The sequence below is a fragment of the Phacochoerus africanus genome, chromosome 2 (genome assembly GCF_016906955.1).
Source record: "Phacochoerus africanus isolate WHEZ1 chromosome 2, ROS_Pafr_v1, whole genome shotgun sequence".
NCBI classification, from domain to species: domain Eukaryota; kingdom Metazoa; phylum Chordata; class Mammalia; order Artiodactyla; family Suidae; genus Phacochoerus; species Phacochoerus africanus.
Genome location: NC_062545.1, coordinates 25,379,283 through 25,667,640, shown reverse-complemented (window position 1 = coordinate 25,667,640; position 288,358 = coordinate 25,379,283). Strand labels below are relative to the sequence as shown.

The following is a 288,358-nucleotide window of genomic DNA, read 5'->3' as shown; positions in this document are numbered from 1 at the left end:
GGCTCCCGCGGCCGCCGCGCCCAGCGCCCGCGGGGAGGTGGTGGCCCAGAGCCTCGGCGCACCCTGGCGGGGCGGGCACGGCCTCCCGGTCGGGGGCTCCCTTGTCTCCGCCCCACTCCCCTCCAAAGCCCCCCGGTCCCTTGCGGTGGGGCCGAGCCCTTGCCCATCCCCTGGCCCGGTGTGGGGAGGGGTGGGGCGTTACGGGGGCCGCCAGCCGGGCTCCCACCGCTCGCCTGCGCTCCTGCTCTCCGGACCGGAGTCAGCGCGCCCCACCCCCTGGAGACGCCCCAGGGCCTCCGTGGGTCCCTCTGGGCTCTCCCGATCCCCTTCTGGAAAGCGGCCAAGGCTTCCAGGCCGCTTCGGTGTATGTGAAGAGAGGACGTCGTTAAATCGCTCAGTAGCTGACCAAGAGTGCGCACGTCTCAGTTGAGGGGCGGAAAGAACTTTTGAAAACTTCTTTTTGGAGGGGGCTTCAAATGAGTTTTTCTTAGCATTATGGCTTCTCCTGCCCCTTCCCCTCCATCTAGAAAGATCCTAGCCGAAATGTGCCAATTCTGGGTTCTTCCCCCAAGCATGTGAGTGTGTGAGAGTGGGGGGGGGTGTCGCAGAACCCGGAACCCTGAATGCAGCGCCTGGAAGACGTTTAAACTAAACGCTATTGAGATCAATAGCTTGGTCATGGGACACCCCACTAACTCAAACCTTCTGGTTAGAAGTATCTGAGGAGACTGAGTCCAATATCCTGAAGCTAAAATCTCACTGGCCTCATCGCTATGTTTGCTCAGCAAAGGAATCTTGGTTCTTTGGTTTCTGCCCCCCAAGTGACCCGAATTGCTGTGCTGTTGGGTTGCATTTTGGGAATCAGTCTCCTAGAGCTGTGCTGATTGTACTAAAAAGTGGATTCCCTCCCTCTGGGAGACGGAGAAATGCAAGATAAACAGGCCAGAGAGAAAGTAGACAGAAATGGGTTTGGGTCTTTCCCGTTATACAACTGATCATTTTTCGCAATATGGGAGAATAATAGTCTCATAATCATTCGCTCCAAACACCTTCTGGTTGTTATGAAGCACACAGAAACTACTGCCCATGAAAAAAAAATGTTTTAATTTATGATGCACAGTATAAACATCAAGTATTATAAAAGTGTGCCATTCCCTCAAGTATTTGTTGAGCATCGGTGTGTGAGGCACTGGCTAGAAATAAGGTAACATGCAAACCTGGCTCCATCAGGGGGCTCCCAGTCCAGTGGACCACAAAAAAAATTCTGAACTCACAAACCATACAATTCACCATTTAAAGTGTACAATTCAGTGCTTTCTAGTATATTCAGTGTCATGCAAACATCACAATTTCAAACATTTTTAATCAACTCCTCCCCACCCCACCCCCAAAATACAGTTCTCTTTGGCACTCACTCATCTGTTTATTTCTATGTATCTGCCTCTTCTAGACATTTCATATAAAGGATATCACACAATATGTGCCCCTCTGTGTCTATATTCTTTTCATTAGCATAATGTTCCCCAGCTTCATGTTATACCTTCTATCAGTACAGTGTATCAGTTCCTTTTACAGCTGAGTAATACTCCATTGCATGGATATACCACATCTGTCTATCCATTCATCCATTGATGGACATTTGGGCTTCCACTTTGGAGCTATTATAAATACTGCTGTTACGCACATTTAGGTATAAGTTTCTTTGTGGATACAGGGTTTTCATTTCTATCGACTCCTATCCACCTAGGAGTAGATGTACCATGTGTCACATGGTAATTGTTAACTTTTGGGGGAACGGCCAGACTGTTTTACAAAGCACCATTTAACATTCCCACAGCAATGTATCAGGGTTCCAGTTTGTCCACATCCCCATCAATATTTGATATTATCTTTTTTAATTCAAGCCATCCTAATAGCTACGAAGTGGTATCTCAGAGTGGTTTTGATTTATCTTTCCCTGAAAGCTAATGACTTTGAGCATTTTTTCATGTGCTTGTTAGCCATTTGTTTCTCTTTGGAATAAGATACATTTGGGGAAATGTCTGGTCAGAAATTTTGCCCATTTTTTTTTAAAACTCTGGATTGTCTTTTCATTAAGGAACAAAAAGAAGGAACAGGTCTTAGAGTTCCTACTGTGGAACAGGGAGATAAGAATCCGGCTGAAAAAAAAAAAAGAAAAGAAAAGAAATAATCCGACCGAAGCAGCTCAGGTCGCTGTGGAGGTGCAGGTGTGATCCCCAGCCCTGTGAAGTGGGTTAAAGGATCTGGCGTTGCCACAGCTGCAATGTAGATCGCAGCTGTGGCTCGGATTCAGTCCCTGGCCCAGGAACTTCCATATGCCATGGGTGCTGCCATAAAGAAAGAAAGAAAAAAGAAAAAAGGAATAGTTCTTTGTGTAGCCTAGATACATGTCCTCTCTCATGTATAACATTTACTTACTAATTGCTTCAGCAGACTGCTGTGGTTAAGCATTGTTCATTAGTTTATGCATTCATCCTTCTCATCCCTTGAGACTGTCTTCATGGTCTGAAAAGAAGTATGGTTTAATCACATAAACTAATACAAAGGGAGCAAGGACATTTTTGTAAATTTGTAATCCTGAGGCAAAGTGAACAGAATTTTTTAATAAAATGATTTCACTATCCCAGAAGCTGAATGTAAGCAGAACATTGAATAAACAGAATTCATGGAGTGCACCCATAAAAGCAACTCAATTTTTGTCGCCTACCACCCCATTAAGAGTTAGTTCAATGAATATAGTTCTTCCTCTTCTACCCACTGACAACTCAGGAACTCCTATAATTGTTTTGTTCTCTCTCAAGTCACTGAAAATCCTACCATTGTTTTGAGATAAGACATACTCTAATTTCAATAATTAAAATCTTGCCCCTTCTGCAGCAGGACTTTCTGTGGGCAGAAGTCAAGGCAAAGGGCTTTGCCTTACTCCATCTCACCCTCCCCAGCCAGCTTGTGAACAATGAGGGGAGAGAAGAGCAGAGGGTGGCAGAAAAGTTTGTACTGGACCCATATCCTAACGAAAGGGCATCACACCATATGTCCTAAGCTAATAGATGACTTTAAGGGTGGGTGAGTAGAGCTAAGGTCCAAGTAGGGGAATAGCCTCAGGCAGGGGGCAGGAGAAGAAAGGAGCATTGAAGAAACAGAAGGACACCTGAGTAGTGGCTTTCACCAATCCCAAGGGTAGTGGGGCTTAAGACTGAAAAAGGGGCCAATCCAGGCAGGTAGAGGGGTCACTTACTGGCAAGTTTCAAAAGAGTAATTCCATTATGACAGTGGGGGCAGAAGCCAGATTTCAGTCATGTGGATAGAGAGGTGGCCTATATGATAAAACTGGAATGTTCACAGAGAAAACTGCCACAGAAAGTTCAAAAACTGATTAGAAGAAACATTTATAATGATCAAAACATGTTTCTCTCTTTGAGGAAAACCTAGTGGGCCATCCTCCCTCTTTTCGACCAGGATGTCCAGGCTCTTGAGATAAATCATAATTCTGCACTATCCTGTTTTGACAGTGATTGTCCGGTGTGACCCAGCTCAAAGCCAACGAATTTGAAGAGGAAGCGGAAGGCCTCAAGAGATAAGATGAGAGGAGAAAGGGGACAGCTCTCATCCTCACCTCAGATCAGACCCCTGCCCCCCTGCCTCTGGACGCACTCAGGTGCTGATAGAATGTCTGGAACTGCAGCAGGATCTTGAGACCAGGAGAAGCAGCCCAGAAGAATGAAAGCCATACACAAATACTGAACTTACCCCATAAGGATGACTCCACGTGCACGTAAGGGGTAAATCCTTGTGGTCTGAGGACCAAGAAAATTAGCATCACTTGGATCTTGTTAGAAATACGAAATCTCAGGCCTCACTCCAGACTGGCTGAACACCCAGTTTAGCAAGCTCCCCAGATGATTCAGTTGTGTTTTACAGTTTGAGAAGCTCTAGCTCAAACTCCTGTTGGTTGGATTTTTCTGATACTTCAGTTGAATATTTTGGAACTTGTGAGCAGAAAAAAGTAGTGAGTGATCAAAGGATTGAAGATTCTGGAGAGAATTAAGTGAATATGGAAGGATGAGACCAAGAATGCAAATGAAGTTGCCAGATGGCCTGGGTCTCCATGAGGAGAGAGCAGAAATCACCCATTCAGAGTAAATATAAGAAAGAGGAAATGGTGGGGAGTTTCTTAGCAACTCAGGTGGTGAATATCAGAAATCCTGCATGATAGCTCATCAGGGGAGTTGGACAGCTTGAATAAGAGGACCATGGATTTCACTTTTCCTGCACTCTAAAAGCCCCAGAACTGAGATAGCAGACAGCTTCAAATTAACCCTGTGGGAACTTAGGGGGATCAAGGTCACAATTAAGGTCATCACTGAAAGGCTGACCATGGAGCACGTGGTGGATTAAAGACTATGGTGGACAAACACAAGTAAACCACTTGAGTTCAGTGGGGAGAGTTTCAAGCATGCAGTCCTGGGAAGGAAGGCCCAAGAGAATGTTCAGCAGTGGCAGTAGAGGAATATCAGGAAAAAAAAAAAAATATATATATATATATATATATATATATATATACACACACACACAGGCAAGAATGTGGTGATTAGAGAAGGGGGCACCAAATGTGAAATCTCAGCGATAGAACAATGACTTAGGATTATGTAAATTGAAAAAAAAAGAAATATTCTTAATGATAAAGGAAAGCAAACTGCATCAACCAGAGGATGTAGAGTTGATGGGGTTTGGGGGTTTATTTGTTTGTTTTTGCTTTTTAGGGCCACACTTAAGGTATATGGAAGTTCCCAGGCTAGGGGTGGAATCAGAACTGCAGCTGCCTAGCTATACCCCAGCCACAGCAATGCAGGATCCAAGCTGCATCTGCGACCTACACCACAGCAACATCGGATCTTTAATGCACGAAGCGAGGCCAGGGATTAAACCCGCATCTTCACCAGTACTGGTCAGGTTCACTATCACTGAGCCACAATGGGAACTCTGATGTATTCTTGATAATTGTCCAAAAAGTAAAGACGAAAATCTACCTTTAATGGAAAAAAAAAATTACCCCATTTGAAACAAAAGATTTTTATAATGCTCAATACATATTTTTTTTTTCTTATAGTACTTAGTAAATTTTGCCAAAAGTGACTCGAACTTGAAATGATAATGGATATGGGCCTTCACCTCAAGGCTTATGATAAAAATTGGTATTAACTATATTAGTCTCCTCAGGCTGCCATAACAAATTACAATGGATAGCTTAAAACAGACATTTACTGTCTCACAGTTCTGGCAAATATGAAACCAAAGTGTTAGCAGGGCCCTGCTCCCTCTGAAAACTGTCAAAAAGAATCCCGTCTTGCCTCTTCTAGTTTCTGGTATTTGCCAACACTCTTTGGTGTTCCTTGACTTAGGGGTAGAGGCACATTCTACTCTCTGCCTCCAGTGTCACATGGCCATACTCTCCCATGTGTCATCCCTGTCTCTGCGTCTGCCCTCTCCTTACAAGGACACCAGTCATATTGAATTAAGCCCCCTGGTCCCCACTCCAGTAAGGCTTCATCTTGACTTATTACATCTGCCAAGATCCTACTTCCAAGTAAGGTCACATTCTGAACTACTGAGGGATAGGACTTCAACAAACCTTTTTAAAGGACGCAATTCAACCGATAATACCGTGAGGTGACAAAAATAACTTGGTTTTGGTTTAAACATTTAGATCAAGCCACCTTAATACCTAAATTACTAAAGGCAAAAAGCAATGGCATATTAAACTCCCAAGTCCTGGTTCAGGACCTTTCTGGGTAAGGCAGGTGTTGCTGGGGAAGGGTAACAGGATAGAAACAGTAGGTGAGGCTGGCTGGTGTTCTGGACACTGGTCACAGCACACCTGTTGGTTATTCCTGTGTGGCCATCACCCCCCTCCTCCATTCATAAATTCAGCAAAGGGAGTTCCCATTGTGGCTTTAGTGGGTTACGGACCCAACATAGTCTCCTGAAGATGTGGGTTCGATCCCTTGCCTCGCTCAGTGGGTTAAGGATCTGACATTGCCGCAAGCTGCAGATGTGGCTCAGATCCAGTGTTGCCATGGCTGTGGCATAGGCTCCCACTGCAGCTCGATTCGACCCCTAGCCTGGGAACTTCCACATGCCACAGGTGTGGCCATAAAAAGGAAAAAAAAAAATTCAGCAAGGGATCAGTGTCTGCCCTTGACTCTTAATCTCTGCTCAACAGTCAACAACTGGCAGAGCAGAAAGGGGCCCTGAGGTCCAAGGCTACATTTGTACAGGAAACCGTGACTCGCCCTTTGCATTCACACTTTTCCATTATTTTACCTGAAGAGAGAATAACGAGAAATCTTATTAAATCAATCCCAGGACCAAAGTGGTAGAAGTTTATATGCTTTGTAAAGACTCCAAAAAATAAAATCAGAAAGTAAAATCAGAAGTCCTGCTTGTGTATACAGTATTTTCCAACTCTTTGATATATAGTACAAATTGTTATTGCATTGAAAGTCTAATGGTTGATACATTGTTAGTATCATCTTACCCAGTAGGGAAAAAAAGCAACAAATTATCATAATGTGAAAAAATACAACAGGCGCTGTGGGGTGTAGCATGTAACATTCTGTCCATGAAATACTGTAGTTTAAATGCAGGATTTGCCAAGTGATAGAAACTTCTGTCTAGTTAGTCTGGAGATGTCTATTAACCCAGAAGACTCTTTTTTGCTTTTAAAAGACACCAGTAGGCAAGTGGTAATTTTCCCCAAATTATAAAATGACACTGGTCTTTGATTAGCCAGAGAGATCATAGTCTTCATATGCAAATCTGATTATGGTCCTCAGCTGAGAACTTGTTCAAAGCTTTTTCTAATGCTTTTAGGATTATCTTAATCACGGGGGTAAAGCCTAAAGGTGTGGTCCTGCCTTTCTCTCCAGCCTCTATTTCCTGCCTCCACCCTCCCCACCAACTGAAGTCAGGCCAAACAGGCTCCATGTTTGCTTCAGTTAAAATCATCTCTCCTTCCTCTTCCCACCCTCTATTTTCTTCATAGTTACCTGGGCTCCCCCCTCAGATGTTCACTCACATGTCACTTCCTTGACAAAACCTGCCCTCACCTCGGCAGCCAGATGGGGTCTCCTCATTATAGGGACTGGACTTCTCTTTTTTGAACATATGAGGATTTGCATTTATATATTCACGTCATTTTAAAATTAATATCTGTATTAGAGCTCTGAAAGGAACAAATCAACTCAGATGATTCAATTAAGAGAATTTAATAAAGAGATGATATAGCAGAAATGTGAGCAGGTTAAGAGAGGCAACAATGGATGCTGAGACCTCCAAGGACCAGCAGTAGGGGGAAGCCTTTGGGCCCCCTTGGTTTGAGGGGTGTAAGGGGAGCACCACCTTGATCTCCCCTCCAGGACTGACCTTATCCACAGCAGTTGGGAGTATTGGTGGCCAGCAGGTATTAGCCAAATCCCTCTCTAGGACCTGTCCTCCACAAAAAGGAACTTCCACACTGAAGACATGCCCTTCCCTTTGGAGTTCCCTTGTGGCACAGTGGGTTAAGGATCTGGTGTTGTCACTGCAGCAGCTTGGGTGGCTGCTGTGGTATGGGTTCAATCCCTGGCCCAGGGAACTTCCACATGCCATGGGTGCAGTCAAAACAACCAACCAACAAACAAATAAAAACAAAAGACATGCTCTTCCCCAGGGGCAACACATCCAATGATCTGGATGGCATGAAAGTCCAGCTCACTTGCCCAGTCATCTCAGCAGACCTCCTACAGACAAAGTGTCAGAGTTTGTTTTCCATAGAACTGGATTTGGAAAAAAAAGCCAAGGGGAAGGAAGTGTTATCTGAGCTCTGTACGAGAGGTGCCAGGAGGAAGGAGGTCATCTGTAAACCCAAAGTACATTCAAGGGCAAAAATGCAGCCCTTGAGCAGGGACAGAGTGGGGAAGAAATACCCCATCTTCTCCTTTCCCCCCTTTCAACCTCTTGTCTATACTTCCCATTGGTAGGAAGCTAGTCCAACATCCAGATCAGATAATGTATGTGGGGGGCAGAAGGGAGCAGACACAAATGGAGATCAGTCAGATTAGCCCACCGGTTTTGCCCCTCGGCATCCATTTGTGCTCTTCCCTCAAATGAAGAAACATGTGGGAAACACCCCTGGCTGCTGTCAGCCACAGGGTAATATCAATTCAGTCACATTCTGAGCAGGACCTAAACTGTCCGGTTAGCTACCTTCAGAATCTCACATGGAGTAGCAGGAGAGGGGGAGGCTAAAGAAAAAATCAAATAGCCTAAATTAGTTATGCACCCACCTCTATAACTACTCTTGGGATCTAAGCTGATAGCCATAACTCCCTTCTTCTACTATCCACCCCATATTCTCTTTACTCTTGATCAGCACCTGCTGGGTAAAGCAAACTTTTATTCTTGCATGATTTGAGTCCTGAGGACAACAATCTCCATTAATTGTTTGCAGCAATCAAATTTCTCCTTGGTAAGCAGCTGCAAGAGGAAAGACCAAATAACCAAGAGGGTCTTCCTGCTTCCAGCTTAATGGAACTATGGCTCTATTCTCTAGCAGAACAGGCATTTTCCTCTTTGTGAACAAGGACTTCGAATGAGAAGCCAGCTGCCAAGGGATATGGAGAGATGCTCGGGCATGAGGATGGAGGAGGGGATAGATAGCAAACAGAAAATAATCAGCACAGTGAGAAGAAATAGAAATGGCTGCTGCCAAAGAAAGCATGGGTCAGGAGGAGTTTGCCAACCAGGTAAGATATAAAAGAAACCATAGATGAGTTGTGAATACGATGAGTTAAAAATAATTATATCCATTGACAGATGATCCAGGCAAAATCCAACAAGTAGTTAGAACCTAATGCTCAAGTGAAGAGAAGAGGCTGGGAAACACACTTGGGAGATGTTCAAGGGGTGATAAGGGAAGCTCAGGAAGTGAATGAGATTTATCGAGTCAACAAAGATGGATGGACCAGCCTCCTGGAGACTTCCAGAGAGCCGTCTTCATCCTTACAACACTGCTGTGTGATAAGAAAGACTGTCTCGGAGTTCCTGTCATGGCGCAGTGGTTAACGAATCCGACTAGGAACCATGAGGTTGTGGGTTCGGTCCCTGCCCTTGCTCAGTGGGTTAATGATCCGGCGTTGCTGTGAGCTGTGGTGTAGGTTGCAGACATGGCTCAGATCCCACATTGCTGTGGCTCTGGCGTAGGCCAGTGGCTACAACTCCAATTCAACCCCTAGCCTGGGAACCTCCATGTGCCGCGGGAGCGGCCCAAAGAAATAGCAAAAAGACAAAAAAAAAAAAAAGAAAGAAAGAAAGACTGTCTCCATTTTTTGACATGAACAAACAGGTTCAAAAAAAAATGAAATAACTTTCTCGAAATTGTGCAGAGGCAAGGAGCCTTGGTTTCTAGGAATCTGGCCAAGGGAGGGAGAAGAGACAGGGAGCTGCACTTCTGAGCACCTCTTATGTACCAGGGATTGTGCCTGGTGTTTTGTGCACAGTGTGTCACTGAATTCCCATGGAATCTGAAGTTCAGTTTTACTGCACCCACTTTATACATGAGGCAGCTGAGAAGCTCAATGACATTAAGTACCTTGTCCAAGAGCACCAAGCTAGAAATCAACAGAGTTGGAGACCAAACCCAGGTCAGGCACCAGGATGCCTAATTGTCCAACTATGTCACTCTACAAGGGGGCCCAGAATACATTTAACTGATGAGAAAAGAAATAAGATCCAGAAAAATAGAAAAGAGTTCCTCAAATAAGCCTGAGATGATCCAAAAAAAAAACCTCGTATCTCTGAAGTCAAGGAAGGGGAGGCTTTTCCCTGGAGAGGATATAATATCATGGAAACACAGTGGATTTCACTAGTTCCATAAATGCTACAAACTGGCTATGAGACCCTACACCAGTATCTTAGTTTATCTGGGCCACTATTTCCTCATGACAAACAGTACAGAGGCTTCTCCTCTACCTACAGAGTTGCCTGTATACACACGCATCACTTCCTCAGTCTCCAGGATGCTCTACCCGTCTGTGCTTAGGAAGGATACATCTGTTCCTGCATCTCTGACACCTTGCTCCTTCCCTCACCCCCTTTAAAAAAGTTTAATCTCTCTTTCTTTGCCACTTGAACCTTTAAAACACATTCAAATCTTCTCTTGTGGTGCATCAGGCTAAGGATCTGGCATTGCCACTGTAGCGGTTCTCGGATTCAGTCCCTGAACTGGAATCTTCCACATACCAAGAGCACAGCCAAAAATATATGAATAAGTAAAAAGAAAATAAAATGAAATAGAACACTTAAATCTCTCATTAAAAGATGAAAACCTACCCCTTCATCCTGATTTGCCCTATAATTAGCCACCCTCTCTCTCTTTCCCTTCATAGTCAAGCTTCTAGACTAGTTTGTGTTTAAGGTCTCCAGGTCCACAAACCAAGTCAGTACAATCTGCTTTGTCATCCATCCTTCCTTTGAAATGGCTCTGCTGGTGTCACCCTTGACCTCATGCTTGCTTTGGCCCTTGACTCTATGCTGCATCTCCCAGTTTTTGACCATTTCCATTCTTGAAACTATTCCCAGGTTTCTTCCACACTCCTCCTTTTTACTCACCCTACGTCATATTTTCCTAACTTGGAGGGGGGGGCTAAAAGCTATGAGCACATTCTTCAAAAAATGCACATATGCAGGAAATGTGGCTTTTATCCTTCTGAACCTCTAAAGGCAAACACATTGGTCCTTAAGGAGTTCATGTCCCTCAGTTCCTTGAGGCCTCCAGAGGGACTCAACTCTGCCTATGATGTTAGCTATTGCTTCAGCGCCCAATGCTTCATCTTTCACGAGGTCTCACATCTCAGCTCTCACCACTTCCCAGAGGCCTGGCTCTGGGAAAGGTAGTTCACCTCTCATATCTGTGTTCCTCTGTAAAGCAGACATAAAAGGATGGTCCTTATATGGTTGCTGTAAGACCCACATGAGTTTCAACCCCTAAAATGCTGAGACACTGCCTGGTACGTAGTTTTGTTGGTAGTTAAATGCTTGTTTGTTGTGTAACTAGATCTCAACTTCCTTCCTTCTCCCTCCCTCCCTCCCTTCCCTCCCTTCTTCCTTTTCTCCTCCTCTTCCTCCCTCTCCTCCCCCCCCTCCTTCTCCTCCTTCTCTCTTCCTCTCTCCTTCTCTTTCTCTTCCTCCCTCCCTGCCCCAAATCCATTTGCTCTAAAATGATATCAGACATTTCAATCTGGAAAGTCTCATATAAGTATCTAAAGCTGAGCTCATTCACTCCACCACCCAAACCTGCTCTTCCTTTAGCATTTCTTATACCTGGACTACTCCTTACAAGATGTCACAGAGTCCTCCTGCCAGAATGACAGCCATCTATCGATCAACATTTTGAGGATAAGATGTTCAACTAGCTACAATTCTGCTGCACAAATTATATCCCTCCATCTTGTCTATAGGATATCACAGGGGTCTTTCAAAGGCTTTTACTGAAATCATGTGGCTGTTCTTCTGTACTACAAGTAACCATCTCAAGAAGGAATGAAGGAACTCAGAGAGAGAAAGCAGCTATAGAAAATGAAATAAAGCAAATAGCCTTTAAAACATCAACCAGAGCAGTTAAAATTAATTCTTTATGGTTACTCAACTACAATATATGAATTTTACAAAAACAGGTAAAAGAAAACATGAATCAGAATCAAGGAAGAAATATTTCTCTTAGCCATTTTCTTTTTTTTGTCTTTTTGCCATTTTCTTGGGCTGCTCTCACGGCACATGGAGGTTCCCAGGCTAGGGGTCGAATCGGAGCTATAGCCACCAGCCTACGCCAGAGACACAGCAACGCTGGATCCGAGCTGCGTCTGCAACTTACACCACAGCTCGTGGCAACGCCGGATCGTTAACCCACTGAGCAAGGCCAGGGATCGAACCCGCAACCTCATGGTTCCTAGTCGGGTTCGTTAACCACTGCGCCACGACGGGAACTCCTCTCTTAGCCATTTTCAATATTTTATTGAGAAACAATCAGAAGCATCCGTATTATATACTACATAGTATTTTTATCTTGCTGCTTGCATATTTATACTCTGGTGAACTATCCAGTAAACTGCTGCAGGTTCTTTCCATAGTATGGATTACTCCCTGCATTGCTGTTTTTATCCAGTGGCTTTTTTTAAACTCAGCTGGGCTTCATCAACTGACAATACAAGAAACAGTTTATAAACCTGTTATTTTTGTTTGCTCTGAACAGTTTACTACAGCTTCACTTGGGAAGTTCTTTTTAAAACTTATGTTAGGAAAAGCATTGATTCCAAGAAGAAATGAATATATTTCTCTCTTAGAGTTAATTCTAAAGATTTTAACCAACCATAGGTCCTTTTTAGGTTTCTATGAAACTTTAAGACTAATCTATTGTCCAAACATAAAATCTGTACTGTGCCTTCCTGGCCAGGCTATAGGTGTTCTATTTGCACCCAATCCCACCACCACAATTATTAACTTTCCACTCTATTTTCCATGACCCTACTTTAAAAAAAAAATCCTATTTAATTATTTTTACATGTGTATCTATTGAACTGCCTCAAATCCTTGGTTGAAAAATATAAGATGTGCATTATATTTAAATTAATTATGAATTATTTAATATGGGTGCCATAATTCCCAATTAATCCCTATAACTATTTTTTATTTAAAAAATTTATCCTTCCAGTTTAATAGGGACATAATTGATGTACAGCAGTGTATATGTTTAATGATTCGACTTACATATATCATGAAATGATGACCACAATAGGTTTGGTGAACATTCATCATCTCATATAGATACAAAATTAAAGAAATAGAAAAAAAAATATTTTCCTTGTGATACAAACTCTTAGAATTTACTCTCTTAACAACTTTCATATAGAGCATCCAGAGCCAGATTAATTATATTTATCATATTGTACATCACATCCCCAGTACTTAGGTGGAAGCTGGTAACTTCCCTCTTATTATTTTTAATGTTCTAAGGTTGTAAATGTACTTTATGCATTACCAAGGGCAGGTATCGGAACCAAGTCAGCCTACCTGGCAACAGCAGTGACCACTCTGCTGTCCAGACTGGGTGTGGCAAATCATCTCATCCACACAGCAGGCCTTTCTCTCTTTTCCAGTGTCCATGCTCCAAATGTGGTGTCATAAGATGATGAGGTGGGTTAGATGAATTTATTTTTCAATAAATTCATATTATTTTCCTTCTCCCATTTCCAATGGAGGATCCTAATTTTTTGCCTCTTTCCTCTCCTTCCTCCCTCATCTGGCCATTTAATTATTTCATTCTTCATGTTCAAAAAGGAGAAATGGGAAAAACCTGACCAAATATTAGGCTATTAAAACTCTGTACCCGAGACAAGAAAAAATTGACAGAGCAATTCCCTATAGTCAAAATGGAAAGTTAAGGCCATTCGTCAGGAAGCTTTGAAGAAGAAAAAAAAGTTTCTTCTGGAATTATCTATAGAGGTTTCTTGTTTCCTACATGCAGTAAATATCTAAATCGACCACTTTTTTTTTTTTGGCTGCACTTGCAGCATATGGAATTTTCCAGGCTAGGGGTCAAATCGGAGCTACAGCTGCCAACCTATACCACAGCCACAGCAACACAGGATTCAAGCCCCATCTGCAACCTACATTGCAGCACAGGGTAATGCTGTATCCTTAACCCACTGAGCAGCGCCAGGAATCAAACCTGCATTCTCATGGATACTAGTCAGGTTTATTACTGCTGAGCCACAATGGGAACTCCTGTCCCCTTCTTTTTAAGTATGGAAATCTAAGAAGCATGGTCAGTAAAAGTGTTCTTTCCCTGTGGTGGAGAAATTATTTTAAGTTTAGGCTCCTTGATTTACTCTGCTTTTGTTTTGTTTTCAACTTCTACTTAAACTTAATATATTAATATAACAATCTTTGAAAGAGCAATTATGTAAATATAAGCAAGGTATAATTTTCTTACTTAAGTCTCCAGAAGAAAAATCTACACCAAGGGAAAAAAATATTTTCAGATACATATATAAAATCCTTTGTTTCTGTTTTTCTCACATCTTGTAAAAGAGCTATTCTGGTTATTTCTTTTAAAAAATGCAGAATGGTAGTATTTTTAATTGTATCATGTTTCAATAAATAGACATGATAAAGGAAAACTCTCAATAACAGAATAATTCATCACCTTGTGCAGGTAATTGATTATCTGTAATATTAACCATGCCCACGGATCAAAACCAAAGAGCTTTTTCATAAATTTGGTAAAATGGAGCATTCTCAGAAATTTTCACAATAATATGTATTTAGTCAGAGGTGAATTTACTGTGAGGGTAACAAGGCTGAAGCCTCGGGGCTCCCCACTTGGTTTTTTCTTGGCCTTGTGAAGGGACCTTACCAATGTGTTCACAGGGTCACATATTTTTGTAAAGTTTGCAGAAGTCAATTATTTGGCATTCTTTTTTCTTAAAGAGGGACTCCAATATTGCATAAGCTTTGGGCTGCATAAAACCTGGATTTATGCCTCATCTCTATGGAAAACATTCTAGCAGTCTATTTTTTTCCAAAGTAAACTGTAACTACAGCAAACTGGCTCTCTTCTATAACTGCATAAGACTGAGAAAAAAATGTGTATCTACTTGGGTCTTTGTTTTTTCTTTTTGCCTTTTTTAGGGCCACAGCTGCCAGCATATGAAGTTCCTGGGCTAGGGGTCAAATCAGAGCTGCAGCTGCCGGCCTACACCACAGCCACAGCAATAGCAATGCCAGATCCAAGCCTCATCTGCAACCTATATACCACAGCTCATGGCAACACTGGATCCTTAACCCACTGAGCGAGGCCAGGGTTCAAACCTGCATCCTCATGGATACTAGTCAGGTTCATTTCTGGTGAGCCACAATGGGAACTCCTACTTGGGTCATTTATATTAAACTATTTTAAAAGTAATATGGAAATATAATTTCAAAAATGCCCTTTTTGATATTCAACTAAATCTAACTGTAATTTAAATAATTAGATTTTAACTTCTATTACTAATTTAGCCACAACTCACACTTCCTATAAACCAGAACTTGGCAATAATTCAATGTACAATTACAATTTCCTAGACATGACCAGGTTTTTTTAAGATTTGTGCCAATAAAGAGTTGAAATAATGTCTCCCCCAGCATTTTCCTTTCTAGAAAAAACACATTTAAAAAAAAATGAACATGTAAAAAAATGAAATTAGAATACTTCCTAATGCCATACACAAAAATGAACTCAAAGTGGATTAAAGACCTAAATACAAGACTGGATACTATATATTTTTTCATTTTTTTGACTTTTTGTTTTTTAGGGCTGCACCCATGGCATATGGAGGTTCCTAGGCTAGGGGTCAAATCAGAGCTACAGCTGCTGGCCTACACCACAGCCACAGCAACAAGGATCCAAGCCGCATCTGCGACCTATTCAACACCGGATCCTTAACCCACTGAGTGAGGCCAGGGATCAAACCTGCAACTTCATGGTTCCTAGTTGGATTTGTTTCCATTGTGCCATGATGGGAACTCAAAGACTGGATACTATAAAACTATTAGAGGAAAACATAGGCCTAACACTCTCCAACATAAACCACAGCAACATCTTTTCAGATCCACCTCCTAGAGTAATGACAATAAAAACAAAAATAAACAAATGGGACCTAATTAAACTCAAAAGTTTCTGCACAGCAAAGGAAACTCTAAACAAAATGAAAAGACAACCCACAGAATGGGAGGAAATATTTGCAGATGAAGGGACTGACAAGGGATTAATCTCTGAAATTTATAAATGCCTCTTGCAGCTCAATACCAAAAAAAAAAAAAAAAAACCATCAAGAAATGGGCAGAAGATCTAAACAGACAATCCTCCAAAGAAGAAATACAGATGACCAAAAACCACACAAAAACATCTTAAACACCACTAATTATTAGAGAAATGCAAATCAGAACTACCATGAGGTACCACCTTACACTGACCAGAATGGCCATCATTAAAAAGTCTACAAACAATAAATGCTGGGAGTTCCTGTCATGGTTCAGTAGTTAATGAACCTGACTAGCATCCATGAGGACGTGGGTTTGGTCCCTGGCCTTGCTCAGTGAGTTAAGGATCTGGCGATGCTGTGAGCTATGGTATAGGTCACAGATGCAGCTCAGATCCTGAATTGCAGTGGCTCTGGCGTAGGTTGGTGGCTAGAGCTCCGATTTGACCCCTAGCCTGGGAACTTCCATATGACACTGGTATGGCCCTAAAAGACAATAAGTAAATAAATAAATATGCTGTAGAGGATGTGGAGAAAAGGGAACCCTAGTACACTGTTGGTGGGAATGTAAATTGGTGCAACCACTGTGGAAAACAGTATAGGGATTCCTCAGAAAACTAAAAATAGAATCACCATTTGATCCAGCAATCCCACTCCTGGGCGTCTATCCAGAGAAAATCATGACTTGAGATGATACATGTACTCCAATGTTCACTGCAGTACTATATACAATAGCCAAGACATGGAAGCAACCTAAATGTCCATCGACAGAGGAGTGGGCTAAAGAAGATGTGGTACATATACACAAAGGAATATCAGCCATTAAAAGGAAAGAAATAATGGCATTTGGAACAACATGGATGACCTAGAAATTATCATGCTAAGTGAAGTTAGAAAGTGGTAGCTACATCATATGATATCGCTTACATGTGAAATCTAAAAATAAAAACGGAGTTCCCGTCATGGCGCAGTGGTTAACGAATCCGACTAGGAACCATGAGGTTGCGGGTTCAGTCCCTGCCCTTGCTCAGTGGGTTAACGATCCGGCGTTGCCATGAGCTGTGGTGTAGGTTGCAGACGCGGCTCGGATCCCGCATTGCTGTGGCTCTGGCGTAGGCCAGTGGCTACATCTCCGATTCGACCCCTAGCCTGGGAACCTCCATATGCCACTGGAGCGGCCCAAGAAATAGCAAAAAAATAAATAAATAAAATAAAATAAATAAAAATAAAAACGATACAATGAACTTCTTTGCAGAACAGATACCAACTCAGAGACGTTGAAGAACTTATGGCTTCCAAAGGAGACAGGTTGAAGGGTAGGGGGATGTGCTGGGGGTTTGGGATGGAAATGCTATAAAATTGAGTTGTGATGATCCTTGTACAACTATAAATGTAACAAAATTCACTGAGTTAAAAAAATCGAACATGAAAAATTACATGTCCATTATAACCTATTCATGAAGAAACTAATGTTTTATCTAATCAAGACATTTACAGAATATAAATGTCTTTCATCACAGAACACTCTGTCATTTAAATTCAGCAATTATAGGAGTTCCCGTCGTGGCTCAGTGGTTAACGAACCCAACTAGTTTCCATAAGGATGCAGGTTCAATCCCTGGCCTCACTCAGTGGGTTAAGGATCTGGCATTGCCATGAGCTGTGGTATAGGTTGCAGACACGGCTCGGATCCTACATTGCTGTGGCTGTGGTGTAGGCTGGGGGCTAAGGCTCCGATTAGACCCCTAGCCTGGGAACCTCCATACACTGCAGGTGCAGCGCTATAAAGACAACAGACAACAAAAATAAATAAAATAAATTCAGCAATTATAATCCTAAACTATGCATGCTAATCTTACCCTCAAGGTTGTTAGAGAGAAAGGTAATTCATAAGACAGCTCAGTACCCTAAACCATTATTGTGGGCCATAGGTAACACCTCAAATTATTAACTGAGAAACAAGCAGGCAGCCAAAGGGAAATGGAGAGTACACTCCTGAGCAAGTCATAATTTTATTCCTTGTAGCTTGTCTCTCTGAGCCATCAAGTGGCCCGATTATGCATGATCTGTAGCTTCCAAATGGTTCCTCGAGGTGTGTTGTAGACATCCAGCTCAAGCTCAGAAGGCCACCCAATACAGAGCTCTGAAGCTCTCATAAGTTCCACCCACAGTAGGTGCTCACCCTAAATATCTGTTGGTAACGTGCCTTAGAGATGATGGCAGGCCAGGACCGACTAGCTATTACTCAGGTGACCTTGGCCATAGTCCACACCTGGTCCAACTTCCATGCCCCCTCCACAAAGCCACTTAGACCTGAATTGTAGTCCTGATACTTGGGTCAAAATAAAGGGTTCAGTGATGTGTTTGACCTTGTGAGTGAAGAGACTAGATCAAGGCCAAGTGTTTCCACTTGAAGGTGGGAGCAGGGAAGAAAGCTGACAATACCAGAAAGCATCCTGATATTAGAGTTAAAACAGTGACTTATTTGAAAGCTACTGCCGTCTTCAAGGTACTTACTATGAGCTGGGCATACTGCCAAGGACAGGACATTACCTCATTTAAATAACGGCAAATAGGAATTCCTACTGTGGCTCAGTGGTAATGAAACTGACTAGTATCCATGAGGATGCAGCTTCGATCCTGGGCCCCACGCAGTGGGTTAAGGATCCGGCGCTGCCATGAACTGTGGTGTAGGTGACAGATGCAACTCGAATCTGGCATTTGCTGTGGCTGTGGCATAGGCCGGCAGCCAAAGCTCCGATTCACCCCCTAGCCTGGGAACTTCCATACGCCGAGGGTGCAGCCCTAAAAAGAAAAAAAAAGAAAAGAAAAAGAAAAACTACAAACAGGCCTGTGAAGGTTTTATTATCACTGCCATTTTACAGGTAAGGAAATAGATTTGAATACCCAGTGCATGGAAGGAGAGACTCTGGATTTAAATTCAGCCTTTTTTTATATATATAGAAGTTCCAAGGCTAGGAATTGAATCGGAGCTGCAGCTACCAACCTACACCAAAGCCATAGCAACGCAGGACTGAAGCTGCACCTGCAACATACACCACAGTACACGACAACGCCTGGTCATTAACCCACTGAGCAGGGCCAGGGATCGAACACACATCCTCATGGACACTAGTCTAGTCGAGTTCATTGCCACTGAGCCACGACAGGAACTCCCAAATTCAGCCTGTTTGATTCAAGAGTTTGGATTTGAAAACATTATGCCAATGTTTCCCAAAGCCTGATACAGAATTTCTTGCAATCTGTGATAGGAATTTACTTGGTGCATAGATGCTTGCTTCATTTAAGCATTGGGAAAATGATGTTCTCTTGAAGGTTTTTCAATCTTTATTTTTTATCTTTTTGGTATATAAATTTTTTTAAATGATTTGTATTTTTTCCATTATAGTAGGTTTACATTGTTCTGCCAATTTCCTACTGTACAGCAAAATGACCCAGTCACACATACATATATACATTCTTTTTCTTACATTTTACTCCATCGTGCTCCATCCTAAGTGACTAGATACAGTTCCCAGTGCTATGCAGCAGGGGTTTTCAATCTTTTCCTAGCAAGAAGAAAGGCTCCTTTGGTGTTGAACTGTCAACACCTCTTTAACCCTTGCTAGTCTCCTTTTGTAAACAATGAGACCAAACCACAGGCTCAGCCTTCAGCAGGCTGTGGTATCTAGCTGGAATTTGACAAGCATTTTCATAACATTTGTTTTCATATATTTTAAAAACATTCTTTAATAGAATCTTATTTCTGTTAGCATTTATTTATTTATTTATTTATTTATTGGCCATGGCTTGCAGCGGCTTGATGTGGGATCTCAGTTCCCAGATCCAGGTGAACCAGGACCACGGTGGTGAAAGTGCTGAGTCCTAACCATTAGGCCGCGAGGGAATGCCCTCACATAGTTTATATTTATGGAATATGATGTGGGTTTTTTACCATAGAGTAAAACAAATTTTTCTTTTTCAGTAAATATATTTAAATAGTGAGCATATTTAAAGAAAACATTAAGCAAATGCGGTAAGGCTTATGGTCAGTTTATTTCCCTAGTCATCCCACCAAACACCAACCTAGGCGTTGCTGTGAAGGTATTTTGTAGATGGGACCAAAGTCCATAATCACTGGGTTTTAAGCAAGGAAGATTATCCTAGAGTATCTGAGGGGCCCTATGTAATCACAAGGGTCTTTAAAAAGAAAGAAGGAGGCAAGAGAGTCAGAGAAAGAGATGTGAGGACAGAAGCAGAGATCAGGGTGGTGCCGTCACAAGCCAAGCAATGTGAGCAGCCACCAGAAGGAGAAAAAGGTAGGGGAGTGGGTTCCCTTCTAAAGTCTCCCAAAGATGCAGCTCTGCGGACACTCTGACGTTAGCCAAGTAAAACTGATTTTGTACTTGCAACCTCCAGAACTGTAAGAAAGTAAATTTGTATAGTTTTAAGCCACTAAGTTGCGGTACATTGTTACAGTGGCAACAGGAAAAGTAATACATTAGTTTGTGATGTTTGCTTGGCCACAAATGAGAGTAAGCCAGATGGTACTGGGTTATAACACCTGCCTAGAACCCAAGGGTCAGACTGCTTGTGAAACACTTCAGAGAGAACAGTGCTCTTCTCCCTAAATCTTGAAATATGTTCATTTATGCTTATTAAATGTTATTGGTGCACAGTAGGTCTCAGTGCACACCTGGGGAGTGGATGGATGATGGATGGTGAGGGAGAGGGAGAGAACTCTTCCCCTGTGAAGATGCTCTCTTCTGCAAGGCCTGTGTCTGCCAAGGGAGGATGGCCACTTGCCTCAACAAGAAAAGGAAAAAGGTGCCTGGGTCACCATTAGGAAGCAGTCTTAGGACTGAAGCTTTTCCATTTGTAAATGAACTGCTCTGCAGATATCAACTTCCAAGACTTTTGATACTCTGCCCTTTTTGTGGTGGTGAATCTCTTAACCATCTTTAGGTTTGATCGCCCAGTGGCTATAAGCCTTTGATACAGAATTTGTCTAGAAATTGTTCTCCTTCCTGATTTACAACTTCTCATTTAACCTAAACCTCTTATTTTGTTCTAATCTCTGCTTCATTATCTAGCTGCTGGTTTCCTTTTTGTCTGGCCCTTCAATTGTTATTTGAACCTTATGACATTACTCAAGCATGAAGTTTAACCCATTTCAAGCATTGACTTCTGGTTACGCTACTATACCTTTTTATCTGGGCTTCAAAGATTTTTCACTTTTATTTTTATGTAGTATAGACTCAAATTATTTTTAATGGCATTTTAAAATAATTCATGCAAATTTTTAAAAAATACATAGTACAAAAATATTGAACTCATCTTGAACTCCAGTTCCCTTCTCCAGAGGCAGCTGTTTGTGTGTGTGTGTGTGTGTGTATGTGTGTGTGCGTGTGTATGAGTGAGAGAGAGAAAGAGAGAGAATTTTTCCAGATAAATTTGATGCACATGCAAGGCTATATCTGTATCTGTATTCTTTAACAGCTGTAGCATTCTGTACACTGTTCTACACCTTGCTTCTTTTTTTAACTTAAAAACATATAATAATAATATTTATTAGGGTTGTTGTAAGGGTTAATCAGTTAATCCTTAATTCATCCCTGGCACTAAATGAGTTTGTTAAATAAAATACATACTTTTGTTTAAAACAAAATTTCTAAGACTCTAAAGGATATTATTTAAAATCAGCACACCCCATCATTAATTCTTATTTCAAATTCTTTTAAAATAATACACAATAAACATGTTTTATACCCCTATAATCAGTATAAACTTGCAATCTTGATTTCTTTTTAAATGCTTTATGTACTGCTTGTCATTAATGACTCAGCCTATAAAATTGTAACTTTATATATTCCAAAATGCATATGTCATAGTTTGTATAATCTGTTCCCTGATGTTGAGAATTTGTATTGCATATAAAGTTTTGCTATAAGATATAGCACTATTAAAATAAAAGAATCTTAAAATGAGCAGGGGTCCTTAGAATCACATTTCCTTAATATAGATATGTCCTTTGACATTCCATATCGCCCAGCTTCTGCTTTGAACCCATCTAGTGAAATTCACCACTTCACAGAGGAGCACATTCTATCTTTCCATTTTTAACTTTCTAATATAAAGTTCTGTATTTTTTATTTATTTTTTATTTTTTGGCAGCACTTGCAGCATGTGGAAATTCCTAGGCCAAGGAATTGAACCTGCACAATAGCAGGGATCCAAGCCTCTATAATGACAATGCTGGGTCCTTAACCCACTGCACCACAAGGGAGCTCCCTAAGTTCTGTATCTTTAACTCCATATCTTGCCCTTATCCAGGCCTCATGCTACACTACCTTGCATTTCCCATCTGGGCTCTAGATCTGAAGTCAAGACTCTCATCCTGTGCCCTAATCCAGAGGCACCCAGAATTAAGGAATGACATGAACATTTAAAATAAAATTTCCAGTTCTAGTGGAATATCTTCTAAAAGGTTTATATGGAGTTCCCGTCGTGGCGCAGTGGTTAACAAATCTGACTAGGAACCATGAGGTTGCAGGTTTGATCCCTGCCCTTGCTCAGTGGTTAACGATCCGGCATTGCCATGAGCTGTGGTGCAGGTCGCAGACGCGGCTCGGGATCCTGTGTTGCTGTGGCTCTGGCATAGGCTGGCAGCTACAGCTCCAATTCGACCCCTAGCCTGGGAACCTCCATATGCCGCAGGAGTGGCCCACAAAATGGCAAAAAGACAAAAAAAAATTTAAAAAAAAAAGGTTTATAATACTCTTAATTTTGATGCTTTTATATTCTTATAAAATGTTGAAAAATTACATTTGCTAGCTAAGCAAATGTAAAACAATGCTATATATTTATTTCTGATAGGTCCTGTGGACAAACTGGATAAAAATTTGCTCAGTATATATTTTCAAATTATATTCACTTATTAGACTAATACTGAGTAATCCAACTGGCAAAATAATCATTGTCACCGAGCTATGTCAACCTTTTAGACTGAATTTCTTTTTTTGTTGTCCTATTTATTTATTTATTTATTTATTTTATGGCCACATCTGCGACATATGGCGGTTCCCAGGCTAGGGGTCAAATTGGAGCTGCAGCTGCCAGCCATAGCCACAGCCACAACAATGTGAGATCCAAGCAGCATCTGTGACCTACGTCACAGCTCATAGCAACTCTGGATCCTTAACCCACTGAACAAAGGCAGGGATAGAACCCTCATCCTCATGGATACTAGTCGGGCTCGTTAATAGCTGAGCCACCACGGGAACTCCTAGACTGAATTTCTAACACCTAGTCAGATTAACCAACCACCTGCTGCTCTACTAAACAAAGTTCCATAAAGAACTGGAAGCTGGAGTTCCTGTCATGGCTCAGCTGAAACAAATCTGAATAGTATCCATGAGGAAGTGGTTTGATCCCTCGCCTCGCTCAGTGGGTTAGGGATCCAGTGTTGCCATGGGCTGTGGTGTAGGTTGCAGATGCAGCTTGGATCTGACATTTCTGTGGCTGTGGTGTAGGTCAGCAGCTGTAGCTGCAATTGAACCCTTGGTCTGGGAACTTCCATATGTCAGGGGTGTGGCCCTGAAAAACAAAAACAAAAAAGACCTGGAAGCTGTTAGCTGATGGCTCAGACAAATGTGTTACAAAGGTACTACAACATATCAGAAAGTTGTGAAAACTAGACATTGTTTCTCTGTTTTAACCACAAACTTCATATTTTATTGAGACATATAAATGTTGAAAGAATTCATCACCAGCAGACCCATGTTTTAAGAAATATTACATAAAGGAAGTCATCCAGGCAAAAGAAAATACATACCAGATGGAAATATGGATCTAAACAAAGGAATAAAGAGCACTGGAAACACCAACGACATGCATAAATTATAGGATTTTTTCCCTCATTATTTAATATTTTAAAATAACTAAATGTTTAACAAATATAATAATATTTTATAGACTTAATAATATATGTATAATTAAAGTGTATGACATGAATAGCATAAAGGTTGGGAGGGGAGAAATGGAAATATAGTCTTTTAAGTTATTTTAAAAATGTGAAGCGATACAATATCACTTGAACTTGAATATCTAACTTGTGATAAGTTAGAAGTGTATGCTATAAACTCAAAAGCAACCACAAAAATAACAAAACAAAGAGTTATAGCTTACAGGCCAAGGGTAAAATGGAATCGGAAATAATACTCAATTGAACCTTAAAATGTAAAAGGAAAAAGAGGAAATATGGAACAAAGAACAGACGAAACAAATGGAAAATAAAGCGCAAGATGATAGACTTAAACCAAGCATATCAATAATCATATTAAATGTAAACAATCCAAATATTTCAAAAATAGGCAGAGATTGTCAGGTTGGATTTTTTTAAAAAACAAAATAAGAACCAACTTTATGCTGCCTAGCAGAAAGTACTTTAAATCTTATTAGGGAAAATGAAGGTCATTTTATAATGATAAAGAATTCAGTTTATCTAGAGGACATGCCATCACAAATGTTTATGCTCTTAGTACCAGAGTTTCAAAATACATGAAACCAAAACTGGCAGAACTGCATGGTGAAATAAACAAACCACAATTATATCTAGACATTTCTATTATCCCTCTCTCAATAATTAATAATAAAGTGGACAGAAAGTCAAGAAAGATACAGAGTGGAACAGCACTATCAATTTGATTTAACTGACATTTATAAAATTCTTCAACAGCAGCAGAAAACATAATTTTTCAATTGCACATGCAGCATTTACATAGACTATATTCATGGCCACAAAAAAGAGTCCATAAATTTTAAAGATTCAAGTCATCCTCAAATATTTGGAAACAAAAGGCCGTACTTCTAAATAATCCATAGGTAAAAGAAGGGAAACTGGGAAGTATTTTTAACTGAATGCAAAAGGGAAACTGGAAAGTATTTTTAACTGAATGCAAATTAAAACACAATGCAAACTAAAACAATTCAGTTAAAGTATTTTTAACTGAATACAAACACAATGGAGGAGTTCCCGTCGTGGCGCACTGGTTAACGAATCCGACTAGGAACCATGAGGTTGCGGGTTCGGTCCCTGCCCTTGCTCAGTGGGTTAAGGATCCGGCGTTGCCGTGAGCTGTGGTGTAGGTTGCAGACGCGGCTCGGATCCCGAGTTGCTGTGGCTCTGGCGTAGGCCGGTGGCTACAGCTCCAATTCGACCCCTAGCCTGGGAACCTCCATATGCCGCGGGAGCGGCCCAAGAAATAGCAACAACAACAACAACAACAACAAAAAGACCAAAAAAAAAAAAACACAATGGAAATGTATAGTACTAAACACTTACATTAGAAAAAAAAGGTACCCAAAATTACTGATCCATCTTCCACTTTAAGGAATTAGAAAAAAGAAAGCAAATGAAAACCAGCGTAAGCAGAAGAAAATAATTAAGAAGAAATAAAAGAAACAAAAAACATGAAAACAATAGAGAATATCAATGAAATTAATATACAAAAGTCTTCTATATTTCTATATATTGGCAAAGATCAATTGGATATTGAAATTTTTAAAAAAATTAACAACAGCATCAAAAACAAAATACTTTGGGATAAATCTGAGAAATATGTACAAGACTTCTGTACTAAAATCACTATATTATACACCTGTAACTTATATAATATTGAACAGCAACTATTTCAATTAGCAAAAAAAAAGATACACCATTAAACATAGGCTCAAAAAAAAAGAACTAGACAAAAATATTATGATGTAGTTAAGTATGCCTCTGTAAAAATTGAACCAAAAGAATCTGAAGAGTAAAAAGACTTGCTTAAACCAATTTGTTTAAGACAAAAAGGGGGACAGGCTGTTGCCGAGTGGCTCAGTGGGTTAAGGATCCAGCATTGTCACTTCAGTGGCTTGTATTGCTGTTGTGGCATGGGTTCGATCCCTGGCCCAGGAACTTCCGCATGCTTTGGTTGCGACCAAAAACAAACAAATAAATAAAACTGCAGAACACTGCTAAGAGAAGTTAAAGGAGACCTAAATAAATGGAGAGATATCTTGTCATGGGTCAATTTACATTGTTAAGATGCCAATTCTCCAAATACTCATCTATGAATTCAATGCAGTCTAATCAAAATCCCAGCAGGTGATACATGCTACCTCATGAATGACTCTTGCAGTTTATTGCGCTAAGTAAAAGAAGACAGGCACAAAGGAGCAAAGATTGAATGATTTCATTTACATGAAATGTTCATAAGAGGCAAATCCACAGCAACAGAAAATAGATTAGTGGATATTAGGAGCTGGTGGGAGAGTAAAGAGGAGTGATTGCTAATGGGTATGAGGTTTCTCTGGGCAGGGGTGATAGAAATCTTCTGGATTAAATAGTGGTGATGACTGCACAACTTATACACTTCAGAATGACTACAACGGTAAATTTTATGTGATGCGAATTTTATCCCAATTAAAAAAATCTACTTAGTAAAATCCTGACAGGCATTTTTGTGGTAATTAACAAATTAATTCTAATTTTCTTTTCTTTTTTTTTTTTTTTAGCTACGCCCAAGGAATGTGGAAATTCCAGACCAGGGATCAAACCTGCATCACAGCAGTGACAACTGCCAGATCCTTAATCACCAGGCCAGCAGAGAATTCCGACAAATTGATTCAAAATTTCATATGGAGGAGTTTCCTGGTGGCTCAGCAGGTTGAGGACATGGCATGGTCATTGCTATGGCTCTGGTTATTGCTTCGGCAAGGGTTCCATCCCTGCTCCAGGAACTCTTGTGTGCAGCAGGCAAGGCCAAAAACAAAAACAAAAAAACAAAGGGGACTTGACATAGCCAAAACAACTATAAAAAAGTAGACCAAGATTAGAAGGCTAACTCTACCTGTTTCAATGCTTACTATAAAGGTACAACGTTCAAGATAATGTGGTATTAAAGACAGACAAATAAATCAATAGAACAGAATAGAGAGTGCAGAAATAGACCCACACATAAATAGACAACCGCTTTTTTAAAAAGGCGCAAAGAAAAAAAATGTTCAAAAGACAATTTAGTGAAGAAAGGATCATCTATTCAACACATGGTGCTGGAATAATCAGATATCCACATACAAAAATAATAATAGTAGTAGTAGGAAAAATAATAATAAAACTTTCATCCATACCGACCACCATATACAAAAATTAACTCAAAATTAATAATTGGCCTAAATGTAAAACCTAAAGCTACAAAACTTCTAGAAGTTAACATGAGACAAAATCTTTCTCACCCTGGGTTTGGCAAAGATTTCTTACATACAACACAACTTATAAAAGAAAAATATTAGTAAGCTGGATTTAATCAAAATTTAAAATGTCTGTTCCTTAAGGATACTGTTAAGAGAATTAGAAGACAAACCATGGATTGGGGGAAAATATTGGCAAAGTACACGTCTAGCAAAGGACTTGTTATCAGAATACAAAGAACTCTCAAAGAAAGAAGTTGCCCTGCAGTAAAGGAGTGAAAATGAGAAGCAAAATGAGTGTGTTTTGGCCTCAAGTGCAGTCGTTCTGAGATACAGCTTTGACTGAGGCCTTCCACACAGTTGGCTGTATGAGTCAATAAGCTGTCCTTTCTGTCTGACTTTCCTGTTCCTTGCAACCAAAAAACACATCCTTAATATGAGTCATTTAGAGGAATCAAAGTATGAGAGAGGGAAACTGGAAGGAGGAATGTAAGAATGATGTTCTGTAAGAGCAAACGTTGAGAAACAAGATTTGGTGTGGTCACAAGGAGCCAGGGTATATGGCCATGCACGTGACTGTGGGTTCACACTCAACTGTCTAATAAAAAATTTAAAGCAGGCATATTTCAACTCAATAAATCAACTGCTACATATCTATCCTAATGAAACACTGGCACATGTGCACAAGGAAAAGTGTTTAAGGATATTCACTACAACTTCACTGTAATCATCAACAATTACAAACAACTAAACTGTCTACCAGAAGAAGAATATTAAAACAATCCATTGTAGATCTGTATCATGGAATATGCTGCCAGCTTAAAAAAATAAGATGGATCCATAATGCACTAAGATGGAAAAGAGCTCAGAGACAAGCTGTCATGTGAAATGAGAAAATTGCATTCTTTGGAACATTTGGCCTAAAAAATGAATTGTACAGGGAGTTCTCGTCGTGGGTCAGTGGTTAACGAATCCGACTAGTAAGCATGAGGTTGCAGGTTTGATCCCTGGCCTTGCTCAGTGGGTTAACGATCCGGTGTTGCTGTAAGCTGTGGTGTAGGTTGCAGACATGGCTCGGATCCCGCGTTGCTGTGGAAATGTACAAAGCAAACCTCTATATTTCTTTTTTTTTTTTTGGTCTTTTTTGCTATTTCTTGGGCCGCTCCCGCGGCATATGGAGGTTCCCAGGTTAGGGGCTGAATTGGAGCTGCAGCTGCCGGCCTACGGCACAGCCACAGCAACGCCAGATACGAGCCACATCTGTGACCTACACCACAGCTCATGGAAACACCAGATCCTTAACCCACTGAGCAAGGCCAGGGATCGAACCCACAACCTCATGCTTACTAGTCAGGTTCATTAACCACTGAGCCACGATGGGAACTCCTTGTTTTTTTAATAATACTAGTTTTGTTTAAATGTATTTATCAGTTTGCCTATTTTGTTTGAAGTTTTCACACATGAATAAATTCATGAGAACTTGTTTAAAACAAATTAAAGAATATGAATAAATTTTACTGAGCATAAATAATTTACTAGCAATTATGCAAAACAGGCAAGGTCCCTACCAAACAGAAATGGCTAAATGTACAAAATTTTAGGGTCAATATATGAGGGGCCCTCAGTACATAATTTCCAATAATAAAATGAATAAACTATACTAAGAAAGAGAACATTTTTAAAGGGCCACATAGGATAGGATATAAGGAACACAAGAATGTTTTATATTTAATAATAGAATATCTGATTTTCTAATAGATTTTTTAAAAAACATTCACCTATAGGTTTCTTGTTGGAAACTCAGTGCATTTTCCCATGGAAAAATGTTTGGATTTTCTAGTTAAGTCACAATTTTTTTTCTTTTTAGAGCCACACCCCCAGTATATGTAAGTTCCCAGGCTAGGGGCTGAATTGGAATAGCAGCTGCCAACCTATCCCACAACCACAGTAATGCTGAATCCGAGCCACATCTTCTACCTACACCAAAGTCCACAGCAATGCTGAATCTTTAACCCACTGAGGGAGGTAGGGAATCGAACAAGCATCCTCATGGATATTAGCTGGGTTTGTTACCACTGAACCACAATGGGAATGCCTAAGTCAAAAAAATTTGTTGCAATCAATGTTCTTTGATAGAAAGCCTCGGAAATACTCTGGAAATGAAGACAAAAATTTATTGAACACTATGGAGACGCTCAAAGAAACTAAAAAGCCATGAAAATTCTGCCCTCGGGAAGAACAGGAGCCAAGGTGGCTCTCAGATATAGGCTACTGATGGGTAGCTGAGCCATCAGTCTTGCTTGGAAATCAGAATCTTGAATCACATAATACAAAGACACAAAAGCAATAGCAAGCCCTCAAGTCTTCTGTTTTAGCCTCCTAGACACCCAACAAAGCCCATGAAGGTCTCGAGAATTTTGAGGTTCTGAAGACTTTCTGACCTGACATTCCAGCTGTCTTTCTTACTATGTGACTTTGAACAAGTTATTTAACTATAACCATCTTCAACTATAAACATAGTGATAAAACTGTAGGATTTTTGAGAGGATTAAGTTATAATAATCTAAAATTATTAACCTAGAGTACGCATTCAATTATCATTGGCTATTATTATTTCCTAGTCATAAAACAGAAATACACCAAAATGTTGAGTATTCATAATAGTGGATATATGATGGGTTCTTCTCTCCTTTTATGAAGTTTCTCTAATGAGAGCATTTTATTCTAATTGTAGAAAGAAATTTGTTTTAATCTGAGTTGCAATAACCTGACAATTAGAATTACAGTAGGATCTGCTGTTCGAATTAGATATTTTTTATGAGTGATCAACAATGTTTAGTCATCTTTAGTAGAGTTTAAGAACTACAGTGTGAAATTTTACCCAAGGAAGTTAATAAATTTTCTGCTTCCAAAGGAAAAAAATACATTTCTTTAACTGGAACTGTCTTAGTTCGATAGACTCAAATGAATTTCTTGTTCATTTGTACAGCTCATTGTTTGCTCTTTTTTTCATATATTCACTATTTGTGATGGTTCTGTCTTGGCCTTGGACAAATAAACACCAGAATATTTAAAAATACTGAACTGTCCGTCCTGGCAAGAAATACATCCCAAACAACTTGAACTGAAAGGTCACAAGATGTTTCCCTTCATTTTGTCATTTGATCTTAGATATGCTGCTCTCAAAACACAAGCTACAATAAGTAGCTATTTAGAGACAAGACAGCCCAAATCTATCATTTAAAAGAGGAAATAAGTGGTGAGGACATAGCATTCTTAAACTAGAGCTTCTGGACTGAAAACTTTTTCGTTTGCTTAAGATAATCCCACATGACAAGGAATCTGTGAGAGAAAAGCCTCCAATCAGTGTTGGCAGATATTGCAAGCTGGCTTCCTGACCACCCGCTTCTCTACCTTTCCATTCAGCCTCCTCTACTAGGATGCAGGTTGGAAAGAGAGATTCTTGCTTCTCTATACTTGTCCCTCCTATTGAAGTGGGGTGGCCATGTGATCCCCTCCTGACCTTTGTTTGAGGTTTCTAGAAAAGCTTTTTAAAAGACTGCTCTGGCAACTTCCCCTACACTTTGCCCTTCCTTCTTCCTCTTTCTTCATACTTAAAACTAACATGATGCCTGAAGTAAAGCTATCTTTCATACTTGAAAATGAGAGCCACACAAAGACATTGCTAAGCCACCATCCCTGCTCTGGAAACTTGCCCCCAGATATCTTGTTGCTTGAGGCAAATAAATCCCTTACAAATTTCAGCCTCTCTTTCTTGAGTTTTCAGTTGCTTGCAGGCAAACGCACTTACACCCGATAAAAGTAATACCACCAAGGAAAATAGATTACTCTCTGACATTAGTTACTTATTTTTTCAGAGACTATAAAGAATCTAAGAAAAGATGTTTTTATCAAATTGTATGAGGAATGCCTGAGGAGTTCGATTTACATGATGAGCAATGTAAATTTTACATTCCTGAGTTTATTAGCAGAATCAACTTAGCAGGGGGTGGGGGGGAAGGAAAGTTAACATTAAAAAAAATTTTTTTCGTGGGATTCCTTCTGTGGCACAGTGGGTTAAGAATCCAACTGCAACAGTTAAGGTTGTTGCCCAGGTGTGGGTTCAATCCCCAGGCCACTGGATCTGGCATTGCCACAACTGTGGCATAGGTCACAGCAGCAGTGGGATTCAATCCATGGCCCAGAAGCTTCTGTATGCTGCAGGTGTGGCCATAAAAAAGAAAAAAATTCATTTTCATGGAGAATGACTATATAAAGAGAACATCAGTGAAATTCTGGCGTGTGAATATACAATGCAGTCAGACTTTGCAGTTATATTTTCCTAAAGCGATTTAAAAACATTCTTCACTATTAAGTTGAAATATCACAACATAACAATTACATTACATTTTTCATTCTGTGGCTGGGGTGGGGTAGGTGAAGTAACTTGGGGCAACTCTCAGAACCAAAGAGTTACCAAAGAGAGCTTGACCACTCCCTTCCCCAAGCCCCCACCCATGAGATGATGTGAATTTTGGAGATAGCCCTTGGTTATTTGTCTCATTTTTATCATCAAAATGCTGTAATTGGACCTTAAGCTGCAAAAAAATGTCTGCTATCTAGATTAGGTAGTCTGCTCAAAAGGGAAGACTTTTGAGCTATGGACAAGGTTTAGCTGCCATGAAAGTCTCAGTATCCACCTGTAGGACATACATTTGAAGATCTCTGGAGTTCTTATCCCCATGGGATGAAGTTTGGGTTGGTCATTACATGCATAATTTAAGGCACAGACTTTCCTTGGGGTCAATCGGGGGGTTACACTGCAGAGGACTAAATGGAGGGAAAAAAAAGACCTTGTAAGTCCGCCTGCACCCCATCACATTTAAGTCATAGCTGCTGTGCTTTAGGCACCTCTACTTAAGGGGCTTTGCAGTAAGTTTTCATTTGCAGCAAGTTTACATTGCTTTAAAAAAAAAAACAAAAAACCATTAAATGGGTTAAAATATATCCTAGTGCCAGTTACAAATGCAAATATATTACTTGGGAGAGGTCACATTAATTCATCAGCCCCCATACATGTTAAAACCTAGCTGCGCTATACATCAGAGAAGTAGAGCAGTCCTGGAACTATTCATTTGACCCTCAGGTGGCTAATTCTTCCATTACATTCATTAACAACCAGTGCAATCCATGAACCTATATTCACACCCCAACAAATGTCTCATCAATCACTTAATCGTTTCATAAATGTACGCAAGCCAAGTACTCTACTCTATAATAATGGAGCCACCACCTCACTAGGTATTATAAACATATATGAAGCAGCTAGAAGCACAGAAAACCCCTGATGCCTGCTATCCCGAGCACCTAGTATGTCAACTTATGGAGCAATGGAATAATAATCAGATATTTTTCCAAGTTCTACATTTAGCTCTGTTGAGGTCTTCTGGATCTCTTTCAGGTCTTACTGCTAAACTTAGAACAGCTATTTGGGGACAATATAGTTTTATTTCCAAATCTGAGCCCTTTCCCAGTTTTTATTGCCCATCCTGCCTCATCAGGGCATAGAGACTTGAGAGAGAGGGTCATCGAGCTCTTTCGAGGGAAATGCATATTTGTTATTCCCATAGTTTTCTTCTGCTGATATTTATCTCCTGCTCAGTGAGTGGGGCCAGACAAGAAGAAACCACAATATGTCTGCCCCTTAGGCCCAGAACAGAGCCAGGCCATCTTTTCTCATAAGCTCCGAGCTCTGAGAGTGAAGTCATGGACCGGGAAGAAAGCAACCCTCTTTAAGTGTGCAGGGGCAGAGGGAAGATGACTCAGCACAGGAGAAGAGTATGTGGATGCCTTTGTTCCTCCAGAATGGCGGCCCTATTGTGTTCCTCCTGTCTTTGATGTGTCCTTTATATGCCTTTAATGCCAAGCAGAGCGATGTGAGATCAGGGGTGGCAGAGCTCTGGTTAACATGCGCTTTCAAGGCCTGCTCTAGATTCATCCTTCCCTCCTAGAAGTCTTGGAACACTCACTATTCTTTTCTGTAACTCTCATTTGGCAGCATTAATTTTCCTGTAAATAGCTTTTCTCCCTAGGTAGATTATAAATTCTTTGAGGATAGGATGGAAAGATTAGTAGCAGATTGTAAAGCCAACAAGCACTAGATAAATGTTTATAATTGATAATCAAGGAAGAACTCTGTAATCTGGGGGAAGTATTTGATGAAAGAGATAACTCCTGCCTGGGTTGGAAGGAATTTGGAAGCCTTCTTCTAAATCAAGAGATGTCATGATAGAACGTCTGGAGGCTTCACCAGACTAGGAAAGTAAGTCTACAAGCACGAGAAAAACAAGGCACCACAAGAAGAGGAAATGGATTTGGAGAATAGGGGTAAGGTCAGCACTGCAGACACAGCAGGGACAACCACAAGGAGAAATTCCAGCAAGGAGGAGTCAGCGTGTCAACTGAAGCCAAAGATTGGGAAGCGTCTAGTAGGCAGATTCACATTTGAACCATTTGTTGGGGTTTTCTTATGTGGCACTGGGGAATAGCCACTGTAGGACTTTTGGACCACTGCGATTTATCTGTTGCAAAACATATGTACATAGTTGTTGTTTCTTTATCTTTAAATAAAACTTGGTTTTACTACACTGCAATTATTGCACTTGCAAGTGGAGTTCAAGCCAGTTTACGACACTATCCAAAAGACAGTTTTCTCAGGGTTTGGCTCATGCCAAAGAACATGATTTTGGAGTAAAAAAACTCTGACATTAAACTTTCTGAGCCTAGTTTCCTCTTTTCTGAAATGAGACCATTTCTCATCTTAACAAGTCTTTGCTTCTAGCACCTTACCAGGCATATAGCAGACACTTCATGAATATTAGTTCCTTCCTTTCTTTATGCCGTAAGTATATCTGGCAAGATGATTATAACTTAAGACATTAGTGCATGTTTAAGCTATAATAAATGTTTCCTGTAAGAAAGCAAAGGAAATAGCCTGAACTTTCAGAATCATTGAAAAAAACCCAAGAAGGCATTTAATTACTTCAGTCTTGCTCTTCTCTTAAGCGGATGACCTATTATAAAAAGCAAAGTATCAATTAAGTTCTTTTTGTTTTATGATGTATTCAGTTTTCATAAAATTAACTCTGGGAATTAATTTACTTCCTTCTAAGAAGGAAATCATCTTTCAAGGAGCACTTAGTCTTTTTACTACCTTTCTCATGCATTATGATCCTTCTATATCTATATCATACACAATTTTAATTTTAACCGCTTTTCTAAAAGTAATTTTAAATAGCGTTTTCACTAGGTGATATTTATAAGCTTGAAAACTAGTAGATTTTGCCTGTGTTGGTACATATTTCTTTCCCTTTTTTTTTTTTTTTTTTTGGTCTTTTTAGGGCCACCCCTACAGCATACAGAAGTTCTCATGCTCGGGGTTGAACTGGAGGTGTAACTGCCGGCCTACACCACAGCCACAGCAACGCAGGATCTGAGCCACATCTTCGACCTACGCCACAGTTCATGGCGTCACCAGATCCCTCACCCACTGAGCGAGAAAAGCCAGGGATCGAACCCATGCCCTCATGGATACTAGTCAGGTTTGTTTCCGCTGAGCCATGATGGGAACTCCCTGTGTTGGTACATATTTCTAACTATCCATTTAGCTGTTCTTCTAGGGACTCTTAGCACATCAAAGGGATATGTAAATAATTTTAAAAACAAACCTAAGGAAAACCACAACCAACAATTTGTACTAGTCCTAATAAGAGCAAACACAAACTTATCACTTTACTATACATAGCATTAGAAACTTTTTTTTTTAGTACAGTCAACAGACCAATGAAGTTGCAGGATATTAATTATATATACATCATTATATTAAAAAAGAAAATGCTTATTCATGTACAAGTTACTACCTGTTGATCAGTAATATTCATTAGTAAATAAGAAAGCAATGTACTTCAAGCAACAAATACCTATTAGGCAAACCTTACATGCCCAACGCTATGCTAGGTCCTACAAATCTGGCTGTGAATGAGACCCCTGATGTCTTACTAGTTACACTATATTTAAGGATCCATCAAACAATAGAATTATGTACATTTTTATTTTTATCACATTTAAACAAAAAATTAAATCTTAATACATTCTAAAATACTAATTTCATTATAAAAATAAATCAACAAAGCAGTCACAAGGTTGAGTCAAGTGGAAACTCCGCTTTACAGCTAATGGATTTATGACCATTAAGCTATACGGAAACTATTCTCTTCCTTCAAAATCCAAACTAGCTATAGAAAGCCCTCTCACTCCCACAGGGCATATTAGCAATAGAAATTGAGATCAGAGGGTTGGAGGAGCAGAGACAGAGTTCGTATAAAGTGAAGCCATATGTACTAGATTGCATTATTGTTCACCAATTCTCCTCTCCATCCCTCAGCCATGTAAACCTACATCACTTAGGCTGTGTTTCTTCACTCTGCCGATGCTATGCCATGTAACTTGCTCTGGTCAATAAGATGTCAGTGGACCTGACATGCACAAAGGACTTAAACATCCTTGCATTCTCTGGCTCAGACTTTAGCACTCCTGTGATCACCATGAAAAGGCATGCTCCGGCTAGCTGCTGCCCTTCAGTCTGGGCCCCAGAGTAAGACACACAGGCAATCCTATACTTGACCTAAAGCCAAAAGCCAAGACAAGCTGACCTGCGGCCTCAAGCAGAAGTACCTCTGCTTACCTACAGGCCTGTGAGCAAGAATATGAATGATTCCTATTAAAGCTACAGTGTTTTTGAGATCTTTGCAGGATTTCTGGAGCAATGAGTAACTAATATACTGGTTAAAATAAGTCTAGCACGAGTACAGATTATGGTATTCCAACTGAAAAGCAGTATGAAGACTTTATGCAATTGTAGACAAAGAGACTCTGACAAATTGTGCAATTGGTTTAAAATCCCTAACAGAAGTAATACACCACATCAAAGAAAGGAGTCATGGCACACAAGCGCATTTAGTGGAAGGTGCAGAAACAGGGCCACAAAAGAATGAAGCAGGTTTAGACATCACAGGCTTGTCAACTTACTGAGAGTTAGCATGTCCCAATGGCTACTTGACACAATCACCGCAGATGAATTTGTCTCTTATTAAAAGCACAAGGGGGAGTTCCCGTCGTGGTGCAGTGGTTAACGAATCCGACTAGGAACCATGAGGTTGCGGGTTCGGTCCCTGCCCTTACTCAGTGGGTTAACGATCCGGCGTTGCCGTGAGCTGTGGTGTAGGTTGCAGACGCGGCTCGGATCCCGCGTTGCTATGGCTCTGGCGTAGGTCGGTGGCTACAGCTCTGATTAGACCCCTAGCCTGGGAACCTCCATATGCCGCGGGAGCGGCCCAAGAAATAGCAACAACAACAACAAAGACAAAAAAAATAAAAATAAAAATAAAAATAAAAGCACAAGGCTTTATTTTCTATTCATGGTTGGAAAATATTTTCATAGATCAAAGACTTCATCTTCGGTAATTTAATAAAATGAAACGACTTTGATATCAATATAATTTGAAAGGCAAGCCTATGCTCTTTGTTTTACAACTGAGGAAAGCAGAGGCTGACTTATAATGTAAATTATGCATTTGTACCAAGAGAAGACTGAATGCTGTCACAGCAAGTTCTGTGAATGAAGGTTTTGCAATAGTTCAAATAGAGAAAAGCAATGAAGAAATGATTCATTACATAGCACACACCTTATGTGTAGGACACAAAGGCAGGAGAACTCCAAACAACTCACAACATATTGGCCAATGCCATATTCACACTGGGAAAAGAAACTCAGTTTTAGTAAAACAATAGTGTCTATAACATTGTTGATTTGAACTTTTCTGGTTTGGTAATTAGATTGGCATCTAATTAAAAAAAATGTTTTTTGCTGTATCATCATAATAAACATTAGAGATAAAAGGCTTTGCCTCAGTTAGTATCTCATTGTGAGTGACAGAGAACCCAAACTCAAACACACTTAAATAGGAAAGAATATTTATTTACTTGTGTAGCCGAAAAACCTTGGGGTTGTTTAGTGTCATGAGTGGCTTAATCCAGGAGCTCCAAAAAATGTAATCAAAATTCAGTTTCTCTTAGTTTCTTGGCTCAGCCTTCTGCTGTGTCAGCTTCATTCTTAAGATTCATGTGGTAGCCTCTGGCATCTCTAGGCTTACAATCAAGTCCTTATTGCTACAAGTTTCTGTGGAAAGAGGGAAAGGAGAACCCATACAACTACAGTATTCACTCTGGTTGAACCAATCACTATAGCCAAGACCGTATCTCCTGTAGCACAACCTGAAGCAGAGAGACTGACCATTTTCAATCAGAGGTGAAGGTGGGAAAAAGATTCCCCAAATTAAATTAGGGTTCCCATAGCAAAACAAGGGGGTATCTTTGGGTGGACAAGAAACACCAAGCATCTTCCTTAGCAGAAGTTGGCATACTATGTGCCAAGTGTGTCCCATGCCTGTTTTATTGTTTTTGTTTCTCCTTTTTAGCCCATATCCATGGAAGTTCCCAGGCTAGGGGTTGAATCAGAGCTGCAGCTGCCAGCCTACCCCAGGGCAACAGCAATGCATGATCCAAGCTGCATCTGTGACCTACATCACAGCAATGCCAGATCCTTAACCCACTGAGCAAGGCCAGGGATCAAACCCACATCCTCATGGACACTATGTCAGGTTCTTAACCCAGCCACAATGAGAACTCTGCACTGCCTGACAAAGAATAGTTTTCTCCATTTTTAAATAGTTGGAGGGAAAAAAATCAAAAGAAGAATATTTCATGACATGTGAAAATTACATGAGGTTCAAATTTCATTGTCCCCATATATTGGGAGACAGCCACATTCATTCATTTTATGTACTGTCTACAACTGCTTTCTTGCTATAATAGTTACAACAGAAATGACATAGCCCACAAAGCTATGTCAAAAAAGCCTAAAATATTTACTATCTGAGCTTTAAAGAAAAACTTTGCCAACTATTGCTCCATAGCTTTATACCTATAGTTTTTTTTAAAGCTTTTTATTTTATTTTATTGGCCCACTTGCTACATGTGGAAGTTCCCAGGCCAGGGACTGAATTTGCACCACAGCAGTGACCCAAGCCACTGCAGTGATAACGCCAGAACTTTAACCTGTTTTTCTGCAAGAGAATTCCCTACACCTATAGTTATTTTATTTTATTTTTTGTCTTCTGTTTTTTTAGGGCCACACCTGCGGCATATGCAGGTTTCCAGGCTAGGGGTCTAATCGGAGCTGTTACTGCCGGCCCAGCGCCACAGCCACAGTAACGCCAGATCTAAGCTGCATCTGCAACCTACACCACTACTCACGGTAACGCCGGATCCTTAACCCACTGAGCAAGACCAGAGATGGAACCCAAAACCTCATGGTTCCTAGTCGGATTCGTTTCTGCTGTGCCACGACGGGAACTCCCTTTTTTTTTTTTTAATAGTTATTTTAATGCATTATTGTTACAATGATTTAAGTAGAGCACACTCAAATTGGAGAACTTCAGTTTCATTTAGAGGATACTGAATAACAAGATGTAACACCAATCAGTATTTCAGTTAAATAGAAGACTTTGAAATGGACATTGCCCAGAAAATGAGGACTCTGATAGTGACAAGTAAGTGCTGAAATGCCCCTGTGACATCACCTCCAAATGGTCATCCCATTGGACACAGGCAGTGCTGTGTGGGAGAACTGGGTCTCATCAAGTGAGGTATTTGGTCTGCAAGGGAAGAAGAGTATGACTGCCTGGCAGCCAAGCTTTAAATTGTTCTGGACATGCAAGTTACATGTCTCCCACATCCACTTCCAAAGGAAAGGAAAATCACACTTTTTTTTTTTCAAAGGAAATCACATTTTCCATAACCCTACTGATGACCCAGCTCTAAGCACTACACCCAGGGGTGGTCAGTCCACAGCCCCGCCAGTGGCCGAAGAACATTGAAAGCCCTCAGAAATGAGCTGGGATATGTTTCCTGTAGCTTCCATAAAAAATTACTACAAACTGGAAGAGTTAAAACAACAGAAATTTATTCTCTCACAGTTCTAGGGGCCAGAGTCTACTGATGTTGGCACGGCTGGTTCACTCTGGAGGCTCTGATGGAGAATCCATGCTATACCTCTCACCTGGCTTCAGATGGCTGACAATTCTTGGCATCCCTTGGCTTGTGCTGCCCTCTAACCTCTGTCTCCATCTTCACATGGCCTTTCCCTCCCTGTGACTCTAGTTCTTTTCCTTTGTTGTCTCTGAGAAGGACACTAGGGATTGGTTTCAGGTTCACCTTATTCTAGCATGGTCTCATCTTGATATCCATGCTTAGTTACATCTGCAAAAGGTCACATTCTGAGGTTCTGAATGGACATGAATTGGGGGGGTCACTATTCAACCCACTACATCTGGGTCTAATAAGATCAGGAATTTTAAATGGCAGAGTATAGATGAGGCAACAAATATTGGGAGCCAAAGTTTCAAAGATGTCTTAGAAGAAGCCAAGAGCAAATCAAACCTATAAGCAAGCCGAAGGTGGTAAAAATCAGAAATTATAGATACAGAAGAAGCTATGAGGAAGAGAAAAGGCACAAAATAGACTGTAAGGAAGCCAGATGGGCGCAGAAAAAGAGGCAAAAATAAATAACAGAGATCAAGATGGCTAGACTTACGTTAAATACCAGAGTTCTCATAACACTGTTACCAAACATAATTGTCCCTGTACTGCCTTAGACATGGTCCAGTTTCTAAAGATATCTACAGGTCTTGAGTTCCATTTTTTTTTTTGTCTTTTTGTCTCTTTAGGGCCCCACTCGAGGTATATGGAGGTTCCCAGGCTAGGGGTCCATTAGGAGCTGCAGCCACCAGCCTACACCCACAGCCACAACAACACGGGATGTGTGACCTACGCCACAGCTCAGGGCAATGCCAGATCCTTAACCCACTGAGTGAGGCCAGGGATTGAACCCGCATCCTCATGGATACCAGCTGGGTTCATTAACTGCTGAGCCATGATGGGAATTCCTTGAGTGCCAATTATATTTTTGTAATAATCACAATTACTAAACTTTGCTGAGAGATGTCTCTTTTACTTATATAAAGAGCTTAGTATCTTGAGTATATTTAAGATAAATGCTGAGTACAATTTATGTGGTACATGTTCACAGTGAGGTGAACATGAATCTAGCTGTTGTATTCTAATGAATCTCTTTGCTTTATTTCTAAAAACTCTTGAGTTAAAGAACTCCTTCAGGTAATTATAAAATGTATCTGTGTCAGAATGGGAGAAAATCTTTGCAAGTGAATCGACTGACAAGGGATTAATCTCCAAAATTTATAAACACCCTCTGCAGCCCCATACCAAGAAAACAAACAACCCCATCAAAAAATGGGCAGAAGATCTAAACAGACAGTTCTCCAAAGAAGACATACAGATGGCCAAAAAACACAGGAAAAGATGTTCAACATCACTCATTATTAGAGAAAGGCACATCAAAACCAGTCTGAGGTACCACCTTACCCCAGCCAGAATGGCCATCATCCAAAAGTCTACAAACCTTAAGTGCCGGAGAGGGTGTGGAGGAAAAGGAACCCTAGTACACTGTTGGTGGGATTGTCAATTGGTGCAACCACTGTGGAAAGCAGTATGGAGATTCCTCAGAAAACTAAACATAGAACTACCATTTGATCCAGCAATCCCACTCCTGGGCATCTACCCAGAGAAAACCATGACTCGTGAAGACACATGTACTCCGGTGTTCACTGCAGCGCTCTTTTCAGTAGCCTAGACATGGAAACAACCTAAATGTCCATCGACAGATGAGTGGATCCAGAAGAGGTGGTACATATACACAATGGAATATTACTCAGCCATTAAAAGGAACGTTTGAAATACCAGCATTTTTAGCAACATGGATGGACCTAGAGATTATCATGCTAAGTGAAGTCAGCCATACAGTGAGACACCAACATCAAATGCTTTCACTGACATGTGGAATCTGAAAAAAAGGACAGATGGAACTTCTTTGCAGAACAGATGCTGACTCACAGACATTGAAAAACTTATGGTCTCCAGAGGAGACATTTTGAGGGGTTGGGGGACGTGCTTGGGTTGTGGGATGGAAATCCTGTGAAACTGGATTGTGATAATCATTGTACAACTACAGATGTGACAAATTCATTGAGTAATAAAAATAAATAAATAAATAAAAACCTTATGATTTCTATCCTTGGTGTAATGCTAAGGAAGTCTTTATCCAACCCATGATTATATAAACACATATGTTATATTTTCTTTTTTGGGAGGGTCCTTCTAGGGCTACACCTGTGGCATATGGAGGTTCCCAGGCTAGGGATCAAATTAGAGCTACAGCTGCCAGCCCACACCACAGGTACAGCAATGCAGGATCTGAGCAGTGTCTGTGGCCTACACCACAGCTTGCGGCAATGCCAGATCATTAACCCACTGAGTGAGGCCAGGAATTGAACTCAAGTCCTCATGGGTACTAGTCAGGTTTGGGAACTCCTGTTTTACATTTTCTTCCAATATTTTATGGTTTTAAAAAAATTCAAGTATTTAATCTACCTGCAGTCTGTTTAGGTGTAAGTTATAAAGACCTAACTTTAAAAAATGGCCATCAGGGATTTCCTGTTGTGGTGCAGCGGAAATGAATCCAACTAGTATTCATGAGAATGCAGGTTTGATACTTGGCCTCAGTCAGTGCGTTGGGGGTGAGGTATTGCCGTGCGCTGTGGTGTAGGTCAGATCCCATGTTGCTATGGCTGTGGTGTAGGCCAGAAGCTGTAGCTCTGATTCAACCCCTAGCCTGGAAACTTTCATATGCCACAAGTATGGCCCTAAAAAAGAAAAAAAAAAAAGTCATCAATTATTGAATAGTCTATTTTCTTTCTATTGATTTAAAATGATTTTTTTTTCAAATACTAAATTGTGTCTGTGTGTGTAGTTATGGTACTGTTTCTGGAATTTTCTACTGGCTAGTTCATCCATTACTATTTTACATATGTATGTAATGCTTTAAAACTAACATGTATGCTATGAAAACAGGTACTTCTTTGGCTTCTAAGAGAAACAACTTTTATGTATATAATATATAAACCTTCATGTTGCCTAGGATAGTTTCTTATGCATGCTTGATAATCATGATAATTATAGTTTATATATAAGAATATATGCATGATAAAATATAAAAATATATATTATGTTACAGTTTTCAATGTGCTTTCATAAAAGGTTGCATGTCATTTAGAAAAGAGCATATTGATATATTAATACATTTCTCTATTTGATACATTTTACATGATAAACTTGTAGATTTTATTATTATTCTAAATAATTTCCCTGCCTACAAGAGGGTTATTTATCCCTGGCCATTATAACTTCCAGGGCCTGTTGGTCTTGGCTATGTGGCTTGTTTTGGCCAATGACATATGAGCAGATATGACTTACATTATATACAGTGCAAATTATCACTGTGTGTTTTTGCCAACCTTCTCTATTCCTTCTGTTAATGAGACTGGAATGTTCCAGATATTAAGGAAGAAACATGTAGCAAAAGAAGAATTTCCATCAACCCATGGCTAATAAGCAATGTGAATGAGAAATAATCTTTTATTTTCTAAGCCACTATGACTTGGAGGTTGTTACTGCAGTCTTACTAGTAAAAGCTGACTAATCCACAGGCCACAATGACTGTTGATAATCATATTTTGATTATAATTATCAGCTGGGTATATCTGACACAGATATGTGTTTGTTTTTTCTTTTCTCTCTCTTTTTTTAATTACTCAAATGAATTTGTCACATCTGTAGTTGTACAATGATTATCACAATCCAGTTTCACAGGATTTCCATCCCACAACCCAAGCACGTCCCCCAACCCCTCAAAATGTCTCCTCTGGAGACCATAAGTTTTTCAATGTCTGTGAGTCAGCATCTGTTCTGCAAAGAAGTTCCATCTGTCCTTTTTTTCAGATTCCACATGTCAGTGAAAGCATTTGATGTTGGTGTCTCACTGTATGGCTGACTTCACTTAGCATGATAATCTCTAGGTCCATCCATGTTGCTAAAAATGCTGGTATTTCAAACGTTCCTTTTAATGGCTGAGTAATATTCCATTGTGTATATGTACCACCTCTTCTGGATCCACTCATCTGTCGATGGACATTTAGGTTGTTTCCATGTCTAGGCTACTGAAAAGAGCGCTGCAGTGAACACCGGAGTACATGTGTCTTCACGAGTCATGGTTTTCTCTGGGTAGATGCCCAGGAGTGGGATTGCTGGATCAAATGGTAGTTCTATGTTTAGTTTTCTGAGGAATCTCCATACTGCTTTCCACAGTGGTTGCACCAATTGACAATCCCACCAACAGTGTACTAGGGTTCCTTTTCCTCCACACCCTCTCCGGCACTTAAGGTTTGTAGACTTTTGGATGATGGCCATTCTGGCTGGGGTAAGGTGGTACCTCAGACTGGTTTTGATGTGCCTTTCTCTAATAATGAGTGATGTTGAACATCTTTTCCTGTGTTTTTTGGCCATCTGTATGTCTTCTTTGGAGAACTGTCTGTTTAGATCTTCTGCCCATTTTTTGATGGGGTTGTTTGTTTTCTTGGTATGGGGCTGCAGAGGGTGTTTATAAATTTTGGAGATTAATCCCTTGTCAGTCGATTCACTTGCAAAGATTTTCTCCCATTCTGTGGGTTGTCTTTTCGTTTTGTTTAGGGTTTCCTTTGCTGTGCAGAAACTTTTAAGTTTAATTAGGTCCCATTTGTTTATTTTTGTTTTTATTGTCGTTACTCTAAGAGGTGGATCTGAGAAGATGTTGCTGTTGTTTATGTCAGAGAGTGTTTGGCCTATGTTTTCCTCTAAGAGTTTTGATAGATTTGACTGATATAGTAGATACCTCAAAAGTTGGTCCCCTCCAAAAGGGAGTCTACTTATGCAAAAGCCAAAAACCCTGCCCCATACTAGATGCACAGGACTCATTTTTAGCAACTATGTTTGAACCACATGATTCTGCTCCACTGGCTCAAATATGTCAGATCAGCAGTAGACACCTGACCAATCCAAACTGATCAAAATGAATTTCAGGAAATTTGAACTTGGAACAAAAGAGCTTTTGGCCCAGTCTGGTTGCCATATTAAAAAGGGAACATGTAATACACAAAAGACATGGTCATTTTCCACTCACCCCACATTTGTGAGTCAAACAAAGCTCTACTGCCAGGAGCTAAAAATGAAGCAGATGTACAAAGAAGAGCAGATATGCATAGAGTACTTAATGGGATTTAAAATACTTGATTTCAGATACATTTGATACCAGCTGTATTGTGACCCTTGGGGTATATAAATATATGCATTGGAAACTTTATGTGTGTGTCTCTTTTTCTCACATTTGATTGTGATACAACTAATTTCACACAAGCTTCATCTCTTTTTCAGCATCTCACCTCAAAAGTAGACAGCACACTCTTGCTTCCTGCGCAGGGTTTCTTGGGCACTGTGCTATAGGACAATGGGGGAGCCCATCGGTACTGACACAACACACTCAGCAGTGCAAACCAGCAGGGTGGGAAATACTTCTCACCTTGTCCCTTCAAGAGAGGTCTGCAGATGGGCTCAGCAGGAAAAGCACCAATCTCCTTTATTAACAAGGCAGCCCAGTGTTGCCTTTCTCTACTTCTCAAGTTCACTATCCTTCGTCTCTTCTTGCTGCTTCCTTGAATCATATCCCAAATAAACTACTTTCATGCAAGCCTAGAGACTCTGCTCTTAGGGAAACCCAGAATAAGCAAGTTGATACCAGAAGTAGCCATAGAAAGAAAAGCCTCAAGACAGGATTCTAAACCTGGATCATGCACTGGTCATGCAGCAAAAAGAACCCTATTGTTGATAGTATGTGAGATGGTTATAATCTCTGGTTAACAGTGGCTTCACAAATTGCAATTATCCATGTTGGACTGCAATGTGGTAGAAGTAGAAGGCACAACATGGGTTATGTGGTACTCTGGGATTGGAACAGATGGCAATAGTAATTATAAGAATTATAGAATGGTTTGGCTGCTGTTAACTGCTTTGAAAGCCTTGATAAAAGAAAATAACATATTCATGTCACCCACTATAATGCAAAGCCCAGTATAAAAATAAAAAGCCTTCAAAGTCAGTGTCTTTTACATAATTGATGCTGGATCCACTGGATAGCTATTCAGAAAAGGTGAACTTTGACCTCTACTTCATACCATACCCCCAAATTAATTCTAGATGGATCATGGACCTAAATGTAAATAGTAAAAAAAAAAAAAAAATAAAGCCTCGAGAAGAAAACAGAGGAGAGCATATTCATGACCTTGGGGTTAAAGAGAGCATAAAGAGCACTAACTATAAGACTGATAAATGGGACTTCACTAAAACTACGAACTTCTGTTCATCAAAAGACATCATTAAGAGAGTTAAAAGGCAAGCCAAGGACCTGGAGCATGTATTCAACAATATACTTAGATTCAGAATACCTAAAGAGTTCTTAAAAATCAATAAGAAAAAAAAGAAATTCATAAGCAGGATCTTTAAAAACAGCCTCCATGTGGTATATATACACAGTGGAATACTACTTAGCCATAAAAAGAATGAAACAATGCCATTTGCAGCAACAAGGATGGACCTAGAGGTTATCATATTAAGTGGAGTAAGTCAGAGCAAGACAAATATCATATGGTATCACTTACGTGCAGAATCTAAAAAATGATACAACTGAACTTATTTACAAAATGGAAACAGACTCACAGACTTCAAAACCAAACTTATGGTCACCAAAGGGGAAAGGTTGGGGGAGAGATAAATTAGGAGTTTGGGATTCACATATACACACTATCAGATATAAAATAGATAATCAACAAGAACCTACTTTATAGCACAGGGAACTCTAATTGGCATTCTGTAATTATCTGAAGTAATCTGCTCCAACCTGTTTATTAAGCAATTCAGAGAGCTGCCAACTTTGAGGGGGGCCTAGAGGAAGAGACTGTGCATCCACAATTTTTTGTTTTTGGGCCACCCCGCAGTATATGGAGTTCCTGGGCCAGGGCCAAGCTACAGTTCTGACCTAAGCTGCAACTGCACCAGTGCCAGATTCTTACCACACTGTGTTGGGCCACACGTTGAACCTGCGTCTCAGCGCTCACAAGATGCCGCCAATCCCACTGCACCACAGCAGGAACTTCTGCACCTGCAATTTAAGCCATTCAAGTCATATGCTAAGTGAGAACTAATGATGGTAGAGGCATCCTTGATATTTAAGGATTTAAGGATATCAAGGATTGCTGGAGAACTTCAGTAGGAGAGCTGCAACTCAGACCTGAGGATTCTAGTGGAAAGCAATGCCTTTGGTGGCAGAGAACTACCTGTCATTTGAAAAGCAGCTCTTGGTGTACTGCTAGGCCCCAGTAGAGGCCAAGATCCTGTCATGGGACATCAAGTGACCAGTGTTACCTACCATCATGAATTAAAGATTAGAAGATCCATTAAACCATCATTTCAGATGGGTGTAGCAGTAACCCATCATAAAAGGTAAGTGGGACATACAAGATAAGGTCCAGCATATCCCTAGGCTCAAGTAAATTACATAAACAGGTGGTCCAAGTTCCCATATCTCCTACTTTTATTGCACCAATGCCTCACTTTGCACCTATGACCAAATATGGAGGACGATAAAATGCAGGCTTGGTAGTCAGACAGGTTCACTCACTATGTTGGCACGAGCCAAAAATGGAATGCTTGTACACACAACTCCACCTTGGACCAGCCCAGAAAGATGGCGGTAAAGGGAAATCCTCCCAGATGAAGAGCTAACATGTGCTAGTGAAATCTAGCATTTTCTTTGAATATGTGTGTAAACAAACCTCACTAATAGTGATATAATCTGTGACACTGGAATGAGTTAAAATCATAAATGTTTTCATTTCTCATCATTATTTATGGCTAGCATTATTTTGAAATTGCCTGGTTATTAGTTATCACATATTGCATTCATTAATAAAGAAGCATACCTTTTGTGATCCCATGTATTTTGTTTTATGGATTTAAAAACATATTTTGAGAAGAGTCCACTGGTTTGACCAGACTGCTACAGAGGTCATGGCCCCAATATGGTTGAGATCGCTGTCCCAAAGACACTCACCTGTGTCTATGGGCATATACATGGATAGTCACAGAGCTGGTGGCAAGCTAAATACCCATCATTAGAACGGATACGTTAAATGCTGTGGTTCTGGTCTATGGAGTACTATAGACACACATACTAAAACACAAATTCATCTCTAAAATCACAGCTTGAGTGAAAATGAAAAGGGACACAGCAAGATCCATAGCACAGTGTAATTCAGGAAAACTTAAAATAGTCGCACACAAAATAACACTATATATATATATATATATATATATATATTTCTCTATCTACATAGTTAAAGAATAAATACATACTCAATTATATATATTTATGACATCACACTTTGGAGTAGGAGCCCAGGGCGTGGGGTAGGTAGAACAGTAAGACTGAAGAAGGAGGATGATGGAAACTAGGAAAAAATAACTCAAACGTAAGAAGGACCTTAGGGCATTGCCATCGTGGCTCAGTGGTTAATGAATCCGACTAGGAACCATGAGGTTTCGGGTTCCATCCCTGGCCTCGCTCAGTGGGTTAAGGATCCGACACTGCCGTGAGCTGTGGTGTAAGTCACAGACGCAGCTCGGATCTGGCATTGCTGTGGCTCTGGCGTAGGCTGGCAGCTACAGCTCCAATTGGACCCCTAGCCTGGAAACCTCCATATGCTGCAGGTGCAGCCCTAAAAAGACAAAAAGACAAAAAAAAAGAAGAAGAAGAAGAAGGACCTTAAACGAAAGAGTGATAAAGGAGTGCCAAGAACCAAGCAATCTGTATAGTTTCATCCCTATGATTCAAGGTCAAATGAATAAGCCAAAAAATCCCACCATGAACAAGACGCAAAGGCAAAGAAAAACTGGGGAAAATAAATAATCATTTAAAAAATAAGGCAAAACGTCATGTCTTTAATATGTAAGAAGTTTTCTGTTTTTGTTTTTTGGGTTTTTTTTTTTTTTTTTTGTATTTTCTGGGGCCACTCCCGCGGCATATGAAAGAAAGTTCCCAGGCTAGGGGTCTAATCAGAGCTGTAGCCACTGGCCTACGCCAGAGCCACAGCAACGCGGGATCCGAGCCGCGTCTGCAACCTACACCACAGCTCAGAGCAACGCCGGATCCTTAACCCACTGAGCAAGGCCAGGGATCGAACCTGCAACCTCATGGTTCCTAGTCGGATTCCTTAACCACTGAGCCACAAAGGGAACTCCTTTGTTTTTGTTTTTTGTTTTATGGAGGTTCCCAGGCTAGGGGTCAAACTGGAGCTGTAGCCACTGGCCTATGCCACAACCATAGCCACGCAGTATCTGAGCCACAACCACGACCTACACCACAGCTCATGGCAACACCAGATCCTTAACCCACTGAGTGAGGCCATGGATCAAACCTGCATCCTCATGGATGTTAGTCAGATTCATTTCCACTGAGCCACGACAGGAACTCCTGTAAGTTTTTTATCAATTAATATGGAAAATAGATTTATAAATGGACAAAAAAAGAAACAGGCAATTTTAAAGACTTCAAATATAGAAAAAGGAAATATTTAAACTCATAAATAATGCAAAGTAAAATATCTAGGATTGTCAAGGAAGGAGTATATCTAACCTCTCGAACACTGCTAATGGGGAAGAGAAAGGTGGCACAAAGTTTCTAAAGGGAAACCTGGCATATGTTTAAAATTCCACAAAAATCTGCTCTAAAAGCCTGCAAATCCATGGCATGGCATTTTTACATTTAGAAACATATCTTAAGGAAATAACAAAAGTACACAGATATGTGGTTACCTAGATGTTTACTGTAGCATTGTTTCTCACAACTGAAATGTGGGGGGGAAAAGGTGATTAGATTTTGGCAAAGTAAATTGTAGTATCTTCATATTATGGAATGGGATGATGTCACTGAAGTAGTACCAATAAGATGGAAATACAGTTAAAATATAGCATAGGGAGTTCCCACTGTGGCACAGCAGGTTAAGGATCCAGCATTGTCTCTGAGGCATCTGGGTTCAATCCCCGGCTGGGTGCAGTAGATTAAGAATCCAGTGTTGCTGCAGCTGTGGTGTAGGTCACAGCCATGGCTCAGATTCCAGCTCCTGATCAGAATTAATCCCTTGCCCCAGAATTCCATATGCATAGGTGTGGCCAAAAAGAGAAAGAAAAGGAAAAAATATATATATGGTATAGAAGACAAACACATAAAATTTATGTAGTATGAATCAGTTTGTGATTTAACATTTATATAGCATTTTTCATCATAAAAGGTTCACATTTAGGAAAGGAATTTGGAAAACAAAATCAAAGAACATAAAAGCCACCCAGAATTTCACCACCAGATATATTCATTGTTTATACTTTAATGGATGTTATGTGGATAAGAATCTAATGTAAACAAATAGAATATAAACATGTTCTTTGGGCCCTCAAATGTCAAATTTAATTTCTAATCCAAATGTTCATGAGTAAATCCTGCACATTTTATTTCCCTTTTCTGATGAACTACTGCTACACCCATCTGAACTAATAACTCAGAAAAGCTGAGAGATGCCAATTGGTAAACTTTCCAAATTCTGATCAGGAAACAAATCTGATTGGAAAGAGGTAGAAAAAAATGAATGGAATACGAGCCACCGTAGTTAACACTTTTTAAAAATTTTTACCTAAGCACCACAGGCCTGATGTATGAAGGATTTTATGATAAACCACTAGGACTGTGCCAGTTAAAATTCAAAGCTTGGGCTGTGGAGAACAGCTGCCTAGAGTTGAATCACTGCCCCATATATTCAAGCTCTATGTTATTGGGCAACTTAATGTCTCTGTTCCCCAGTTTCCTCAGAATGGGGATGATAACAGGCCCCACTTATGGAGTTGTAAGGTGAAATGGGATAATACATGTAAAGCACTTAGACGTGTACCTGACTTCCTTTTAAAATTTTTTTAAGGAGTTCCCGTCGTGACTCAGTGGTTAGCGAATCCAACTAGGAACCATGAGGTTGTGGGTTCGATCCCTGGCCTCACAGATATTCTTTTGGGTTATTTATTTATTTATTTTTAAATGAGAGTTGCAATATTTATTTCAGGTTTCTCTTGGTTTTGTTTTTTTAATTTTTTCTTTTTTGCCACACAGGCAGCATGCCCAAGTTCCCAGGCCAAAGATTGAAACTGCACCGCACAGCAGCGACCAGAGATCTGGTGGTGAGAACACAAGAGCCTTAATTAACACACTAGGCCATCAGAGAACTCCTCATATTGGGTTCTTAACTCACTAAGCCACAATGGGAACTTCTATACCTGGCTGTTATTAAACACACTGGAAATGTTAACTTCTGGCTTTTCCAGCAATGCCATGCCAGTGCAGCCATGGAAGCACTTTGACTTGGCAGGGGTGGGACCTCAGCTGCAGCATGTAGACGTTCCCAGGCCAGGGATCAAATCTGAACCACAACAGTAACTTGAGCCACGTGGTGACAACACTGAGTCCTTAGCCACAAGGCCAACAGGGAACATCATGGAAGCACATTTTTAAACAGCAATCTGAAGCCCTTTGCTCGCATCAAGTGCACTGAATAAATGACTCTTTAGGAGGCAGCCACAAGTTATGTCCTCCCCTTCAAGTTCAGGAGAGCTGTTTAATATCAGCATAAACACCTATGACCTCTACCAGAACTAGTAAAGCTGAGAATGACAGCCCTGTGAATAGAGCCTATGTGTGTAGATGTGACACCTAAAAATCAGTATGTAGTTTTTTGACAATATTTCATTGGGAATTCTTTTCTTTCTTTCTTTCTTTTTTTTTTTTTCTTTTAGGGCCACACCTGTGGCATATGGAAGTTGCTGGTCTAGGGGTCGATTCAGAGCTGCAGCTGACAGCCTATACCACAGCCACAGCAACGCCAGATATCTGTGACTTATGCTGACGCCTGCAGCAATGCCAGCTCCTTAACCCACTGAGCAAGGCCAGGGATCAAACCTGCATCCTCACGGACACTATGTTGGGTTCTTAACCTACTGAGCCACAACAGGAACTCCATGGGAATTCCATATACCTAACTTCATATTTGAAAGGTTTAATGCAGCTGTAGTATTCTGGTTATTCTAAAAGGTTTAACCTTCTGGAATTGAAGGGATGGGATTAAGTCAGCTACATTCATTTTAGTTTATCTAAATGCCTGATGATTATTGATCATTAAATGCCTAAGCGCCAGTGTGACTTAGGAGACTTTGAGCCCCAAGTTCCTTTCCTCAGATTGTCAAGGAAACATTCTAGAGTCCTTATCAAGTTTGATCCTTTAGAGATAGAAACAGTAAGAGGCTACTTCTTGTAACTCAATTCTGATCCATTCGTTCTCTCTCAATTACAGTCTCGGGTAGAAAATGCTGATAATTTAAATGATGTTTAATTTCTTCATTGTCTCCCATCTCCTACTGACTTCTATTCATCTCAATGCATTTGTAAATTCTAGATTAGGAGTTAACAGCAAGATTTTCTAGGCATTGTTAAGTTAATAATAAATACAACTTGTGGCAACAAAAACTATGCCATTAAAACATAAACTAATTTAACTACAATAGAGAGTATTACTTTTTCAAATATCATAATTATCAATAATGCTTTAATGAAAGGAATCAGTGAATAATTTTAAAGTAATCAAACCAAGACACTAATATGAGAGATAACTAAGGACATGAGAAAAAAACACTAAATCATTTAACTTAAATGCCTCTAACTCCACATCTATATTAAAGAAAAATAATTTTATGATAAATTAACTAATGAACAAACAAGAGTGATGATTTGGTTTGTTTCACTGTAAAATACTTGTTTTATCATCATCTTGTAAACTCTCTCTTTTATGTAATAAAATTGATCAATTATTTTCCTCTGCTGATGGAATTAGCTACTAAGAGATTCATCATAGATCACAAAAAGATCCAAATTATAAAGTTAATTTTAATACTATAGCACTTCTTACTCCAGGAACTTGTCTGGGTCTTTTTATTTCTCTTCATCATGTCCCAGTGATGATCACTCTCTTTTTTATCCTATTGTCCGACTTGGTCAGCCTAGACTGGAAGATAGTAAGGGCATTCCCACAACCCAGAGGGGTTAAGTGGTAACTGGGAGGGATGATGAAGCCCTTGCGAAGAACATACAGAAATTCTTAGATGTGCAGGATACGCTAAATGGCATCACCTCGAGGAGACTGCTCTACTGAAAATTGAAAAATTTAATAATTTTAGGAGTCTGATGAATTACCATTTGGCCTCACAAACATTTATCCTTTTTTCAGACTCTACTAAATGAGTCAATCTTGCAAAACTAGAAAACAATGCTAAAAATATTTAATATAAAAATACAGATTCCTGGTTAGAGGATATCCTGGGAAAACAGGGGTGAATGTGGCTTGTTGTGAGGGAAGGACATTGAAGGCAAAGCTCTAGGGAATATTCAGCAGCATGCGTTTCTCTGGAGGTGGCCATTTTGGGAAAATCTGGCCCCACCTGTCAGTCAGTGCTGAGAAACCCAAGGGCAAAAAATAATCCAGGTGGGATCAGAGCCCTGCCCTTCAGTAAACAGGCTATCTAAAGACCCCTCAGGCACAGAGTCACCTCTATTCCCATCCAGAGACTAAGCCTCACCCACCAGAGGGATTAGAATCAGCTCCACCTACCAGTGGGCATCAGCCCCTCCTATCAGGAAGCCTACAGCAAGCCCCCATACAGACTTCAGCCACAAGGGGGGTAGACATCAGAAGTAAGAGAGGTTACAATCCTATTATCTGTAAAAAGGTCACCACACCAAAAACCTATAAAATGAAAAGACAGAGAACTATAACTCAGATGAGGGAGAAAGGAAAAACTCCAGAAAAATTAGCTAAGCGATGAGGAGATACTCAGCCTCCAGGAAAAAGACTTTAGACTGTTGATGCTGAAGATGATGCAAGACATTGGAAATAAACTGGAGGCAAAGATGGATAACTTACAGGAAACACAGAGCAAAGAGATACAAGATATAAAACTTAAACAAGAAGAGATGCAAAATACAGTAACTGAAATAAAAAATTCACTAGAAGCAGCTAACAGCAGAATACAGGAGGCAGAAGAATGAATAAGCAAGGTGGAGGACAGATAAGTGGAAATCACAGATGCAGAACAGAAAAGAGAAAAAAGATTGAAAACAAATGAAGAGAGTCTCAGAGAACTCTGGGACAATGTTAAACTCACCAACATCCATATAATGGGGTGCCAGAAGGAGAAGAGAGAGAGAAGGGGACAGAAAAAAATATTCCAAGAGATAATAGCCAAAAACTTCCCTAACATGGGAAAGGAACCACTCACTCAAATCCAGCAAGCACAACGAGTATCATATAAAATAAACCCAAGGAGGAATACACCCAGACACACATTAATCCAACTGACCAAAATTAAAGACAAAGAGAAAATCTTGAAAGCAGCTAGGGAAAAGAAACAAGTAACATACAAGGGAACCCCAAAAAGGCTATCGGCAGATTTTTCAGCAGAAACTCTGCAAGCCAGAAGGGAATGGCACGATATACTTCACATGATGAAAGGAAAAAACCTCCAACCAAGAATACTCTACCCAGCAAGGCTCTCATTCGGATTTGAAGGCGAAATCAAAACCTTCACAGATAAGCAAAAGCTAAGAGAATTCAGCAACACTAAACCAGCCTTACAACAAATATTAAAGGAACTTCTCTAGGCAGAAAAGAAAAGACAGCAACAGGAAACAAAAATTCCACAAGTGACAAGGCTCACCAGTAAAGGTATATATCCAGCAAAGATACGAAATCATCCATGCACAAATACCACCAAAATCAGAAATCATGAGAAGAGGTAGGTACAAATGCAGGACACTGGAGATGAACTTTCAGTTAAGAGAACAACTTAAAACAACCTCATATACATATAGACTCATATCAAAACTTCAGAATAACTGCAAACCAAAAATCTGCAATTGATACCCAAACAAGGAATCTCTGGAGAAGAAATATATCTCACAGTAAATAAGTGCATAACCCACCATGAAGGGGGTCATTTGACATCGTTCTTGGAATGCTGAAGTCTTCTTACATCTAATTCTGATTTCCTCTCCATCAAAGAATTTATGATAATTATAATTAAATAATGAAACTGTACAATTAAATAATACAGTTCTACAATTGTATTATTAATAACCATTGCTCTCCATGGTACAATGTAAGGTCTATAATGTCTTGTTTATCACATCACCTAGAATGGTGTAATGCCTATACTGAAGAATCAATAAGATGTAACAAATTGTGAGGACATATTTATATAGTTACACTGTTTTTTAACCAATTTATGCATTTTGTATTTTAATTATTTTCAAAGGGTGTATTATTTTTGTTATTCTTACCAGTTAAGTTATTCTTCTTATTATGCTATATAAAATATTTAATGGTATATAAGGCTTTCTTCTTTATAAATTTTAGTTGCATAATATACACAATTTTAATATAATGCTAATTTTTAAAGAAAAATTGAAATGTAATAGACAATACTAAATAGTAAATATGAAAGCCATACACAATAGGATAAAGTATAAATTTCCTAGTTGTCTCAGCATATTTTCCATTCCACCTCTCCAGAGGGAGACACTTAATCTGTTTCTTAAGATCCATGATATAATAATCTGTGTGAATGTAGTTGTGTTTAAATATACGTATTTTATTCTGCAAAAAAAAAAAAATTTCAAAAAAAAAAATACAGATTCCTGGAGTTCCCGTCATGGCTCAGTGGTTACAGAATCTGACTAGCATCCATGAGAATGAAGGTTCTAATCTTGGCCTTACTCAGTGGGTTAAGGATCCAGCATTGCCATGAGGTATGTTGCAGACTGCAGATGAGACTTGGATCCTGTGTTGCTGTGGCTGTGGCAGAGGCTGGCAGCTACAGCTCCAATTTGACCCCTAGCCTGTGAACCTCCATATGCTGTGGGTGCAGCCCTAAAAAGCAAAAAATAAAATAAAATTTAAAAAATACAGATTCCAGAAGTTCTCATTGCGGCTCAGCAAGTTAAGGGTTCAATGTTGCCTCTGTGAGGATTTGGGTTCAATTCCTGGCCTTGCTCAGTGAATTAAGTATAGGCTACAGCTGCAGCTCCAATTTGACCCCCTGGCCCAGAAACTTCCACATGTCACAGGTGCAGTCAGAAAAATTAGGAAAAAAAAAAAAAAGATTTCTTTTCTTTTTGTGTAACGTCTTCTTCCAGTGTCAAACTGAAACAACAATATCAATCATTATGGCTATATAATACATTTATAAGTGACATCAAGATTTAGGAAGATCAAAGTTGTAGAAAAGGGGAGAAAGTCATAGTTTTATAACTTTGACTCCAAAGTATGTGGGAAGAAAAGAAGAACATTTCTGGCAGCTCTGATAAGGCCACAAATATAAGATGGCATTGACTGAAAGAAAAAGCTCTGGAAATCACAGATACATCTAATTATTTTAAAAAGCTGTGATATGGAAATATTTAATAGCATTACAGCTTAAAGAACCATCAGGTGATCCTCCCTTTCAGAGTTGGTAAAATAAATCCCCAGCCGGCACACTTGTTATTTGAGGAAAACAGCAGGATCCTGTTTACTGTCTTTTGGTCTAGTATAGATTTCTCTGCTTCCTGGTCCGAAGCCCACATTAATAGAGCCACACCTTTCAGTTACATAATGCACACAGGTCACTGGCCCAGAGGATGCAATTGCATCCAGTGGTGGTGAAAACCTGTTCTCTCCTTCGCATGGATTCCCTTGTCAGATCACATCCCCTATTTCTTTCAGGCAGTAACTTAGAGTCTGGGTATTGGAAAATATAAATAAGACTCATACAATATGGAGTCTGTTGATTAAAATTGTCGTTTTTATCTGGCATTGGCACTGCAGCAGGTGGAGTCGTGCTGTGGCATGGGTTAGATCCCTGGCCACACACTGTGGGGCGTGGCCAAAAATAAAATATTGTCCTTTTCCCCCAGAATGTGGGACTATTGACAACAATTTCCTCATTCTTATTACCTTACTTATCTATATTTTTGAGTTTTCTATAATAAATATCAATTTGTAATTCAGGAAAACAAGTGTAAAAGGTAACTGTAACGGGTATTATACTAATAAGTGAGGAAATTATTGGAGTACATTCGAGGAAATTTTCGTTTAAGATATTTAAGTTGCAGAATTATTTTACTCGAGTTAATTCTGAGGGGCAACAAAGTGGAGAGGCGGGTTCTAGGATTCCCTAGAACTAGGTAAAAATCCTAGTCGTGTTACTGACTAGTTGTGACTTTAGGTAGGCTGTTTAGTACCTTTTATCCTCAACATCCTCATTTTAAAACTGGGGTTAAAATACTTATCTGTCTCATAAGTTTGTTAAAAGGATTAGATGAGACTGCATGTAAATCTGTACGTAATAGATTTTAGCTACTAAAATTATTTGTGTTGTTTGACTATTTTCATTCTCACAATGATAGCATCACCACCACTGTTAAGCTCTTGAGAGGGGTTCAGAAAGGCGTTCCAGCCCAGGGAACAGACGTGTGAGAGCAGAGCTACAAAAGTGCCTCCAAGGACAGAGAAAGGCAGGCAGGGACAGAGGAAAGGGGTGTGGATATTCTAGAGCCAGCTCACCCAGCCCAGAGTTTGTTCCTTATCTTTAGCTCTGTGGACAGAAACCGTCTATTTAGCCATATATAAACATATATGTGTGTTATTACATATACTTTATATATATTATATACATATTTTTAATTGTGTTTCTTATAGTAGCTTCACCTTTTATGCCCGTTAGACTCGCCTCCCCACGCTCCCAAACCATTCCACTCCTCTCTCTCTGTTATGCATTATTTATAATGTGACACTGTAATCACTTGTTTACAATCCCACATCTCCAGTTAGACAGGAGCTCCTGTAGCCTCTGTGCTCTACATCACGCTATCTTCCCAAGAGGCAGAAAATCCTTAATACATATTCAGTGAGTGAATAGCTACATTTTCTCAGGACAAGAAAGAAACCGCGATAGAGGATGCAACCCATGGTAGGTATGTTTTTATAAGGAGGAAAAGAAGAAACCAAGAACTGAATGATTAGAAGGAGAAAGAGGATGAAAGGAAAGACAGAGCAAAAGCCTGGCAGCTGCAGTGCTGGGGCCCTCTCCAGGCACGATGACTTGACAGCTTTGACCAGGATAACCTGGGAGGCCAGTCTTAATACACCACTCTATTTAGAAAGTACACTCCATACCAAAACAACAAACAACCCCATCAAAAAATGGGCAGAAGATCTAAACAGACAGTTCTCCAAAGAAGACATACAGATGGCCAAAAAACACAGGAAAAGATGTTCAACATCACTCATTATTAGAGAAAGGCACATCAAAACCAGTCTGAGGTACCACCTTACCCCAGCCAGAATGGCCATCATCCAAAAGTCTACAAACCTTAAGTGCCGGAGAGGGTGTGGAGGAAAAGGAACCCTAGTACACTGTTGGTGGGATTGTCAATTGGTGCAACCACTGTGGAAAGCAGTATGGAGATTCCTCAGAAAACTAAACATAGAACTACCATTTGATCCAGCAATCCCACTCCTGGGCATCTACCCAGAGAAAACCATGACTCGTGAAGACACATGTACTCCGGTGTTCACTGCAGCACTCTTTTCAGTAGCCTAGACATGGAAACAACCTAAATGTCCATCGACAGATGAGTGGATCCAGAAGAGGTGGTACATATACACAATGGACTATTACGCAGCCATCAAAAAGAACGAAATACCAGCATTTTTAGCAACATGGATGGACCTAGAAACTATCATGCTAAGTGAAGTCAGCCATACAATGAGACACCAACATCAAATGCTTTCACTTGACATGTGGAATCTGAAAAAAGGACAGACGGAACTTCTTTGCAGAATAGATGCTGACTCACAGACAATTAAAAACTTATGGTCTCTGGAGGAGACAGTTTGGGGGGTTGGGGATGTGCTTGGGTTGTGGGATGGAAATCCTGTGAAATCAGATTGTTATGATCATTATACAACTACAGATGTGATAAATTCATTTGAGTAATAAAAAAAATGAAAAAAAAAGTACAAGCACTGCATATGTCAATATGGAACAAAATCCAAAATATATTAGGTGAAAAGCAAAAGTGATAGGATTTCCCGTTTTAGTGCAGCAGTAACAAACCTGATTAGCATTCATAAGGATGCAGGTTCGGTCCCTGACCTCACTCAGTGGGTTAAGGATCCAGCGTTGCTGTGAGCTGTAGTGTAGGTCACAGATGTGGCTCGAATCCAGGGTTGTTGTGGCTGTGGTGTAGGCCAGCAACTGCAGCTCTAATTCAGCCCCTAGCCCAGGAACTTCTATATGCTGTGGGCATGGCCCAAAAAAGAAAAAGTGACAGAACAACACGCATATCCTAAGAGGTGTGTGACTACAGGTCTGTATACACATACAGTTGTTTGTACAGTTCATACACGTGAGATGAGACCACTAATAAGGCTGTCTGGAAGACAGAAATCCTTTTCATCATAAAACTGTTATTACCTCTTATTTTATTTTTCATTTTTGTCTACTTAGGACTGCACCCGCAGCATGTGGAGGTTTCCAGGCTAGGGGTCGAATTGAAGCTGTAGCTGCCAGCCTACACCACAGCCACAGCCACAGCGATGCAGGATCAGAGCACAATCTGTAAACTACACCACAGCTCATGGCAATGCCAGATCCTTAATCCACTGAGTGAGGCCAGGGATTGAACCCGCATCCTCATAGATACTAGTTGGGCTTGTTAACCACTGAGTCACGACGGGGACTCCAATTAGCTTTTATTTTAATATCACATACATATATTGTCTACTCAAATTTATTTATTTATTTATTTATTTTTATTTGAGGGCTGCAGCCATGGCATATGAAATTTCCTGGGCCAGTGGTCTAACCTGTGCCACATCAGTGACCCAAGCTGCTGCAATAAGAATGCCAGACCTTAATCCATTTTACTGCAAGGGAACTCCTCAAAACTTATTTCTTTTTCTTTTTTTTTTTCCTTTCTTGGCCATCTCATGGCATATGGAGTTTCTGGGTCAGGGATCATATTCAGGCCACAGTTGCCACAGTTGCAGCAACGCCAGATCCTCAACCCATTGTGCTGGATTGGGGACTAATCCTGCGTCCCAGTGCTTCAGAGATGCCCCTAACCACCTTTTACCACAGTGGGAACTTCCTCAACATTTATTTTTAAAGGGACCTATAAAGTGAAATTTTAGATTACATTTCTAAGTTAACTTTTGAGAAAGGAAGCCATATGCAAGCAAGGAAAAAAGGTCTGGATTGATATATAGTAAAACAATGGCATAGCCATTGTCTGTGGGTATTTTTAATTTTCTCCTTCTCTAGTCTTTCCTGTCTCGATTTTCCACCTTTGCCAGTTCCTCTTTTCCCAGAGGTCAGGCTTTAGGAGTTTTCTCTCTGCATTCTCTTGGTTCTCTCATCAGGTCTCATGGCTTTAGATACCAACTATAGGCTGAACAAATGTATACACCCAGGCTAGATCTCCAGACTTAAATATATAATTGTTTAGCCAACCCTTCCACCTGGACATCTTAAACATCATCTCAAACAGAACATATCTCAAAATGAACTTGTGCCTTCCCTGGCTTCCAACACACAAGTCTTCCCATCTCTCTTTTTTTAATTATTATTTATTATTTATTTGTTTGTTTGTTTGTTTTGTCTTTTTGCCTTTTCTAGGACCGCAGCTGAGGCACATGGAGTTTCCCCGGCTAGGGGTCTAATCAGAGCTGTAGCCAGGGATCAAACCTGCAACCTCATGGTTCCTAGTTGGATTCGTTAACCACTGAGCCACGACGGACACTCCCCATCTCTCTCTCTTTTTTTTTTTTTTTTTTTTCTTTTTCGGCCACCGTATGGAGTTCCCTCCCAGGCCAGAGATCAGATCCGAGCTGTTGTTGCGACCTAAGCCATAGTTGTGGCAATACCCACTGTGTCTGGCCAGGGATCGCACCCACGTCCCAGCACTCCCAAGAGGCCACCCAACTTGCTGCACCACAGCAGGAACTCCAGGTTTTCCCATCTTAGTTTAGGGCAAATCCTTCCTCGCAGTTGTTCAGGTCAAAAACTTAGAGAGATTCTTGACTCATTTTCTCACACCTCGAATCCAATCTCTCAGGAAACCTTGTTAGTTTTACTTCAAGAGGGATCTAGGTTTTGACCACTTCCCGTCTCCTTCCCAGCGGCCGTCCAGGGCCAGGCACCGTCATCACCTCAGTGGTCTCCAAACTGTCTCCCTGCTTCTCTTTACCGCTATGGTCTATGCCCAACAGCAGCCTGAAGCAGCAGGCTATCAAAATGGAGGCTGATCCTGTCACACTTCTGCTTAAAACTCTCCAGATGCTTCCATTTCTCAGAGGGAAAAAACCCAAACCCTAAAAATGGCCCATCAGGCCCCACATAATCTGCCGCTCCTTCCCCCCTTCCCACCCACACAACCCTACCTCTCTCACCTCTCCACTTCCTGCCCTTTCCTGTGCTCATCCCTCTCCAGCCAGCTCATCTCCTAACTGGTCTTTACACACCAAGCACCCACCTGCCTTACGTCATTGTTGCGCTGGTCTTACCCCAGATATTCTCCAAGTCTTTGCTCAAAACCCACCTGCTCAGTTAGGCCTTTCCAGTCCTCCCTATCCAAAACTGGGACTGTCCCCCACAACCCTATTCTATTTTCCCAAATATACTTTTTTTCCTCATAATACTTATCCTTTCTACTCTATTATAGTTATTTTTATAATCTGCCATGCTTACATTTGAATACAAGCTCCATGAAAATAAGGATCTTTGTCTATTGTTCACTGGGCCTGGAAAAAATATTTGACAAATAGTACATGCTCAATAACATGTTGAATGCATATGTTTGTGTTATTTGTGTAATAAAGAATAATTTTAAAATAAAATTTATTCAAATGAATGAAGGCTATAGGTATCTATGTATTCATAATTGAAAGCTTTTTATAAACAGTATATTTTGGGAGTTCCCATTTGTGGCGCAGTAGAAAATGAATCAGATTAGGAACCGAGAGGTTGCAGGTTTGATCCCTGGCCTCGTTCAGTGGGTTAAGGATCTGGCTTTGCTGTGAGCTGCGGTGTAGATTGCAGATGTGGCTCAGATCTGGCGTTGCTGTAACTGTGGTGCAGGCTGGCAGCTACGGCTCCGATTAGACCCCTAGCCTGGGAACCTCCATATGCCGTGGGTACGGCCCTAAAAAGACAAAAAGACAAAAAAATAAATAAATAATTTAAAAATCAACAGTATATTATATTTTGCTTTTAGAAACCTTTCATTGCTGTTATATTAGGAAAAATATTTCTGTATTTTATTTTCCTATTTATCAGGACTGAGGTAGATTTTATTTTATTTTCACTACAGGGAAAAAAAGCAATCCATTTTATTTCTGTGGTTGCATTTTCTACGGCAGGCAGCACTGCAAGAGGAAAGAGCGATAGCAATTAGGGCTAAACAGCAGGGGCGTTTACCTCCACTGCTCCACACAGGCCTTTACCTCGCAGAACCTCCTTTCCCACATCTGTGAAATGGGGATGATCCCTGCCTCACAGAGCTAGGAAGATTAAATAGGGTCAGAGCTAATATTTGCTGGGAGCTTATGCCACACACAGGGCTATATGTCATGCCTGTTTTCCCAGCTTAGGAAACAGGGGCCAAAGGTTATCCAACTAGTCGGGTAGCAAGGTCAGAGAGCTGTTTCCCAAACAGTAAGTTCAGGATTCTTTCCCGTCCACGTTCCTATTCCTTATCTCTTTGGGAGAGGATAAAGGGTGGACAGAGTGACTAGGGACAACTAAGTGGGCCCTGAGTCTAACTCTTCCTTTAGCACAGCTCAGCCAAGGCCTTGGGGACGTGCACTATTGCCATATGGTGCATGAACCTCCTCGGGGTATCACAAATCCGAGCGAGTCAGGGAGAATTAACAAGAATTTGGGGCACCTTCTGTCCCACCTCTTTCCTCTCCATGTTGATAATTTTGCAAAACTGAATGCTCCTGCTTTTGATTTTTCTTTTCAGGTCTCAGCTCAGTTATTTCCACACCTGAATTTCTCTCCCATACTTACCTGCATGCACGCCTTAATCCTCTCCTGCCTTTTATTAACTCTCACCCAGTTACCTTAGGTCAATCTTCTTTCTGACACTCTTTGTTGCATCTGTAAACTCCAAAACAGTTCCATTCTGGTTGATAAGCACAGAAGGAGTATTTGAAATGTATCTAAATGATGGGAAAGACCAGCTTTTCACTTTGAACTCTTCTAGGCTTAGTGAACAATTTGGTGGCCTACCCTAGATGGGGATCAGATGACCCTTTCCGAATCTTCTCCAAGGGTTCACTGACCTCTGTATTTAAACCAATGGAGCTGTGGTGTACAGGGCTTAAAGTGGCTGTGGGCTGGCCCAAGTCCCAGTTCTATGAGTTAGTAGCTGCGTGACTTTGGGCAGCTATTTAACCCTTAACCCACTTTCTTCATCTGCAATGTGGGATCATAACAAAATCTACTTCCTAGGGTTACTGTGAAGATTAGATGGGTTTGATTCATTTAAATCACTTAGAATGGCTTCTGGGACAGAGTAAGAGTGAAATAAACATGCATTGCTGATACTTCCTCAAACACAAATATTTTGAGAATTTTTTTTTTATCCCTTACTCTTTAAATTACCGTTAGTATAACAACTTTTAAAAAATCTTTTTAACTAAAAATTCAGTGGTTCGGTCACATAATTAAATACACTTTTATTAAGTAACTTGAAGAGCTACCACCCATAAAACTGTTTCTATGGAAAGCTTATTATTATTATTGTTATTATTTAGGGCTGCACCTGTGGCATATGGAAGTTCCCAGGCCAGGGGACAAATTGGAGTTGCAGCTGCCAGCCTACACCACAGCCATAACCATAGCAACACGGGCTCCAAACAGCATCTGTGACCTACACTGCAGCTTGTGGGAACGCTGGATACTTTTTTTTTTTTTTTTGGTCTTTTTGCCTTTTCTAGGGCCGCTCCTTCGGCATATGGAGGTTCCCAGGCTGAGGGGTCTACTTGGAGCTGTAGACGCCAGCGGACGCCTCCGCCACAGCAACTAGGGATCTGAGCCGCGTCTGCGATCTACACCACAGCTCACGGCAGTGCCGGATCCTTAACCCACTGAGCGAGGCCAGGGATCAAGCCTGCATCCTCATAGTTCCTAGTCGGATTCGTTTCCACTGCGCCAAGACAGTAACTCCCAGAAAGCTTATTTTAAATTCAGAAATATTTGGACTTCCCTTGTGGTATAGTGGGTAAAGGATCCAGTGATGTCACTGCATCGGCTTGGGTTGCTGCTGTGGCGCAAGCTCTATCCCTGGTCTGGGAACTTCCACGTGCCACAGGCATGGCCAAAAAAAACCAAAAAAAAACCAAAAAAACCCCAAATATTTACAAATGGCATTTTGAAGACTATTTTATCTAGACTATAGGGACTGCTTATATTAAAAATGCAAATGTACATAAAACTGTGGTATATGACTGAATTTACAAGAAAATACTTTGCTTTTTTGAAACACAACTTATTTCTAAGTAACTCACCTCTTGCTGACAAAGGTGCTATGAATCAGATGCCTCTGAAAAATAGAAATGGGGGGTGATGGGGTCTAGAATCTCACTCATTCATGGTTTGGCTTTTCTACCAGACTCACAACTGCTATAGAATACCGCATTTGTATAAAATCACTGCTTTGAGTAGAACATCTGCACTTACTCGAGGGGTCAGTTTCCTGAAGATAAGTTACTCAGCTGAGGAGCTCTGATCTGTATGGTAGAGTACAAAGACTCACAATGAGGACGCCAAGCCTCCCAAGCTACTTCCTTTTCATCTCTCCAAATAAGAAAGCACTATTGCTTCCTGCAGACCTGGGGAGTTCTGTATATTTTGGAATTAATGACAACAACAAAATATTTGTTGGTAAGACGGTCAGATTTAGCAAAGCAAAATATAGGATGACCAGTTAGACTTGATTTTCAAATAAACAAGTACTTTTTTAGTCCTAAATATTGCATGGGACATTCTTATGTGAAGTATTCTTTGTTTATTTGAAATTCAAGTTTAGCTGATCATCCTGTATTTAATCTGTTCACCTTATTTATTGGGAGATGAATTATCTCCAGTCATATTACTGCTTCCTCTCCCTCTCTCTCCCTCCCTCCCTCTCTCTCTCTCTCTCTCTCTCTCTCTCTCACACACACACACACACACACACACACACACACACGTTTCCATACTGTAAAGGAATACATGTATTTCATAAGCAAAGTATAGTAATTTGTATCTACCTTCAAGGTTTTGGAAACAGCTTGCATTAGAGAACTACCAGTAATTCTCATTTGTGTTGACATCGGAGAAGAAACCTATAATTTCATGTCAGTATATTTTAGTTCTTATTTTGGCTCTGTACAATTACAGAAATAAGCTACAGAATTGTCGAATTCATTTTTTTCGCAAAAGAAGCTGGGCTCAATTTAATATGAGATAATACTGCCACCTGGAGGCCACAGGTAGATATGACTAAGAATCAGTGTTATTTCTCATTCCTGAATTAGTAATCTGAGTTATGGTGATAATTGATTTAATTAATATTGCCATTCTGCACTTTTCATGACATAAATCCAGTTTTTTCACTTATTCACTCATGTTGTGAACACTTTCTAGGTTTCTATTGTATGCCAGACACTGTGCTAGATCTTGGGACTATAAAGTTGAATCAAACCTAGTTGCTTCTGGAGTTCCTGTTGTGGCTCAGCAGATTGAGTCTGACTAGAATCTATGAGGATGCGGGTTCAATCCCTGGTCTCACTCAGTGGGTTAAAGGATCCTGCACTGCTGTGAGCTGCAGCATAGGTCGCAGATGCTGCTTGGATTTTGCATTGCTGTGGCTGTGGCATCTGCTGCTCTGATTAGACCCCAAGCCTGGGAACTTCCATATGCCACACATGTGGCCCTAAAAAAAAAGAAAAAGAAAAAAGGAAAAAAAATCTAGTTCCTTCCTTTGGGTAGCTAACAGACTAGTAGGAGAGACCAGCAGATTACCAGGTGTTATCCCAGGTAATCTTTCCCTTTAAGGTTAAAGTAAAATTAATATAAACCTCCAATTTTCACTAAGGTGGAAAACTGATGTCTCTCCTTCCTTCTAAGATCATAGAGGAAACTGTGGCTTATAATTCTCCCATTTCCCTTGGACTCAAAGTTCCTGCTTCATCTGACAGACACAGTTCAGTTTAGGGACTACTTCACTGTGCCGTGCATACCGTCCTTGTTCTCCACCAAATCTCCTACAGATGCAGAAAACGCTTTTCCCTTGATTTCCATAGTGACTGATTTATACAAAGCTTCGGGCTTTTGGGGATTTACTTTGATGGTTGGAAGCATGGAGGACATGTATGTGTGTTCTGTGTCCATGTGTATGTGAGAGAGAAGAGGGAGAGAGAGGGAGACAGAAAGAGCCATGCTAACAATTACAAATTGAATAACTGACTTCCTTGCTCTTTTTTTTTTTTTTTGTCTTTTGTCTTTTTGGGGCCACAGCCGCTGCATATGGAGGTTTCCAGGCCAGGGATTGAATCCACATCCTCATTGATGCTCGTTGGGTTCATTAACCACTGAGCCACAACAGGAACTCCAACTTCCTGGCTCCTTTTAAAGTCCTTCTTCCCACCACTATGATTCTCCTTTCTCTCCGCTCCCCCCCTTTTTTGCTATTAGCAACATTTCTCACCCCCTACCCTCTACCACTGGAAACAATTTTTCCCGTTTTATTATACAGAACAATTCAACTTTCTCAATTTCATATCCCTAAACGCAGCCTCCCATCCACCTGTGCATATCCAACTCCCATTATTGTATCACAGCACACATGGGCTGTCTACCTAGAGCCTCAGCCCTTTTCTTGATACCATATAAAGATTTACATCCCCATTGACAGGAATTACGGTGACTCTTTAAAGGACAGAGTGGTAGTAGTTTAAGATTTAGGTAACATTTTAAAATTTCCTTGTAGACAGGCACATAAATCTGGAAGCCATTCTTACTCTTTAGTCCTTCCCTCCCTCCTTCCTCTTTTTCTGCTCTTCTATAAGCTGTCTCTACAGGTATTTTCTAGCAATCTTGTGGCACTCCATGATAACACTGCTACTTGAATGAAAACTCAACAAAAAGAGATAAAGCTGATGAAAAGGCTTGCTAGTCCATGGTATACTTTGTTTTCTGGCTAAGCCTATAACACAGGGCATCTTCTAGAGCTGGAGTGTTTCCAGGACAAGAACTTGGAGAAAGGCTATTGAAAGGATGACTCATCCTCATATCTTGCTGATAACCATTCTCTAATTCTACTAACTACTCCAGGCCTTTAAAAGGAAGTGTGAATAAAACATTCGATTAAAACATCAATTTTGGGAGTTCCCACTGTGGCTCAGTGGTTAACGAATCTGACTAGGAACGATGAGTTTGCGGGTTCCATCCCTGGCCTTGCTCAGTGGGTTAAGGATCCGGCATTGCCGTGAGCTGTGGTGTAGGTCGCAGACGAGGCTAGGATTCCGTGTTGCTGTGGTTCTGGTGTAGGCTGGCGGCTACAGCTCTGATTACACCCCTAGCCTGGAAACCTCCATATGCTGTGGGTGCATCCCTAGAAAAAGGTAAAAAGACCAAAAAAAAAAAAAAAGAAAGAAAGAAAGAAAGAAAAAGAAAAAACATTAATTCTATAGAATCACAAACTGAAACTATCCCAAATATTAAGTTTTTAAAATAACTACTCAGGCAACAATTTCCCTAAGCTTCAGGATTAGTTCCTTCATTAGACCCCTTGGTCCAAAGGCTTGGGTACCAAACACATCTCCTAGCTAAAAAAAAGAGCACCTGTCTGGGCATTAGTGATGTCATTTGATTGGCATTATGACTAGGCCTACGTCTGTGGACTTGGGGGTTTAAAGAATGATTAAATGACTCACTTTACTTCCAGAAATAAAGTCAGATAGCTTCATTCATTCAAAATACATACATTCACAGAGCACCTTCCTTATGTTCTATGTAATGTGCAATGCAATGTGCTTAAGATACAAGAATCAAATAAAACATAATATCAGCCCTCAAGGAACTTAAAGCCTATTGAGGAAGACAAATTAATCAAAGACCATTCATGTGAGAATCTTGTAAATGGCTAAGTCTGTATGTAACTTTTCAGGTCTGTTGTCTACCTTTTGTTTGTTTTTTCCAAAGCACTTAGAGGTAAAATACAATTACAAGGCTCTCTAGGTTTATTTTAGAGCCCTTTCACTAATGCCCAAGATGTACATCTTAGAGTAGACAAGAAATCCAGACTATCCCATTGATGGGCATTCTTTCAGTTCCATGAATATGGCAAGCTCATTTCTGCTTCAAGGCTTTTTTACTAGCTGTTTCCTGACCCAGGCATGCAAAGAAGCATTGAGTCTGAACTATCTTGGCCTAGGTATTCTGGTATGAAAGGAAAAAGAGATGGAGAAACACTTAGCAAATGATGGATAGACTTCCAAGTTTAAAAATCAAAAATTAAAATTCTCTTCCCTAGAAGAAACACAAGGGACAACAAGTGGGTGATTCTTTTCCAGGAACTCAGAGTACCTATTTGCTTTGGGTTGTGATACCAGCCTTTTCCTTTAGAGTGTAACTTCAAGGCGAAAGATGATTCATGTTTGTTTGCTGTCTTTTTAGGGCTGCACCATGGCACATGGAAGTTCCCAGGCTAGGGGCTGAGTCGGAGCTACAGCTGCGGGCTTTGCCACAGCCACAGCAATGCCAGACCTGAGCTGCATCTGCAACCTACACCAAAGCTCATGGCAACACCAGATCCTTAACCAACTGAGCAAAGCCAGGGATCGAACTCTTGTCCTCATGGAATGCTAGTCGGGTTCCTTATAGCTGAGTCATGACAGGACTCAGATAATTCATGCTTTTAATTCAATAAGTGAGGATATACAACAGTGACTTTCAAACCTATGCACCACCTGAGGGCCTTCCACAAAAACATTCCTGATTCAATAAAATATGAAAAAAAATCATGGCACTTATAATTCTAATGGAAATTTGAACACTGAGTGCATATTTAATGGTACTGAGTAATTACTGATGTTTTAAGAATAATAGTGATATTGTGGTAAAGTTTTAAAAAGTCTTTTAGTGATCCATATTGAAAGAGTATGGTTTCAGTGAGGTCTGGGATTTGCTTCAATGTATCACTGAAGAGGGGACAATATTGCAGAAGGGGCATAAACTAAACAAGATTGGCCATGAGTGAATAGCTAGATGATGGGCACATGGGATTCATTATACTATTCTGTCTTCTTTGGGATATGTTTGAAATTTTCCATAAGAAAAATATTCTCCAAAACATACTCTAGAGTATGTTAATAGGGGAGGAGGGGAGTGATCTTGTTGATCACAGCTCATATCCTGGAAATATATACTCTCTTTAGGAGCAAAGTATCTGATTGATTTACACAAAGTGCATTTAACAACCCAAAGCAGAATTTTTGCAGTATGAAGGAAAATCTAATGTCTCAAAGTACAAAATTTCTTTCAATTCTAGATTTCAAATAAAATAAATCACATTCCATGAGGTTGCAGGTTTGATCCCTGTCCTTGCTGTGGGTTAAGGATCTGGCGTTGCCGTGAGCTATGGTGTAAGTTGTAGATGCAGCTCGGATGCTGTGATGCTGTGTCTGTGGTGTAAGCCAGCAGCTATAGCTCTGATTCGACCCCTAGCCTGGGAACCTCCATATGCTGTAGGTGTGGCCCTAAAAAGGAAAATAAATACATCAATCAATCAATCAATCACATTCGAAATTGTACCTCTATGACTCTACCTCATGTCACTCTGTCCCCAAGTCAGTACAATCCAGCCACATCGACCCCTTGCTTCCTCAAACATGCCAAGCTCTTTTGTGCTTAAAGGCCATGGTTTAGCCATGTGCTTTGTCAAAGAACACTCTTCCCCTAGATTATCCCACGGCTGGCTTCTTCATTCATATCTCAACTTCCCCAGTGTTGCCTCTTCAGGAGGGCCTTCCCTGGCACTCCATCTTCAGTACCCTCACCCCTTACAATAACTCCCTACGACCTTTAGCTCCTATTTCAGAGCACTTATCACCAAGTGAAACTACCAATAATAATGTCTACTAATTTACTATCTGCCTCCTTTATTAGGAATATAAGATCTCTGACTGTGGAGCTCTTGTCCATCTTGTTCATGGATGCCCCCTGACCCTTACGTCAGTGTCTGGCCAAAACAGGGACTCAGGACAGAACTTTGAATACATGAACTATGTACATTTGGAAGGGTACCTTCTTGCACCCCTACATTATATCAGGTACTGCAAATGCAAATATCACAGAGCTCAGATGGGTGCTAAGTGCATTGGGCCTTAGAGAAAAATGGAGACCACCTGAACTGGTCTGAAGGAGGCAGCCGCTCTTGAGCTTGACCTACTACTGCCAGGCTACAGGGAAGATCTAGAGTAGTCAGATCTTCCCGTTACTGGGATGCCAAATAGATGAGATGACATCCATTTTTCATTTCTTCACTTTTTTGCTTTTAACTTTTACGGCTGCACCTGCAACATATGGAAGTTCCCAGGCTAGGGGTCGAGTTGGAGCTGCAGGTTCAGACCTATGCCACAGCCACCGCAAGCTGTATCTGGGACCCATGCCGCAGCTTGCGGCAATGCAGGATCCTTACCCCACTGAGCGAGGCCAGGGATCAAGCCCATATCCTCAAAGAAACAACACTGGGTCCTTAACCCACTGAGCTACAATGGGAACTCCTAATCTCTTCACTTTCAATTGTTAGCAACTAATTTGAAAAAAATTTAAATAGCATGTGAATCACCAGTTTGCAAGCTCTGCTTATCCAGGTAAGACAATTCAGAGATGAGTTAAGAGATACTGAGAAAAGATATTGAGAAGATTGCACTCAAGAGTATTGTTTGTAATGGTGAAAAATGGGAAACAACCTAAACATCCATCACTATGGGAATTCTCAAATAATGTGTGGCAAGCCTATTTGATTAGAATACTATATAGTTGAGACAAGTGAAGTCTAGCCATCTGTATCAGTGTGCATAGATCTCAAAAACATAGAACTGGGTGAGAAGGCAAGTTGTAGATCAATACACAAAACATAATAGCATAAAACTTCAAAAGTTCAAAGTCATTCTATATATTGTTTACAAATACTTAGTAATAATGAAAGTATACGAACCTAGATTAGCAAAATGCATTTCAAACATAAGACCAGAGTTGCCCCTCCGAAGGAGAGTGGCATTGAAAATAGGTGGCACCTACTTTATTCAAATGGTCTATTTCTTTCATTTAAAGATATAAAATGACAAAATGTAACATCCGTTCATTCTGGACAGTGGGTGAGTGAATGTTTACTCTGTTTTTCTTTTTAAAACATTTCAGAATTTTAAAATATGGAAAGGGTGGCAGTAGAAGAACATATACTAGAAACCAAGACAACTGCGTTCGTCTTTGCTCTGCCTCTCTGGCATTAATATAACCTCTAATACTGTTTCCTCATTAGCAAATGAGGAGGAAGTATGTGGTTCTCTCCAGTCTCTTCAATCTGTCAGTGAACCTAAAACTTTCCACCCGCAACCCGGATACAGGAAAGGCTAGCCAAACTAGGGAATGATACATGGATTCTCCCCCCGTTAGGAAAGTTCGATCTCTCTCAAACGTCAATTACTTCTCCAGAGGCGGTACGTGTAGTGAAGTGTCTTGGCGACAGAGAGACCTGGATTTATTAGCGGTTCTGACTTTCAGAATCCTCACTTCTAAAACGGGTATTTCTCACATCCAGCTTATAGATTGTAGTGAGATAACTTCTTTGAAGCGCCTAAACGGTAGCTATATAGCAGCAGTAAGAGAATTTCATTTAGGGGCTCTGCATCGGGATCGCTAAACAGAATCAATTTTTCACGCTGGCTTTCAAGACAAAAGTAAGTTACCTTGCCAAATGCCGGCGATGTATCAGAAACTCTCCGGGATAGTTGCTATGGCGACACTCTGGTTCCGCCTCCAAACTTGCTCGAACATCACTCTGGGAATTGTAGTGCGTGGACGCTGATACACACCGAGGGGATGGGGCAACTTCCGGAAAGGGTACTTCACTTCCGGTTTTTGCCTCCACCACCGCCTCTCACGCTCACTTCTTGTGGGCCACAGACCCCAAAATAAAAGCCGAGCTATGGGTTCTCCTTTCCAAGCTCGCCAAAGGTACAGCTGAAGGCGGTACATGGGAAGCAATGCGGTCCCAGGGGCGGAAACGAGAGCGGCATTGGCGGAACAGGAAAAGGCCAGGCTCTCGCCTAGGGCACGGAGGCTCCGCCTCCCAATGTCACTTCCGTAAACAAAGCGCACTGTGGAGGCGCGAGGTCCGGGATGTGACCCCAGCTCAAGCTGCGGCGGTAGCATTGGCGGCTGCAGCTGCGCCGGTGGCTTCGGAGGCCCCGGAGTCTTTGCAAGCTGAGGAAGAGGACCCCGATCCCCTTCTTCCTGAGGTATGAAGTGGAAGCACAGCCATTCCCTCAGTGTCCACCTGTAAGCCCCTTCCCCGATCCACTCTAGCCATTACTGAATTCTAGGGGGCGAAGGGTGGTTTCAGCTCCGCTCCTTGGGGGAGGGAAATAAGGTAAAGTACAGAGGGATTCCTGGTGGTCCTGCCTGGGGGCTGTGAATTCCTGGCTCAAACTAATGTGTGAGTTAGACTACAAGCAGTTTATGAAGGCCTTCTCTCAAAGGTTCCTTGTTGCTTGGTATACAAGAAGGATTTCGGTGCTCTTGTGCTAGTAATGTTACCTTACCAAAAAAGAAAAAAAAAGGGGGGGGGGATTATTTTCAAGCACTGGCCCTTCAAAACATCTTAGTTTAGAATGGTTTATTTGCATTGCTTTACTTTCTGTTTTTTTTTTCTTCTCTTTTTGTATCACCAACTGTGTATAAGCATCATTAAATTTAAAGACCAATGTGTTTATATCTATCATAAATTTATACAGATCCTTGCCTTTCTGCAGAATGGATATCCCATCTTCTCTATTTAGTTATTTTAACATTTATTTTGCATGCTGAAACAACTCCAAAATGTCTGTTCTGTTACTAAAAATGCTTCTAAAAGGAAAAATTGTTAGCCAGGATTTAAGCGGATTTACTTTTGTTATCTGAAATTATAGACTGGTCAATAGAGCCTTTCCTTTACAACCTTTGGTTCTTTGGAAGTATCCTAGCTCTAGTTTTGATTGTCTAGAGTTAGCCTAAGCCAGTGGTTTAAATAACAGTGCTAGTTGCACTGAGTCCAGGCAATGGCAGAAAAATCTGTTTTCATTAAAATTCTCAAGTAATTACTTTAGGAGTGACATCAATGAATTTGAGTCTTTTTCAAGGGTCATAGCATGATTAAATTCAACACAACATACAATAAGAGGTCTAAAGTACCTAAGGCACTTTATAGTCTGATAAGGTGAAGAGCCATATAAATTTCTCATCTTATGATACATGGAGAAATATAATTTAATATTTATGCATAAATAAAAAAGAAATGTGGAAGGATATTGTTATTATTATTATTTTTTTTTTTGCCTTTTCTAGGGCCGCTCCCACTGCATATGTAAGTTCCCAGGCTAGGGCTCTAATCAGAGCTGTAGCCAAAGGCCTACGCCAGAGCCACAGCAACTCGGGATCTGAGCCGAGTCTGCAACCTACACCACAGATCACAACAACGCTGGATCCTTAACCCACTGAGCAAGGCCAGGGATGGAACCCACAACCTCACGGTTCCTAGTCAAATTCCTTAACCACTGAGCCACGATGGGAACTCCTGGAAGGATATTTTTAGATGGATGGCTGTAAGAGAAATAAAGCTGGTTAAATTAAGGGACAGTACTGGATAAATAGAAGCCTTTACAAATATCTGCCAAGAGTAACTTCATAGTGTAACTTTTTTGATGTTGGCAAAATAAAACACATATAATAGTTTCATGTTTCCTGGGAAAAAGGTAGAGAAAGTAAATTCAAAATAGTCATGGAGCATGTTTAACTTTACATAACTTCACTTGATCAAGGAACTAGAATCAGTATTATCTCTGGCCAGAAAACTGTTTCTGCTTAGTAGTTGAAATAAGTTTTCTAGTCCCTAGTTAAAATGAAGATTCACTGTCAGTTATGCACCTGTTTGAATCTAGTTGGTTTTTCAAAGAATATACTTTAGAAGGGAGACCTAAAGGCCACCTAAAGCTTGAGTCAGGTTGGGTCTATCACGTGGATGGTTTGTTTAGTGTTTATTATGTGTTGTTCTCCTTCTATAATAATGTAGGTATTTTGAAGGCAGGGACTTTGTCTTGTTCAGTACCATCGTCCCAATGCCCAGAATTGTTCCTGACATGTGGAAGAAAGTAAATATTTGTAGGATGAATGAATAAAGAAAATGGTGAAAAAAGTTTTTGTCTAACAGGCAGCTTTGCTTAGGGCTTCTGTGTATATAGTCCTATAGATTCAACTTAAGGGATCCTTATTCTAACTTCCTCTAATGACCTCTGAAATCTTGATCCTCTTTCAGTCCATGAAATGGGCTTTCGAACCTCCTTCATTTTGGCATATTGCAACTATGTGTATGATTTTGCTGTCTTTCCTTAGGTCATAAGAAGCTGGCCTTGGTGCAGTAAGGAACTTAAAACAATGGAGGAGCGCAAAGTGAAGAGGAGGAGTCCTAAGTCTTTTAGTGCCCACTCTACTCAGGTTGTTAATGCCAAAAAAAATGCCATTCCAGTTAGTAAAAGCACAGGGTTTTCAAATCCTGCATCCCAGTCAACTTCACAGCGACCAAAGTTAAAAAGGTGAATTCTTTTCTTTCACTTTATCTTAGCAAAATGCTACTAAAATGCATACTAAATTCTTTAATTCCTATAACATTTTTTTTTCTCTTGGCTTGATTTTTAAAACAATCGAGCCACATATTATGTGGTTTAAAAAATTTTTTTGAAGATAACAATGTAAGAGATTAGAAAATGCAAAATGAATGATTGGTTTTAAGGCCCCTACTTTGTCTCATATTAAAATACCCAGAGAGGGGAAAAAAAAAAGTTGGGGGAGTTCCCGTTGTGGCTCAGCAGAAATGAACCCGACTAGCATCCATGAGGATGCCGGTTTGATCCTTGGCCTCGCTCAGGGGGTTAAGAATCCGGCATTGCCTAGGGATGTGGTGTGGGTCACAGACAAGACTCAGATCTGGCATTGCTGTGGCTGTGGTGTAGGCCAGCAGCTGCAGCTCTGATTCCGTCCCTAGCCTGTAAACTTCATATGCTATACCTGCAGCCCTTAAAAAAAAAAAAAAAAATACATAGAGCAAGAAAACTTGTAGACAGAGTTGATGAGCTAGCCAAATATGGAAAAGAGATATAATAGTTGTTTTTTAAAAGCTGAGTGTTTGTGCTTTGGTAGTTTTATTTTTAAAAAGAGTGAACTCATTGTTTTAGTAGAAATTATTTGTATTTATTGTAAATATTTAAACACAGGAAGAGTTCAAAGAAGAAAGAAAAGAGCACTAAAATCCCACATCTAGAAGTAATCATTATTAATATTTGGTGAACATCATTTGTCTTAAGCTTTAAAGGAAACTGGGGGGCAAGTTTAAATGTGTTGTCTTACTGCTGCATATATGTATCTTATAGTATTAGATATTTGAAAAGCAGGATAATATCTTTAGAGAAAAAGCATTTCATAATCTCAGTCCTCTAGATATTTATGATTAAATAAACTTCCAATTACAAGCTTATCATGAGAATCGGTTAAGGAAGATGCTATAAGCATCTGTAGCCATGAGTTTACACAAAAAACAAGATTGCTGCCTTGATGACCTCACACTCTCTCTGAGAGACAAAGGGACATAGCCAGAGACACTTGGAAAAGAACCTTCTAGTAAGGACTAGATGAAAAACACCGCAAATTCTGAGGGTTTCTTTTGAATACAGTATCAGATTGAAAAGGGGTTCTTTTGGTTTCTGGCTTGAGATTACTGGTTTTATTTAGTATTGATTTTATTCTAATAATCTTGTTTTTAAGGGAAATTCCATTTAATTCACTAATTTTGCTTAATCTAGAACAGCCTGAAAAACTATAGTTCTCTCTTTTTAAAGTTTTTGGCTGTGCCTGTGTCATGCAGAAGTTCCCGGGGCCAGGGATCAAAGCTGGGCCATAGCAAGGATGGAAATCAGATCCTTAACCCACTGCACCACAGGAGAACTGCAGTTAATTTTTCACTGCATCCTTTTTTACAGAGTGATGAAAGAAAAGGCCAGACCTCAGGGTGGAGAAGGCAAAGGCGCTCAGTCAACCCCGATCCAACACTCCTTTCTCACTGATGTCTCTGATGTCCAGGAGATGGAGAGGGGGCTCCTCAGCCTTTTGAATGACTTCCATTCTGGAAAACTCCAAGCGTTTGGTAATCCATAGATGTTTCTCTCTACTTTTTTTCTTTTCAAGATGTTTGCATCCTATTTTCTGCATACATTTTGCAATTCCTTTCTAAAGTGTCATATTCTTTTATTAGAGTAAAAAGAGTCCGGAGGCATAAAACAATCATCCTGGATTTCATTTGTCACAGAATTTTTTTTTTTTTTTTTGCTTTTGAGGGCAGTACCTGTGGCACATGGAAGTTCCCAGGCTTTCCTATCCCTTCCCTTACCCCTTTATTCCCTCTGCTTCCCCCTAACTCAACCAGTTAACCATACACACACACACAAATATTTTTGTTTTTGTTGTTTTATACAAATAGTAACTTGTCATTGTCTTGCTTTCTCACTAAGCAATGTCTGACTAAACTCTGTCACTTGGTATAGTTTCAATGCTTTTTTTTAAATAGTTAAATAATCTCCAAGTTATGAATAGACAAATTCAGCCATTTCTCTGTGGAAAGGCATTTACTTTGTCTCCAGTTTGGAACTAAACTCAGTGGTGTGGTGAACATCATTTTAATATATCCTTATGTGGATGTTTTTATTTCTTTGGGATGGCTTCCCAGGAGTGGGAGTCCTGGGTCAATGCATATATGTAATTTTAATTTCAATCAAAGTATCCAGATGGCTTTTCAAAAAAGCTATCGTAAGTCTAGTTTTCCTGAGTTATTTGTCTGTCTGTCTATCTATCTATTTATTTATGTCATTTTAGGGCCGCACCTGCAGCATGTGGAAGTTCCCAGGTTAGGGGTTGCATCTGAGTTGCAGGTGCCGGCCTACACCACAGCCACAGCAACACCAGTTCTGAACCACATCTGCAACCTGCACTGAAGCTCATGGCAATGCCAGATCCTTAACCCACTGAGCGAAGCCAGGGATCAAACCCACATCCTCATTGATACTAGTTGACTTTGTTACCGCTGAGCCACAATAGGAACTCCCTCATGAGTAATTTATGAAAGAACTCTTTTCCCTGAATGCCCACCAGCAATAGGTATTACCAGTCTTTTTTTTTTTTTTGCCTGTCTTTTGATAGAAAGTGAGATTTCTTTTATTAATGTTGAATTTTTGAATATCCATGAATGTTTGTTGAGCAGTTGGATTTCTCTTTTTCAAGACCTTTACTCAATTTTCTATTTGGTTTTTTATCCTTTGTTGTTGTTGTCATTTTTATTTACTAAGAGCCCATTTTGTATTTTTAGGTGCTAACCCTCTGGACTTTGTATTTTTTTTTTCTTTTTTTTTTTTTTACCATTTTTTAGTGTGTCTGTGGATTATACTTAACCTTGTAAAAGTTTTTAATTTTTAAAAATAAATTTTATTGGACTATACTTGACTTAAAAAGTTGTGTTAGTTTCAGGTGTACAGCAAAGTAAATCAGTTATACATATATCCATTCTTTTTCAGATTCTTTTCCCATGTAGGCTATTACACAATATTGAGTGGATTTCCCTGTGCTATACAGTAGGTCCTTGTTACCTATCTATTTTGTATGTAGTCATGTGTATGTGTCAATCCCAAACCCCTAATTTATTCCTTCTGCACATCATTTCCCCTTTGGTAGCCATGAATTTGGTTTCAGAATCTTTGAGTCTGTTTCTGTTTTGTAAGTTATTTTCTATCACTTTTTTTTTAGATTTCACATACTAGTGATCTCATATGATATTTGTTTTTGGTGGGCTTTTTTGGATTCTTTTTTTTTTAAATTTTTTTTCATTATAGCTGGTTTACAGTGTTCTATTTTCTACTGTACAGCATGTTGTCCCAGTTACACATACATGTATAGATTCATCAGAAGTGATTAGACATTGTTCCCAGGGCCATACAGCAGGATCTCATTGCCCATCCATTCCAAAGGCAACAGTCTGCATCTATTAACCCCAGACTCCCAGTCCATCCCACTCCCTTCCTCTCCCCCCTTGGCAACCACAAGTCTGTTCTCCAAGTCCATGATTTTCTTTTCTGTGGAAAGTTTCATTTGTGTTATATACTAGATTCCAGATATAAGTGATATCATATGGTATTTGCCTTTCTCTTTCTGACTTACTTCACTCGGTAGGAGAGTCTCTAGTTACATCCTCATATGATATTTGTGTTTGTCAGACTTACTTCACTTAATATGATAATCTCTAGGCCCATCCATGTTGCTGAAAATGACATTATTTCATTCTTTTTTTGCAGCTGAGTAATGTTTCATTGTATAGTTGTACCACATCTTCTGCATCTGATCCTCTATTGATGGACATTTAGTTGCTAAAAATTTTTAATTTTTGAATATTCAAATATTCTTTTTTTTAATAGTTTCTGGGTTTCTAGTCATGGTTATACTATTATTTGAAAAGAAGACATTTAAAAACACATATTTGGAGTTCCCATTGTGGCTCAGCAGAAACGAATCTGACTAGTATCCCTGAGGACATAGGTTCGATCCCTGGCCTGCTCAGTGGATTAAGGATCCAGCATTGCTGTGAGCTGTGGTGTAGGTTGCAGTTGAGGCTCGGATTTGGCTTTGCTGTGGCTGTGGCGCAGGCTACAGCTCCGATTCACCCCCTAGTCTGGGAACCTCCATATGCTGTAGGTGTGGCCCTAAAAAGAAAAATAAAATAAAATAAAAAAAATGAAAATGTATTTATTTCAAAAGGTTTCTTTCTCTCTTTTTTTGGCCGTAGATGTGGAAGTTCCTGGGCCAAGGATTGAACCTGAGCTACAGCAGCGACTAGAGCCACAGCAGTGACAACACCATATCTTTAACCTGCTGTGTCACAAGGGAATTCCCACAAAGATATTTTATGATATCCCTTCCTCCTTGCTTTACCCCATCCCCGTAAGGTGATCTTTAGAATAACTTCACTTTCCCCCTCCTCCTTTCTCACCCTTGAGATATAATCCTTGGATCACTTTTACTTTTTCAGTTTCTCCCTAACACCCTTCCTGCCCTAACTCTTAAGTGACTTTATATTCTAGGATCAAAGTCTCTGTTATTTGATGGTTTGCTCTTCATAAGCATTGCAGATGAGAAGTTGATTGCCAGTTGGATTCTTTCTTATGAAGTAATTTTTTTCAGTCTTAAAAGATTTTTTTTCTTTATTCTTAAAGTTTTAAGCATTAGCCAGAATATGCTTATGACTGTATCACCCCTGCTGGGAATCAGTGAGCCCGTCACATCTGCTAACTCATCTTTCGTCTCAGGGTACATTTCTTCCTTTGGTCATTTATTTCTCCTCCATCTGTTCCTTTTTATCCTTTTGGAGATTCTGTTGTTCTCATGTTAGGTGACCTTGACCTATCCCCTGAATCTCTTCTCTTTTCCTTTATGATGTCTACCTCTATATTTTTACTCCATATTGTTTTCCCTCTCTGAATATGTCTTTATGTGTGTGTGTGCGCGCGCGTACATATCTCGTGTTATTCTTCCACTTGAACTCCCAGGTTACTAATTGTTGAAAAACATTAAAATAGAGGAAGTGAGATATTTTACTTTGAAGAAAGGATGATTTTGAAAGAGCTGTTGCTAGCTTCAAAATTATTAGTAGTTCTTTTTTTTTTTGTCTTTTTGCTATTTCTTGGGCCGCTCCTGCGTCATATGGAGGTTCCCAGGCTAGGGGTCCAATCGGAGCTGTAGCCACTGGCCTACGCCAGAGCCACAGCAATGCGGGATCCCAGCCTCATCTGCGACCTACACCACAGCTCACAGCAACGCCGGATCGTTAACCCACTGAGCAAGGGCAGGGACTGAACACGCAACCTCATGGTTCCTAGTTGGATTCGTTAACCACTGCGCCACGACAGGAACTCCCAAAATTATTAGTAGTTCTTAATGTAACATAGTTTATGAAGCTGGTGAGAGGAGATACAGTACAGTTTCATATTGCTTCAAGCTATGTACTTTAGCTGAAATATATTATACCTTGAGAAAATCAGCTTTTTAGAAAATAAATGATAATATTAAGAGTTGGTAGAGGCTGTACTTAAACTGAAGGAAAGTATATATTATCTATCTATCTATATATATATATATTAGTTACTCTGGGCAGATAATGCTCCCTCAGAGGACTCTAGTCAATAAGTGATGTAATATTTAGTCAATAAGTAATGACCTATCCTTTAACAATAAATTGTCTTCCACTACTATGTATATGTTGTGTTTCTCATGTTTCATTACATTCTTCATGCTTTATAAATATTTTTGTTTACGTTTGCAAGAGAAGGAATACATGGTTGGTAAAATGATTCATGGTTGAAATTCTTATAGGAACTCTTAATTTCATTTGAATTATTATAAAATGTTGGGTTACTCAATTCTTTTTTTTTTTTCTTTTTTCTTTTTAGGGGCCACACTCCTGGCATATGGAGGGTCCCAGGCTAGGGGTCGAATCAGAGCTGTAGCACTGGCCTATGCCAGAGCCACAGAAGCACCAGATCCGAGCCACATCTGCAAATCACACCACAGCTCATAGGCAACGCCAGATCCTTAACCCACTGAGCGAGGCCAGGGATCGAACCTGCAACCTCAAGGTTCCTAGTTGGATTCATTTCCACTGAGCCACGACGGGAACTCTGGGTTACTCAATTCTAATGGAAGTTTTCAACTGGTATGCAAATAATGTTAACACTTCTATATATGACATTACTATTGAATTTTTTTTTACCACCTAAGGGGTGATTTTATTTCAACAGTTTTTTCTATGTGATTTTTTAATACCCATGATCTTTTTTTTTTTTTTTGGTTTGTCATCTTTTCCCTGGCCAGAAAGTTGATATATAATTTTATGTAGAAAATATACAGTCATTAGCAATGTAATTTACAAAAGAAAGAAAACTAATTTCTTTTAAGCACCTAGAATTTAGAAGTTTTTCCTCAAGACAGTCAGTTTGGCCTATCCTAATCTCTATTGATGTTCTGGAATGTTCCCCCAGGAAATGAATGTTCCATTGAACAGATGGAACATGTTCGGGGAATGCAAGAGAAATTAGCTCGCTTGAATTTGGAGCTCTATGGAGAGTTAGAGGAACTTCCTGAGGATAAGAGAAAAGCAGCCAGTGACTCCAATCTCGATAGGCTTCTGTCTGATGTGAGTACAGTCCTCTTTCTTACTTTTTTCTCGATAGAAATTTTTATTGAGATAAAATTCACCATTGTAACCACTTTAAAGTATTACAATTTAGTGATTTTTAGTATATTCACAATGTTGTGCAGATATCACCACTGTCTAATCTCCACACGTTTCATCACTCCGCAAAGAAACCCTGGTCCTCTTGGTTCTCCCCTCTCCCATCCCCTAGCAACCACCAATCTATAGATTTGTCCATTCTGGACATTTCACAGAAATGGAATCATAAAGTATCTGGCTTTTTACTTCTGGATTCACTCACTTAGTGTAATGTTTTCAAGTTCCATCCATGTTCTTTTCTTAGAAGACATATGTTCAGAGGAAATTGTATTTACATTTAGCATATTTTCTGAGATACTGGTAAATCTAAAACTAAAATATTTGCTTCTGTACATTGATAAAATATTAAAATATAGAAGACAGTATGTCAGAAGACCCTGGCATGATTAATACATTTTGCATTATTTGGCCGATGGTAGTTACTTATACCGTGTTTGGTATTGATGGTAATTTAGTAGGTTACCATGTGTATTTACTTGCTAGGGTGGCCATAACAAAGTACCACACACTGGGTGGCTCAAGCAACAGAAATTTATCTTCTCACAGTTCTGGAGGCTGAGAGCTGGAAATCAGGGTGTCAGCAGGGTTGGGTCCTTGGCCATCTTCGTGTTCACATCGTATTCCGTGTGTGGGTGCCTATGCCCACATGTCCTCTTTTGTCAGGACACTAATCATATTGGATTAGGGTCCATCCTGATGATTTCACTTTAACGTAATTCCTTCTTCTCAGAACCTATCTCCAAATATAGTCACATGCTGAAGTATTAGGGGTTAGGACTAAAATTTATGAATTTAGGAGGACACAGTTCAACCCATAAGATCATATATAATCCTTATACTGAAAAAGTGTTCATTAAGTTTGCCTCTTTATTGTATTTTATTTTATTTGCTTTTTAGGGCTATATTCATGGCACATGGAGGTTCCCAGGCTAGGGGTCTAATCGCAGCTATAGCTGCTGGCCTATGCCACAGACACAGCAGCGCCAGATCCGAGCCGTGTCTGTGACCTGCACCACAGCTCACAGCAACGCCAGATCCTTAATCCACTGAGCAAGGCCAGGGATTGAACCTGCAACCTCATGGTTCCTAGTTGGATTCATTTCTGCTGCACCACAATGGGAACTCCCAAATTTGCCTTTTTAAATCTTTTTTTGGAACAAAAATAAAAAAGTTGAATTCAACATGCTTTAGTTTCAGATTTCATAGTCACCAGCAGCAGAAATGGTTAATTTCTGTTGCTTTTCTCTAACTTTTGAATAAGTAAATGTGAGAGAAATTGTATGCCTGTACTTTTACAATTTCAAACCTACACTTTCATGATTGCAGTGTGTGCTGAAAACTGAATTTGAAACCAGAAAGCCCTTGTTTAGTCCAGGGTCTACATAGAGTTGTATAATTTGGGGCAGTTTAGTTTTGATGTAACTCAGGTTTTCCTCTTTGTAAAGTAGGGTGGTTAATTTTACCTCATACTAAAACTGAGTATCATGTGAAATCTTTTTGTAATTCATAATGTTTTTAAATATTTCAGTCATTAAAATGGCAGCTTTTTTCTTTTAAAAACTATTAGAGATGACTATAATTAAGCATTATTTTTGTATAAGTGAATCTCCCTTGTCTGGAAATTTTTAGAAAGGTTTTTCTGTAATATTTTGCCTTTTATTTTTTGGTTTTTTTAGGGCCACACTTGTGGCATATGCAGGTTCCCAGGCTAGGGATCAAATTGGAGCTGCAACCACTGGCCTACGCCACAGCCACAGCAGTGCCAGATCCGAGCCGCGTTGCGACCTATACCACAGCTCACAGCAATACGGGATCCGTAACCTATTGAGCAAGGCCAGGGATTGAACCTGTGTCCTCATGGATACCAGTCAGATTGTTTCCACTGAGCCACGACGGGACCCTCCAATATTTTGCTTTTTCATTTAAGGAAGCTTAAATGAGAAATCATTTATTTAATACTGCATGGATAACAATTACTTCTGATATTTATCTTATAAAAATAAATTTATTTCTTTGTGTTACAGCTAGAAGAATTGAATTCTTCGATGTATCCTTTGCTTAACATCAACATGAAAAGTTTACAGATTATAATTTTTGGTGAATAGTCCCAATCAGGTGAAGAAATCTATTTACTGGAGCCATCTTTTTTTTCCCTTTGGTTTCTAAATGGAATTTCCTAGTTGTATGCTGATTTTTGTGTGTGTGTGTTTTGTTTTGTATTGTTTTTGAAATTTTAAGACAAATTTTTTAAAAAGTTTTAACCAAGTGAATTAAGGATTAAGCTAGTTTCCATATACATTATTTCAAATCTTAGATTCTTAAGCTAAATGGAAGTTGGATAGCAGAAATAATGTGCTATATTAAATTTAATATTATTATATACAGTATTTTATTTTATTTATTTATCTATTTTGTCTTTTTGCCCTTTCTAGGGCCGCTCCCTCAGCACATGGAGGTTCCCAGGCTAGGGGTCGAGTCGGAGCTGTAGCTGCCGGCCTATGCCACGGCCACAGCAACTTGGGATCCGAGCCGCATCTTCGGCTTACACCACAGCTCACGGCAACGCCAGATCCTTAACCCACTGAGCAAGGCCAGGGACCTGCAACCTCATGGTTCCTAGTTAGATTCGTTAGCCACTGCGCCACGACGGGAACTCCAATATACAGTATTTTAGATGTATGTGTTTTATAGGATTAGCTTAAAGGAGATCACCAAGGCACAGATTAAATATTCAGATTTTGACATTTCGATTTAGAGCAATTATTTCAGGAACTTTTCAAAATGTATTTTTGAACATAGCAATAGGCACAATGTGAGATGTCTAAGGACAGTAAGAAATCTTGCCTATAAACTACAAGTAAGACAGGTATGAGAGGTAAGACATCTATGAGAGGTAAGACAGCTCTTTGAACCAAATAATGAGGTAGTAAAAAGAATACGGGTTATAGAGTCAAGAGATTTGATTTTTAAAATTTGGTTCTACATTTTTATTTATTTATTTATTTATTTATTTATTTATTTATTATTTTTGTCTTTTTGCTATTTCTTGGGCCGCTCCCGCGGCATATGGAGGTTCCCAGGCTAGGGGTCCAATCGGAGCTGTAGCTACCAGCCTACGCCAGAGCCACAGCAACACAGGATCCGAGCCGTGTCTGCAACCTACACCGCAGCTCACGGCAACGCTGGATCCTTAACCCACTGAGCAAGGGCAGGGACCGAACCCGCAACCTCATGGTTCCTAGTCGGATTCGTTAACCACTGCGCCACGACGGGAACTCCTGGTTCTACATTTTAATGTAACCATACACGGATTGTTTAAAAGCTCAGTGTGTCCTCTGTAATCTAGGTTAATTGCTGCATGAAATTTTCATATATATATACTAGTATATATGAAAATTCCCCAACCATGTAGCATATAAAAATTACTATTATTGCTATAATATATACTGTTATTAACTGTTGAACAGTATAGTAACAACAGTGAAAAATAGGAAGCTATATACAAATCCGGTAATAGTAATTAATAGTTAACCTTTTCAAATACCTGCTGTTTGCCCAGCATCGTATGAAGGATTTGACATACATTATCTCATTTGGTCCTACCCTTGAAAGTAAGTGGTATTATACTCACAGCTCTACTGAGAAAATACAGTTTTGAGAACCACATAAATGGTAGGGAGATATTAATAGAGAATGTCATTGCCAAGAGAGACTTTACTATGGGGGTAAGATATGAGTTAATGAGGGGGCTTTTTTAAGGTGTAGTTCCTGGTTCTTTCCTCTGTATTCATTTTAAGTTTATATTCTATACTTTCTATTCTGCTTATGACACTTATGTAATCCCTATCCTCTTAGCTGAGTTCTTGTTAAACATTTGGACTTATTTGTTTCACACTTTCCTCAATTCAGCCCCCACAGTTAAAGAGCGTACGGTGGTGGAATACAGGAACATGGCCTTTGGATTGCATTTTTTTCAAATCTTAGTAAGCAGCTGTGTAACCTGGAGCAAAGTCTGGCAACTCTAGTTTTCTCATCTGTAATAAATGTTCTCTCTGGAGTTCCCGTCGTGGCTCAGCGGAAACGAATCTGACTAGGAACCATGAGGTTTGGGGTTCCATCTCTGGCCTTGCTTAGTGGGTTGGGGATCCGGCGTTGCTATGAGCTGTGGTGTAGGTCTCAGACGTGGCTCGGATCTGGTGCTGCTGTGGCTGTGGCATAGGCCGGCAGCTGTAGCTCCCATTCAACCCTAGCCTGGGAACCTCCATATGCCACGGGTGCAGTCCTAAAAAGCAAGGGAAAAAAAATGTTCTCTCTATGCTCATACTTTCCCCTTCTGATTTTCCTTTCTGCCCTCAGTGCCTCTGTTATTTTAATCATCAAGATTATTTTAAAATCCCTTCTGTTACTATGGCAGCCATTGCTAATCAGTCATGGCACTGTCTGCCATTTAGCGTGGACAGGGACATGAAATTATTTGCCATTTAATAATTACAATCGGTTGTCAGGCATTATCAGTTCTGTTTTGTATTCTTCCTATATTCTCTACCCTCATCACTGATTCCATAATCTTTCAAATTTCTGTTCTCTAGAAAATTTAGAGCTGCACTGTTCAATATGGCAGCCACTAGCCAAGTCGCTACTGACTAATATGGATTGAAATGGGCTATAAGTATATTGTGCAACCTGATCTCAGAGATTTAGAATGAAAAGAATGCAAAGTATCTTAATATTTTTATAATGATTACATGTTGAAATGATAATTTCCCAATTAGTATAAATAAAACCTATTTTAAAATGATATCTGGACCTTACATTATATTTCTGTTGGACAGTACTGCTATAGACTTTAGACATTGCCACTAAATTACTCTTCCTAAAACATGACTTTGATTTTGCCATTCCTGTTTTTTTTTTTTTTTTTTGCCTTTTTAAGACCTCACCTGTGGCATATGGAGGCCTACACCACAGCAACACTAGATCCAAGCCACATCTGCGACCTATACCACAGCTCACAGCAACACAGGATCCTTAACCCACTGAGTGAGGCCAGGCAAAGTGCATCCTCATGGATGCTAGTCAGATTCATTTCCTCTGAGCCACGATGGGAACTCCTTGCCGTTCCTGTTTCTTACTAAGTTTTTTTTTGTTTTTTTTTTGTTTGTTTTTTTACCATGTCAGACTTTTTAATCCTGTTTTATTTTTCATTCCTACCAAGTTGGCTCTCTGGATGTCTAAAAGCAGTCTGGATGCCCAAGTTCATGCTCACCTTAAGGCCCTTGTTCATGTTGTACTTTCTACCTAGAGTTGCTCTGGCCTCCTTCTCCTTATCAAGCTGGCTACTTCCATGGAGCATTTTGCTTGTACCTCAGACTAGCATTTTGCCTTATTTCATTATCTGTTGTTTTTATATGTGTTAAGTCTCAGCCTTCCAACTGAACAAGAATATCTTTGATGGCAGAGCTCATGTCTGTACATTTTTGCAAACCTCGGCCATACATGTATTTCTAGCATTTAGTTGTCCTCAATATATCCAAATCATTGTTTGACTTGAGTCTTGAAAAATAGGTGGTAACTGGATCATATAGATGAAAGAGGAAAATAAAAGGCATTTGTTAGACAGGAAGAGAATAAAATATGCAAGAACTCCATCCTATTTCCAGTCTTCTTGAAGGATAATGCAGAGGATTATAGGAAAGATTTTAGAGCTCTGGTGATTTCCTTTTATTCCTTTGAACTTTTACAAGGAAATTATCTTCCCAGGGATGGTAAATTGGTGTTTTCTCAAATGAATTTTTTAATCCACCAAGCTTTCATATTGCCTCTAATCAGCTTCATACCATGCAAATGATTCTTGCTGCATAAAAATAATTCTGTGCGCTCTTAGAACCTGGAACATAGTCTTGATTCAGTGATTTTTTTTTAAGTCTTCAAATTCTAGACATAGTAAATTACTTCACTACATTAAAGTTTGCCTTACTGCATCCAAGTTTCTCGGTAGCAGCGTAGGCACTTTCCCTTTAAACATATTTCCTTTTTTTTTTTTTTTAAATCTGTCTTTTAGCTCTTGAATGTAATTTCTAGGAATGTAAAAGGAGTACCCATTAGAGAATGAAAATCTTCTTAACTGATGAATTCAGACAGAAACTACATTTGGCAGATGCTCAAGATGTTCCAAACACTTCTACCAGCTAAAATGAAGTGCACTTGCTTTCTCGTGGTTTGAAGAAAAGCAGCATCCTTTACTTTTCCAGCTGAATCCAGTAGCAGAATCATCTTCCACAATAGGAATTAAAGTAATCAAAGTGCAAGTGCAGTGATTGCTTTCACATGCTGCTTTTAGTTAACGTGCCATAATTCACCGTAACTGGAGGCCTAGGCCTTGTTGAAGGCTTAATCAGGAAATGTGATACAGAGCTTTTGCTGCTATGCTTTATATTGTTGCCTTATGGGGTTATACTTGAAATGTGTTGTGCTAAATGTTGTCGATAGGGCTGAAGGATCTATCCTTCCTGAGCTCACCAAACTTATTCCACTGTTGGTCCCAAGTTGATGGTGCACAGGCTTTTCGTGGCAGCCCAGCTTCAGTTTACAGTAGACAATCAATAGACACGCCTGGCGTGTTTTCCAATGGCCAGTGACAATAAAATGTTTAATGATTATTTGCGAAATTTGCTATTTTTAATAAAGTGATTGTTTTAAATTCATCTCTTTGTCTGTTTTGGAGTAACCTATAACCTTAAATCTGGGAATACAAGGGTTCAGTCCTCAAAGGTAAACTGTGTTTAGAAAATTGGAGGTTCTTGCAATCATGCACCTTGTACACGTTAAATATTGTAATGAAAAGAGCATGGGCTTTTTTTTTTTTTTTTTCCTTCTTCTTTTTAGGCCCGCACAACTGTTATATGTAAGTTCCCGGGCTAGGGATCAAATTGGAGCTGCAGCTGTAGGCCACAGCCACAGCCACACCAGATCCTTTACCCACTGAAGGAGGCCAGGGATCAGACCTGCATCCTCACAGACACTGTGTCAGCTAAGCCACAACGGGAGCTCCCAGGCATGGGCTTTGATCTTACTTAGACCTTGATATGAACCCCCACGCTGCTCCTTAGCTTTGGGTTCATGTGTGTTTATTCACTTCTGTTGTAATTTTTGTTTTTCAGTTGGGAAAAGGTTAATAACCAACTTGTACTGGTGGTTATGAGGAGGACGTTTAAAAGTACACATATGGTGCTTGGCTGACATGAGCTAATGTTCAGCAAACAGTTTATTAACATTAGCTTTTAAACGGCTTTATTGAAATAATTCATATGCCATAAAATTCACCCTTTTTAAAGCATTCAATTCAGTGATGTAGATTCAGAGTTGTGCATCCATCACCATGATTTAATTCTGGAATGTTTTCATCACCTTAGAAAGAAACTCATCAGCTGCCACTCCCTATCTCCCAAACCCTTCAGCCCTTGGCAACAATAAGCTACTTCTTGTTTCTATGGATTTGCCTATTCTGGACATTTTCTACCAATGGAATCATATAATACATGGTCTTCTGTGACTGGCTTCTTAGTATAATGTTTTCAAGGTTTCAGGGTTCATCCATGTATCAGACTTTTTTTCCCGGCCAAATTACATTCCACTGTATGGATAGACCACCTTTTGTTTATCCATTGTAGCTCAATTGCGTTCACCTTTGTAGAATAGGCCCATACTTCTTCCTCCTTATTTCCAGGCCACAGAAATAAGCACCCAATTGGAGATGAACGATGGGGACCCATTGAACACTATTTTTTAAAATCTCAATTTCGGTAATTTTTGGCATTCTGTATTCAAAGAAGTTTGATTAGTTTATCTAATCAGTCTTTTTAATACCCCTTTTAAAAATGAAAATCACCAGAACATTAAATGCAACCTTCAAAACTTTTCTCTTAGGTTGAGCGAATAGGGATTCCTGAAAAAAAAAAAAAAAAAAAAAAAGCCTTCTAGAGCAAAAGGTAAGTTTGCCACTTGATACATTTTTCTTCGGTCCTGAGACAGAGTACAGCAAAAGCTGTTTCCCCATGGATTAGCGACAGGGCAGCAGATTGGCCTTGTTTATTCAGTTGGTTCCTTTGTCCTTTGTGTCAAGAACCCCATGTGGGTCCTAGGTAACAAGTTTTTAGTGTATCTAATTAGTATCCTTTCACACTACTTAAACATGTGTTAAAGACAACAGAAGAAAAAATGAGGTGCTTAGATTAGAATAAAGCCTTATTAGAATAAAATATTATATAGATGTTGCATATTTATTATAGAAAAATTTTAATTACAGATGACTTTTAAAAAGTACTACCAGAGTTCCCGTCATGGTGCACTGGGTTATGAATCCGACTACAAGCAGGTGGGGTTCAATCCCTGGCCTGGGAACTTCCATGTGGGGTTTAATCACTGGCCTGGATCAGTGGGTTAAGGATCCGGCATTGCTGTGAGCCATGGGGTAGGTCGCAGACACCGCTTGGATCTGGCATTGCTGTGGTGTAGGCCCACAGCTGCAGCTCTGATTTGACCCCTAGCCTGGGAACCTCCATATGCCCTGGGTGAGGCCTAAAAAATAATTTTTTTTTTTTTTAAAAAGGATACTACCAGAGCAAATCATTTTAAACATCTGTTTACATACTTCTAGACTTCTTAGATGTTTATTTACAAAAATTAGGTAGTACTATCCATATGGTTTCCTAACCTGCTTTTCCTGTTGTGAACATCCTTCCTTGGCAGTAACTATTCCTCTTTTTAAAAGAAAAAAACTTACAAGGTTCACAATAAATACTTAAAAGGTATTTTGACCAGAACCATTAGAAACTAAGAAGGACTGTTTTGGTTTTGGTACATCCTGTGTAATGTGAAAATTGGCAGTAATAAGTATTAAAATACTCTGAAGATCTGCTGAGGAAACCCATCTTTCCCATCACACAGTCCTTAAAACTGCTGGCTTTCTTTGAGACCAACCAAACATTGGCTTCAGGATCCCCGTCTCTTCTTGGGGTCTGGCCCCTCAGTTCCGCGTCTTCTAGGTCTTATTGGGCTCCCAATGAGGCGCCGGATCCTTTGGGAGACTCCGTGGAGGGTGATAAAGGAGCGTAAACGCGGGCCAAGCTAGAAACTGGTGCAACCCTCGAGAGGGGGGCGTGGTCCGCCGGACTTCTGGGGCCTCCAGCCGGGAAGGTGGAGTCGCCAAGCATCCCTCCCGCACCTCAGGCCCAGGCGTGGGTGCTGCCCGCCGGCTGCGCAGGGCCGGGCTGTGTTGTCCGGTGTCCATAGAGACGGCGCGCTGCGGCCCCCGCCCCCTCCCCGAGCTGCAGCCTGGGTTCTGCTTTAAAGGCTCAACGCAGTCCCACGAGGAGGCTGTGCCTGGAGCCGTGTCTCTCCGCCGCTTCCCAGAGGTAAAGCTCTTGACTTCTGGGCCACACAGCTGTTGCTTGGGGCCGTCGGGGCCCAGCGACTGGGCGCTTTAGTTCCCCGTGCGGCCTGGGGAAGACCCTCAGCAGCGCCCTCGCCGGGCATCTCCTCGGTGACCTTGGAAAACCTGAGCCCTGAAGTGGCGCTTGGGAAAAACAAAACTATCCCTGTCTGGGGTCAGGTTCGAATTGGGCAGTGGCCAGTAAACTCTTATCTCCTGCACAGCACTCATTTGAGATAGAAACAAAGCACTGATTTTCGTAGGATTCCGAACTGGCTCCTGCTAGTATTCACCCTCTTCCTACTGGGGAGCCTGAAAGGTGGGGAGCAGGATGGGGGTGGGGACGTAATGAAGGAGAAGTACAAAGACTACTGCGAATGCAGGTCGTGGTTAGAATACAAAACTCTTAAGTTAATATGCTAAGGAGTTCCCGACTGGGAACCATGAGGTTGCGGGTTCGATCTCCCGCTCAGTGGGTTAAGGATTCGGCTCCAATTAGACCTCTAAAAAAGTTAATATGCTAAGGTTTGATGAATAAGATCATATATGATCAAATCTTACACTTAAAGTCGCAGTGCTTATAAATATCCTTTTAAAAGTACTCATGCTCTGCTTGTTAATAAATCTTGCCATGTATGAGAATAGAACATCAAGAAGTCACATGTATTTTAGTGCAGCACAACCCATGCATAAGTTTTCAGGCCCATCTTGATATTTGTGCACTTCAGGAAGCTCAAAAATTATGCTCTAAAAAAAAGTTATTTCCATGAAAGAAAGTAGGGCTTGGGACTTGAAAGTTTTAGAATAATAAATAATTGGTTATTTTTCTTGATTGAATTTAAATGGTATAGTTGCTTCTTCTTATAATTTTAATTTTATAGCTGTAAATGTATCAGTGAACAAATCCAGCATTTGATTACACCCAATTTGGTCTCACAGGTATGGTATTTGCTTTCCCCTCCTGTGCTATTCATAGGGCAGATTTCCTCAAAGCATGCTATTACTTTCATTATTTATTATTTATGTGTGCATTTAATAAAAGTTATATACCAGTTTATGTTTATTTGTTTATTTATTTTTTTTAGGGCCGCACCCCGTGGCATATGGAGGTTCCCAGGCTGGGGGTCAAATTGGAGCTACAGCTGCCAGCCTATGCCACAGCCACAGCAACGCCGAATCCTTAACCCACTGAGCAAAGCCAGTGATGGATCTTGAGTCCTCATGGATACTAGTTGGGATCATTACTGCTGAGCCGTGATGGGAACTCCCCAAGTTTATGTTTAAAATGTCATGTTTTCACGTGCCCTGAATATATGATATTTAACTGAAGTTATCTATATTTCCATTGAGGTCTCCTATTTTATTCCCTTTTTGCACCAAACTTGAAAAATATTTGAGCCCTTGTTTTACAGAATGTGTCACCCATGATGGACTTTATTTTCTTTTTTCTTTTTTTGGCTTTTTAGGGCCACACCTGCGGCATATGAAAATTCCCAGACTAGGGGTCACATCAGAGCTACAGCTGCCAGCCTACGCCCCAGCACCATCATATCCAAGCCACATCTGTGACCTACATCTCAGCTCAAGGAAACACCAGATCCTTAACCCACTGAGCGAAGCCAGGGATTGAACCCACATCCTCATGGGTACTAGTTGGATTCATTACCTCTGAGCCACAATGGGACTTTAAATTCAGTGGAAAACTGGGCTGTAAGTGAAGCAGCAGCAGGAATTTTCTCTCCCAAGACTGACACACTACTTTTCATAAGAACGAGAGAGATCCTAAGTGTCAAGGAAGAACTTTGTGGTATAGCATTTGGACTTGGAGAAAAGACACCAAGAAATAACAAAAAATGGATGAGAAAATTTGATGCTGTACACTTAGGTTTTGAGTCTCCTTTAGCATTAGAAGACATTGTTAACTGCCATATTGTAAACTTAATTCACCATAAGTATTCTTGCCCTAGAGTGAAATCTCATCTCAAATAACTACACTTTGTTCCAGTTTGCTGATGTCATGAAAGAATAATCTGTCTGATCTACATATGTATTCAATTTTTTTGTCTTTTGTCTTTTTTTAGGGACACACCCATGGCATATGGAGGTTCCCAGGCTAGGGGTCTAATCAGAGCTACAGCTGCCAGCCTATGCCAGAGCCACAGCAATGCCAGATCTGAGCTGCGTCTTCAACCTACACCACAGCTCACGGCAGCACCGGATCCTTAACCCACTGAGTGAGGCCAGGGATCGAACCCACAAAACCTTGTGGTTCCTAGTCAGATTCGTTTCTGCTGTTCCATGACGGGAACTCCATGAATTCAATTTTAATCTTATTTTTACCATCTAACTCACAGGACATAATAAATTACTGATAAAGAGATCATATCGGTTGATAAATTATTATCAGTTGTGATGCAGCTGTCAAATCCTAATAATCAGAGAAGGAGTTTGGCCTTTTCTTAGCTACCAACTTTTCTTTCAGGCCTTGAGTTTAGAAAATTGGTAGATGTGAACAATTACTCATTTATTCACTCAGCAAGTACCTGCCAAGGCCCTACCTGTTGGCAGGCTCCCAATGACCCCAGCTTCCTGGTTTTCATGCCCTTATGAATCTCTTCCCCTTCAGTGTGGGCTGGACTTGTTTCTAATGCAAGGGTTGCCAAACTTTTTCTGTAAAAGGCCAGGCAGTAAATATTTTTGGCTTTGGGGCCACATGTTTTCCCTTCCAGAGACTCAATTCTGCTTTTGTACTATAAAATCAACCACAGACAATTTGTAAATAAATGAGATTAGCTGTCTTCCCATAAACCATTTACAAAAATGGGCAGTGGGCCAAATGTGGCCTGCTGGCCATGTTTGCTGACCCCTGCTCCGACTAATCAAAAAGAGATGGTGTATTACTTCTGAGGTTTGTTAGCTAGCTTCGTCTTGCCTGCCCTCTCTTGCCCTCTTGCTTGCTCACTTGGGTGGAAGCCAGCTACCATTCTGTGAGCTAAGATGTGGAGAAGCCCACACGGGAGGGAAGCCTCCAGCCAACAGCCTGCAAGGAACTGAGGCCCTCATTCCAACAGTCTGTGCTGAACTGAATCTTGCCAACATCGCAAGCTTGGAAGTGGATCTTTGTCCAGTCCAGCTTTGGGATGACCAAAACCCCAGTGGACACTTGGATTGTGATAGACCCTGAGCCAGAGGACTTAGTTAAGCCATGCCTGACCCCTGACTCACAGAAACTGTGAGAGAATAAATGTCATGTCATTAAAGCAACTAAGTTTTGGGACTGTTTATGACACAGCATTATATAACCACTGTGATGCCCACATCAGACAACCAATGCACATCATGATAGGCTCCTAGAGCAATGAACAAGGGAACTGCTGCATACGATGCCTTCCTCTTGGAGAGGGAGTGTGAACATCAACATACTAAATTGCCAAAACATCCTACACAAAAGAAAGAGTTGTAATTTTGTTCAATCATTTCCCAGGAATAGTTAACCACGAATCCTGTTTTTCTGGGAAATACCAACACTATCTTAGGGAGCTCCTATTGGGAGGGATTTAAAATGCTAGACCATGAAAAGAAATCCTTCCATTTAAAGAAATAGTGATTGGCAGCATGCCATCTCTCCCTAGGTCAAATAACTAGTCAGTAAAGTAAGATACTCCTCTAAGAGAATGAATATAACCCTGTGGAAAATTCTATCTATGGCTGCTGTATTTATGTCTATATATGATGTACTGTACTCGCATGGTTAAACCCACCAGCAAAGATAGCAACTATTCTTTCATTAATGTTCTCCTCATTTTGTAACTCCATAACCCCTTACCACAGGGGATAACAATAATCTTGAGAACTTGCTAAATAAAAATCCCTTATGATGGCCCTTGAGGAGATTTCACATAACAACAGCTGGGCATCTTATGAAACCAAGGATTTGTTTTGACTTAATGTTGATTCAGAGGGGAGGTATTTAATTTTCCACATTGCCGTGAGGTTTTCATCTGAACAATGCACTATTGTGCTGTAGTTGGCCAAGACACATCACTGCCTTGCTTCACACACAGGGAAACTGAGGCTCAGAGATGAAATTACTGGTAAAGTTTCAATCGGAGGGATTTGGAGCGGGAATCCAGATTTGGTGCCCACCATGTCATGCTGCCCTTCTGAGATATTTCTAAAACTGTTCCTGTCTGCGTGCCTTTCCAAGATACTCACTTTTTGAATATGCTTCTGTCTCATCGAAGTGTAATAAGAACAGAGGCACCATCCTCAGATTCCTCTGACTTGCCAGTAAAGTTTCTTCAGCTACTCCAGGCTGAAGAAATTCACATTGTTTCCTCTCTTCTTGGAATTTATAGCAACAGAGCGTTGCTTAGAAACTTCAACGTTTCTGATGGATGCTTGAATCTCAGCTAGAATTTCACTGAGAAGCACGCAATTTGCGTTTTAATGTCTTCTGTAATGGACATAACCTCCTGGGACAGCTAATGCTGCTGGAGTGATTCTTTCACCACTTAGATTGAGCCAAAATCCATCTCTCTGACCTCATCCATTGTTCCTAATTTTGTCTTCTGGGCATTCACAAACCATGTGTAATTGATTTTATATATAAAAAGCCTCCAGATACTCATGTGTGTGTGTTACAGTGTAAGAAAGGAGTCCAACTGCTTTTCTCTTTTAAAATAGACACTCTGCTTTCTATAAATGAAACAATCTCCCTCTTCCTCTTTGATTTGTCACCTAAGAAGTGCCCATGTGTACATGAATCTATTTTGCACTTTCTCTTCTGCTTCCCTGATTGTCTCTATGCTAAAATCATGTCATCTTATTTCTGCAGCTTTGTAATGTCTTTTTATATTAATTTTTTATTGAATTATGGTTGATTTACAATATTATATTAGTTTCAGGTGTATAGCATAGCGATTCAGTAGTTATATAGATTATACTCCAATAAAAGTCATTTCAAGGTAATGGTTGTAATTTCCTGTGCTATACAGTATATTCTTGGTTTTTTAAAAGTATAGTTGATTTACAAAATTGTGTTAGTTTCAAGTGTACAGCAATGTGATTCAGTCATATATATATATGATTCTTTTCAGGTTCTTTTCCATTGTAGATTACTACAAAATATTGAATATAGTTCCTTGTGCTGTATAGTAAGTTGTTGTTTATCTATCCATCTATCTACCTATATATATATATAGTAGTGTGTATATGTTAATTCCAAAGTCCCATCCCCCCCCCCATAATAAGTCTTGATATCTAGAAACACATCTCTCTCCCTTGCTCTTCCACACTGTCTGGACTACTTTAACCCTTTCAATTTCTGTAAATATTTTAGAAACAGCTTTTAAAGTTACACACCTCATGCACATACAATATCTCTGAGATTATTTTGAGATTGCATGGTATCTGTAGATCAATTTGAGAGAATTCATCTCTTCACTTTTCTGAATCTATAATACATGAATCAAACACATCTCCATTTATTTAGGCTTTTAAAATGTTTTTCACCAAAGTCTTCTAATTACATTTATAAAGCTGTACTTTTTTTCCCTAGGCACTTCATAGTTTTTGATATTATTATTTTGAAACATTTTAATTGAGGAGTTCGCATTGTGGCTCAGCCGTAACAAACCCAACTAGTATCCATGAGGACAAAGGTTCGATCCCTGGCCCCACTCAGTGGGTTAAGGATCCGGAATTGCCTGAGCTGCAGTGTAGGTCACAGACATGGCTCAGATCTGGCATTGTTGTGGCTGTGGCTTAGGTCGGCAGCTGTAACTCAGATTGGACCCCTATCTTAGGAATTTACGTACTCAGTGGGTGTGGCCCTAAAAAAAAATCTTAATTGAAATAGAAGATATAGAAACACATGCAAGTTGTAATTGTAGTACTCAACAAATTATGAAGTAGGCTTACCCAGGCTCCCACCACCAGATCACCTCTCATATCCCTTCTGGTCATTACCTTTTCTTTACTCCGCAAAGATAACCGCTATCCTGACTTCTAACACTATAGTGTAGAACTTTGTAGAAATGAAACCATACAAAATGTGTTATTTTGTTTCTAGCTTCTTTCATTTAATGTCTTATGTGTGTGATGTGAGCGTACTGTTTGTTGCTGTAGTTTGCAACAGCCTCTTTGTGGATCTATAGCAGTCTATGGCATGAATGTATGACAATATTTTTTTATCCATTCAACTGTTGATGGATGCTTGGGTTGTTTCCAGTTTGGAGCCCTCCAACTCAGCTATGAATATTCTTGTGGCTACTTTTGGTCCACATGTGCATGTTTCTCTGTTGGGTCAAGTGTATACATATGTTCAACTTTGAGAAACTGGAGCTCAGGTGGAACTGGAATACCCAAGATGGCTTCATTCACACATCTGATGCTTTGACTGGGATGGCTGAAACCGCTGGGGACTTGTTCAAACTCTGTCTTTCTATGTGGTCTCTCCTCATTCAGTAATCTAGTCCAAGCTTATTTACATGGCAACTAGATCCCAAGAGAGCAAAAAGAGGAACTTCAAGTCCTAGGGCCCGGGACCAGAAGTCAGCTATCATCACTTCCACAACATCCTTTTGGTTAAAAGAAGGCAGTGTTAGTGCAGATTCATGGGGAGCAAGGGCAGTGAGACTCACTCCACTTCTTGATGTGAGACCTGGGATGGGAGCAATTATTCCTTGCCATATGTACAGACAATATACCACATTCCACCCTCTGGGAATAGGTCACATGCCTTTCACAAGCAGAATGTATTTACACCATCCCAAGACACCCAGGGTCTCATCCAATATGGTATCAGGCTAGAATCCAGTCTCTTGTGATCTGCAGCAGGCCCAGTTGCAAGGGAGGCTCCTTGTGTGTGGCTCCTCTTGATCTGGAGTGCTGTGAATTTAGCTGTCTCCCAGACACCCAGATTGCACTGGTGAAACACGAAAAGGATAACCACAGAGGTCTTTCCTATTCACAAAGTTGAGAAACAGAAGGGACATAACAGTTGCTAACAGAGAGCAATTCCAAATTCAACCAGGCCAGTTGCCCTGATTATTCCCTGATTATGGGCCAGGTCTACTCCTTGGGAGTGGTCTCCTAGTCCACTGTTCTCAGCTTCTCTTAGCTTTGCCCTGACTCTTGGCTCTGTCTTCTGACCACCTATCCTTTTCAATAAGAAATGATCTGTGGTTGTAGTTGCAAAGCTTTCTCAGCATGCTGCTGGCCAAGAGAAATTTGGAGGCTCAGCAACTATTTTCTCTTTTATTTCAAGCTGGTTATGTTAACACCAGAACGATCTTCTGGACAACTTTGTGGGCTTTCTGTGTATCTAATTATAATTCATTCTATTAAACAAAAGCTATATCCACAAATCTCTTGCTGCTGTTTTTCAACATCATTGCTGTATGCTTTAAGTTATGTTTTGGCAATACGCCACTTCCAGGTACCAATTTTTCTATCAGTTTTTATTGTTGAGTAACACACCACTCCAAAATTGAGTCAAAATTGTGGTTTAAAACAATAGTTTTTTATTATTTCTTATGATTCTGAGGGCCAGTTGGACTCAAATGTAAATGATGTTTTTACACCATGTGATGCTGACTAGAATTCTCCTTTCTCCACTGTTCTGAGCTCCGCTAGGGTTATAAATCAAGTGTCCATATGTGGGTAAGTCTGTTTTTGGACTTACTGGCTTGTCTTCTTATACTAATATCTCATACTCTATTTACACTAACTTTATAATAAATAAGTCCTAACATCATGTAGAGTCTTACCAATTTATTCCTTTTAAAATTGTCTTTGCTATTATTGACCCTTTGCGTTTTCATGCACATTTCATCATTAGTCTGTCCAACACATCTACACACACCTCACACTGCTGAGTTTTGATTGAGACTGTATTCGGTAATAGATTAATTTGATAGAACCAACATCTACACAGATGTATACTCTTACCTAGATCTTTAGAAATTTCTCTTGATAAATTTTTTGGTATTCTGTGTGGAATTTTTGTACTTCTGATTTTAAAAAGTTATTATAAATGATACATAGTTGATAAAAATTGTTGTTAGTATACAGAAATACAGATTTTTTTATGCTGACCTTGTATATAGCAAACTTTCTATGCTTATGCATTAAATCTGACAATTTATCTTTAAATTCTTTCATATTTTCCACATACAATTATACCACTAATAAAAAATGACACTTTCCTTTTCAATTACTGTAATTAAATTATCTTGCTTTATTACATTGGACAGAAATCCAATATTGAATAAAGATGGTAATGGCAATTATAGGGGAAGTTTCAACATTTTACTACTAAGTTTAATGTTTGTCAGTTTCTTGTAATATGTCCTAATTTGGATTAGGAAGTTTCTTCTAGGTTGCTAAGATTTTTGTTGTTGTTGTTATGAATGGGAGTTGAAGTTTATCAAATCACTTTTTGTATCTACTGAGATTTTCATTTGGTTTTCTCCTTTATTAATGATAAGAAGTGCATTGATTTTGTAATATCAAACAAAATTTACATTCTAAGAATAAATCCAATTTGGTAGTGATATATTAATTTTTTATATACTGCTGTTTTGGTGTTCTAATATTTTGATTAGGAATTTTGCATCTTTATTTATGGTAATAACACTACAATATTCCTCTCTTGTAAGGTTCTTGATGAATTTTGGTATTTAAGGTTATACTGACTTCATAGAAGGACTTGGAAATAATTTCCACTTTTTCTATTCTCTAGAGTAAGTTTAATGTTTTTTTCTTCCTTAAATGTTTGGTAGATACAAATATTGGCTCCAGGAGTAGGGTGCTACCATATTAACATCAAAATATTCCATAATATGTTCCATTAACATTCAGTCTGGCAGCATGAAATTGTTATTGGAGACTTAGACAGTTAGCGATCCATGTTGCCAAAAACACTTGTAAAACTATAATCTAGAATAGGTTAAAGGGTATGATATATGCCTAATGAGCTTGTACTTTATGCAAAGAGTTAGAAAATGACTATTAAGTATTAGGATGAATCTATTACTATTGGCTGCATTTGCAAAGGTACTACAAGAATTAAAGAAGCTCAGAAAATATTTGGCTGGTTGGCAAGCAGGAATGAAAAAGAATTTAGAGACAACCAAAAAACTCAGGTATTTGCAAGCTTGGGAGATGTAACTGATTCACATGTTCAACTAGTAAAGAAACAACAGAGGAGCCCTTTGAACAACAAAGGCTGCTTAAAACTCTGCCTAGTAGTAAGGATCAAGTCAAGAGTTTGGCTATAATATCATTGTTAGGATCTCTGTATGGAATAAGATAGTGTTTCATAGTTGGGAAAATAGCTCAAGAGAGGGAGACTTAGGGTTTGGCTCTTCCTTAGGAAAGTCTGATAGGTTCCAAGCACCTGCAATTAAATTTAGAAAGATAAAAAGAGTGACAAGTCTCTCAATGATTGTGGCAGATAACTCTGTCTGGAATCAAATAAAGAACTTGAGATAGATATTGAGATAGTGATATTATCAAAGGAATCACCTACATGGTCTAAAAGAGAATGTGATTGTTTGAAACTAAAAATGATAATTGGGCCTCAGCCTTCTACAGCAGGATCTCAGAATTACTGTGGATGAATTATTTTACAAATGGGAATATTTATTGTAGCTACACTTTTCCTGTTCTACCACTATATATATTGTGTGTCAGGGCTAGCACCAGGTAACTATCTTTTTAGTTCAGAGATCTCTAGATCAAGAATAGGTATATCTGGGTCTCTTGATATTATTATGAAACATTTCTGTCTCCTGGAAACTAAGCTAAAAATACTGATGAGATGGAACTTTGGGGTTGTCTGCTTTAGGGAGTGGATGAATGTGTTCTGCATGCAAAAAAGGAAGGGAACTGATCCAAAGGGTGAACTGTGGTAGATTGTGTTACTGTTTGTGCTCTTGTATAATCCTCTCCCCTTGATTGTGGGCTGACTTAGCACTTGATTTTACCCAATAGAATAGAGCAAAAGTGATGGGTTACCACTTCTGAGGTTAGGTTACAAAGAGACTTGGCTTCCCTCTTGTGTGTCCTCTCTTGCTTTTTCATTTGCTTACTCTGATGGAAGCCAGCTGCCATGTGAACTACCCTAAGGAGAAGCCCATGTGCCAAGGAAGGCAAAGCAGACCTTTAGCCAATAGCCAGTGAGAACTGAGGCCTTTCTAGCCAAGAGCGAATCCTGGCCACAACTACATGAATGAGCTTCAAATCCTTCCAGTGAGACCAAGGTCCTGGCCAACTCTTTTTTTTTTTTTTTTAATTAATGAATTTTATTACATTTATAGAGGTACAACAATCATCACAACCAAATCTGGCCAACTCTTGATTGCAGCCTATGGGAGACCTTGAAACAGAGGTACCTTATATAGACCAAACCATGCCTCCTCCTCCCCAAATCGACATGTTGAAGACCTAGCCCCCAATGGGACTATATTTGGAGATGGAGTCTAGGATTGGGATCAAATGGCAGAGGAATAAGACATGGTGCCCACTCCCTCCCCCAAACACACACACACAAAAAACCTACAGGTAGAACAATTCACACAGAACATCTGCTGAATGCTGGCAGAAGACCTTAAACCTCCCAAAAGGGCAAGAAACCCACCACATAACTGGAGATAGAGTCTATAAAGAGGTAATAAAATTTAAATGAGGTTGTAAGGTCAGGGGTCTTAATCCAGTATGACTGGTGTCCTTATAAGAAGAGGAAGAGCTACCAGAGCATAACCCTACCCCGGATCTACGTGGGCTCAGAAAGAAGGCCTTGTGAGAACAGAGCAGGAAGGCTGCTGTCTGCAAAACAGGAAGAGAGGCCTCGGCCGAAACAGCTCTGATGGCATGTTGATCTTGGACTTTCAGCCTCCAGAGCTGTGAGAACATAAATCTCTGTTGTTCAGGCCACCCAGCCCGTGGGATTTGGTAGTGGCAGCACTAGGAGACCAACGGTTCTGTACCCCACTGGGTCATGCCCGGATTCCTGACCCTCAGGAACTTTGAGATAAGAATAAACATTTGTTGTTTTGAGCTGTTAAATTTGGAGGCAATTTGCTATGCAATAGATCATTAATATATTAGCCTGTTTTTTTCCTCTACATCCTCTTTGACTTATGTCCTCAAAAGCTGGGCAATCAGGGTGCCCTCTTTGAGCCCCTCAGATTCTTGCTTCCCACAGAAAGGGAATGTCAGTATTCATGGCTGATAAAGAATCATTCCAATTTCTGAGTCATTTTCCCAGCAAAGTAAAAAAAAAAACAAAACAAAAAAACAAAAACGCTCTGGTTTGGATTCACATTTGAGTGCAAGTAGTTAAGGAGAGAATAATTGTAATGAACTCCCTGTGTATGTTTTTGTTTGTTTGTTTGTTGTGTCTTTTGGCCTTTTAGAGCTGCATCCTCGGCATATAGAGGCTCCCAGGCTAGGGGTCTAATCGGAGTTGTTGCCGCTGGCCTACACCACAGCCACAGCAACATCAGATCTGAGCCGCATCTGCGACCTACACCACAGCTCACAGCAGTGCCGGATCCTTAACCCACTGGGTGAGGCCAGGGATTGAACCTGCAACCTCACGGTTCCTAGTTGGATTTGTTTCCACTACGCCACGACGGGAACTCCTCCCTGTGTATATTTATATGGATATATAGATATAGATATAGGATAGGTATATCTATAGATATATATGAATTGCTCTAATTCTATTATACCTATAATGACAACAATATACTGATGTTCTAGTGATCTTAATTAAACATCTATTGAAATGAACCTCTAGTTTCTAGGACTGGAAGAGAATAACTTGCTGAGATGTCAGCTGGGCCTTCCCCCAGGGAAAGCCTGGAAATGGAGAGCTTCCACACAAGGTTCAGTGCATGGACACCTTTTAGCAACAAGTCATTAAATCGACAGGTGAGTCACATGCTCTAGAATAAAACAAGGTGAATTTTACCGTGATATACTGGGTCTCATGTTGCCCTATTTAAAATAAATGCTTGCAAAGAACTTCGTTTTTGACTCCCTTTAAACAAAAATAAACCTACAGCTACCTGCTCCAAAGACAGTCTCTTCTCACCTCAGTCCACACCTCCAGTCTTATGGAAGGGCCTTCACTTTTGCTCTGTCTACACTTCTGGAGACAAAATAGAAACCTCCAGGACACACCCTGGTTGCTGTAAGAGGGAGGAGACAAGAGAAGGTGCTTTGGGTGGTGGTTTGGTATGGAGAGTGTTGCTGTGGAGAGGTGCTGTGGTGTGCAGAGTGTTTTTTTAATTCTCTCTTCCCTCCTGTGCCACCTGCATAGTTCACTGGGGTCTGGGGCCGCCCTCCTTTGAAAGGCAATGTGGGAAGCATTCACTGAGTGTCCAGGCAGCTCTGCCAGACCTTTATGGAGAAGGCTACCTGGTCCTCAGAGCTCGTGTATGGTTCAGGCCCATTCACAGGGGAAGGATCCCAGACAGGCTGGGACCAAAGTCTGACTGGTAATGAAGACCGTGAGTTTATATATGCCATTGGAGCCAAGCTGGACTGAAATCCTGGTTTGGGGGGTTGCTGGTCCTAGTGTATGTCTTTCCTGGAGACTCTCCTAAAAATGACTATTCGGTAAGATTTACTCTCATTTTGGTGGGTGCTAAGAAGACAAGGGCTGCGGGATGGTAAAAATCATACCTACCTCAGCTGGCTCTGTTTTTCACAATTAAACAAGTAGGTTGTGCGTGTTTTCAAGATGCAATGTTTGGGATCTGTTTCCCTAGGCCACGTTGTCAGCTTAGGTAGAAACAAAAGAGAGGATTCATTTCCTGGTGGAGCCCCTCTGTAATTATAGCCCCACCAGGCTTTCCCATCGGCCCACCCAGCAAGCCTGGGCTCATCTGCATCCCTGGATAAAAGCAGTTTAAGCCGAAGGGAGAGACCCTTCCTGCATATGTGAAAGTGCTTTGTGAACTGTAACGTGCAATACAAATATTAGCTGTGAGGTTGTTGGGTTGCCTACAGATTGCTTAGCAACTAACAATATATTGAACTACAAAGGACAATGTCATCTCCCCCCTCCCCCCCTTACAGCTTTTTCAGGAAAGAGTTGCTCTTATAAGTCATTGGTTTGACCTCTGGACCAACAAGCAACGTCAAGAATTCTTATGCACAATTTTCTTACGATGCAGCAAATCACAGTTAAGGTAAATGTAGCCTAATAATGTCATTATCTTAAAGACAACAAAGTATCATAAAATGTTCATACAACCTTTAAGAGTTTCTTTTTTTCTCCCTAGAGAAAAACAAAGGAACTGCTATTCTAAGGTTTATAAACAATCTTTTCTAGTGCTTCTGCCTCTTTGAGGGTGAAATGGAGCCTTCATACCATAGTGGGATGTTTAGTTTTTGCAAAAAGTTGTAAATAGCTTTAGCCATGATTTTGTTGTTGTTGTTGAGATGCCCCATAGAGATTTATTACATTAAAAATACATCACTGGCCCTCAGACACCCAGGGCTCAGACCCATGTGGCCACCACCTCTGAACCCAGAATACATGGAAGCAGCAGCAACTGAATTGCCAGTTCAGGTCTTGGCCTCCCTGGCCTTGCTGGTAAACTCCTATGCATACTTCAACACCTTGCTCAAATGCAGCAGTGAATGTTTAACATTCTCAGTATATATATATATATTTTTTGTCTTTTGTCTTTGTTGTTGTTGTTGCTATTTCTTGGGCCGCTCCCGCGGCATATGGAGGTTCCCAGGCTAGGGGTTGAATCGGAGCTGTAGCCACCGGCCTACGCCAGAGCCACAGCAACGCGGGATCCGAGCCGCGTCTGCAACCTACACCACAGCTCACGGCAACGCTGGATCGTTAACCCACTGAGCAAGGGCAGGGACCGAACCCGCACCCTCATGGTTCCTAGTCGGATTCGTTAACCACTGCGCCACGACGGGAACTCAAAAGTTTGATTTTTTTTTTTTTTTTTTTTGTCTTTTTGCTATTTCTCGGGCCGCTCCCGTGGCATATGGAGATTCCCAGGCTAGGGGTCTAATCGGAGCCGTAGTCACCAGCCTACACCAGAGCCACAGCAACGCAGGATCCGAGCCGTGTCTGCAACCTGCACCACAGCTCACGGCAACACCAGATCGTTAACCCACTGAGCAAGGGTAGGGACCGAAGCCGCACCCTCATGGTTCCTAGTCGGATTCGTTAACCACTGCGCCATGACGGGAACTCCCTCTCTCAGTATATTTAATTCTCCTTAGAACTATCAGACAGAAAAGACACTTCAGGTAGTTATATGATACACAGTGTCTGAAGTGTTTGTTACATGAATGAATTGATTCAAAAAACATTTGAAAAATGACAAAGACAGCAACATTTAGGAATGTGGGCAAGACTTGTATGGCAGTGGGCACTGAATGCCAGGAAGTCCTGGTTCTTATTCCCCTGCATCCTATTATGTCTGTAATTTACTTTCAAATACTGGAGAAGGTAAGATGAAATGGCTGATCCAAAGAGATTGGGCAGGGCGAGGTGTAAGAAAGAGTGAGAGGCAGGTACTGTAAACTAAAATTTACATGGCTGGCATGACATGTGAAAGTGTTAGTTGAAATTACATCCAGGGACAACTAGTGTTCTGATCAGGAGTTAGTTCTCTAGGGGAGGTTAGCTGGCACTGTGCTGGAAAGGTCAAAATGTCTAAGTTATTACCAGATACTTTGCTAATTAGCAAATGTCAGATATTAGTTATTATCAGAACAACTAGTGGCTGGTTAACTTGCCAGATGAATGCTAGAAATGGCCTGTCTTTGGTGAAATTAAAGGTATTCAGATATGCGGCCTAAGCAAAATATTCCAGAGAGCCCCCTGACGTGCCTGGACCTGGTTGAAGAATCCAGCCAGGCTGGTAGGCACTTATAAAGGATGGTTTCCCACGTTTCACCTCCAAATAAATGGCCTTGTCAGACCAGGGGATTTCTGGTAGCCTGAGGCATGTTAATAAGAACAGAATCCTGTTTCTGGAACATTGTCTTTCCTCAACTGACTGAACATTTTGCCCTAAGGGCAGAGAGCTTGGATTTTGTCAAAGCTACAGAAGAGACTGTATAAGGTACTTTGGGCTTATTTACTAAAGTTCATTCAGTGAACTTCCAGGTAGAGCATCATTTGGTGTCACTTTCACTAGAACCTGGTGGTGAGGTTGGGGGAACAGGCTGACCTTCAAACTTCTTAGGTAGTTACCAAAAAGCATGTGAATGTTGCCTAAGACCGAACTGGCTAATTTTAGTTTACAGTACCTGCCTCCCACTCTTTCTTACACCTCACCCTGCCCACCTCTTTGGGTCAGCCATTTCATCTTACCTTCTCCATTGGCAGCTTTCTTTTGCATCCATGGGCTCATGCTGGATTGTCTCTGATGGAGTCACCTAGCCACTGGAAGGAGAGATCGTCAGGCTGCGTTGAAAAAGGCTGCAAAGACAGGCCACAAAGAGACTCTTCATTCAGTGCTTAAAAATCTGGGAGGGGGGCAGAAAAATGTTTATGATAGTCATTGGCTAGGTTGTACTCCAAGTTTGCAGCTTTCAAGATGAGAAATAGTAGACCAAACCCCGAGATCCATCAAGTTCTAGTCTCATGTATCACAAACTGAGCAATTTTAGTTGTGACCACTGGAGGGCATTAGTGATCTTGTGGTGTATTTTGAGGCTCAGTAACATTAGGCTGGACATTCCCCCCCCCCCACCCCCCCTCCCCGGGAAACTGCATCCATCCATTGTCTGGTACCTGAATTCTTCTTTCTATGGGAAAACAATATGAAACTATCCTGTTCAGTGATATTACTTTGCTTTGTTTGACAGAAGCTGTGTTTCTGCAGAGGTGTATGTATTTCATGGTTCTGTAAAACTGTTATTACATGTTCCGGGCTACTGATTTCAGGGGAAGTTGCATGTCAATTTCTGGTCTCTGGGTTTGGTATCCTGAAACCAGGATCTTTAATTTTCAGTGATGGTTTTTGTTGCTGAATATCAATCAGCTCATTCCCCTAAAGTTTGGATGAAGTCTTTCTTCTTCTCCTTCCTCCCCAGCTTTTCTGGTCAGCCAATTCTTCCCTCTTACTGACATCTGAAGACACTGCCGTGCAGATGGTCTAAATCCAATTTGAGCTATCTAGATTTTAATTAAATCTAAAAGCCAAACTCATTTTCATTTTTAGCCTAAAGTTAATGCAATAAATTTTATCTTTTTTCCTATTTTTTTTTCTTTTTATGGCCACACCTGTGGCATACAGAAGTTTTGGGCTAGTGGGTCTATTCGGAGCTGCAGCTGCCAGCCTAAGCAGCAGCCACAGCAACACTGGATCCGAGCCATATCAGCAACCTATGCTGCAATTTGCAGCAACATCAGATCTTTAACCCACTGAGTAAGGCCAGGGATTGGACCTGCATCCTCATACGTACTAGTTGGGTTCCTGACCTGCTGAGCCACAATGGGAATTTCCAATGCAATAAATTTTAAAAGCATCTTTATTGAGATATAATTCACATACAATAAAATTCACCCATTTAAAGGGCACAATTCAGTGGTTTTTGTACATTCATAGAATTGTGCAATCATCATTACAATCTAGGTTTATTTTCATTGCCCACAAGAGAAGCCCCCCATCCATTAGCAATCATCCCCATCCCACCCCCCCAGCCCTGTGCAACTTTCTCTATAAACTTGCATATTCAGGACTTTTCATATAAATGGACTTTTCATACAATATGTGGCCTTTTATGAGTGGCTACTTTCATGCATTATAATGTTCTCAAGGTTCATCTATTTTATAGCATGTATCAATACTTTCCTTTTTATTGCTGAATAATATTCCGTAGTATGGATATGCCATATTTTATTTACCCATTCATTGGTTGATGGATATTTGGATTGTTTCCACATCTTGGCTCCTAGCTGCCCACAGCATATGGAGTTCCCTGGCCAGGGATCAGATCTGAGCTAAAATTGCAACCTATGCCACAGCTGCAGCAATACCAGATCTTTTAACCCACTCTGCCAGGCTGGGAATCAAACCTGCGTCCTGCCAATGCAGAGATGCAGCCAATCCTGATGTGCCACAGTGGGAACTCCAAAACCCTTTTAACTATTAATTGTTCCTTCTGAATTATATATTTACTCCTACAGTCCCTCTTCCCCCATGACTGTGAATAAGTTCGTGAATAAATGAGAGAATTTAGCATTATTTTAATGGCTGAAGTCCTTGTATGTAAGCTCAGCTGTATTTGTGCAATACCTGTTTTCAAGGAGGGGAAGCCATTGTTTTAGATGCTTTGTTTCATAATTTCTGTATGACTTTCTTTTAATTCAGGCAGTTATCAAACTTAAACAGGCTATTGCAGGATTGGTCAGAAATGTGTTGTCATGGTTTTCATTAAAAGTTTCCACTTAATGTCTACGAGATATATTAAAATATTTAAGATTTTTCTGTCCTAATAACTCCATACTGGCAAGATTTTAGAAGATTTCTCAAATGTAGTTTATGATATTTGACATATTTAAGATTTTTCTGTGCTAATAATTCCATATTGTTAAGATTTTAGAAGATTTCTTAAATGTAGTTTTATGATATTTAAGACATTTTTCAAAGGTTCACCTTCTTACATCTTCCCTCTGGCAAGTTCTCCCTCAACTTAAATGTCACCTCCCCAGGAAGCCTTTCCTGCTCTTTTTTTTTCACCCCCATAATTTTCCCAAACCATTCTCATGGCATTTCCTCCAAAGTATTATGCCTCTATGCCGGCATGTCTGACGATTTCCAGGGGTGTTGTTCCCCCGCCCCTTGACTAGGCTGACCTTTCCTGTGACTCCTTAAAGGAAACTGGGCTGTTTGTGTCTGTCACACTTGGAGAAACCTCTGAGAAGTCTGGCTCAGTCTCCTAGTCACACTGGTGGGACCGGTTTCAAATTGCTTCTGTTCAGAGGCAGGTAATGCCTCCTACAAAAAAGGCCTTTCATTCTGGGGCCGGAGCTGTTCAAACCTGTAGCTTTTCCTGGTGGGTGGGGCAGCATTCATGACTCATGTAACTGCATTCCCAAGAGATGGAGTGTGTGTGTGTGTGTGTGTGTGTGTGTGTGTGTGTGTGTGTGTGTAGAAGGTAAGGGAGATCATGACCAGTCAAGGGTTAGCTCTGGTCACTCGTCTCCATCAGTCACCTGGAAATGGGGTTGGAAGGTAGAAAAATGTACCGACCAATATACATTTAAAAGCGAACACCCCTGTTCTCATTTCAGTCCACCCACCCAGTCTTCCCAAGCAGCCCTGGGGCGACTCAGTTGTAATCAGTGAGGAAATCTGGCGCACACATTTTTCACTGACAACATCCCTCTAGACTGAGTTTAATGTGGAGCAGCTACATCACGCTAAGTTTGAAAGGAGGATATTTCTGTGTGGAGGTGGTGGACAGGAGGGGCCATATTCCGGGACACAGTGTTTTCTAGATAACCAAGACAGGTCTGGAAAGATGGGTCAGCCTGAATCTTCCCTCCCCTCAGCCCATATTCTAGACATCTTTCGGTCCTTTCACATAGATCAGATGGCTGTGGGCAACCACATGAAATCCTAGCATTTGTTGTTGGCAGGGGTGGGGGGTGTAGGGAGTGGATGAGGCTCAGAAAGAAAATCTTTGGGTTTAAAAGGAAAGAAGAGGAGTTCCTGTTGTGGCTCAGTGGTAAAGAACCTGACTAGTATCCATGAGGATGCAGGTTCAATCCCTGGCCTTGCTCAGTGGGTTAAGGATTCGGTGTTGTCGTGAGCTGTGGCGTAGGTCGCAGACAAGGCTCGGATCTGGTGTTGCTGTGGCTGTAGTGTAGGCTGGCAGCTACAGCTCCTGATTCAACCCCTAGCCTGGGAACTCCATATGCCGCAGTCCAATAAATAAATAAATAAATGGAAAGGAGAAACTAAACCCCAAAACTGTGTTACTGGGTGGGGGTGGGGCCAGGGGGAGAGCGGGTGGTGGGAAGGTCATTGGCTTACATTAGGCAAAACCCCTGCACTTGAGGTTCTCAGTTCCCATTTTGTAAGTGATGCCACTCTCCCTTTGTAATGTTTCACTTCTCTTTAGAGCACGTAGCTCCACCTGACATTATGCTATATGCGGTCACGCTTATTTTTTTACTGTCTGCCTGGTTCACTCCAAGGGGGCTACTTGAGGGCAGGGATTTTTTGGGTAAATTTTTCTGTTCTGAGCACTTACAGCAATACCAGGTACACTGTAGCCATTCAGTAAATGCCTGCTGATTGTATGAAGATGTATAAAATGCTCCTACTTATAATGACAACTAAAGGATAATCAAAAAAATTCCTTTGGTAGCTCTCTAGGAGGAAGGTACTTTTCCAGATGTTACGAGTTTTAGAATACAGGATATTACTAATACTTTGCTTCATTCAAAACTTTTCATTAATTTAAGACTTCTATAAAGCAATTCCAAAAGGAATTACGCATAGTAATAATACCCAAGGGTGCCATGTGGCACACCTCCAGGGGGTGCTATTTTGTACTGTCATCTGTGTGACTGGCACCTCTTAAGGTTGTTTCATTCACAACTTCCCAAATGTAGCAGCCCCGGTGATACACTACCAGCCATTTACAGAGGACGTGATGTTCGCCTCCAGATCTACCAGGTTCTTGTGGGAAGAGGCGAATCCACAGATAATTCATTGGAAAATGGAGACAAGATTTTAAGAGACCATTGTTTCTATTCTGTATTTAAAAATCTCTTTAGGAAATTTCTAGGAGGGTTGATGGCAGAAGAAGAATGGACGTGGCTTCCCGTGAGGCCTAAACAGGCTTGAGCATCTTAGAAATAGGAGGAGGATGCTTTTACCATAGACACAGTAGGTGCTCAGTGAATGTCTGTCACCTTCCCTCCTGCCGTCTCTATATATTCTTTTGATGTCATCGTCAGAAGGCTTTCAAGTGCAAATTACAGAAATGGAAATCAAATCAGCCTAAAACAAAAAGCGAATTTATTGACTTAAGATTTGTCCAGCTTTAGGCTGGGCTAGATCCTCAGATTCAAACAATGTTACCAGAGCTTGCCCTCTCTCTCCTTTCTCTCAGCGCTGCTTCCTATATGTGTCGCATCAAGCTAAAAAGGTAAGCGCAAGACCCTTATGAGGAAATTGGAAATTTGTATTAAAGGACAGCAGGGAAAAAAAAAACCCTGGATAAGTAGATGTGCTATGTTTAAAGATGCTAGTTCTCTCCAAGTTAATCTTTAGCATTGAATTATTCAGTTCCAGTACAGATCTCCACATAGGATTTTCTTATGGATTTTGAAAAATGAATACTAAAGCTAATGTGGAAGAGAAAATGGACTACAATGGCTACGAAAAATTTAAAGAGAAGAGATAGTAAGAGTTGCACTACCAGATATTAAAACCAGTTTCATCCATTTAAGAAATACCCTTGAATAGTATCACAAGGGTAAAGGGAGCAATAACTGAGATAAGTGCTTCATCTGAAGGAAAGAGAAAGGGCAGACGTCAGTAAGGTTGGGTAGATCAGAAGCTTGGGTAGTGGGAGATCCTTCCTCTTCTTGTGTTAGTTCCTGTTTAGTGGCCCAGACACTGACCATCACCCCCCTGCCCACGCCATTCCTCACTTCCTCTTCATCTTCCTGACAAAGTCCTTTTCTCCCCCGGTATCATGTGTTTCAGGGGTGGCTGGTCACCCTGTCACCCCAAGAGTGAGTCAGAGTTGGCCAGAATCATGGTCATTCCATCAGGTTTAGGAAAGGGTGTGTGGATATGAATTCTGCCCAAGGGAACACAAGAGAGTGGCTGCTAGGGTTTCTAGGAGAGTTTTCATCCTCCTCAAAGGGACTTAAAAAGGAACTTGAGGAAAGTTCTGCCTTATTGCCCATGGTCTCTACTCAGAGAAGCAGTCATCTGGGAACCACTCCAGGGGACCAGCTTGAAGACCAAAGCAACCCACTGAGCAGACCAAGGGGAAAGAGAGAAAATCCTTGGCCTTCGCTGACACTGAGTTCTTAAATTCACTAACCCTGAAGCTGCCCTTGTTTTCCTTATTTAAGAAAAGTGAGGAGTTCCCATCGTGGTGCAGTGGTTAACAAATCCAACTAGGAACCATGAGGTTGCGGGTTCAATCCCTGGCCTTGCTTGGTGGGTTAAGGATCCAGCGTCGCTGTGAGCTGTGATATAGGTCGCAGACGCAGCTCGGATGCCGTGTTACTGTGGCTCTGGTGTAGGCCGGTGTCTACAACTCAGATTAGACCCCTAGCCTGGGAACTTCCATATGCTGCGGGAGTGACCCCAGAAAAGGCAAAAAAAAAAAAAAAAGAAAAGAAAAGAAAAAGAAAAAGAAAGAAAAGAAAAGGAAGAAAAGAGGTTTTAAGATGGTCCATAATAGTTTATTTATCTAATTGTCACTTCTCTGGTCATATCAGCTCTCCAGAATCTAGCTGAGAACCAGGTAGATTTGGAAAAACACAAAGCGTTTAGCAGTCAAACTGATGTCCTTTACACATAGGAGAGAACCTTTCAGGCCCTCCTACAGAGTCTAAGTATTTAATTAATTCAGGGCTTCAAATAGAGCTATACACTGTCCTAAGGACACCATACATGTATTCAACACTTTGTATTTGACTTTTGCATCAGCATCAGGATCTGCTAGGCTGCCTCTTCTACCAATGAGAAGTCAAGTTCACCAGTGTTAAGAAGGGTGAGCCCATCAGAGACACTTGAAGTTTGTAAAAACACAAACCATGAGTCTCACCCAAGACATTTTGGCTCAACACACCATGGGGAATGTGAGAAGCTGTTTTCACTAAGTTCCCAAGGTGATTTAGTACACAGCCAAGGGCAAGGAACAAATCCTAGGTGACCCAAAAGCCCCAAGGCTTCTTCCACCACTCATCTACTCCTTCTTAGAGACAGGAACACAGACCATAGGAGTGTCCTGTGCCTTCTACTCTCTCTCTCTCTTTTTTTCCTTTTTAGTGCCACACCTGCAACATATGGAAGCTTCCAGGATAGGGGTCAAATCAGAGCTGCAGCTTCTGGCCTGCACCACAGCCACAGCAATGCCAGATCCAAACCACATCTGCAGCCTGTACCACAGCTGGCAGTAACACCGGATCCTTAGCCACTGAGTGGGGCCATGGATTGAACCCACATCCTCATACTAGGTAGGTTCTTAACCCACGGAGCCACAACAGGAAGTCCCTTCTATTCTCAATTAACAAAACAAAGTTGTTTGTTCAGGTGCTACAGGTTTTTCATCTTTCGCTTGTGATACTTCTTAATGGTTTTAGAATGTGTCATTGTAGGTAACCTGAAACTTGACACAAATAATAAAGGAAATATTTTATTCTCATATAATCTGGAAAAATCCAGAGCAGCTGAAGCTCCATCCAGAGTTCCAATAGTAAGACTTGTTTCTTTCCTCCCCTTGGCTTCACCTTCAGCCAACATGGCTTCATTATTATGGTCCCTCACTTGTGTCCAGGAGGAAAAAATGTTGTTGGTTTCACTCTCATTGAACTAGTTTGGGTCCATGCCCACTTCTGCCAATTGCTATGACCATGGGATTGATCCATGGATATTGAATTAGCCTTGATCATGTGCTTTTTGGAGTCAGGGATGGAGTCAGCTCCTGTAGAACCACATGGACTGCCAAATAGGAACTGACTTTATTTTACCCAAAGAAGGGGAAATCAAGGATGAATACCAAAAGCTAAAGTCTATTCACCCAACATTCAACAAATATTTACTGAGCATCTACTCTGTGCCATGCATAGTTCTGGGTGCATAGGATTGAACACTAAACAGAGTATAAAAGACCCCTGCCCTCTGAAGTTCCTATTTTAGTAGACTAAAACTTGTCTTAAAATGGGAAATGGGGTATGTCCATGCATCTCACTGGATATTTGACAGTACAACATAGCACCACCATAAATATCTGGGGGTGTATTGCATGTCACAGACGAACGAGCCGTGTGGTAGACTGAATGATGGCCTGCAAATATGCCCACGTTCTAACCCTGGAACCCAGGAATGTTATCTCGTATGGTAAAGGGATTTGCAGATGTGATCAAGGATTTGTCATGGGGAGATTATCCTGCATCACTGGGACTCGAGATAATTGCAGTGGTCCTTTTAAGGGATGCAGGAGACATCAGAGTCAGAAGAGAAGATGAAGTGACAATGGGGGAGATGGTGAGATTTGAAGATCCTATGCTTCTGCCTTTGAAGATATAGAGGACATGAACCAAGGAATTCAGGCAGCCACTAGAACCTGAAAAAGGCAAGGGAACAAATTCTCCTTTCAGAGCTTCCAGAACAAAAGAGCCCTGCCAACACCTTGACTGTAGCCCAGTGAAACTGATTTCAGACTTGTGATCTCCAGAACTCAGAGCATGCATTTGTACTGCTTTAAGCCACGAAATTGGTGGTAATTTGTTATAATGAACAGGAAAAATTTATTATGTTCTATTCTCTTTTTCCAACTTTTTTTTTCCATTCTTTATTCTAATTTACCCTTATCTATTTACCCTCTGCTAAGTTACAAGCACCACACCAGGGTGCTGGGAACAGAGCAGCAAACAAGACAGCCACCATGCTTTTTTCTTATTGGGCTTACAGTCCAGTGAAAGGGAAAGATTTTAAAATGGTAAGGAAATCCAAAAAAGGATTAGGTTTGAGGGTCGGCAAGAATGGAAACACAAAAATAGTGCTTAGGTTATACTACAGTGCACATCAAAGTAAGGACACAGGTGGTGGCAGAGGATATGAGATGGTGCTAGGTAGGTAAGGCTCAGTTAGTGACAGCAGCCTCCTACAAGGAAGTGTTTTGGGGGCAGGTATGGTCAGCCTGCTGGGAAGGTGAGGGACTCTGGCAATACCCCAGAAAGATCAGCCTACAATCCCACTAATGTCACCTTATATGGTTAACTCTACTGTTGCACAAATAGCTTTTTACTAGCTATGTGACTTGAATCTACCATACTGCTTCCAGAGGAAGTTTCTTTCTCCTCCCTGGGGACCATATTGCTTCACTGGTTGCAAGTCATTTAATAATAAGAATCACACAAGGGACGTTATACTGCACTCATATAGCAATGTCAAGTTCATATACATGCATTATCCTGTATGTTCCACAACCCAAGGGCAGGCTTGGCCAACCCAAAAGATATTAAGGAAATAGCTATGGTTGTGCTAAGTGGCACAGGAAAGGTAACAGGGTCCTCACCTAGTCCAGGGCATCAGGAAAGTCCTCCCTGAGGACTTGACATTTAGGCTGGAATCTGAAGGATGCATAGGAGAAAGACAAGCCAAGACTTGGAAAATATGTGGTCCACTTGGAGGGGACGGCTTGTGTGAAAGCCTTGGGCCTTTTTTGTCATCCAATAGTAAAACAGGCTTTTGTAGAAGTATTAAAAAATGTGAATAAGCCAAAAAAAGGAAAATACCAATCACCCATAATTGCACCACCTAAGTGTAAGCTTCTAATTTTTTATGCTTATATGAATCCACTTAACTATTTATGAATCAGAATAGACAAATTATTTTTAAATCTTGAAAAAAAAAAAAACCCTTCAGTCACCCCCTATTATCTCTACACCCACACCCAGCTTTGCTCTCGCATTTACTTAAGGCTCTGACACATAGTTCTGCATTTTCTATACACCCCAATCCCAGTCATTATTCCGTGCAACACTGGCTTCCATGTGGAAACCCACCTAACAAGATCCTTACCTGCCAGAGGGTGTTTGTAAAGCCATCAGACAAGACAAGGGGATGCCACCTAGGAGGCAAGGACCTCTGCCAAATCCACTGGGCCCTCTCTAAGCCACCTTTCCAAGCTGCTTCCCCAGTCATTTCATCACAATTTCGGCAGCTTCTTTCTACTTCTTATCAAAAATTTCAGAGCAGAGAATTAGATTCAAGTCCCATATTACTAAGCCTTGTTATTTTTGCAAAGCACACATTGTGCATTCAGTAGCACACTGCGAAGCATTATCATGAATTATTTAAATGAAGCTATCCTTGTCACAACAAATGAGCAAAAGCACATTTTGTTCATTGTCTCCTTACATGTTGTTATTTCTCTTCACAGATTTCTTACTTTGCAACATTAACTAAAATGCAATGAGCCACAATGTCATTATTGCAAACTATCCTAGTTCTCTGCTCCTCATATATTGATTTTCTTTTTTTTTTTTTATGTGACTAGAGCATTTTCTTTCCTCCTTGCTTAAGATTCATTATACTTGAATGTGTCCTTGTAGCAGCACAGACTTGGAACAAATATAAAACACATGTAATTAAGGTTTACTTTAAAAAGTAACTCAGGCTCAATTCTCTTTTGCTTTGCTGGGATGGAAGAGTAGATGATGTGGGGGATGGAGACAAGACTCCAAAGACACTGAGACTCATCTTGGAAAGGAGGCTGAAAACATTTCTGTTTTATATCTTATTTTATTAGTCAGTTTGAGGATTCCAAATGAGAGCAAACCTGCTCTCAAGGGCCAGTGAAATAATTCTGAAGCCTACATCAGAGGAGGAGTTCAGGGATCCATGGGGATTAACTGTTCTTGGCGGTGTTGTCACAAATCTCATTCAGTTTGAAGGTTAATCTCTATCAATACTGAGAAGATCCCTAAAGGACACCTCTGTCTGTTGATACTCGTTGCTGCCGGTACATACCCAACTCTGTTCTTTCTCCTCCTGCTTACGCCCCACCCCGACCCTTTCCCCAGACTGCCATGCCAACAGGTGCATTTTAAGCCAGTCTGTTTTGTCTCCGGTTGTAACAAAGCTGCCAGGAGAGGGATCAAGAAAAATAAGTGACTTAAAGTCGGGGGAGTAGAAACCTACAAAAATAATAGGCAGTCCTTAAATCTTGGAACTGAAGCAGGTAGCTGCTTCTTAAAAAAAAAAAAAAATTATAATGATTTTTAACTTAGAGGAAAGCTGCAAAAATAGTTCACATAATTCCTTTAAACTTTTCACCTGGATTCTTCAATTGTTAAGATTTTACCATTTTTGCCTGATCATTCTGCATATGTGAGAGTGAGCTGTGAACATAATGCTCCACTAACCCTAAGCATTTCCATATATCCTAAGTATGTTTCTTAAAAACAAGCACTCTGCTGAAAGATCACAGTACATCCTCCAAAATCAGGACATCAGCATTGATTCAGCACTCCCAACCAATGCACAGACAACATTCAACTTTCCTGATTGTTCCAAAGATGCCCTTTACAACTGTCCTTTCCTTCTCAGACCAAAATCCAGTCCAGGATCACCTGTTGTATTTAGTTTTCATGCCTCTATATTGATGGACCTTCAATGTGGAGCAATTCCTCAGTTTTTCCTTGTCTTTCCTTACTTGACACTTTTGAAGAACACAAATCTGCTACTTGGTTTAATGACCCTCAATTTGTGGTTGGCTTATACTTCCTCGAGATTACACTGAGGTCATACATTCTTGGCAGGAATAACACCGACTCAGTGCTGTGTTCTTCTCAGTGGATCATATTGGGGTTATCATATGCAATTTGCCCCGCTGTTCAGGATCTTGATTTTACCATGTGGCTAAGATGGTTAATTATTAATTATTTTATAATTATTAATTAGCAAGTAACTCAAAATTATTTGACCAATTAGTTTTAAATTAATTAGAAAGTATTTGAATCTAAGTATCTTTTTCTTCTCAAATTTTCATCTGCTAGTTTTAGCATCCATTGATGATTCTTCTCCGTAGCTCTTCTCACTATGATAGCTGCCAAGTGGTGGTTTTCTCACTTCTTCTTTTTAAGTTTTATTGAACTGTAGTTGACTTACAATGTTGTGATAATGATTTTCTTATTTCTTAATTCCTTCTACATGTATTAATTGGTGTTCTATTGCAATGTAGAACTTTTCCTTCTCCCAAGACTTATAAATGAGGCTCCTGTTAAGCCAGCAGTTTGGTAAATTCATGGTCAAGACTGTCTCTGAGTCTAAGGAATATTCAATAACCTGTTTATGAGGGCAATTAAGGTTTTTTTTTTTTTTGTGCCTAATTGGAGGTGCCATTTTCATTTCACATGGAAGCTTTCTGAGGTTTGACCCACTCTATGGGAATTTAGGTCAGAGAAGACCCATTGCAGGATGAAATGTTCAGAGTCATGGATTTTTGCTTTCAGTGAGTTAATCTGTGTCCATAAGAACCCAGCAATAGGGCAGCAGTAGCCACCTAGCAGTCTTATAGTCTCAGTGGCCTTAAGTAAAGGAATTATGATAGGTTCTTATTACCAAAGTTTCCAATCCGCTGTGAGATGAGTCACAGATATTTGTAATTCTGCTGAGTTTGAAGGAAAGTAGGGAGTTTCAGGGAAGAGCTTGATTTATTGATACCTGGATTTCTATCTGGTGGTTAGAGACTATAGCAGATGCTCACTGCTAATCTGTAAAGAGAAAAATCAGGTATTAAAAATCTATTTTTATGCAGTTGTTAGCTGCAGGGCCAGCAGTTCATCCTTCATGGGGCATGAATTTTCTCTTTGATTTAAAGTCCGTACAGCCTTATGATCACTTTAGTAGGGCCTTGGATTTTGTATTCATTCAAGATCTATCTGTGTTGAGGTGGCATGCTTGTAAGAAATTTTCTTGATGGATAGCATATAAGAAAGTTTTCTTTGTGGATGTCATATTAAGAAATTATTGAATTTGTTAAGATATGATGGAAGTTTTTGTTTGTTTGTTTGTTTGTTTTTGTCTTTTTGCCATTTCTTGGGCTGCTCCCTCGGCACATGGAGGTTCCCAGGCTGGGAGTCGAATCAGAGCCATAGCCGCTGGCCTTCGCCAGAGCCACAGCAACGCTGGATCTGAGCTGTGTCTGCAAACTACACCACAGCTCACAGCAACGTCAGATCCTTAACCAACTGAGCAAGGCCGGGGATTGAACCCACAACCTCATGGTTCCTAGTCAGATTCGTTAACCACTGTGCCACGACGGAAACTCCTGATGGAAGTATTATATACAGTATATGTTTAAAAAATTTTTCTTATTATTTAGTGATACTGAAATATTTATGGATGAAATTACATGATGTTTTGCATTTGCTTTAAAATAATATGGTCATGAAGGTAGAAGAAGAAGGGTATATAGCAGAAACTATATTGGCTACAGGATGATAATTGTTTAAATTAATGGGGTCATAATAGTATTATAAATATTAATGTGAGATAGACATTTTCAAATAAAAGGAAACTGATAAAATTTGTTGTCAGAAGACCTGCAGTAAAGAAATGCTAAAGGAAGTTCTTCAGGCTAAGGAAATTGGTACAAGATGGGAAACTTGGATTTATAAGCAAAAACAGTGTATTATGGGGTTTATAACATAAGTAGATGAAGTAGAGATAACAAAAGCACAAAGGATGGTAAGAATGATATTGTTGTACTGATCTTTAATTTCAATGAATATTAACTCTAGGTAGACTATGAAAAATTAAAGATGCATATCATACTTCCTAGCAACAAATTAAAAGAGTAGTGCAAAGATATCCTAAAAAGCCAATAAGAGAATTAAAATGGAATACAAAAACATATATTAACTCAAACCAAAGCAGGAAAGGAGAAATTGTAAGTTTCATAAAACAGATGGGATAACCAAACAACAAATAAAAAAAAAAATTGAGACTTGGCCTCAACTATAACAATGATTATATTAAATGTAAGCAGAATAAATCCTCAAATAAAGGCAATGGTTGTTCAAATGAGCTTTAAAAAAAACTCACTGTATACTCACTGCAAGGGATACACTTTCAATATAAAGGCACTGATTCGTAAAGTATAAGGATAGGAAAAGATACACTATGCAAATATTAAGCATATAAAAGTAGGATGGCAATATTAATATCAGACAAAATTGACTTCAAGGCAAGGAATATCAACAGAGAGATAGAGGGATGTTTTATAATGAGAAAAGTAACAATTCATCAAGAAGTTATAACAATTACAAATGTTTATGTACCAAATAACAGTTTCAAATTACACAAAAAAAAAACTGAATAGAACAACTTAAACAATAACTGAATAGAATAAGCTAGAGAATAACTAAAAAAAAAAATCACTAAGAGCATAGAAGAACTAAGCAATCTTCTCAGCCACCTTGAACTAATATTTATAGAAAACTACACATAATGATTTTCAAATGTATGTTCTTTTTATGAGCAAAGTAACATTTATCAAGATACATCATTTCATGGTCCACAAAATAAGATTCAATACATTTCAAAATTTTGGGAATCTTATTAAGCATTTTTTTTAACAACAATGCAATAAATTTGGGAATTGATAAAAATAAAAGGACTAGAAAATCCCCAAATATTTAGAAATTAATGTCACTTATAAATAACCTATGGTCAAAGAAGAAATCACAAGGGAAATTAGAAAATATTTCAAGTTGAATGACAGAAAAATAGAAACTAAGTGTGTGGGATACAGCAAAAACACAGCTTAGAGGGAAATTATGCAAATGCTTGCTAGAGGAAAAAAAGGGGGTTTAAAATTAACAATCTAAATTCCCACCTTAAGAAACTAGGGGAAAAATAGCAAATTATACCCAAAGTAAGTAGAAGAAATGATGAAGAGTGAAAATCAATAAAATAGACAATGGGCAAACAATAGAGAAAAATCTATTGAAAACAAAAGCTGGTTTGTTACAAATAGCAATAAAATCAATGAACTCCTAGCGAGAGTAACCAAGGAAAAAAAGAAAGAAAACATAAATTAGTAATATCAGGAATGAAAAAAGGGATGTTGTTACAGATCCTATAAACATCCTTAAAAAAAGGGAAATTATCAACTATTTTATACTAATACATTCAATGATTTAAGTAGTTGATTTATAGATTGTACATAATGGTATATGAATTGAGAGTTTACTGCTTCTTTTCCAATACATATACCTTTTATTATTTTTTTCTTTCCCTATTGAACTGACTAGGACCTCTATTCCATGTTAAATTGAAGACGTGAGCCTAGACAATCTTGTTTTGTTAGGTATAAATTTTTTACTATTTCACCACAATGAGGCTATAGGTTTTCATTCTAACTGCATTGGAAAGTGATTGTAGGGTTTTACTTTTTTGGGGGGGCCACACCTGCAGCATATGGAAGTTTCCAAGCTAGGGGTCTAATTGGAGCTGCAGCTGCTGTCCTATGCCATAGCCAGAGCAATGCCAGATCTGCTCACAGGAAGGCCAGATCCTTCACCCGCTGAACAGGGCCAGGGATCGAACCCGCATCCTCATGGATACTAGTCGGGTTTGTTACTGCTGAGCCACAATGGGAACTCCTCTAATTTGCATTTTTAAAACCACTTGGGCTGCTTTGTGGAGAATGGAGTCTGGAAGACTGGAGTGGAAGCAGGAAGGCAATCAGGTGGTGGTTGCAATTGCCCAGAAGAGAGGTGGAGGTGCCCTGAATAGAGCGAAAGCAGTGGAGTTGGGGAGCAGTAGCTGGACTGAGGAACATACTCGGAGATAAATATTTGTAGAGCTGACCGGCCTTGCTGATTTATTAAATTTGGGTAAAGGAAAAGGCGAAAAAACACAGATTTATATCTTAAACAACTGTTTCAGATTTTTTTCCTGTGGATTTTTGATGTGCGTTTTGATTCATCTTCCTCTTTAGAGGAGTTCTCTTGTGGCACAGTGGATTAAGGATCTGGTGGCTCAGGTCGCTGCTGTGGTGTGGGTTTGGCCCATAGCCCAGGAACGTCCACATGCTGCAGGCATGACCAGATAAATAAATGAATAAATAAAACCTTCCTCTTTAGAATGGATCATTGAAAGTGGATACAGTATTCTTAAAGATCTAGCCTTATGTTACTTAGGATTTAATTTTTAATAGGTAGAACCTTAGAGAAAGAGCAGTGACAAATATTTATACTGGATTTTTAATCAATTTTAGATATTAGTGTTCTGAACTAAGTTTCTGTATTTTTCTTTTTAGGATCGTCCAAGACTGGTTTTCAGAAAGGATGCAAGTGGCCAAAGTGGATTTCTCGACAGTGTTACCACGCTTCATTTCTCTATATATCTTTTCCTTTCTAAATCCAAAAGATTTATGTGCAGCTGCCCAAGTCAGCTGGCCCTGGAAGTTTTTAACTGAACAGGTTTACTATTTGTCACTTCCTAGTAGCGGGGACCAAATACAATTGTCATCTGTAATGTAGCTCCCTTCCCTGAAGATAATAATTGAGGGTATCTGAACAATAATTTTCCCTTAAGAGAAAAAAATGGGGATTAATTAAATACAGTCATTTATTTTGTAAGTCAGAGTATATACACTATTTTAATAATTCATGTAATTTTAATAATCTTTAAATATTCAACTTAGTATTTAGAAAATAATTTGTCTTGGTTAAGGAGTCTGATGTTTTGTGAAAAATTATTTAAGTTTTGGTTTTTACAGGATGTTATTTTATTCATGACAACACACCTCAAAAGTTGCTATACAACCACAGCTTTGATCCCTCTTTGGCTAACATCTGTTGAAGAATATAAACCTAGACCTTCTACCTCCTCTGCTGTCAATTCTGCCCCTGACCTGCTTGTCTCCTCGTTTCTTTTAAAAGATGTAACGAAATGTAATGTAGACCTACTTTAAATACAAGTCAATAATTCATCCTTTGACTTGCACAAACTTTCCAGGATGGGCTTGTGTTGAGATTCTGTTCTCAGAATACCTGGCTTCAGTGGAGCGGCCACATGCAAAAGCCACTGCGAGCCATGGATCTAGAATCCAGGCTTAGTGTTTTTACAGTATATTGTTTCCTCTTTAGACCTTCAACCTTTCTGTGTCCTTCTACTCAAGGAACATGTCTTGCTAACCGAATATGGTAGTGGTGGTGTTTTAACATTTGACCATCTTTGCATTTTAGCTGGCATAATTTAGTCTGTTTACATTTATGTGAACACTGATGTATTTGGGCCTAAGCCCACTAATTTACTATTTTTATTTATTATTTTATATTTTGTTTTTCTCCTTGTCTTCTTTTAGGATTACCTTAAATGTTTTTTAGTTTAATTATAAATTCTTTTGCAGTTCTTTCATAGCTACCATAGAGATTATAGCACTTATCCTAGGGTTATTTTAACACCAGTGAGATAATGCACGATGTGCAGAACTCTTTTACTTCATTTGCTTCCCCAGTTTCTATGCTTTTTTGTCAAATATTCTAATTTTACACATATACATATATATATGACACACACACACACCTCACAAGGCTTCACTACCCTTGTTTTATGTAGTCAATATTTATTTATGAGTAACCAGTTTTTCTGTTGTTCTTCATACCTTCCTGCATCTCTGAGTTTCCTTTTGGGACCACTTTTCTTCTAAATTCTCTTCAATATTTCTTTTAGTACAGGTTGCTGCTGACAGATTCTCTTAGTTTTTGTCTGAAATATCTTTATTTCACTTTCAAATTTGAAGGATAGTTTCACTGGGAATTTGAACTCTGTTGGCAATTAATTTTTTATAGAAATTTGAAAAATTTTCCATTGTTCTCTGGTTTTTATACCTTTTTTTGAGAAGTAGGGAGATTTATTGTTTTTCTTTAAATTTAGTATTTGTTTTCTCCAGATACTGTTAGGATTTTTTTCTCTGTCTTTTGTTTCTGCCATATTATTATAATGTACCTAGAGATGTATGTGTGTGTGTGTGTGTGTGTGTATCCAGCTTTGTATTTTGCACTTTTTTTAAATTGGGGATTTAATGTCTTTTATCAGTTTTGCAAAGTTCTCAGATGCTGTCTCTTCATGTATTGCTCTAAGGTTCAAGACATTAGATTGGTTTACCATGTCCTGTAAGTTTCATAGTCTCTTATGTGTCTTTTCCATAATTTTGGCCATCAGTGTTTCAGTCTGGATTTTTCTTCTGGCCTAGCTTTCAGCTTTATTAATGATCTTTTTAGTTGGATTCTTACTTGCTCTTAAACTGGTCCATTGAGTTCTAAATTTCAGTTATATTTTTTGGTTCTAGAATGTTGATTTGATTACTTCGCCAAAGTTTTCCACCCAGCCGTTTAATTTCCTAGACATATTAATTATAGGATTTTTTTTTTTAAAGTTCACATCAGATAATTACAACTTTTGGATCTCCCGAGGGTCTCTATTTACTAAAAAACAAAAGAAGAAACAAACAATCTTTGCCTTTTTATGTACCTGATATTTTTGGTTGAGTACCAAATATTGAGTATAAAAAATTGATGTAATGATCTGAGACTCTAGATAATGTTATCTTCCTCCAGGGAGAATTTGCTTTTGCTTCTGGCATTTGTTTAGGCTGTAGGAATAAATCACTTAAATCCAATCAGAGAGTGAGATATTTCAAAGCTAGCTTCAGTCTAATTCCTTATTATCCTTACTGAAAAGGAAATCAGCTGAAAGCCTTGTGTCATTATCAGGACTCTTCCCCATAGTGGGCCCTGAATTTAAATTTGTTTCTTCTCTGCCCTGTGAGATTGCCTAAAATGCTTAATAGCTTCTAAGCCTTTCAGTCATAAATTTCTGCTCTGCTTCTCAGCCTAAGCCTTACCTTGGAACTATCAAGTGCCTTGAAATTAAAAGTGAGGCCAAATCAGGTTATTTATCACCTCTCTGGTTTTCCCCTTTCCTTTGGGATCTTGGCTGTATGAGTCCTACTGCATCAGTAGCTCAAATAACTGTTTTAAGAGTATTTTGTCTAGGTATTTGATTAGATGAAACCTCATGAAATTTGCTGTTTTCATATATCAAAACTGGTTGCACATTGGCAGTATCATATGGGTCAATCAGAGTTGTTCCCATGGGAGAACTGGTCTGAAACAAACCATCACACCATTGCTAGAAGAATCCTCAGAATCCAGGGTTAAAGTAACCAGATTGCTATGAGAGTATTGGGGAAGTGTACAAAGATGACTGATACATATATTCATATATAATATATATGTCTACCAGAGAATATCTTTCCTATAGAGTAAGGTATGCTTATTTCTCAGAGTCAAGCTTATTTGTTTGCTTTAACCTGTAGCATATGGAAGTTCCCCAGATGTCCTCGTGGATACTAATTGGATTCGTTTCTGCTGTGCCACAATGGGAACTCCACTCAGAGTTAAGTTTAGATGTCAAGTCACCTGCACTAGAAATCTCAGAGTGGAGTTCCTGTCGTGGCTCAGTGGTAACAAACTTGACTGAAATGAAACACAGAAGGAAAGAAACAAAGAAAGACATCTCAGAGTAGTAAGAAATAATTCTCTGTGTACCTGAAAATATTATTACTAGGAAACTGTCCTTGCAACTCATCTGTCTCATTTCTTTTTCTGAAGGACTGCTTATGGATGCCCAAATGCATTAAGTTTGGATGGTTTCTGCCCTATACTCCAGCAGAGAATGAATATGGTGCCTGGAAGCACCATTACATTGCTTGTGTGTCCAACCTAGACTGGCTAACCCCTAGGGAAGCTGCTGCTGTTTATGGAACCCTGAATGAACCCAAAACAGAAGATGAGGAGGTACAGGAGAGGCAGAGAGAAAAGCACCTAAGGAAAATAATTTGGGAGAAAATTGTGCTACGTAAAAGTGAGTGGCATTTTCAAACATTACGCGTTAGCCGAGTGCTGTAGAAACCAACCGATTTACAGATTCCCACAGAGGAGGATAGTGATGTCTTTCTGAAATAGCCTCTAGGTGGTCTTTTCTAAATGAAAGCTCTTTTGTTCTTCACTGTATATTTCAAGTTAGTTAGGCAAACAACAGGGTTTCTGATGAAATAGGTAAGGTCAAATATCAGTGCATCCATAAGACCAAAGACAAAAAGGAGGAAGATGAACATAGGTAAAGGCAGATGAATAGGTTCAGGATAATTCAAAAGAATTGGGATTGGTGGAAAAGGAAGATAAATGAAAATGGAAACAGAAGCAGGAAGAATGTACCATGAGATACACTCTCAGCCAAGCCTTTTGATTTGCACGATGTGTAAAGGTAATTAGCAAATCTGATTTTCCCGTTTTTTTTTTTTTTCACTGACTCACCCTCTTGTGAAAGGGTAACAAATGGGAAGTTACATGAAGCCAAGAAGAAGGGCAAAAATGGATGCGAAGCCTAGAAATTGATGAACTGGTTTCTAACAAGAAAAGTGTTACTTGTCCTCTGAGCTTTGTTTCTTGACCTGAAGTGAATGGTAACTTGTAGCCACAGAGCAGAAAGGATAAGAGAACCAAACAGAGTCTATAAAAATGGCTATAATTACTGCCATTTGGAATACTGCCCTGGTACAGCTTTATTTTTGATGCCTTTATCTGTGGCGACTTGGCTGGGGGAGGCATGAAGTAGACAGCCCAGACTGCTGCTGTTTGTTTTTCAGAGGAGTTGTTCAAAGTTCGACCCCCTTGGGTGAGTGGAACACGCTGCTCTAGATTATTCAAATCCAAATGCCAACCACGTCTCTCCCAGACCATGAGGGACCAAGTGGGATTACAGGAAACTCTGGAGAAACAGCTTGTTTTGGCATCTTTAGAAGCTTTGCCCAAGCGGTAAGCAAACCTCCCTGTATGGGAGGCTCAGGACCATCCCATGATACCAGGAATCCATTCTAGAATAATTTCGCTAACCCCAGGGATCTAGTGTAAGTATATGGTGCATATCCTATGAAATAGCAATAGAAATAGTTCCTTAGTCTTCAAGAACAGTGGTCTTTAACATGCTTCTGAAGAGGGAAATACATACCATGCAAACTTTACATTTCAAATATCCTTAACCCTACAAAGAGGCTATCCTGTGGATATAGCATATTTTCTTTCTTTTTTTTCTCTTTCTTTGGGCTGCCCTATGGCATAGGGAGTTCCAGGGCCAGGGACCAGATCCGAGCCAAAGTTTCAACCTACACTGCATAGGGCAGCGCCAGATCCTTTAACGCACCGTGCCAGGCTAGGGGTTGAACCTGTGTCCCAGGGCTGCAGAGGTATGGCCAATCCCACTGCACCACAGCGGGAACTCACAGATGTGGCACATTTTCTCTGTAACGTTACTGAGCAAAAACAACATTTTTTCCAGAATTTTTTTTCATGGACTAAGCATATCTGAATGGTGATGGGGGTGGGGGTGGCCATGGAGAGAATGGACATTACTTGGAAAACCATGAGGCCCAGATGATTAAGGACATTTAAAATCCCTTGGCTGCTCCTTGTATAAATGTTGTTTTGTGTCCTTAAGTGTGTCACTACCTTGGTTTTAAGTGTTCTACAAAAGTAAATTCCGAGAGCCCTTTCTGGTATCCCATGGATGTAGCAGGAGAGGCCCAGAGGGCAGCTTTGACCCCACCAGTCCCTGAAAACTGCAGGGAGAGACTAAGGTGCTGAGGCCACCTGCCTTGTACCTGAGAACTGATGCCCAGAGGACACACTGGTGCTCACTTATCAAAACCAAGTTCAGGGAAAATCAAACATTCACTTATCTCCCCTCTCTCCCTATAGAAGCAATGTTTCTGGATGCCACTCCTATCCTTCACTTTCAAAGAAAAATTGGTGTGGAGTTTATAAAAATGATGGCAGCTCTTCACATGCGCTCCAGCCCCACCTCATATTAATATCGTCTCGGATTCCTGCATATGAGGTACACACTGGTGTTGGGAGGCCAGCCCTTTACCAGATTGGGTTTTCATCTCCCCTAGAAGATGTATGACGATCTTTTGGCCACCAAGTTTGTGAAAATGATTCATCTCCTAAAAGGAAAGTGGTCTAAGTGGAAATTTACAGACCCAAAAGAGCTATAAAAAATAACCATAAATCTAATTTTTTTTTTAAAGCACAAAAGGCCTAAACTGCCTTGCATTTAGTAGGTATCCAATAATTTTTTTCCAACAAACTTTATATTTATTTATTTATTTTTGCTATTTTGGGGCTGCACCCACAGCATATGGAGGCCCCCAGGCTAAGGGTCTAATTGGAGCTACAGCTACCTGCCTACACCACAGCCACAGCAGCAATGCGGGATCCAAGCCACATCTGCAACCTACACCACAGCTCATGGCAACAGCAGATCCTTAACCCACTGAGCAAGGCCAAGGATCGAACCTGCAACCTTATGGTTCCTAGTTGGATTCGTTTCTGCTGTACCACGACGGGAACTCCCCAACAAACTTTACTGAATCAAATCTGTTGTATTTAATCCATAAAAGAGGGACATGATACAAATTATTTTAAAATTTCTTTGGAATGACCAAGGAATTTAATATTATCGTGTACCTACCATCACTCAAAAAAAGGTCAGGAAATCCTATTTTGTGATCTGATTAATGAGGGTGCCATTAAATGAAAATATGTTCTTTCTCTAATGAGTTTATATATTTTTAATTTTAATATGAAGAAAAATGAAGCACAAAGAAGGCATAGGAAACATTTATATATATGAATATGTATATATGTGTACATATACATGCATTAATACACACATAGGGACATAGGTAAGGGATGGCATTAGTAGATTATACTCACTGGCTTACCTAGAAAGTTTTTGTAAAAAAAAATTCTTATTTGCAACAAAATGGTTGCTTTCAAAATAGGAAATCACTTCTTAGCAGCTAGGAATTGATTTTGATCATTTACAACTGGGAGTTCCCATCGTGGCACAGTGGAAACGAATCCAACTAGGAACCATGACACTGCGTGTTTGATCCCTGGCCTCATGGGTTAAGGATCTGATGTTGCTATGAACTGTAGGGTAGGTTGTTGATGCAGCTCAGATCCCGAGTTGCTGTGGTATAGGCTCACAGCTGTAGCTCTTATTTGACTCCTAGCCTGGGAACCTCCATATATTGCTGGTGCGGCCCTAAAAAGCAAAATAAATAAATAAAAAATAAAATAAAATAGATCGTTTACAACTGGTTAGCTTAATGGATTCACATGAAAGCAAGGTCGGCGGTCAGAGCTTTGATCTCCACATAGGCCATTGACAGCTTTTCTAATGTTTAAAAATGCATCATACTGAGCACAGAGAAGATGTGGTGACAGAGTATGGGTGAATAAACTGGTATAAGTCCATTCTCCCAATAATAATGTCTTCTTTACATAAGACCATGCCGTGATTACTTATTTGACTATGAATGTAATAGGGATTTAGGTAAAAAGCAGAGTGTAACCATATGGTAGTTCTCTATTCAGTTGGACTGTGCCCTCCAGAAGGTGGCATGAGGTTTTGGGAAAACCCAGCAGCTCCAGTGACTTTCCAACTTGCTGCTAATGAATTGACTTTATCACAATGAAAAAATCATTTGATTGTTAAATTCAAAGAACAGTGGTTTTATTATCTAAGTGGGAAATATTTATCAGTAGTGATAATTCAAAAAGTCATGATTAAGAGGAAAACAAAATCTATTTAGGAAGTCCATTGCAAAATAGTATGATCGCAATTTTATTTTTAAAAAGTTGTATATACGTCTCTGTGCATGGGTGTGTACAAAGATAAAGAAGCTGGAGGAAAATACTTTGCTGGTATTTCTGAGTAGTGGAGTTAAAAAATGCATTTAAAATTTCCCTCTTTAAGCAGAAAAGAAATAATTTAAAAAGAGACTGATGAAAGAGAAAGCTTATCTTCCTCCATACTTTCTGAAGAAATAGACTTTAAAAATCACAGCAGATTACATATTCACTGTCTTTATTAATAGGTATTCTAAAATGATGGGCTTTGGTTCCTACAGCTCTGCTTTGTTTTCCAGATGGTGGTGAGCAGTGTCAGAACAGGCATCATTTCTGTGGTGTATGACTACAGCAGCCTAACCTTGGAAAGCCTACTTTATCTCACAGAGAAAGCTTTGGATGGGCAGGAGGTACAGAGTATGGGAATATTTAGTGATGGAAACAGCAGAGAAATCAACTTACTCCAAGGTAAGACCGGGGCTTGGAAAGGACAACCTACTTTGCACTGATGCAGTGTTTGTCCATGTGTATGGCCTTCAGAATGCTTTGTTTATCTATTAATTTATTTTAGGGCCACACCAGTGGCATGTGGAAGTTCCCAGGCTAGGGGTCAAATTGGAGCTGTAGCTGCTGGCCTACACCACAGCAATGCCATATTCAAGCTGCCTCTGTGACCTACACCACAGCTCACGGCAATCCAGATCCCAACCCACTGAGGCCATGGATTGAACCTGCATCCCCATTGTTACTAGTCAGATTCATTTCTGCTGCATCACAATGGGAACTCCTGCAAATATCTTTTTGAGATTCAGCTTTCATTTCCTTTGGATGTACACTTAAAAGTGAAATTGTTGGATCATATGGTAATTCTCTTTTTAATTTTTTGAGGAAACTTCATACTATTTTCCTTAGTGGCTACACCACTTTCCAATCCCACCAACAGTGCACCGGATTCTAATTTTTTCATATCATCACCAACACTTGTTTTTTTCTGCTATCTTTTTTAATAGTATCTGTCCTAATGTGTATGAGGTGATATCCATTATAACTTAGTTTGCATTTCTTTGATGATTCGTGATGTTGAACATCTTTTTATATGCTTGTTTGCCATTTGTATATCTTCTTTAGAGAAATGTCTGTTCAAGTTTTTTGCTATTTTTTAATCGAGTTGATTTTTTTTTTGTTATTGAGTTATAGGTGTTCTTTATATGGTCTGGATCCTAATCCCATATAAGATAAATGTTTTGCAAATATTTTCTCCCATTCTGTAGGCTGCCTTTCACTCTGTTCATTATGTTTTTTTTTTAGCTCAATTTATTGTAAGTTCATTATGTTCTGTGATGCACAAAGAAATTTTAAGTTTGATGAAAGTGAAACAATTTTAACAGCAGCAAATACCATGATCCATGCACTAGTGTGCACTACCCATATTCATATTTCCATATGGCTTACACTACAAAGGAAAGGATTGGCCAAAATTAACTTGTCATGGGCCATCTTTAAAACATTTCAATGATTACCCTTTTGAGGAGCAAGAAGATAATGAATGTTATAGAAATAAACTTTTGTTTTGTTTTTTTTGGCTGTACGCACAGATGTGGAAGTTCCTGTGCCAAGGATAGAACCTGAGCCACAGCAGTGACTACGCCAAATCCTTAACCGCGAGGCCACCAGGGAACTCTAAACTCTTAGTTTCTATTCTTCCTCATTCTATAACTTGCAACCTTCCATGCTTATACGTCTGCAATAGGTCTTAAGTTTTAGTTTTAACAACATGAAATCTTCCGTCTTTGTGAAATAAAGGAAGAGAGGAAATAAGTGGTGGAGGATCCAGCTGGCAGGAAACTCACAAATGGTAGAATGAATACAGGTCTTCTTCAACTTATGATATGGTTACATCCCAATAAAATATATTCAACTTAACAATGGGTTTAAGTTGAAGTACACCGAATACACCTAACCTAGTAAACGTCACAGGGTAAACATGCTCGGAACGCTTACATTAGCAAATAATTGGGCAAAATCATCTAACACAAAATCTGTTTTGTAATAAAGTGTTGAATATCTCATTTAACTTATTGAATACTGCTCTGAGTGTGAAAAACAGAACAGTTGTGTAGACACAGAGGGTTGTAAGTATACTGATTGTTTACCCTCGTGTTCAGGTAGCTGACTGGGCGCTGAGACTCATTGTCAATGTCCAGGCTCAGGAGAGAGCATCAGACCACACTGAAATTCAAAGTACGGTTTCTATTGAATATGTATCAGTTTGCTACAATTATAAAGTCAAAAACATCTTATGCTGAACTGGCATTACGTTGGGGACCATCTGTACCTGTACCATTGATCAAACTTCCATCTTTGTAGCTGGAACTCTGCATATGCGGAATGGCTGCGGTGAATTTTATCATTAGCAAAAATGAACTGCTTTTGCTTTCACTTTACCTTATTTTTGGCTTTTCTTCTTAAGTTTTCTTGTGCCTGGGGCAAGTTGTGCTCCAAATTCAATTTTATAAAGCCTTCAAAAGTGAAGCACAGCTGCTATTAGCTTGGGGTTCAAATTTACACTGAATCACACCATGGCTCTTCTCTAAAGTGGGGAGCAGGTGTCAATCTCAAGGTCACACTGGGGTGGCGTGTTCTCCTGTGGGGTGGAGGAGTCTGTCAGGGTTTCCTGGTTTCAGCCTTCTTCTCTGGAGGAGAAAGTTTTCTAAACTCTTGCCTTTGCCCTATTTTCATTTTTTAAAGCAAGCGTAAAATACCAAAATACCTCAGAAAGCTAAAGTTTCCTTCTGTATAGTTGTAGTGTTTCCCCAAAAGCTTTGCCTGAACAACAACAAAAAATGAAACCTCTCAGTCCAGTCCCTGGGAAAGATTCTTCCATTGTGTATCTAGACCTCTCAGCACCAAAGAGTCAATGTCAGGATGCTGGCACCCCACTTTGTTTTCTTTCCTAACTGGCACTTATGAAAGCAGAGTCTCCGGGACTCCTTTAGAGATGGGTCCAGACACACACAGATTAGCTGAATCGTCCACGCAGTTCCTAGGAAGTGAGGGGTACAGCGATATTTCCCATCCAATTTTTTGTTGTTATTACACCCACAGTGTATGGAAGTTCCCAGGCCAGGGACTGAATCCCAGCCACAGTTGCAGCAGCAGTAGATCCTTTACCCCACTGAGAGGGAGCGGGCAATTGAACACTTGCCTCCACAGCAACCAGAGCCACTGCAGTCAATTCTCAACCCACTGCACCACAGTGGAAACTCCCGAAGGACTTATTTTTTGACTGGCAATTTCGGGAAACATTTCCACTTTGGAACTTTGTTGAAATCCCAGGACATAACTGGCCTTCCACCCTCTGCCCTGCTGGGCGCATCTCTGCCGCCCAGTGAAGGCAGAAATGCGACATCCTAAATCCAAGAGCTCAGTGTCCAATGAATCCAGAGGACACTGTGGCTATGGTGGAGTCCAGTGGTATGTCCTGTGGCCCTAATGTGGGGGCAGCACTGAAGCCAAGATGCCCTGCAGGTCTTGGTCTTACAAGATGTTGATTTTTTGAACTGTTACATTTTCACAAACTGCTCAGAGTTTCTCTTAAACTAACATGACATTTTGATTTTTTTTCCCCCCTTAGGCTACAAAATTGGTATTAAAAACTTATTGAGGCCTGAAGTGAGAGACTTCTGGGAGAAACTAGGAAGCTATGTGGCCCCTGAAGAAGCAGGGGGTCACGTGGATGTCTTTGTACCACTTGGAGCCTCAGGTCAGCTTTGAGAGGTAGTGGGCAGACCTACTTTGGGGTGGTATTTTGTGGATTTATAAAATGCCCTCAGTTCAAGTGACTCCATCACATTTTTCTTTCTTTTTCTATTTATACTTCACATATGCAGGGACTTAGGGGGAAAGGGCAACAGAGTTAATGGGCAAAGTAACCCATTCCTAAAGAAATAAAGTCACTAATCAACTATAATGGAAAACATTAAATCTTAAAAATAAAAAAATTACAGGAGTTCCTGTTGTGGCACAGCAGAAATGAATCCACCTAGTGTCCATGAAGATGCAGGTTTGATCCCTGGCCTTGCTCAGTGGGTGGGGATCTGGTGTTGCCATGAGCTGTGGTGTAGGTCGCAGATGCGGCTCAGATCCCTGCGTTGCTGTGGCTGTGGTGTAGGCTGGCAGCTGCAGCTCCAATCTGACCCCTAGCCTGGGAACTTCCATATGCCATCGGTGCAGCCCTAAAAAAAAAAAAAAAAAAAAGTCACTATTGGCAAAAGCCAGCTGGGGACATTATTTCTGATTCTTCTGGAAAACACAGTAAAATCAGCCTCTACAGTACAGGTGAAAGTTTCTTTTTTCTTTTTTTAAATTATTTTTTTTATTTTTTATTTTTCCCAGTCATATATATATATATATATTTTTCTTTTTCTCACATTATCCTCCATTATGTTCCATCACAAGTGACTGGATATAGTTCCCTGTGCTATACAGCAGGACCTCAATGCTTATCCATTCCAAAAGGAATAGTTTGCATCTATTAACCCCAGACTCCCAGTCCATCCCACTCCCTCCCCCTCCCCCTTGGTGACCACAAGCCTGTTCTCCAAGTCCATGAGTTTCCTTTCTGTAGAAAGGTTCATTTGTGCCATATATTAGATTCCAGGTGTAAGTGATATCATATGGTATTTGTCTTTCTCTTTCTGACTTCACTTAATATGAGAGTCTCTAGCTCCATCCATGTTGTTGCAAATGGCATTATTTTGTTCTTTTTTATGGCTGAGTATTATTCCATTGTGTATATATACCACATCTTAATCCATTCATCTGTCAATGGACATTAGGGTTGTTCCCATATCTTGGTTTTTGTGAATAGTGCTGCAGTGAATATACAGGTGCATGTGTCTTTTTTTAAAGAAAGTTTTGTCCAGATACATGCCCAAGAATGGGACTGCTGGGTGCAAGTTTCTGATCACCATAGAAACCATAGTGAGTCAGTCTGAGAAAATGTTCTCTGCTGTGTTCTCAACCTGGAAAAAGTGGGCAAGACCTTGGGGTCCAGAGATCTGAACTTGAATCTCACTCTTATCACTTCAGCTCCATGGCCTTGGCCCAGTTTATGGATCTGTTTCCTCAAATAAAAGTTAGGATAATAGTACTTTACCTCTGGGACTTCTGAGTATTGAAACAATTACTTAAATTGAATAAAATACTTAAGTATTAAGAGTATTAAAAAACAGTAAAGTACTTCATAAAGATGAGTGTGGTTACCGATACTTTTAAGTGCCTGCCTGTCTGATATCAGCCATATTTAACAGATACCTGTTCAATAAGACCTCTGCATTCATGGAGTTATCAGCTATGGGTTTTTTTGTTTTGTTTTTTATTGCTGCTATTCTTTAACCAAGCAGAGCAGGGAGACGGAGTGTGAAATTAAAGTTTCTCAAACAGTTTCTTGCTACCCATTCCTGAGGGAACTGTGAATTTTAAAGTTCTTAATCCTCAGATTTCACTGGACTATTCAATACATACAAAGCAGGACCCTGGCCGGCTTCCACCAGGCAAGGGAAAAAAACAAGAATTGGAAGGGGTTGAACAGAAAACAAATTACAAATTATTGTAAAAAAAAAATGTTCTTTTACACAAGTTATTACAATTATGTAATCTCAGCCATTTTAGAAAATAGGCACCAAAAAATTTAGGAGATAGAGCAAAATAGTAACAGCATCTATCTCTAGATGTATTTTTCAAATTTTCTACTTTTAAAGTCAGTTTGAAAAGAGTAGGTTACAAAGATTATGGATGGTGTGATCCCAGTGTTTAGAGCCTGTGTATGTGGGGGTGACGGTGTGGCGGGGGGTGGTTGGAAGGATGTGTACCAGCATGCTAACAATAGTTGGGTAAGACGGGTGAGTTTCCCCTTCCCTTTTTTTTTAAGCAATTAGATACATAATTTTATTGCTACTAAAATTATAAAATCTTGGAAGAACCCAAAGAATACATATTCAACACAAGTGAAAATAAATGTCATACATATAATTAGACCTAGGGTAAATATAGGCCAATAGTCAGGATGTTTCAGACAATTATAAAACATTGAGCAATGCAGTTACAATGCATGAATGAAAATCCTTGGCACATAAAGAAAGAGACATAGGTCTCTCTGAGGAGGATAAAACATCTTGAGAGCAACCAATGGGAATTAGACCCTGCTCCTAAGGACAAAAACAATGCATGTAACTGAGGAAATGACGGATAAGACAGTAGCCTTGCTATGTCCACAGAATAATGCATACTATGTTTCAACTTGTCACATACAATGGTTCATAAGGTAGTATTTTACGTTACAAAGTGAAGGTTTCAGAACTCAGACACTTGTAGATCAGAGGAGAAAATTTAAAATTTAAAACCAAACAGGTACGTGTACACATGCGGGATCCTTCCCTTTCCTTTGCCTCAACTTTCTGTTGTGAACTAGTATTACTTTAATAATGAGAGCAAGACAACATTTTTAGTAGGGAAAAAAAGAATGTGAGAAACTACTGCAAGGCCGAGAGAATAAGGACAAAAGGAAAAGAACAACAGGTTTGGTGACATAAAAATCATCTTAAGTGAAACTTAATAGTCCTTAAAATAGATTTTCCACTGCCATTCTGGACTCCAAAGTCATCCCTGAATTTCTTATCAATTTCCACTTGGATGAACCACCAAGCTCCTGGTTCAGTCAGAAGACACTGGCTTCTCAGGCAAAAATCTTCCACCCCTTCAGGCATTTGCTCCTAAACTCGTCAGCCCTGGCAGCTGTATCACCTCTGAAATCCTGATCTCAAGCATCTGTCTGTCTGAGAACCGCTTTCAAACTATGTCCTCAGATATTCCCACTCTGTCCTTCTTTGCCTGAAGATCTTCAATCCACACACTCCCCCTCTTTCCCTCTCTAAGGCCTTGCCTTAGACCTCGGCTGCTCCCTCGTTAAACCTGCACTGAACGATTGGTCATTATCGTTACCTTCCTGCAAAGAATCTGAACTTCTGTTACTTTTTCTCCAGTGCTGGTTTAAAACACCACCATCTGCATAAGCTATGCAGCCGGAGACCGCTGGAAAGAGTAACACAACTGTTCTGACCGAACTTTAATGGCATAAATATCACATGGGGTCCCACCACCCCAGCAGTCCCCCTGCTTTACCATTTCCTTGGTAAATTGCACTCTGAGATGACTTAGGTCATGCCTCCTCCTCTTTAGTCGTTCTGTCAATAACCCTCTCACTTGTTTACTTTTTACTTCCCCAAGGAAACTCCTTGATTTACTTCCCATCACCCTACCCACCACCTCCCCCACCCTACCTTCATTCCGTCTTCCCTTCTGTTATGATGGAAGAAGTACTCCTGCTCAAATCGAAGATCAACCACTCCGCTTGGAAGCTGCATCCCATCGCCTTTCACCTTCCCCAGACTTCATTCCTATACTCAGACCCCCTCCCACAGCCTCAATCCTCTCCTTTATTGGGTTATTCCTATCAAATGAAGAACACCTGTAGTAGCTCCTCCCTCTCCTTCCCCCTCCTAAAAAGAGAGAGACCTTAAACTTGCTCTCACCATTTTTTTTTTTTTTGGTCTTTTTAGGGTCCCACCCACAGCATGTGGAAGTTCCCACGCTCAGGGTCGAATTAGAGCTGCAGCTGCTGGCCTCCACCACAGTCACAGCAATGCCGGGTCCGAGCTGTGTCTGCAACCTACACGGCAGCTCACGTCAATGCCAGATCCTGAACCCACTGAGTGAGTCCAGGGATCGAACCGGTATCCTCATGGATACTAGTCGGGCTCATTACTGCTGATCCACGTGGAAACTCCTCTCTCACCAATTTTTGAGTTGACTATACCAGTGGTTCTCAAAATTTGTGTCTGTATTTGACTCACCTAGAGGTCTTGTAGCCGTTCACATGCAGGAGGTCTGGTGTGGGGGCTGAGACTTTGTATGTCTAACAAGTTCCAGGTGGACCCGATGCTGTTGATCCCGAAGCCACACGTGGAGAGTCATCTGCTGGCTGACTGCCTCCACCCTCCTCACCTCTCAGTTACTCCTCAAGCTCCTCCAAGTGGTCTCCCTGTACTGGAGCCACTTTGGGGAGACTATAAGTGACTCCCGTGTGGCCAAATCCTGTGGTCCCTTCTCCGCCCTCACCTCGCCTTGACTCCTCAGTGGCGTTTGAGGCAGATGATCACTCCTCGAGACTCTCTTCTTTGCTTGGTTTCCCTAATCCCACCCTCTCCTTGTTTTCCTCCGACCTCAGTGGCTTCTTCTCAGTCTCTTTTGCTGGCTCCTCCTCCTCTGGGAGACCTCAAAATGAATGCTGGGCTTAATCCAGGGCTCCCTTCTTTCCATGACTACATTCTTAGGAAGTCCCATCTATTCTACGACTCTGAATTCAGTCTGTAGGCTGAAGACCCCCCAGCTTTTTGACCCTGAAATCGCTGAGCTGCAGGCTCATATCTAGCTTTTATGTGGGTGTTTAGTTTTGCGTGGTGAATAGGCATCTCAGTGTTCACACACCTGAAACAAACTCTTGATTGCCTCCCAGCACAAGCCAGCTCCTTCCCCAGGATTCCTCACTTAAGGTAGCCTCATGTACCTGTTACTGCATAAGCCAGAAACCTAAAGCTTAGCTCGCTCTCTTTTTTTTTTTTTTGCATTTCTTTAAAATTTTAAATAGCTTTATTAAGGTACAGTTGATATACAGTATTTAAAATGTGTAGTTTGATAAATTTTGACATGTCACACCATGTGACATCATAAAACATTCGAGATAACGAACATATTTATCATGCCCGTTTCGTCTTGCCACTTTGCAATTTCTCTCTCCACTTCTCCACTCCAAACTGAGGCCACCACTGATCTTGTGATATGTTTGTTTGCATTGTATAGAATTCTCCATAATTGGAATCATACAGAGTGCATTCTTTTTTTGGTCAGGATTCCTTCACTCCAAATAATTAGATTCATCAACTTCATGCTGGTATCAGTGGTTCATTCCTTTTTACTGTTGGGAATGATTATATTGTACAGATATATCACAATTTGTTTATCCACTTACCTGTTGATAGATATTTGAGTTCTTTTTAGGTTTTGGCATTTAGAAGTGAAGCTGCTGAGAACACATCCTTTCACTTCTCTTGGTGGAATGACAGGGTCATATGATAGGTGTATGTTTAACTTAAAAACAAACAAACAAAAACAGCTCAACTGTTTTCCAAAGCGGTTGTACCATTTTATATTACCACTAGCAGTAGATGAGAACTCCAGCTGCCCAACACTCCTGAGTCAGTTTTCTTATTTGAGCCATTCAAGTGGCTATGTAGTGGTACCTCCTTGTGGTTTTAATTTGCATTTTCTCTAATAATTACTGATGCTAAGCATCTTTCCATGTGCTTATTTTTCTTCCTTGGTGAAGTGTCTCTGCAAATCTTTGCTTATTGTAAAAATTAGGATTTTCGTTTGTTTGTTTTCATTTTTACTGAGAGATCTTTGAACACTCTGGAAAAGTGATTTGCAAATATTTTATCCTAGTTTATGCTTATCTTTTCCTTCTCTGAACAGTTTCTTTTGAAAACAAGAAATTTTAAATTTTAATAAAGTCAAATTTATCAATCTTTTTTAAATCATGCTTTTGATGTCTTAAAATTCTTTACCTAACCTTTACCTAAAAGTTGCTTCTATGTTTTCTCCTAAATTGTTTATAGTCTTAAGTTTGACATTCAGATTTGTGATCCATCTCATTTATTTATTTTTAAATAGAATTCAAGGTACAAACTGAAGTTTGTTTTTTGTTTTTTGTTTTTTTTAATACATGTGCCTATCAAATTGTTTCAGCACCATTCGTTGTAAAGACCATCCTTTCCCAGTGGCTTTCATTTACATCTTTGTAAAATTAATTTATATATGTGGAGGTACACTTATTGACTCTCTTCGATTTCACTGATCTATTTGTTGGTGAAAACATTAGATACCAGTGAGTGACATCCCAACCTTTCAGCCACTGCCACCTTGTTGTAGGCAACTGAAGCAATTTGGAGTGACCATTTATTCCTGGATCACTAAGAATTAAAATATATTGCCCAATATGTTAGTTTCATTTGAAGTGTTTTAATCTATATGCTGTGTCACTGAGGAAGGGATGAAATTAATGCTAAAACGTGACCACTGTATTCCATCGTGTGTTTAACAGTTTTAAGTGTAATCTCTTACAATGAGACTCCTCCTTTGAGTCAGACTGCTTTAGAAAATATATGCAGACTTTTCTCTGTCTTTGCCCTGAGTATTCCAAATTTTTTTTTTTTGGTCTCTTGTCTTTTTTTGTTGTTGTTGTTGTTGCTATTTCTTGGGCCGCTCCCGCGGCATATGGAGGTTCCCAGGCTAGGGGTTGAATCGGAGCTGTAGCCGCCAGCCTACGCCAGAGCCACAGCAACGCGGGATCCGAGCCGCGTCTGCGACCTACACCACAGCTCACGGCAACGCCGGATCGTTAACCCACTGAGCAAGGGCAGGGACCGAACCCACAACCTCATGGTTCCTAGTCGGATTCGTTAACCACTGCGCCACGACGGGAACTCCGAGTATTCCAATTTTAAAAGAAGCACCAGGTCAACCTTCACACCTCTTTCTCCACCCTGTTGTCAGTCCTCATGAACTAAGTGTCTGGACTTCAGTGCTTAGGGCCAAACTGTAAAGTGTTTGATGGATTTTTCCACGAGGGATTTGAACTGAAGACAAGCCCTACAAGGGGCCTTTCTTGGCCAGCTCATTAGCGCTCTTAAGGAATACTTAACTGTTCATGGTAAAACCTGTGAGTAAACTAATGAAAGTATTTTTGGCTGTGCAGAGGCAGGAATAGAAGTTCTTTCTCAGCTGTCTCAACTAACTGGCACGTTATTTACCGCCCCTGCTGGGATTGCAACTGGCTCATACCAACACAGTAAGTGTATATGGGTGCTGACCGGCCCCAATAACACCTACCAACTCCAGGATCACCAAGGACAAAATACAGCTAATAACTCAGGTTCTGGCGAAGTCGATTACTGCCTTTCATGCCTCTGAAGGAAGGCTGTCTTGTCCCAAACTAGGTCATTTCTCATCACTCAGTCATTTGCTTACAAGGGGATTATTTTTACAAATATTTGCTTCAAATTATCATTTGCAAAACTCTATTGAAACATCAGCTTTAACAGTTAAACAAAGATGTAGAGTAACTGATCCAGGGGAATAAGTACAAAGAACAGTTTTTCTTAGTAAAACATAATGAATGCACTTTCATTTGGAAAAATGTAATGCAGCTACAAAGAGAGAGTGAAGGGGCTGGCTCAAGTTCTATTTCAATAGCATTATCTGAGAGGAAAAGGAGATGAAATACACCTGAAAGCAAAGTTCCATTTTGATACTAAAGCTGCAACTATTGGATCCAAATCTGGCATTGGCTGATGCATGAGCGAGTCAAATTGCTTTGCTACCATAATGCTAATCCTTTTCCCTTTTAAAACTCCCTCACTTCTTATAAAACATGATGCAGAAACTATATAAAGCATTACCTCTGTAATCCTGAATGCCAAGGGTCTTTCAAGGCTGATGAAAGCTGGCATGATTGGAAAACTTGCGGGGGGGGGGGGGGGAGATTCGATGTAGATACAACAAAAACCACATTGACCTAATATAGTTTTGTAGCAGAAGGCTCCTGTTAATTTTAGTTTATATAGCAACATCACCAAATGAGGGCATATTTGGCCCTGGGCAGAGACGAATCAGCCTCACAAAGAGGTTGCAGACACTCCTCTTTATAAAATAGGTTTTCTTCCTTTTCTCCTCCTCTGTCTCCTCTCACTCCTGTCCATCCTCCCTCTCCCACTCTTCTTCTTCTCCTTCTAAAAGAACATGTGATAAATACTTGCACATTTGTTAGCACAAATGGATGAAGAACAATCAATCTATCCATTTAGGACAGAAAATCAGATTTCACTTGGCCAAGGTATTCAGTCATTGATCTTCAAGGAGAGAAACTTTCCGAAGCACCCAGCACCATCATGTAGAGACATACATAGAGAGAGCAACTTGACATGATGTAAGAAAGATAGGGGATTGGCTGCCATGAGAATGACTTTGGATGACATGATGGATGACGTGATGGGGAAACCAGGCAGAGTGGGGCGTTCCTGTATTTTTAGTTTTAGGATGCAAACACTAAATAGTATATTCCTACTTGGATGTCTAATCTGCTTTCTGACACAAAAATCCTGCAGCTATTTAATTTTGATTTCAAATACAGTATCACATGTCCACCTTACCTATCAGAATAGAGAAGCATTTAAAGTTATTCACTGAATCCTATTTGAATTTCTAATTTTACCTTTGAAAGCAGACTATGGGTGTCTCCCTTCCTTCCTTCCTCTCTTTCTTTCTTCCTTCCTCCCTCCCTCCCCCTTTTCTTCCTCCCTTCTTTCCTTCCTTCCTTCCTCTTTTTCTTTCTTTCTTTCTAGGGCTGCACTATAGCATATGGAAGTTTCCGGGCTAGGGGTTGAATCCAATCTATAGCTGCCAGCCTACACCACAGCCTCTGCAACGCCAGATCTGAGCTGCATCTGCAACAGCTCTTGGCAACTCTGGATCCTTAACCGAGCAAGGCCAGGGATTGAACCCCAGTCCTCATGGATAATAGTTGTGTTCATTACCCCTGAGCCATGGCAGGAACTCCATATCCTAGTTTTCTAATGAGAAAGGATGATAAGCATGAGATAAATACAATTAAGGGTTGGGGGGTTTTTTGTACTATAACCGAGAAGAATTCTTTCCTCTGAGCTTAAGTCTGCGATAATAAACGGAGAAAATAATGTCAGTTCTTAGTGACTGGCTGGGACGACCGTGGGAAAGGGCGCCCCCTTCCATCTATTTCAGCGAAGCAAAGCTGCAGGCATGGTCCAACCTCACCGACTTTCTGGAAGACACCTTGAAATCAGTAAGGAAACAATTAAGTCCTCTCTTCAAGGACTTGAAGAAGAATATCAGTGGCAGGATGATAGGTAAGAAGTCCTTGCTACTTCTGTGGCAGATTAACTATGAAGCTTGTTACACATCCAGAGTAAACTCAAGTTTAGGAATGCACAAGTGGATTAAAGTTCATTGGTAAAACTTTATTCTCTTTGTTCTTCATATCTCTTTTCAAATGTCATGAATTCCCACCATGAGCAAATTTATTCATCTACAAAATGCTGAAGCTAGTGTTTGGTTTCAAATGTTACCATCTTATCAATTCTAAATCAGCCTATTATTTACCTAGATAAAATCTGTTGTTTGCTAAACCAGAGAGCTCTATCCCTTCCCCCTATAATTTGCTCTAAAAGTTAAGCATCTGCATCCCAATTAACCATCTCCTAGACCACAGAATCCTTTACTTAAATTGTTCTATAATTAAGTTCAACTTATTTTCTGTCTAAAATATTTAATTTGGGATCCAAGCCATGTCTCTGACCTACATCACTGCTCATAACAATGCTGGATCCTTAACCCACTGAGCAGGTCAAGGGATCAAATCCACATCCTCATGGATACTTGTTGGTTTCATTTCTGCTGAGCTGTGATGGGAACTCCAAGAATTTTTGATAGAGTTCAGAATCGAAACTTTATAAGGTTTATTTTCACATTTTTTCCCGGGTCCAATTTATAGATTTCATTCAATACCAGCTTTGTCAGGGTGGGGTACTACATTTAGATGCTCTTACTCATTTTATATTTTATCTTAGTAGATAATCCTCCTCGAGTAATAGAATTTTTATTCTCTGCATTTTTTTCACTAACAAGCAACTTAGAGGACTGCATTTTCCTCTTGATCACATCTCCTACATAAATTAAGTACAGTGCATATGACCTTCTATTTACAGGGCAATTTATATTTGATACCATGGGTATGGCTCACATTCTGAATAACCAAGAAATTGCACAAGCTCTGGCAGATGGATTGACAGAACTTTCACAAGAAAATTCTGTAAGTGTTCCTTTGAATAAAACAAACTATGAAAACCCCAATTTATAAATAAATTTTTAGTTTGCATTTATTATTTTCTTTTACCAGTTTATCTTTTTGGGATACAATTCCTCAGAGAAACTGCATCCATTTATGAAAAAAAAGTCACTGAGATTCCAAACCCAAGATGTATTAGCTATTCAAATAGACATATAGGAAAATCTTCCTGGTTATTTAAAGTCAGTTACACAATGCACTGTTTTCTGTCTTGTGATTAATTTCAGTCAGAAGTAAATTTAAAAAAACACATTTAGTGGATTTATACTTCACATAAACATTATTCAACAGTTAACAACAATTATGGCAGAAAAACTGAGAAAGTGTGAAACCAGATATAAAAATATGAAGGCCAGAGTTTCCTTGTGGTACATCAGGTTAAGGATCCGGTGTTGTCATTGCAGCAGCTGGGGTTTCTGCTGTGGTGTGTGTTCAGTCCTTGGCCTGGGAACTTCCACATGCCACAGGCACAGCCAAAGAAAAAGACAAAAGGTAGGGGAAGCTAGTTAGGAAGGGAAAGAGAACGCCAAGAGAACAGAAGCAAATCGGAGATTTGGTTGGGGATAAGCATGAGGAAAGCCTGAAGATGCATTTTCATCAGAAGCAAATCTTGAATGCTTTTCCAGAAGTCACCCACATACCAGGACCCAGGGAGGAGGGGCAGTGTACAGAACATACTCTGCCCTGAGACCATAGCAAGGCTATAGGAAAATAAAACACAGTCAGCCCTACATATCTGTGCATTTCCACACCCATGGGTTCTGCATCCTCAGAGTCCAACATGTTGAAAATATCCGGGAAAAAAATTCCAGAAAGTTCCACAAAGCAAACTTGAATTTGGCCTGAGAGCTATTTACATTGTACTAGGTACTATAAGTAACTGAGAGATGATTTAAAGTATATGGGAGGATGCACTAGGTTATATGCAAGTGCTGCACACCATTTTACACAAGAGACTTGAGTATCCAAGAATTTTGGTCTCTGCAGACGTCCTGAGCCAGTCACCCGTGGATACAAAGGGACAGTTGTATGCAGTGCTCAGTTCAGGGGCAGCTGAGACCAGGACAGGAATAAAGATGGCATTAACACACCTGATGCTTTATGAGGTCTCTAGCTTCCCAAGGAAAAATTCTCACATCCTTCCCTCCCACTGTAGTAACTCTATTTTGGGTGATTTTAACAGCATCTCTGGACACTCTGTCCCGACCTATTGTGGTTTCTGCTCGGCTTCCTGGGTTAACCCCAGACATCGCTGGGGTTAGCGGACCCGTGTGGAGCCTGAGGAGTTGCGGGAAGCCATGTTTTTCTTCTCTGACGACTCAGCATCTCAGCGCACTGGCCGGCCCCTCGGCCATCCCAGTAATACAGGCCCAGGGGAAATTTGCTGATAATATAATCAGGGATGATCCAGGGGCCCTGAAATGCTCTGCATGTCTCCAAACACCAAGGAATCATTAAACGTGTTTGGTGTAGGTTCGTGGTACTTATTACCACTGAATTATTTTAAAATAACCTCGTGTGATATAATTTCGGTGGTGCCCAAACCTACAGCTTGGGGGGGAACCAAATTAGGGAGTCTCACCGGGTGTTCTCCCAGGAATTGCGCTGCTGGGGCCTCTCCCCCAGGCCTCCTCCAAGACAACAGAGTCGTCCTGTCCCCTTTCCTCATTTGGCTAAGAGGCTGGTGGGGGCCACTTCAGTTTGGATGATCTTGAGACCCTCCCACAAGACCTTGGCATGCTAAGTGGAGTGTGACAAGAGCTGAGAACCAAGATTAGCTAGAAAGCCCCTGGGACAGACTCGAATTGAATAATAGCTACTTTGTTTTCCGGACTTGTCAATTAATTAGGTAAGAAGTTGAAAACTCTACTAAAAATGTTTTCCCTTTTTTGCTGCACTTTGGCTGACCTGTATTTTAAATATGAATTCTTTTTTTGCGGGGGGGTGAATTTTTCAGGACAAACCTCTGGAATTTTTGTCGTATTTTCTGCTGAAGAAATGTAATGAAAAGAGCAAAGATTTTGAAGGAAATGTTATTCTAACAAAACATGACCCAAAGGCAACGTGCAGTTTATTCATAAAGGTAAAGTTGATGCCACAGCGCTACTGCAGAGGTAGACATACGTGCTTAAGAAGTTCATCAACAATAATGATAATGACAGTTCTGCCTGGAAAGCTTTCAACTTGTAGTTTCTCCTAAGAACTTCATTTTCACAGATTATTATTAAAAAGGGGTATTTTTTAGTTTCGTAATGTAACATTTACCCTCTTAAAAGCACATGTGGCACCACGCTCATGGGAGTTTGGCTGTTGGGGGGAGAACTGGACACTTGCATTCTGCATGCCATTTATTCAGGGGAGGCCTGAGATAACCCCAAAAAAGATTTTTTTTCCCTTCATTTGCAGTCCAGGAAACTTTTTTTTGTGAAACTAAAATCAGTTGCTTTTTTTTTTCTAAGTTGAGACTCAAATTCATAAAAGAAAAAAAAAAGTGGATTTGAAGTTCTTTAGGCAAGAAAAAATTTCACAAGTACTATATTCAGAATCCATACATTCTCCATTAAGCAAAATACTCAGGATTCAGGAAGCACTGAAAACTGCATTGTCATTCAGAGAGCTGATTTCTATGAAAATGCCATTTTATGCCCATTGAAAAATCACCTGTCTTTGATGACTGAAGCCTTGGGATACAGCCCCCAACACAAAGTCACATGACTGTTAGTAGGAGTAGACTTGTAAGGCCCCCCTAGCAGGTAAATCACGTGTGGCCCTATTAACGAGATTTCTGGGTCTTTGTCAAGCAGCTATAGAGGACAGCACAGTGAGGGGTGGGCAAACGAGGAGGGTGGCTGGTGGCAGCGTCTCCTCTGCCAAGCTGCCCCAAACTTGCTCAGCAGAATGAAAGGCATATAGACCTGGGCAGTCACAAATGGGGAGGGCAAAAGAAATGGCCAACAGAACCCAGTGGAGCAGTGGTGAAACACTCAGGCTCAGGTGGGGTGCCCATTAGCCCAGAGAAGCCAGCTGGCTGCATGCAGTTCGGGGACCAGGCTCTTATACAAAGGCTTTAGGTAGCCATAAGGGATGCTTGCAGGTACAAAAGAAAAATTCATTTTTGCCTGAGTAAAGTCAAAGGATTCTTGGTAACAAATTGGTGTTTTTCTTCCAGTTTCAGTCCTAGATATCAGGGGGTTTGCCGTGGGTAGTTTTATCTTTGACTAGACAGGACAGTGGCAGTGACCATTAATCCTCATTAGCTCTTAATACAAACATGGGACCACTGTTCCATTGCTGGGGTGAACCCTGGGATGCTGCAGGCAGCAGGGCGGCTATTTTTTTTTAAATACACTAAATTATAGGGAAGCCACAAGAACAGCTAACAAGGAAAATGAAGAAAGAATGAGCCATATTTAGGCTGGTGCCATCTTGAGCTCAGCCTGTCCCCCTCTAATGCCTTAATAAATCTCTCTTGCTTTACCAAAAAAAAAAAAAAAAAAAAGAACCATATTTAAACATGGCAACCGATCTAGAAATGGCATATGATGACACATTTTCTTTAGCTGAAAAAAGAGGTGAATTTTATAAAGTGCAGTGAGATTTTTCTTCTGGCATCTTAAAAACAAGCTAACTTATTTGCCCTCCGCATACAAGTGACAGAGCAGAGCTGAGGCAGAGGCCCAAATCCCAAGCACAGTGTGGGATCCCTAAGTCTACGAGGAGCTGCTCAATAGTAGGATCTCTCCCCTGACTCCCAGGGGAAAAGGGAGCTGTCCTGAATTTAGTGTCTCAAGTATAATCAGTTCCTAGGAAGCAAAGGTTATTATTTTTTTTAACATAAAATTTGAGAGAGCATCACATTTATCAAGTGCTTAATTCATTGTGTCCAGGGAACACTGTGGTTAGGGCTGAAGGCAGAAGCTACTGAGATCCTCCTGTTGGGCTTAGCACCGACAGGGCATTTAGACACCCCAGGGCCTGCTTCCAAATAACCCGCCTGCATTTAACCCTCAGGAGAGAAATGTTACAGAAGACAATCCTCAGGATGCAAAATCAAGTCTCAGCAAAATGACCCAAATTTTGAGTTGGTGGTTAAGCTGGTAAGCCAATTCATTACATAATGAGAATTTTCTATTTATTTTGCTCCTGACCAAAACAAAACAAAACAAGTCAGCCTTTATTCTGATGAATTCTTTTATTTTCTTGAACGTTTCCCTTGGGGGAGGGGAACCCCAACTATACATAACTGGGGGAAAATCCAGCCAGTGGATTTTTTTTTTTTGTCTTTTGTCCTTTTATGGCTGCACCCCTAGCATATGGAGGTTCCCAGGCTAGGGGTCTAATTGGAGCTGTTGCTGCAGGCCTACACCACAGCCACAGCAATGAAAGATCTGAGCCACAACTGCGACCTACACAAGGCTGGATCCTTTACCCACGGACAGAGGCCAGGGATCAAACCTGCAACCTCGTGGTTCCTAGTCGGATTTGTTTCCTCTGTGCCAGGATGGGAACTCCGGATTTTTCTTTTGAATAAGTCCTGGCCTAAAAAGAAGCTGAGTTAAGAGGTTGGAGGTTTAACATCTCCAGGGCAAGAGCCCTCTCTGGGCTACTCCACGTTTTTCTAATAAGACACAAGGTCGGCATTTAAAGAAAATGACACGGACATGAAAGTTCATCGTTTCTAACTTACCTACCATCTATGGTCTGCCTTCAAACGCTGAGTGTAATCAATAAATTTTAGGTTTCTGCCTCACCCTCTAGGAAAGGTAGTGTGTGGAAGGACGTGGACCGTCAGAGGCTTGGTCCTGCGCTGCCTGCCGCAATGCACAGCGCGTGCGTGCTGACGGCGCTTCTGCCCCGTGTGTCCACACTTATGATCCTGTTTCATCCTCGGAATTCTGTAAGGCAGATGTTAGAACCCACATTTTGCGGAGGAGGAGGTCAGGTCTGACAACTTCAAATGATTTCCCTAAGGTTAGACAGCAGGCAGAGAAAGAATCCTGAATCCTCGAATCCTGCGGCGCGGAGCTCCCCCTGCCCCAGGCTCTTTGCCAGGCGCACAGCACCATGGGCCAGTCCGCCTGCTGTGCACAGAGCATCGGCGACCCTCCTGGCCGGCTTCACGCACACCCTGCCCATCCCCAGGATGCACTGTGGAGGAGGGTACTTACATAGTGCAGCGAATACCATGTTGCCATAGCCTGACTATTGGCAGTAATAATAATGGTTTTAAGATAATAACTGGACATTGACACCTGAAATCTTAAGTCAAAATGATAATAAATATTAGATAAAATTCAATATTTTAAAAATAAGTAAATACACATAAAAATATAATACGGGCTATAAGACAACTGCCAAATGAGATACAGATGTATTTTTTTAACTTCTCAGATATGTCTAAATAGGCATTCTGTACAGACCACGTGATTTAAAGGTTAAACTTAACCAAGAACCGTGTGTTATAGTGTTTCAGCCAGAATACATTTTCTAATTTTTCTCTTAAATCACCTTTACATTTTAATTTTAGTTCATGAAATTATGGTTGACCTATTTCAGGTGAGGATCACATGGTGTTACATGCTAGTATTGCCATATTTTATTTGGGGCAGTGTAGGGCATACAAAGGACTGGAAGGAAAAGAGGAAATTGTGTTCTAAGAGCTTTAGTTGTTCTAAGCTCAAATACAAAGACATTCAATTTAAAGATTTGATGTTGGTAGTTGCTTTCTATTGCAAAGATACTAATTTTACAACTTTTCTAAAGTACAAACATAAGGAAAAGAATTACCTAGTCCCAGTAAGGAAAATCAATTTCTCCATACAAAAACCTAGCACACTTAATATCAGGGTGGGAGTTCCTTACGCCAGTGTATGGCTTTCCCCTCTGCGTTAAAAAATAAAACAGGCCTTCGATATATAGATAACATAGAACATCTGGCAACCTAACGAAGCAGGAGAGATGGGTCCACAGGTGCTTCTTCCTAGTTACAGAAGAAGAGTATGAGTTTCAGTATTTCATGACACACAGTGAGAACTCAAGTGACTGTTAGTTGACGATGAGAGGCCTAGCTCATTTCTGTTCTGTGTCTGTGGGATAACCAACAAAACACCCCTGGGGAAAAGAGAAGGAAAGCAAAGAGCGGGCAACCCAGGCAGGACTGTCTTTCATCACCATAGAGCCAACAGCTAGTAACTGACACAGGATACCTATCTGGATATAGAGATGGATAAAAGTCAAATCTCAGTCTGCCTGCCTCAGGATCCAAGAGTCAGAGTCCCATCTCTGCTATGGCATTAGGCTGGCTGGACGTGAGGGCCTATTCGGCTGATAATGGGAACATGCAATGGCCAGCAGTGTCCTTCCCTCTCCCCTCTCCAGGTTCCCTTCAACCTGCATATCATAAGCCAGAAAGGGGCAATCTCAGAGTGACTGCCTGACTGCTCAACACATCATTTCTCTGTCTCCTTTGACTGTCAGCTTTTCTGAGGCTGTAAACCTGGAAAGAGTCCTTATGCTTTTCCTCCGAGCTCTTAATGCTGTTCTGCAGGAGAGAAAGCTCCAGCTGGACTCGGCCGAAAAGCGAACCAGCATCGTCAGGGAGCTCTTACAGAGTGAGAGAAAATATGTGCAGATGCTAGAAATTGTGAGAGATGTTTACGCAAAGCCACTGAGAGCAGCACTGTCATCAAACAGAGCAATCCTAAGCGCTGCAAATATCCAGATCATTTTCTCTGATATTCTGAGGATTTTATGTCTTAACAGGTAAACTCTAAATAGGTATTTTTTGAAATATTCATTCTGCAGTAGGAGGAACCCACACTTAGTTATTTCAAAAAGCTATACAGGGGAGTTCCTGTTGAGGCTCAGTGGGTTAAGAACCCAACTAGTATCCATGAGGACACAGGTTTGATCCCTGGCCTCGCTCAGTGGGTTAAGGATCCGACATTACTGTAAGCTGCAGTGTAGGTCGCAGATGCAGCTTGGATGCAGTGACTACCACTGGTAGTGTATGCCAGCAGCTGCGGCTCCCATTCATCTCCTAGCCTGGGAACTTCCATATGCCACAGATGCGGCCATAAAAAAAAAGAAAAGAAAAGAAAAAAAAGCTATACAGGGGCTTAGTCATTCTCTGTCCTTCTTGGGGACTCTGCCTGATCATCTCACAGAAGAGAGAGGCTTCTTGACATTGGGCTGTGACCTCTAGTGATGCTTTTTGGGGCATATCCCTGCCTCAACTCACAGCTACAGTACAAAGAGGAGAGTCCAGGGCCTGAGATTCTATATTCATAAATACACCCTTTACCCAAAAGACAATGGAAAGGGGAGCCATATGGAGCTGTCCTTAGTCAGCAGTGTTTAGTTGAGCAATGGGAAAGGAAGTGGAGGATATTAATGGGACCATGTCACTAGGACACTTTGCTTAGAGAACCTGAGGCTGGGGGTCAGTTTAATAACTATGTGGGGTTGTTTTTTTTTGTTTGTTTGTTTTTGTTTTGTTTTGTTTTGTTTTTTGCCTTTTCTAGGGCTGCTTCCTGCGGCATGTGGAAGTTCCCAGGCTAGGGGTCTAATTGGAGCTGAAGCTGCCAGCCTACACCACAGCTCACGGCAACTCCAGATCCTTAAGCCACTGAGCAAGGCCAGGGATCGAACCCACAACCTTATGGTTCCTAGTCAGATTCATTAACTACTGAGCTACGACGGGAACTCCAACAGTATGTGATTTGAGTATAGAACAGTTGAGAGAGAAAAGTGATTGTTTGGATTGGAAATAAAGTAAGACAAACTGAGCTTGCACTTCTCTGCCAGTCACTCTGGGTAACTTAGAACAAGTCCCTTAGCTCAGGGGGGGGCCCAGGTCCTATCGAATGAACTTGGCCTCTCTGGGTTTTCAAGGTCCGTGCTGGCTAAATGAGAGATAACCTTGGCTCCACGGCATTCAGCCCTTGAAGGGGGTCAAGTGTTCTCCTCTGGGGGTTGAAAGAAACCGTCCCCTGGGGCAAAGTGGGAAGGGGACAGTCAGGGGAGGCCAGCCTTGTGTCCTGACTCAAGGCATTAAGAGGAAGAGGTGGGATTCCACCAGAGTGAACCACTTCCTCCCTTCCCATCTCCTCCTTCCTGCCGACTCTGTACGGCCTCCTTGTCAAGGTGAAAGGACTTGACAAAAGCCCTGCCCTAAATGACTGACCACTATTTTATTTTTTAAGTTTAGTGGTTACCACTGGCCAAGAGTTCATGGCCACGTTTTTCTCATATTGCAGGCACTTTCTAGAGGACCTCAGAGACAGACTACAGGAATGGGGCCCCGCTCACTGCGTGGGAGATATATTCATAAAATTTGGAAGCCAGTTGAACACATATACCAATTTCCTCAACAATTACCCTGTGGTTCTGAAAACTATTGAAAAGGTAAAAGATTGAGTTATCATGCAGGCATTCAGTAGACCTTCCGAGCGTGAAAGGAAGCTTCACACATAATCCAAAGGACTGGAATGAATAGGAAAGACATCTCTACTCTCAGCTTCTAGATCTCCTCCTCTGGTTTACTTTGAGCTCCTTGAGGAACGGGCACCCTGGCTTATCTCATGTTGTACCATTAGGGGCTTGCACAGGACCCCGCAGGGCCCAGGAACCTATTGTGGGAATGAACTAATCTTCATGCAAATTGCCAGACTCCTACCTGCTCGTTGCCCTGGGGCTTGGTTACAGGAACAAGGCTCACAGTCAGGCGGGAGCAGGACCGTGAGCTGTGATTCCACGCTACCCCTGCAGTCCCGCCACCACAGCTTGGCAAGTGCAGCTCACAGAGAAAAGGAATTCATAAGTGTCTTTTCAAAAGACACTCACTGGGCGAAATCTCGCTATGAGATAGGGAATTTCTTTGCCTTAACGTTCCTTAGAGATGCATTATAAACAAATGTCCTTGTTGCGACTCATGCCTTCCATAGTCTGAGCAGGAATATTCAGTTCCTATCTGTACCCTTGCTGCTCTTTTGGGATCTCCTTTGATGGCAGTAGGTAGGACGCCTCTTTCTTCCCTCTTCAGTTTACTTGAAAGGTAGTAGAGTTGCCTTGTGACATGGCGGTGCACTTTGGCCCATGTCTACTGTCCCCCTTGTGGCTGTATCTGCCTGTCTGTACTGAGGCCCTAAAGGGAGCGCCTGGGCTGGGAGGTCTCTGGAAGACTCCTGACCTCAGACATTTCGACTTATCACATCCTTCCTACCCCACCCAGGGAATTTAAACACAATTATGTGACTGTTGCATGAATAAGGCAATGTCATAGAACTGACCTTTAGGACAAGAATCGGAACAAAATATCACGTATCATAGACATATTGGTACCCAAACTTTTATAGTTATGGCTGATTATATATCTTTACAGCATGGGGGTGCATATAAATAAGTGCTATTAATACTCTCGAAATCAGTGAATTTTTGATTTCTAGAATTAGCATGACTTACATCTGAGAAAAGTGAGGTAAATTCCTGGGTGTACTAATAGTGATAAATATTACATTTACAAGCAGATTGGTTAAAAATTTGTCACTGCTGTGGCTTGGGTTACATCCCTGACCTGGGAACTGCCATAAGCTGCTGGTATGGCCAAAACAAAACAAAACCCCCAAACCCCCAAAACCAGATGTTAAGTACAGTGGAGCACCTTCCTACTGTTACTATGAAAAACATGATTTGTAGCAGTATTGTAGGTGAACCCATTAATAGTCTCTTACCATAAGGAAAGAACATTTACTGTGTGATAGGCACTTTCTGAATAGGACTTTTGCCCCCTCACCATAAGAATTAGATATGATATCCAAGAGAGGCTCAGAGAAGTTAAGTAACTTGACAACATCATATAAAGTTAGATTTAAATTAGAATTCGAATTCTAATCCCGGCCTACCTCCATGCGGATCCATTTTCATTTTTCTGTACTGATTTAAGTTCGGTGAATTGGGTTAGGTTTATGGTATAACTGATACCCTGTACTTCATATATTAGTAAGCCCCTGTAGTATTAATAATATTTTCATTAGAGGTAGCTGTTGCCCATTTGCTTTGAGCCCTTCACAGATCATGCGTGGCTGGTGGGATAGAACAATTTACACCTGTCTTATAGAGTTTTGACAGTATAATGCTCACCTTTAGTGCCGAGAAGTGATACCAGCATTCCGAGCTTTCCTGAAGAGGCATGATAAGACGGTGGCTACCAAAATGTTGAGGTGAGTTCTGAGGGCAAGCATGGCTGGGGCACCCCAAGGACGGCGATTCTCTGGCCGTCAGAAAGAGACCAGCGTTGCCTTCTCTGTGCCTCACATAGCCTTCCAGAGCTGCTTTTGCACCCGTCCCGGAGGTTTGACGAATATATGCACCTTCTCTATGCGCTGAGGCTTCACACTCCTGCAGAACATGTTGACCGTGGGGACTTGACCACTGCAATTGACCAAATCAGAAAATACAAAGGTTACATAGAGCAGGTTGGTTGCTGATAAAAGTCTGTGTCTTTTTAAAACGTTTAATGCTTTTGTGGTCATCCAGCTCAAAGATCCTGAAACCTCTGAGTTCTTTACCTCAAGGTCTCTCATCCTTTTAATGCAAAATCACGGTGTTCAGTGATTTTGAGCACTGAGGGCTTCTATTCTAAGTCAAACAATGTGAGGCAGAACATTCTCAGAGAGCTGTATAAGTGCCATGAAACCTTTATTAATATAAAAGTTTAAAGAATGAAATATTTGGATTGATTTTTCTAGATAATTAAAAGAAAAAAAAGGAAATTCTTTGTTTCTGAAAATACTCCTTCATGTATTAATTAGCTTTCCTGCTTAAGTAAGTACAGCAATCACAAAATTTATTCTCTGCAAGAATTAAGCATCTTGGAGTATAGTACTATTATTCTGAAAATATCATTGTGATGTACTTACCGCAAGGGAATTCTGGGCTGAAAGTCAACTGATAACATATTATGCTCAGAAGATACTTTTGAGTACTGCTGTTTCCATTTGCCACTTGTTTTAAAACACTGGGTACATGAAATTGAGATTCCTATTATAGTTTATGAAAATATCGTGCTCTTATCAAGTGCCATAAAGTGTTTTTAATATATTTTTATGGATAAAAATATCACAATTTTGGCTTGCCTAAAATCACTTTGTTTTCCAGATGAAGCAAAACATCAATATGAAAGATCAGCTGTCAGACATACAGAGCATCATCTGGGGATGCCCTGTACGTATTCTGATGCACTTGCTACGTCTTACGCTCGTGAATTATAACCTCAAGCTGTTGACACAAGGAGATGTACAGATTTTGATTCAGCTAACACCTGCTGAATGTCTGCTGTGTGCCAGGTGCTGCCAAGCTCTCACAGTTCACATCCTTGTTATCTGCAAGGATGCTAGATGAGAAGAGGCACAAGTGGGGTTGACCTCATCCCATAATTCTCCGTGGTCCTAGCATCTTGCTTGGCGCCTCTGTGATCATGGCCCCCTTTGAGGAACGGGGCCCGTCTTTATTATTTTATATCTCCTTGCACATAGTATCTTGTGCGGGATCCTGCACACTGTGGACATCTGTAAAAAATCCTGGAAGTCTTCTGTTGGTTATTGTTACCTATAGAATATCATCTGGTTCCATTCTACCTTCCCTCTTTAAAAAAAATTGTTTTTATTATAGTTGATTTACAGTGTTTTATTAATGTCTGCTGTATAGCAGAGTGATCCGTTATACATTTATAGACATTCTTTTTCTCATATTGCCTACCTTCCCTCCTACTGCCTTGCCTACCACCTTGTGATCAAACCACACAGATGTACTCACCATTCTGCAATAATGTAAGCCTCTCCTCACATATTTGTGCTTTGCCCATGATCTTCCTCCTGGGAAACTGCCTTCCTTTTCCACTCCACTGGATAACCTATTCTTCCTTCCTCCTTCCTTCCTTCCTTCCTTCCTTCCTTCCTTTATTTATTTATTTATTTATTTATTTATTTATTTATTTATTTATTTATTTATTGTCTTTTTAGGGCCGCACTAGCAGCATATGGAGCGTATGCTGGCCTACACCAGAGCCACAGCAGTGCGGGATCTGAGCTGTGTCTTTGACCTACACTACAGCTCATGGCAACACCGGATCCTTAATCCACTGAGTGAGGCCAGGGATTGAACCCATGTCCTCATGGATGCTAGTCAGGTTCACCAACCACTGGGCCACGATGGGAACCCCCATTCACTTCCTTTTCTTGATAGATCCCTTCTTACCCACCCTACCCCCATTTTATTGTTAATACTATGAGAATTTATAATAAAACAATAATTTCAATAGTTTAAAAAATTAGACAGCACCTTCGATATAGTTTTTACTGTTGATTCTGTGCTTTTTCTAAAGAAAGCCTGTTTACAAACAAGGAAAGTACTCATTTTCTTTTTCATAATTGAACTGAGTTCTACTCAACAGTTACATCTACGTGTAAAATGGTTCTGGAGTGGTGGGACTTATTTTCTAAAAATTTATATGTTTCTAATTTTGTTTTTGATTTCATAGGCTCTATCGGAAGTAAACAGATATCTGATTAGGGTCCAAGATGTAGCCCAACTTCAGTGCTGTGATGAGGAAATAAGTTTCTCTTTAAGGTAAACATTTAACTGCCCATGGGTGTGATGGGTTTTCTTATCTTGTACCCAACATCCACCATGTCTGTCATACTGTAATTTTGAGATAAATCTTGTGTTCAAGTGACAAGTTACACACACACTCCTCTCTGAGACGAAGGAAGCTGATTTAGTACCTTACTTGCTTGCCAGGTGGCTAGTGGGCAGAATGGAAGAAAATAAATTGTCTTTTCCGGGACCACTAACTCCACAGAAATAGGAATTCCAAAGTTTGGTGACTTTCCTACTGAGAGGAGAGCCCAGTGTTATGGGCTATCACACCAATGATTGGTTGAACTCTAAGAGAGGACCAGTTTATTATCCACAGATCGTTATCGAGGTCAGTATTTAAAAGCCTCACTGTGAGAGCACCATAATATTGAGGTCTCACAAATCTGGTTTGCACAGTGCTCACAGCAGTGTAAGAACTACTGTAATATGAGGTGCTAATTGCCATAAGCTCCTTTAGAATAAGGATAGGCAAACTTTTTCTGTAAAGGATCAGATAGTATTCTAGGTCTTTCTTGCCAAATGATCTCTGTGGCAACTATGTAACTTTGCTGTTGTAGCACAAAAGCAGCTACATAAATATATAATCAGTAATACAATCTTCATAAACAATACGTAAGTGGACGAGTGTAGCTGTGTTCCAGTAAAACTTCATTTACAAAAACAATTTTTTTTTTTTTTTAGCATCATACCTGTGACATATGGAGGTTCCCAGGCTAGGGGTCAAATCAGAGCTGCAGCTGAGGCCTACACCACGACCACAGCAACAGTGGATCTGAACCACATCTGTGACCTACACTGCAGCTTGCAGCAATGCTGGATCCTTAGTCCACTGAGCAAGGCCAAGGATCAAACCCACATCCTCACAGAAACATAAAGTCCTTAATCTGCTGAGCCACAATGGGAACTCCCAATATAATTGTTACCTTAGTTCCTAAGAAAGATGTTTTGTTTTTTGTTATTGTTCTCTGGATTCTTTCAAAATCTTATCTTTGATTTTCTTTGTATTTGAATGTAATATGTATAGATTCTGGAGGATTTATCTTTCTTGGTGTTCTCTAAACTCCCTGGACCTATGGTTTAATGTTTACCAATAATTCTGACATTTGTTAAAAATTGTCAACCATTGTTACTTTAGCTCTCCTTTGTTTCATTCTCTTGCTTCTACCTCTGATCTTCCCATTAGACATATATACACCTCTTGTAATTGTCCACATTTTTTGGGATATTCTGTTCCTTTCATTTTTACTCTTTTTTCCTTCCTTCTGTTGAGGTATTCTCAGGCTTGCTGAGCCTCTTGTTGGCTATGTTCAGTCTGCTGATGAGCCCATCACAAGCATTATTCATTTCAATTATGGTGTTTTTGATTGCTAGAATTTCCTTTTAATTCTTTCTTGGAATTTCCATCTCTGTTTATCTTACCCATCTGTACTTGCATACTGTCCATTTTTTCCATTTGAGTCCCTAACTTATTATTGTTGTTTTAAACTCCTTGGTCTGATAATCTCAAAGACATTCCTGCCATATCTGAGTCTGGTTCCGATGCTCGCCCTTCTTATCAGACTGTGTTTTCCTGCCTCTTAGTATGCCTTATAATATTTTGTTGGAAGATAGACATGATGTATTGTGTAAAAGGAACTGAGGTAAATAGGTCTTCAGTGTGACCTAGATGTTAGCCTATATTTATTACTTGTTGTAGCTCTGGCTAGATGTTAGCCTATATTTATTACTTGTCAGATGCTAAACGTTTTTGTCTCCCGTTGTCACTGGGTTTCCCTAGAGATCCCTTATATAGAATTTGAACCTTGCAGTTATTTTCAGCTATAATGCCTTGTTCTTACACAGAGTCCTATTGATGTGGTAGTAAGATGTGAGGGGAAAGGAAGAGCTAAATGTCCTATGATTAAGTGTCTGTTTCTCAGTGAGACCGTGCTGCTGGGCCATGACCTTTATAAGTGTCTATCAGCCTTTTTTTTTTTGTCACCTTTAAGATGAGACAGGAAGCTGGAATTGGGTATTTCCCTTTCCTCATGTTGGTTAGGTTATGGTAAAACTATTTCCCTTGAGGGCAGGCCTTAAGTAGACTGGAACTCTCTGGGCATGGTTACTTTCTCTCTTCCCATGGGAAGAATGAAGGGATTTTTCTTAGAGCCTCATGACGAGAACCTGGTACGGCTCCTGGAAGTAAAACTCATGCAAGGGGGCGTGAGGGGTGGGCTAAGGCTAGGTCTCCAGATATTTGTAACCCTTTGAACTAGTTCATATTCAATCTCTAGCAATTAGTCAATTACCCTGTAAATATTCTCCAGGAGGCAGTTTCTGCTTCCAATAAGTTGCGATTCTACGGATCAGCTTGTCTCTCTAGCTTTTGGGGTATTACTTTGTGACCTCACTTCTCTGATGGGTCTAAGAAGAGTTGTTGATTCTGAATTTTCAGCTTCCTTATTGTTTTAAGGATGAAAGTGATGACTCCCAAGCTCTTGACATGTCTGACCAGAAACGAAATGCCAATTATTGGAGTTCCCGTCGTGGTGCAGTGGTTAACGAATCCGACTAGGAACCATGAGGTTGTGGGTTCGGTCCCTGCCCTTGCTCAGTGGGTTAACGATCCGGTGTTGCCGTGAGCTGTGGTGTAGGTTGCAGATGCGGCTTGGATCCCGTGTTGCTGTGGCTCTGGCGTAGGCTGGCGGCTACAGCTCCGATTCGACCCCTAGCCTGGGAACCTCCATATGCCGCGGGAGCGGCCCAAAGAAATAGTAAAAAGACCAAAAAAAAAAAAAGAAATGTCAATTATTAGAATTTAAACTTCTGCTTTAGTACTTGGACAACAGTACATTTGAGAGTCTTGAGGAAAGCGGGGGAATACTAAATTATTTTGCACTCTAATTATGAGGTACATTTATATTTAAGTAGGCACTATCTCAGTGATTTGCCAAGAGATAAATATAATTTTACATTAACATTTGAAATTAAGTAAATGCAAAAAGGTTCATATTCTAAACATTATCACAGAATGTTTAGCCTGCAACCTTGTTTTTTGTCACTTTAGGAAGTCACATGAAATCCAAGAAATGACATTCCCACAATTTTCATCAGGGATTTCTACTTAGCGGGAAATCTGCTTATATCAGTGCATACAGTGCCAACTCACATGACTCTAAGGCTTCATAGTTCACCATGTATTTTAACTTCTTTCATTTTATATAATCTTGACAACCACTAAGTAAGGAAGGTAGGACTGGAATCTGGACTTGTCTGAGGTGACAGAACTAGTAAGTGCTGGTTTAGAGTTCAGAACCAGGTCTCAGTGTTCTATACGGTGATTAGACCAGCATGTGGAAAGATGAACTGAGCCTTCCTCATAAAATACTCACCAACACAGGAAAAGACGAAAACTCTCATTGAAAAAGATACACGTACCCCAGTGTTCATAGCAGCACTATTTATAATAGCCAAGGCATGGAAGCAACATAAATGTCCATCAACAGAGGAATAGGTAAAGATGGGCTACATATATACAATGGAATATTACTCAGCCATAAAAATGACATAATGCTATTTGCAGCAAGATGGATGGATCTAGAGGTTATCATACTAAGTGAAGTAAGTCACAGAAAGACAAATATCTTAGGACATCACTTATATGTGGGATCTAAAATAATGATACAAATGAACTTATTGACAAAACAAAGACTCACAGACTTCGAAAACAAACTAATGGTTACCAAAGAGGGAAGGGCGGGGAGGAATAGGAGGGATAAATTAGGAATTTAGAATTAACAGATACACACTACTATATATAAAATAGGTAAATAACAAGGACCTACTGTATAGCACGGGGAATTGTATTCAATATCTCATAATAATCTAGAGGGGAAAAGAATCTGAAAAAATATATATTTGTATATATATTAAACTGAATCACTTTGCTGTACAGCTGAAACACTGTAAATCAGCTATACTTCTATTTTTTTTAAAAAAGCTCACCAACATAGCCACAAGTCCTAAACAAATCACTAAAAAACAAGAGTGGTGACACAGAAAGAACAAGTAAATGTTTGTGCCATAAGTGAAAGAGTTTGCTTTGGGGTAGAGATTAAGTCATCAAATCACTTTAAAGCTAGGAAATCTGGAGGCATTTGTCCCTCTGGAAATAGCTCACAGAGTTTGAGGCATGTTAAGCTTTTATAATATTATTATGTACTTTGGAACTCATATTGTTGGTTTTTTTTTTCAGAAATACCAATTTTCATCTATAACTTTAAGCTTGCTGTTTTTGGCATTTTTGTTTTTGTTTTCCTAATGGGATCTCGCCAAAGGTACAAGGTAGTGGAGCCTTCTAGGATTAGTGAATAGAGGCCAAAATCTAGTCTTGAATCACCAAATGGAGCTATCCACTTTTCAGACCTCAAGTCCTTTTGAGGAAAAACACTACTATACTGCTAAAAATGCACACTATAATTTTTCCTTTTAGCCTTACCCAAAGGGACCTACAGTCATTTACCACGGCAGCTGCACACTGGGGAGACTGGACTCTTGGCTCTGAATTGACTTTTATCCTGGCAATCAAAAAGTCATGATGATCCACTAGTCAGAATGTGGATGATGGGGGTAGGTGATAAACAGTTTTGGTTCAGGCTCAGGCAGCTTGCAGAACCAACAGTACTGTTGTCTGTTTACGCTAAAGGTTGTGCTCTGAAAATTCCATTCAGTGTTTTATGTATTTATGGAAGCTGAGTACTTTGTCTCCTGGTTTGGCTAATGCAGTAATTAAACAACAAAACACTTCTAGAATGGTGTAAGAATTTAAACTATGGTAGAACTGTTCCATTTTGCTGAGTCACTGAGCCTATTTGTGAATAAGCAAAGAAATCCTATCCAAGTTCAAGGAAAGAAAAAAAAAATCCACCCTTGGAGTTAGTTCTTTTGAATGTGAGCAGCAGCAGTTTTCTAAAACCCTAGTAGAATGTAGAGTTTCCATTTCAGTTGCTCCATTATGTCAATATGAAAGGCAAAGTTATTTGGTTTTGCATATGGAGAAGAATTAGTATGTTTTTTAAAAAAGGTCCTGGTGCTTTCCGCCTTTGGATGATAATTGTTGGAGATCTCTGGGGGTGGGGGGTGGCTTTGGAAAACTTTTTTTTTCCTAGGTAACACTCATTTATATATATTTTAAATAGCACTTTCATAATCAGATTAAAATAATAAAAACCTCTTTGTGTGTTTATCTTTCCCTGCTCTGGTCTTCAGATTACAAGTGGCCCCACCTCCAAGCTCAAGTTAACGTGCCTGCTGGTTCCCTACTCTGGGCCATCCAGGGCCATCCACCCTCCTAACCAAGTGGGTCACAAAACTGGAATTCTCTTTCATTTAGCTGTACTTTCAATGTTTTCCCTTCCAAAGGAAAAAAAGTGAACATCTGTTTATCAAAGCAAACACCTCTTTCAAAACTACTTCTTCAAAGCACCCTTGTAGACACATTCCCTGGTAATTCAGATAGAACAGCAAAGTTTTAAACAGCTTTAAACATTTTTCTAAATTGATATGATGATTTGGAGTTCCCCTTGGTGCAGTGGGTTAAGGATCTGGCGTTGTCACTGCAGCGGCTTGGGAAACTGCTGTGGCTCAGGTTCAATACCTGGCCTGGAAGTTCCACATGCCACAGGCACAACCAAAAAATAAAATAACAAAGTAAATAAATAAGTAAATAAATAAATGGTATGGTGATTCTTATCAGTAATGGGGTAAAAATAATGCCAAAAAAGGGGCAAGAATACTGGTGGATTTCTTTTGCCTATTTGAAGTGGCCATTCACTGCAAACAACCAGCACACTGATTTAAAATGCACCCCATCTTTCTTGCTTCTCCTCACCGTCATCCCTAGTTTCATTTGTTCCATTATTCTCAGAATAACCTATCAGCTTGATCTAGAGCATTATTTCTTTCAAAGACAATTACTGATATAAATATGAAGCACTCCACTCCTAGCCTAAATCATAACCAGAGATGGGAAGAAAAAATTTGAAAGGAAGTTGGCTCTAAAGATGGGGCGACCACTGCATTGCTCTCTCTCCACACACCTAACATGACCTGTACTTCCTAACACTCTCAGAAGAGCTGAACCTGAAGTACAGTATTCCTTAAAAATGTTTAACCCCCCTGACCTAGTCCTGTGCCTAGCTCACAGGCATGACTAATAAATGACTTAAGTGCCTCATTACTCAGTGTGGTCTGCAGCACCAGGGAGCTGTTAGAAATGCAGAATTTCAGACTAGTCTAGCTCTACTGAATCAAAATTTTCATTTTAACAAACTCTTTGGGTAATTCAGATGCACGTTATAGTTGATACTATGTACAAGTCAGAGCCAGTATAATGTAGATTCTAAATATGAATTATCACGGCTCCTATGGAGAACAGTCTGGAAGTCTTTGAGAAATATATTTACCATTTGGCCAATCAATCCTACTCTTGACAGAAATAATAGTACATGTAAGGAATTTGTTTATATATAAGGAATCCAGTTTATCTCAACATTGCTCACAGTGGCAATAAAGAAAGAACAAATTAAAGGAGGAAAGGGTGAGGGAGAAAGACCTGAGCCTGTAAGGAAAGCAAACATCCATTAAAAGGGGAACACTCATCAAATGAGGAAGAGCAGGCTATATGATGGTCTATCGATGCTACTGTTATCTAGCCATTAGAAGAACTTCAAGTGATTTCCCTTGCTGAGAAAAGCAGGAAAAAAGTATGGATAATACTGCCATTTTTTGGTAAAAACAATGGCAACCTACCTGTACACAGATGTATAGAGAGGGGCATATGTGAGGGACTACCTGAGCAAGCTTTTTTTTAAAGTGGAAAGATAACGTACAAGTCTGGTAACGTGGGTGACCTGAGGGGAGGGGTGGGTGAGCCAAGCAAAAAAGAAAAAGTGAAACAGAAGAACGGTATACTAAAAAAAACTGATAGTATATACTTTTTTTTTTTAGCATTTGTGTAAAACTTTGAGAATCTAAATCAATTTAAAAATTAAAGATTAAAAAATAAGAGAATTTCTCTGAATAAGGCAGTAAACTGATTTGCTTCCTTAGAGAAACTTCCTAAAAGTTGCTTAATGCTTCTAAGAGAAAAGCATTTTTTAGCTATCCTCTGCTGAAAGAATGAGCTTGCTGTACTCAGCCACTCCTGGGGGCGGGGCTCTCCCAAGCTCCTCGCTGGCACATCACTGGATGCTCTGTCGAGGATGTAAAACTCCTACCAGAGTACAGTGAAACCTACTGAATGCTGTGACCTGGCTCCACCAACTGAGAAGCAAGTTGATAAACATGCCTACAGCTCACCATGGTAGCAACCTCAGTGAAAATGAAGACTTACTTAATTCGAGTTTTTCGTACTTATCATTTCCCTCCAATCAAAATTTAAGAATTTTCTATTTCCTACTTAGTAATTATACATCTTTTCCCTGATTTCTACTTACACCACCTTGCGCCTTACTGATTCTCATGGTTTTCTCTAACCCAACCTATTAGAGAGATGAAACCAAACCAGATGAAAATGGATTTTCTCCAGATTGCCTGAAGACATCAAATACAAAATACTAACCTTTTGACCAGAGTTGAAAAACACATCTTTAACATGATTCACATAATGAGGGGAACGTTCAGTGTTCATTTTTCCTGAATTGAGTAGATACCTGTGCAATGGCTAAGCTCAATCCATTCCCCCAGGAACCTTGAGGCCCCCCCCTCACCTGACTGGTCTGAGACTGAGGAGGGTCTATGTTATACCAGGAGACAACTATGCAGAGAGCTTCAATAAGCCATTCAAAATGCCTGAGGCGGGGAAAAACCTTGGCTATCAGCTTCTCAGCGTAGAGATGGTGAACTGTTAACAATGTACGTATGCATGCACATGTAAAACTTTTAAAACTGCTCCTGCTTTTTAACCTAGGCTCTATGAACATACCCGTGATCTCAGTCTTTTCCTCTTCAATGATGCACTGCTTGTTTCCAGTCGGGGCACATCTCACACTCCATTTGAAAGGACTTCAAAATCAACCTACCAGTTCATTGCATCTGTGGCCCTTCATAGGTTACTCATAGAAGATATTCCAGATTCTAAATGTAAGTATTCTTTTCCTTCCAAGAGTTAAATTTCTTTAGAAAGCGAAACCTCATTAGCTATTAAAATAGAAAGGCAGGAAGAAGACTGGAATTTTCTAGTTTGCCAATAATTTCCCCCAAATTTTCAGGATTTCATCAATATAAATTTTCACTTACCTCTGGAACAGCAAAACAAAGGAATGCTGTCATCATCAGACACACACACTAGACATTAGGAAAACAGCTTTTAGAAAACACAAAGGGAGACATAAGCCTATATACCATTGTGAGCTGTAATCCTTAGGTACTACTCTATTTTGCTTGTAGATGTTACAGTTTGGAGTTTCATCTATTACTTTTATAAGGACTACGTGATTATTACAGGTCTGACTGTACTTTTTCTTCTGTAAGTTCATATTTGAGGGTCCTATAAAGGATTGATTTGCAAGTGATGTTTAGTAACAAACATTTCATTTATAACACTCTCAATAGAAATATGTTAAAAAAATGCTACTTAAACTTACTGTACCTATTTTTAGTTTTTATCTTACTATTGAAAAAAAGATCCATATCTCTTTCCTATATTTGTTAGGCCAAACCCCTCTCATTCTAATATTTTTCACTGCATGTGAAGGCAGGACTTAAGGTTAAAGCTAGAACCAAGATCTCAGAGAAGGAACTAATCTAAACAGACTGCTTTCCATTAGCTTCAGCCCCATTTAAAGTCTGAGCATGGAGTTCCCGTCGTAGCGCAGTGGTTAACGAATCCGACTAGGAACCATGAGGTTGCGGGTTCGGTCTCTGCCCTTGCTCAGTGGGTTAACGATCCGGCGTTGCCGTGAGCTGTGGTGTAGGTTGCAGACGCGGCTCGGATCCCGCGTTGCTGTGGCTACAGCTCCGATTCGACCCCTAGCCTGGGAATCTCCATATGCCGCGGGAGCGGCCCAAGAAATAGCAAAAAGACAAAAAGACAAAAAAAAAAAGTCTGAGCATAAGAAAAAAAGAACACTTAATGTGGGAATAAATGTTTCCACCTAGAAGCCAAACTCAGTTAAAAAGGGTTAGTTACCCATAACCACTGGGTATGGTTAGAGTTCACGGATGTCACCATTCATCTCTCCTTAATCAGCTAGGCTTTAGGTCACAACATAATGTAAGCGAAGAGTGAGCATTCAATGTCAACCCCTATCAGTTTTGAAAAGTAATTGCTAATTATAATTAAGCAATCAGGAGTTCCCGTCGTGGCGCAGTGGTTAAAGAATCCCACTAGGAACCATGAGGTTGCGGGTTCGGTCCCTGCCCTTGCTCAGTGGGTTAACGATCCGGCGTTGCCGTGAGCTGTGGTGTAGGTCGCAGACGCGGCTCGGATCCAGCGTTGCTGTGGCTCTGGCGTAGGCTGGCAGCTACAGCTCCGATTCGACCCCTAGCCTGGGAACCTTCATACGCCGCGGGAGCGGCCCAAGACATAGCAAAAAGACCAAAAAAAAAAAAAAAAAAAAAAGCAGCGGCTTAGCAGTAATGAACCCCACTAGTATCCACTAGTATCCATGACAATGTGGGTTTGAGCCCTGGCCTTGCTCAGTAGGCTCGGATCTGGCATTGCTAAGGCGTAGGCCGGCAGCTGCAGCTCTGATTCAACCTGGGAACCTCCATATGCCACAGGTGCGGCCCTAAAAAAAAATTTAAACAATTATAAAGACAGAATTATTTTAGACTACCATATATTTGAATTATTCAGTAACTTAGGTAGTTATATTCTCAGCTGGATTTCTATTTCTTTGAATCACTTTTAAATTTTCAAAAAATTCTTCAAGAGGACTTGGTCAGTTATTGATTTTTATTTTTTTTTTCCTTTTTTTTTTTTCTGTCTTTTTGCCATTTCTTGGGCCACTCCCGTGGCATATGGAGGTTCCCGGGCTAGGGGTCGAATCGGAGCTGTAGCTGCCAGCCTACACCAGAGTTATTGAATTTTAAAACATTTTCTCCTTTTCTTTTGTTATCTACAAGGATTAATTTGTGTACCTCAAAATTTTTTTTGCAGATATCAGGAATGCATTTATTCTTCAAGGTCCAAAACATGAGTGGATTTGTGCTACCGAAGTTGAGGACGATAAATTCCTATGGTTGTCAGTACTCCAAAATGCCATCAAAAGTAGTATAGAAAAGTAAGCTTGGACTTAGAATGTCAAGGGTGCCGATCTGCCCTGGCAAAGACAGACAGCATGTATTTTCTGTTCCAGAAGATGCAGTAAGAAGAATAATTATTTCTCCCATGGATGATGGGAGGATGGACTAGGATTACCCATAAAGTTCCTCCTAATTTTAAACTTTATCATCTATGATCATTTATGTGAAAGGAACAATTTGAATACAAACTTTTGAGCCACGTATTTTGGCAGTTATTTTTCATGGACAGTATTATTTAATTTGACTGACAAAACCTAAGACAGAATAAGGATATTGGGTAAAGTTTTGTTTTATGATCAAATAAAAAATGAAATAATAATAAAGAGTGCTTCTTAAATGATCAGTCTAGAGAAATGTTTTAATCTGTTGGTGATTTACTGAATTTCATGAAATAGTTATTGATTTTAAAAAATATGTGTAAGAAATATAAATGGTAATATACTAAAAAACTTGTCACCTAATATCCTTAATATAAATATACTCCTCCAGAGAGCATTAAAAATATTACCACTATGAAGTACTAAAAAGTTTTCTGTACTTTTTTAAGGGTTCATTTGTTGCGAAATTAAATTCTCAGATCTTTCAAATAAAAAGATTCAAAAATGTATTACACTGCTAAAATAGAAGGCTGTTGGGGGGGCCGGGGGAGGAAACTTTTAAAAAACAAAAATAAAAACAAAACTTTCCTGTAATGGAATTTAGCTGAGTAAAAAGTAAAACAAATCAAGACAATTCTGTTTTAAAACAGAGAAAGAGTACCCTGGTGGCTCAGTGAGTTAAGGATCTAGCATCGTCACTGCTATGGCTCAGGTTGCTGTTGTGGTACAGGTTTGATTCCTCGCCTAGGAACTGCATGCCATAGGCATGGCCAAAAAGAAAATTTTTTATTTTTATTTTTTGTCTTTTTAGGGCCGCACACTCAGCAAATGGAAGTTCCCAGGGTAGGGGTTGAATCAGCTGTAGCTGACGAGCTATGCCACAACCACAGCAAGGTGGGATCTGAGCCACGTCTGTGACCCACACCACAGCTCACGGCAATGCCGGATCCTTAGCCCACTGAATGAGGTCAGGGATTGAACCCGTGTCCTCATGGATACTAGTTGGGTTTGTTACTGCTGAGCCATAACAGGAACTCCAAAGAAATTTTTAAAAAATAATTCTTAAAAATTTAACTTGTTAAAAATTGTACAAGAGTTAAAATACTGTTTTATTAGTGTAAAATCACACTTTTGATTCTTTTGATATATCCATGCAGCTTAACATCTGATTCCACAAATAGAATAAACCATGAAAGGAGTATCTGCTGTTTGTTAGCAATAAATGCAAATTTACAAATGTAATCAAAATGTAAATATATAATACAAAACAAATTCTGAGACACGACATCATCCTCAATAGGGCACACAAACCCTTTGTTAATAGGAAAAACTTATCTATGGCAAAAGAATGAGTGATAAGACAGCTAAAAGTAAACTAGAAATCGTAAGGAATTTCCACTTTTTCTATAAATAATTAAGGTACTCAGAAGTTTTAAAAATATTATGTGAAAAAACTTGCAAAGACTGATGAGTATAAACTTCTAATTCAGAGTTAAGTGCATAAATCATGCAAAAGTGGTGATGTTTGTAAGCTGGATAGTACTTATTTTGTTTGTGGTATCAACACTTTCCCCTTGCTTCTAGGGGACAAAGTCCTGTCTTTATGGTTATTTCATAAGTTTACATGACTGCTGCTAAATTAAAATCTTACACAAAAGTTTAAGTCACAGGTGAAACAGATCAACTTTTCACAAAGGAAACATAAAATCTGACCCCCAGGTTGACACGGAAAAAGTCTGAAAGTACCATATGACTCTTGAAGAACTGGATTACTACAGAGCTTAGGGTTAAAGGACGCCTTATCTAAAATAGTGCTTTCACATGAAAAATCTAATTAGAAACTCACTTTAAAGATTTTTACAAACCAATATGGACGCTTTATGTTAAGTATTAAACCTAAAAAATTGACAGTTTATTTAATTTTGTCTCCTTTTGCAAACTTCTGAGTCTGTGCTTGAGATGTAAATGAGAAGCCCAATCAGTGTGAGGTTTTGGCCACATAAGCAAAATGGGCCCAGTTTAGGTATGTATTCCTAAATGTTATGGCATAACAAGGGCGGGCTCTGTCAACAAACACAATACACCCTCCAGAAAAAGTCATCCTGACCTTTTTATTGTTGAAATTAAAAAATAAAAGATACTTAAATACATTGGTGGACATATAGGGCAAAACAGAATCATAAAATTTAATGCTGAATTTAAGCAGTGAACTGAATGTCTGGGTCTCCAAATTGGCTTTGAACCCAAAACCGCTTAAAAATGGGTATGTTCACAGTTAACGGCAATTGGCTTAGAGGTGAGAGAATGGTCGAAGTTGTTCCAGTTGAACTTCCAGGGAAATTCTCTCCTCAAGGACATCCTGAAAAAGATGCAAAGCTAAGTTATGCTTCAACATATACAAAAATGAAGGCACATCTAACAATAGCTCTGTATTGACAGAACAATTTAAATTTGTTAAGATGAGAATGGGACAGCTGCTCATATTTTAAAAGGATATTTTACTTTAGAAACACAGTCATATCTTATATGTATATAATATATGCATGAATTTTGCATAAAGCCTCTCCCTTGCAGTAACTGCAGATGGATGAATCTATTAACGTAGATTCTTTCCCCTGGTGATTATATCTGGTCATTACAACTCTTGAACCTCATTTTGAGTTTTGGTTTCACAAAGAATAAATGTATTTCAAATCAGAATTTCTGATTGCTGTTGATTCTGAGCAGTCTTTTCAGATAGCCAACAACAACTAATTCATCCACTTTCCTTTTTTTTTTCTCTATCACACTGATGGAATCATGTTTTAACCAGAACTACCTCTTCCTATTTTCTATTCCCAGAGATAATGAACCCACAAACTGACTTTTAAAATAGCTCCCGTATACATTTCTATGGTTTCCCCTAGTTCTTCAGAGTAACATGCATTAACAAAATTTCCATCTTCAAGGTATGGTACTAGCAAGCTTGTCATTATTAGTTTTACATTCTTCCTTTACAATGGGCCAATTTCATAATCATAAAATAGCTACAAATTATTTTGTTTGATCAAAAAGTTATATAAGTATTACATTTTTAATACTTATCAAATGCCTAACTTGTGCTAGATTTTGGGTATAAAGACAACATGGTTACAGGTCTGTCTAGGACAGTCCCAGTTTATCTCTCATGTCCTGGCCTAAATATTAACACATTCTCTCCCTCTTTTCTCTTAGAAGTATCATAGTTTGACCAATATATGTTTGTCACCCTAAACACAAATGAATGATTTACCCTCACTGAGTTATGTTTAAGTACGACAGCGCGACAAATGTGACACAGATGTGGACAATGTGATACACACTAGGTAAGGGATATGAACAGAATGTTATGGGACTGAACTAACTCTATTCATTTTACATTTCCATGGACTCATTTTTGTGGTTTAAAACCTTGCTACCCAAAATTGGGGCCAAGAGTCCAGCAGCATCTTCATCACCTGGAAGCTTACTAGAAATTGCAGAATTCTCAAGACCCACGCCATACCTGACATGAGTCAGAACTTGCATTTTAACATGCCCTCAAATTAAATACATACACTCTAGGTTTGAGAACCCTTGTTTTACAAGATGTGAATGCTTAATAATGTGGAGAACCATAATTAATTCTGGCTGTTAATTTTATTTGTAGGGATTTAAAGAAATCATGGTTAGCCATAAAAAGTAAGTAGGAAAAACAAACCCATTCCTCTCAAGCATAGATGACAGGAGTACAGGAGGACACAATGGCCCTAAGCACCATTTCTATTTAAGGGGCGTCTTTTCTTTTCCATCTTAGAGACGGTCTGAATTGCCCCCATTCCTCTTCTTCTTTAGCCCCATTTAAGTCCCTTTAATAGAATCTGGTTGTCTTTGATAAAAGGATGAACTAACAATACTCAAATTATTTTATAATTAAATTGTAGAGAACCACATATAGGATATTAGAGGTACCTGAGGTCACAATGGATTTCATTATGAAAGTTAAGGATCCTTAAAGGAAAATGATGCCTTGTATATGTGTAAGATAAGGCAGTCATACAAGGCAATCATACCAGAATTGAGTATAGACAATTCTTTCTAATATTAAAAGACTTAATGGTGTATAAAACACTTTAGATACAAACTTCTCTTGCTACATGGAAAGTTTCACACTAGCATAAGAATTGTTGGATCACCTCTAAGTTCTCGTTCAACTCTGAGAGGCTTTGAGTCCATGGAACTTCCTAAATAAGGATTCAGAAACTACATTACCTTTAATTGTTGCTGCAATTCACTATTCAATCTGGCCAAAACTGTGTTGGTTTCCTTATTGCGTCTAATTGATGCCTGAATAGCTTTCTTATCTTTCCCAACAGACCTGAGAAGATAAAGAGCAAAAAACCCCATAACCTTTATTTTTACCTTAAATTCTCTCCCCTCTTCCCTGATCTGTCTCTAAGCAGAACGCAGAGGGCGCACCTTCACCTTGTTAGCACAGCTCAACCTCAATTGTTCAGTGTTAATGGTCAACCAAAAGTATCTAAGCTTTAGTAGAGGCTTGTTTTCTGTTGTTACTTTTTTTTTTTTTGTCTTTTTGCCTTTTCCAGGGCTGCTTCCCATAGCATATGGAGGTTCCCAGGTTAGGGGTTGAATCGGAACTGTAGCCGCTGGCTTACACCACAGCCACAGCTACATGGGATCTGAGCCGTGTCGGTGACCTATACCACAGGTCACGGCAAAGCCAGATCCTTAACCCACTGAGCAAGGCCAGGGATTGAACCCGCAAGCTCACAGTTCCTAGTCGGATTCGTTAACCACTGAGCCACGATGGGAACTCCTGTTGTTACTATTTTAATGGTTATTATTCTGAAGAATCATCTGAGTTTAAGTCAGTCTAGAGCAGTCATTAACTTTTCTGTAAACGGCCAGATAGTAAACATTTTAGGCTTTGTGGGCCATACTATTTTTGGTGAATATTCTCGTTTCTTTTCTTGCTTGCTTCTCTTTTCTACAAAAATGTAAAAGCCCGTACTTATTTAGCTCATGGGCCTTACAAATACAGGCCATGGGCTGACTTTAGTCCATGAGCCCTAGTATGCTGATTCCTGGTCTAGAAACATCAACGTTACTGTGTACTATAATTAAAAAAAAAAATCTGTCCTAGGGTTTCCAATAGGGTGTTAAAACGGAACTGGAATTGTAATTAATAATAGAAGAAAAAAGTGAGAAGAATATTCTGCCTACTCATAAGTGAGAAACTCTTGAAGAGGAACAGTTAAGAACCTCTTCTCAACTATAGGATTAGTCTGACCACAGTTTCTTTCAGTTTGATATTTTTCATTTTGCCATGCTTTTTGTTCCTAGTAATTAAATGTATTTAGGAATGGCTCTGATTACCTAGGAATAGAAGGTTGTGATGCAAGAACAGCAGCTAGGACACCTGTCTTTTGTGTATGCTCATCAATTTCTGGCCTTAATTCATCTTCTGATTTTAATCTTCTTCGAACAGGTTTAGGTGGTGGAGCAAGAGGTGTTGTACCTTTGCTCTAGAAGACAAGAATTTCATTCATAATAAGCATTTCTTGAGGACATTCACAGTTACTTTGCCAACATCATATGCTTTAATCTGTTCATTCTACAAAAATTAAGAGTCACTCGTCCTGCTTTAAAACAATTTATATATTTGTGGCAGGCAATAGTTAAGTTACAATTTGGAAAGGATGTTCCTAGTAACATCATAATTATAAAGGTACCTACTAGACAATTGTTTTAAAAGAGTGACATAAACTCCCTGAGGCCCAAATTCTGACTTAAGGCTATAATATTCAGTTTTAACAAACACGATACCTGCTCAAAACATAATTGTCCAATAACTATAAAAGGGAGGCTCCAGAACTATGCATCCCTTATCACCACAGGATTGCTTACTTGAAAATCCTAAGATATATTATCTTAATGAGTAAAAAAATTTACAAAGTAGAAAGCTAGGCAATTCTTTAAAAACCCATCACTAAGATGCACAATAATTATAACTCTTGAAGATGAGTGGATGTATTTATTGGAAACTGTAAATCTGTCCTCCACAGAATCAAAACAGTATTTTGGTATTTACCATAATCTGATATGACCTATTAGTAAAACAAAAATAAGAGACCACTGCCATCTCTTTAAGTGCTATTTTTAATTTGCTGCCATTAGCTGACAAAAGTAAAATTCACTATTAAAAAAATCATAGAACTATTAATGTAATAAAAAATAAAGTGTCCAGAAAGTAGAATTTAAGCACTTTCAGAAACACATGCTGTTTTACTAATTATTGGGGATATCTCAAGGATAACAGAAAAAGAATTACCAAAATTTTTCTTTCAACAGGAAGTATCCTGATAACTGTAACTTACTTTGACATGCAAATAACAGATAAGAAGGACTGCTATAGATAGAAGGATGGAGACATAGAGCAAGTATATTAACGCAGTGTAAAATATATATATTTTTCTATTTCTTTAATTCTGGATTTATATGAGATGACAGATATTCACTAAACATACTATAATAGTCATTCATGATGTATGCAAATCAAATCATTATGCTATATATCTTAAACTTATATAGTGCTATACGTCAATTATATCTCAGTACAACTGGATGAAAGATATAGTAAATATTAATGGTACAATCAAGATGTGGGTTTACTGTTGTACAGTGTAAAATTCTTTCACCTTTTCTGTATGTTTAAAAATTCTCACAGTAAAACACTGGCAAAAATTATTCTTAAGACAGTTAAAGAAAAAGAGCAGAGTATAACATTAACCTTAGAGGGCTGATAACTTTTCCCTATTACACTCAGAACTGCAATAAAATAAACTGAATATGATAAACACAAAAGTTCTACCTCATATAATTTGGAAGAATCTGACCACCTGTGGCATGCATTAACATAGATGATAGACTATCATCTAGAATTTTTAAACAGCAAATCTTTTTTTTTTGTTTGTTTGTTTGCCTTTTTAGGGCCACACCTGCGGCATATAGAAATTTCCAGGCTAGGGGTTGAAATGATGCTGTAGCTGCTGACCTATGTCAAAGCCACAGCAGTGTGGGATTTGAGCAGCCATCTACACCACAGCCCACAGCAACAACGGATCCTTAACCAACTAAGCAAGGCCAGGGATCGAACCCATGCCCTCATGGATACTAGTGGGGTTTGTTACCACTGAGCCACAACAGGAACTCCTAAACAGGCAAATTTTGTTCTGAGATAGACTAAACATATTACAGCTAAAGGCAGTGGAATGGATTAGATGATCTCTAACTTTATTTCTGAGATTATCAAGTTATTTCATATAACTTTTGTATGTATGAAATGATCAATACTAAAAAAAAAGAGTTTGGTATACCACATTGGCGGGAGCAATAGCAGCTGTCTTTTCTTCAATTTTACTATCTGTTTTGGCAACTCGAAGGGAACTTGCAGGATCAGAAGCTTTTTCAACCTAGAGATGAATTTATTATTATTATTATAAATTATATATAATAAACATATATGCACAAATACATGTAACAAATCAGAGAATAAAGTATTTATAAAATATTCATTTTGACAACAAAGAAATTGGAGCAGAAGATGAGAAGGAATTTGAGAATATCTTGTAAAATGATCATTCTCTACTACTGAAGGGCAGAGAGGGGAGGTACCAGATCTCTGAGGGGGTAGGGACAGCTGAGGATCTGGCACTGTCTGGGGAGTTCTTTGGGTGGGGGGAGGGAAGCATCCATCCCAGGGGAGTGAGGAGCAGTACCCCGTGCACACCTGTATTCCCCTGAGACCCACCCTGCCTTCCTGGAGGTGCAGCCCATTCCCCTAGCGACCTCAGGCCAGGCAGGAAGTTAAGAGGATTGAAGTGGCTAGTATAAACTAGTAGAAAAGTTTCCACAGGTCAAATCTATAAGAAACCTTTGTCTAAATTATGCCAGTCAAATAAGCAGATTTTTAGATCTGTTAGATAAGCTCAATATAAGCTGAGACAATCAGTTGTTCCCTCCAGCTCCACATTTACACTTAGGACAAGGATCCCTAGAGAAGTTCCTGCTACCAGAACTAAGCAGAGTCTCTAAGAACACTATCTACAAAAACTAAATATTGACATCCTACAGTCTGCAAGTCTGTCTAACTAAAGTGACTTACACTCTCATACGATCTTCACCAAATCACATAATCAAATGCTTAGCATTAAGATGCAATCCCACAGAGTGACTCACTCTCATACAAACTGGTAATCATAGCTTCTTACTATACGGAAATCTTCATCAAATTTCACAGATGCTTAGTGTTAAGATGCAACTCCCAGAACAGTATTTTCACCAGGACTAGACGGTTCTGTTGGCGTCTTTTCATGTGACAGCTACCCTTTACCCAGATTTTGATTCCGAGTAAGTATTTTACTGCAACCAGCAGGTATCTGAGGCCAATGAGAAACTGAGAAGCATTGACCTAGGGAATATAAATTCTCTAAAGGAAGCAGCATCAGATATTTTACTCACTGATGTCCTCTATATTATCTCTTTTATGTGCTCCTCTTTTTAAAAACCACCTATGAACATGATATGGGAAAATTCTCAAAAGAATCTTGAAAACTAACCAAGACCTCTGGATGTTTCTCAGCTTCATCGTCCTGTTCTTCATTTACATTTGATGCAGCAAATACTTCAAACTGGCTGAAATCTGCAAAATTTGGTTGTTCTGGTATCTGCTGAGGTGAGGTACTGGTGTGAGTTATCAGGCCATCGGCATCCACTGGGCGATGCACAACGGGACCAGGAGCCTATATGATGGTTCAGAATAGAGGGGCAAAGATTTAATTTGTGTTCAACGTCACAGAGTAGCCTTTTTTTTTTTGAAAATTTACTATAAGGATGCTCTGTTTTATTATCTGAAAATCCAGGGAGGAGAGCTACAGTAACATTTAGCTCTAAAAAAACCTAAAGTGAAATGCTAAGATACTGAAAAAATTTAAACCTTCAACAGAAAAGATACTTTTACAATATTCCTACTGCCAAGAAAGTACATCAAAGTAGAGGGCAAGGTCTGGCCCTAACTTCTGATTCTTCCCTTGCATCTATTTTATTCTATTCCTTGCATCCATTTTTTTCTGAATTGGGCCAATCCATAAACATTTGTTCTTTAAAAAAGTTATTTTTAAAAATGTTTCAGGAGTTCCCATCATGGCTCAGTGGAAATGAATCTGACTAGTACCCATGAGGATGCAGGTTCAATCCCTGGTCTTGTTCAGTGGGTTAATCCAGAGTTGCCATGAGCTGTGGTGTAGGTCACAGATGCAGCTCGAATCCCCAGTTGCTGTGGCTGTGGTGTAGGGCAGCGGCTAAAGCTCTGATTCAACCCCTAGCCTGGGAACCTCTGTATGCCATAGGTGCTGCCTCAAAAAGACAAAAAACAAAACAACAACAAAAGTTTCCTTATGTTTCTAAAAAGATTGTTTTTAAAATGTAAAGCAGTGCTCTGGAGCTCCCCTCGTGGCTCAGTGGTTAATGAATCCAACTAGGAACCATGAGGTTGCGGGTTCGATCCCTGGCCTCATTCAGTGTGTTAAGGATCTGGCGATGCCGTGAGCTGTGGTGTAAGTTGCAGACGTGGCTTGGACCCCGAGTTGCTGTGGCTCTGGGGTAGGCCGATGGCTACAGCTCCGATTCGACCCTTAGCCTGGGAACCTCCATATGCTGCAGGGGCGGCCCTACAAAAGACAAAAAAAAAAAAAAAAAAAAGTAAAGCAGTGCTCTAACTAGTCTCTGACACTCCAGTGTAATTTCCCTCAGTTCGTCCTCCACTCCTTGGCCAGATCAATTCTTCTAAAACCTTCAATCGAAAAATAAACTTGTTGAATATTTACTTTGATCAAACACTATAGATACAATAGTGAACAAGCAAATAAGGTCCATGCCCTAATAAAGCTGAGCGTCTAGTGCCTAAGAGGTAAGTAAACAAAGGAATTAAAATACAGTGTGAGAAGTTCTATGCAAAGGAGTAGAGGATGCTACAGAAATAAGTCTGAAGTTTCTTATTCTTGCTTACTCTTTAAAAATTCCCTGTATCTTTTAAAAATTCTTCCTTCTTAGTATAATATAGGAAATGCTCTGTCCCTTTCCCACCTCTTCAATTTCCTTTGCCATCTCTCTAGTTGTACTGAACTCAATGTTTTTTCCCTGAAGAAAATGCCAGGCTTACCTTACTATGGATGCCCTTTCTGGTGGTAATGCCCTCTCTCCCCAAGAAACAGCATTTTATCTTTCAAGTCTATGCTCAAGTCTAACTACCTTCATTTCCTTAGTCCTTTTCCATGTGATCCCTGACTTTACTAGCTAGGAAAGCTGTGCCAAAGCATTTTACAAATATGTCTACTGCAGCACCTCTATGATTGTTGTTTAGAGGTTTGTCTTTCCCACTTGAGTCAAGAGACCAACTCATTATCCAGTACATGTACTTCTGTTGGCACGTTAGATAAAATAAATACTGGAATATTCAGTATTCAATATTTCAGTATCTTTGATGATTAGGAAACCATCTTTTAACCTGCAAATAACCAATTTCATTGTAAGAATCTAATTCAGAAAAATCAACCAAATTCATCATGTAAAAAGGTCAGTCAGTCACATAAAACTAAGCTAGAATGCAGACTCTATCTCAGAACATACTAGTTTTATGCAGACGAAAATAACGTCAACCGAGGAGGGGGGCAGAAGTCATCTAACACTTCCTTCATCTAACACATTCAGGGGGATGCAGCGAGGTCACTCTGAGTCTCTGCTAGATCCAGGACATACATGGACTTCTCCTATCTCTCAATCCATTGTGCTTCGTACTAAAGCCTCCTTTGTCAAGACGTTATCATTTGGTTCACTTTTAAACTTCTTCAAAAAATAAATCATTAGAATTCTTATCTTCTAAAATAAGACCTGGCTTCCCTGAATTAAATGTACATTAAGAATAACAATTATGAAATCCTCCACCTTAAAAATAATTCTAGAATTGAATCGAATATCTAACAGACAAATTGACAGAGGGGACTATAACAACTGATGTTTAATAATGAATACCTACGAGAATTACCTGTGAGGGCTGTGGTCTGGGAGGCACTGCAGGAGGTTGGGCAACAACTCCAGCCTGTTGCTGTCCTGTGTGAACATATAGTCTTCTTTTTAGTAAATATATACTTACTTTCCTAGTAGAACAGACAGGTTGAACGTGATCAAATGATAAAGATTTCTAAGAACTCAGTTCTTCTCTTGTTCTATCGCCTGAGGCATTCTTGACTTCTTGCTCCCTGTTCCCACAACACTATTCATTTTTTGGTTTGCTTCCCATATTTCTGACTGCTCTTTAGCTATCAAACACGAAGACTTCCAAGTTTTCTCTTTTCATTTAATGCTCCAGTCTATCATTTCTATGTAAACGATTCTCAAATAATACATCAATCTTTCTTAGCCCACAAGTCCAATGGCCTGTTGATTATTTCCCTTTCTTAGACATTCCAAACTCATAACATCCAAAACAGAATACTGTCACCCTCTGTTCTTCTAAAATTTCTAGTGGCATCTTTCAGGGTCTCATCTTTATCATTTGAACTCAAAAATATTTTATTTTATTTATTTATTTTTTGTCTTTTTGCCTTTTCTTGGGCCGCTCCTGCGGCATATGGAGGTTTCCAGGCTAGGGGTCTCATTGGAGCTGTAGCCACTGGCCTACGCCAGAGCCACAGCAATGTGGGATCCGAGCCGCGTCTGCAACCTACACCACAGCTCACGGCAACACCGGATCCTTAACCCACTGAGCAAGGGCAGGGATCAAAGCCGCAACCTCATGGTTCCTAGTTGGATTTGTTAACCACTGCGCCACGATGGGAACTCCAAACTCAAACATATTTTAGCTAAGTCATTAAAGAGAAGAAATTCCCTCTCATCTGCTATTTTTTCAATTCAAAATTTTTCTTCAATAAAAAAAATAAGATATATAAAGAGAAAATAAAGTACAATACAGTGTACCTTTTTAACTTCATATTAAAAAACTTGGTATCTTTAATTTAATATAGCATATATTATGGTTCTCTAACCCCTACCTGTGGTGACTGAAAAGGTCCGATTCATATCTAAAGATGATGATCTAGAATGAGAGGGCTGAGGCCTTGGAGGGGGAGGTGGTGGTGCAGTGTTATCAGGCGACGTTCCTGACTGAGACCTGCAAAATTCCCCATTACAATTGGTTGTGCTATTGGTATTGGAACTTTTCTTTTCAAGATTTCAAACTTAGCTAAGCAGCAAAGGATTTTATTGGTGTGACATTTTCAACAGATGATATACAGTATCATAATGAACCAAAGAGTAATGCTTATGATGTGCATTCAACTAGTTGTTTAATATGGCAAATAAACTTTATAAAGTATAATTATACCTGTAACATTTCAAAAAATTAAGTTATTAACATGAATTGAAGATAAACTTCTAATGTAGTGTAATGTTTTCGCATTCAGTTAAAAGTAGTATTAGCCCAAAAAACTATTTTCATAAAAGAGAAACTCTACTTTAGATATGGTTAGCTTTCAACTTAAAGTCTGATAAGCAGAGGTAGAATCCAGCTCAACTATGTGAGGTGCCCATTCCTGTGTTACCAAAGGCCACCTCATTTTATAGGTGATTACACTCATGCTCAATTCTCTCTCAAGATTCACTAATTGGCCACTGAAGTCTTCCATATTCTGAAAAGAGTCTTAAAGATTCTGGAAGTCTGATCCTCATAGGAATAAAAAGTAAACTACAATCCAAAATGATGAGAACTCAGATATATGAAGAAGCAGCCCTTTGACTATGTGAGCTCTTGGGAGACTCGCCAGGTATGTGGTGAAAGGATCTTTATAATGTGTGAAAAGCAGGGGAGAAAATGCTTCTGTCCTATGAAGTTTGGAGTGGACGTGAAGCCCTTGCAGTTAGATCCCTTGCCAACCTCACCCTGCTCTCACCTGTTCTTGTTTGTGCCTGAAATTACATGCAGTGCAGATCTTTAGGGTGGATGGGTAGCCCAACACTGGCCTGTGCTTCCAGATGACATTTTATTTTATTTTATTTTGTCTTTTTGCTATTTCTTTGGGCCGCTCCCGCGGCATATGGAGGTTCCCAGGCTAGGGGTCTAATCGGAGCTGTAGCTGCCAGCCTACACCGGAGCCACAGCAACACAGGATCCGAGCCGCGTCTGCAACCTACACCACAGCTCACGGCAACGCCGGATCGTTAACCCACTGAGCAAGGGCTGGGACCGAACCCGCAACCTCATGGTTCCTAGTCGGATTCGTTAACCACTGCGCCACTGCGCCACGACGGGAACTCCCAGATGACATTTTAAAACACTGAATTCCTTTGGTAATTGCCCTTAAAGCTATAAAAGGAAATCTGCACATGTCTTAATTAAGGAGATTCTCACTGCTGAGCTACAAAAAGGACTGTATTCACTGCTACTGCCAAGAAATTATCAACTCTTTTTAAACCTTCCAGAGAATACCAAGAAAACATAATGGTTCCTTTTGTTTTCCTATTAAAGTTTGTTATTTCCCTTTTAAACAAATCAATAGGTAACCTAACAACCTTTAGAGAAGTGAAGAAATAAAACATAGAGAAAAATAATCTACACTTGACTTTAAATAAAACAAGGTATTTTAATATGCTTTTTATTGATAGAAACACTGACCTTTGGCGAGTTACATTGTTCCCAATCTGTTCTGGATCCGAAGTAAAAGAATCTGAACTACTGTAACCATCTGCTGATAAATGGGATATATACTATTTGTTAGTAATAACCATTTCTTCACTTTTTACTATATGTATCCTAAACAAATATAACTAAAATTACTGTTTCAAATTAGAGATATTCAAAGATTGGCTAACAGGTTGACATTTCATCACAGTGTTATTGACTGTAAAAAATTAAATATAATCTTAAATAAATCATGACCTAATTATACAACAAAATCTATACACAGAGAAGTCACAATCTAAAAAAAATTAGTATTTAATGACAGAAAACTAGTCAAAATTAGTAAGTTACATGGATGGAGGGTACAAAATAGTACATATATTACAATTTCATTTCATATAAAATTATAGCATGCACAGAATGAGGATTAAGGTTGACAATGAATACTAATCATGGTTATCTGTGTAAGAGTGAGATTATGAATAATTTTCATTTTCTTATTTTTGTTTATTACACTTAAGCACAGTGTGAATGATTTTGTAATACAAAATTAATTTTTAAAGAACTAGAAATATTTTAAGTAAAAAAATAATTTAAAAATTGCTAATGTAAAATTTTTTTAATTTGATAAGGGAATAAAATGTGCTTAGACAATAAAATTTATAAAATTACTATTTTAAATTTCCTCCAAGTCTCACAAGAGAGCAGAGAATCTCAAAAGCAGACTAACAGTTGTGACGCAATAAAGAAATTTTAAAATAGAAACTCCAGGAATAATTTTAAAAAATGCTACTATATAATTTTCAAGAGTTATACATTGATGGGACTGGTTGTTTGGTTTAGTTTCATTTCAAAATGTATCCCTTTCCTTTTTCTTGTCAAATCACTGAGAAATTCACTTAATTGGTACAAGCTCTTACCCCATAAACCTCCTGTCACAGATTTCCTCAATTCCCAGTTGCTCTGGCATAAAATCTCTTGAATCACCCTTGACTCCTCTCTGTCTCACACTCTATATCACAAAGGTAAGCAAATCCTGTGGCATTTTCCCATAAAAATCTATCCAGAATCTGACCATTTCTCAGCACTTCTACTGCTACCACCCTAGGCCAAGCCAGCATCTTCTCTTGCCTGTATTATCATAACTGTCTCCTAAAATGGTCTTGCCCTGTTTCAACTCTTGCCTTTTCCTGGCCTATTACCAATACAGCAGCCAGAATGATCCTGTTAAAAAAGGAAGGTCAGATTATGTCACTCCTCCATCCAAACTTTCTATGGGGAGGGGGGGTTGGGCTGGGTGTTTGGGATGGAAATGCTACAAAATTGGGTTGCGATGATCATTGTAAACTATAAATGTAATAAATTTCATTGGGTAATTTAAAAAAAATAAAGTGTGTCTCTTATAGAGAGCATAAAAAAAAGCCTTTCTAATGGCTTTTCATCTTACACAGTAAAAGTCAGTCTTACACTGCTCCCAAGTTGCTATTCTCCCACTTGGCCACATCTGCCTGCCAAATTTACTAACTACTTCTATTCCAGGTGTTTGCTTGCTATTCCCAGAAGAAGTAAATATGGCACCTTTCCAAAACCCGGTCTTCATATTTACTGTTCCGTGTGTCTTAAACATCCTTCCTTCAGATGCTGACAGAGTAGGATCCCTAGTCTCCATCAAGTTTTAACTCAAATGTCACCTTTTGGTAAGACCTTCTTTGGTCGCCTTATTTAAACTGTCACTCCCTCTCTCTTTTCACAACTTTATTTTTTTCCAGGGTGTTAATTACCTCCTAAGATATGAGTTACTTTTTCCCCCCTTTTCTTCTTATCTCCTCTATAGAATGTAAAGTCATAGATTTTTTTGTTTTGTTTTGTTTACTAATGAATCTTCAGTGTCAAGAACAGAGCCTGGCACACAACATTCCATTAACACTGGGTGAATGAATGAATATAAACACAATTTCTTGTGAGAAAGAAAGAAAGGAGCTAGTGGGGAAGAGCCAATGTACTAAATCTGGCTAAGCAAGAGGGATGGCAAACAGGAGGTCTGCCTTAAAATGGGTTTGGTGGCAGTGGCAACCATTTATTCATATAGGGAGTATGGTGTTTATAAGATTGAGTATTCTCTACATTATTCAATGATGACAACATTAAATGGCTATATATTTGAATTATTCAGTCTCTAAATCCAGACTTAATAAACTTCAAATGGGAGAAGTAATGCTATCTCTCACTTACCTACAGTATTTCCAGAAGCAAATTTCACTGATGAATTTATCTTATTTTCTTCTGAAAGGTCAGACGTTTTCACAAGCAATGGGCTAGTGGGATTAGTATGATCTAGGAGAGAATTAATAGGTACAAATACAAGATATAGCTATCTGAATTAATAAATTAATAAACTTCAGAATTCAAGGTAAGACTTTGTTTCAATACTTCAAAGAAGTAGCAGGTAAATCTATGAAATATGAGATAAAATATTTCTACCAGAATAAATATAAACTTTTTACATAGAATTTTGTTTTCTGCCACAATGGAAAATATAATCAAAAAGTCAATCTGCATGTTCACACTTTGTTAATTTTATCCCTGTAGGGCAGTTAAACAAAACACCACATAAATAACTAAAATAAGTAATTTATGTTGTTGACTTAAATATAAAACAAATCTCCCTTTAAGAAACCTAACACATTTGATTTAAGATGAGGAGAAACTTCAAAAGAGTTCAAGCAAAATGTATAATTTCAAAACCAAAATTCATCTTAATACATATCTCTTCAGTTAAAATTTGAACATACTTCAAATGTAAATTCACAACAATGATCATAAAAGCTCAAAGGATATTAGAAAAGCCATATTTTCCAAATGTCTTTAACTTGCTTTTATTTTTAAAAATTGTAATATAATTTTAAAAATGTATATAAGTACACACCCCCACAATAAATACATAATTGTAGAAGTACTATGTTAAAAAAATAAACTATTAACAAAAGAAATCTGAGCTCAAATAGAATGATTACTTGTGTCCTCCAGTTTGATGCTAATCTAAAAAACAATCCAGCAACAGCTTCCTTACCACTGCTAGTTCTTTTAAGTTCCATTTCCTGCATGTGGATTTTGCTTGGAGTCATACGAATAGGAACTGGATGAACAATAGCAGTATCCTACAGATAAACAGGAGGAAATACAGAATCTGTATTAAAAATGCCGAGCAGATACCATAAAATAATCAAAACTAACAACACTTTTTGTGGAGTTTCTCATTCACACTAAGGCAAGCATGAAAATTAATTTTTTAATTAAAAGTTTTAGAATTATATTTAAAAAATCAAGTTTACTATATATGTCTACTAATCTGGTTTCTCTTATAAAAAGCACATTTTAACTTTGAGTGATTAAAGATTTGAAGAAAAGGCTAATCTTATAAAAACACAATTCAAGATGATATTCAAAGGCAAAATGTCAAATGATCTGACAAAATTATACAAATCCGAATCTTTGAGGTTAAGATTTCACACTATTTCATGAGAATCCAAAGACTAAGTAACCAAATGAAGTCATTTTCACTAAACTCCTCAAGAAAATTTGACACTTTTCTTTTTCAGAGATAAAACAATGTTAATGAGGTGCCTGTCATATTGTTAACAGTAGGCACAGTATGTACATTCTATAGGTTAGTTCTATAGAATTATTTAAAATTCATGCATAAAACTTCCACAAAGGAACTCATTTTGTAAGAGATGGGATAAGTAAGATCCAACTCTAACATTAATACTTTCCTTAAACTTTTTCATGACTGTTTTACATCTGATAATCCTAAATTTAAGTCATGAGTGACAGGTGCAGTTAGAGGAGTAAAGGAACTGATAGAATAGACTTTTGAAAAGACTGAAAAGCTATAAGGCAAGGAAGAGAGGATGAAGACAAACTGCAGCCTCTCCCAAAAGGAAGGAGAAAAGGCCTATCTGGGTACCTGGGTAGGCCTGGCCCTAGGAGCTGAGACCCCAGCGGAGGAAGGAGAATGAGAGTAAGCATTTGGCTTAAGAGAGAAGCTGAAAAACTGTTACAGGAGCTCAATCCCTTACAAGGATTTAGCTCATATTTTGTATGTACTGCTGCTAAAGACTGAACTTGAGATCCTTAAAATTTGAACAACTAACTAGCAATGAGTTTAAATTTATAATTTAATGTGAAGGATAATAACCTTTCTTCTTTTTATAAAAATTTTTTATTAGCGTATAGCTGATTTACCATGTTGTGCCAATTTCTGCTATACAGCAAAGTGACCCGGTCATACACATACATATATTCCCTTTCTTTTCTTTTTCTTTTTTTTTTTTGTCTTTTTGCCATTTCTTGGGCTGCTCCTGCAACATATGGAGGTTCCCAGGCTAGGGGTCGAATTGGAGCTGTAGCCACCGGCCTACGCCACAGCCACAGCAACGCGGGGATCTGAGCCATGTCTGCAACCTATACCACAGCTCAAGGCAATGCCGGATCCCTAATCCACTGAGTAAGGCCAGGGATCGAACCTGCAACCTCATGGTTCCTAGTTGGATTCATTAACCACTAAGCCACGACGGGAACTCCCATATATTCCCTTTCTTATATTATCTTCCAACATGATAGATCCCAAGAGACTGGTCCTATGCAGTAGGACCTCACTGCTTACTAAGTAACAGTTTCTATCTACTAACTCCAAACTCCCAGTCCAGGATGATGACCTTTTGGACACTGTTTTGAGGTGTATCCACAAAATATCTCTGTTAGAGAAAGTGAAGTTCTAGCATACCATGTCCAGTTTGGTAGGTCTCTTAGCTTACCCTCATAATCTCTAAATTCAAACCATTTATGACAAATGAATTCTTTACTACAATTATACGGGTAAATCCATTTACAGTAATTTCCTGTCCCAACGCCAGTGAGATTCTGGACAGGGTTCATGTATTATCTTAATCAACCTGAACTAACATTTCCCCTACAATTCTAAAATTACAGTTATAAAGATGGACATAGTAAATGGATAAAAAATTAGATTTCTCACGTAACAATGAGTCATGCTCAGTAAATTATTAACAATATACTCAAGATGTTGTTTGTTAGGTTTACAGTTATAAAAAATGGCTTTAAGAATAACTTTATTTTCTTGGAGTTTCCGTCATGGCGCAGTGGTTAACGAATCCAACTAGGAACCATGAGGTTGCGGGTTTGTCCCTGCCCTTTTGCTCAGTGGGTTAACGATCTGGCGTTGCCACCGTGAGCTGTGGTGTAGGTTGCAGACGCGGCTCGGATCCCACACTGCTGTGGCTCTGGCGTAGGCCGGGGGCTACAGCTCCGATGAGACCCCTAGCCTGGGAACCTCCATATGCCGGGGGAGCAGCCCAAAGAAATAGCAAGAAGACAAGAAAAAAAAAAAAGAATAACTTTATTTTCTTAACTTACAATTTTAATAGCAGAAATAGCTGCTATGAGAATCAAAATTTAACATCAGGCAGGATTAAAGGAGAAAGCATGATAGTTCATGAAACATTAAGTTCTTATTCCAAAACCAAAACTAGGAAAAAAACAAGCAAGGACAAGTTAATAGGTGCTTTAAAACATAATACTGATCTAAAATATATTTTGTGTATATGTGTATAAAATCACATTAATAAAACTTAAGAACTATTAGTTGTTTCATATATTTACAATACAATAAAGGGAAGTCACAATAATTACTCCAAGAAAATAAAATTGTGAATGTCTATTCATTCTCTAAATAATTTGCAGAAGTTTTCTATACTAGCAAATAAATTTTCTACTGCATGTTTTAGTCATACAACTACTGGTTGCTATAAGCCTGTAATTGCTTTAATCCAGTGGATCCTGCTACTAGCAGGACAAAGCAATTCCTGGAAGCTTTACACAGATGACCAGGTCTAACACCTTAGCCTAGTGGTTCAGAAAGCCCATTTTTTTTTTAACTCTTTTTATGGCCACACCTGCAGCATAAGTCCCAGGCCAGGGGTCCAACTGGAGCTGCAGCTGCTGGTCTATGCCACACTGGATCTGTGACCTACACCAGAGCTTGCAGCAATGCTGGATCTTTAACCTGTTGAGTGAGGCCAGGGACTGAACCTTCATCCTCGCAGACACTATGTCGGCTTCTTGACCTGCTGTGCCACAATGGGAACTCCTGGAAGCTGCATTTGTGACTGTGATGTGTAGTAAGATAAAGAGCTTTAACTCTAAGCATTTCAACACCCAAATGAAGAAATATAAATGCCAATAATCCTGAGTCCTCAGCCACGAGATGCCAAAGTAACACTTTTTTCTGCTCCAAATTAAGAATAGAGAAAGATGTATGAAGACTGATTGGCAAGCTCTGCCTACTTTCTTCAACCTATTCAAATCACCCAAAGCCTCTAGGAATCTCATTCCTAATCACTCATGGCACATTTGTATCATCTATTTGGATATTTGATTTTATATAATTTAGCATTTCACTCAATACTCTACTGTGCTCATATATCTGTATTTCTACTTGCCTTAAATTCTATTTTCCTGTCTGAATCCCTCCCTGCCTTTCTATTGCTGTGTCACTTAGTTCCAGATGCTCACCATCTCTCTCTCTCTTGAGCTCATCAATCCTTCACATTGTTGCCTGAGAGATCTTCCCCAGCTACCTCATTGGCACCCCGTCTTACCATGGTACTTCTTGTTAGCGCCCAGTGTCTGTGAGGTTAAGGTCAGATCCTTGGTCTAGCATACAAAGATTTTCCCAGTCAGATTTCAACCACATTCTTGGGCCCCCTACATGCCCTCATACACATCTATCCTATACTGTCACAACACTGAACTGATTCTGCTGATGATATTCTCTCTGCTTGGAATGTCCTTGTCCACTTCTACCAGTTCAGTTTCACTCAAAACTCAGCAAATATATGTAACCTCTTTTGTGAAAATGTTCCCAAACACACTGGGCTGAGTTAGCCCACGTTCTCTGCCCAGTTTTGTTCATGGCCATATATGATTATTACCACAATCAACTACATTCTAACCATCAACTTATAATGATTAGGCTGTGGTCTACTTAAGACTGAATTTCTTTTTTTTTTTGGACATCTTTGTATTCCTCAAGAATATCACAGGCATCTGGAAAGGGGCTCTACCAAACTAGGTGAGCTGGCTGGGCATAATCAGTAATCAAACCAACTCCCTTTTCATACCCTGAGTGACTTGAACATTCCACAGAGCTCAGGATCAGACATAAATCATAGCAAAGACTAGTGCATTGCACTGCTCATCAGTCTAGAATTTCCTAGCAGAAACAAATTCTACCAGAAGCTATTAACTGATAAGCAGTTCAACAAAAGCAATCAAGTTTCTGGATATGAGATATGAGAAACTCAACTTTATAACAATTCTGGGAGCCTAATAATTAACCATCCCAGTTTGCATGTGAGGTCACTGCACCATGTGATAGCTGTCTCTAAGTGCTAGAGGGCAGTCTGGAGCTCTTCCACAGATGTAAACTTTATTGAGCAAATGTCTAATGATCAAATTTTGGCTTTTAAAAATTATTCCATTAAATATTTCCAACACTATAAGATATATTAAATTCATAATAGAACTGCAGTGTTCTTTTTCTCCCATGCGATTCTCTTCTAATATGAATGGACCTTATTTACTATAATCCTTATTTGCAAAGGATCATACGGGATTGTGGCTACAGGCCATGTTCTGTAAGCAGGCAATATGTGAGGGAAGAATTAAAGCAAGGTGAAGAAACACAGATTCTCACTGAGAATAGGGCATTGTGCTTACTGAAAGTTTAAAGTGAGATAACTAGTTGGGGAACAAAGTTTATATTAAAATTTGCCACCATGAAAGAAAAAAAAAGGTATTTCTAGGTATCAGATTATAAATATTTAAGACTGCCAACTTGATAAAATTTTGAGGTCTAAATTCAAGTTTAAAATGTCAATTAACCTTTAAAATTTTCCTTCCTAGAGCTTCCTGCTACACCAGAAATAACCCCCCCCCAAAAAAAAACCCACAAAAAACCCAAAACCCAACCCCCCCCACCCCGTTTGAACAACATCAAAACTAGAATTCACAAATTTGGGTATTATTTTCAAGAAGTTAGAAGAACATCACTGTTACTAAGTTAACTACTTCCCTGCATTTCCTGCCAGTCAGGAATTGACTTATTTTGCCTCTGAGTTCTAGATTTTTACATTTAATGTTCTTTCCTGGCCAAGCAAAAATCACAATACTATGAATTATTATTTTTAATCTCTCTTAAAGGTTAGAGAATAAAAGAGAATATCTTTATAGCTATATCATTCTCTACAAAATACTTTTATTAAGAATTTTCAATAAAATTAACTTGACTGTGTAAGGAAATAATAATATGGAGAAACAAAACTCAGAGCTGAAGTAAAACTTTTTTTAGTTCACGGCACCTGTCACTTTCCAAGGGACCTTAATTACAACTGCTAATAAGCAGCAAACAATTGTTGTGTTGCTTTTTTATTTCTCTTACATTTTTCAAAGACTAAAATCAAAGATTAATGTTCTCAAAGTACTAGGAAAAGAGAACCCAAAGGCCCAGATAATCTACATATTAATTGGTCCCTGAATAATGAACAGATTATAAAAGACACAACACATATATTATGTCTGAATTCAATATAACAGTATTCTTTATTTCAAAAAGATATAAATCCTTTAAAACTACTAAACATACCAAAGATCCATTCATTTAAAGTGTTGAAGATGTACTATTATCTCTAAGTGCCACTTCTCCCAAATCCACATTAAATAAGACTATTTTCACATTTAATTAATAAATGCTGGCTGTCTTTGATCAAACATACAAAAGGAATGCCTTGTATCTCTCTCTTCGTGTCTTTCCACCGAACTCATTTTTTAACATCCTACCTTTACACTCTTCTGCCCTTCCGACTTACTTTTGAAAGGTGCTTACTAGTATGTCATTTTCTTTATAAGAAAAAAATAAACAAGAAAAAGCAGGAGTGAACAGTGACAAGAAGGATTAAAAGCTAAAGTTTTGAAGTTTTCCAATAACTTGAGGGACAGGTGGGGCATATATAAAGGTCAATCTATGGTGATAGAATTTCTGTTTTAAATCAGGACGTGAACTTTGTAGCATTTTCAAAGCAACACACTGAACCACAGGAAGACAAGACAGAGGCGCCTCTGCACAATGGGAATCTTTGACCAACAACTCTGTATTGTTTTGCTGAACTTAATTCTCTTGTAACAGAACTCAACATGGTGGTTATATCAAAACTGTACCATCTAGACTGTTAAAAGATGACACTGAATATTTACATACATAGTACATATTACATGATGTGTAAGCATACAAATAAAATAATATTTACTGTCATTACAATGAAATAAGCACTATATGTTTAATAAAACATACACTCATTAGCAAATGAAAACAAGGTCAACTAAATCAATTGTCACAAAATGCCTCTTTAGACACATAAAGTTTCTCTAAAATAACTAGAAAATACAAAGAATGATTTTTAAAAAATGTTCTTTCCACCATTAAGCACACAAAATTGAAAAGCCTGCTACCACTTCCCTCTAAGCACTCCACTGAATCATGCATATCAGCTAAAAACCATAACGAATGGAAATTTGGGTTAATAAAATTAATTTCAAACAAGCAAGCTAAGTGATTGACTTACAGGATCAGCTGGTGCAATGTTAGAATCAAATTGGGTCAGAGTTTGTGAGCTTGAAGAGCGTTCACTAAATGTCTCCCACTGCTGAACAGACAGAGGAGAGACAAGTCAGCATGATGAGAAAGATGGAGTAAAAGATCACTGGAGAAGATTTAGCAAAGTAATTCAGAGGTTGCACTGCAAGTTGTGTTTTGTAGGCCTGACAAATTCCCTAAGTTCCATTTTTCCATAAACTTTTAAACTTAACTATGCTGGGTCATCTTGTAGTTAAAGTGAGCAGCTTCACAATCAAATGTACAGTAGCTATTGCAATCTCTATGGAAGAGATTCAAATCCTTACAGAATTCAAACTCAAAACACAATAAAGGAACAGAGTCTAACCAGTATAAATGTGACAAAATTAAAAAGTAAAGGGGTTTGTTCTGACAGGAGAAAGAATAACTTCAAATTCTTTTAAAATCCAAATGTTAATGCATTGGTTTGGCTATGCTAATGAATCCTGAGTACCAAATTTTGGTCAAAACAAAGCAAGTCAGTGTGACTTGCCAGTGCGACCCCTGAAAGATGATTCTATTATGTACGTGCACATATTACATATAGATGTATATATATATGTATAGATATTAAATAAAATATAATTGAGATAAAAAAATGCGAAGAATTCTGGAATTAACACATGTTTGAGCTTATGTCAATCTATAGCAAGTCAACCCCTGCAATCAGCATTACGAACAGGGCCATGCCAGATCACAAGACAGAACTGCTAATCAGGCACCCGCCTCCAACCCCATGCTAGAAAAATTAGAATGCGGCCACAATGAAAGCAAATCAAGCAACTGAGTATGTTATATATAGAAGATGCTACTCTTCTAAAAGAGGTACACAAATATCATACCTCAAATTAGGTGGTGTGATAGGTGATTTTTTTTTTTTTTAACCTTTTTGCCTTTTCTAGGACTGCTCCCTTGGCATATGGAGGTTCCCAGGCTAGGGGTCTAATTGGAGCTGTAGCCACCGGCCTATGCCAGAGCCACAGCAACGCAGGATCCGAGCCACGTCTGCAACCTACACCACAGTCATGGCAACGCCGGATCATTAACCCACTGAGCAAGGCCAGAGATCAAACCCACAACCTCATGGTTCCTAGTTGGATTTGCTAACCACTGAGCCACGACGGGAGCTGTGATACGTGATTATTAATTTTAGTAAATTACATTTGATCTTAGCAATAAATAACATGATTTTTATATCAAAATCATTAGAATTATTATTAAAACTTGACTCTAAAGAATTTTCAGTTATACTCTGAAGGAAAAACACCTGCACATATACAATATATACACACGAATGTTTACACATAGACATCTCACTCATTAACCAAAATCCTCTTTTTATATACACTACGGAAAAGTATGCATTTTGATGCTTCAAAGTTCAACTTAATATTTAAAATAGTGATATTCAATTTGAGAAGACATATAAGGAAATTAAATATTAGCAAATGAACACATTAATAAAAATTATCTACTCAAATGGCTAATGTAATCCACAGTAATTCACTTTTTTTTCACTTTCAAGGAAGTGACGAACCAAATTTGTTAATACAATTAGTTTCTTAAATAATTATTGTCGCATAGGTATAGAAGGAATTTTTAAAATCCTAATTATCTAACTGTGGAGAAAAGCTAAAATGCAGAATATTTTTTTCCAAAAAGAAGACATTTATTTACCTATTGGCGGCATGAGATTTTACTTGGTTTCCCAAGACTATGTAAGTTATTTGGAGAGCAGAGAAACACTCTTATCTTTGTTAACTTTAACATAATGGCTAAGAGTACAGGCTCTGGAAGTAGACTACTAGAACTCTACTTATGCTGTACATCTTAGGCAAGTAATTTAACCTCCCTGTGTTCCAGTTTCACCATCTCTAACATGAGATTAATAATGCCTGCATCACAGGATTGTTAGAAAGATGTAAAGAGTTAGTATATGTAAAAAGCTTTTTGAACAGAATTGGCATATCAAAAGTGCTCAACAAATGTTAGGGATTATTATTAGTGTTATTATTATTTATCCCCTACAGTGCCTCATCCACATTTACAGGTGCTGAATAAATATTTGTTGAAAGGATATTAGTACTTTGAGGTAAAAAATTAAAATATAAATTCCAATTATAAGTAGATTTTTAAAATAAACATCATTAAAATATGTCAAAAATCAAAGTTAGTTTTCATAACATTTTGATTTTCTACACATAGTAAAAAAAAAATCACTGTTAACAAATACTACAAAATGAAACTTGCTAAGTATATTTTAAAAAGGAAAATGCAACTGCTTAAATCAGATTTGAAGGGGATTTCCATTCCTCTTTAATGATCACATGCGATTTTATTTGGAATGAAGGTGGGCTTTAGATTTGAGATTCTGTAGAAAGAGTTGCTTTTACTTTTGAACTGATACCAGTAAAAATATTTTTAATTTGATATTGCTTAGATAAATGACTGAAGTGAATAAATGCAGCAAAAACAGTGGTTTCAAAAACACTGACCCTATTCTCTATAAAGTCTCTCTACTACTAAAATTTCAAGGCTTAAATTTCCTCCTAGAAAAACACTCACACAAAAGGTTTGACATCTGACAGCATGCTGTTTGGTATGTCATAATGTCTGAGAAGGTATCTGTGACTATGTCATATAACAGCAGAAAGGACTTTAAAACTGCCAGTTACTTCTCTGTTTTCCGACTGTCCAAAATTAACTAGTGTCTCTTAAACCAAGTACTTTTCAGGCTTTAAAAGCATGAAAAGCACAGAAGCTTAGAGTTACTTCCTGAAAGTCAACAAACTTTTCTATTATCACTCTAAAAGTGACAGAAAAACTGTAAGAAAAAAACATTAAGTTGTTCACAAAGCAAACTACTCTAACAGGCTGAGCCATAGTTTTAATTGGAGTTCTACAGAGCATCAGGTTTAACAGAGAGGCCTCAGGAGGTGTACTGGAGAGGCAGGGCCTCGGGTCCTCTTCCCTTACTCTAATCAGAGTGGCCTTACTTTCACTGTCTTCTGTAACGGAGTTCCACAGTCATGGGGGAAGAAGGAATGCATTTTTCTCAAATTCTGTTTTGCATGTTATGCTGGATCTTACATAACATGATCTTTATATAAAGTGGTCTTTAACTGCTGCATTTAATAAGGTTAAATCATTCCATTTTATATTAAATAAAATAAATTACTATGAATCGCTTGGGCTATGGAAAAAACTTTTATCATGTGGAAAGCTGGATTAGTGGCCTCTATACCACTTCCAATATTGAGTTTCCAAATTTGTTATCTCAGGCTTTGCTTACAGGAATGAGAAGGTAGTGTGACAGTGCAGGTGTGTTAGCTGACTGAATACCAAAGCACTTGTGTTCAAACCTCAGCTCTTGTCCCTCACTGGCTATTTTGTCCAAGACATTCACCATTTTGATATTAAGGTCGAGTGTCTGCCTCGTCTTAACTCACGAGGTTTTAGTAGGAATGAATGGTGGAAACTAAACGATATTATATATGAAAAAATATTCTGAAAACCTCAAAGAGTCATATAATTACAAACATCTATCACAGCCACATTTGATATAGTCCCTCAACTATGCATGCACACAGAAGGAGCTATATGCTGAAATTACTCTGCTTAGAACTTCTTACCTTAAAAAAGTTAATGCTAGTGAAAGAAAAGGGAATCTTTGCTAACCTCACTGCTCTGATTCAGCTCAGGCCAAGTCTGGTTTAGTGACGGCATTGATGGCGACTTGCTTGGAGGTGCTTCTGCAGGAGAGCCTGAATAACCTACCTCACCTGGCTGATCTCCAACGTCTGCAATTTAAAAATAGAGAAATTCTCTATAAACAATGTATTTTAGTTTAGGAATATCTACTCATTAAAAAAAATGAATAGAGAATTTTTCACAAGTAGTAATTTATATTCTGAACTTCTTTTCCTCATTTTCCCAAAACAAACATTTTAACAATCAGACAATCAAGTGATATTTACTCCGGCTACTTACTGTCTACCTGAAACCAGAGTTTTCCATGAAAATGAAATCTAGTTACAAATAAATAGAAAAAAGGTAATGAATATAAGAATGCAATAGGGCACATGCTTTGAATCCTTTTCTAATAGGGATGGATTTGTACCACTTTCCAAAGTGTATTCCATGGAGTAATCAGTAAGGTATTTTTTTCTTAAATTAGGTATTCTGCTCAAATAAATATGGGAATACTGTACTTCCTGTTGGTGTGTCCTCACACATATTTGCATATCAAAGACTTGTCATGTCTTAGAGCAAATAAACTTTATTTAAATCAGTTTATCCCAAACATAAACCTTTTTTCAATCAGATAAAAATCCCTCAATGTTTCCTTGGCACATACTTTGGGATCTGCTAATTTATGCTAATTCACTGGCATTTTCTCTACAAATCTTCCTCCTTACCAAGAAGCAGCATATATTTGCAAGGTAGACAGCAAGAGGTGAGGAAGATTCCAGGCATGAGCAAAAAGCAATGTCAATGAGCCCACATGAAACAAACTTTTACCATTAGCCTCACTAGCATTTATAGACAACTGATAGAGTTATAAATCCATGACACACTTTCAAAGTGGTTTTTAGTGTTGTGGTATCAAACTCTACTTTCAATTAGTTAAGGCCTCATTTAAACTCTCTTAAATTGTGATTTAAAAACAGAAGGAATTTCAATGGTACTAAATTCTCATTCCAATTTTGCCATGTTTGACACAGTTTTGAACATAATCCTGGTCTGAAAGTCATTATTAATTGCCAAATTAATGGGGAGAACCTAATCTGTTTAGAACCTGTATCAAAAATAGGATTCTAGTATCAGTCATTATCTCATTGTTTCACCATGGGCAAGTTGAACAAAACTGCACCTGAGTTTCTCCATCAGAAAGAAAGACATTAGCCGTAAAATGTTAGTATTACACTTCAAATTCCTACATAGCAGCTATATAACTTAGCAATGTATAGGTTCTAACCTTCCAATCTATTCATTAGTAAATCCTTCACCTTTTAGCGCCTAATACAGGACCTAATACATATAAGGCATTCATTTACTGAATGAATTACTTTTTGTGTTATTCATTTTAACTCATTATCCTTTACTGTTATTTTCCCAGAACCTAAATTAACTACTGATACTTTGAAAAGTTCTCAAAATTCTTCTTCACTGTTACATCACTATCTCAAAATACTTCCTTTTGACTCACTCTGACATTATTTTATAGTCATATCACATTGCAAGTTCTAATTTGTAGTCTAATTTTATCATACTTTGATAAATTTTTGTTTTCTAAGATCAAAAATTGTTGCTATTTTTCTTAATTCTATTCCTTTCTCAATAAAGGCATGAGAGTGTATGAAACAGTAAGAGGCAGAAATGCTTCAGATAATGTTCTATCAAGACCTCTTAACACAGAGCTCTTAGGAAAGTGAATGAAAAAATAACTATTGATAAATAGTAGCAGCAAATTCCTTGTGAGGATAGCTCGTAGTTTTTGGTATGAACAAAAATTGTGGACTTTTTTCCCCCATGGTAACAAAGGGAAAGGGAGTTAAGGAAAGAAGGATAATGGCTACAGATATGACAGTTTACTGGAAGGGAAACTCTGTTAGAAGGATGGCAAATGAAGAAATGTCTTTAAAAGATCCCCAAAAGCAGATACTAAAGAAGAGAAAGCTAGGATAAAAATAGTATTAACTATAGGATGATTAATTTTCCAAAGAGCCTATTTAAAAGTCACACTAGGAGTTCCCGTCGTGGCGCAGTGGTTAACGAATCCGGCTGGGAACCATGAGGTTGCGGTTCGATCCCTGCCCTTGCTCAGTGGGTTAACGATCCGGCGTTGCCGTGAGCTGTGGTGTAGGTCACAGACATGGTTCGGGTCCTGCGTTGCTGTGGCTCTCGCGTAGGCTGGCAGCTACAGCTCCAATTGGAGCCCTAGCCAGGGAACCTCCATATGCCGTGGGAGCGGCCCAAGAAATGGCAAAAAAACAAACAAGCAAAAAAAGGTCACACTATATTATTTCTTAAGTTTCAAAAGTCATCTTAGGGCAACGGGGGCCCTGACTGGACTGTCCAGACCTCTGTTATCCTGTCAGTCTTCTACTGATAAGTTTAGGGTAGAGTGTATGCCACCCCCACTGCAGGAAGTTATGGTTTAGGATGGATTCTGGATACCAGTGGGTGCAGCCCTTCAAGGCTGCGAGATGAAGTATTAATTCAAAATAATCATGCTTCCTAATCATTCCAATACAGTTATTTTCCTGGAGTAATAGTTCTTAAATTGTCAACCATGGACTGCTGGGAGTCCCCATGACTCTGTTAGGGAGGCCTAAAAAGTCAAAATTATTTTAATAATAGTGATAATGCTTTTTTTTCCTGTGTTGGCCTATGCGCTGATGGTGCGAAAGCAATGGTGGGTAAAATTCCTAGCTTATTAGCAAGAATCACGGCAGTGGCACCTAAATGTACCAGCAGTCACTGTATTCTTCACCACCACACATTCCAGTTAAAATAAATAAAAATAAATCAATAAATATGCATGGCAAAGAACATTCAAAATTAAGCAGTAAAAATTATTACTTTTATTAAATCTCACCCCTGGAAACACATTTTTAAAATTCTCTGTGTGGCAAAATGGGAAATATATACAAAGCAACTTCTCCATATCAAAGTGTAATTGTTGCCTCAATGGTTGTCTACTTGTGTGATTCCGTTGTCAGCTGGACAAGTCCCTTTTTTCATGGAACATCACTTTTCTCGAAAGAACAGCTGATAAACTGTAATTATTCAGACATGCTAGGTAGGGATTTTCTCAGAAATGAGTTAAGTGATCCTATCCCTTCAAGGAAAATAGCTATTTTCAAAATTTGTTACTAATGACAAAGTTCAAGCTTTTAAATGATAATTAGAAATATGGAAAATGGATATCCATGTCTACTAGCTCAAGCACTTCCCAGTACTAAAAATACTTCTTTAATAAGACAGGTTGTAATGTTAACAAATAAGCTTTTTGATAATTTATAATAAAATGTCCCAACATCTAAAACATCTGTGAAATTTAACAAACTGGTATTTTATAAATAATCAATGTACTATGTTACAAACCCATACATGGGTAAAAGAGTCATTCAAAGTACAAGAGAGATCTACAGATTTTAATGTAATAGTACAAACAATTCATTAATGTATGTTTCAGTTTTCAAACTGCAATTAACCTTTAAGAAATTACCATTGTTTGAGTTTTGGTGTAGTACTAATAGTAATAACCATAATTATTCAAACAATTATGCTCCATAATTATTCCGATACAGTTATTTTCCTGGAGTGATATGTACAGTAACATCCATAATTATCTGAAAGCAGTCCTCCCTTTTACTATGTGAGGCCAAATTTTCTTCATGTACTAAGGATTGGCAACCTTTTCTTTTTTCCTTTTTAGGACCGCACCTGCGGCATAAGGAAGTTCCTGGGCCAGGGGTTGAATCGGAGCTGCAGCTACTGGCCTAGGCCACAGCCACAGATCCCAGCCGCCTCTGCGACCTATGCCGCATCTTACAGCAATACCTCACTGAGTGAGGCCAGAATCCACATCCTCATGGACGCTATGTCAGGTTCTTAACCCACTGAGCCAAAATGAGAACACCTGGGGATCATTTTTTAACAAAGGGCCAGATAGTAAATATTTTAGGCTCTGCAGGCTATAAGGTCACCGTTGCAACTACTTAACTCTCCTCTACAATGCCAAAGCAACCCATGGGCAATTCACAAAGGAATGGGTTTGGCTGCGTTCCAATAAATTTTATTTATGGATGCTAAAATTCCAATTTCATATAATTTTCATCTGTGATAAAAATACTATTCCTTTTTCCTCAATGATTAAAAAGAAAAACAAAAAATACTCTTTGCTTGCAGGCTATACAAAAGCAGTCAGCAGACTAGATCTGGCCTCAGGGCTAAGTGTGCCAACCCCTGATACCACAAAGAAAGTAATGAACCCATCAGACCGAATGCAGAAGGCAGCTAGATGAGAATTTGTCTTCTATCAAACCAGATATTAAAGAGATTTGTAAAACTGTAAAACAATGCCACTCCTTTACAAATTTTTTATTTTGGAGAATATAGTTATTTTCCTAAAAAGCCTATGTTAATAGGTACGTGGTTTATTATTATTATCTTAAAACAAAGCAGTAAGAGTATTTAAAAAATTTTATCAGTTTTAATTTCCAATAGGGTAACTATTGATAGAGCTAATCTACAAAAACAAAGGCTCTTTGCACCCCCCCCCCCCAATTTTAAGACCTTTATATGTGGTCTAAGACTAAAACTCTTGAAAAAAAATCACTGTCCTAGAAAATTCAAAAATTATCTATGGAATAAATTAGCAAAATTACATACTGCTTCTTTCCTATTTCATATACAAAACAACAAAGGAGAGTAGAAAAAGAGCAAATTATCTATGTTCTAGAAAATAACAGTCATGAGTCTGAAGAGCAGTATTAGGTCTGTAAATAAACTGCACCTCCTTCAACCTGGCTCCTTATAAATACTCCAACAAAGAGCTTCATGGCCACCCACAAAGTTAGTCTTTAAGACTGTATCCTTATGGAGGCAGGGGTGTAGTTTTACTCTTACCTGGTGCAGTGTTCCAACCTAGCCTCCTGCTGGAACACTGTGTCAACCCTGCCTCCCTCCTGAGGGTTCTGCTCTGCCCCTGACATCATCAGAGCATCAGGGCTGAAAAAGAAGAGCATGAGCCTAAATTATTTGTTAAAGTCAAACCCAAAAGGGCTTTTATGCAAAGAGTATTTCCACGTATAAAAGCGTGTCTGGAAGACACAACCCAGTATGATCATACTGATGTAGCCAATCTACATTTAAAAGTTAGTAATGATTAATATTAAAAGTGCAAACCTTATTTTCAGGATTGCACTAGAAAATAAAAACACTCTCAATAGTTTTCATCCTTTTAGCCTCCCTAGACTCTGATTCAGTTCAGTTTACCTACTGAACAATCTTTCTTAGACAACATCAGTTTTATTCTAGGTTTATAACCTAACCACTCCAAATTTCTCTGATTTTCTTAGTATTACATTCAACATACTAAAAAATTGTTTCAAAAATGACTGTCAGCTATTGTTAATCTTATAGAAATATATACACTCCCTAAAGTCCTATCATTTAAAGCTTATTTTCCTTTCAGATAGCAAAACAAATCCAGGAAGAATTCTTCAATCATGAAGGTTCAGGGTTCTAATCTCATTTAATAGCTTCATCTAAGGAAAGTAACTATATCTTTTATTTGCCTGAGATGTGAATATTATTCTTACAAGAAAAACATGTAAAATTTTTTAAAAAGTTTGGAAAAATTTTAAGTCTGCAAGGAAAACTATAGATGGTATCTTCTGCATTCACACTTAAAAAAAGGGATATGCAATACAAACACATGAAGAAATTTAAGATTTAATTTAAGGTATGCTTTGTCTTGAATCATATGGATCAAAAAAGTATGCTCTATTTTCAAAATTAATTCCACTTCTTCCCAATACTCCACGAAATGGAAATTTAGTAAGCAGACCTTAAGAAGGACTATGTAGAAGTCTTCAGTTTTAAATTAAAACCAAAGATTTTTTAAAAGCAGAAGTAAACCATGTCCAGCAAGATTTAAAAGAAATAAGACATTCATCCCATGTACTAATTAAACTGTACCTGTTGACCTTTTTTTTTGCAGTACCATCGACACTTTATAGCAAATACTATTTGACTCAGCTATTACACTTCAAAGAATATTACCTACAGATATATAGGTTTCCCTTAATCTAAGGATAGCTAAAAATGGAAAAAGCCCATTTAAAGTTAATCCGCTTAAAATAAGGACTAAAATTTCATAAAGACAAAAAAAAAAAAAAAAAAAAACCAAAAAAACTTAACAGGGCTTTGTCATCAAAACTCACACAGAAAATGAGTATAAAGAATAAAGAATGTTAAAATTTTTGTGTGAAATTTGGTGGCGAAATCAATAAAAGCACAAATTCAGTCAGTGAACATTTACTGAGGCCCATAAGTAAGTACAGTAAACAAAGAGTATTGAGCAAGAAGACAAGGCTCTCATTTATTTCCAGAGTTCTCTTCCTAACAGAGCAAGACCGACATCCTTCACTTTACTTTGACTTTCACAACATAGTTGTAAAAAAAAAAAAAAAGCTCATTTCTGCAAAAAATAATTAAGGGTATCATTAAATATTCCCAAGGACTCTAACAAAATCCACTGACATTTATACCATTATTTTTTAGAGCCCCTATTGTGTCATCCTTCAAGTATCACTAGCCTTGTTTGTCAATATTTTTGCCAGGAATTTGAGGAGTTCTAATTATTTTGTCCAATTTCATTGAATGGTGCATCTTTGAGAATATCTGCAACTGTACGCATTCATCAATACCCCACAATATGAAAATAAATGACAGCAGTGTTAAGAATGTATATGTATGTGTACACAAGGGGAGCTTGAGAAGTAATTCTTTAATATAAAGTTGATGATGAATATTAGTGCCTGTTTTCATTATTTTTCCTCTGCAACTAAAGGCACTTGGACAGTAAATTTTCCAAAATAAAGATTTGAGGTACTCTGTACAAAATACATAAAAAGATATGTACTTTTTTTTTTTTTTTTTTTGGCAGCACCTTTTAAAAGGTAAAGCCAGGAAACTACTGGAAAATTCCATTAATAAGGGGCTGGTTAAATTAAGGAACAATCATAAGTATGGTAAAGAATGTGACAGCTCTATTAAGTGAAAAAGTGCAGAGCTGTTTTGGAAAACATGTTTTAGAAAAAAAGCAAGGGTGTAAAATATAACTGCACTTGCGTAAAAACCAGATAGACTCATGTATTACTTCTGTAGGCTTTTAAATGTTAAAATTACCCGGATGAACACAAGAGAAACTCCTAACAGTGATTAACTTGCATCAAGCTGGTCTCAAGTATGGATTTTTGGCAAACTATTCATAAATAAGTCTCTGGCTTTTAAAGATATTCATGTTAAAAGTTATCACTAGAAGACTGGGGATCTACATTATGAACCATATCAACAATGAAACGTGTGTTCAAATTTACTGTGTAAAGCAGCAAGTATGGAGGAGGACACAGAGTAGTAAACAATTTTCTTTCCCTCTCTGAGCAGCTCAACCAGATACTATGATGTGCTTATGTGAGCAATGTAGAGTGGTGACAGGAAATAGTTCTTAAAAACAAGTGGTTCAGCCATTTAGTCATTTCAAAATGTGAACGCCTACTCAATCTGCATTCTGCTAGGTGCTGAAATATAATGAACAAGACTAATCTGGTTATGACCTGCCCAGGAAGTTCTAATCTAGTTTAAGAGAAAGAAATTTACCAAATAATCACAACTGCAACTGTGCTACAAGAAGATTCTTTAGAGATTGAGTTTATGATGTACGACTTGACATATTTGGTTTTTTCTTTAAGATCCATTGTGGTAGGCTAGCAGGACACGTAATCTTTTTTTTTTTTTTAACAGAAGATAACTATTCCTCGAAGATGATCACTCTTTTTTTGAATTTAGCTTCAGAAAGCTGTTTCCATAGATGAATTTTTGTATACTTTCGTAAGACAACGAAGGTCAGGTTTCCCTTTTTATTTACTCTAGCTGTTAAGTTCAGTGATGTTCAGTGTTAAAAATTTTAATTCAAGTCAACATAATACTTCTACCTATGATCTTTAGTTGTCTGTTTTATCTGATAATTAATCTTATAAATCTGTTCAAATGACTTTGGAAAAAATACATATATACCCCACCCATATTGGCATGCTTACAAAAAGCTTAGTTTGGGAGTTACCGTCATGGTGCAATGATTAACAAATCCGACTAGGAACCATGAGGTTGCGGGGTTCGATCCCTGGCCTCGCTCAGTGGGTTAAGGATCCTGCGTTGCTATGAGCTGTGGTGTAGATAGCAGACCCAGCTCGGATCCCGCGTAGCTGTGGCTCTGGCGTAGGCCGGTGGCTACAGCTCCAATTAGACCCCTAGCCTGGGAACCTCCATATGCCATGAGAGCGGCCCAAGAAATGGCAAAAAGACAAAAAAAAAAAAAAAAAGCTTAGTTTGTTACTTCGAGCAACTGTAACTCAAGTCACCAATATTCATCATCTATTTTTCTGTAAGTTATTTAAATTATAAATATAGAATACTTGTGGAGCTAATATTTTAATATGTCCCAACATCACAAGCTTCAGATAACAAATGACTGTTATTTTCCAAAGGTAGAAATGTTAAAAAAAAAAAAATCCTACTTTAAAAATGGCACACATTTAGCATAATTTACTCAATAATCATTTACTGAGCAACTTAGTACATACTTGCCAAGAAGTAGGTCCTGAGATCACGACAATGAATATGATACATTCCTGTTTTTTAAGGAGCTCAAGAGTGTAGCGGTAGAAAGGGGGAAAAGAAAGAACTGGATTCAGTGCAATGTGTGCCAAAATGAACAGCCTGTAGGATATGCTATGAAGAGATCAGGGAAGACAGAAACCACCTTTGCCTGTAAGTCCAAAGGCTCCACAGAAGGGATGTTTACGAAAAGTTCCCAGGTCAGCCAAAAGAAAGCATTTGGATATTTCTCCTTCAACTGGGAACTTCTAAAATCACAGCTATGTTAAAATGGTTTTTAAGGATACTGATTGATTCATAGTATTTAGGTACAATTTCCATATTTGAAGGGCTTTGTGTCGTATGCCTCTCAGGCCTAAGATAGGTAGGAGAAAAAAGATTAAATGGTTCTTTCTACCTCAAAACAGAACTCCAAGTTTAATATTTATAAGCAGGCAAAGCAGATTTTAATCTAATATTGTGTGGTCAAAATGTTTACAATAACTTTGATTGGAAAAACATATAATACTATGTTAGAAGTGGAAAAAACTCAGTCTTTGATACATTTAAAATTATAGTTAGAGCAAAAGCGTATAGATACACGCAGGCAGAAAACGCAGAGCATCTCTGTGTTAAGGTATGAAAAGACAAATGCCCAGGAAAGAACACCTTGAATCATCAGCCTTAAAAATCTCATCAGCAGATCAGGATTACAAAGAGCCAGATTTTATTTAAATTAAAGAAAGAAAGAAAAAAAGACTCTACTGACTCTATGCAAAAACCAGATTCACTTATCTGAATCCAATAGATAACAAGATGAGACAAGTCTCTAGAAAATGACATACAACTGAATAAGCTTGACTTATTTCTTCTATTAGTATGCTATCAGTTTTTTTAAAATTAAAGTCACAGAAAAACCCTACATACAAGGCCAAATTTACAAATCACTGATACAATCCGATTATAGCTACCACTGCATCCCTTTTGGCTGCTATCAAATAAGCTAAATAAAGAAGTTATTTTTGCTTATTTCTTTATTAGGTAAACCAAAGAACTCTAAAGCAAAATTATCTAACAAAAATACTTAGCTTTTAGCTCGTTGGAGGATAAGTGATGCCAAATGACTACCTGAAATGACTAGGAAAATCCTACGATCCTCATAGTATAATGTTTCTAAAAAAATGTAAACAACAGTAAATTACTTCATCAACCTATTGGTTGATAAAAAGTCAATATACAATTCAGGTCTTGAAGTATGAATGGCATCAAATCCACATTTCAGGTGGAGAAACACAAGGGAAAAAAAAAAAAAAAGCAGTGAGAACTTGCCCAAGGTCATAGGAGTAATTAGCAAAACTAAAAGCACATTTGGATTCTTAACTCTAAGGAGACTATTCTTTTCATGATGGTAAAGACATGTATAAGGTTCTCTCCATATAATTTAGATAAGAAAGTCAGATCATTACCATTTCTCAGTTAAACAGACCCTGCCCTTTTAAGAGCCAAATTCTGGGAGTTCCCACTGTGGTGCAACGCAACAGTAACGACCTCATTCAGGAGGATGCAGGTTTGATTCCTGCTTTTGATCAGTGGGTTAAGGAAACTGTTTTGGGGCTGTGGTATAGGCTGGGAGCTGCAGCTCCAATTTGACCCCTAGCCGGGGAACTTCAATACGCCATGGGTGGGGCCCTAAAAAGACCAAAAAAAAGCCAATTTTGCTCCAACTTCTTTTTAAAAAGTATAAACTTCCTTCTATCACAATATACAAGAGAGTTTAGGTATGAAAAATGAAAATAATTTAATTTTAATTAGACTCATTAGGAATTTAATATTAGATTTCCTTTTATTCATTCAGAATGTAAGAAAAACATACTACTTTTTTACCCCTCATGTTCTTGTTTCCTTTTAAAGAAAATTACTAGTAAATAGAGCATTTACAAAACCATTCTTGTCTTTTTTTGTCTTTTTAGGGTCACAGCCGTGGCATATGGAGATTTCCAGGCTAGGGGTCCAATCGGAGCTATAGCCATCTGCCTATGCCACAGCCACAGCTACTTGGGATCTGAGCCACGTCTGTGACCTACACCACAGCTCACAGCAACGCTGGATCCTTAACCTACTGAGCAAGGCCAGGGATCGAATAAACCTGGGTCCTCAAGGATGCTAGTCGGGTTCGTTGACTGCTAAGCCACGATGAGAATTCCTATAAAAACATTCTTATAAAAGATAAAAGCCAGCATTACCTACAACCAAACAAAAATATCCCAGATTTCTTCAGAGTCTAAATCAAAGAGCTTGGCTTTTTAAAGGAAAATACTTCTGGATTGCAAAGTCTAATGATAAACCAATCATTTCTTTCAACAAATTAAGATGCATTAAATGGAAAAATGCTGATAATGAAGACAGGATACTTTACCCACTTCAATCTGTAATACAATTAAAGACAACAAAATAACAAGACACTGGGCAATGCTCTTCACATCTCTGCAAGTCACAACTGTGAAGTGAAATGGTGGCACACAGTCCTTCATCTCTTTGTCTAAAGTTTACTAACTAAGCTAAACGATTAATTCAAATTCAGCCTATACATCCCATTTTGATGGCAACTACGTGCTCCTGATGAAATGTCTAAGCTCTTAAAGTAAATTTTAACATCTGTCTTGATCGTGCAGAATCAAGGTTATGGAGGCATGCAATCAGGTCTCTTCAGCTCCTAATCTCACCTGCTGAATCTTCCAAATCAATGAGCTTGGGCATTAAGCTTTCAGGGAGTTTTTCTGGTAAGTCATAGCCATTCTTCCTAGCAACTACCAGATGAAAAGCAGCACAAAACTCATCCAGTGTCAAGGCTCCATCTTTATCAAAGTCTGAGAGTTCCCTAGAAGACAAACTTAGAATTAGTATAATCATGTTCTGCTTTGGCTCATTTTAGGTCTCACAAAGAAGAGAAATCCTTTCCTAAAAAGTAACAATAAATAATTTTAAAAATTCCATAGATGGAAAGATGTATAATAAAACAAATACAGCAAACTGTTAACTGTAGGCAGTGAGCAAAGGGGTGTTCAAGGCACAATTCTTTAAGCTTTACTATATGCTTTAAATTCTCATAATAAAATGCTGAAAAGCAGCCCCAAGAGAGTCACCAAAAAAAAACCACCTTTAATCCATATGCATTTTTAGTAATAGGTTTCAGTTAAAACCAGGCTTAGTTAATAAGTCACCAAAATTTTTAAAAATTTAGTTTTTACTGTTATCCAAGTTCTACATGTGTGCACTTTAAAACATCCAATAGAATTACAAGGCTTTATACAAACAAATAGCAGCCCCACCCTGATGTTCTTTCATTTCCTGGATACAGAAGCAATCATTTTTATTTATTACCTTAAACTACACATAGATATTGCTAGTTTTTGATTTTTCAGTTTTAGACATTATCTACCTACCTCCTACCATAGCATTCTATGCTTATACTAAAAACCATACTAACAAAACAATTTAGAATATAGAGAAATATATTGCTATAAAGTATAAATAACATTTGTTTATATGATAATTATTTTTTAAAGTAATTTGTGATTGTAATTTCTTTTAATGGCTAATTTCAACTACACAGCACCTATCCTGAGTCTTAGTCTATATTTAAATGGGAGCGAAGCACATCCTTAAGCTCATGCCTTGCTATGGGACTTATACTAAACTTGTTAAAAACCAAATGAGGTAAGCAAAACCATGTATGAGCAAACTAGCTGCTATTCCACACATTCTGCTTTCAACAAGAAACAGGTGATATAGCTTAAAGAATTTTAGCACATTTTAAGGAACTGCTATAGTATTATTTATTTCTTTTCCAGAGAGAGAGAAGTCAGTTACTATAAGGCAGTACCCAGTTCTTTGAGAATATTCCTGAACTAATTACCCAAATAGCTCTAATAGTTTATTCTTTAAAAGTTCAAAAATTCATCTGCTGTACATTCCTCTGAAACAACCCACATTATCGAACTAATGATATACCCACACTTACCAAATGTGAGAAAGTTCAAGAATAGGAAGTTTTGATTTTGTAAAAAACTCTTTAGCTGCAGATCCTGAAATATTAAAACAGTGTTGTTTAATGTTATTCTGAAGTTAAAACCCCAGGAATAAAATGTGAGATAATAGTCTTAAGACTTTTCACTGAGAAAAAGGTAATCTTAACATGTGTATATGTCATGTTTTTGGCTTCAAGTGATTATAAATGTTTTAGAAACAATCTGAGAATTAATTTATCTTTTATAATCTCTGACCAATAAAACCATGTCTTTGAGATTATGAAATTGAGACTCTGTCCTAGCCCATCGAGAAGAATTCGTTTTTAACAACTCACCTGGAATAAATCCGTTAAGATCAGGCTGAATGGTTTTGAACTGATTTACATAATACTGTCTTTGTTCATCTGTTATTTTCCAGGGATCATCATAACTACTGGATTGCCTACGAATTTCATTGGCAGTTGTAGCTGATGCTACAGTTCGTACTGTTGTCTGGTCCTGTAATGAAACATTTTTTCCTCAGTACAGTATCTATCTATACGATTATATGGACCAAGATTGCTAAGTTACTTATCTTTGAAAGTAAAACTGACTCTGCTGTGGAGTTTAAAAAATTTAAAAAGTCTTCACAAACTCATCAACAAACCATATAAACTCTAACCATATTTATATAGGTTATTAAATGTTTTTTCACAATGATTATATAAATGTGTAGAATGATAGCAATGTGTAAGCAACAGAAAATCATGTAAAATGTGCTAAGAAAGCCAAGCAAATATATTCCTAGATGAAGAAACTTTTCAAAACTTCACTATGGAATTAGCAAGAAAATCAGCCGAAACTTTCAGTGAAACATTCCAATGAAAATAGACTTGAAGTAAAGGCACAGAGCAGAGTTCTGTTCTGTTGCTATTGTTGTTTTTAATAAAAGAGTGAATTTGCAGCAGCAAAATATAAAAACAATGACTGCAGCAATACTCTGAATGAAGCAAATAAAAATGCAATACCAATAAAATGTCACACCTGGACAGAAGCAGGATGCATGGTTAAAAGAGTACTGGTTGGTGGAGTATCTGCAAAACTGACCCAATTTTCTTGAGGTGGAGGAGGAGAATGCCCTGACCACACTGCATCACCAGTAGAAGAACCTGAAAGCAGAATAGGTAAACATGCTGACTCACTTTTGGAGAGAGAAAAAAAAAAAGTTACCAGGTTTGTTTTTTGTTTTTGTTTTTTTGTTTTTTTGCTTTATATGGGCCACACTCACACCATATGGAAGTTCACAGGCTAGAGGCTGAATCGGAGCTGCAGCTGCCGGCCTAACCACAGCCACAGCAAAGCCAGATCTGAGCCACATCTGCAACCTAAGCTGCAGCTTGTGACAGCCCCTAATCCTTAAAACACTGAGAGAGGCCAGAGATCAAACCCGCATTCTCATGGATATTAGTCAGGTTATTAACCCACTGAGCCACAATGGGAACTTCAAGAATTACCAGGTTTTTAATGAGAACAAATCATCATACACATATAAAAGTTTTCTTTTAAACTCTAACTCTGAAGAAATGCAAACAAATTCCAAAGTGGGATCCTTTCTGTCAATTTAAAATTACGCCTCATTTGGTATAATAACCAATTTATTGCTGTAACAAGCAATATAGTGACAGAATCATTTTTACAACAAAGTGTACTTCCCTTCACTAATGTATACACTTGGGAATATATACTCTAGGAAGTAATTACTTATTCATCTTACCTTCAGAGAATCTGATGTCAGTAAACTTTTGTCTAAGCATCATAGATGTAAGTAAAGGCAATTAACACTCTTTAAAGTGATGTATCTAACTTAGAATTTTTCATAGTTGGCCTCTGTTTCTATTTAAGGCACTTAACTTATAATTAGAAATTGACTTGGAGGCAATTCTTAAAGGAACATTATCAGGTTTCCTTCAATTTATATTTATAACCCTTAATACATGCTAATTTTAAAGAATTTCTAAATACCTGACTGTGCCTCACCAAAGGGAGACCAAAACGGCCCAGGTCCTGCAAGAGGCCTCTCACTATTTCCCCCACTAGGATGACGGTTATGCTTCCTCCACGTGTGTGGAGAAGTTGGCGGCGACTGCTGTGGCGAGACTACTGGGGATGCAGGTTCCTAGAAAGAACACCATCATTTTAAAATAAAGTGACATCTTCATTACTAAGACACTCAATACATGTTTTAGTGTAAGCATCCACATAGGACATCAACTGACGGCTTTTTCACGCACATGATTACCTGCTGATCCGCAGACACACGAGGCTGGACAGGATCATGGCTTATGGATCCCTTTTTCACTTGCCCCCGGCCAGGTGGTGGGGGAATTACACCAGAATAAGACCCTTGATTTTCAGAATCTGAAGAATATGAGGCTGTATGACGAGATTCTTGTTCATTTTTGGAGGCAACAAATCTTGGCAGAGGAAGGTCTTTTACTGTTAACCACAAAAATAATTATTACTTTAAGATAAAAAAGAGTATATATATTAAAAACTGAAATAAGAGATGGATTTGCTATTAGAAAGAACTTTTGCAAAAACTGATACAGAAACAACAGACACAAAATGTTCATCACTGCTAAATTCAGATCATCTCCTTTAGACTGTTTAGAGACACTCCAGCCTAGGAAGAAGCAGTAATACCAAACTGCCCTTCTAAGCACATCTGGCCCTATTGGTATTCTGTATTTATTTCATCTCATAACCACACTGACCTTGCAAAGTCCCCATTTTATAGATACAACAAACTGAGACTCCAAGATGCCAAAGTCAGTGACAGTAACTGATAGTTAGGATCTGGACCTGGTCAGCCTGCCCTGAAGCCCAGGCTGTTTCTATTCACATTGCTTCCCTAAAGGAAGATGTTAGAGCTCTAAGCAAAACAAGAACATGAAGTTTGAGACTAGATTAATCTAGGTATTTTCATTGCAGCAATTCCTGAAAACATCTTATTGTTCACCTACCAAGGATCTACCCACTTTAGCTTATGACACTCATGCAGAGAGATATTCTACATTCAATTTTAAATAGAGAAGAAAGATAAAAAACTGAGAATTTTCTGCATACTTTCAGACTAGAACAATATAGCAGCAGAATCGTTTTTAGAAGAAAGTATACTTCTTCCTACCACCATTACCTGCATTTCTCTTTAGAATCTCCACAGTAAGAAGGGAAAATATGCTTATTCAGTATTTATGTAAAGGAATTAAAAGTTACTTGAAAAGAAAGTAACTCTCAACTCTAGAACAATGATGTGTGGCAAACCAGAGCTCCACAACGAAAATCTCTGGATGACTAATAAACTGAGCTGGTACTCAAAACCATTTTATAAAAAGTCTAATAATACTGGAGTTCCTGTCATGGCTCAGTGGTTAACAAATCCGACCAGGAACCAGGAGGTTGCTGGTTCGATCCCTGGCCTTGCTCAGTGGGTTAACGATCCGGCGTTGCCATGAGCAGGTTGCAGACGCAGCTCGGATCCCGCACTGCTGTGGCTCTGGCGTAGGCCGGTGGCTACAGCTCCGATTAGACCCCTAGCCTAGGAACCTCCATATCCTGTGGGAGCGGCCCAAGAAATGGCAAAAAACAAAACAAAAGTCTAATATTACAGAAAGCCTCAAGCTTTCCCTCTCTTCCCATAAAAACCAAAGAACTCTGCATTTAAGTGCCTACCTTTATAGAATTTCCATCTACTTAGGCATCAATGAATCTCCAAAGAGAAAAACAAACTATCCTAGGTGATACTTGTAAGGCAGTCAAATGTTTGTATTAGGTTTTATTTTGCCAATATTTTAATACTAGCTCTATCAACCAAAGTTTTGGTTAACTAATACTTTCTAATTTCAAATGGAGCTTCTGTAGCTTTTCCAAGTAGAAAAACACAAAGTATATCAATTTTTAGTAAATTATTTTTAAAATCACTATTTTAAGTTTTTACACTACCATCAAATAATATGACATACATACATGCCATAATAGATTTAAGATAGACGTATTTTTCTAATATTCACAGATGAAAAAAAGCATGGTAGTGAGAATAAACGCATCACATTTAAGGTCACAAATGCCACTGAAATATCACAAAGACTCATCGGTTCTACTGACTTTACTTCACTTGTGATTAGAAGTCCACTGTCATCTGAGTTACTAATGTATTCCAATGTTTACCTGTATTTATACTTTCCACTCTTAAAGGGAAGCCAGACTGGGCAACAGCTACAAGTTTCAATGCAATATAGAACTGACTTCTTCCAAAATAACCAAGTCTTGTTGCACCACAAAGCTCCATAATCTATAAAAGAACACAATGTTAACATTAAGAATTATGACAACAATTCTCCACCTGAGCAGTTATCTGACTTCTGTTTATAGCATCTTCAAAATACATAGCTGACATATGGTATATTACTCTCAACTGATGACCAACTTTCTCAAGCTTCAGGTTTATATGTTTGAAAATAAAAAGGAACTGACCATACAATAAGATTATCATTTTCCAACTTATTAAAATTCATATGATGAGCAATTATACTTTATTAGAATAACTTTTTTCGGAGTTCCCGTTGTGGCTCAGTGAAAACAAGTTTGGATAGCATCCATGAAGAAGCAGGTTCGATTCCTGGCCTCGCTCAGTGGGTGAAGGATCTGGTGTTGTTGTGAGCTGTGGTGCAGGTCGCAGACGATGTTCAGATATGGCGTTGCTGTGGCTGTGGTGTAGGCCAGCAGCTACAGCTGTGATTCGACCCCTCGCGTGGGAACCCCCATATGCTGCAGGTACAGCCCTAAAAAAATAACAAAGAATAACTTTTTTCTTATAATCATATCTTTTAGAAACAAATGTATCATCCACTCTCCTTTAAAAACATTGTACACACAACAGGGACAAAAGTTTTTGCAACTAATAGATTATTATGCAGCCATTTAAAGTAGCAGTCATAAAATGACATATTAAGTGGGATGAGGAATGATACATTAATTTTAACCAAATAAACACAAAATTTAAAATAACCAGATATATAAAAATTGTTAGATGAGATTAAGAGGAGGGTTTTTTTCCTCTTATTTTTCAGATTATATTTAACACGATAATACCACTTTTCTTTAAAACAATAATTTTTACTTGATTTTTTTTTTTTAAGTATGAATGCTTTCAAAGATCATTCTAGCCATTCAATAAATATTTCTAGGCTGGCTTCTACAAGTAAGCATCAGCCTAGAAAAGACAATTTTAGGTTACAAGATTAATTTATAACCCCCAAAGCTGGAGTAATATATACTATACAGACATCATAAAGTATTCTTAAAATAAGCACTAAGTGTTCTTGCCTTCTAAAAAATTCAAATTCTTGTGGAAAGAGCATATTCAGTATATTTTCTTTTTCCCAACAGAGTCAAAGGAAGATTAAGGTACTTGAGATACTGTGGTACTAAATCTGAAGTAAGGAATTTACTAGAATTGCAAAAAAAGCATCTTTCAATGGTTCAGCAACATATAACAACAATACCATTTGTTCACAAGCACAAGGAAAGAAGAGTCAATTTTGCTATGATCAGCACAGGATAAAGTTCTTGTTTCTGCCACTAAGAGGCATCATTTCTGTGTAAATCTAAAAGGACAAGGAGGCTAAAGAGGCAGGTTTACATTAAGGGAACTATGAGGGACTTCCTGTTGTGGCTCAGTGGAAATAAGGTTTGGGGTTTGATCCCTGGCCTCGCTCAGTGGGTTAAGGATCTGGCATGTGCCGTGAACTGTGGCTTAGGTCACAGATGCGGCTCAGATCTGATGTTGCTGTGGCTGTGGTGTAGGCCAGCAGCTGTAGCTCTGATTGAACCCCTAGCCTGGGAACCTCCATATGCCCTGGGTGTGGCCCTAAAACAAACAAACAAACAATTTTCTTCACTATTCTCGTGTTATTCTTTCAGACAATCTTTAGAATCATTTTACCAAAATAAATCAAGATTTTAACTGCGACAGCTATTCATGTACAGACTGGTTCCTGACTTCAACAAGACCACTTCAGTGCTTTATCATTAAGAGCTATGCTGGCTAACACTCTGCAACACCTGTGTTAAGAAGCTATTCAAACTGACCAGCTTTTGCACAGCAAAGGAAACCAAAAAGAAAACAAAAAGACAACTTACAAAATGGGAGAAAAAAGTTTCAAATGATGCAACCGACAAGGGCTTAATCTATAAAATATACAAGCAACTTTAACAACTCAACAGCAAAAAAGGCAACAACCCAATGCAAAAATGGGCAAAAGACCTGAATAGACTGTTCTCCAAGGACGATATACAGATGGCCAATAAGCACATGAAAAAATGCTCAACATCGCTGATTATAAGAGAAATGCAAATCAAAACTACCGTGAGATACCACCTCACACATTAATAAATCCACAGATAACAAATGCTGGAGCAGATGTGGAGAAAAGGGAACTCTCCTGCACTGCTGGTGGGAATGTAAGCTGGTACAACCACTATGGAGAACAGCATGGAGATACCTTAGAAATCTATACATAGAACTACCACATGACCCAGTATATATCGAACAAAACTTTCCTTAAAAAAGACACATGTACCCGCATGTTTACTGCAGCACTATTCACAATAGCCAAGACATGGAAACAACCCAAATGTCCATGACAGACTATTGGATTAGAAAGATGTGGTATATATACACAATGGAATACTAATCAGCCATAAAAAAAGAACAAAATAATGCCATTTGCAGCAACATGGATGGAAATAGAGACTCTCATCCTGAGTTTAGTGAGTCAAAAAGAGAAAGACAGGAGTTCCCGTTGTGGCGCAGTGGTTAACGAATCTGACTAGGAACCATGAGGTTGCGGGTTCGGTCCCTGCCCTTGCTCAGTGGGTTAACAATCCGGCATTGCCGTGAGCTGTGGTGTAGGTTGCAGACGCGGCTCGGATCCCGCGTTGCTGTGGCTCTGGCGTAGGCCGGTGGCTACAGCTCCGATTCGACCCCTAGCCTGGGAATCTCCATATGCCGCTTCAGCGGCCCAAGAAATGGCAAAAAATACAAAAAAAAAAAAAAAGAGAGAAAGACAAATACCATATGATATCACTTGTATCTGGAATCTAATATATAGCACAAAGAAACCTTTCCACAGAAAAGAAAATCATGGACTTGGAGAATAGACTTGTGGTTGTCTAGGGGGAGGGGGAGGGAGTGGGATGGACTGGGAGCTTGGGGTTAATGGATGCAAACTATTGCTTTTGGAATAGATTAGCAAATGAGATCCTGCTGTGTAGCACTGGAACCATGTCTAGTCACTTATGACGGAGCATGATAATGGGAGAAAAAAGAATGTATACATGTATGTGTAACAGGGTCACCATGCTGTACAGTAGAAAAAAAAATTGTATTGGCGAAGTAACAAGAAAAAAAAAAGAAGCTGTTCAGCTAGTTCCCTTATTCTAAGAGTTTTGTTTCGGGCTTTATGCTTTCAAAAACTATAGATAAATGGTAATTTTGCGTGCATTTTGGAGCAGAAAACTAAAATATGAAAATTTTTCTTTGGTCTTACTAATATTAATAATTCTATAACTAGAGTTCCTAGTAATAGAACTCTACTAACATCAAAATGTTATGTTCCTAGTAAGTGTTCCTAGTAACAGTAACATCAAACCATCCTTTGGGAGTTCCTGTTGTACCTCAGTGGTAACAAACCCTACTGGTATTCATGAGGACATGGGCTGGATCCCTGGCCTCACTCAGTGGGTTAAGGATCTGATGTTGCCTTGAGCTGTGGTATAGTTCGCAGGTGCGGCTCAGATCCCGAGTTGCTATGGCTGTAGTGTAGGCTGGCAGCTACAGCTCCAATAGACCCCTAGCCTGGGAACTTCCATATGCCATGAGTGAGGCCCTAAAAAGACAAAACAAACAAAAAAACCATCCTTTGATCCCTGAAATGAATTCCATTCAGTCATGGTGGAATAACTTTTTCAAATATAAAAATTTAACCATAATCTTAAAATGACTAATCTTTTTAAAGAAAGCTCTACCTGCAAGGTTTGGAACTGGTGCTATGTTGGCTTTGTAAACACAAATAGATTACTTTTTTCCTGCTCTGAAATACTTTAAATAGATTAATGATCCTTAAAGATTTGAAAGAAAATTCACCTGTGACACAGGCCTGGTAGTATCTCTGATCAATGCCTCGGTGTCTTCCATGTTATCTGGAATAAACTAGATTTTCTATCTCTAAATCATTTGATAATTTCCTCAAAAGTCATTTACTGCTTCCCAACTTTGAAATTTATCATCAGTTTAGTATTATTCAAAGTCTCACACTTTTAATTGTCTCTCTATGGCAATTTTCCCTTAATCTAAATTATCCGTATTTGTGTGCAAGCTCACACAGATGCCTGGATCGTGAGAACCACTTAGAGCCCTTATTAGGACACAGATTCCCAGACCCCTTCCATGAGATGCTAACTCACCTAGGAAACCCAGGGCCAGCAAGTGACTGCTAGTATACTACTGACAGTTACTGAAAATTATTAAGCCTTCTTTTCTTACCATTAGAAAATTTACATGCTCATGGTAAAATAATTAAAATAGGACTTGGGATACAGAATTAGAAGTTTCTACATCTGATTCTTATGTTCTAATTTTTTTCTACATATATAAAAACACATACACATTTACTTCCTTCACACTTTTCACATGTGTAGGGTCATACCGTATTTGATTTTTCCACATAATGTTAAACAAAGAACTTAAAAATTTTTTTTAAAGAGAGAACTTTTTTAAAGTAGCATATATAAGTCTCTTGACTTTTTTACATAGCAATCTACTGCATGGATATTCCTATTACAAATTAATCAATCCCTTACTGATGAACATTTAGGTCTTTCCAGTTTTTACTACAAATAATGGCATAAAATTCACGTGATGCATCTTTCTGCAACTTTACGATTGCAGAACAAATTTCTAGAAATAGAATATGCTTTAAAATGTAACACGGCTAAGTACTATAACTGTGAATGACTGCTATTCTTTCTGATCAGCATAGAATCTTAGCCACCTGGTCTGAAACAAGAGACATAAAAGTTTCATTAATTTTATTGGCTTCACAAAGGATATCAGATTGACCTCTTTTCTGAATGCTCTGTTTCATAATACTTAGAAAAAAGCCACTAACTTCTAGGAAGAAAAGATAAAACTACACTGTAGTTTAATACCTACAGAGATTCCTGTGGTTGAAGGATTCATTTTACATCATTCACATTGTGCTTGAGTGAGTTATACACCCTTACTGTGCCTCAGTTTCCTCATATGTAAACTGAAGAGAAAAATACACTATCTCATATAGGTGCTGTGAATATTCAATGAGACTGTATTGACTAGAGCATTGAAAACAGTGTCTGGTCCACAAATATCACTATTACCACATTTTACTTACTACCCTGATCATAATGTACAGTATTAAGTCAGGGACTTCAGAGACTGAATCATTCTTGAAAACCACATTTTGCTGAGAGCTGAAAACTAATGTCTTTAAGAACTAAAGTGGGTTTTATTATAATTTTTGATGAAAAGTCTAAGATATAGGATGCTTTCATGCCTTCAGAAATACTTTGAACTTTTGGTTTAAGACAACACACTAAGCACAGAAATGTACCTCCTCTCCTTTCAGAAATTTCATTAAAATGTTAGTAAGCGAATAAACTGATAGAAATAAATGAGAGGCAAAGGGGAACAAACTGACAGAAAGTTTAAGAACAATTTAGCAGTTAGAAAGCAGATGGAGTCATACCTAATGAGGTAGGGAGGAAGAAATTAGTGCCAAGAATGTTAGTGCCAAGAGTGTTGAAGCTCAGCGGGGTAAGAACCCTCACGTGGCCCTGAGGATGTGGGCTGGATCCCTGGCCTAGCTCAGTGGGTTAAGGATCTGGCATTGCCACGAGCTGTGGCATAGGTCACAGATGCAGCTTGGATCCGGCACTGCTGTGGTGTTGGCCTGCAGCTGCAGTTCCAACTCAACCCCGAGCCCAGGAACATTCCATATACCACAGGTACGGCTATAAAAAGAAAAAAAGAATACCCACAGAGAAGTGATTGCCCTGCAAAATCCAGGGACTCATCCAGAGATGCTAGGTATGACCGACAGTGAGACTGGGAGAGATGAAACTCCCTATCCTTACAGCTGCTCACGGAATATTAAATTTTGCTCTCTAAGTAAAAACAAACAAAAAACTGTAAGTTATCACTCTAAAAAAGTGAAATGTCAGGGAAGTAGCAGGACAACTGATGTAGACAGGAGTTGTTGCCCCAAAGAAAGGCTTCTGTTTCTAGCATTTAGCAACCTAATGAAGAATAGCATCTGACCCATTCCTCCTCAAGTGAGGCAGCCTTTTGAGGTGTTATGACCAAGTACACAGGGCTCAGTTTTTCTACTGCCTCAAAGATCAACAAGCAACTGAGGAAAACTTACAAAATAGAAGAGAAATGCCAAATTTACAAATGGAAAAAATAAAAGGAGTTCCCATCATGGCGCAGTGTGGTTAACGAATCTGACTAGGAACCATGAGGTTGCAGGTTCGATCCCTGCCCTTGCTCAGTGGGTTAACGATCTGGCGTTGTCGTGAGCTGTGGTGTAGGTCGCAGACACGGCTCAGATCCCGTGTTGTTGTGGCTCTGGCGTAGGCTGGCAGCTACAGCTCCAGTTCCCCTAGCCTGGGAACCTCCATATGCGGCGGGAGTGGCCCTAGAAAAGGCAAAAAGACAAAAAAAATAAAAGAAAAGAATGGATATGAGGGCAAACAGTACAAGAACAAAAAGAAAAGGCAGTTGAGAAAGTAAAAGAATGTAATCATAGTACAATGCCTGGATCTGCAGTAAAAATATTTATATTGTCATAATGTAAATAATTTTTTTATTTTCAATTTTTAATTTAATCTAAAATCAAAACATTAAACAAGATATTATGGTTATAAAACAAGATGCAAATATTATCAATATTAAATATGCAAAAGTACTGCTAGTAAGTTGAGAGAGAAAAAAAGAATAAGAAGATGAAGGGAGGAGTTCCCGTCGTGGCGCAGTGGTTAACGAATCCGACTAGGAACCATGAGGTTGCGGGTTCGGTCCCTGCCCTTGCTCAGTGGGTTAACGATCCGGCGTTGCCGTGAGCTGTGGTGTAGGTCGCAGACGCGGCTAGGATCCCGAGTTGCTGTGGCTCTGGCGTAGGCTGGTGGCTACAGCTCCGATTCGACCCCTAGCCTGGGAACCTCCGTGTGCCGCGGAAGCGGCCCAAGAAATAGCAAAAATAGACAAAAAAAAAAAAGAAGATGAAGGGAGAAAGTCATGGGCCTCTGGTTCCTGGTCTAGCATGTAAGAAGCTTGGAAGTAAGAAGCCTGGAAGTCAGCATTCCATCTGGACAAGCAAAAAGCTTCGCAAACCCAAAAAAAAGAAAAGAAAAAAAAATTCAAGAATTCTTCCTAGATCTGTAAGAGAACAGAGGTCATAGAGCAAACTGCTGCTTCCAAAATTGGACGCCAAGGGAAGGCAAATACAGAGAATCACAATTTAATGGAAGAGAAACTGATCAGCATCAATTTCCTCAAAACCAGTACCAGAGAAGGGAAGACTAGATTGTAACTGATGAGCTGCTGTATGCTTAATGTGTACAGTACTGTGAGGTTCACCCCCAGGAGGAACCTCTACCAGGTTCTCACAGTGAATATGAGAAAGAAACCCCTTTGTGCTTCTGGCAGGAAGGAGGGGAAAAGGAACCATCTTGAAATTCACCAGAGCATTCTGGACTTAACAAGGCCTGTCCTCAGGAGAAACTATTTAACCATTTTATTTAGGTTTTATCAGAGCCTAACTGACCTGGGAGAAGAGAAATACCCAATCTAAGAGGGGTGAGGGGATATGGGTGGGATTGCAAAGCAACTGTGAAGTTCACAGGCCAGAGGCAGAGGGTCACTGAGAGACTGAGACATAATCATAAGACTACAGAATGCTTCACCTCCTCTCCTACTTCACTACAACATTACTAAAGATGTATTTATGGAAGTTCATTAACCCAGTGCATGTCAGGCTATCAAGAAAAAAATTGCAAGACATACTAAAAGGCTTGCAAAGAAACAACACTTCAAAGAAACAAAGCAAGCATTAGAATCAGTCTCAGATATGGCAGGGATGTTGGAATTACCACCCCAGAAATTTAAAACAACCATGACTAGTATGTGAAAGGCTCTAATGGATAAAGTAGACAGCATGCAAGAACAAATGGGCAGTATAGGTAGAGATATGGGGAAAAAAAAAGCTAGCTATCTAAAACACTATGAAAGAAACAAAGAATGCCTCTGATAAGTTTATTAGTAGACTGGACATGACTGAGGATAGAATCTTTGAGATTCAGGATTTCTCAAAAGGGCCTCTAAAACTGAAAAGCAAAGAGGAAAAAACAGAAGAGTCAAAAGTTGTGGGACAACTACAAATGGTATGACACACGTAAAATAAGAAGACAAGGAGAACAGAGAAAGAACAGAAGAAAGATTTGAAACAATAATAACAAAAAATTTCCCCCACATTAATACCAGAAACTGAACTAGGAAGCTAAAAGAACACAAAGCAGCATAAGTGCCAAAAAAATTACACATAGGCCCTTTACAAACGTTAACTCAAAATGGACCATAAATCTAAATGTAAATACAAAATTATAGAACTCCTAGAAGATAACCTCTGTATTCAGGACCCTTATGAAAAAGTGGAATATTCTTTTTTCAACTAATAACACTATTAACAGAGCTTTTCTTATTTATTTATTATTTTTTTTCTTTTTACAACACCTGTGGCACATGGACATTCCCCAGGTTAGGGGCTGAATCAGAGTTACAGCCACTAGCCTGTGCCATAGCGTGTGGTCATGCCAGATTCTTAAACCGCTGAGCAAGGCCAGGGATCAAACCACATCCTCATGAAAACTACACTGGGGTGCTTAACCTGCTGAGCCACAATGGGAACTCCTGTTTCTTTTTAATAATTTGTGACTTTTTCCTTGTTGCCTTCTTTAAGTGGGACTGAGTCAGTGGACAAGCTGACTGTTTTTGTTGGCTTAAAAGCCTTGGCAGTTTTGTCTACTTAAATGCACAATACTGGCTACCAAGTCAGGCTAACTTTTACTGCCCCACTAACTTGTTGGACTAGTCCCCACACCTCTCTGTGACTCTTTAGTTTTACTAACATGGGAATACTTGTACTGCAGATTCACATTTACTAGAGAAATTAAAGAAAGCAGGGAACCATTGTACTGAGTACCTATTATTAGGAAGACTGTTTACTTGTTATCCCACTTAATACTCAGAACGATCCTCTAATGTTGGCTACTATTACTCTCAGTTCATAGGAAAGGAAACAGGCTAATAAGTGGCGGAGCCAGATTCAAAACCAAATTAGTCTGAGTCGAAAGCCTCTCTGTCCCCAGGTGTCTTCAAGGCATAGCTAATCACAAATCTTCACACTGGCATGTTTATGGGGCAGAAGTTCCAAAAAGTAAGCCAAAGAACACCGGTCAAGTTAAAGAATCTGTAGTTGAATAAATTAATATATTAGAGGTCCCCTGGAGATTTCACAAAGCATTTTTAGCATCTAAGAGGCACTAAAAAACACTACAGTCTAGAAACAAACTTCTTTTTGGTATAGTATCTATTAAAATGCTACAGAACTAGTGGTCCATAGATTAGATGCTCTGTATAATACACTTTGGGAATCAATGTTATAAGACTCATTTTCTAACTCTTAGGTATCCAGATTCCTTATACATGCTTAAAAAAATTACTGAATGCAACTGCCAGGTTTCCCAGCAATGCTTGCTGAATAGACTTTCTTTTTCCCATTTTATATTCTTGCCTCCCTTGTCAAAGATTAATTGACCATAGGTGTCAGGGTTTATTTCCAGGTTCTCTATTCTGTTCCATTGGTCTGTCTGTCTGTTTTGATACCAGTACCACGCTGTTTTGATGACTGTGGCTTTGTAATATTTTTTGAAGTCTGGGAGAGTTATACCTCCGGCTTGGTTTTTGTTTCTCAGGATTGCTTTGGCGATTCTGGGTCTTTTGTTGTTCCATATAAATGTTTGGATTGTTTGTTCTAGTTCTGTGAAAAATGTCATGGGTAATTTGATAGGGATTGCATTGAATCTGTAGATTGCTTTGGGTAGCATGGCCATTTTTACAATATTGATTTTTCCAATCCAGGAACATGGAATATCTTTCCATTTCTTTACATCTTCTTTGATTTCTTTGATTAAAGTTTTATAGTTCTCGGCATATAAGTCCTTTACCTCCTTGGTCAGGTGTATTTCAAGGTATTTGATTTTGTGAGGTGCAATTTAAAAGGTATTGTATTTTTGGATTCCTTTTCTAATGTTTCATTGCTGGTATACAGAAATGAGACTGACTTCTGAATGTTAATTTTATAGCCTGCTACTTTGCTGAATTTATGAATCAGTTCAAGTAGTTTTGGGGTTGAGTCCTTAGGGTTTTCTATGTATAGTATCATGTCATCTGCGCACAGTGACAGTTTGATCTCTTCTCTTCCTATATGGATACCTTTTCTTTCTTTTGTTTGTCTAATTGCTGTGGCTAGGACTTCCAAAACGATGTTGAAGAGCAGTGGTGAGAGTGGGCATCCCTGTCTTGTTCCAGATTTGAGTGAGAAGGCTTTCAGTTTTTCCCCATTGAGTATTATATTTGCTGTGGGTTTATCATAAATGGCTTTGATCATGTTCAGGAATGTTCCCTCTATACCCACTTTGGCAAGGGTCTTGATCATGAATGGATGTTGGACTTTGTCAAATGCTTTTTCTGCGTCTATTGAGATGATCATATGATTTTTGACTTTTTTTTTGTTAATGTGGTGTATGACCTTGATTTATTTGCGTATGTTGAACCATCCTTGTGAACCTGGGATGAACCCTACCTGGTCACGGTGTATGATTTTTTTGATATGTTGTTGGATTCAGTTGGCTAAGATTTTGTTAGAATTTTTGCATCTATATTCATCAAAGATATTAGCCAATAGTTTTCTTTTTTGGTGGTATCTTTGTCTGGTTTTGGAATTAGGGTGATGGTGGCATCATTCTCACACCATGCACAAAAATAAACTCAAAATGGCTGAAAGACTTAAATATACGACAGGACATCATCAAACTCCTAGAAGAGAACATAGGCAAAACACTCTCTGACAGCAACATCATGAGTATTTCTCAGGTCCGTCTCCCAAAGCAATCGAAATTAGAGCAAAAATAAACCCATGGGACCTCATCAAACTGAAAAGCTTTTGCACAGCAAAGGAAACCAAAAAGAAAACAAAAAGACAACTTACAAAATGGGAGAAAAGAGTTTCAAATGATGCAACCGACAAGGGCTTAATCTGTAGAATATATAAACAACTTATAAAACTCAACAGCAAAAAAGCCAATCAACCAATAGAAAAATGGGCAAAAGACCTGAATGGACTGTCCTCCAAGGAAGATATACAGATGGCCAGCAAACACATGAAAAAATGCTCAACATCGCTGATTATAAGAGAAATGCAAATCAAAACTACCACGAGATACCACCTCACACCAGTCAGAATGACCTTCATTAGTAAGTCCACAAATAACAAGTGCTGGAGGGGCTGTGGAGAAAAGGGAACCCTCCTGCACTGTTGGTGGGAATGTCAACTGGTACAGCCACTATGGAGAACAGTTTGGAGATACCTTAGAAATCTATACATAGAACTTCCATATGACCCCGCAATCCCACTCTTGGGCATCTATCCGGACAAAACTCTACTTAAAAGAGACACGTGCACCCGCATGTTCATTGCAGCACTATTCACAATAGCCAGGACATGGAAACAACCCAAATGTCCATTGACAGAGGATTGGATTCAGAAGATGTGGTATATATACACAATGGAATACTACTCAGCCATAAAAAAGGATGACATAATGCCATTTGTGCAACATGGATGGAACTAGAGAATCTCATACTGATGAAATGAGTCAGAAAGAGAAAGACAAATGCCATATGATATCACTTATAACTGGAATCTAATATCCAGCACAAATGAACATCTCCACAGAAAAGAAAATCATGGACTTGGAAAATAGACTTGTGGCTGCCTGATGGGAGAGGGAGGGAGTAGGAGGGATCGGGAGCTTGGGCTTATCAGACACAACTTAGACTAGATTTACAAGGAGATCCTGCTGAGTAGCATTGAGAACTATGTCTAGATACTCATATTGCAACAGAACAAAAGGTGGGGGAAAAATGTATACATGTAAGGATAACTTGACCCCTTTGCTGTACAGTGGGGGAAAAAAAATAAACAAACAAAAAAAATTACTGAAGATTCCCTCAAAGTTTTATGTGTTTTTTGTTTTGTTTTTTGTCTTTTTAGGGCTGCACCCATGGGATACAGAGGTTCCCAGGCTAGGGGTCGAATTGGAGCTGTAGCTGCTGGCCTACACCACAGTCACAGAAACTCGGGATCTGAGCCAAGTCTCAGGATCCTACACCACAGCTCATGGCAACGCCAGATCCTTAACCCACTGGGCAAAGCCAAGGATCGAACCCATGTACTCATGGCTATTAGTCAGGTTCTTTAACTGCTGAACCACGATGGGAACTCCCCCTCAAAGTTTTTGTGGGTTATAGTTATGAATACTGACCATATTAGAATTTAAATTGGGAAATTATAAAAACATCTATAATTTATTTAAAAACAATAATCATCCTATTACGTGTAACATAAAATTTTATGAAAGTATTTTCTAAAATTAAAAAAAATGAGTGAGAATAGTACGCTGATTTATACATATACAAATTTCCTTAATGTCCAGCTTAGGAGAAGATTAATATCTGCTTCTATATTTGATTCACTGTAATATGTTGCTTTGTTCAAAATATAAAAAGACACATCCACTTCATACAGATAATGTGTTAGAAAACAAAAGACAACAGACTTTTCAGATAAATTTGATATCATTTTTTGATACCACACCAAACAAAACTCAACAAGTGGAAGCTGCTTAAAAGCAGCAATTTAGAGTTCAAGGCCACATTAATACACTTTCTGCACACTCTTAAACATCCACTGCTGTATCTGGTGCATTGCACCCCACACTGGTCATGTGTAAAATATTGGTTCACTGAGTCAGGCAGATCTTTCAAATATTGACACATTATTTACAAAATATTGGAAAATTACATCAATTAATATCACCACTGGTTTCATTAGAAAGTCATTAAATACTGGGAGGCAGTCAAGCACACAGCTGCAGATAAATTTTCCAAAATCCTACTTTTTGCAAGAAAACTTGAATTTTATATCATTAGTCACAAACAGCATTAGTTGTTTTCCTTTAAGTGATAGGCATACTTTGTTCATTTTCAAGAAAATCTCTCCCCAATACTCAAGTAAGCTATTCCTTCAAGAAAAATGGTGTTCCAGGAGTTCCCTGGTGGTCTAATGCCTAGGATTTGGTGCTTTCACTGCTGCAGCCCAGGTACAGTCTCTGGTCTGGGAACTGAGACCCTACATCAATCTGCTGCATACTGTGGCCAAAAAAGAAAAAAAAAAAAAAAACAGAGAAATAGTGTTCCATGAAAAAAAAAGCTCACTACTCAAACAATAAAATAAGCACTTTCCCCAAGACAATCACCACTCCTCAGTATGCAGCAAATGTTGCTTTATGCATACTTACCATTTCATTACATAAAATACTAAAAAGATACATGCTAAGGGTAATGATTTAATAAAAAAAATTTACCCTACGCACAGAACAGTCTTAAGTGAAACTGCTTTCTTTCCTGCACAGCAACAAAGAATACAATACTATTAGTTTGGTGACACTGCAGTCCTTAGAGCTAAGGAGTCAGTTTTATCCACCACTTCTTCTGCATTATCAATGCAAATGTCAATACAGGAAAAAAAGAAAAAAAAATGAGGGGAGGTTAACATCTTCTTATTATTATGAAAATACTTTTGATCTCACAGACCAGGGGTCTGCAGACCAAACTTTGAGAAATGCTATTACAGAGCACAATCTCTATATACGAGTGATAGGACTTCTTGCTTAATGCCAGTGCTCTACACACCCTGTCCTAGAGCCGTCACTGAAAACACAATGTCTACAGTTGCCAGCAAGAACCATAAATCAGTGAAACTGGCCAGATGGGGGGGATGTAGTGAGCTAAAGTGAGCAGGTGTGGTGGAAGCAGCTTCTATTCAGCTCTAGCTAACTGCTGCAACATAACATCTGTCAAATGCCATCTTCGGATTTTTCTAAAGCTGAAAATCTGGAATATTCTATGATATGTTCTCATTTTTAAGTGCTAATATAGACATATAATTTTTTAAAAAATGCAGATCAACAACAACAGCAAAAAACACTTGTACCACCTATTTACGCATTCTGTCTTAGAGGGTATTCTATAGTTACTAAAAGAAAAATGGCATAAAATAAGCAGCAAAAACTACAATAATGTCCCTTCAGGTCATCCAGGAAGCAGGGTAGAAAAAGGTGAGACCAAGTTTCATGAAAAATAATCATATATACAGGCATTACTATATACTAACCTATCCTACTTACATGATGGTCCTAGAGTGTTTCAGCTGTCTTAAGATTCTGGAGGCTCCCCCCCCCCCCCCCGCCCCCCGCCAAAGTTATTCTCAGCTCATTAATTAATCATTATGTAATGGCTTTATATAATACTTCATTATCCAGCAAGCGACTTAAGGTACTGAGACAACTTAAGAGTAACCTGGGGAAATTAATTCAAAGAAAATGCACCATATCATCCTTCACTGGTGTGTCAAGTCCAGTCCTCACACACACATACCCACAGTATAACTATTACAAGAATTCCCAAACACCCCCTCCTCCATTCCTTCAATAAGTCAAGACTGCTCCTGCTTCAAGGACTTTGCACTTGCTGTATCCTCAGTTTGTTTGCCCCCTAGATCTTTGCTTGGCTAACTTCCTCTGTCATTCAGTATCAGCTCAAAGTTCAATCTCAGGGTTCCTTCCTTGAGTATCCCAATGTTTACTTATTTATTGTCAACATCTCCCAAAAGAATGAGACTCCAAAAAAAAAGCACGCTATCAAAATGTTTGTTGGTGGATAAATGAATGAATGAAATATTTCTGAAACAACTTTGCCAGTATCTTTCTGCAGCAGTCCTAGACACACTACCAGATTAACAACCCTAGACTGTAGCTCCAAATAATGGTTATTATATTTAAAGAACAAACTCATTTGTCTAGCACTCAAAACTCTATAACATAACCCAAACTTCCTTCCCAGTCCTACTTTGGACAACTTAGACTGGGTTCTCCTACCTCCACATTTTTGCTCTTTTCTCTCATGAGATCACCCTCTAACCTATGTCTGCCTATTATAATTACATCTTTCCGGAGTTCCCGTCGTGGCTCAGTGGTTAATGAATCTGACTAGGAACCATGAGGTTTTGGGTTTGATCCCTGGTCTCACTCAGTGGGTTAAGGATCCGGCGTCATGAGCTGTGGTGTAGGTCGAAGACTCAGCTCGGATCCCACGTTGCTGTGGCTCTGGAGTAGGCACTTAGTGCTGAAGGGAACAGCTCCCCCATGGTGCCCACATCCTCCTGATTTACCAGTTCATTCTGTTAGTCTCATCTGAATTAAATCTTTCTTGTTTGGGAAAATCATTTTTACTATTTCTTTAAAAATTAAGTATTTTCAAAGTTCCAACTGTGGCACAGTGGGTTTAGAATACAACTGCAGTGGCTCAGGTCATTGCTGAGGCACAGGTGTGACTCCCAGCCTGACCTCAGTGCATTGCCATAGCTGTGATGTAGAATTCAACTCCTGCCCCAGGAACTCCCATATGCCACAACTGTGGCAAATAATAATAATAAACAGTTTACTTTGTCTAACATAGTTTGGATTATACATGACCCATGCACACTTGTATATCATCTTTGAGGCAGTACACCACAGCAAACAGAAAAGGTCAAGAAAAAAATAGTCAATGGCAAAGAAGCTAGGGGCATACATCAAAGCCCAGTCATTATAAGACTTAATTTCCTTTAAAATACTGCTGTCAAAATAAATAAATAAATAAATAAATAAATAAATAAATAAATAAATAAATAAATAAATAAAATACTGCTGTCAACACAGAGTATGTGTAGCTTGTTTCTAAGCTATATGGACACATTAATCTCTAGTATTCTCCTTTGTTACAAAAACATTTTACTTTAAATACTTTTTTAGCACAGTCCAACAAATAAAGAGGGTAACTCACCCATTAGTGCACTCATGAAACCTTTCTGCATTCCCAAACAACTCTAGCTGTCACTTTGTGACCAACCCCACTGCCAATTCCCTACTAAACTCAGGTCTAAAGTGAAATGCAATCTTACCAACCCTTTCGAGATACTTCGTTGTTGTACTGGGGCAAATATCTAATCTCGCTTTCACTATATTACTTCCTTATCCGATACCTTTAATGCTTTTGGCTATGCTTCCATAACTCAAATGATTTTTGATTACAAGCCTGCAGTTCAAGACCACATGGCTTCTTTGCTTTCTTCTGCTATGATTTTATCTTAGCATTTACATAAATAAACAGGCATTTAAAAATTTTTTTCTTCCTTATACCCTCATGCATAACTTTCATTTCACATTTCAGTCATTTTCTATCTCAGTTAAAAATGAGTTCTCCAAGTCTTTCCCCAACATTATGTCCTTAGATATTAAAAAAAAAAAAAAATTGCTGACAATGGCACATTATCTCACAGATCACCTCAAAAATAAATACGTTAGCTAAATAGCAATATCAGACTTTTCTTGAGCCCTTATTCTCTATCAGGGGCTAAAATATCAGATAAGTACTAAGTAATTATTAATCTAATCTTCTTTCTACACTGCAAGTATTTGCAGAAGGTATATTCTTCAATATAAAGAAAAACTACAAATGTCTTTAACTTTTCAACAGAAAAAGTTCAAATATATTTTACATGTTCTTTTCCCTTACTAATATTATCATTGCAATTTATCAAAGAACATACTTATAACAATATAGATTACTGCTACAGGACCTAGAAGCTTAATATTGGGAAGACAGATTTTATTCTGTCTGCTAAAAAAGGAACCATAAAGAATGTACTGAGTTAAATAATTAACATAAAAGAGGACAGGAGTAGATTTTAAAGGTTTAGGAGGTCTTGACTTGACTTTCTGAATAATGTAGGTAATTAAAGAAAATTCCTCTTAGCAATATCTGATTCCCAATTCTTTAACTATAATTTTACTTGCTTTGGGCAATATAAACTCCCTTTGACAGTCTACTATGATAAAAGCAATACATACAGACCAATAAATATTTTACTGCTTATCATTAGTATCACAGTCATTAATTACCTAAATAAACACTTCTGACAGCATCAAATGCAAGGACTCTGATATGAAAAATTATACAACTGTCTGTAAATTTATTGGTTATTCAAGTCCAATTAAAATAATTCTTTCAATGAGGTCCTGCTGCAGAGCACAAGGAACTATATCCAATCACTTGTGATAGAACATGACAGATGCTAACATAAGAAGATTGTATATGTATGTATGACTGGGTCACTTGGCTGTATAGCAGAAATTGAAAGAACACTGTAAATCAACAATACTTTAAGTTAAAAATGCCTAGAAAAAAATGGTGGTAACTTTTAAAAAGTAATAATTCTTTTGTATTATCTATGTGAATAAAAAACATGAAATACAGAATAAAGTTAATAAAATATAAAAACAATAAAAATGCAAAAGTGATCTGAAAAATTCCACAAATAGTGTAAAACTTAAGCTTACTTAAGCAGTATTTGTCTTTAGAAAATATTACTGAGGCAGAGAGATACTCTAGCAAAATAAATCTGGCCAGTAAGCTATACCTAGGGTGACCATAAAATTTACATCCAACCTGAGATGTTTACAAGAGTGAAAGGGAGCTCTATTTATAATTATGCCTGGACAAGAAGCATAAGCCAGAATCAGGTCAAGCAAACCCAGAGTTTTAACTGCCCTTCTAAAACATCTTTAAAAATAAAGGATGCCATTTAACCAATAAGATGCAGAAAGTGACAGAAAAAGCCTACACTTATAAGCTGTTTCCTGACAATATGCCATATTAACATTAACCTAATTAAGCAGTAATATTTTTCAGGAAACAGTTACTAGTCATCAAATTTCCCTGTTTTCTCACATGGAGACTAGACTATTACAGAGCTACAGCAACTCTTCAAAATTTTAAAAATAATAACAAAAGTTAAACATTTAAATACTATGAGCCATGTATTATTACAAGCACTTTATAAATTAGTTCTTTAGTCTTCATAACAGAAACTTTTATCCATGAAAGACTGAGATGTAATCCCTATTTTACAGACGAGAGGACTAAAGCACAGGGGAAAAGTAACCCACCACGGTCAAAGGAAGGGCAGAAGCAGAGGATTCCAGGGCATGTTCTGTCTACCACACTATGTTACCACCACTGCTCCTTTACTGGGTAGGCCTAGGAGCACACGGAATAGAGTGGAGCTCTAAAGTGTCTGCTGTGAGTAGAGTCAGCGTGAACAAGGTTAAGCACCTGTAATTTCTTGCACATATTCTTTACCTCTGGCTAGCGTCAACCAAACTTGGGCCTGGGAAATTTCTATTATTTATGACAAAGAGAAACTCATTCGTCTCACTCTTAGGAGAGTGTTCTGACCTGTGCTATTGTAGGTTATTACAGGGTGAGGATGACGAGAATAATGATGATTATGGTAATAGTTAACATCAATGGTGTATACACAATGTGTCAGGTACTGTTCCAAGCTGAGTAACATATTAACTAATATAATCATCCTAACGACCTTACGAGGTAGGTACTTTTTTGAACTGAGAAAACTAATATACTGGTAAGCTTGCTCAAGGATACACAGCAAATAAAAGAACTTGGAATGAAACCCATGCTTTCAACCAGTCCATTATTTCATAAGGTATCATGTTTTGCCAGTGATAAATTCATATAATAATTTGTATTATACCAGAGTTCTACTACGTTACATTATATATCAAGAACTGTTAGTTTTGGTGGCTAAGTCATAGGATCAAATTTTGATGATTACTTGCTATGTGAATATAGGTAAATTACATAATTTATCTCAAGCTTCCTCTTAAAGGAATCCTCCTGGATTCTATCTCTAAGATGCCTTGTAATGCAAATATTACTTCTCTGAATGAAAATTTCATATCAAGTCTGTAACCATAACACAAATTCCCGTGACAACAACTAATTTTCAAAAATCTATTTCTGCCAAAATACCAGACATAGATTATTAGTTACGTGCCCCCTCTTAAAAATGATACATATTTAAATATACATTTAAATATGAATTGCTATGATGAGTAAAAATATAAGGAGTTAAATTCACTGTGTTGGGGATTTAAGGAGAAATAATTAAGTCACTTGCTAAACTCGTCCTGTAAATCTAGCTCCAAAGGAACAATATCTGGTGTGAAATTTAAGCATCAGTAGAGTGTTTTTGTTTTGTAAATAAGTGTTTTATCATATTTTTGTGTTAAATATTTGATTATGAAAAACTTTTTGCACTATATAATTTTTATTATGTCTTAGGATCTATCTTCTCCTCTATAGGAAGAAAAGCAATTAATTACTCAAGAAAAATAGGAAAATGACTTTACCTGCCACATTTGTTTTGTTTTTTTTTGTCTTTTTGCCATTTCTTGGGCCGCTCCCATGGCATATGGACGTTCCCAGGCTAGGGGTCAAATTGGACTTGTAGCCACCGGCCTACACCAGAGCCACAGCAACTCAGGATCCGAGCCGTGTCTGTGACCTACGCCATAGCTCATGACAATGCTGGATCGTTAACCCACTGGGCAAGGGCAGGGATCGAACCTGCAACCTCATGGTTCTTAGTCGGATTTGCTAACCACTGCGCCATGACGGGAACTCCCACATTTGTTTTTAATACCAACATTTAAGGAACATAACCCACAGAATAAAAAACAAATACTACTTGTCCTGAAACCAGCTGTATCTTACAAAATAGATAAAAACTGAAGTACAAAAATAGTAGAAAATATAATCATTCAACTAAAATGAATCCATGGTACTGCCTTTAAAAAAAATGCTGATATACATATCAGGTGGGATTGTAAATTGGTGCAACCACTGTGGAAAGCAGTATGGAGATTCCTCAGAAAAATAAACATAGAACTACTATTTGATCCAGCAATCCCACTCCTGGGCATCTATCCAGAGAAAACCATGACTCGCAAAGACACATGTACTCCAATGTTCATTGCAGCACTATTTACAATAGCCAAGACATGGAAACAACCTAAATGTCCATCGACAGAGAAGTGGATCCAGAAGATGTGGTACATATACACAATGGAATATTACTCAGCCATCAAAAAGAACGAAATATCAGCATTTTTAGCAACATGGATGGACCTAGAAACTATCATGCTAAGTGAAGTCAGCCATACAATGAGACACCAACATCAAGTGCTTTCACTGACATGCGGAACCTGAAAAAAGGACAGATGGAACTTCTTTGCAGAACAGATGCTGACTCACAGACAGTGAAAAACTTATGGTCTCTGGAGGAGACAGTTTGGGGGGTGGGGAGATGTGCTTGGGCTATGGGATGGAAATCCTGTGAAATCAGATTGTTATGATCATTATACAACTACAGATGTGATAAATTCATTTGAGTAATAAAAATATATATATATAAAATAAATTATACATATTAATATAAAATGTTTTATGGCATTTTACTCAAATGGAATAAAATTTTACTCATGGAAAATGCCACAACATACAGAAGTTCATGATGATTCAACATCAGACCCACTCAGTCCTTTGGGGCTTATCAATCTTCCTTTAAGTTTCATTAACTGCATGCTGCAATGATTGTAGAGTATCAGTGGCTCAGAGTAGTTTTGCTAAAGACCTTTTTATTCTTCTTTGCTGGTTTACAATGATCCTAGTACCAAGATGCTTTACATTTAGTAGATGCTTAATGAACTTACCATATATCACAGAACACTTTCCATCCCCAATTCAGGATGGTAAGGACAAAGGAAAAAAAAAAAAAGCTTAGGGATCTTCCAAAAAGCTACATCCTCTCTAAGTAAATAATAATGATAATAGCTAACAGCACTACCCCAACTACCAGGCACTATACGATTCTAGGTATTTTACAAGTTAGTTTAATCCTCAAAACAGTCTTACACAAGTGCTAAATTATTCTCAATATGAAGATGAAAAAAACTAATGCCCAGAGAAACTAAGGCCCAGAACAGTGAAATATTTGCTAAAGGCTAAGAAATACTAAGAATTAAACTGCATCTTTAAGATTCTATCAAAGATTTTCAGTCTACTAAAAGAGGAAATAAACAGTAAACAAATTAACAAAATTGATAATAAAAAGCTACAATTTATCAAGTGGTATACTAGTACTTAATTTAAGACAATCCTCAAACAATCTAAAAAGCAGACATTGTTATATTCATTTTATTAAATCAAGAGTGAGGCAAAGAGAAAAGTCCTTGCCCAAGGTCACAGACTAGAAATCAGCAGGGCCAAGATACGAACCCAGCTTTGTGAAACTCCAAGGCCTGGCTTTTCCCATTATGCCAGTGTTTCCCAAACTTCAGATACCTGTACATATACCACCTTCACAAGCTCTGCTAGGTCCACGGGCCACTTGTGCTACAATGTGCTTAGTAATTCTTCTTTAAATCAAGATACTTTTTAAAAACTTAAATTTACTTTAGAAGGAAAATATCACTAAATAGGTGAAAATTAAGTTATCATTTGAAATACATAGAAAGTAACAAAAACAATAATAAACTTGGTGAAAACGCAACTGTCATTTAATTTCAGCCAAATATCACCACCTGCAAAATACGCTGTGGCTCTCTCAAAGCCCACATGTTCTTTATTAAGAAAGTTACCTGTGTTAGAAAGGTGTTAAAAACTTAGCAGTAACTGAAACTTTCTCCTCAATCAGATTTGAAAAGCAAATAAGAAGGAATAGTTTTCTCTTCCTGTGCTTTCACATCTGTTGGGTACATGCCCCACATTTTGGGAAACAAATCATAAGGGCACCCTACTGCCTCCCCTTAATTCAAGTACACAGGTACGTCTGCAGTCTTTCTGGCACTCACAGCATTTTAGAGAATGCTCTAACAGAAAAAGGAGGCAGACTGTTAGAATTAGCAGCATTACAGAAAAGCCTCAGCCTCATCAAAATGTTCTCTCAAGATCGCACAATGATCAAAGTACATAGTGGGCCCTGGGAGGCATATAAAGTTCTAACACACATTCCTCTGCTCTTTATACATCAAAATAGTTGGTGTCTTGAACACAAGTTTCGCCATTTGATGGAGGTGGATTTGTCAAGCATGTAGCCCTCCTGAGCCACAGGTTTCTCAGCTATAAAACAAATAATACCTGTTCTTAGTTTAAAATTAAACGTATGTCACATAACTCAATGCCTGACCCGTAATTGGTGCTATAATTAATATCTGTTTCTGTAAAAATCAGAGAAAGACTACTATGGGTTGGAAATATTTATTAAGGAAAAAACCCAGATGCCTGATGTGAATCTTAAAGAATGGACAGGTTTGGGGTAAGTCAAAACAAGATGAGCACTCTAACTTGAAAGGAGTGGCAACAGGTCAAAGCAGAAACTGTAGTGGTGGCTAGGTAGTAAACTGGACCAAGCTAGGTGGGGAGGGTTCTAAATGCCAGACTAACCTTTACTGAGCATTTCTCAAGAGTGTCACGTAAGTTTTTGGAAATTCATGTATTTGTTCTTTAGCAATTACAGAAAAGCTAGTTAAGATCTAGGAGGCTACTGAAGTAGATTAGCAATAAGGTGGTCAGAGCTCAGAAAGTTATCTAATGCAGAGGACAGAAAAGGATGATTAGCTGAGACTCTTCCAAGAAAGAAAATCTGAAGAACTCTGTAGGCTGACCATTAAGAGTCAAAGCTGACTCTACACAAGACAAAGAGACACAGTAAGAAGACAAAATGCTAAAGTCATATAATAACATATAATAGTTATATATATCACAGCAAACAAAGAAGAGACAATATCCACCAACAAGTAATTCAGTGTCAACTGCAAGGGAGGCTGTAAAAGAGTAAGAACTAAGGAAGATTACTGGATTTGGTGACTAGGATAAAGGCGAACTTTATGAACATCTTTTTTTTTTTTTTTTTAAGGGGTGGGGTGAGGGGAACAGAAAAGTTCAATTAGTAGTACAGGCAGTAGAGAAGAAATCTGGATCACTCGTTATTTGATAGTAAAAGGAAGAAGAAAAATAGGAAGGCAGCTAGATGGGTGTGCAGGGTGAAATGAGTAACACAGGAAGTAAAAAGGAACACCATGTAGAAAATAAGCATGAGGCAATACAAGTAGTAACTATGACAATTCTGTTTTTGCCATTTGTTAGGTGTAAGGAGATAACACTTAAGTTTGGATTCACTCCAGAAACAAGTCTTAGGGGGATCTACACAAATGTGACTAGGGAAGTGAAAGATTTCTATTTCTAGGGGTTTAAAGCTGTGGGTAGGAAGAGAAAACCTAACCATGAACTCCCTTCCTGTGGCTATTAATCCTTAGCTTCCTGAAGGCAGGCACAGAATACAAGAGGCTTTTAGATTTGGAAGGTTTAACATCAACAGTTTTCTACCATCCCTGTGAGTTTAAATTGACCATAACAAGCATGGTCCATTACAGTATAACCTGTAACTGACTTGGTACAAATCTCAATGACCTGTGCTAGGGAATGTGCTATAGGTGCGTCATGGGAGTGGTTCAACAACCTCCCTGTAAATGGATCTGTGGTCTTCTCTTTCTAGCCAGGTACACTGGCACTGGGCAGAAGCTGTATAAAGACAAAATATACTATAGTGCCAAGATGGCCAGATTCCGCCACCATATTATCTGCCAATATACTCCTAGTTGTGTTTCTTCTTAAACTCCTTACATTCTGTTATAAAAAAGGCATAAGGGGAAAAAACGTTCTGAAAGCTAGAGGGGGCAACTGGCAACATTGGTCAGCCAGAGCAGCAAGGTCAAAACTCAGAGAGCTCTGCGCTATTTGTTCCTGTTCTTGCCGCCTCCTCTTCTCATGCCCAGAATGCTGACTGTGGTGGGGAGAGAGTATCCATAGCGCCAGCACTGGAACGTCCAAGGCTGCAAGCTTTACCACCCCCACTTTTTACTTCCCTGGGTGAGGAGCCCAGAACTGCCTTAATTAATTCATCATCACAATCACGCCTAGGGATGCACAATAATAACAGAGCTAAGGAACTGCTTTCTCTAAAAACTTGGCTCTGTTTTCTAAATATCTACTATGTGCTTTTACTGCTCTAGAGAATCCTGAGGTCATGAAAGAAACCAAGCCTGAATTTTATTCACAGTTTCCTTACAACATTGTTAGGATGTAAATTTACTGGAAAAACAATTAAGCAATGATATAAATGAAAAAAAGCAGTTAACAGTGCAAAACACATACAAAGGGATATAGCTAGGAGGCCAATGAGAGTCTCAGAGTGAGGGTAAGGCTGTTCAAATTAGATTTCCAAAGCACACAAAAAGCTAAGTCACCTTTCTGCAAAGGGGGGAGGACTGAAGCATGGAAGCTGAAGGAGGGCACTGCAGATGAAGAAAATAACGTGATTAAAAAAAAAAAAACCTACACAAAGAACAAGTAACTGTGTAAGAAACAGAAAACAGATTTACTAGGTTAGAACACAAAGTCCACGTCAGAAGAATACAGAAACAAGATTGTGAGATGTGGGAGTGAGTTGGTTGATAATTTTAAGGCTGGGTAGGCATGACTACTCAGATTTGATATGCTGTCCCTATTGCCATGCATTTTATGAGAATTCTATGCTTTCCTCCAAGAGTCAGAAGAATGCTATGCTTTCTTCCAAAGGAGTCATTTAACATTAAATGAGGAATTATTGACCTGTTTCCTTATTTAGATTACTTATTTACCACTATTTGCTCACTGTGACATTCGAGAATTAGAAATTATACCTTTCAAACAAAAAACAGAAACAGATCATGGCCAAGAAGAGCAGACTTGGGCTTCCTGGGGTGGGGGTGGGGTGACAGATGGGCATTTTGGGGTTTTGGGAGATGCAAACTGTTATATGTGGAACGGATGGGCAATAGGATCCTACTGTACAGCATAGGGAAATGTGTGTGATTGGGTCACTTTGTTGTACAACAGAATTTGAGGAAACATTGTAAATCAACTATACTTTAATAACAATAAAATAAAAAATAAAAAAGAAATTATACCTCTGAAAGGCAGAGAATATCATGTGAGTTTACTACTACTAAAGTGAACTATGCTATCTTTAAAAATAAAAAATTAAAAGAACAGCCTTGAGGTACAATACCTTAAAGAAAAGTTGTTAATATGCATGTTCACTACATCCGACTAAAGTCACCTGAACAACCATGAAAGTATTAGCTAGCGTAAAAGATAAACACAATCAAGTCTCAGAGGTTCCATATTGTTCAAAAAGGCTCCTTCCTTGTCACTTGGAATAGTTTTAAGTGGTATGACAAAATGAAGATGTTAAGTTCTGATGAGGAGTGAAGCCCTGAAACACTAATTACATAATCCAGTAAGATCTGGGTATCTATCACAAGCACAGCGCTCCCAGGAAAACAAATAAGGATAAGCTAACACTTGTCTTCAAACTGCCTGTCACCAATCAAGGGTAATATACACCCTTGAAATAGGAGGCTAAAAGTACTAGTTGTATTCAAGTACAAACATACAGAACAGTGTGAGAAGATTACAGAAAGGGGGTTATCTGGTTGCGAGGATTAGAAGAAAGTTCAAAGAAGTAGGATGTTAAACCGTTAACAGGTATTTTATAATGTTTTTTGAATTATTATTTTTCAATACCTTTCTAATTCCATGAAAAACAATACAATATTGTCTTTAACGAACATCATCATTTTCCTTGATGATGATTCAGATTACTTAGATAAATATTACCTCTGGAATAAAAATTTTGAAGGAAACCAAAGGACTATAAAAAATTAGTTTACAAATATCTCAATATAGAGAACTTATCAAGAGAAGAATTTGCTCTGGAACTTAAAAATAAAACCTCAACAACAGTGTAGAGACTGTAAAAGAAAAATCAAGTATGAACTAGTCAAAAGTCTACATTAGAAAACATTTTTGAAAGGGTAATGTATTAACTTGTTAGGAAGCCATTCGACTTCCACAAATGCCTCCATGAAACCCAATCTGAGTCTGGTGGCATGTGAAAGACTGCTCTTTCCACAATGCTCTCCTGCCTCCTTTCTCTGCCCCTTTCCCTCCTAAGCCTCAGAGGCAGCTACTACCTCAGGCTTCCTTTTGCTCTCCGTTCTTTCACTCTTCACACTACAAATTCATTCCGGCTGATTTTATTCATACCGGAAGGTATGAACTGCCATTCCTATGTTAAGGCGATCCAAACCACATTACCATGAGCTTTGACCCAAGTTTCAGTCCACTGGAGAAGCAGATCCTCATTAAAGTCAAACAAATTGAACTTCCTAGAGGAGTCACTGACTATGCTTTAGCGGAGTGAAGTATTCTTTTTAACCATCTTTTAGAATATTATTTGCCCCTTTAACTTTTACATTAAAAGTTTAAAAATCTACCCCTTTATTTTAATAAAATAGTTTACTTAGCAAACTGCTGAAAATAATCAGTGGTATCTAAGTAAATGCAGCAAAAGGACTTATTTTTGAAGTTTTGCTTTGCTTTTCTTTTTAAGGGCCTCACCCGCAGCATATGGAGGTTTCCAGGCTAGGGGTCAAAATTGGAGCTACAACTGCCGGCCTACACCACAGCCACGGCAACACAGGATCCAAGCCGGATCTGCGACCTATACCACAGCTCATAGCAACACCAGATCCCTGACCCACTGAGTAAGGCCAGGGATCAAACCTGCAACCTCATGGTTCCTAGTCGGATTCGTTTCCGCTGAGCTACAATGGGAATTCCCTATTTTTGAAGTTTTATTTACCAAATTGTTCCAAGGCATGCTGCTGAAAGACAGGTGTAAACAGGACTTGTTACAACTTTTAGATTCTAGCAGGACTCACAGCAGTACTGGGACTCCACAGGCTGGTGTGGGGCCCTCAATGTGACTTGTAAATGTCAAACAAAAATTTTTGTTCATATTGTTACTTGCACTTTATTCATTTTATTTCTAAGAAATACTGTGATTAGAAAGGGGTTATCAGAGTTCCCATCGTGGCACAGTGGTTAACGAATCTGACTAGCAACCACGAGGTTGCAGGTTTGATCCCTGGCCTTGCTCAGTGGGTTACGGATACAGTGTTGCCGTGAGCTGTGGTGTAGGTTGCAGCCGTGGCTCAGATCCCACGTTGCTGTGTCTGTGGTGTAGGCCGGCGGCTATACCTCCGATTAGACCCCTAGCCTGGGAACCTCCATTTGCCACGGGAGCAGCCCTAGAAAAGGTAAAAAGACGAAAAAAAAAAGGGGGGGTAATTTCCTTATTTTTAGACATTGGTTCATTTTCTGACCACCTGTATTTTAAGGGTCTCATATTGGAGAATATGAGCTCAGATATTCTCACCCCCCTTTTCAAACAAATTTAATGAAGAAATTTGGGAATTTAGAATTTTTGTGAGATATGTTAGAGGGTAAAGATATTGAGCATGGAAATGGAATAATAAGTAATCATATAATATTTAGAAAGTAGAGCATAGTGGTTAAAAAAAAATAGGACTACTTAAATCTCAGCTCTACCATTTACTGGCTGTGTGTGACCTTGGAGAAGTTACTTTGCCTTTTCTTTATCTTCATTTTTAAAAGCAAGGACAATAAGCTGTACTCACTTTATAACACTTAGAATTAAATAAAGTAATGTTTGTAAAGGGGTGCAAACAGTACCTAGCGTATCATAGGCACTACACCAGCATTTGTTATTACCATTATTATTTGAATTGGGTGCAATACATATTTAAGGTACGGACAAGCAAACATACTACTGGAAAGGAAAAAAAAAAAAAGGATAAATCCATGCTCACTCCTTCAACACTGAACAAATATTAACTACCAACAATGTGCCAGAGATAAAATCATGAACCAAATAGGAACAGTGACCCCCTCCTAGGTCCTTGGACCTAGGAGAAAATTTTCCAGAAGGGCAGGAACCGTGTTTCTTTCATTCACCTCTGCACCCTCTGTGCCCTGGTGCATACCGTGATGCATAAATTATAGGTGTTTAATAGTATTTGTTCAGTGATGAATGATGCAATTACAGGATACTAAATAGAAAAAAGCATTCTGTACATATGGAAAGCAGAATTCAATAGCACCATCCCTGAAGAAATGTACAGCAACGCCACAGGATAACTCACCCTCAAGAAATTTATCCACAAATCTTCAAGAATGTACCAATTCCGGAGTATCATAAGGGCACCCAATGTCTTATTAATAAAACGGGGATAACATTATCTGGCAGGCTTATATTACAAAGATTAAAAGACACCTGTGTTAAATGAGAACCACAAAACTGCAATGCGATGCTGATGGCAAAGGGTAAGCTAGCCTCTTCTACTTCTGAGTCTTATAACTTAGCTAAATGCAATCACTTGCTTTGGAGGTTGCTTGCAAACAGCTAAAACCTTTCACTTTAAATGTGTGGGTTTTGGGTTTAATATCCAAGATTTAATTCTTTGGAGGCTGGACTAAGTTCAGGTAAAGAGACGTTACACTTTCTCATCCACCCTGCCTTCCTATTACTTTCAAGATAGTTCCAGAAAAAATTCTGAGGTCCTAAATGAGAATACCTAAATCTACACACAAAAGGTGCAATTTACCATTTACTCTGAAAGAACATTTCAAATACAATAAGTTAAACATTCCTCATTTCTAGTGAATGGCCTCATTCAGAAACCAGCCCAAATCTGTACAAGCTTCTAAAGCCACCTAGCCACTACTCTCAGAGTTTTCAAATGCCCACTGAACCTTGCTGCTCAGACGGAATGAACACGACATCTCAGCATACCCAAATTCAGCCCACAGCCTCCAACAAAAAAACTAGACCCCCCTCCTCACTTCTTTATCTGTTAATGGTTATCACCACTCTACAAGCGATGGAGGCTCAAAGCCTCAGAAATATCCTTTATTTGTCTTTTGGTAGTAAACTTTGCTTCAGGAGGACAAATCTTCTAATTACACAATAAAAGGGAAAAGCATAAGGCATTACTGACAGGATCAAAGGATTGGGGGCAGTGTATTAAATTCGGTGCAACAAAAACAACAATAGGTATAAAGCTAGGTTTGAACAATAGATTTTTTTTTTTTACTACTATTAAAGACAAGATACTACAAATTATGAGTTTTCCTTAGTAGAGCAGAGTTTGGGTGAATGAACTTCTCTGATCACCCTTTAAGAACAAGGCACCATGCTAGACATTTACACGTCACTGCAGCACTACAAAACCTTCAGATTTGGTATCATCCTTAGTCTGCAGATGAGAAAATGGGAGTCTTCAAGAGAGGTTAAGTTTCTCGCTCAGAGCAAAAAAGTTAATAAGCACTGAGGTGGAGATTCAAAACAGATTGTGACAATGTCACATTCCTAAGCCTATGCAACTTTGACCATACTCACTACTTGCTGATGCAGAAAATTAGAAGAGTGTTGTAAATAACTTTTCTGTAATATATAATTAACTGCTTTAGAAAAAATATGAATTCTTAAAATCAACTATTAATAATATATAGTATCAATAAACACTCTATAGTTTAAACAGTCAAACCTCTGATTGTTCTAGTCACAAATGAGACATCAAGAAAAATCCGGAGTTCCCGTTGAGGCTCAGTGGTTAACGAATCCAACTAGGAACCATGAGGTTGCGGGTTCAATCCCTGGCCTTGCTCAGTGGGTTAGGGATCTGGTGTTGCCGTGAGCTGTGGTGTAGGTCACAGATGCGGCTCGGATCCCACACTGCTGTGGCTCTGGTGTGGCTGGCGGCTACAGCTCCGATTCAACTCCTGGCCTGGAACCTTGGAACCTCCATATGCCACAGGAGCGGCCCAAGAAATGGCAAAAAAAAAGACCAAAAAAAAAACAACAACAAAAAAAACAATACTCTTGAATAGTTTCTAGGCAATAATTTCTTTTTTTAAGGAAACAGATATTTATTTCTATTTTCATATACAATGATTGACATAATCCACAGACAAGAAGAAATAATCCCTCTTAGATCACCACTCTTAGCAACTACTTTTTATCCCAAGAAGCACATCAATGTAATGTGGATTATGCCCAAGATCTATCTCCTTATACAAACTCAGATTGGACACAGCAATTCAGAGATACAAAGACAACAAATCAGTGCCTCTAAGTAACAGAAGCTTTTAGCCTATGCAGAGTCATGAGAGTGACAGTAATTATGTCAATAAATGAAAGCAACCAGAAGTGGTCCTGTAGGTTGTAAATATTATTTCATTAAAATTATTACTTACTGGGCATGATTATTTTAAACTCAGATCATTTTTGAGGTATTACATTTTTGTCATTTTCCATAAAATTAATTAAGATATCTGAGTTAGGAGTTCCCTGATGGCCTAGCAGTTAAGGATCTGGTGGTGTCATTCCTACGGATTGGGTTCAATCCGTTATCTGATTAAATATATATAAATCATGGAGTTCCCGTCATGGCACAGTGGAAAAGAACCATGAGGTGGCAGGTTCAACCCCTGGCTTCAATCAGTGGGTTATGGATCCGGCATTTCGATGAGCTGTGGTGTAGGCCGTAGATGAGGCTCGGATCCGGCATGGCTGTGGCTGTGGCCAGCAACTGTAGTTCTGATTAGACCCCTAGCCTGGGAACCTCCATATGCCACAGGTGCGGCCCTAAAAAGCAAAAACAAACAAACAAAATGTATATATACACAAATATAAATATATAAATAAATAAACATATATATATATAAATCATCACACTACCCCAAGTCAATAGATGGAAATGGGTTTCTATTTATTCTAAATCACAATTTTTTCAATCCCTTCCTAAATCTATCGAATAATATACTTACAAAACAAGCTAATAAAATGAGGCATGCAGAGCTAGCACAAAGAAAGCAGTGAATAAATGTAAGCCAGAATTATTATTTAAATACCGGTGCCTCAGCTGTAATGAATTTTCATGTGGCACTCTCTTCCATACATAAATCTATCAATATATTGCCTTTCACATGATATTCAAAAATGTAAAGCCATTACTAAATGCCAGATTACACTGTTATGTTGAGGTTTTATAATTAAAAATTATATAGACAGCACAAAGGTTCCTTTATTCTCTACCATATTCAATTCACATTCTTCAAGATGACTATACTTGCATTCCCCTCACCTCCCAAACTGTTATTAAATGTTATTAAAGTTTTAATTTATAGCTTTGAGGTATAATTTATATATCACAAAATTCAACCACAGTAAGTATACATGTAATTCACTGAGTTTTAAGAAAATTTATAGTTGCACATGATCACTGTAATCCAATTTTAGAACTTTTCTATCACCCCAAAAGTCTTCCTCCAGAGTGTTTCCACTCCTGCCCTGACCTCAGCTATCCACTGTTCTGCTTTCTGTATAATCTTGCCTTTTCTAGACATTTCATAAATGCAACCACACAATATGTACTCTTTTGTGTTTGGCTTCTGTCACTTCCCATGTTTTTGACATTTATCTTTGATGTGGCATTTACCAGTAATTGGTTCCTTTTTATTACAGAATAGTATTCCATTGTATAGATACACCATATTTTGTTTTGCATCATTTGAGAGACATTTGGATTGCTTTCCAGTTGTTGACTATTGTGAATCATGCTGCTTTAATGGACATTTACAATTCCTTCTATGTATAAGTTTTCACTTCTATTGAGTAGATGCCTAAGAGTGGATACTTCTGGCTCACACGGCAACCATATGTTTAACTTTTTAAGAAACAGCCAAACTTCCAAAATGGCTCTACCACATACACTTCTAAGAGTAATGTACAAGGACTCCAATTTCTCCACAATAACAATACTACATAATGTCAGTCTTTTTAATTACAGCCATTTAAGTGGATTTGTGACAATATATCATTGGAACTTAGTTTGCATTTCCTTAATGACTAACTATGTTGAATATCATTTCATATTCTTATTGGTCATTCAAAGTATTTCCTTTGGTGAAATACCTATTAAAGTCTTTTGCCCATTTTTTAATTGCGTTTTTTCTTTATAGCTGAATTGTAAGATTTCTTTATATATTTTAGATTCAACGCCTTTACCAAGTTTGTAATATGTAACTACTTTCTGCTAGGCTGTGGCTTGTCTTTATTCTCTTAAGTATCTTGTGAAGTATATAAAGTTTTAAAACTTCATTAAAGAAGTACAGTTTATCGGTTTTTTCTTTTATGATTCATGTTTTTGGTGTCGAATCTGAGAACTCCGCCTAAAACAAGGTCACAAAGACTTTCTCCTATGTAATCATTTAGAATTTTTATAGCTTTAGGTTTTACAATTACGAATTTACAACATTTACGATTTGAGATAATTTTATGTATGGTGTGAAATGTATACAACAATATGTCTAAATCCATTTTTTTTAGGAGTTCCTCTTATGGCTTAAGTGGTAACAAACCCAACTAGTATTCATGAGGATGCGAGTTTGATCCCTGGCCTTGCTCAGTGTGTCAAGGATCCAGCACTGCCTTGAGCTATGGTATAGGTCACAGATGCAACTCGGATCTGGCATTGCTGTGGCTGTGGTGTAGGCAGGCAGCTGCAGCTCTGATTCACCCGTAGCCTGGGAATTTCCATATACTGTGGGTGTGGCCCTAAAAAGCAAAAAGAAAAAAAATCCATTTTTTTTAAACACAGAGATATCCAATTGTCCCAGCACCATCTGGCGTAAAGACTATCCTGTCCTCGCTGAACTGTCCTGGCACTTTTTCAAAAACAAACTGACAATAAATATAAGGGTTAGGAGTTCCCACCATGGTGCAGTGGGTCAAGAATCTGACTGCAGCAGCTGGGGTCACTGCAGAGGTGTGCTACAACTCTGATTTGACCCCTAGCCCTGGAACTTCCACATGCCACCTTGGTGCTTTTTTTTTTTTTTAAGTTTATTCTTAAGTATTTATATTTTTGATTCACAGTAGTGAATAATTTTTTTCTTTCTTTCATATTTAGATTGTTCCTATTACACTGTTAATCTTGCCTCAGTTAGCAGAAGAAGAAGAGGACATTAGGATAACAAGACCCTAATTCCCCTCCACCAAAGCTATATACCTACTTTCCTCTATATTCACATGTTCTTTCCTCCTTTTAAAACTGGAAGTTATCAGTTTCTATCAAACCTGTGAGGTCAGGATCCTAGACCATTCCTGATTTCTCAAGGACTTCTCATCTTCCTTCCTCATCTCATTAACCCTAACAACTAAAATCATGCTGCAGTACTTCTTATATTCAAAAAGCAAAAAAAGACTTCCTTTACATCCTCATTCTTCTGTTCTGGCCCTGTGTTTCCTTTAACTTCTTTAAAAAGTTATCTATACATCCGATTTCTAGTTCCTGGGCCACTGTGTATCCCTCGAGTCACTCAAGTCTGGCTTCCATCTTTACCAGTATATGAAACTGGTTCATTACAGTCAGTGATGCCCTTTAGGCTGCCAAATCCAACAGCCATATTTCTGCCCATATCTTCTCAACCTCTTGGCCAAACTCAATAGGTAACTATCCTTTTCTTGAAATACTTGAATTACTTAGTATCCATGATATGATCCAATAATCATTCTCAATTTCCCTACAACCACTTGGGCTGTCCTTTCTTAGCCTCCTTCCTAGAAGCCTTCTGAGTTTACCCAATTTAGAAATGTGCAGCGTTCTCAGAGTTCTGTTTCTAACCAATCCTTTCCTCTCTACAGTCTCCAGTGATTTCACCTATTTTCATGGCTTTGAATGTCACTAACACACTGATAATCTTCAAATTGACATCTCCAAACCAAATATCTCTGAGTTCCTCTTGACTATTAATGCTTTTTGATAGAGGCCTACTTAACAATCTCAAAAGGCTTCTGAGAACTTAAGACTGACAAAAGAAAACTCCTGAATTCACCATTGCACCTCCAACAAAATAAAAACAAAAACCCTTAAAACCCATTCCTCTCCCAACCATTCAACAATGGTCATTTCCAGCAACATCCCTGAGTTCTCCCCTGCCTTATATTCCATATTCAATCCACTTTCGTGTCCTCCTGTTTCGACCAATGACAAACATCTCAAATGTGTCCACTGCTCTCCAGCCTACTGCTACCTCACTAATCTAAGCCGTCGTTGCCTCCTACCTGAATTACTGGATGTCCATTGGCCAATCTGTTTTTGCTTGTCCCAGGATTCTCTATACAGCAGGGAAACCTTTGACAAATGTAATTCAGAGGGCGACACTCCCCTGAATTAAAACTTTCAGTCCTTTGTAATTCAAACTCCTTATCCTTGTATACAGGGCTCCACAGCATGAGGTCCCTGCCACATTCTCCCCTCTGGCTCACAAGGCTCCAGCTGTTCATCTCTTCAAACACTCTGAGCTCTTCAAGTGCTGTTCAGACCCTTCGCATGTTGGTTCCCTTATGCGAAACACCTCATTCTCCCTCTCTTACCCATCCATATCTCAAGAGAGCCCTTCCCTGACATCTAAGTAGGTCCTCATGGTCTCCCATGATTCTCTATTGACTGCACCCAGTTCTTTTCATTTTTCACATAACTACAAGTTATAATTCATGAGGGAGGTGAAGATTTCTGAGTTTTCACCACTGCATATACACTCCAAATATAAACGGTAGCTATGAAAAAGTACTTACTAAAATAACACAAAACTGATGATTTAAGAAAGACCTATGTGTTTCCCAAATCTACTTGCTTTTCCTTAAAACTGTCTTCATCTAGAGGTCCATAGGATGAGCGTGACTAGGTTGGGGGAAGGCTGAAACTTTGAATTATATATAAACTCTGTGTAACTGTTTTCTAAGCAGTGTTCATCCACTATGTGAACCAGAATCCAAGGGAATCAAACAGAGGTTTGAGGGAAATACAATCTCCTAGGTTTTGGCTTCATCATTTAACATGACAGATCAAATTCAACAGAGTCAATCCTTAAAACAAAATGAAGAGATGTGGGTTTTTTCTTAAAGGCTTTTGAGCTAATTTATCAAATTGCAACAAAATCTGGTATACGGTCTGAACTTAAAGATTTCTGGGAGTTCCTGATGTGGCGCAGTGGAAACGAATCTGACTAGGAACCATGAGGTTGCAGGTTTGATCCCTGGCCTTGCTCAGTGGGTTAAGGATCCGGCGTTGAGCTGTGGTTGTAGGTCGCAGACTCAGCTTGGATCTGGTGTTGCTGTGGCTGTGGCATAGGCCAGGAGCTGTAGCTCCGATTAGACCCCTAGCCTGGGAACCTCCATATGCTGCGAGTGCGGCCCTAAAAGCAAAAAAAAAAAAAGATTTCTGAACCAATGTTATTATTACATTCTGATTTTTATGTCAAGCCTATACATGCAACCCATCAGACATAAATTCCTTACACAGAGTCAGAGGGGAAACACAAATCAAGAAAGACTACAGAAAATGAAACATACCCGCAGAAAGCATCAGGAACACCAAGTCCAATCTCCCATTTCAAATTCTCACTGGCCAGATACCTTGAAGAACTAAGTACTAATGGACCTTACAACCCTTTCATCGGTTCCCTCAGTTCACCAGTTCCCTGGTATACATAATCACTTCAGCATTTTAGGCAAGATTCTCCTCTTCAAACCTCCCTAAGTGTGTAAAAGAAATCAATTCCAACCCTAAGTGTGTAAAGAAATCAATTCCAGCTTGGAAAGAGTTTATCAATTAATTTCAAATCTGTCTGGCTACCTGTTTTAAGGATATGCCTGGTTAGAGTGGCCATTTCCACACTGTGACCTCTCCTTTGAAAAATCCAATCCAGGGAGTTCCCGTTGTGGCTCAGGGGATTAAGACCCGGACACAATGTCTGTGAGGATGTGGGTTTGAACTCTGACCTCACTCAGTGGGTTAAGTATCCTGTGTTGCTACAAGCTGCACAGGTTACAGATGCAACTCAGATTCCATGTGCTGCTGTTGCTCTGATGTAGGCCTGCAGCCGCAGCTCCCATTCGACCCTTAGTCTGGGAACTTCCATATGCCTCAGGTGCAGCCCTAAAAATAAAGAAAAAGAAAAATCAATCTAATCATGTCCATGGTGAGAATTAAAATCCTAAAATCCAGGCATTAGGTGATGTGCTCGAGGTCAGGACTGGAACTTGCCTGCCAAGTTTAGTGCTCCTTACATCAACTTCTCACACTCTTACAGCTCTGTCAAAATGCCTAGTTTGAATTCTCAAGATACTAAGACTTTAACTCTAGGCTACTGGGTAAAAGAAGAAAAAGAGAAAAGTTAAAAGTACCATATGACATAGGAAAGAAAAAAATCTTAAGTAAATATGACACTACAGAAAGGCATTAAGCTTTTTTTTTTTTGTCTTTTTAGGGCTGCACCCACAGCATATGTAGGCTCCCAGTTTAGGGGTCTAATCGGAGCTGTAGCTGCCGGCCTACACCACAGCCACAGCAATGCCAGATCCGAGCCACGTCTGCGACCTACACCACAGCTCACGGCAATGCTGGATCCTTAACCCAATGAGCGAGCCCAAGGATCGAACCCGCAACCTCATGGTTCCTAGTCGGATTCATTTCCACTTCGCCATGACAGGAACTCCAGAAAAGCATTAAGTTTGACTTCTTTCACAAAGTTTGTGAACTGTGTAAAGTGTCTGCTTAAGGCAAGATTATTTTTATAGTTTTTCATAATTATTTCAGTGATTACAAATGAAAAATTATTCTATAATAACAAATCTAACATTTAATTTTCAATCATAACTTTCAGTTAACTTATGACATATTTATAATTTTCAATGCATAAATGAGGCTCTGCTTCCCTATTTTAATCCTATCATTATGAGAAGATATAATTCAACAAATTTGAAGAGAAAGACAAAATGGTTTGTTTTTTTATCACCTTTCCCCCGTTAAATTAATGTGTTATTCAAATATATCAGCCTAGATAGAAAATAATGCTCAACACAAATAAACTAAAAGACTTTCTCAGCCTGGTTAATAGAGTACATTGCTTATAACCTTTAATAAAAGAACAGTTAGTTCTAGAATCTTTTATCAAGGTATTATGCATTCAAAGTCTGTTATGAAGTTCTGAAACATTTCCCAAAGCAGAAGTTTTAAGTAAAAGCTAAAGAAGCATACTAATTACTGTGGTAAATAGTATACTTTCTCTAATGTTTCAAAAATAAAATAATTCTGGAAAAGATTATTTTTAAGCCACTGAGTATTTTCTTGCTCACCAGAGAGAAAAATTCCTCATGATAAATCCTAGGAGCCAGACTTTTCTCTCTCTAGTCCTGTTCCTCTCTGGTATGGAGCATAATTCTATAAAACTTTGGCTCATTCACTTTGTCTATTAACACAATGTCCCCCCCAAACAAACCCTTAAACTCAGAAGACGTTTTATTCTGCTATTCCAAAACAAGTGTGACGAACATATCTTAAGACATTTGACAACTGTAGTTACATAAAACCCAGGATACCAACTGCAAGAATCTTCCTACTCTGAAGCGGCTGTACTTCCAGATATCATCATACATACAATTATTTACTCTGCAAAGTGTGAAACCCATATCTAACTCAAAATAAAATAATTTAAAATCTCTACTCTTCATAGGAACTATGGGCAAACCAATCACAGGAACAGCAAAAGAAACAGCTGGGAGGTGGCAAGGAATAATGGCAAAGGAGAGGTACTCTATTCACTAACTAGTTATTTAACTTCTCTGCCTATCAAGTTCCTAGTTAATAAACAAGAACAATACACACTTCACAGGGTTGTTGTGAGGATCAAATGAGTTCTTGCATGAAAATGATCCGCCCAGTAAAAGAACATAATAGGCACTCAATAAATGCCAGCTCCTTCTGCCTTCAGTTCTGGGCCCTCTGTTCTTTGTTCTCTATTCTCATTCCCCCAGATGACTCAGCCTTCTCATGACTTTTATTAAGAAATGCTGAAAACGACTACATCCGTCAAAGCCCTGATGTGTATATGCATGCCTACGCGTTGTGAGAAGCTGTCTGGCCACCACCCAGGATACGCAGGTGAGAAAAGCAGAGGAGACACCCCAAATACCTGAATTTCACTGTACTTCACTAGAGGTACGAAAATCACACATTTCCAACCATGTCCTGGAGACAGGCATTGCCATCCTGAAATCAAGCTCATCATTTTCTCTTTAAAAATCAGACCCTCTTCCGGCCGGCCCTTTTTCTAATTGTTGAGTGCTGTCCGACAGAAAATATCTCCTGCCCTACTCTCCTCTAAGTATCACCAGGTAACCCAGGGCTACCTTCAAAAATCTCTATTGTATCTTCAGCCTCATTTTCTGTCCCACTGTCACCGCCAGAGTCCAGATTAGGTTTTCTTAGTCTCGGCACAACTGACATCTTGGGCCAGATGATTCTTTGTTGTGAGGGCTGCCCCGTGCTTTGCGGGCTGTTTAGCAGCATCTCTTGTCTCTATCCTCCCAAGTTATGACAACCAAAAATGTCTCCAAATGCCTCCTGTGGGGCAAAATCACTCTCCTCGTGGTCTGCCCTACTCCCACATTTGCGTTCCATGGCCTGATTCCCCCACTTCATCTATGCATTAGAGGATCAGTCTCCAAACTCGTCTCCAGTTTCTTCCCTCTACTTCCAGTTGCTCTGATCTCCTAAGGGCCTCCTAAAGCACTGCTTTTATGAGTCATTTCTCTTAAATCTACAACTCCCTGTTACTACCTTCACAATTAGTTCAAAGCTCTCCACCCAGCCTCGATAATCTGGCCTCAATTAAACATTATCCCACAGAGCACCTCACATTGCAGCTACCCAGCAGCCCTTCAATAAAGCAGACCTGTTCATTCAGCCCCTGCTTTTCTATCCCACTGCTGTCACCCTGGTCTGGGTGCCCAGTACCCAGCTTCCATTCCAACCACTGCTGGAGCCTCGTTCCACAGACTCTACTCTCCTCCTCACTCAGAGTCAAAAACTATCAGTGAGTCTCCACCGCCCAAGAAAATAATGCAATCTGACTGTTCTCTAGAATCTCTACTAATGTGGTCTCTTTCTAAGTTTCATTATGCCCAAAACATACTCTAGCTTCTAGCTGCTAGTCCTTGAAAGGCTCCTTCCTACACTTTCCACCTTTGGCCATGTTTTTTTCCTGTCCTGGATGTCCTCTTCATCTCTCACGCCAATGTTAAGGTCCATCTGAATTAAGTCAAGAGGCCTTTCCTGATCATGCCCCCTTTACAGTCTCTTACAGCATTCACATTCTGCTTTATGCGACATGTATATTCCTGTTGTTTACAAGGTCCTTGAGAGCTTCTTACTTTTGATGCTCTTCAAAGCCTAGCCCAGTGTTAACAACTCAGAGTTAAATGTGAGTCGCCCCAAATGTTTTCCACCTAGAAGGCAAGGGAGGGCTGAGTTTTGGGACAATCCCAAGCTCCCATAAGGGAATTAATTCCATAGTCCTCTTCTGTCCCACATTTTACATCTTAGGCCAATTTCTAAGTAAATGGCTTCAAGACACCCAGAATACTATAAGAATTCTGCTTCAGGAAGTTCCTACAGTTTCCAACTTGTAACTGAATCCTGAATATTTATGCTACTTAAGCTCTCTCCATACAAAGGCAATACAAATTTCTTTTGAGTGTTAATAAAATTGAGCACAATATGAAAATAACTTGGACTGGATTAAATATATTTCAAGCAAAGATTAATTAATGCTAATTTGTGTCCTAAAGTTTTCACGCACCATTAAAAATTTGAAAGTCAGTTTATTTCAGATCTCCCACTCCAAAGACATAAGCCAAATAGAACATGGGAAGTTTCCTCTTAATTTTAGTTTTTAAATGGTTTGAAAGTATTTCTACAAAAAGAGCAGTATCATTAATGAGCATATTCTGACTAGGCCTATTCCTATAAGCCTAGATGCAAAGCCATATGGGGAGCCTGTAGTACCCACAGGACCACCACCTGTATCAGCAGGGGTCAGCAACTAAAGCCTGATTTTGTGTGCCCTTGAGCTAAGAAAGATTTTTATACTTTTAAAGGGCTGTAAAAACAAAAACAAAGAAGAATATTTGTGACAGAGACCTTATGTGGCCAGCAAAACCTAAAATAGTTAGTTTGTCTCTTTCTGGCAGAATGAATTCGCCACTGACTTCTATCAGATGGTACAAGACACCCAACTTTTCCTCCCCAAATATTAAAAAAGCAATGTAAAACATACAAGATTATGCGAAACGACAGAATTCATTAAACTTAGTCACAGCTAATGCACAGGTAACCTGTAAAACAGAGGCCTACGTGGACATTTTATATTTCCCAGAACTTTTGTTAGAAGGAACTTGACCCTCATTCTAAGCACACTGCTGCTTGAAGAGTGAAAGTGCCTGGCCCAAAGTCACACTGGTTGACAGGGCGAGGTCAAGGACCAGGCCTGAAAACTGATTCAGTGCTTTCTATGGTACATGGCATCGTACCCATGCACATGGCTGTACATTTTGGATATTTGTATAACTGGCTTGGTTCATTATAAAGACGAAAGTTTAAAACCTGTTCTTCATGCCATGTTCAGACACACTCTTACTAGCAGCCATGAATCATTAAACAGAATAGCATCAATGCTCACCACATATGTTAGATAGGAACTTCTAGGAAGCCTTCTCCTTTAAAAGCAGACGTGATGAAGAAAGCTTAAGACTTACTCTGCTTGTTCCTCTGATGCTACAGATTGAGGCAAATATGCACCTTTGACTTCCAGTTGCTCAATGCTTATCTTCCAACCCAATCCACAAGTTCCACCAAATGCTATGGAATGCCAATGGGAAAACCATCCAGTTTACATCAGCCACGCATCCTATAGTTAAAGTTCTTTTCATATCTGCTAGCAAACTACTAGCTGAAAGTTCAAATTTTTTAATCTTCCTAAGAATTTAACTGCCTTAAAAAAAAAAAAAAAAAAAGCTTTTTCGATTCCTGAGTCTATAAAAACGACTTTATCGCGTCTGCTCGGCTAATTCAAGAATTAAAAAACATTTTGCCTACACTGATAACTTCACCACAATGTAGGATCCTAAGAGCTACGTATACACTACCAAGACCTAGGATTCAAAGACATGGTAACAATCCAAGATCCTGCATCTGAAGTTGCTTTTCCAGTGCTGAAAAACAGATTCTAAGGGACAACCGAGAGATACACGACTTAGGCGCTTCAGAGATAATACACAGACCCTCCCCCCCCACACTGTATATTTGCTTGACTTTTGTCCTCGAGGAGCGACCCCCTCCCCCTCGCGAATCCGGGCCGCCCGGGCACCTGCGGCCCCGGCCCGCAGCGGAGGAGCCAGGGGGAACCTGCCCACCATTCGCCCTTCTGGAAACAGTGCCCACTCCCACCCCCGCGGAAGCAAGAGGCTGGAGGCCCGAGCCGCCGAGAGGCGACCCCTCGGCCGTCCGCCGACCCCCGGACGCGGCAGGAAGGGAGGGCGGTGGCGTTACCTGGAGGACCACGTCGTTAGGTAGCTGCGCGGCCCGGAACAGCTCCAGCACCCGCCCGTTGGCCGCCACCTTCTTGGTGCTCTCGATGTCGCAGTAGGAGAAGAGATCCGAGTAGTATTTCTGCTCCGCATCGCTGAGCGTTAAACCTTCCATCTTCGCCTCCGCTCACGGCCGCCCCGCCCCGCATGCAACACCCGGGGCCCGGCCCCGCGACCCCGGGATGACGGCTGCGCGTCGCCCGGCCTCCTCCTCCTCGCCCCCCGAAGCGGCGGAAAGCCCCGGCCTCGCGCGCGCGGGGGGCGTCGGAGCTGCAGGGCTGGGAGGTCGCGGGAAGGGGGCCCGGCTGAGCTCGGCGCGCCGCCGCCTACGAGGCCCCGCGCAGTCCCGGGCTCGGCGCGTCGCGCGGCTCCCGCTCCGCCTCAGCGGCCGCGAGGAGAACGCGGGGAAAGAGGCGGGGGCCGCGGCGGCGCGAGGCGCGGGCGGACTCCGCCCCCGCCGCGGGTTCGAGTCTTCCCGGCTCCCCGCCGCTTCCCCCCACCCCCCAGACTTCCCGCCTCGCCTTCCCCTTCCGTCCACGCCCCCGGAGCGGCAGCACTTCCCAGAAAAGTTGTGGGGCTTCTAGTCTAAAGTTTCGGGGGCTCTAGGCTGAGCGCGGCAGCCGCTCCGCCTCCCTCCGCCGCCATTTACTGTGCCCCGGCCCGGCCCCCGACGCGACCGCACCGACACTGACAGCGGCGGCCCCGCTCCAGACCCGGATGTGAGGCCGGGAGGAGAGAGCGCGAGAGGGAGAGAGCAACACCCACCGGGCTGGCTCGGCCGCTCCCGGGAGAGGGGGCCGCAGCGCCCCCTGGTGGCTGGAGCCCCGCGGCGGAGCGGCCGTCGGCGCGGCGGGCTGGCGGAGCTGGGGACCCCTGCGAGCTGGTCTGCGGTCTGCGGCTGGGGGCGGGAGGTGGGGGGGGAAACAGCGCGCAGCGCATTCAGACCAGGAGAACTCAGATACAAAGCTGCAGTTTGGATTGTTTTCAAAGCTTTTGGCACTAACTGTTAATAAACATTGGCTGAAAGGGGAAAACTGTTAAGGTTATTGTTATTGTTCTGTTGTACCCTTTGAGGTCAATTAATAATTGAGAATCAGTTCAATATTTCTGTGTTCTGAAGGGCTATGAGCATCTATTCCATCTGAGAACTCTCATCGTGTAGACACCACTACAGAGACCTAACTTCCACTCTTGCTCCAAGCCAAACTTGCTGAATAGAGGAGGAAGTTGGGGAAATTTTTCTCTCTGGACAAGGTGGTTCTGGCCACCAAGAATTTCTCCTGCCACCCGTAATTTCCTCCTTTCTGAAGATCATGTGGTTGCACTGTTCTCTGCTGCACCCATAAGAGAGGTAATTCTCGAGATACCTTAAATAGAATATCTTAACAAGGGTTTATCCTTGGAAGTTCCCGTTTTGGCTCAGCGGTAATGAGCTCCACTAGTATCCATGAGGATGCGGATTTGATCCCTGGCCTCGCTCACTGGGTTAAGGATCCGTGTTACCCTAAGTTGTGGTGTAGGTCGCAGATGTGGCTGGGATCTGGCATTGCTATGGCCGGCAGCTATAGTTCCCATACTAGCCAGGAACTTCCATATGCTGCAAAATGCAGCCCCTAAAAAGAAAAAAAAAAAAGAGTTTATCCTTAGCAAATAGGAAATATTTCAAAAACAGCAGCTAGTACAGAATTAGATTTTTCAGTTTTGGTTTCCATTTTGTCTGCTACACATTACTCCCCAGAGAGAGGTACTGGTCTTACAAAGGGCCCAAGAAAGAAAATTATGACAGATTTACAGTCTTTTTTTTTTTTTTTAACGGTCACACCTGCAGCATATGGAAGTTCCCAGGCTAGGGGTCTAACGCTAGTTGCAGCTGAGGCCTACCCCACAGGTTGCAGCAAAGTGAGATCCTTAACCCACTGAGTAAGGCCAGGGAGCCACCCTGCATCCTCACAGAGACAATGTCGGGTCCTTAACCTGCCACAGCAGGAACTCCCAGATCTACAATCCTTTAGCTGGAATTCCAAAATTCAGAGAGCAGTGAAAACCCAAAGGTTTTTTGTAGCACTTTGGCAGCAAAACCTTCCCTGCCTCTTTTGGAGGCAAAATCTCAACTCAACTCACCTGAGGCTAAGTCTTTATACACACATATATATATAGTCTTTATATGTGCCACTTAGTGTCAATATTTGTTCCTTTTACTCCAGGCTTTAATGGAGTATATATACACATTATATAATGTTAATATACACAGTAATAAGTATTTATTACCTTGTTTTTATTATTATTATTAAAAATAGGGATTGTGGAGCTGTATTTGAATAGTATCATTTTATATACTTACATATCATGCCATTAATCTCATTTTTCTATCTATCTCTAAAACTTTAAATTTACCACAATAACTCACATATCTCTACAAGACAGCTGCTAGAGATGACCAGAGACCTACAGCTGGCCTGTCTTCCACAAGTGTAAAAGGGAGGCCTGCATGACGTAGGAAATGACTCAGTTGTTTTCAGCATCTTTTTCTCCACCACCTTTCCTAGGCCCTGAGGCTCTTTCCTGTCCCAAGGCCTTTGCTCCTGTCACGTGAAATGCTCTTCCCACAAACCTTTGCGTAGCTTGTTCTGGCACACCTCAGGTCCCTGTTCGTAGAGCAGAAGTTCAGAGAGAACTTCCCTCGACACCTGATCTAAAGTAGCCCTCCCACCACACTCTAACTCCTTATCTGAATTATTTTTCTTTATAGCACATTTCACTACATTAACATATATACTTGTTTACTTTTTTTTTTTTTTTTTAAGGCTGCTTCAGCATAGGGACATTCCTATGGGATTGAAACCAAGCCACAGCTGCAGTGCAACCTTTAACCCACTGCACCAGACTGGGGATGGAACCTGCACCTCTGCAGCAACCTGTGATCTATGCAGAGCCTACACAGGTTTATAGTTGGGTTCTTAACCCATTGTGCCACAGCAGGAACTCCTGTTTACATTTTTAAATTGGGATACTATTGACATACAACGTTTACATGGAGGTAGAAAAAGAATCCTGAATGTTAGTGTTTGTTAGGAGCCCTGACTCTGTATAAAAGTGCCTCCAAACACGTACAGATTCCCCATGGAGACAGGAGCTCAAGAAACCCAAAAGACTTGCATGAAGGGGAGACCATCCCTCCTATCCACAACTGAATACTGGGTTGGTTTTGTGCTGGAGGGTTTGACAGTTTCACAAATGAAAGGGATTCTTCTCTACATCTGTCACTTAAATTTATATTTTCAGGTATAAAGGAAAAAATGATTTAACATACAGGCCCTTTAGTTCAAGTCTAACTTCTTTTCTAAACATTTCTAGATACATCAATTTCTTAAAGTGACATCATGAGAAAGCCATTTCAAAACAGATGGTCTGTATTATATAGCTACAAATTTAAAGATGCTGGTCTTCAGGTAAGATCAAATAGTCAATTCTTGCTCGCAAATATCAACTGTTCAACTGGAAACTTCTCATCAACTTTTAAAAATAAATTAAATGCAATAGAATTCTTATTTTCTGGTATTTAGGTTCTATGAGTTTTGAAAAATGCAAAATCATGATGCAGAACCATTCTGTGATTCTCCCTTAAAATTCCTTTGTGCTTCCCCTTTGTACTAATTCTGCCCTCTACCCTTAGTCCCTGGCAACCACCAATTTGTTTTTCTGTTTCTATACCTTTGCCTATTCCAGTTTGTCATGTAAATGGAATTACGTGGTAGGCAGCCTTTGGAATGTGATTTTTTTTTTTTCATATAGCTTAAGGCATTTGAGATTCTTCCATTATCTTCCTTGTATAGTGGTTCATTCTTAAATTGTTAAGTGCTATTCTGTTATATAGACGATTATATTTTGTTCATCCATTCACTAGCTGAAGGAATTTTGGAGTTGCTTCTAAATGTTACGGGACTATTAATAAAGACACTGTAAATGCGTGTATGGGTTTTTCCATAAACTTAAGCCTTCATTTTTTTTTCCTTAGGGATTGTTGGGTCACATGGTAATCATATGTTTAACTTTAAAAGAAACTGCCAGGAGTTCCCGTCGTGGCGCAGTGGTTCACGAATCCGACTAGGAACCATGAGGTTGCGGGTTCGGTCCCTGTCCTTGCTCAGTGGGTTAACGATCCGGCGTTGCCGTGAGCTGTGGTGTAGGTTGCAGACGCGGCTCGGATCCCGCGTTGCTGTGGCTCTGGCCGTGAGCTGTGGTGTAGGTTGCAGACACGGCTCGGATCCCGCGTTGCTGTGGCTCTGGCATAGGCGGGTGGCTACAGCTCCGGTTCAACCCCTAGCCTGGGAACCTCCATATGCCGAGGGAGCGGCCCAAGAAATAGCAACAACAACAACAAAAGACAAAAAAAAAAAAAAAAGAAACTGCCAAAATGTTTTCCAAAATAGTTGTACCATTTTGCATTCCTATCACCAATGTATAGAATTTTGATTGCTCTACATCCTCAGAAACCATTCTAATGTGTATATAATGGTATCTCATTGATTTTTAACTTGCTCCCCCCCATGACAAATGATATTGAGCATCTTTTCATGTGCATGTGCATCTTTGCCATCTGAATATCTTCTTTGGTAAACTGTCTGTTCAAAGCTTTCCCCATCTTATATTGGATTGTTTATTTTCTTATTGTGTTTCGAAAATTCTTTATATATTTTTGGTACAAGCTCTTTGTCAGATACATGATTTGCAAGTATTTTTTACAGTCTGTGGTTTGCCTTTCTATCCTCTTTTGCAGAACATAACTGTTATAATTTGGTTTAAATCCATCTCAGGGGTGAAAGACATTAGTGAGGGGAAATCCACTGGAAAGAGTTTTAGTTGGCGCACCTGGTCATTCACTTTCTATTAGAGAATATACATTAAACCCACAGGCAATGACAAATGATTGGGCTAGGAGAGCAGAGGCTTGGAAGGAGACAGTTTGGAAGATTAGGAAAGAGGAAGTCTGGGAGGAAATCATATGGTTGAACCTACGGGAAGGGGCATGAGGTGTGAATATCTTGATATCGTGTATTCACATCCCTCAGAATGCATCCGATATGGAGGAGGCATAAGACTTCCAAGTAGAAGAAATAACTTGGCCAATTGATATCAGACAATCAGCCAGCCCGATATTGTTAGCACATTGGCCCAGGAAATGAAAAACTATTGTGGGAGCAACGGAAACTCTATATGACCCCCACATCATGGGTTCCACTTGCTAAGGCCAAATGTCCAACCACTTGATTTCAGCTCAGCTCAGCTTGTTATCAGCTCAACACCAAGTTCAATTCTTTTTTTTTTTTTTTTTTTTTTTTTTTGCTTTTTAGGGTTGCACCTTTGGCATATGGAAGTTCCCAGGCTATGGGGTCATATCAGAGCTGCAACTGCCAGCCACAGCAATGCAGGATCCAAGCCATGCCTGCGAACTATACCACAGCTCACAGCAACACCAGAACCTTAACTCAGTGAGTAGGGCCAGGGATTGAACCCACATCCTCATGGATACCAGTAGGGTTCGTAACTCACTGAGCCTCAGTGGGAACTCCCCAAGTTCAATTCTTGATGCAACATCACCCCTTGAGGAGACTAGTCACGCATTTGGTGACATATTTATTTATCTTTATAGGAATCAAACATTTCCTGTGCATAAGTTTGCTTTCCTGTCCACAGTGCTTCACCTAGCACCACTGTCTAAGTGTTGAGTGTTTTTATTACCAGCCTATAAGCTGTATAACTTCATTTCAGATCAAGAGACCCCTTTATAGCAATAGCAGTGCATTAGTAGACACATGACCATGGGACCCAGTGGACTGCTCACATACCACATTATCAAGAAGCTACTGACCTCAAAGAGTAGACAATGGCCCTTTGAAGATGCAGCCGATGTGTCAGCATGGAAATGATATTCTGTGAAGATGGGACCCCATACTCCAGGACACAGCATACACCCTAAATTAACGACCCTGTGTGTTACTCTGTCCCAGCAGGTAGACTCTATGAGACAGAGAATCAAGGGATGAAAGTAAAACTGGCCCCACTTATCTTTGCCCTCAGTGACCCACTTGGGGGAGTTTTAACCTCCTGTTCCCTCAACTCTAGGTTTTGAATCTTTGAGGGTCCTGGTTCTCACAGCAGATTGCTTCCACTAGGAGGCTTATTATTAGTCCCATTAAACTTTATGCTGCAAATTATATTCCGTCACTTGGGGTTCCTTGTGCTAATAGATTAGTAGGGAACAAAAACTCAACATACTAGAGGGTAATTGAACCTATTCATTGGGAGGTCATAGTACTTATTTTATTTTACTTTATTTTTATTTTTTTATTTTTTTTGTCTTTTTAGGGCTGCACCCGCAGCATGTGGAGGTTCCCAGGCTAGGGGTCTAATCGGAGCTATAGCTGCCGGCCTACACCACAGCCACAGCAATGCCAGATCCGAGCCACATCTGCGACCTACACCACAGTTCACGGCAACGCTGGATCCTTAACCCACTGAGCGAGGCCAGGGATCAAACCCTCAACCTCATGGTTCCTAGTCGGATTCGTTTCTGCTGCACCACGACAGACACTCCATAGTACTTATTTTACAAATCAAGGCAGGAAAGAATATGTTTTACACCTAGAAGATCCACTGGGGTGTTGGTCTCCCCTGCTTAGTTTGGGTGGTAAATGGACAAGTGCAATTGCCATGGTTTGAAAAAGGCTTGGCAACAAGGGACTCGGATCACTCAGTGATGAGGGACTATGTTACCCCACAAGGTAAGCACCTGGAACAGCAAAAGTGTTAGCTGAGAGTGAGGGGATGTTCTACTCTGATTACTCGTCTCTGCTTCTTTCCCTACTAAAGTAGAGAGGGAACAATGAATCTTGGATGTGGCTTGAAATGAGCTGCAATTGTGGCAGATATAGTTCACTAACAATCCTTTTGTAAAATTTTCCAGGAAATGAGAGCCACCAGAGTTCTAGGGCAGTTGTTCCCATATCAGGTAAATATATTACGTGAAGCAGGCGGATCTGAGAGGTATGAGTAAGGACTCTGGAGGTTGCTGTGGGCCCCCCAGATCACTGCCCACTTCGTCCAGGACTGAGGCCCCCATTCTTCCAGCTGTTGGGAATACTGAAATGTCAGGGGATCGTGCCTGAATCCTCGCCAGGAATTGCCTTTGGGAGAAGGAACTTGCCTTACCCGAAGTTACACCCCTGCCCCAGAGGCAGCCCACATCCAATGACTGGTCAGTGGATAAAGGAGACGAAAGATCCCTGCATTGTTTAGGAACGACTCGGAAGAACCATCTCAGTTCCAAAGTCCTTCCAGGGATTAGATGGGGCCTCTGGTGTTAGCTCATGGCAGTTCTCCCTCTGCCCAGTCATGGGCTTTCTTCGCTTTGTATGGGTGTTATTCCTGACAAAGAGTTACCAGTGAACTTCCTGTACACAATCTTCGGTTCAGTGGGCTTCCTGGGGAAAACCCAACTCAACCACCCACACGCTGTGCTCCTACGAAGTAAGCTAGTTAGTGCCTACCAATCTGTTGCACTTCATACTGTAATTGTTACAGTTGGATTAAATATCACATAAACAAATGTATTAGGAAAACAGAAAGACAGTTTTTGTTTCTATGGAAACCAAGAACAATACTTTGGAAAGATGTGATGACAGCAAATTCTAAGAAAAGCGGCTGTTGAGTTAGATGTGGAACTTGTGAAGAAAGACTTGAAGTTGTAAAAAACAACACAGTATCTATGGGTTGGGCACACAAGGTATTCAACGTGTACTTCTTGGTTTTTGATGCAGTGCTTAGAGTGGAATATAGTTTCTTACCTGTAATCAAAATTTCTGTTTTTTTTTAAATTTTGAAAATCTATTATTTTTGTAAAAATATACATACTCATTGGAAAAACAAAATAACTCAGAAAAGAACAAAGAAAAAAATTACCTGGAATTCTGACATCTGCAAGCAACATCTATCAACATTTGGATGAATATTTTTCTTGATATCATTTATTTAAAATCCACACAAAAAAGATAGGCATACAACATCAAATAAAGGGATGCATTTTATAATGTGTGTGTATGTATGTACACACATATTATATTTTAAAAATTATGCTATGCATATACATTACAAATATATAATTCTAAGGAACAATGAATGCCTTATATGTTGTTATATATTTTGACTGCATTTTGTATATATTCTATCCATGTATTGTGTGCCTACTTCTTTATAATATCTTTTGTAGCAGGTCTTTTTCACTCAACTATAGATTGTACCTATAAATGAGTTGTTCTTTTTTTAAACTTAATATTAATCTTTCTTATTTCTTTTTCCCTTTTGGAATTATCAGTGTAAATGATGTATAATCAGGTTAACTTAAAAAAACACACTCCAGAAACTACAGGAGGCAATCTTACACTGTCCTATCAATGGGATCGATTTTCATTACCTAACTAGGAGGGAATTATAAAATGATTATTTTTTTAGATGTTGCAGTTGAGGTTTAATAATGAGATAGAAAATGCCAGATAAACATAAGATCTCATAAGAGCATGAAGTTCATCAGGAGCAAAGGCATAGAAATCCATACAAAATTGTTGATACAGCAAAAGTTAATCAACTCTTTATATAAATTCTCAAGAACAACCAAAAACAAAAAAGCACTTTTCTCCAAATAAAAATAAAACCAACAAATATTTATTACTTACTCTATACAAGGCAGATTTCCCCCATTTCCTTTGTAAACATTCTCTATTTAGTGTGCTTTTAATGTTCTACATTTTTTTTTCTGTCTTTTTAGGGCTGCACCTGCGGGCATATGGAGGTTCCCAGGCTAGGGGTGGAATCGGAGCTGTAGCCGCTGGCCTACGCCAAAGCCACAGCAATGCCAGATCTGAGCTGCGTCTGTGACCTACCCCACAGCTCACCGCAACGCTGGATCCTTAACCCACTGAGCAAGGCTAGGGATCGAACCCGCAACCTCATGGTTCCTAGTTGGATTCATTTCCGATGGGAACTCCATGATATTCTGAATTTTTAAACATGGCCCTATTCTTTAAAATACTGAAGCATGCAGAGGTACTTGTAAAAAATACTAAATGTATGTTGCTTGTCATTAGTAGTGTTCTCTAAAGCAAAAAGTTTGCACTTGGGCAAGATCATCTCCAAACACGACAACTTTATTTTTACTCTTTTGTTTGTTTTTTGCTGTTTTTTAAGGCCACACCTGTTCCCAGGCTAGGGGTCACATTGGAGCTACAGCCTATGCCACAGCCACAGCAACGCAGGATCCAAGCCACATCTGCGACCTATGCCAAAGTTCATGGCAACCCCAGATCCTTAAACCACTGAGTGAGGCCAGGGATCAAACCTGCACCCTCATGGATACTAGTCGGGTTTGTTACCACTGAGCCACAATGGGAACAATTACAATTTTTTTTTTCATTTCTTAAAGTTTTATTGAAGTGTAGTTGATTTGCTATGTTGTGGTAATTTCTGCTGTGCAACAAAGTGATTCAGTTAGTCATGTACACACAATCATTCTTTTCCCATAGAGACCATCTCAGACTATTGGGTAGAGTTCCCTGTGCTATACAGTAGGTTTCCATTGGCCAATCATTCCATATATCATAGTCAAACACCACAATTTTTAAAACTAGTAATTTAATAAAAATAAAGCCATGTGTCTTTTTTTTCCTACATCTATAATATTTATTAGTATCTGTTAACTCCTATCGCCCTGCCATGACAATTTTTTACAGTGTTATGGGTTCCATAACTTTTCATAACAGTGCTTGAGAGAGTTTTCTGCTTCATGAAGTAGTTTTCCATTTTGATCCTATGTCACACTTTGCTATTGTCGATATTTCATTTTCCAAGGATGCTTAGAGGTTATCTCTGTACAATCTTAAAAGTTAAAAATGTATAAAGTGAAAATGAATATAAATCTTAATGGCTACAGCAATAGGAAGGTATCGGGTTGTAATGAAAACAGATAATCCTCATTTGAGGTAAAATAGGTTTGAAGCCTAATTCTGGCAATCATTAGCTGTGTAATCCAGGGGAAGTTTAACCTCTCCTAGTTTCAGTGTCCTCTGTAGCATCGGCAGCTTTATCTGGCCAACATAAGAACAAGAAAGAATGTCTATAAAGGTGGTTATTTAATTGGTGTTTAACAACTGGCAGCTATTATCAGTGACAAACATGATCAATTAAAATCTGATTATACCTGTTCTTTGCTCAAATAATTCAAACAACCAGGGGAGAGATATTTTATTAAGATATAGGAGTTCCCATCATGGCTCAGAGGTTAACGAACCCCACTAGCATCCATGAGGTTGCAGGTTCGATCCCTGGCCTCGCTCAGTGGGTTAAAGATTCACGTTGCTGTGAGCTGTGGTGTAGGTTGCAGATGTGGCTTGGATCCTGCCTTGCTGTGGCTCTGGCGTTGGCCGGCAGCTATGGCTCTGATTGGACCCCTAGCCTGGGAACCTCCATATGCCATGGGTGCAACCCTAAAAAGACCAAAAAAAAAAAGATATAAATAATTATTTACAACATGTGATCGTCAGCTCTAATATCCATTTCCTTCTGGTCTTTCAGTTGTTACTATACTGTAAACCCTCTGGACAAGGAAAAACTGATGTGTCTAGTGCTTTGGGTACATTCAACAAATTTGATAGCTTGTAAGCATCTAGTGCTTAAAATCTACTTATCCTTTTTTTAAAAATGTAGTGGGATCAAACATTTAAACACTAGGAGTTCCCACTGTGGTGCAAGGGGATCAGCAGTGTCTCTGGAGCACTCCAGGCATTGCCATACCTGCAGCGTAGGTCACAAATGCAGCTCAGATCTGATCCTGCCCTGGGAACTCCATATGCCATGGAGTGGCCATGGGTGGCTTTTTTATTTTCTCCAATAAGTATAGTCTTCATCAGTAGCAGCATGGGATTGAACTTAATTTTTTTTTTTTTGTCTTTTTGCCTTTTCTTGAGCTGCTCCCGAGGCATATGGAGGTTCCCAGGCTAGGGGTCGAATCGGAGCTGTAGCTGCCAGCCTACGCCAGAGCCACAGCAACACGGGATCTGAGCCACGTCTGCGAACTACACCACAGAGCACGGCAATGCTGGATCCTTAACTCACTGAGCAAGGCCAGGAATCGAACCTGCAACCTCACGGTTCCTAGTCGGATTCGTTAACCACTGAGCCACGACGGGAACTCCGGATTGAACTTAATTTTGTCAGTTATCATATCTCAGAATCTTTCTGTTAAAGTGTAATCATTGAAGTAATTCAGTCTCTTTTGCATAAATGCCCAGTCTTTCATAGTTGTTCTTCTTTTCCCTGTTTTCCTTCCAGATGTCATGTGGGTATGTGAGGGCGGATGCGATCAACCTTCATGGTTTCTTGACTATGAGAGAGAAAAGACCTTAAATTTACAGGCAGGAGCCCTTGTGCTTGTCCTCTGTTTTCACTGCAAAGTAGCTGATGTGACCTGGTCCCTAAGTCTATGTTGAGGTATCCTCAGAGTTAGTCAAACCTTTTGGTCCATCAGGCTGGTGTCATGAAACCACTTGTATACTTTAACCTCTAATCATTGAGTCTTTGTATTTGGTGGCTTCTGTCATACTCCAGCCCTGCCATTAGTACTTCCACTGGTCCATACAGGAATTTGGGGTAGGGGTGTGGTTCTTAGAATTGAGAATTGAATCTAGGCAAGTGGCTTGGTTATCTATTGCTGCATAACACATGATCCAAATTGAGCAGCAGAAAACCACAAACCCCCTGGTTTTTGTGGGTCAAGGATTTGGGAAGGGCTCAGGTAGGCAGGTATCTTTTATGGTATCTAGTGTATGTGGTCATCGAATGGCTTGACTGGGCTGGATGTCCACGATGGCTGATTCATGTGGGTAGCAATTAATGCTGACGGTTGTCTGGGAACTCATCAGAGGCTATCCCCTGGAGCATCTCCTGGCCTCTCCACTTGCTTGGACTTCTTACAGCACAGTGGTAGGTTTTAAGAGGGAGCATCTAAAGAGCAAGCATTCCAGGGAGTTCCCGTCCTGGCGCAGTGGTTAACGAATCCGACTAGGAACCATGAGGTCGCGGGTTCGGTCCCTACCCTTGCTCAGTGGGTTAATGATCCAGCCTTGCCGTGAGCTGTGGTGTAGGTTGCAGATGCGGCTTGGATCCCGCGTTGCTGTGGCTCTGGCGTAGGCCGGGGGCTACAGCTCCGATTGGACCCCTAGCCTGGGAACCTCCATATGCCGCGGGAGCGGCCCAAGAAATGGCAAAAAAAAAAAAAAAGAGCAAGCATTCCAAGAGATCAAGGCAGAAATTACGTAAGAGCATTTCAATGCATTCTGTTGACATAGGTGAGTCATGAAGGCCAGTATAGATTTAATAAAATGAAAATTATACTCCATCTTTTGATGGAAGGATCCGCTGTTTTTCATTATAATGAATAAGTCACAAAATGATTTGCCTTTTTAAACCATGTATATTATAAATGACAGAAAATGAAAACAATTAACCAGGGGGTTTACTTTAAACTGGATTTCTCTGTCAATCAATCTAACATCTTTCTGTTGCTGGCATTGTACTATTGCCCTTTCCTATCAAGATTATGTTTAGGTCTCAAAATTAACTCCATGGTCTTTTTCTATTTACCATGGGAATGATTCACTTATAAAACCTTTTGACATTTGTGGGTGGTGTTTCTTTGCTGACTTTATCAGTTTCTACCTAGCTTATTGGCCTATTCAGGTTTTCTTTTTCTTGCCGAATAACAATTTTTTTTTCTCAGAAATTTTTCCTTTTTGCATTAGACTTTTAATCTGACATAAATCTTTTTTAATGTACCTTTTGTGGAGTTCCCCTGTGGAACAGTAGGTTAAGGACCTGGCATTGTCACTGTAGTAGCTTGTGTCACTGCTGTGGCGCAGGTTCAATCCCTGGGCCGAGAATTTCCACCCACTGTGGATGTGGCCAAAAAATAATAATAATAAAATTTTAAATGAAAATAATGTACCTTTTATTTTAAAGACAGGACATAATTAAGTTTCAGGATAGAAGGATAGTTTAACTACTTTCTTGACTTATTTAAAAATAGATTTATACTGTCTTTAAAATTTGTTTTTAAAATTCTTTTTTTTTGCTTTTTTTAGGGCCACACTCTTGGCATATGGAAGTTCCCAAGATAGAGATCCAATCAAGTGCCAGCTGCCTATACCAGAGCCACAGCAATGTGGGATCCAAGCCACGTCTGCAACCTATACCACAGCTCACAGCAATGCTGGATCCTTAACTCACCGAGCGAAGCCAGGTATCGAACCCATGTCCTCATGTATACTAGTCAGGTTCATTAACCACTGAGCCACAATGGGAACTCCTTGTTTTTAAAATTCTCATTGTGAAAATGTGCTGCTTAAATAGTAGCAAGGCTGATTTTACCAACGTAAGTTTATTTCAGGTAAGAGCTATTAAATTAATGGTACGCTACTTTCTTTAGCATATAATAGAGAAACCCATAAAGGGCCATCCAACAAGAAGTCAATAAGCTCATTGAGATACAGTCTCAGGGATCCCAGGATTCACAATATCTGTGTTTCCTGGATCAATGCTTTGATTTAAAAACAGAAAACTATTCACCAAAGTAACTCAATCAACCAGCTCATTCACTCAAAGAGAATAATTTTCAAAGGATTATTTACTAGAAATGCAGACATTCAGGTAATCACTAGAAAAGGAAAATAAGAAAAAAATCAAAAAGTGAGTTAAGGAGTCAAAAACCATAGTTTCCCTGAAATTGCCTGATAACCAAAATGAAGTTTCCTTTTGATTGGTGAGTTTGGCTTAGTGTTTGTTGTTTATGGTTGTATTTGTAGAATTTGGAACCCTTAAAAAGACAAATAGTTGGGAGTTCCCGATGTGGCTCAGTGCAAACAAACACAACTAGTATCCGTGTGGACAAGGGTTTGATCCCTGGCCAGGTTAAGGATCCTGCGTTGCCTTGAGCTGTGGTGTAGGTCGCAGTTGTGACTTGGATCCTGTGTTGTTGTAGCTGTGGTGTAGGCTGGCAGCTGCAGCTCTGGTTAAACCCCTAGTCTGGGAACTTCCATATGTTAGGGGGTGCCCTAAAAGACAAACAAAACAAAAACAAATAATTGCTTTAATTTTCTACCTTACTCTACAGGCCAGTCTATCCCCCTAATCCAAGATATGCTCCCCAGTTAGCCAGGTAGTCTCAAGTGACCAGGCTGAGGAGTAGTTACAGTGAATTTGTTGTAAGAGTGCTTATGAAAAATTAATTTCCCCAAATTTAAATCACATTCTCTTCTTTTATGGATAGAATCCCCCACTAACAAATTAACTAAACTTTTTCCTCCTCGCCCCATCCTATTTTCCTTTGCTCCCTTCTTCTCTTTCTGCCCCCATCCTGCCCCCACCTTCATTCATCAGTGGTTTTTTGTTGTTGTTGTTGGTTTTTTTTTTTGTCTTTTGTCTTTTGTCATTTTAGGGTTACAACAGAGGCATGGGGAAATTTCCAGGTTAGGGGTCGAATCTGAGCTGTAGCCGCTGGCCTACACCACAGCCACAGCAACATCCGAGCGGTGTCTTTGACCTACACCACAGCTCATGGCAACGCCTTATCCTTAACCCACTGAGCAAGGCCAGAGATTGTACCCGCATCCTCATGGATACTACTCAGGTTCGTTAACCACTGAGCCACAACGGGAACTCCCATTCATTCATCAGTTATTAAATACATACTCTATGTTAGGCACTGTGCTAAGTTTGAGAATTTGGTGAAAACATTTTTTGCCTTTGTATAGGTAAGAAGCTAGTGAATGTGACATTACTATGAGACAACTGGTAATGATAATACAATGCAGTGCGGGCCTAAGAGAGAGAAAGAAAGAGAATACTCCTAGAATATATAGAACAGTTTCCCTACATAGACCTGGAGTGGTGAGAAGTCCATGTACCCTTTTGCTGTTGACCCTTCCTTCAGGAAAGAATTGTAGGATGATGATCAATAATTTCACAGATAGAACAGGACATGTGAGTGCTAACAAGATTAAAGTGATGACATATCCGATTAGGTCTTCAGAGATGGGCAAACTGAGAATAGAACTAGAGGTGATGTTGAAGGCAAAAGTAAGCGAAAGATAATGAGAAAAAGGGAGAGGAAAATGAAAGTGTTCCACAAGAGGAATAAGTTCTAGTGATCTGCTATGGAACAGAGTGTAGACCCATGACAATCCTATATCATACCCTTGAGAATTTGTTTTTGTTTTTTTTTTTTTTTTGTCTTTTTGCTATTTCTTGGGGCCACTCCCGTGTGGCATATGGAGGTTCCCAGGCTAGGGGTTGAACCGGAGCTGTAGCCACCGGCCTACGCCAGAGCCACAGCAACTCGGGATCCGAGCAGCGTCTGCAACCTACACCACAGCTCACAGCAATGCCGGATCCTTAACCCACTGAGCAAGGGCAGGGACCGAACCCGCAACCTCATGGTTCCTGGTCGGATTCGTTAACCACTGCGCCACGACGGGAACTCCGAGAATTTGTTAAGTGAGTAGAACGCATGCAATACATCTAAGAAAACAACAGCAATACTCCCACAATACAAACCCTCGTGTTGACCAGGCTGAATTTTAAAGGAGAGTGATGCCTGGTTCTCCATACCAGCCAGACCCCATCAAATACTTGACGTGTTCCCTTGTGTAATTTCTAACCCGTTGCCTTTATCATTTTGAAGAAAAGTGGTTTATTTTAGAAATAAGACTAACATTCGATGTTTCCAAATACACTCTAATTGGATCAACTAGAGTGATTTTAAAGAAGTTGTTTGATGCGATGAGCTTTGGAATGGAAAAACTACCACTTACTTTATTTTTACACCTTGGTGCTTTACTTACTTCCCTTACATTGGCTTCCATTTTTTACGATCTTCATTGGTAACACATTCATTTAATGTTCTAGTATATCTCAAACCTTCCAAAGGTTTGAGTTGTCTGAGATGTGTAGGGCTTTTTAAGACATGCTGGGGGCTTTTCATGTACATATAAATTCCTGTCCTAAAACTAGTCTGGTAAGTTTCATTCATTTCAAGCAAATATTTATTAGGCACCTACCATGGGCTCATAATTCTACTAGATGCTGAGAACAGCAAGTTGAATAACCTGATCATTGTCATTGAGGAATTTATAGTCCAGTGGAGGAGAGACGTATGTCCTACTCAACAATTTCTTTTCTGTCCCCTGTGTTGTACACACACACACACACACACACACACACACACAAAGTATATGTACAACTCAGCCCCAATTTATACATACCTCCCTCACATCTGAGTCTCAAGTTGGCTTTGTCTCTAGTTTGAGAAGGTCTGGTTCTCCTCTAATGGCCTTTGATCCCCTTTCATGTGAACATTTTGCAGTAGCTTGTGAAATTTCAGCCTGCTTACTATGAAAGCTTTGTTTTCCCCTGCTTGTCTGTACTGAAAAGCTGGAATGCAAACATTTCACCTCATTTCCAGGGAGGATTTGGAACTAAGCTCTCCCTGCTCTCAAGGAGAGTTAAATTTGCAGGTTTTAATTAACAAATGACTTTCTAAATTATCAAGACTTACTGTGAAAATGCCATAGGAGAAGGCAGCAACATGAAGGGAGATAATGCTTCTGAGAAAAGGGAAGCAGGAGAGAAGGGGTTTTCCAATGAGAGGGACTGATCAGAGGGCCCCTTGGGAGCCTGGAGGTTGATCCTAGAGAAGCAATCTAGAAGGCTTTAGGCTGTTGCTCCAGAAAAGCAGGGTGAACAGGAAGGACGACCAAGAGGAGGGGCCCTGTCTGAAGGCCTAGTGGTTATAAATTTCAGAATCCCTGAGTTCACTGGAGGAGCCCCTTGGGTGGGAACAGGGCCCAAGCCAGTCATTCTCTGTGCCCACCCTGAGTACTGCCCAGCAGAGTGAAGCCCGCTCAGGCGTACTCCACATGTCTTTAGCCAAATGGACCCTCGTCCACTCATGCAAAGACCCCGAATATCCACACATCCTGGAGAAAACGGCAAAAGCTTTACTTTTAGTTGGCGTGAGGGGGAAAGGGGAAGTGCCCCCATACTTGATTAAGGGTGGAACCGAAGGAGTTAAAAATCAGCGTGCACTAACATGAGCACTGACCTCGCTCTTTCCTCTGCTTTCCCACAGGCTGTCTAAGCTGGGCTCACCCACACAGTCATTTGCCACCAACCTCTTTTCGGTCCTCGTAGCAAGCCATTAAATGAAAATTATAGATGTCAATTAATATTCTAGAAAAAATTTCAGGGAAAAACATGTATTTCTCTCCCTTTATACAACACTCTACTACCTTCGACTCTGCTTTGCCTACAGTCTGCCTTTTCTCTGAACTTGACTTTCAGAGCAGACCCCAGATTTGGTGCACCTAATACTTTCAGTGCTTTGGAATTTGGCTCATGTGCATGATTTTGACCTTTCCTTTCAAGGAGAGCTCAATTTTCCTGCTCCTACAGCGTCGGTGTCTCCTGCCCTACATAGAAACCTGGTCAATGCCTGCCCTTTGGCCAAGGCCCTAATCAGGCTACTTTCTCCCCTCATCTCACCGAACTAAATAGAGAAGATTCAGACCCTATTCCTGAACCTTAGGACCAAGTCCAGGTTATTGTCACCACTGCCCTGTTTCTAATGAATCCTACCTGTAAGGTCCTTCTGTCAAGTTCCTTTGAGTTACCATGCTAATTTGTAGCTTTCTGGCAATTTCAGAGAGAGGACTTGTATTCTGCTCTGAAGGTAGAAAAGCAGGCCCTGGGTAAGCTCCTGTGTCAGGTAACTGTGAGAGCTCAGACCTATGGTCTCAAGACACACTGGTACTTGTCCTTTTTGAGCATCTGATATGGTTCAAAAGGAACCCACTGTACCACTTAAAATGTCTCATCCAGCCAGTGGGAAGAAGGCCCCGGGGGGTTCCTATCACCCACACAAGGTTAAATTACAGGTTAACTTATTTATATCTAACTAGAAAATTGAGTTACCATATCTGTGCAAGATCATAAATTCCTACTGGGACAACATGGCAATTTTCTTCAGCTCCCTGTGTCCCTACAAAATGCAAGTCATCAAAAGGCACCCATTTTCTTGTCTTGAAACTAGGCTGTAACACAGACATCCTAGCCATCAGTTCCAGAGGAGACTGCCTCACTTAACCCTAGACACGGTACCCTCCCAAGGCCTGGAAAAAACAAACTCCATCACTTAAGCCTACTGTGCATAATAATAATGATTACTATTTGTTGAATGATTGCTTGAGGCTGAGTAAGCTTTACGATGACTCTATAAAGAAAATGTTATTATTCCAATTTTATGTATGAAGGATCTAGGTCTTAGCGAGATGGAGCCCAAGCATACACATGAAGTGATAGAAGTGGGATTCCATCCACAGTTTGCTGAGCACCAAAGTATGTGCTTTGGTGTTTTTACCACTCTTGGATGAGGACACCAGCTTCACTGGACCCAGTTTTTTTTCTAGTGAAAAAAGAACTTTTTGATAACAAAAAATTGGAAAGCAGAAAAAAGTTACGATAAACATTTAGTTTGAAATTTAGTTTACTCTTTTTTTTTTATGGGCACACTTATGGCATATGGAAGTTCCCATGCTAGGTGTAGAATTGGAGCTCATAGCCATGGCAAGGCTGGACCTGAGCCTCATCTGCAACCTACACCTCAGCTCGGGGCAATGCCAGATACTTAACACACTGAGCGAGGCCAGGGATCGAACCCTCATCCTCAAGACACTATGTTGGGGTCTTAACCCTCTGAGCTACAACGGGAACTCTGAAATTTAGCTTACTCTATAAAAGGAATAAAGACATATATAATTTATGTATCCTAAAATAATAATATATAAATTATAAAATAACACTATAAATCATTAGACTTAACAAGTATGATAAAAGTTATTTAAATGGTGTAGATTCACTGGGACCATAAAATGAATTGATACCACACAGCAAATTTGGGGTGTTTTTAGGAGTACATGTCATTTAGCAGTGGCTTATTAGAAAATGATAAGCCTGAAATAAAATTAATGCAAATATATAATGATACACACTAAACAAATAAACCTGTACATAATTTAAAGTAATTTATAATCCATCGTAAACATATTTAGCAATAAATTGATGATAATTAAAGAGCAGAATAACAGTAACTGAAAACAGGAATTACCACAAGACATGCTGATGTTTCACCATAAAGAAAACAGCCTTCCTGGAGTTCCCGTCGTGGCTCCGTGGTTAACGAATCCGACTAGGAACCGTGAAGTTGCGGGTTCAATCCCTGGCCTTGCTCAGTGGGTTAAGGGTTCAGCGCTGCCGTGAGCTGTGGTGTAGGTCACAGACACGGCTCGCTCAATCCTGCATTGCTGTGGCTGTGGTGTAGGCCAGTGGCTACAGCTCCAATTCGACCCCTAGCCTGGGAACCTCCATATGCTGTGGGTGCGGCCCTAGAAAAAAGAAAGAAAGAAAACAGCCTTCCTAATATGGCCAAATTCCAGTGCTTTTCTTGTGGAAATACAAGTGTGTGCTTTGACGCATAGTATGGGAATCATTATTCTTAATGGTAGGTCTTTCTAATCTCAAATTTTACCACAGTGATGGCTGCCTCCCCCCCCCCCCCCCGTGTATATGTAAGGCCTCTCTACATTTAATTGGTTTGAAAATAATAATTGGACTAATAGTTGAAAATAAGAGCTGTGTTAAGCAAGCTACCAGAAGCTCTCCATTCATGGGGGGATAGAAAAACTATTACAAACAGAAGCTTCCAAAGATCATTGCAAAGTATGGAAAAGGGAGCATTTGATAAGGGACTTACACATTTTCAGCTGAGGCATTATCTTATGGGTATTTCCTCAACAGAAAAAAAGTTTCTAGATATCAGACCAAAAACCCTGTTAGGGAAAAGAGCAACCTATCAAGTCATAGTATCAAATAATTACCTGTTTTAAAAATATATATGTATGTGTGTGTACATATATATACAAAATAGGTGTTTAAATAAATGTTTATTTGATGATTATAATTACCAATGACAAAATATTAGTATTAAAGTCTTGCATGGGGAGTTCCCCTTGTAGCTCAGCAGGTTAAGAACCCAAGTAGTATCCATGATGCTGCAGGTTCAATCCCTGGCCTCGCTTGGTGGGTTAAGGATCCAGTGTTGCCACAAACTGTGGTGTGGGTAGCAGTTGAGACTTGGATCTGGCATTGCTGTGGCTGTGGTGCAGGCCAGCAGCTGCAGCTCCAATTCAAAACCTAGCCTGGGAACTTCCATATGCTGTCAGTGCGGCCCTAAAAAAAAAAGGCAAAAACCCCGTCTTGCATGACCGTAACATACCTACTCATCTTTGTTTTCTCTCATGAACTTGAATTCCTATCAATGTGCCAAGAATTAGAGAATCTCTAGGATAATCCCCATTGTTTTGTCTTTGTTTCTGTGATTTTTTTTTTTTGGTCTTTTTGTTATTTCTTGGGCCGCTCCCGCGGCATATGGAGGTTCCCAGGCTAGGGGTCCAATCGGAGCTGTAGTCTCCGGCCTACACCAGAGCCACAGTAACACGGCATCTGCAACCTACACCACAGCTCACGGCAACGCCGGATCGTTAACCCACTGAGCAAGGGCAGGGACCGAACCCGCACCCTCATGGTTCCTAGTCGGATTCGTTAACCACTGCGCCACGACGGGAACTCCTATTTCTGTGATTATTAAAGCCACTTTGTGAAAACCAATATGGTTTTGCAAATACAGCAATCCATTTGTAAACTGTGGATGCTCTAGGCGGATAATTAATCTAACTTTTTGTACAGTGACAGTTCTTACTGTGTAATAATATTGACATTTCAAAGACAGTCTTCTGTATACTTGGTAATTATTAGCCCTTCTTCCTGTTATGTGTCACAGTTGGAGGAGCACCCTGAACCCACCTAACTATTCAGAAAAGAAATGCATGTAGAAACACCTGGATGTTTGCATTTTTAAATTAAAAACTAAATGTTTAAGTGACATAATGTATCAAACTCAATCAGACTTTGTAAGCCTGTGGAAGTAATTAGCCATTTTAAGGAAATTTGTGGCAATAAAAACCATGTTCTGAGTTCCTAAGAAATCAATGAAAACATTGGAATTAGTTCTGGGGAAAAAAATCCTCTTTTATCAAAGAATTCTTATGGTTTATTTAGAAGATTCCAAACAGTTTTAATCAATATTGCTATAAGATCAAGAAATAAGAAAATGTAGTATATGTGCCTTCCCCACAAATTTTTGTTGTTTTATTCCTCAATTAAACATATAGAACAACTGCCAAAAACTCTTTAAAGATTTACTCTTATAGACAGATCTTTTTAATTTATGTTGACAAAACAGCAAGCCACATTTCTCCTTTCTCTGAAGAGTTAATAAATATGTACTATGAATGCTTACTAATAACTGATAGCTAAAATGTAGCTATTATAAAGAATTTTATATGCAATTAATAATATTAAAATTCATGTTAAAATTCACATCATATTAGCCAAGATACGGAAGCAACCTAAGTGTCCATCCACAGGGGAATGGATAAAGAAAATGTATATATACATAATATATTAATCAGCCTCAAAAAGGATGAAGTTCTGGAGTGCCCATCTGGCACAGCAGAAATGAATCTGACTAGGAACCATGAGGTTGAGGGTTCCATCCCTGTCCTTGCTCAGGGGGTTAGGGATCCGGCGTTGCTGTGAGCTGTGGTATAGTTCGCAGACATGGTTCCGATCTGGCGTTGCTGTGGCTCTGGCAAAGGCTGGCAGCTGTAGTGCCTATTAGACCCCTAGCCTGGGAACCTCCATATGCCACGAGTGTGGCCTTAAAAAGAAAAAAAAGAAAGAAAAAAGCAAAAGGCAAAAAAAAAAAAGATGAAGTTCTGCCATTTGCAATGACAAGGATGGGCCTAGAGGAGGGTATTATGCTCAGTGAAATAAGTCACACAGAGAAAGACAAATACTCTTCGTTATCACTTATGTGTGCAATATAAAGCAAAAAACAAATATACATATATATTTGTTATATATATATATGTAAAACAAAATAGAAATAGACTCAGAGATATAGAGAACAGACTAGTGCTTACCACTGGGGAGAGAGAAAGGGAGAGGAGCAAAATAGGGGTAGGGGATTAAACGGTACAAGCTATTTATGCATAAAATAAATAAGCAATAAGGATATACTGTGCAGCACAGGGAAATAGAGCCCATCATTTTGTAATAACTTTAAATGGAGTGTAATCTATAAAAATATTGAATCACTATATTGTACTCCTGAAACCAATGTAATGTCGTAAATCAACTACACTTCAATAAAAATAAATACATCAAATTTTAACCTCACATCATGTTGTAAGTGATAATATCTATGAAAATTTGATTGTTGTGATTACTTGCCATTCTATCCTATTAAAATGCATTCAACTAATTTTTACATTTTTTTTTTGTCTTTTTGCTATTTCTTGGGCCGCTCCCGCGGCATATGGAGGTTCCCAGGCTAGGGGTCGAATCGGAGCTGTAGCCACCGGCCTACGCCAGAGCCACAGCAACTCGAGCCGCGTCTGCAACCTACACCACAGCTCACGGCAACGCCGCCGGATCGTTAACTCACTGAGCAAGGGCAGGGATGGAACCCGCAACCTCATGGTTCCTAGTCGGATTCGTTAACCACTGCGCCACGACGGGAACTCCTAATTTTTACATATTTTAATGGCTTATTCTAATTGAAAATAGTCCAGAGGTACTGATATTGGCAGACATTAACCTCACATTAAAGAAGCAGTGGAAATAGAATGTAAATGCTGGTAATTATATGTACTCGATACACACTTTTTTAAAAAAATATTACCTCTTCCCTAGAAACTTGTTTAAATTTTGGTGAAGATGAAAAAGATATTCAGTCTACAATGACTAAGATAATTGGTTTACACATCTACTCTTTCACATTAAATAGCTCTGAGGACTCAGGAGGTTGGAAAGTCAACCTTCAAGTCCACTCAACTAAACAATTGTTGAGCGCCCACTCCCTGCCAGGCATGGTGCCAAGAACTGCAAAGAATACAAAATGAATAAGACACTGTCCACCCTCAAGAACTTTACAGTCTACTAAAAGGAAATGGCTAGGGCACAAGTTCCATACAAATTTAAATAAATGTGTTATTTAGAACAATAGACCACAGCAAATTTTGCCTTCGTAGGAGAGTTGTCATAACATATCACTGAGAAAATAAATAGCTGTAAACTGACTTTCACTGATAGATTAGTAAGTGGTAGAGACAAAGAAGAAAAAAAAAAGAAGAAGAAAAAAAGAAAAAAGGGTGGGGGGAGGAGGCAAATTCTAAATCTTCTGCCAGGTCTTCCAAGCAGCTCAAGGGTCAAAGAGGAAGGTTCTTTTTTCAGCAGAGCACATTAATTAGACTTTGGAGTTTGGACCGGAAAGCTAACTGCCCTACACAATAAAGGAGGGAACTGGAGGTTCTCGGCCAGAGAAGCAGGGCCTTAGGAAGCAGGCAGGGAGATGTGAGTACAGTGTCTGGCAGTAGATAGGGTGGCTGGCACTGTGGGGAGAGGGGCCAGTGAGCAATTCCAGAGGTAGGGCGGTGAGGGGACTTGTAAACCGGGTGTTTCGTATTCCATTATAAACTGTTTGCTTTGCTTTAATGTGCCTTGCTTTCATCCTTAAGCCTTTGGTAAAGTTTGCCTTTCATCACAAATGCCAAAAGTTAGTTTTGGGGAGGAGGAGGGAAGGAGTTAGTGTGAAGGGTGAGTTAAAGAAATGGAGCTTTTCCATGTCCATTTTGGGTAGAATGGCTAAACACTCAAAACTCTCGAGATATAATTAGGGTCAGAAAACTCAGAACCACAGGAAAGCAGAACATACATTCTGAGAACTGCAAAAATATAAGGAAGAGCATTAGTCTTCTAGAGAATTAGAGTAGGAACCTCGAATTCATTTTATTAAATTTAAAAGATTACGGCGATGTTGGCACTTCATAAGGTGACATGATGCAACTGTCCCATAAAATGTTCAAAGTGCTGAAGGACTGGCTTCTGGCTCTAATGCTTCCCTTCCATCCACAGTCCTGGACCCAATGGCAAGATCTGTTGCTGTTCTTGCATTGGGTCCAGAGTAGAGTAAGGAGATGGGATGAAGATGGTTTCTGTTCTGTAAATGGTTATTTAGTGTTTTTTGTGCTAGGTGTACAACCTTACAGCTTCTCTCTTTTACCTAAAACCTCCAGGTCAGAGCTCTGACTCTGACCTGCTTCAGTTGTGCTTCTTTTGGACTCAGCCTTAGAACATGACTTCCTTTCCTGCCTTTTGCTTGCACCCTTAAATCCTCTCTGAGCATTCCACTTCTTCCAGATCTCCAGCAGCCTAGAGCCACTTATTCTCCCTTAGTGGGTCATGAGCATGACCAAGGGGACTGGTGACAAGGCCAAGTGCTATGGAGAGCTGCAGGGGACCAGTTGAGACTCATTAGTGACCTTAGACTAGAGAGGGTAGTTTTAGCAAAACGGTGAAGGCAAAAGCCATATCATAGGTAGTGAAGTAAACATTTATAAAGAGGGTGATAAGAGCTAGAGGCAGCAAGTTTAAAGTGTTTTTTGAAGAAATTTGTTGAGCAAAAGAGAAAACAGAAGCTCAAATGGGCAATAGGATTGAAGGAGGAATGTGAATAAATCAAAGGGTTTATCAGGATTGTGGAAAGAGAAAAATGCTCCAACAGAGACCTTCAAAGAAGGAAATCCTCTGTTAATATTTCCAGGGACACTTGCGTTTTGGGAAGGAACTTTTCTACCATGCAGGCAAGTTTCATTTTGCCTGGATAGTGTGTTAAAAGCATTTCAATGAATTGCCTCATTTTTAAAAAATAAATGCCTCATTCTTTAAAAAAGATTTAAAGAAATATTCAGATTTCTATCTTATCTTAAAAATGGTAAGACATCTGAATTTGCAATGTCTTTTTTTTTTTTTTTTGTCTTTTTGCCATTTCTTGGGCCGCTCCCGCGGCACATTGGAGTTTCCCAGGCTAGGGGTCTAATTGGAGCTGTAGCTGCCGGCCTACGCCAGAGCCACAGCAACGCAGGATCCGAGCCGCATCTGCGGCCTACACCACAGCTCATGGCAACGCTGGATCGTTAACTCACTGAGCAAGTGCAGGGATCATGGTTCCTAGTTGGATTCGTTAACCACTGCACCACCACGGGAACTCCTGAATTTGCAATGTCTTTTAAAGCAATCTATACTGATTGAAATTCTAGGCATAAATTATGGAGGTAGAGGAGCTATTTGGGGGGAAAAGACCTTCCTGAGCACCCCTCAATTCTGATAATATTGCAGGTCCCTAGCTTGCCTAGGGATCAGATTGCCCTCTGCTCATCCTGGGAAAGTGCCCCTACCAGAGACATTATGAGTGAAGGAAACTGGGCAGAGACCAAAGCAGACACTTTATACACTGCAGGATGGACTAAAAAGACATCAATGAACTTTAGCTGAAAAGTTCTGTAGCTAAAAAGCGGCAGAAATCCCTTGGAATTCCCTGGAGCAACTGCTGCCCCAAACTTTCCCTGACAGCTGGCTTCAAGCTTGTCCAGACTGAGGGTTCTCAACCTTAACCGTACATGAGAGTTACTCTGTGACCTTAAAATACAGACATCCCAGAGATTATGATGGTTTTGGTGGGTCCGGGGCGCTGCATCTTAAAGGTTGGCAGGTGATTCTAATAGGTAGTGGACTAACTCCCACTGTCAAGCTTTAACCCCTTCCATTCCAGGCCTTCTGTCTCCCTTGGACAATAGCTTGGACACTTGGACTAGAAACTGTATTTCTTAGTGCCCACCTTGACCCCTGATTCCACTGGGATCATCACAGCTGCCTGCCTGGCTGCTCTTTGCACATGGTACTTAGCCCCTCCTGATTGAGTTCAGTGATCTTGAAATTTTAACTTTCAGTTGGCAACACTGACCTGTTGGCCCAGACTCAATAACGGATAATGTAGCCTCTCTTTTGCTGGAGCTGCAACCAAGACTCAGGAAAAACAAAGTGGAAGAACTGAAAACCAAGAACAAATCTACAAAAGAGAAGAGTGAAATATGGGTAGGGTGACTGATTGTCCTAAGTTGACTGGACAGTCCCAGATTTTACTTTGATGAATCATTTTTGAGTAAGAATTTAGGTTTCTTGTTGGAAAAGCCAAAGGCCTAGAATAGAGGTGATTTGTAAATTTTTTAGTTGGTGGGTTGGAAGTGGGGGAAGAAATGCAAAAATAAATAGTAGTTATCATCTCAGTAAGACTCAATAATTTTCCAGATTTTGTTGGTTGTTTTTTAAACCATCTCTAACAGCTCTGTCCAAAGAACTTTCTGGAGACATAGATATGTTCTGTGCTACCCAATACATTAGCCATTAACCACTTGTGGCAACTGAGCACTTGGCATGAGGTTACTATGTGACTAAGGGTCTGAATTTTTAATGCTATTTCATTTCAATTAATTTAAATATAAATGAAATTACCTGTAGGGGTCTAGTAGCTACTTATTGTACAAGGCTTTATTTTTATTCTACTATAGAGTTACTGTTGTCTAAAGTAGACGTATTTGGGGGTGAGTCTTCTGCCACACATCCTTTGTAGAGAAAAAAGGAGTCCTGCTGTATTGGACACAGCAGATTTAACCAAGGGTAATAGTCAATCCAAACTGGGCTAATTAGATTTTTTCTTTCAAGAATCTGGAATTAAGATTCTAAAAGCCTGTATCCGTTTGGTAACAGTGAGCTGCACAAGCAGAGTTGATGCTAGAGGCTGTGCCTTGGAGTCTCAAAGCCATATGCAACCTGAAGTTGTTTTGGAGTGGAGACTAAAAACTTTGTAAGGGTGGGGCAGAGGAGGGAAAGAGAAGAAATCACTTCAAAGGAGTGATGGACATAATACCTGAGCTTTGTTGAACTCCATTGTTTCTAAGTTGGATGTTAGAGAAGATGGGAAAAAAGAGACAGAGAGAGAGAAAGATATGGAGGAAAGGGAAGAAAATAGAAAAAAATTAAGAAATATATCTTAATGTGAGTTCAAGAAATGATGGTGATATATAGTGTCTAATAAGATAATTCAGAAGAGTCTTGTTCTTCAGTTGATACAGAATGGTTCTCTTTCACATGGCAAGTTTGTTCTCTTTGACTAGTCTTTGAGAAAGAGTCGTATAAGTCTCAGCACATGATGTTTTTCAAAAAATATTTGTTGAATGAATGGATGAGAAATGGGAAAATGCAGCATCTTTCCAGAGCAGTCATTTTAACTGTTCTGGGCAAGAGTTTTCTTCAACCAAACCATCTTCGATTGTTTTCTGGTTTGGTTTTTAATTACTGATTGTTTATGTCTTCTCTTTCCATTGTTTCTTTTTCAGAAAAATTTTTTAATCGACATATAATTTACATACCATGAGATTTGCCATTTTGAGGTGTGCAATTCAGTGGGTTTTAGTGTATTCACATGGCTGTGTGATTTTTTTCTCACTAATTCCAGGGTATTTTTCATCACCAAAAAGGAACTCCATGCCCACTAGCCCTATTGGTTCCTCTCCCTAATCTCTAGCAGCCAAGAATCCATCAATCCATCTGTGTTTTGATCTGCATTTGCATGCCCTGGACACACAACTCCTGGGTATAGATCTAGGAGTGAGGAGTTCCCGTCGTGGCGCAGTGGTTAACGAATCCGACTAGGAACCATGAGGTTGCGGGTTCGGTCCCTGCCCTTGCTCAGTGGGTTAACAATTGCCGTGAGCTGTGGTGTAGGTTGCAGACACGGCTCGGATCTTGCGTTGCTGTGGCTCTGGCGTAGGCCGGTGGCTACAGCTCCGATTTGACCCCTAGCCTGGGAACCTCCATATGCCGCGGGAGCGGCCCAAGAAATAGCAACAACAACAACAAAAGACAAAAAAAAAAAAATCTAAAAAAAAAAAAGAACTAGGAGTGGATTGCTGAGTCAAAGAATGTAAAATGTATTTTTAACTTTTTGAGGAACTGCTAAACTGTTTTCCACAGAGATTGTAACATTCATTTTACATTCCCACCAGCAACATCTGGGGATTTAGTTTTCTCCACATCCTCACTAAACTTGTTTTCCTTTTTTAAAAAATTATAGCCATCCTTCTGGGTGTGAAGTGGTATTTTACTGTGTTTTTGATTTGGATTTCCTTGGTGACAAATGATGTGGAACATCTTTTCATGTGTTCATTGGCTACTTGCAGATCTCCTTTGGCAAAATGTCTATTAAATTATTTGCCCAGTTTTAAATCAGATTTTTAGTCTTTTCATAGTTGAGTTGTAAGAGTTCTTTATATTTCTGGGACATGAGATGTTTGTCACATGATTTGCAAGAAAAAATTCTTCCATTCTGTGGGTTACTTTTCACTTTCTAAAATGGTGTTATTTGTTTGTTTGTTTATCATCTTTTTAGGCATATGGAAGTTCCCAGGCTAGGGGCTGAATCAGAGCTTCCAGGCTAGGGGTCGAATCAGAGCTGCAGCTGCCAACCTATACCACAGCTCATGCCAATGACGGATCCTAAACCCACTGAGCGAGGCCAGGGATCAAACCTGCATCCTCTTGGATACTAGTAGGGTTCATTTCCACTGAGCCACAGTGGGAAGTCCTGGATGGTGTCTTTTAAAACACAGACATTTTGGAGTTCCTTCATGGCTCAGCAGGTTAAGGATCTGGCATTTTCACTGCTGTGGCTCTGGTTGCAGCTATGGCATGGGTTCAACCATGAACTTCTGGAGGCCAAAAAATAAAATAAAAATAAAGCACACGCATACTCAATTTTGGTGAAACCCAGTTTATTTTTCCTTTGATTGCTTGTAACTGTGGTGTCACAGCTAACAAAATGTTGCTTAATTCAAGGTCATAAAGATTTACACTAATTTTTTTTTTGTCTTTTTGTCTTTTTGCTATTTCTTTGGGCCGCTCCCGCGGCATATGGAGGTTCCCAGGCTAGGGGTCCAATCAGAGCTGTAGCCACCGGCCTACGCCAGAGCCACAGCAACTCGGGATCCGAGCCGTGTCTGCAACCTACACCACAGCTCACAGCAACGCCAGATCATTAACCCACTGAGCAAGGGCAGGGACCGAACCCGCGACCTCATGGTTCCTAGTCGGATTCGTTAACCACTGCGCCATGACGGGAACTCCATGTATTCTTCTTATAATTTCTGCTCACACATTTAGGTCTTTGACCCATTTTAAGTTTTTGTGTATGATGTGAGAGATCGAGATCCAATTAGCTTTTTCCCTTGTGGAGATCCAGTGTCCTAGCACAATTTGTTAAAAATACCGTTTTCTCAGAGTTCCTGCTGGGGCTCAGTGGTAAAGAACCCTACTAGTATACATGAGGATGCAGGTTTGATCCCTGGCCTCGCTCCCTGGTGTTGCTGTAAGCTGTGGTATAGGCTGCAGATGCGGCTCGGATCTGCTGGGGCTATGCTGTAGTTTGGCAGCTGCAGCTCCAATTCGACCCCTAGCCTGGGAACTTCCATATGCTGCAGGTGTGGCCCTAAGAAGCAAAAGAAAACAAAAACAAAAACAAAAACAAAACCTCCACAAAAACCTAACCCATTTTCTTTCCATTGAATAGCCATGGCTCTCTTGTCAAAAATAAATTGATTACAGATGAATGGGTTTATTACTGCACTGTCAATTCTATTCCCTTTTCCACGTCTGTCTGTATGCTTATATATCTATCCTACAGAACCATTTACTATAACTTTATAGTAAGCTTTGAAATGGGGGAATGTAAATACTCCCACTTTGTTCTCTCTCTCTCTCTCTTTTTTTTATAGCTGCATCCACAGCATATGGAAGTTCCCAGGCCAGAGATAAATCTGAGCTGCAGCTTGGACCTATGCCACAGCTGTGTCAACACCAGATCCCTAACCCTGCACCTGGCTGGGGATCCAACCCTTGTTGCCACAGAGACAATGCTGGATCATTAACCCAATACACCATAGCAGGAACCTCTTTATTCTTCTTTTTCAAGACTGTTTTAGTTATTTTAGATCCCTTTCATTTCCATATGAATTTTAGGATCAGTTTGTCAATTTCGGCCAGAAAGGATGTTAGAATTTTGATAGGAGCGGCATTAAATCTGTAAATCATTTGGGGGACTATTGCCATCTTCACAATATAAGCCTTCCATTTTATGAATTTGGGATGTCCGTCCATTTGTTTGGGTTTATAATTGTTTTCTTTCAATAATATTTTGTACAGGTGTATGCACTTCTTTAGTTAAACTTATTCCTAGGTATTTTATTCTTTTGATTTTATTGTAAATAGAATTGGCTTCTTAATTTCATTTTCAGATTGCTCAATGCTAGTATATAGAAAAAATAGAAATCTAACTGATTTTTGTATATTGATATTATATCCTGCAACCTTGCTGAACTAATTTATTGGCTCTATTAGCTTTTTTGCAGATTCCTTAGCAGACATCCTTGTCTTGCTCCTGATCTTTGGGGGAATGCTTTTAGTTTTTCATCATTGACTATGATGTTAGCTAGGAGTTTTTCATATGTACTCGCCGTAAGCTTAGGGAAATTCCCTTCTACTCCTAGTTTGTTGAGTGTTTTTAATCATGGCAGGGCATTAGATTTTGTCAAATGCTTTTTCTGCATCTATTGAGATGGTGATGATGTGGATTTTTCCTTTATTCTATTAATATAGTGTATTACATTGATTAATTTTCATTTGTTGAAACAACTTAATACTCCTCGAGTAAATATCACTTGCTCATGGTATATAATACTTTGATTTTTCTCAGCCATGCCCTTGGCACATGGAAGTCCCCAAGCCAGGGACTGAACTCACACCACAGCAGTAACCAGAGCCACAGCAGTAACCAGAGCCACAGCAGTGACAATGCCAGAGCCTTAGCCTGCTGAGCCACCAGGGAACTCCTATTCTTTTTCCATTATTTCTTGAGAGCACAGATTTTACTTTTACTTTGTTGTATCACCCAAAGCACTCAAATTGTATTACAACTGGATCAAAAATTAGTGCCCAAGATATGCAATAATCATTATTATAAGTATAACCACCAACACTATTATGAGCACAAGGTATGACAGTCTGAACTAGAATGACAGATCCAAATGATAAACTTCATTTTAAGAAATAAGATAGAAATTAGAGACTATTGGCCATAGAGGATTATTAAATTTCATAATATTTAATTTTTTAAAGCATTTATTTATTTTCTCTTTTTAGGGCTGCACCTGCAGCATAGGAAAGTTTCCAGGCTAGGGGTCGAATCAGAGCCGCAGCTACAGGCCTATGCCACAGCAACAGCAATGCCACATCCCAAGCTGCATCCATGACCTATGCCACAGTGGGCAAGGCCGCATCCTTAACCCACTGTGCAAGGCCAGAGATCGAACCCGCATCCTCAAGGACACTATGTCAGCTTCTTAACCTGCTGAGCCACAATGAGAACCTCATGATATTTTTAAAATAATCCTTACAGTCCTGGAATAAGATTTGTTTGGTCAAGATCCTCTCTATTTTTCAGAAAATGTTTTATTAAAAAAACAACATAGCCACAGGGGAAAATTTATCTTAATTGGCCAGATTGATGAATTCTGAAAGCAAATCACCAGTACATAGATAAAGAAGGAGAATATTATCAGCACTACATAAGGTTCCCTTCATATCCCAACTCAATTACTATTTCCCCCCAATCCAACAAGGATAACCACTACCCTAACTTATAATAGCATTGATTAGTTTTGCCCGTTTTTAAACCTTTATATAAAGCCAGTAATAGGCTCATTTTACTCAACACTGTATTTGTGAGATTCGTCCATATCAATCCATGCAGTAGGTCATTCCTTCTCCTTGGTGTATAATTTCCATTATATGAATATACCACAATTTATTAATCCATCCTAATGTTACTGGGCATTTGGGTAGCTCTAGTTTAGAAATATTAACAGTGCCGTCATGAATACTCAGTGAATATTTTGTACCTGTCTCTTGGTTGATCTGTGTACCTTTTCTATTGATTTATACTCAGGATAGAATTGTTGTCCTAAAATTCCTTTACAAAGATTTTTTTCTATTCATTACAAGGGAGACGATTGTATTTCTTAAATGAACCTTTAAATATAATGTTATTATTTTCCTTATTATAGGAACATGTACTTTCTTAAGTAAAACTATTAACCTACGTGTCATGCTTTATTCTGGGGTTATCTGTAGCTACACCAACCAGTACAGTAGTCATTAGAAATGCAGAGCTATTGAGCATCTGAAATGTGCTCTAAGAGTAAAATACACAATAGACTTTGAAAACTTAGTACAAAACAAAGAATGTGTAATATCTCATTAGTAATTTAAAAATATTCATTACCAGTTGTAATGATAGTATTTTAGATATACTGGGTTAAAACAAACATATCATTAAAATTAATTTCATAGGTTTCTTTTTTTAATGTGGCTCCTGGAAAATGTTAAATTACAGAAGTGGCTCACAACTATATTTTCACTAAACAGTTCTGGTCTATACTATGTAATTAAATAAATGGATAAATTGTCTTAAAATTTTATATGTACATAACTGAAAGTTCTTTTTGACAAAGATGATGCTTTAGGGTACATTGTACCCTCCAGTACTGGTGCATTGTTGCTGGTTCATGATTGATGGTTAATAAACACTTCTGAACTGTTAGCTAAACTCTATTTTCTGGGGGTTTTTTTAAGTTAAAATTCTGCATGGTCTAGCCACATCATGATAATATTCCTAAAAGAATATTAATAGGAACTTTTACTTGCTCAAAGTAACTTTCTTTTCCTTCCTTCCTTCCTTCCTTTCCTTCCTTTCTCTTTCTTTCGTTTCTTTCTTTCTTTCGTTTCTTTCTTTCTTTCTTTTTTTCCTTTCCTTTTCCTCCTTCCTTCCTTCCTCCTTTCCTTTCCTTCCCCTTTCCTTGCTCTTTCTTAGGAGGGGGGATGATGAGGGCGGGAGTGGAGTGCTGTTAGTTAGGTAGGGTAGGCAAGGCAGGACGGCCGGCACGTAACGGCACTGTCTTTCTTGCTTCGTTCTTTTCATTGGGGATTTACTTCTTCTTGCTTTCTTTCTTGCGTATCTTTATTGAGTTATTTCTCTCTTTCAGTCTTTCTTTCTTTCTTCGTTCGTTCTTTCTGGCTTATGTCTTTCTTTCTTTCCCATTGGCAGAGTACTGTGGAACACTAAGTAGTTATAAAGAAGTGGCACACATGGACTGATTATTCATTTCATTGCATATTATCTGAAGAACTGTGATCACTACTGCAAACCAGACTAGGCAGGTTCTACTGAGAGAATTGCTCAATATCTTTTTCCTGAATGATAATTTTGGCATTATGTAGACTTTGAAAAATAAAAAGTATTACTTTTCAGCTTTAGTGAGAAAAAAAATAGGCCTCCAAAGGATCTTGGAATCACTAAACTTTACGTGACATGAGAAACCTTGAGGAATCAGACCTTTGCTGAAGAATAACCTTTTGGTGGTAGGGAACAGAGACTCATTCAAAGGCATACCCAAAGTGATAGGTGTTTATTGTGAAAGGTAACACAGTTTGGGAAATGGCAGGATCCAGTGTGGCCCTAGGAACCTGGATACTCATATCCTCCTGGGGAAAGGTCTTTGTTGTTCTTTTTTTTTTTTATGTTAGATACCATAGTTATTTATTTATTTATTTATTTATTTTTATTTTCCCACTGTACAGCAAGGGGGTCAGGTTATCCTTACATGTATACATTACAATTACATTTTTCCCCCAGCCTTTCTTCTGTTGCAACATGAGTATCTAGACAAAGTTCTCAATGCTATTCAGCAGGATCTCCTTGTAAATCTAGTCTAAGTTGTGTCTGATAAGCCCAAGCTCCCGATCCCTCCCACTCCCTCCCCCTCCCATCAGGCAGCCACAAGTCTCTTCTCCAAGTCCATGATTTTCTTTTCTGTGGAGATGTTCATTTGTGCTGGATATTAGATTCCAGTTATAAGTGATATCATATGGTATTTGTCTTTGTCTTTCTGGCTCATTTCACTCAGTATGAGATTCTCTAGCTCCATCCATGTTGCTGCAAATGGCATTATGTCATTCTTTTTTATGGCTGAGTAGTATTCCATTGTGTATATATACCACATCTTCTGAATCCAATCCTCTGTCGACGGACATTTGGGTTGTTTCCATGTCTTGGCTATTGTGAATAGTGCTGTAATGAACATGCGGGTGCACGTGTCTCTTTTAAGTAGAGTTTTGTCCGGATAGATGCCCAAGAGTGGGATTGCGGGGTCATATGGAAGTTCTATGTATAGATTTCTAAGGTATGTCCAAACTGTTCTCCACAGTGGCTGTACCAGTTTACATTCCCATCAACAGTGTAGGAGGGTTCCCTTTTCTCCACAGCCCCTCCAGCACTTGTTATTTGTGGACTTACTAATGAAGGTCATTCTGACTGGTGTGAGGTGGTATCTCGTGGTAGTTTTGATTTGCATTTCTCTTATAATCAGCGATGTTGAGCATTTTTTCATGTGTTTGCTGGCCATCTGTATATCTTCCTTGGAGAACAGTCCATTCAGGTCTTTTGCCCACTTTTCTATTGGTTGATTGGCTTTTTTGCTGTTGAGTTTTATAAGTTGTTTATATATTCTACAGATTAAGCCCTTGTCGGTTGCATCATTTGAAACTCTTTTCTCCCATTCTGTAAGTTGTCTTTTTGGTTTCTTTTTGGTTTCCTTTGCTGTGCAAAAGCTTTTCAGTTTGATGAGGTCCCATGGGTTTATTTTTGCTCTAATTTCGATTGCTTTGGGAGACGGACCTGAGAAATACTCATGATGTTGCTGTCAGAGAGTGTTTTGCCTATGTTTTCTTCTAGGAGTTTGATGGTGTCCTGTCGTATATTTAAGTCTTTCAGCCATTTGGAGTTTATTTTGGTGCATGGTGTGAGGGTGTGTTCTAGTTTCATTGCTTTGCATGCAGCTGTCCAGGTTTCCCAGCAATGCTTGCTGAATAGACTTTCTTTTTCCCATTTTATGTTCTTGCCTCCCTTGTCAAAGATTAATTGACCATAGGTGTCAGGGTTTATTTCCGGATTCTCTATTCTGTTCCAATGGTCTGTCTGTCTGTTTTGATACCAGTACCACACTGTTTTGATGACTGTGGCTTTGTAGTATTTCTTGAAGTCTGGGAGAGTTATGCCTCCTGATTGGTTTTTGGTTCTCAGGATTGTGTTGTTCTTAAAATAACACTGGGTCTCAGCCTCCCTTAGAGTCACTTCTACCTCTTCCACCTCCACTCTTGTTTTAATTCATCTTTGGTTTTTGCTTACTGCAATGTTTTGCTTTGCTGAGGCCCATTTGCTCTACTCTTAGCTAAGTCTCCTCAGTTTCAGCCTTTCTTTTTGATTTTTTTTTTCTTTTTACACTGCATCTGCAGCATATGGAAGTTCTCTGCCAGGAGTCTAATCAGAGCTGCAGCTGGAGCCTACACAACACCTCATCCCAAATGTATCTGTGATCTTAGGGTCAGACTGAGGCAACGCTGGACCCTTAACCCACCCAGCGAGCAAGGCCAGGGAATTCAACCTGCATCCTTGCAGCATGGGATTCTCAGTCCTCTGAGCCACAAGGGGAACTCCTAGACTTTCTTATCAGATAGCTCTTCCTCTGCATTCTTTCCTTTCAATTTCCTGGGGAGAATCTGATTGGCTTACCTAATGATCAAGTCCCTGTTTGGTGAGGACTATTCACTCCAGGTCACCTCCCAGGGTGATAACAGGTTTCGGGTCACATGACTACTCTTAATCCGTTCATCCATGGCAGCAGTGGTTGGGCGGGGGGAGGGAACTTTTGAAAGTTATTTTTGAAAGCTTTGTCCTAGGAATATTGGGTCACTTCTCTCCGCAGGGCCTGTTTCTTTTTTGAAGGGACAACGGGTACAACAAGCATATCACATGCGCATGGGCGCGCGCGCACACACACACACTGATTTAAATGTGATGTCAGAATAAAATGATTGAATTATGTGGTTAAATGTAGGAAATATTGGAATAAAGAGGGGTAGAAATCTCTCTCTCTATTTTTTAGGGCCGCTCCCGCGGCATATGGAGGTTCCCAGGCTAGGGGTCTAATCGGAGCTGTAGTCACCAGCCTGCGCCTGAGCCACAGCAACACGGGATCCGAGCCGCGTCTGTGACCTACACCACAGCTCATCGCAATGCCGAATCCTTAACCCACTGAGTAAGGCCAGGGATGGAACCCTCAACCTCATGGTTTCTAGTCAGATTTGTTAACCACTGC

The 288,358-nt window shown here is 39.5% G+C and overlaps 3 protein-coding genes across 13 annotated transcripts; 2 read left to right on the top strand and 1 right to left on the bottom strand.

The window, feature by feature from the left end:
- Window positions 1-71,587: 71,587 nt before the first annotated feature.
- CCDC28A (coiled-coil domain containing 28A) lies at window positions 71,588-87,789 on the top strand. 2 transcript variants are annotated; one of them, XM_047770096.1, is made up of 6 exons: window positions 71,588-71,971; window positions 74,100-74,299; window positions 75,740-75,903; window positions 80,834-80,988; window positions 83,112-83,134; window positions 85,006-85,169. In XM_047770096.1, the coding sequence occupies exons 1-6, from the start codon at window positions 71,717-71,719 to the stop codon at window positions 85,007-85,009; spliced, it is 801 nt and encodes a 266-aa protein (XP_047626052.1). In that variant the 5' UTR covers window positions 71,588-71,716; the 3' UTR covers window positions 85,010-85,169. The 2 variants fall into 2 exon arrangements, with proteins under 2 accessions (XP_047626052.1, XP_047626051.1); XM_047770095.1 differs by lacking the exon at window positions 85,006-85,169 and adding an exon at window positions 87,225-87,789 and having other exon boundaries at window positions 71,589-71,971.
- A 2,588-nt stretch (window positions 87,790-90,377) lies between these two features.
- Window positions 90,378-166,322, top strand: ECT2L (epithelial cell transforming 2 like). The gene is given in 22 exon segments (XM_047770094.1): window positions 90,378-90,500; window positions 102,327-102,460; window positions 103,613-103,725; window positions 121,556-121,718; window positions 124,917-125,169; window positions 125,954-126,122; window positions 127,062-127,200; window positions 129,302-129,470; window positions 132,637-132,765; window positions 139,876-139,968; window positions 141,878-142,060; window positions 142,919-143,022; window positions 147,070-147,118; window positions 147,121-147,155; window positions 149,606-149,820; window positions 151,317-151,464; window positions 153,205-153,278; window positions 153,377-153,533; window positions 154,216-154,281; window positions 155,597-155,685; window positions 163,664-163,836; window positions 165,857-166,322. Coding segments are annotated over 21 exon segments (2,751 nt in total). The 5' UTR covers window positions 90,378-90,500; window positions 102,327-102,358; the 3' UTR covers window positions 165,985-166,322.
- Window positions 166,323-168,197: 1,875 nt separating this feature from the next.
- REPS1 (RALBP1 associated Eps domain containing 1) lies at window positions 168,198-252,613 on the bottom strand. 10 transcript variants are annotated; one of them, XM_047770087.1, is made up of 20 exons: window positions 251,881-252,613; window positions 210,226-210,349; window positions 208,298-208,494; window positions 208,021-208,174; window positions 207,043-207,167; window positions 206,355-206,517; window positions 206,013-206,076; window positions 204,715-204,869; window positions 193,280-193,401; window positions 189,552-189,632; window positions 182,921-183,008; window positions 182,083-182,184; window positions 179,845-179,914; window positions 178,226-178,344; window positions 177,220-177,284; window positions 174,737-174,919; window positions 173,495-173,590; window positions 171,495-171,643; window positions 170,370-170,475; window positions 168,198-168,459 (listed from the first exon to the last, which is right to left on the bottom strand). In XM_047770087.1, exons 1-20 carry the CDS (start codon window positions 252,031-252,033, stop codon window positions 168,391-168,393), a joined length of 2,385 nt encoding a protein of 794 aa, XP_047626043.1. In that variant the 5' UTR covers window positions 252,034-252,613; the 3' UTR covers window positions 168,198-168,390. The 10 variants fall into 10 exon arrangements, with proteins under 10 accessions (XP_047626043.1, XP_047626039.1, XP_047626041.1 ...); XM_047770083.1 differs by having other exon boundaries at window positions 177,211-177,284; window positions 179,845-179,917; window positions 251,881-252,271; XM_047770085.1 differs by having other exon boundaries at window positions 173,498-173,590; window positions 177,211-177,284; window positions 179,845-179,917; window positions 251,881-252,271.
- Window positions 252,614-288,358: the final 35,745 nt, after the last annotated feature.

Excerpts from the sequence above, each read along its gene's own strand:
- CCDC28A (XM_047770095.1), top strand. The coding sequence starts at position 71,717 with ATGCGGTCCCAGGGGCGGAAACGAGAGCGGCATTGGCGGAACAGGAAA. Across the intron at positions 71,972-74,099 it reads CCGATCCCCTTCTTCCTGAG|GTCATAAGAAGCTGGCCTTG; the intron begins GTATGAAGTGGA and ends GTCTTTCCTTAG. Across the intron at positions 83,135-87,224 it reads GAAGAATTGAATTCTTCGAT|ACAGAAACTACATTTGGCAG; the intron begins GTATCCTTTGCT and ends TGATGAATTCAG.
- REPS1 (XM_047770083.1), bottom strand. The coding sequence starts at position 252,033 with ATGGAAGGTTTAACGCTCAGCGATGCGGAGCAGAAATACTACTCGGAT. Across the intron at positions 208,175-208,297 it reads GTGTGTCTGCGGATCAGCAG|GAACCTGCATCCCCAGTAGT; the intron begins GTAATCATGTGC and ends TGTTCTTTCTAG. Across the intron at positions 206,518-207,042 it reads TGCATCCTGCTTCTGTCCAG|GACCAGACAACAGTACGAAC; the intron begins GTGTGACATTTT and ends GTTTCATTACAG.